At 57.9% G+C, this 269,101-nt stretch overlaps 14 protein-coding genes, 5 long non-coding RNA genes and 6 other non-coding genes across 66 annotated transcripts in view; 12 read left to right on the top strand and 13 right to left on the bottom strand.

Annotated features, from left to right (window-relative positions):
* AGPAT2 (1-acylglycerol-3-phosphate O-acyltransferase 2) overlaps nt 1-11,808 on the bottom strand; it is a 12,424-nt gene extending 616 nt beyond the window's left edge. Inside the window, exons 1-6 of the mRNA XM_069579869.1 lie at nt 11,346-11,808; nt 3,378-3,511; nt 2,841-3,016; nt 2,486-2,581; nt 823-895; nt 1-54 (exon numbers count right to left, since the gene is read on the bottom strand). The exon at nt 1-54 is cut by the window's left edge and continues 616 nt beyond it. Coding sequence (XP_069435970.1) covers nt 1-54; nt 823-895; nt 2,486-2,581; nt 2,841-3,016; nt 3,378-3,511; nt 11,346-11,527 — 715 coding nt within the window. The 5' untranslated portion in view covers nt 11,528-11,808. The remainder of the gene's footprint in view (nt 55-822; nt 896-2,485; nt 2,582-2,840; nt 3,017-3,377; nt 3,512-11,345) is intronic.
* A 1,129-nt stretch (nt 11,809-12,937) lies between these two features.
* Nucleotides 12,938-21,885, top strand: LOC138435361 (uncharacterized). Of its 3 annotated transcripts, XR_011255060.1 has the most exons (5): nt 12,938-13,079; nt 16,181-16,487; nt 16,981-17,344; nt 18,032-18,293; nt 18,801-18,982. It is a non-coding gene; the product is annotated as an uncharacterized lncRNA (long non-coding RNA). The 3 variants fall into 3 exon arrangements; XR_011255059.1 differs by lacking the exon at nt 12,938-13,079 and having other exon boundaries at nt 15,354-16,487; XR_011255061.1 differs by lacking the exons at nt 12,938-13,079; nt 16,181-16,487; nt 16,981-17,344; nt 18,801-18,982 and adding an exon at nt 21,622-21,885 and having other exon boundaries at nt 17,864-18,293.
* Nucleotides 21,886-30,345: 8,460 nt separating this feature from the next.
* On the top strand, nt 30,346-38,460 carry DIPK1B (divergent protein kinase domain 1B). 2 transcript variants are annotated; one of them, XM_069579860.1, is made up of 6 exons: nt 30,490-30,651; nt 34,040-34,174; nt 35,429-36,056; nt 36,230-36,580; nt 36,674-36,850; nt 37,372-38,460. In XM_069579860.1, exons 4-6 carry the CDS (start codon nt 36,362-36,364, stop codon nt 38,182-38,184), a joined length of 1,209 nt encoding a protein of 402 aa, XP_069435961.1. In that variant the 5' UTR covers nt 30,490-30,651; nt 34,040-34,174; nt 35,429-36,056; nt 36,230-36,361; the 3' UTR covers nt 38,185-38,460. The 2 variants fall into 2 exon arrangements, with proteins under 2 accessions (XP_069435960.1, XP_069435961.1); XM_069579859.1 differs by lacking the exon at nt 35,429-36,056 and having other exon boundaries at nt 30,346-30,651; nt 36,473-36,580.
* Nucleotides 38,461-39,320: 860 nt separating this feature from the next.
* On the bottom strand, nt 39,321-43,010 carry LOC138435358 (uncharacterized). Its single transcript, XR_011255058.1, has 5 exons — nt 42,749-43,010; nt 41,446-41,623; nt 41,144-41,208; nt 40,023-40,261; nt 39,321-39,932 (listed from the first exon to the last, which is right to left on the bottom strand). It is a non-coding gene; the product is annotated as an uncharacterized lncRNA (long non-coding RNA).
* LOC138438484 (small nucleolar RNA SNORA43) lies at nt 40,963-41,096 on the bottom strand. Its single transcript, XR_011256409.1, has one exon. It is a non-coding gene; the product is annotated as a small nucleolar RNA SNORA43 (small nucleolar RNA).
* LOC138438493 (small nucleolar RNA SNORA17) lies at nt 42,123-42,254 on the bottom strand. Its single transcript, XR_011256418.1, has one exon. It is a non-coding gene; the product is annotated as a small nucleolar RNA SNORA17 (small nucleolar RNA).
* Nucleotides 43,011-61,193: 18,183 nt separating the features above from the next.
* On the bottom strand, nt 61,194-66,628 carry LOC138435357 (uncharacterized). Of its 3 annotated transcripts, none has more exons than XR_011255056.1 (5): nt 66,372-66,628; nt 65,732-65,917; nt 64,942-65,227; nt 62,299-62,463; nt 61,194-61,790 (listed from the first exon to the last, which is right to left on the bottom strand). It is a non-coding gene; the product is annotated as an uncharacterized lncRNA (long non-coding RNA). The 3 variants fall into 3 exon arrangements; XR_011255055.1 differs by having other exon boundaries at nt 65,732-65,903; XR_011255057.1 differs by having other exon boundaries at nt 65,732-65,877; nt 66,372-66,586.
* An 18,958-nt stretch (nt 66,629-85,586) lies between these two features.
* On the bottom strand, nt 85,587-122,789 carry ABO (ABO, alpha 1-3-N-acetylgalactosaminyltransferase and alpha 1-3-galactosyltransferase). Of its 2 annotated transcripts, none has more exons than XM_069582071.1 (9): nt 121,726-122,789; nt 103,686-103,758; nt 98,333-98,380; nt 97,325-97,375; nt 96,775-96,831; nt 96,350-96,397; nt 95,539-95,574; nt 91,387-91,515; nt 85,587-87,229 (listed from the first exon to the last, which is right to left on the bottom strand). In XM_069582071.1, exons 1-9 carry the CDS (start codon nt 121,736-121,738, stop codon nt 86,539-86,541), a joined length of 1,146 nt encoding a protein of 381 aa, XP_069438172.1. In that variant the 5' UTR covers nt 121,739-122,789; the 3' UTR covers nt 85,587-86,538. The 2 variants fall into 2 exon arrangements, with proteins under 2 accessions (XP_069438172.1, XP_069438173.1); XM_069582072.1 differs by having other exon boundaries at nt 97,325-97,372.
* Nucleotides 122,790-142,336: 19,547 nt separating this feature from the next.
* SURF6 (surfeit 6) lies at nt 142,337-150,988 on the bottom strand. Its single transcript, XM_069582061.1, has 5 exons — nt 150,272-150,988; nt 146,562-146,753; nt 144,544-144,632; nt 143,435-143,638; nt 142,337-143,319 (listed from the first exon to the last, which is right to left on the bottom strand). Exons 1-5 carry the CDS (start codon nt 150,363-150,365, stop codon nt 142,840-142,842), a joined length of 1,059 nt encoding a protein of 352 aa, XP_069438162.1. The 5' UTR covers nt 150,366-150,988; the 3' UTR covers nt 142,337-142,839.
* On the top strand, nt 150,582-156,016 carry LOC138436481 (uncharacterized). 6 transcript variants are annotated; one of them, XR_011255423.1, is made up of 5 exons: nt 150,582-150,761; nt 152,975-153,054; nt 153,665-153,929; nt 154,704-154,781; nt 155,170-156,016. It is a non-coding gene; the product is annotated as an uncharacterized lncRNA (long non-coding RNA). The 6 variants fall into 6 exon arrangements; XR_011255428.1 differs by having other exon boundaries at nt 154,704-154,882; XR_011255426.1 differs by having other exon boundaries at nt 150,589-150,878.
* On the bottom strand, nt 151,397-158,095 carry MED22 (mediator complex subunit 22). Of its 2 annotated transcripts, none has more exons than XM_069582068.1 (5): nt 157,934-158,095; nt 157,262-157,423; nt 155,613-155,693; nt 154,612-154,820; nt 151,397-152,174 (listed from the first exon to the last, which is right to left on the bottom strand). In XM_069582068.1, exons 2-5 carry the CDS (start codon nt 157,382-157,384, stop codon nt 151,982-151,984), a joined length of 606 nt encoding a protein of 201 aa, XP_069438169.1. In that variant the 5' UTR covers nt 157,385-157,423; nt 157,934-158,095; the 3' UTR covers nt 151,397-151,981. The 2 variants fall into 2 exon arrangements, with proteins under 2 accessions (XP_069438169.1, XP_069438170.1); XM_069582069.1 differs by having other exon boundaries at nt 151,397-153,765; nt 157,934-158,086.
* On the top strand, nt 157,096-161,507 carry RPL7A (ribosomal protein L7a). The gene is made up of 8 exons (XM_069582067.1): nt 157,096-158,177; nt 158,857-158,977; nt 159,509-159,658; nt 159,943-160,083; nt 160,280-160,359; nt 160,677-160,807; nt 161,091-161,160; nt 161,344-161,507. The coding sequence occupies exons 1-8, from the start codon at nt 158,175-158,177 to the stop codon at nt 161,446-161,448; spliced, it is 801 nt and encodes a 266-aa protein (XP_069438168.1). The 5' UTR covers nt 157,096-158,174; the 3' UTR covers nt 161,449-161,507.
* Nucleotides 158,598-158,672, top strand: LOC138438449 (small nucleolar RNA SNORD24). Its single transcript, XR_011256379.1, has one exon. It is a non-coding gene; the product is annotated as a small nucleolar RNA SNORD24 (small nucleolar RNA).
* On the top strand, nt 159,362-159,432 carry LOC138438450 (small nucleolar RNA SNORD24). Its single transcript, XR_011256380.1, has one exon. It is a non-coding gene; the product is annotated as a small nucleolar RNA SNORD24 (small nucleolar RNA).
* Nucleotides 160,130-160,204, top strand: LOC138438446 (small nucleolar RNA SNORD36). Its single transcript, XR_011256376.1, has one exon. It is a non-coding gene; the product is annotated as a small nucleolar RNA SNORD36 (small nucleolar RNA).
* On the top strand, nt 160,533-160,605 carry LOC138438445 (small nucleolar RNA SNORD36). Its single transcript, XR_011256375.1, has one exon. It is a non-coding gene; the product is annotated as a small nucleolar RNA SNORD36 (small nucleolar RNA).
* A 246-nt stretch (nt 161,508-161,753) lies between the features above and the next one.
* SURF1 (SURF1 cytochrome c oxidase assembly factor) lies at nt 161,754-165,617 on the bottom strand. 4 transcript variants are annotated; one of them, XM_069582063.1, is made up of 9 exons: nt 165,474-165,617; nt 165,326-165,377; nt 164,288-164,421; nt 164,125-164,207; nt 163,294-163,485; nt 162,496-162,568; nt 162,255-162,417; nt 162,032-162,113; nt 161,754-161,928 (listed from the first exon to the last, which is right to left on the bottom strand). In XM_069582063.1, exons 1-9 carry the CDS (start codon nt 165,549-165,551, stop codon nt 161,859-161,861), a joined length of 927 nt encoding a protein of 308 aa, XP_069438164.1. In that variant the 5' UTR covers nt 165,552-165,617; the 3' UTR covers nt 161,754-161,858. The 4 variants fall into 4 exon arrangements, with proteins under 4 accessions (XP_069438164.1, XP_070148432.1, XP_069438163.1 ...); XM_070292331.1 differs by having other exon boundaries at nt 164,288-164,775; nt 164,880-165,377; nt 165,474-165,571; XM_069582062.1 differs by having other exon boundaries at nt 165,326-165,617.
* SURF2 (surfeit 2) lies at nt 164,316-169,594 on the top strand. 2 transcript variants are annotated; one of them, XM_069582065.1, is made up of 6 exons: nt 164,316-165,745; nt 165,843-165,997; nt 167,205-167,308; nt 168,054-168,239; nt 168,415-168,581; nt 169,129-169,594. In XM_069582065.1, the coding sequence occupies exons 1-6, from the start codon at nt 165,668-165,670 to the stop codon at nt 169,210-169,212; spliced, it is 774 nt and encodes a 257-aa protein (XP_069438166.1). In that variant the 5' UTR covers nt 164,316-165,667; the 3' UTR covers nt 169,213-169,594. The 2 variants fall into 2 exon arrangements, with proteins under 2 accessions (XP_069438166.1, XP_069438165.1); XM_069582064.1 differs by lacking the exons at nt 164,316-165,745; nt 165,843-165,997; nt 167,205-167,308 and having other exon boundaries at nt 167,443-168,239.
* SURF4 (surfeit 4) lies at nt 169,497-181,597 on the bottom strand. The gene is made up of 6 exons (XM_069582066.1): nt 180,987-181,597; nt 174,122-174,308; nt 173,576-173,652; nt 173,037-173,080; nt 172,465-172,651; nt 169,497-171,786 (listed from the first exon to the last, which is right to left on the bottom strand). Exons 1-6 carry the CDS (start codon nt 181,032-181,034, stop codon nt 171,520-171,522), a joined length of 810 nt encoding a protein of 269 aa, XP_069438167.1. The 5' UTR covers nt 181,035-181,597; the 3' UTR covers nt 169,497-171,519.
* On the top strand, nt 181,033-204,634 carry STKLD1 (serine/threonine kinase like domain containing 1). Its single transcript, XM_069580131.1, has 20 exons — nt 181,033-181,182; nt 181,292-181,573; nt 186,903-186,989; nt 189,163-189,207; nt 190,458-190,532; nt 191,346-191,447; nt 193,898-193,968; nt 194,637-194,752; nt 196,211-196,329; nt 196,771-196,934; nt 197,421-197,551; nt 198,208-198,291; nt 199,711-199,827; nt 200,969-201,109; nt 201,837-201,965; nt 202,510-202,638; nt 202,711-202,839; nt 203,881-204,021; nt 204,174-204,253; nt 204,374-204,634. Exons 1-20 carry the CDS (start codon nt 181,033-181,035, stop codon nt 204,449-204,451), a joined length of 2,370 nt encoding a protein of 789 aa, XP_069436232.1. The 3' UTR covers nt 204,452-204,634.
* Nucleotides 204,604-212,732, bottom strand: REXO4 (REX4 homolog, 3'-5' exonuclease). The gene is made up of 8 exons (XM_069582059.1): nt 212,277-212,732; nt 209,977-210,311; nt 208,615-208,752; nt 208,236-208,429; nt 207,410-207,498; nt 206,532-206,606; nt 205,798-205,872; nt 204,604-205,431 (listed from the first exon to the last, which is right to left on the bottom strand). The coding sequence occupies exons 1-8, from the start codon at nt 212,487-212,489 to the stop codon at nt 205,318-205,320; spliced, it is 1,233 nt and encodes a 410-aa protein (XP_069438160.1). The 5' UTR covers nt 212,490-212,732; the 3' UTR covers nt 204,604-205,317.
* A 4,936-nt stretch (nt 212,733-217,668) lies between these two features.
* ADAMTS13 (ADAM metallopeptidase with thrombospondin type 1 motif 13) lies at nt 217,669-250,598 on the top strand. Of its 18 annotated transcripts, none has more exons than XM_069582043.1 (30): nt 217,696-217,905; nt 218,239-218,302; nt 222,217-222,392; nt 224,651-224,734; nt 225,244-225,368; nt 225,489-225,635; nt 227,691-227,837; nt 228,122-228,284; nt 229,071-229,175; nt 230,586-230,737; nt 230,822-230,885; nt 233,202-233,331; nt 233,789-233,937; nt 234,267-234,387; nt 234,845-234,925; nt 235,746-235,927; nt 237,857-237,992; nt 238,076-238,205; nt 238,730-238,912; nt 239,819-239,996; nt 240,562-240,682; nt 242,106-242,235; nt 242,351-242,530; nt 243,277-243,459; nt 245,506-245,710; nt 246,450-246,756; nt 247,240-247,386; nt 247,706-247,882; nt 249,392-249,576; nt 250,181-250,598. In XM_069582043.1, exons 1-30 carry the CDS (start codon nt 217,798-217,800, stop codon nt 250,343-250,345), a joined length of 4,425 nt encoding a protein of 1,474 aa, XP_069438144.1. In that variant the 5' UTR covers nt 217,696-217,797; the 3' UTR covers nt 250,346-250,598. The 18 variants fall into 18 exon arrangements, with proteins under 18 accessions (XP_069438154.1, XP_069438144.1, XP_069438157.1 ...); XM_069582049.1 differs by having other exon boundaries at nt 217,756-217,905; nt 222,253-222,392; XM_069582046.1 differs by having other exon boundaries at nt 217,759-217,905; nt 222,253-222,392; nt 229,071-229,208.
* On the bottom strand, nt 236,631-242,131 carry LOC138436472 (uncharacterized). Its single transcript, XR_011255422.1, has 3 exons — nt 240,538-242,131; nt 239,687-240,005; nt 236,631-238,778 (listed from the first exon to the last, which is right to left on the bottom strand). It is a non-coding gene; the product is annotated as an uncharacterized lncRNA (long non-coding RNA).
* A 737-nt stretch (nt 250,599-251,335) lies between the features above and the next one.
* CACFD1 (calcium channel flower domain containing 1) lies at nt 251,336-260,226 on the top strand. Of its 2 annotated transcripts, XM_069579857.1 has the most exons (5): nt 251,336-251,552; nt 254,653-254,725; nt 255,244-255,369; nt 258,012-258,119; nt 258,645-260,226. In XM_069579857.1, exons 1-5 carry the CDS (start codon nt 251,432-251,434, stop codon nt 258,733-258,735), a joined length of 519 nt encoding a protein of 172 aa, XP_069435958.1. In that variant the 5' UTR covers nt 251,336-251,431; the 3' UTR covers nt 258,736-260,226. The 2 variants fall into 2 exon arrangements, with proteins under 2 accessions (XP_069435958.1, XP_069435959.1); XM_069579858.1 differs by lacking the exon at nt 255,244-255,369 and having other exon boundaries at nt 251,362-251,552.
* Nucleotides 260,227-260,514: 288 nt separating this feature from the next.
* On the bottom strand, nt 260,515-268,301 carry SLC2A6 (solute carrier family 2 member 6). 8 transcript variants are annotated; one of them, XM_069579856.1, is made up of 10 exons: nt 268,054-268,301; nt 267,363-267,525; nt 266,118-266,324; nt 265,409-265,508; nt 264,264-264,475; nt 263,698-263,850; nt 263,006-263,114; nt 262,536-262,721; nt 262,216-262,361; nt 260,515-261,299 (listed from the first exon to the last, which is right to left on the bottom strand). In XM_069579856.1, the coding sequence occupies exons 1-10, from the start codon at nt 268,143-268,145 to the stop codon at nt 261,144-261,146; spliced, it is 1,524 nt and encodes a 507-aa protein (XP_069435957.1). In that variant the 5' UTR covers nt 268,146-268,301; the 3' UTR covers nt 260,515-261,143. The 8 variants fall into 8 exon arrangements, with proteins under 8 accessions (XP_069435957.1, XP_069435952.1, XP_069435954.1 ...); XM_069579851.1 differs by having other exon boundaries at nt 264,264-264,360; nt 265,405-265,508; nt 268,054-268,235; XM_069579853.1 differs by having other exon boundaries at nt 262,216-262,316; nt 264,264-264,360; nt 265,405-265,508; nt 268,054-268,235.
* Nucleotides 268,302-269,101: the final 800 nt, after the last annotated feature.

Raw genomic sequence — 269,101 nt, 5'->3', positions numbered from 1 at the left:
CGACAGTGAGGCCACGGGTGGGGACGGCGTCCAGCACCTCCACCTGGATGGTCCCTGTGGGGGTGGGGTGGGGGCGTCAGGTGCCTGCGGGGCTCCTGCGGGGGGCCTCTCTCCCCCGTCTCAGCCGTCTGCCAGCCTCCCGCGGGCCTGGGCTGGACCGGGCTCTTCCCGACACCCTGGTCTCCGGCAGTTGGCTCTTAATTGAGAATCACTGATGCAGGCGCACACACGCTCTCAGGCACGTTCACAGCGGGCGTGGACGAGTGCCCGCTGCCTCGTGAGGACCACTCAGGCTCCAGGATATCCCCTCCCTCAGGAGGCCCCGGGGCAGCCCCCGCCTGCGATCCACAGGGGTGCAGGCGGCCTCGGCGTCCCGGGTGTGGGGCAGGCAGCTTCTCCCTTGGACCCCACTTCCCACCTGGGCACCAGGCACCCTCGCGTGGGGGTCTGGAGGGAAGGATGGAGGGAGGTCCTGAGCTCCATGGCAGGGGGCGTGAGGGGCGTCCCCGGGTGGCTGCTGCCTGAGAGTCGGGCCTGGATGCACTGGTTCGGAGCCCACCCCGGGCACAGGAAGTGCACCCCTTAAGGCCCTTGGAACTGTGGGCACGGCCCAGCCCGTGTGTGTGAAGCTGGGCCTCTGCCCACCCCTGGGAGCCCTGATCTCGGGGCTCAAGGCGGGGCCTCCTTCCTTCTTCCCCCAGTCACTAAGGGGCATGGCCTGGAGTGGCCCCCAGAAGCGGGGTCTGGGTGTCACAGGGACTGAGATCGGGTGGGTGGGCCCCCATGTGGCAGGTGTGTGTGTGCAGGGGGGCAGAGGGCTACCTGAAGTGAAGAGCTTCGTCTTACAGCTGTAGAAAGAGGAGAAGCTGGAGTAAACCACGGGGACGATGGGCACCTAGGGACAGCAGAAGTGGCAACCTGAGGGCGGAGCCCAGCCTGACCGCGGAGCCTGATCCCCAGGGATGAGCTCGGGGGCAGAGCCCTGCCTGCCCCCATGGCCCCTGTGGCCACCGGGCAGGCATACCACTCTGCCTCAGAGTGCTTCCATACACTGCCCTGGGACACCCTTCGTGCCCTGGGTGGCCCCCAGTCTGTAAACTCATCCTGCACATCTTCCCAAGTATCCCCTCCTCCAGGAAGACTTCCTGGGTTGGCACACATCCACCGGACTCACATTCCACATCCCCCAAGAGTCCCAAGATGACACAGGGCCCTGTCCAGTTTAGCCAGAGGAGATAACTGAGGTCTCTCTGACCATCTCTTCCTTCCCAGCCTCTCCCCCGACCCCAGGGAGGAGCCAGGGGAGGGGGCAGGGCCTTCCGGTTTTCCCGGAAGACTCCAGGGCCAAGTCCACGGTGGTGGTGCCAGTGTCGGGAATGGCACCTGGGAGTAATCATTAGCCCTGGGGCGGGGGGCTGACAGGAAATACGCTGCCTGGCGTCCTGGCTGAGGCTGCCCTGGCCCCACCATCCCCCAAGGCTCCGCTCTTCTCTTCTCTCCCATGACCCCCGTGACCCCTTCTCCACCGCAAAGGGATAGAGACACCAGCCCCGGGCCTGCAGCGGGGGTGTCGTCCTCCTTGTGCTCAGGCAGGGCAGGGATCAGAGCCCAGGCTCCCGTCCCCAGCCCCATCCGCCCCTCTCTCTAGCTCCCCCACCCCCCGACCCCGGCGCAGGCTGGGAGCTTCTGGAAGGAAGGCTCTCCCAGCCTTGCTTGGGGCCACCAGGGGGTGCTCGAGGCCACCTGTCATAGGTGAAGCCCAGGAGATGGCAGAGCCCTGCCCAGCTGGCAGCCTGACCCCAACCAGGCAAGAAGAAAGCCCCCCCTACCCCGATGGCTTTCCCCTGCGCACAGCCCCCAGCACAGGACCGGGGGATGAGACAGGGCACCCGAACCCACCCGGAGCTCCGCCCCATGGAGGGACATGCCCCAAGCCTCTCCCGCCATCCCCCCGAGATCCCCGGGAAAAACTGTACCCCTAGAAGTCAAGGACCAGAGCAACACAAAGGCCCGTGCCGGGCTCTCCACTCACTCTGTCCTGGCCCCTGTGAGCCCTGGTGCACACCCCACCCCCCACCCTCCAGTCCCAAACCTGCCCCGGCAAGGGGTGCAGGGGGACTGAACGCGGCCTTGGCAGAGCCCTCCCGACAGCCCAGTCAGTGGGCCTTCTTTACGCCAACCCCAGCCCCCCTCGCCCGGCCAGCGGGAAAGCAAGGTGCTGGAGCTCCGTGGGCAGGTGTGGAGGTGATGAGCGTCATTCCAGCTGGTCCTGGGCTGACCAGGCGCCAGCCTTCACGCTCAGAGCGGCTAAGGGGCCCCAGGGACTGCCCTCCACAGCAGCTCACAGACAGGTGCTGCCTGTCCAGAGGCAGGTGGTCCCCGAGTGCCAGTGGCCCCGGATGGCCGGGAGGTCACCGTCAGCCGTAGGCCAGCCAGGATGCCCTTCCCACCCCGGCCGCACCAGGAGGCCGCAGCCCCGACGCACCTGGGCCTGGATCGCCAGGTAGAAGGCGCCTTTCTTGAAAGGCAGGAGATCCCCATTGTCGTTCCGCGTGCCCTCCGGGTAGATCCACACTTTGAGCTGTTGAAGAGACAGGAGGCTGCACCCAGAAGCCAGAGGCCGCCAGGGAGGCACCCACCCCTGGGGAGCCCCCCTTCTCAGCAGAGACCACCACCGCTGACAACCGAGGCCCCACGCTTGGCTCTTCCGTATGCGACTCACAGACACGCAGCGATCAGGCATGTTCTTCTGCCGCAGGGACTGACCCTCAGGGCCAACCTGACACCACAATCGGGCATGAGTGTCTACAGTACTGGGCGCCCCAGCCCCGGGCACCCACCTTCTCCCTGACCATGCGCTCGCCCACGTCGGTCATCACGCTCATGGCCGTCTGGGAGCGCTGCCGGTTGATGAAGAGGACGCCCCCCAGGTACATGATCAGGCCCACGGGCCCCAGGAAGAGCAGCTCCCGCTTGGCGATCTGCACGCAGCGGTCGGGGAGGATCTCCATGAGGCCTGTGGGCGCCAGACGCCAGGCAGGGACAAGAGGAGACGGCACAGCTCAGGGGCCACTCCCCACGGAGAAGCAGGCCAGCCCTGGGCCTCGGGCACCTCTGGACCCTGGGCACTGTCTGGCCTCAGCCTCAGCTTCCCAGCAGGGGGGGCATTGCAGCAGGGCCCGGGGCCCCCCACAGGCTGCCCAGTCCATTACCCACCAGGTCCAGGCACTGCGCAGGTCCCTCCCTTCAGTGTCAAACCCCCGCCTGCCAGCTCAGCTGGGTCCAGCCTCCACCGAGTAGGACAGCAGCCTCCCCCTACCCCCGGGCAACTGGGGAGGGTCAGCCCTCCCACAGAGCCCCCTGCAGCCCGGCCTCACCCATCATGTCCAGGATACTCTGGTGGTTGGAGATGATGACGCAGGGCCTGTCCTCGTCCAGCGTCTCACGGCCTTTGACCTCAAAGCGGAGGCCATATGCGTACTTGAAGGACCGGACGAACCAACTGATGATGCTGTGGGGGAGACGGGCCCTGTGAGCAGAGGGCCACTGCTCCAGCGTGACGTGGGCTCTGCGCACACAGCCCGGAGACCCCCCAGCCCACCCTGGCAGGCTGGCCACTGACCCTGAGCCCACCTTCCCCTCCGAGCGCCTTCAGGTCCTGTCCCTCAGCAGGATGGCGAGTGCCCCCCTGCCCCCCGCCTCCCCAGCCGGTGACATGAAGGTCACATGGAAGCAAGGCCTCAGGGACCCTGACACCCAGCCGTGGGAAGGATGCCCCCTTCCACGTCCGTGTACCCGGATCTGCACCTGTCATCCAGCCTCCATCCCCCGAGTCCCGCTTGTCACCCCATGCCAGGGGCCCAGCTGAACGGCAGGGATGGAGGCTGAGAACCCCTCGGGGCTGGGCGAACTCTGTTCTCAGCTGCATCAGAGACCGAAGGGGCCAATGTGGAGAGGCTGTCCGCAGAGGAGGCTGGGGCAGGGGGGCCCCCGGGAAGTGCCCGTCCCTCAAGGCAGAGCCGCACCCAAGCAAGGGAAGCGTGGGCACCAAGCGGAGACCTGGGCGAGGAGCTGAGGGCTGCTTCCTGGCTTGGAAGAGCTGCTGCTGGGGAGACCGGCCTGGCGGGCACCATCGAGGTGACATGGCCTTCACGCCTCCTTGTCCTACAAAGCAGCAGCTTGCCCATTCCACACACACACACACTCAAGGTCACACAAGGATGCCAGCGGAGCCAGGATGTGCACGGTCCCTGCTCCCGGCAGGAGGCTGCCCTGGGCACTCGTGACCTGGAGGGGCCTACCCCTGCAGGAGGTGACGGGTGAGGGAGACCAAGCGTGTCCCTGTCTTTGGGTAGCTGGCTGGCAGGGAGAAGGTTGACACTGCACACACTTGGCACGGGACCGGTGCCAGTTAGGGGTCAGTGCACACGGGGTGATGGAGCCCGAGGCTTGAGGTCACTCCTCTGCCGCTCCTGCAGGCCCCCTGGGTCCTTCCCACCCGTGGGTGGGTGGGGGCTGAGGGTAAGCTCCCAGTGACCCAAGAGCTTTCCACTTCCTGCACAAGATTTGTACACACACACACACACACACACACACACACACCCCACCGCCAGGGAGCTCTTCACAGTCTTGACCGGGAGGGAGGCCTTTTCCACTCCAGCCAGAAGGGCCTGGGCCCAGAGCTGGTTCTCAATAGAGCAGAGGCTCAGAGAGGGGCCACTCAAGTCTTTAAAAGTGTTGGTAAAATACACACAGCACAAGATTTACCCTCTGAGCTGGTTTGAATACGCAGTTCAAGTGCAGTCACGCTGTACAACTGCCCCGTCCGTCCCCAGGACTCTCTCATCTTCTCAAGTCGACAGACACGCTATTCCCATTACACACACACACCCTGCCCCGGGCCCAGCACCCACCTTCTGTCTCTGTGGATAAGACTCCTCTGAGCCTCACATGAGTGGATCTTATTGGCTCTGCCTCTCTGTCTGAAAGGCAGGCTTGCATCTGGCCCACACAGCCTCTCTCCCCTCCTCCTCCCACGGCACAGGCGGGAGAGAGGCGCTCCGCGAGGGAGGCAGCTGAGCCCTGGCTGCTCGCAGTCGGGCCAGCCAGCCTTGCTGGACCTGGAAGCTGGGCCGTCCTCCTTAGCGCTAAGCCTCTGCCAGCTCGAGCCAGGCCTGTCCCTTTGTCCCCATCCGGCTCAGAGGTGCCCCTGGCTGGACACTCTCAGGAGACCTCGCCTGGCCATCTCAGCTGGGGAGCCTCGGGCTTCTCGACTGCCAAGAGATGGCTTCTAGGGTCATTGTGAAGATTGACTGACCCAAGGAGGGGGCGCAAGCAGGCCATTCACGAACAGGATAAAACGTGTGTCGTCCAACAACACAGAAGCACGCAATCTCACTAGCCATCAGAGGAAATGCAGACTGAAACGAGAAGCCCTGTCCTCTTCCTTCGGATCGGCAGAGGACAGCCGGATAACGGGAGGTGCCGGCAGGTGTCGGGAAACGGCCTGAGGCTGCCGGCAGCAGTGGGAGGCCGCCGGCAGCGGTGGGAGGCTGCAGAGGTTTCCAGAGGAGGCCAGGTTGGCAGCACCTCGCAGAGCCCTTAGGAAGCCTGAGGTTTGCAATCCTCTTCTGACAATTGATCCTAAAGCTGCCGACGCACAGGCGCAGTTGGGATCAGGGAAAGAACACCTCGGCGTCCCCGTGGGGTCAGCCGAGATAGGGCTGCGGCAGAGGAAAGAGCAAAGATCCCTATGTATTTGCTGCCAGGACAGTTCTCGGGACTTCTAATGCAAACCTGTCATTTGCATTTCCCTGCCAAGCTCACAGGCAAAGTCCCAGGCTACATCTGGAAAGGACAGTGGGTCACTCTCTGGTGGTATCTGCTGGCTCCATTTTTCTTCTTCTTAAACAGTTGTGATGAAGGACCTCCCTGGTGGTCCAGTGATTAACAGTCTGCCCTTCCAATGCAGGGAGGCCTGGGTTCGATCCCTGCTTTATTCCCTGATTGGGGAACTAAGATCCCCCATGCTACCTGACTCAGCCAAAAGGAAACAAATTGTTCTGAAATATACATAACATAAAATCCATCATTTTAAACCATTTACACGTGTATAATGCAGCTGTCCCTAACTTCCGTCTCCAGAACTTCTCTATATTTCGTTTTCGTATCTAATTGACAGGATCAGTATTTGGGGGTGGGGGGTGATGAAAGATACTGTATATACTGTGATCACAGTATCCTGTGATACTCAGCCTAGCAGGGGCCTCTCCCATGCCAGTTGAGGCAGACCTCCCAAGGACCAAACGGTTCCAGGAGGGATCGACAGGCCCAGGGAGCAACTCGCAACATTTCACAAATAACTGCACTCAAACTAAAAGACACCACCACTGACGTAAGCACAGGACGCTGCAAAAGAAAGGGGCATCCGGGCAGCAGACGGAAGCAAGCGACGCTCCTCACAGGGAGGGCCCACCAGTCACTCCCTGCAGGGGGGTGGGCACAGGGGTCCCGCTCTTCCTTCTCCTACTGTCCCATCTTGTCAAGGTTTTCTGTAAAAGTGGTGGGGACGTCGTATCATTCTCAGAGTGCTTCCTCCAAGAGGAGGGAGGCCGCCCAAGCTGTGCAGAGGCTCCAGGGCCCCGGGGAAGGGAGAGCCGGTCTGTCCTGGCCTGAAGTGCAGCACATGTATAACCGCAGGGACTAACGCCCCACACCCACGCCCGAGAGCCGGCGCTGCACGCTACCTGCCAAGCCTGCTCGGGGACAGACGCCAGCTGTCTAGTTTCGCTCAGACAGTAACCCCACAAGGTCATATACTCCTGCACCAGGGAAGTGGAGGCTCAGCAAAGCCGAGCGACTTGCCCAGAGTCACACAGCGGGGAAGCCGGGACGGGCTGGAGCCTGCCCCTAAACCTGACTTTGGAAAAGTGCATGGAAAATGCCAGGCACAGGCCCACCTGGAGGCGGGGCGATGGCTCCAGGGTTGCCAGGTGAAGGGTTCTAGCTCCTCGGCAGGCCTCCCCTCACTCGCTGAAGGGGCTCTCTGGCCCCCACCCAACCCCCAGCAGGAGGGGCTCTGCCCTTCTCTCCCAGCAGGAAGCTCTGAGCAGCTGCCCTCCCCAGGCAGCCAGGCCTGCCCAGCCCAGGCCTCTTCGGAGCGCAGCTGACCCCAGTGCCCCTCCCCACAGGAAGCAGGGCCCCAGCTTCAGGGTGGGAGTCCCAGGTGTGGGCAGGGATGTTCACACCCCAGCTCCAGTCCTGCCTTCCCAGGGAGGCAGAGCCAAGGCTGCCTGAAGCCAGGTGGCCCAGCCTTCCAGAAGCACTGCAGGCAGCTGCCAGGTGGATGACTGGTGCCAGCTCTCCCCGCAAGGCAGGGGGGCCTGCCCCCCTTTCCAAGACCCACAGGGGCAGTGATCTCCTTAAGCAGAGGCGCCATCCTCGCCCCTCGTGGGTCTTTCTCAGGAGCCCTCCACTTAACCCTGATCGGGGCCGCTGGCCTCGAAGGAAGCGCCATAAATGTGTGGATTCTCGGGGGCCTGGGGCCGAAGCCCTGGCAGCCAGCCACCGTGGACCAGCCGTGCTCATCTGCGGACACCCGGACCCCGCCCCAGCTCTGGGTCAGACAGGGCCTGACGCTCCTCTCACAGCTGTGACCTTGGGCAACGGACTTGACCTCCCTACACTTCTTGTTTCCACTCGTGAGATTGGAAGGTCGTGGAGGGGTCGAGCTAGATGAGGGGGGCCCTCCACAGACAGCGGCTATGTTGGCGACAACGCAGGCAGAAAAGAATCCAAAGTAAATGAAAGAAGCCCCTCCCCCAGCCGGTACCTGCTCCCGGCCACTGGGAGGTGGTTCAAGGTCAGGTCTCAGCTACCTGCTGAACTTTGCCCTCAGCCCCGACTCAGGCTAGACAGCTCTGGGGAGACTCAGTAGCTATTTCGGCCAAGTGGTGCCAAGTCCTCAGCCAGACCCCATGGGCTTTGCCTTACGACTTGGCGGGGGTGGATGGGGGTGGTTGGGGGAACTCACTCGGGAAGGCCCTGCCAGGAGGGCAGGCACACAGAGCCATCGGTCTGCTCAGGGGACAGGAGGCCCCAGCATCAGATGAGCCGGAACACTGGATGGTGAGGAGCTGGGGGCGCTAGCCTCTGCGGGTGCCCAGAGGTGCTAACGGGGGCTCAGGAGTGGTGTGGAGGCCAGAGGCCTGTAAGGAGGTGGGGCTGCGAGCAGTGTCCAGATCTTGGGAGCTCTGCTTCCGGGCCTGCAGGAGTCCGCCCAGGGGGAGGGCTGCCCCCACCCCAGGCCCTGGCTGCAGCAATGCCCATCCTCAACGTTCTGAGCAGGTGGGGGCTCCACCGACCCAGCGCCTCACTCTCCTGCCCCCGACCCTGTAGCCTAGCTGTGGCCCCTGTCCTGGTTGCCTGGAACGTGTGAGAGAGGAAACTCTCTGCGTTAAGGTACTGTTATCTGCTTTCCTGATCCGACATCCAAAGCCAGTTCTAACATGCAGGGCTATCCTGGGCCTCGCTCTCTTCTCTGCCCAGCGGGTGTGATAAGGGCACTTGCCCCCAGGACGAGGACCCAGCTCTGCCTGGCACGCAGGCCCCCGCCAGTCTGGGAGGGGGTCCCTGGCCCCGGCCCCAGCGTGCTCGCAACAGTGCCTGCCTCTGGCCCTCCGCTTCCAGCGCTGCCCAGCACACTCAAAACTCACAACCCAGTGACAAAAGCCTCCTTGGCTGCCCCATCACAGAGACGGGCTGCTGGTTACAGGGAAGATGGGAAAGCGAGGGGGTGGGTGGAGCTGAGCTGTCCCTCCTGGAACTTAGGACTTCCCCGAGCCTGGTGTGCAGCCACAATGCTGCCCCCAGCCCCGATGCTGGGTGAGACAGAGGAAAAGACCCACCTTGAAGTCATCCTTGAGCTCTGCAGCTCAGGTCCGCCACATCCTAGCTCTGGGACCTACCAGTTGCCTCCCCGCTGCTCCAATCCCCGGAGACATGAGTTTCAAGCTGCTTCTCTGCGGACTCATCCATCAAATGGGACTAGGAACAACCCCTCTCCCTAAGGATGAAGCATCCGCCAGTGCATGGGGGTGCAAGACAGAACTGATGGGCAGAGTCCTTTCTGGAAGTCAGGGTGAGACTGGAGAGGGGGGCAGCCAGGCACCCACAGTCCAGCCCAGGACGGGCCTGAAATGAGGGAGCCTGTCCACACGGTCCCCAACCTCACCTGTCCTCGTGCGCCTGTCCCTGGAGGGGCACAGCGCCTAGAGGGACACAGCGCCTCCACGACCTCTGCATTTCTCAGCCCTCCACAGCCGCGTCCCTTGGGGAACTCGTGTTCACAGGGACCCTCCTCTCTGCCATCACTGGGGAGTCGTGGGTATCATCACTATGACCCACCCTGTGGGACCTGGGGCTGCAGGGGAAGGGGGCTGTGGGTTCCTAGACCCCCAGGCCTGCCTCTCTCTGGGGAGGACTCAGCACCTCTCTTATGTCCTGGGTTGGCCTGTGCAGAGCCTGAGTCAGGGGCTGCCCCAAGGAAGGGAGCTCCCTCCTGAGCTAAGGAGGACGTCCCAGCAGGCCCGAATCTCATGCGAGGCTGGGGGCCAAGCTGGGCTCTGGGCTCGGGGAACAAGCCCGAGGCAGCAGAGGCCACGGGGCCGGCTAGGCCTGGGGTGCCAAGTGCTGGTCAGGTCGGCCTGCCAGTCCACCACGATCAGAAAGGGTGGCTGTGACTTCCAGTCTGACCCCGGGGAAGCAGCTTTCAAGCCCAGGCCTGGAAGAGCGAGTTGGACCTTTTAAAGACAACACAGAGCCAGGGAGAGAGAAGGTGACCGCTAGGAACGCCTGCTGCAAGCCTGCTCCAGGACCCGCTTCCCACCTGCACGCAGCGCAAGCCAGGCTCAGGGTCCCCTCCTGCCTCAGAAACAGACCCGCCACCCTCGGGCCTGGCCTCGGGAGGGCAGCTGCCCCTCCGAGGAGCCCACCAGCCCTTGCTGCCGGAAACCACCCCCTGCCCCACTCTGGCTGGCTCTCACCCAGCAGGTGCGGAACGGACACAGGCTGTGAGCCCACTGTCTGCAGGGGGTCCCAGGGCCTCAAATTCAGGCCAGCATCCCTGCCGGCAGGGCCCAGCCCTGAGGAACCCCCTATTTCTGGATACAAGCCTTCCCCATCCCAGAGAGCTGACTGCTTGGGAAGACAGCTGGAAAGGCAACAAGTGGGCCACCCCTGTGATCTCTGCTCCCTGGGTTGCTGCCCTGGGCCACGTGGGGTCGGGGGAGGGCAGGGTGGGCACTGGAGACCCATGGCCCACCCATCAGGCTTCCCCACTCTTAGTCCTCATGCCCACTCCTGGGGCGGCAGGAGCCACAAATTCCTGAAAACAGCCGTGAAGAACTGTACAGAGCAGGCCAGTCTGGCAGCGTCAGCCTGCTCGGATGGACAAGGCCAGGAAGGGCAGAAAGCCAGGACCCCTCACCCCTTGCCCTGTGAGCGCTGGGGTGGTGGGGGCCTCAGGGACCACAGTATTCCCACCCCAGGCCACGGCCAAAAGACCATCATTGCCAAAGCCACAGGGTGGCATGTTAGCAACGGCCTCTCCCCATCGGAATCCGGGGGAAAGGGCCAAGGAGCCCCTCTCGGGCCACTGTGGCCTCCCCAGCCCCTACCCTTGCCCGGGAGAGATCTCCAACTCTTCCTGTCAGCCCAGCCTGACCCCCACCCCAGCAAGCTCCCCAACTCTGGGGATGGGAGGAGGGGGACATCCCAGCCACCACTGCATTTTCCCCTGGCTTAAAGCTGGACCCCAAGGGCCAGCAGTCCCCCCCAACCTCCCCCGGCTGGAGCCACCACACCTTCCTAAGCGGAAGGAAGGGGCTGAGCACAGGTGCGCTCATCGCCCGACAGGTGGGCGGGCGGGATGGCGGGGAGGAGGCTGAGACACCCGGGCGCGACGGTGCACGGCGGCGAGCCCCCACCCCCGCCACGGGGAAGCGGAACCGAGCCTCTGCCAGCCCGGCCCCGCCGCATTCCTCTCGGAGGCGCCGGCACCCTGCGCGACGCCGAGGGCCAGACCTCTGTAAAGCCCTCCGTGCCGGCCCCTGGCCGGGGCCCCGGGGCAAGGGCGCGGGGACCCGGAGACGCGGGCTCCGCAGGCCGCAGCCCACCCACCCCCACCCCCCAGCGCGCTCCCCGACCCGCTCTCCCCTCGGGCGTAGGCGAGCTCCCCCTACTCCTGGAGCCCTGGAGAGGCGGCGCGGCAGGAAGAAGGGAAAGGACAGGCGAAAGTTAGGGAAGCGGAAGCGGCCGCCCTCCCCGCGCCCGCCCGGCCCCCTTGCCTCATGTTCTCCACCGTCCGGCCCCCGTGGCGCAGCAGGCAGACGACCGCGGCCACCGCCGAGGCCGTGAAGCAGAAGGCGCAGTACAGGCCGATCTTAGCGTAGAAGCGGGCCGAGCGGCTCAGCTGCGCCAGCAGCAGCAGCAGCAGCAGCGCCGCGATCAGCCACGGCCACAGCTCCATAGCCGCGCCCGGAGCCCCGACGGCGCGGGCCGCGGGCTGCCTGCCTGGGCTCCAGCCGCGCGGGCTGGCGGCGGCGGCGGGCCCTCCTCCTCGCCCCGCCCGGCCCGCGCCCCTTATTGCGAGGGCGGAGGGGCGGGGCGCCCGGGCCGGCGAGCGCGGCGCGCGAGGGAGCGGCGAGGTGCGCCCCGCCCGCCCGCGTCTTCCACACCCGCCGCGCGGTCGCCGCCCCTCCCCGCCCCTCCGTCCCGCGACGGTGCCTCTGCCCAGGCGCCAGGCCACCCTCCGCCGCTGGCGCTGCGCCCGCCCCCAGCCCCCGCACCTTCGCAGCGTGTGACCTGGGTCGTGGCACCCCGCAGACCCCCCACACCCGGGCCGGACCCCATCCCCTTCCGCAACCGCCGGCACCGCCCCTGAGCCCAGACCGCGACGGCGCGTGCCAGCCCGGTCACCGCACAAAGGGGCCCTTGAGCGGCGCCCGGTGACCGAACCGATAGCCTGCCTCTTCGGGTCCCCTCTGGCGACTGCGGGGAGACCCAGGCTTGGGGGGAGCGGTGGTCTGAAGACGGGCTGGGTAGGCAGGAGGCCAGTGTCTGGGCGGGGCCTGGGTGCCGAACGGTAGGCGCCAGGCCAGCAGGTTGTCTCCTGCCCCAGGTGTCAGGCTTGCCCAGGGATCGGGCGACTGACTTCAACTCAAGCCGGTGGGCCAGCCTGGCAGGGCAGTGGTGCGGCCAGCCTCTGGCTTGCAGGGAGGAACTCCAGGTCACCCCTAGGGGACGACCGTCGACAGATCTCAGAGCAGACCTGGGTTGTAACACCAAGTTTCCCTCGTACATGAGTGCCCTCCTCTTGCGGCCCCTCCACTGCGGCCCCTCCACTGCGGCCCTAGGCCTGGGTTTGCTACCATTGACCAGTGGCCTCACACGTGGTGCTTGGAGGCCTTCAAAAGGTTGTTGTCAGCCTCTGCGCTGTTTCAGATGCTGGGGCGTCTGTTGCTGAAATGCTTCACTAAAGCCCCCAAACCGCTGTTTTGGGTGACAAGTACAAAATCGCCCATCACGGGATGACTGGGCGGCATCAGGCCCAGAGGGACGAGGGCTTCCCCGAGGAGAGTGGAGGAGCCTGGGCACAGGCGTTCTCGCTCTTCACGAGGGGCACGTCCCTTCCCCTGGGCTACACCCGTGCATGCTTCACAGCAAAGCCTGTGGCCCAAACCCCTCGGCACAGGGAAGCCGCGCAGGCTGAAGTCCATGGGGCTGCAAGAGTCGGATACAGCTGAGTAACCGGGCGGCGACCAAGCAAATGCAAACGCCTCTGCCCGCCTGCATCAAGTCCATGAGCGTCTCCCCGACCTTGGAGGAGGCCTGAGAGAGCTTCCCCGCCCAGGGAGGAGGGGCGGGCACTGGCACCACTGGGCCCGGGCTGCCGTGGGGCTGACGGACTGCCGCGAGACTCGGAAGAGAAGGTTTCGGGGAGTCAGGTGGGCCCAGGACCACCAGCGGTGTCACGGGGTCCCCAGTTTCTCAGCTGGAGGCCCCAGGGGGCTCTTGTTGAGGTATGAATCCTGTCCTCAGAACCCCCGCCGCAGACAGCGCTGCTTTGCCCGAGGTCCTGTGGCCGCCAGCGCCAGCAGTGCCAAGGCGGTGCCGCCCACCCCTCAGATGCCTTCCCCGCCTCGCTCTTCCCAGCGTTTCCCATGACTCAGCCACGTGTTTATGGGTTCCTGTTCACCACCCTTCTCCCCCACCTCCCCGGGTGCTCCATTGACACCTGGGAGGACGGGGCCTGGCCACGAGCAGCCTCCAAGACCAGCGCTCCCCCACTTGACAGAGGTGATGGGGAGAGGCCGGCCCAGGCCCCGTACCCCCGACCCGCTGCCCTGTCCTGCTCCTAGGCGTGGTGGTTCCGGACACCACTGTTCTGTCTTCAGACAGACGGAGGGGCTGTGGCTCAATTTTTCCCTTCTTCCCCAGTTCCTTCCTTCCCTGGGGAAACGTAGAAAGAAAGTGGCCACTTTTGCCTCTGATCCGGAACGGGGGGAAAGGGGAGGCCTCAGACTCTACTTGATCTGAGATACCTATTCCGTATTCTGTGAGGAACTCTTTTTGATTCTAGAAGGTGAGTCGCCAGAGGATCCTCTAGGTTGGTGGAGACCCTGAGACAAGGGGTTTTCCTCTAAAATTAGCGTGCCCCCTCAGGGAGCACTAGCTTGAGGGGCAGGGATTGTGCCAGCATCCTGTGTGACCCTCTCGGGGTGCCCCCTGTCCCCGCAAGCACCCAGGGAAGGTGCCCGGTTCGTATTAAGTCACCCGCCCTGCCACCCCTGCCCGGGTGACAGCTGAGGCCTCCTGGGCGTCTGCTGGGGCCCAGCCGAGCAGCACATAACACCAGGTGACCATCTGGCCTGAACTGGCCCTGCGCGGGGGTTGGCGGGGCCTGGGGGTGGTGCTGGGCCTGACGAACCACCTGCTCGTCCAGTCCTGGCCTCGGGGGTGGGGCCCTGAGGTCCCTGGGTTGGCCTTGGCTTGGGTGGGGCCTCCGGAGGGAAGGGCTGGGCCTCTGCATTTCTGAAGGCCGATGTCACCCCTCCCGGCCGAGCGACATCTTTGAGCTCCGGACAGATGGTTAAGCTCCAAGCCCCCCGAGCCTCAGTTTCCTCCTCGGGGCCCTTCTCCAGGCCTCTCCCAACTCTGCCTCTGGCACCAGGAGGTGGATTCCTCTCCCTTCAAACCTGCCCAGGAAAAAAAAGCCAGGATGCGGGAGCCAGGAGGGGACAACGCCTCAGAGTCACACGAGATCAGGGACAGCGTGGACCGGGGGCAGTGCACCCAGTCGGGGGCACCGTGAGGAGCCCCCACTTCCGCTGTCTGGGGAGCGTCTCCGGGGGGCTGGCCCTCCTAGGGAGAAGCTCTTTGGGAGGAAGGCAGGAGGGGAGGGCACAGCCCGGCCTGCGGAAGGAGGTGCCTGCTGGAGGGGAGGGTGCTCGGGCGAGCCTGCCAGGGCCTGTGTGTGTGGGGCCCTCTCGGTGGGTGTGCCACCCACCCCCCCACTGGTAAATAAAGCAGCCTGTGAATCTTTCATGGGCTCGCGCTTAAAAATAGATGAGACGAGGCCTCTGGGCCCGATTCCCGGGTCTCTGCCGTGCTGGGTGGTGCTGGGCCCACAGGCTCCCCAGGGAGGGGGTGAGGACAGTACCACAGGCTGGGGCTCCACCGGGGTGCTGGCCAGGGCCCAGGGGGCCAAGCACGTATGGCCCGTGCCCAGGGGCTCGCAGGGAGCCTCCACCCGGCTGCGGTGTCCGAGCTCCTGCGTCACGAGCCTGAGGGGTGGGGAGCTGGGAGGGTGAGCAGCAGCCTCCTCCCAGAGGGACTCTGGGCTGGGGAACAGGGTCCAAGGAGCTGTCCGGGGGCAGTGACCAGGGAGTCCAGGAGATGCCGCTGAGCAGAGGAGGAGAAGTCCCCCGGGGGGAGGCCCTTTCTGCAGTGGCCTCTCCCATCGCTGGAGAGCTGAGAGCCGCTAACCCCTCCCTGCCCCTGGCCAGCTCTCCACGAAGGTGGCAGCCCCCACGCTCAACCTCTCTCGGCCACGACACTCACGTCCGAGTTCCAGGCTCAGGTGGGAGTGGGGACCTTGGCACGAGAGGGACTGAAGGCAGAAAGCCTTAAGGAGGGGCTGCCCCAGGGGTCGAGGCAGCCTCCCTGCCCCTGACATCAGCTGGCACCCAGGTCTCTGCTGGGTACATGCCGGAGATGCCCCACCCCATCCTCCACAAGACAGATGGGGGCCCAGAAGGGCAGGAGGGCACCTGGGGGCCCCTGGCCAGCTAGATGGAGCAGGAGATGGGTCCTGGAGCCCGGGGTCAGCCCCCAGGGATAACTGCAGACCAGCCACACCTCTGGGCCTTGCTGTGCTCAGCTGGGTGTGGGGCCCAGAGCAGGTCTGGGGCATTGAACATGAAGGGATGGCGTGAGGTGCCAGGCTCGTCCTTGGGTAGCCGCCCTCAGCCACCTCACCCCTGACCCAGCTGGCGCCCAGACTCTGTCAGCTGCCCTAGTGCTGCCCAGGCCAGCTCAGGGGACTGGACAGGGCTGGAGGCCCAGTGGGCTTCCCACTGCCTGACGCTGCTCCGTCCCAGCCTCGGCCACTGACCAGGGCGCTGCCTCTCGGCTGTGGGGCCTCAGTGGTGCCTGGCGCCTCTTGTCCCACCTTGCCGTAGAGGAAGGAGGCAGTCACAAGCCCCTAGAGAAGCCCTCCCCGCCACGGGGTGAGGGGCGTCCCCTCCACTGTGAAGGCTGGGGCTGGGGAGAGAGGGAGGGACTGGGCCTCCTCCACCCTCCCCTGCGTGTGTTGGACTGAAATCCTAAATTGGCCTGCTCCCCTGACTCCTAGCCACCCTGCCCTGCCCTGAGCCAGGCCAACAGTCCCTTCTGCCTCACTTCCTCTCCAACCCAGAGCCGCACTGCATGACCCAGGGCCTGCGGGGGAGCCCCCGCCCTCCCCCAGCCAGGCCAGGCCCAGCCCGGGCCGTGGGTGCTGTGCTGACCATGTCCCGGCGTCCTGCCAGGCCCTGGGGCCCCAAGGGCAGGGCGGAGGCTGGCGCTTCCTGCTGCCACCCCCCACCTCCTCTCATCCAACCCCTGAGATCTCTCCCGGCAGCTCCCTGCTCTGTGGCTGAGGCCTGCACAATTCACTGGTGAATGAATGAATGAAGGACTCCTCCCTTGTAAGTCCAGAGAGGAACACGCCTGCTACCTGGTGCCCGCCAGCTCACGGACTGCCGGGGGACAACAAGGGCCTGACCTGCTGAGCCTGGGCCACCGCCCGCAGAAAGGGGCTGACGACTAGGTTATCAGAGAAGAGTCACTGGCGGAAACCACTGGCTTGCTTCTGCACCAGGGATGGCCTCCAGAGAACCGGGCTCAAGAGGGTGCTCTCACTGAAAGGAGCTGCACACGGGCCCCAGGTAGCAATCCCATTCTGTCTGTCCAGCCTGCTTTGCATTCCCCTGTGGAGACCCTGTCCCAGGGAGCGGGGTTTCTGAGCTCCTGCCTTCTCCCCGCTGCGAACTCACAGGCAAGCAGTTGAGCCAGCCATGGAGGGTTGGCCACATAGCATTGGGGCAGAGCAGACCAGGGGGCATGTGCGTCTCTCCCCTCATTCGTTGACATTCTGTCGCTCACTTGGGTCCGACTCTTTGCCACCCCACAGACTGCAGTACACCAGGCCTCCCTGTCCTTCACTATCTCCCGGAGTTTGCTCAAATTCATGTCCATCGAGTCAGTGATGCCATCCAACCATCTCATCCTCTGTTGCCCTCTTCTCCTCCTGCCCTCAACCTGTCTCAGCATCAGGGTCTTTTCCAGTGAGTCAGTTCTTCGCATCAGGTGGCCAAAGTATTGGAGCTTCCGTTTCAGCATCAGTCCTTCCAGTGAATATTCAGGGTTGCTTTCCTTTAGGATTGACCGAGTTGACCTCCTTGCTGTCCAAAGGACTCTCAAGACTCTTCTCCAGCACCACAGTTCAAAAGCATCAGTTCTTCAGCCCTCGGCCTTCTTCATGGTCCAGCTCTCGCATCTGTCCGTGCGTGACAGCGAAACTCAAGGTGAATCCGTGACCTAAACGTAACCAGGGGCGCCCCTGTGCTGCCACAGGGGCCGTGGTGGAAGCGGAAGCCCGGCAGGTGGGGATGAGGCAGAGGCCCTGGCTGAAGAGGGAAGCAGAGACACAGCCCAGGACCACCTGGCCCAGTTACGCAGGCTGTGCACTGCACAAGTCTAGAGCATCCCAACAACTCGAGCTATGGCCGTCGACCCTTCCAGGGTGAGCAGATCCAGTTCTCTGGCCTCTGACCCCCGCCGCCCCCTTCACCATTCACTATGTATTCAGCCACTCAGTCGTGTCTGATTCTTTGAGACCCCATGGACTGTAGCCCGCCAGGCTCCTCTTGTCCATGGGATTTCTAAGGCAAAAATATTGGAGTGGGTTGCCATTTCCTTCTCCAGGGGATCTTCCTGACCCAGGGACCGAGCCTGCGTCTCTTGCAGATTCTTTACCACTAGTGCCACCTGGGATTTCACCATTCAGAGACCTCAGAGTTCTTGGGTCCTGCTACCTCTGGGTGGGAGGTTAGAGGCAAGTTTCTGGAGCTCACTCTAACACACCCAGGGGCCCCACCCTGCCTGGATGCCAGCCAGCACCAGTGCCAACATCCCCGAGTCACTGTGCAGTGTGGGTGTGGTTTCCCGGTGACCCAGCCAAACATCCGTCCCTGAGCTGATGAAGCTGGAGCCGGGGCTGCAGCCCCGCCTTCCCCACCCTTGCCTGTGCTGCCCTGGGACCAGGCAAGTAAAATGATACAGGGCCCTGGGGAGCTCTGAAGCAGGTCAACAGGAGTAAGCACTTTTCCAGGACAAGTATGTCCCAGGAGAAGACTCTTGAGGGTCCCTTGGACTTCAAGGAGATCAAACCAGTCCATCCTAAAGGAAATCAATCCTGAATATTCATTAGAAGGGCTGAAGCTGAAGCTCCAATCCTTTGGCCACCTGATGCAAAGAGTCAGCTCGTTTGAAAAGACTCTGATCCTGGGAAAGATTGAGGGCAGGAGGAGAAGGTGGCAACAGAGGATGAGATGGTTGGATGGCATCACCGACGCAACGGACATGAGTTTGAACAAGCTCCAGACTTGGTGATGGACAGGGAGGCCTGGCGTGCTGTGGTCCGTGGGGTCCCAAAGAGTGGGACACGATGGAGCGACTGAACAACGCCCCAGGTAATATTTAGAACAAACGTGTACTAAAAAATGTCATTCGTTGTTTATCTGGGATGGGAATCTCACCGGGCGTCCTGTATGTTATCCTCAGAGCGGGGGATAAAATACATCCAGTACCCTAGCCCCACCCTGGGTTCTCAGCCACACTTGCCAACCGGCTCTGCCAGCGGCTGGGCAGCACTGCCCCCTAGTGGACGCAGCTCTGGCCGCAGGGTGGTGGACGACGGAGGGGCTCAGAGTGACCCCGCCTCTCTGCTCCCCAGGGGGGCACATCCAACCCCCTGCCCCCCGAGAGTTGACCCTCTCCGGGTTGTCTGCCCCAGTGAAGGGTACAGTGGTTGGCCTGGGACAGCCAGCAGGCTGGGGGTCTTGGTGCTCATCCTATGGCCGAAATGGTGTTGGGGGGTTGTACAGGGTTTGGGGGCTTCCCTTCCTCCCACCCCCTGCCCACTCTGAGTTCTGTCCCCTTCCTCTGAACTCCCCACCCACCCACCTCTCCACCCACAGGTTGGGAGCAGCAGCCCCAGGACACTCACCCCAACATCGGAGGCTGGGGCAACAGAGCGCCTGCCCGCCGCCAAAGCTGTGGGCTCCACGCTCTCCCTCTCCCTTCCTCCCCCTCTGTTCTCCTTCTCTGCTTCCTCCTGTCTCTGCCTCCCTCCCTTCCTCTATAAAAACAATGAAAGTTCTATTCTGAGCGTATTAGTATAAAAAAAGTAAAAGGGAACCCTAAAAGTTCATTATTTTCCCTTCCAATTTCTTTCTAATTTGGAGAGGGAAAAACATTGAAAACACTCCCATGGGCCCCTAGAAGCCTGTGGACCCAGGTCCTGGGCTCTGGGCCTGGCAGACGGTGAGCCCTGCTTGGGACCCGAGGCGGGGGGCGGGGGTATCCTGTGGGGTCTTAGCAGCCACGAGCGGTGTGTGTGACCCCAGAGGTCCGGCGGGCCATCCCAGCAGACAGGGGTGCGACCCCCCGCGTCTGGTCACTGGGTTCTGTAAGACCAGCTGTGCCTCCAGCTGGACGTCCCTGGCACCAGGAGAGGGCAGGGCTGCAGCCCTGGGGCCGAGGACTCCCGGGCAGGTCTGGTCACCTCGGCCTGGCCCTGAGCCCCCAGGGAGGGGGCGCCCCCCCCCACCTGCCTCAGCCCCGGAAATCCCTCTAAGACCAGCGTCCTGGGGAGGCCGCCCCCTGATCTGTTGGGCTGACGGCACTGCTGTCTGGCGTCCCCGCCGAGGATGGCCGCGGCCACTGTGGAGGGCCGGCTGGCTCGCTCCCGGCGCTGCTGGTCTCTCAGCACGCAGGCCGCCCGGGGTCAGCAGGGCGCTGTCGCCCCGGGCGGGAGGGGTGCATGCAGTGTCTCCTCTGGTCAGGGCCTCCTGAGGGCCCGCATGGAGTCTCGCCCGCACTTTGCGCTGCCCGGCCAGTGCAGGCTGACCCTGGGCCCCAGGGGCCCTCAGGAGCCCTCTGCCTCTGCCCTGCAGCCCCCGCTGCGCTGCGGGTGGACCTGTTTTCCCACCACCTCCTTAAGGCCCCAGGCAGGAGCGCAGGCCGGTCGGGCTGGCCAGACGGAGCGTAAGGGGCCTGGCAGGCACCTAGCATCTGGCCAGGGGGACCACAGCCCTGCCAGAACATAGTCTACGCGCCACATCCTCTGGGGAGAACCTGTCCTCAGAAGACAGAGCCCCCCAGGGCGGGTGGGTGGGTTCCGATCGGCCTGTGGCTGCCCCCCCCCCCGCCCCCGCCAGAGCTGCCTCTAGGCGAACCCTCCCCTTCCTGTGCCCTCCGGGTCCAACCCTCGGAGACCGCGAAAGTTGGGGAAGCGCCCCTCCGAGTTTATCCTGGAAGAACAACCGCACAGTGAGGCCCAGACGCCCACACAGGGAGCCTGCCCCAGCCCTCTCTGTCCTTTGGGGACCGGAGCGAGCTGGCGGCCCTCGGCAGGGCTGCTTGCCGCTTCCTGCAGACCCTCCCGGTGCGTGGACAGCCCCTGTACATCTGCACATGCCCCTGCCCAGCTCCCCTTTCCTAGGACCACGTCGCCTGTCCTTCCGTGCCTGGCATGGCGCTGCTGGGAATGTTCAAGCGTCAAGGATCTGAAAGACCCCAGAGCGGAACACGAGCCATTCTCATGTCCTGTGTTGACAGTCCTAACCTCACCTCCTCCAGATCCTCACTGTCGAGCGGGTTGAAGCCCGGAAGCAGGGAGGGTGGAATGAACAAGGATGGGACAGGGAGGACTCGGGAGAGAAGGTGGGGCAAGGCCACCTCCGTCTGGCTCATCCTTCGCTCGGAGGGTCTTAGATGTTCTTTGTAAAAGATACAGGTGGGGCTTCCCTGGTGATCCAGTAGCTAAGACTCTGCCTTCCAATGCAGGGCGTGTGGACCTGGTCAGTCCCCGGTTGGGAAGCTAAGATCTCACACACTGTGTGACGTGGCCAAAAAAAAAGTACAGGTAAATGTCCACCGACTGATAAATGGACATTTCTATTCGTGAATGGAGTAATAATACATGAACCATCCATACAATGGGGTACTAGTCGGCCATGAGAAGGAATGAATTTCTGACCACGTTACCATACACATGAACACCAGAAACTAAGGGAAAGAAGCAAGACAAAAAGGCAGGCCTAGTGTGCCTGCTTGCGAAGCCGACGCAGTCGTGTCTGGCTCTCTGTGGCCCCGTGGACTGGAGCCCGCCAGGCTCCTCTGTCCGTGGGGATTCTCCAGGCAAGAGTACTGGAGTGGGTTGCTGTGCCCTCCCCCGGGGATGTATACTGTGATTTCCCCTCGTATGAAACATCCAGGAGAAGAGGGTTTTGAGAGAAATCAGATTGGTGGGTGACGGGGCCGGGGTGGGGGAAATCAGGAGAGACTCCAGTGGGGCACTTGGGTTTCCTTTCGGGGGGATGGAAACGTTCTGGAATCAGATATAGACGCGTCGATTGCCCAACACTGTGAATGTACTGAACGCCACTCAGCTGTACAATTTAAAGCAGTTAAATTTACAGCATATGAATCTCACCTCAGTAAGAAATGATACAGGTGGGTAAGAATGAGAAAAAGTCGCCTGTAACCTCAACATCCAACCGATGTTATCACTGTAGCATAGGTTTCCAGATTTTAGGATTTTTTTTTTATTATTGCATGTACACCCATCAGTGTATATCTGCATGCCTGTGGGCAGTTCCCACAGCTGGGGCCACACTCTGCCTACGCTTTGTCACTGGTTCTCTCAGGAGATCTGGAGTCCTCAGCTGTGCTCTCGGGGATCCACAAGCCCTAAGTGACGTTTTACTAAATGTTGTGTTTCCGTTTGGATCATAGGTAAATGGACTTGTCTAAACATCTGTGGGCTTCCCAGGTGGTGCTAGTGGTAAAGAACCCGCCTGCCAATTCAGGAGACATAAGAGATGCAAGTTCAGTCCCTGGGTTGGGAAGATCCCCTGGAGGAGGTCATGGCAACCCGCGCCAGTATTCTTGCCTGGAGGATCCCACGGACAGAGGAGCCTGGAGGGCTATCGCATCGTAAAGAGTCAGACACACACACGGAAACATCAATAAAGATAAGCTTCCTTCTGGCATTGGAAATACTTGTTTCCCCCTAAATCTTGGCCATCTTGTGGATGCAGGCTACGGCCTCCCTGTAGGGGTCGGGCAGACCCCCGGGCCCTGGAGAATGTGTCTCTCTTGAGGAGCGTCCAGAGTTCAGGGCCTGGGGCTGTAGCGCTGTCTTAAGTTTTGCACAGGACTGTTGCCTGAACAGACCTTTGTGACCAGTCACCTCTCAGCGGGCATGTGGGATGTTCTGAACTCTCTCTTAACAAGGCTGGGTGAGTGACCAGCTAAGTCTTCACCCCCTTCCTGAATGATTAACTCAGGACAGGTTCCAGCAGGTGACATTTCTGGGTCAAAGTTTTTAACCATCTGCTTTCCATGGTAACTCAGCACGGAGTCCCCACCCACAGCTGGGGAAGAGACCTGCCATCCCCACTCCAGGGGGCCTCTGATGGTGACGGGGCAGCCCTGGGCAGCACTAACTGTGAGAATGTGGGAGCCACAGTCCCAGGGGGGTTAGCCCCTGCCTGTTTCCCTCCCCACCTCCTGGGCAGCAGACTGTCCTCAGCTGACGCTCAACCCTCTCCATTCTTCTTCCAGTCCCCCCGAACACATCTGCTGGATTGCCATTTGTTGCAGGAAGGGGGACCCCTTCCAAGGCCCGAGAGTGAGCTCTTGTCTAACGCTGGGAAAGGAATTGTCCGAGGAGACACACATACTCACAGAGCAAGAGATGTTATTGGGAAGGGGCGCCCAGGCAGAGAGCAGGAGGGTGAGGGGACCCGGGGGACTGCTCTGACATGCGGCTCGAAGGCTCGGGTTTTTCATGATGGGATTAGTTTCCGGGTGGTCTCTGGCCAATCTTTCTGATTCAGAGTCCTTCCTAGTGGTGCACGCATTGTTCAGCCCAGGTGGATTCCAGCAAGAAGGATTCTGGGAGGTGGTGGGACCCGCGGCCTCTCCTTTTGACCTTTCCTGACCTCTTCTGGCCGGTGGTGGCTAGTTAGTTTAGGGTTCCTAACCAGGACCTCCTGTCGTGAAATAACTCACGCAGATAGTTACTTATGCTGCCCGGCCTGGCCCCATCATGGCAGCATGTGGCTTTGAGAGGGTGCTCATCTTCACGACCCAGGCTGGCTGGCTGTCTATACAGCGTGGAGGAACTGTCCCTGTCTTAGGGCTCCTGTGAGCTGGGAAATACACCGCATTGGTTGGGGTCATACTAAGGAAACTTCTGCACTGGATCCAACCTCAGCATCTCCTGCTGTGGTTTAATCCCTTCATAGCCTCCCTGTGAAGACCTGACTTGTCCTCAGGGATGAGTGATGCAGGCTCCCAGGGTGCCCCCGGACCTCATTCCCGGCGCAGGGGGGTGCTGCTGGGTGACTTCCAGGGACCGCTGCCCCGATCTGGCATGCGGGTCGCAGGCTGCCATGCTGTGACCATGCTCAAGCAGCCCCAAGGAGAGGTCGGCCTGGCCGAGAACTGACCTCCAGCCAGCACCACCCCGCCAGCACGTGGGTCCTCCACCCCCGCTTAAGCCTTCAAAGGACCGAGAGCCTGGCTTTGCAGAGATCCTGGACCAGAAACGAGCACATGGCTGAGTGGCTCCGGATTCCTGACCCACCAAAGTGTTCACTGCTCTGAGCTGCTGGGCGTGGGGTGCTTTGTTACGCGGCAGCAGATTACGGACACAAGATGCTTTTGCAACTAGATGCATGGAAAAGAATTATAAAAATGTTTTTTTAAAAAGAATTCATAGAGAGAATATCCTGGGAAGAAGAGCAAGAAGCCGTCCAAAAGGCATTCTGAAAAGAATCCCTCAGGGACGTCCCTGGTGGCCCAGGGGCTAAGCCTCTGAGCTCCCAATGCAGGGGGCCTGGGTTCAAGCCCTGGCTGGGAAATTAGATCCCACGTGCCGCAACCGAAGGTTCTGCATGCCGCATCCAAGAGCCGGTCCAGCCAAACATAAACAAAAATAAATAGATACTTTCAAAAGAGTGTGATATGCAATTAATAAACCACAAAGGAGAAATGGCTAGTGCACATTAAAAAAAGAAAAAAAAGCCTCCCTCAGCATCTGGAAAATAAGATCCCTCCAAACTACAGGGCGGGAGCCAGGAGATGCCTGGGACCATCCCCACCAGCTGCACCCCTCCAAGGCCCCTGCTGCAAGCCACATTCCAGGTACAGAACTTTCTCTTGCTTGAAAGCACCCCCTGTAACAAATTACCACAAAGGGTGACTTTAAAATGACGGACATTTAGTCCGCACGTTCTGCGTCCAGAAGGCCAAAACCCTGGTGTGGAGGGCCACTCCCCACAGGCTCCGGGGCAGGGTCCTCCCCGCTCCCGGCTCCCTTGGCGCGGGCAGGAGGGCCCCTCTCTGCCCCATCTCGTCCCCCACTTCCATCTGTCCTCTCTGCAAGTCTCCCATGAGGACAGTCACTGGACTCGTCCTCCCCTCCACCCCGGGAAAACCCAGGCTGGTCTCCTCTGCTCAAGATCTTAATCACATTGCAAGGACCCTTCTTCTGAATAAGGTCCCATTTACAGGGTCCAGGGGTGAGAATGTGAACATATCTCTTTGGGGGCCACTATTTGGCTCACTGCAGGCAATGCACTAGACACCCAAAGGACCCTCCCCCTGCTCCTCCCCCCACCAAAAAAATTGGGTCCTGGGACTCAGGAAGCAGAAGTCTCCAGGACCTCCAAGACGCCTGCTGCTGTGCCCTGAACCCTGTGCCTCCAGCTCTGCGGGGTCCCTGCCTACACAGGCGCAGTTCCTCCCAGCAGCCTAGAGTGAGGTCCACAGGATTCCCATAGATTTAGTTCAGTTCAGTTCAGTCGCGCAGTCGTATCAGACTCTTTATGACCACATGGACTGCAGCACGCCAGGCCTCCCTGTCCATCACCAACTCCCGCAGTTTACTCAAACTCATGTTCATTGAGTCGGTGATGCCATCCAACCTTCTCATCCTCTGACGTCCCCTTCTCCTCCTGCCTTCAATCTTTCCCAGCATCAGGGTCTTTTCGAATGAGTCAGTTCTTTGCATCAGGTGGCCAAAGTATTGGAGTTTCAGCTTCAGCATCAGTCCTTCCGATGGAGTTTCAGCTTCAGCATCAGTCCTTCCAATGAATATTCAGGACTGATTTCCTTTAGAATAGATTGGTTGGATCTCCTTGCAGTCCAAGGGACTCTCAGAGTCTTCTCCAACACTGCAATTCAAAAGCATCAGTTCTTCAGTACTCAGCTTTCTTTTTAGTCCAACTCTCACATTCATACATGACCACTGGAAAAACCATAGCTTTGACTAGATGGACCTCTGTTGGCAAAGTAATGTCTCTACTTTTTAATACGCTATCTAGGTTGGTCATAACTTTTCTTCCAAGGAACAAGTGTGTTTTAATATCATGGCTGCAGTCACCATCTGCAGTGATTTTGGAGCCCCAAAAATAAAGTCAGCCACTGTTTCCACTGTTTCCCCATCTATTTCCCATGAAGTGATGGGACTGGATGCCATGATCTTCGTTTTCTGAATGTTGAGCTTTAAGCCAGCTTCTTCCCTCTCCTCTCTCACTTTCATCAAGAGGCTCTTTAGTTCCTCTTCACTTTCTGCCATAAGGGTGGTGTCATCTGCGTATCTGAGGTTACTGATATTTCTCCCGGCAATCTTGATTTCAGCTTGTGCTTCATCCGGCCCAGCGTTAAGGTCAAGCAAACATGAAATCAAGATCAGATGACAAGCATGTGGCGGAGATGCAGTGAGTGAGAGAAGAGAGCGACACACATCGAATCGAGGCCCCCAGGACCGACCCCAAGAGGCCTGACTCGTCAGGACAGCGAAGCGTAAGTGCAGAGAGAGGGCGAGGGGCTCACAGCCCCACTGCAGCTTCATCTGAATGGGGCAACACTCATCGTGCAAAAGCAGGCTCCACGTCCTCTGCCTGGAGTCTGTCCTCTCCCTCCCCCTGTCTCTTCCCCATCCATTGGGTCAGACATCACCTTCCCCAGGTGAAAGCATCCACACCTCTCAGAATATCCGCCTGGAGACAAATGCTGACTTCAGTCCTCAGGACCTGGGGCGGTGGGATGATCTATGTCTAGAAGGACCCAAGCCTGCATTTCTCTGTTTTCCCCATGACAAACTTGTGCCCAAGACTGAGGGGTTCCAGAAAAACACGGAGGTTAGTGGAATATGCAGCGGCTACCCTGAGAAACTACGTTTCCCGACATTCTTTGCAGTAAGAAAGGTTATGTGACTAAACTTTTGCCGATGGGATTTGAGCAGAAAGTGAAAGTGAGAGCTGTTCGGTTGCCTCTGACCCTCTGTGACCCCAGGGACTATACAGTCCACGGAATTCTCCAGGCCAGAATACTGGAGTGGGTAGCCTTTCTCTTCTCCAGGGGATCTTCCAGGAATTGAACCAGGGTCTCCTGCATTGCAGGCAGATTCTTTACCAGCTGAGCTACCAGCGAAGCCGAATATGAGCAGGAGAAACATGCTTTTCTAGATCCCATCTTTAAAGGCAAGGCTATGCTCTTCATGGGTTTCCCTGGTGGCTTAGACGGTAAAGGATCCACCTGCAATGCAGGAGACCTGGGTCCAACCCCTGAGTTGGGAAGATCCCCTGGAGAAGGGCATGGCAACCCACTCCAGTATTCTGGCCTGGAGAATCCCAGGGACAGAGGAGCCTGGCGGCTACAGTCCCTGGGGCTGCAAAGAGTCGGACACACTGAGTGATACAGCACGTGCTCTTCATGTCCCTTTTGCTCTTCCTCCTTGCTGGAGTGTGGAGGTGATGCTTGGAGCTGGAGCAGCCGTTCTGGGCTACGATACAGAAACCAGGTCTTGAGCAGGTCCCTGAGAAGGCGGGGTCTCCGTATCAGCCCTCAGAAGCTTGGCTGACTGCTGCACGAAAGAGAAACGCACGCACACCTCTCTGATTGAGCCGTCTCTGTTCCGGGGCCTTGACAAGATGTGTTCTATTGCCACTGCCTCTGGCTGTCTGTAGTGATGCTGCTGTTTGGTCTGCGTGTTGGGCTGGATGGTGTACCCCCCAGGTTCATGCTCACCCAGAACTTCAGAGTGTGGCCTATTTGGAACTAGGGTCTCTGAAGGCTACGTGAGCACTCACGGAGGAGCTGCCTCGGTGGCTCCTGGCTCTGAGCGGTGTTGTGTGTTCAGTTCCATTTGCGGCCTGATACGGGCCTTCTTGGGCTCCCCGGTGGCTCAGCGGTAAAGAATCTGCCTGCAGTGCAGGAGACCCGAGTTCAGTCCCTGGGTCGGGAAGATCCCCTGGAGGAGGGCCTGGTGACCCGCTCCAGTGTTCTTGCCCAGAGAATCCCCAAGAACAGAGGAGCCTGGCGGGCCACATTCCACTTAGTTTTGGTCCCACCGTCTGGATGCTCCTAGGAGCCCATCCTCGTCTTCAATCCAAGTATTACTACCATTTGGTTGAAGACATCGGGTATCTGAGGGTAGACCACATGGTCCAAATTGTGGGGCAGAGTGGATCTCCATAAGTTTTGCAGAAGTGCCCCTGTTGGGAATTCCCTGGTGCTTCAGTGGTTAGGACTCAGCACTTTTACTGCTGAAGGCCTGGGTTCAATCCCTGAGCTGGGCAACTCAAATCCTGCAAGCTGTGTGAGGCAGCCAAAAAATAAATAAATAAAAATGCCCATGTCTCTTTTGCACTCTTGAGGGTCCCTTGGATGGAAAAGAGATCAAACCAGTTAACACTAAAGGAAATCAACCCTGAAGAGTCATTGGAACAACTGAAGCTGAAGCTCCAATACTTTGGCCACCTGATGCGAAGAGCTGACACTGGAAAAGACCCTGATGCTGGGAAAGACTGAAGGCAGGAGGACAAGGGCAGCAGAGGATGAGGTGGCTGGGTAGAATGACCGACTCGATGGGCATAAATTTGAGCGAACTCCGGGAAGACAGCGGAGGACAAAGGAGCCTGGCATGCTGCGGTCCATGGGATCGCAGAGTGGGACACGACTTAGCGACTGAACAGTGAGCAACTTTTGCACCAGACCTGTGTCAACTGGGTCCCTATTAGGAGACAAAAGCCACATGGCAATCTGAACAGGGAGAGTTTTGCTTCAAGAATTACTGACTGCAAAGGCAGACGGAAGTGAACAACAGACAGAAGTAACCTGTAAGGAATTCCCTGGTGGTCCCCTGGTTAGCACTCCATGCTTTTACTGCCAAAGACCCAGATTCGATCCCTGGTTGGGGAACTAAGATCCTGCAAGCCACAAAGCACAGCCAAAAAGGAAAGAGAGCAAAGTACCATGCTGGGCTGAGCTGGAGCCCCCATGCCCAGGCTGAGATCTTGGCGGGAGAGCCCAGCTGTGACTCACGGGCCAGCAGAGGTCATTGGTGCTGGCGGAATAGCAGGAAGTCTGCCCTCTGGAGGTTTTTGGAAACCACTGTCCAGGAACTGGGATGGCTGCCTGCACGGCGGTGTCTCCGCAGAGACAGTCCGCTACAAAAACCATCGCAGGGCTCATCTTTTCAACAGAAGTGCTAGAACAATTGGATATCCATGTGTAGAAACCCCCAAACCCCAAGCCAAAACACTGCCTTGATCCATGTGCTGAGTCTCTTCAGTCGTGCCCAACTCTGTGCGACCTTATGGACTGCAGCCCACCAGGCTCCTCTGTCTGTGGAATCCTCCAAGCAAGAATACTGGAGTGGGTTTCCGTGCTCTCCTCCGGGGATCTTCCTGACCCGGGGATCGAACGCACACCTCTTGCATCTCCTACTTTGGCAAGCAGATTCTTTACCACTAGCGCCACCTGCGAAGCCGTGTACCCAAATGAGCTCCCCTGAATCACTGACCCAAACGCAAAACCTAACACTATAAAACTCCTAGAAGAAAACAGAAGAAAATCTTTGTGACCCTGGGTTGAGTTAGGCAAAGACTTCTTAGATTTGACAGGCACAGACAAATAAAAGGGAAAAATGGACAAACTGGACCTCATCCAAATTAAGAATGTGTAGGTCCCGGGGATGGGGGAGCCTGGCGGGCTGCCGTCTACGGGGTCGCACAGAGTCCGACACGACTGAGGCGACTTAGCAGCAGCAGCAGCAGCAGCAGCAGCAGCAGCAGCAGGACTTCCTTGGTAGCTCAGTGGATGCCAGTATGCCTGTCGATGCAGCGGACACTGGTTTCATCCCTGGTCCGGGAAGATTCCACATGCTGTGGGGCAAGTCAGACTGTGAGCCACGACTTCTGAGCCTGCGCTCGAACCCTCCAGCCACAGCTACTGAAGCCCATCCACCTAGAGCACGCTCTGCAGCAAGAGAAGCTGCTGTGATGAGAATCCTGTGCCCGGCAAGAGTCGCCCCCACCCGCTGCAACTAGAGAAAAAACTCAACAAAGAAACAAACAATAACCAAAAAAAAAAAAAAAAGTTGGGCAAAAAGTTTGCATAGACGCTTTGCCAAAGAATATATACAGGTTGCAACTAAGTATGTAAGAAATGGCCAACATCAATAGCCTCTGGGGAAATGCAAATAACCACAAAGAAACTGCACTTACAGGCTCCCCATAGAAAGGCTAGAATTTTAAAAGGGTCGAAACCAAGTGCCATGGGAAAGTGGAGCGACCAGAACTCCCACATGCAGGGTGCCTACGCCTACCATGGCATCCCCAGCCTGTATCACCTCAGGGAAAGGGAATGTCCTTCACACAGAACCTTGGGTTCTGACTTGACGGCGGCTCTGCTCCTGATATCCCAAGCCAGGACCAACTCTGGGGGCCTTCAAGAGGTGACTGACCGGCTAATCGAGTTGGTGCCTGGTGCCCACGCTGGCAAAGAGGGGTGCTGAGCGTCCAGGCCTCTGCCCAGGGACAGAAGCCAGACCTGGAGGCTGTGGCCGCTTTTTTCAATTTTTGTGTCGTGCAGGGGACGAGCCGCAGCTCCCCGGGACTGGGCCCGGCGCGGGGGAGCCTGGAAGAAAGCGAGGCCCGAACTGCTCTGCAGCCTGCAAGTGGGGGTGCCCACGGGCTGTCTGTGCAAACACCGGCACAGCCGCACGGTGCAACAGTGCGTTTTACTGTCTTTAAAAAGCGGGAGAAAGAGGCCAATGCTGCCGCAGTATCCACCGCCCCTCCAGGCCCTGTGGTCGGCGCGGGACCCCACTAGGGGTCTCCCACGACTGTTCCGGGCCCCGGCGCCTCCAGCGCCCCGCGCGTCCGCCCCTGCCCCGGGGGACCTCCGCAGGCTGCCCGGCTCCATCACCCGCCTCTCCTCCACCGAGGGGCGCGTGACGGCCCCCGCCGTGCAGCCCCCTCCCGTGGCGGCCTTGCGGGCGACGGGGGCTCGCACGCAGGGGCTCCTCTGCGCCGCCGGGGGCGGGCCGGGGGCGCGGGGGGGCGGGGCCTCGGCGCCCTCCCCCGTCCCTCCGGGCGCGGCGGGGGGCGGCGGGGCGGAGGCGGGGCCGCGGGCGCCTCCCCCGCCCCTCCCTCCCTCCCCGCCGCGCGCCCCCGCGCCGCCCGCCTCGCGGCCACGCGCCCCCGCGCGCCTTGGCTGCCCGCCTCCCCCCGCCGCGCGCCCCCGCCGCGCCCCCTCCCCGCGCACCCGCCGGGCCGTCAGCGGCGAGCGCTCTGGCGCGGACGCGGGGCGGGGAGGAGGCGCGGCGGCCGATGCGGGCGGGCCGGCCCGCGGGGCTGAGGCCGAGCGGAGGCGAGCCGGGCCCGCGCACGGCCCGCGCCCACCATGCGGCGGCTGCGGCGCCTGGCGCACCTGGTACTCTTCTGCCCCTTCTCCAAGGGCCTGCAGGTAGGCGCGCCCCCGGCCGGGCCGGCTCCCGCCCCCACCCCTCCCGCCCTGGGGCCCGGGCCGCGGCGGGGTCGCGCGGCATCCAGCCCGGGGACCCTGGGCGGATTCCGGACTCAAGGTCGCTGAGGGCCCGGGTGCGTGGTCCCTGGGGGACCGGGGGCAGGCGGGGCCCGGGGTGGAGGTTGCCGATCGGGTGAGCGGATGCTGCGGGGTTGGCCCCAGTGCCTCTGGGGCTGCAGAAGGCCCCCGCTCCGCCGCGGGCCGGAACTGCTCCCGCAGGCCCCGAAGCCACACCAGGTCCGCCCCGCTTTCCTCTACTTAGGAGACCAGGTTTGTCTTTCTGTGATGGAAAACTTGGGACCCGTAGAAGCACCCTAGGAAGGGCGTACCCTCCCCCTGGGTCATCCCCCAGCCAGCCCGAGAAGAGGAGTGTGCCCTCCCCACAGTGACCTTGGACAGATCCCCGGCCCTCTCGGAACTCTGCTGTCTGCAGGGGAGGCCCAGGCTGCTCTGCGGGCCGCCTACCGTGATCCCTGTCATGGCTGCTTGGGGTGGTCTGAGCCGGGCTGAATGCGAGCCTCAAATTATTCAGGCCAAACCTGCCACCTTCACGACCCCAGGCCCTGGGCAGAAGGAGACAGCCCTGGTCAGACTCGCCCGCACCTCCCTGGAGTCCCCTCTGGGGAGAAGGGTGGGAGCCAGGTAATGCACGCAGGGGTTTGCGCCAGAAGCCCCCCTGCCATCCAGGGGTCTTCGGGGGTAGTGGTCTCCACCCATCTCTGGGTCGGGTGGGAGCTGAGGGTCTGTGGCCTCCCCCACGCTGGGAGGTGGGGGTGCAGCGGCCCCATCCTGAGGGAAAGGGCTTGACCGACCAGGCCAGTGTGGCGGGTCTTGGACTGGGGCTGTCAGGCCTCTGAGCTCAGCCTGGGAACGGCAAAGGAGCCTGGACAGGAGAGGTGATGGGCTCCCAGTGGCTTGGGTTGGTTCCCAGACACCCGCCTCCTTAATGAGAGGAGACACCCTGAGCCTCAGTTTACCACATGTGAAACACACTCCTGTGTTGGTGGTGAGGGGTGGAGGCCACGGTGTACGTGGGCCCCTGGCCCCGAGGCTGCTGGTCATCATGCTGTCTGTGTCCCCCGAGGGCTCCCAAGTGCTCCACTAGGAGCCAGGCAGTCTGGGGGTGCGGGGAGCCGCCGACTAGGGCGCACTGAGTGAGCTCCCCCTGTCCTGGCGGCATGCTCACCCTTGGGCGTCAGGATGCCACAGGGGCAAGGCAGGGCAGGGGGTAGGGGCAGGGACTCCCCTCGGAGGAAGTGCCTGCCTGCGATGATCAGGGCCTGGGGGTCTCTCAGAGCTCGGCGCTGGGGACGGTGTCCATGGAGCGGGGCCGCCACGGGAAGGCCGGAGCTGGAGGGGCTCTGGCGGGAGCGTGGGCCGTGTCCGAGGTGGGCCCTGCGGTCAGGCCGCGAACCTGGGTCTGGCCCAGGTCAGCCCCTGGGGCCAGTGCAGGCGACAGCCCGCCCTTGTCCCGCCTATCCCCCCAGGGCGGTTGGCAGTCCTCTGGCCTCCACCTGTCCCCCCAGGGCGGTTGGCAGTCCTCTGGCCTCCGCCTGCCCCCAGCCGCGCCCCTGGCTCCCCGGCCCCCCACCCGCTGGCCTGCTTTCCTGCTTTTCCCTTTGAACAAAACTGGCAGAAGCAGATGTGGTGGCAGGACCAGTGGGCCTGCGACCCAGCCCTGCGACTCTGGCCAGGGCCACCCCGGGCCTCCGCAGCTCCCAGCCGCACCTGCTGCAGCGCCTCCCTGGGCTGCCGGCCGGGGGATTCCGCCAGAGGAGCAGGAGGGGAAGGCCCTGCCTCTCCTGGAGGAACTGTGAAAACTAGCACAGCTGCCTGACCTGAGCCTGGAGGCCTTGCCTCGTCCTCAGGGGAGAGCCGCCGGCCCCATTTCTGGGCCCCAGCCTCCGATGAGAAGCCCAGGGCTGACCAGGACTGGAGCCACCCCACTGACCCAGGGGTGGCAGGATGTGTGACCAGTGCTGGTAGAGGCCCTGCTCTGGAGCAGGCTGGTCTGAAGCCCCTTGCTCTCCCGGGCCCTCTTCTCTGAGGCTCAGCTGCCCCAGTCAGGGTGTCTGAGCTCTTCCACGGAGCAGTGCCTGGTAGCTCTGGCCCATCAGCTGACTGCTGCTGGGCAGCAGCCATTGAGGCCGTGATTTGCCAGGACGGGGGTGGGGAAGGAAGCTGATGCTCCTGCAATCCTGGCTTGGGGGCTGGATGGGAGACAGTGCCCCCCAGTTCCTGCAGGGCTCTGGGTCCCCCCCACCCTGTGATTCCACTCATCAGCCTGGGAGAGCTGCTCTCCAGAGAAGCAGTTCCTGGCCCACCCCACGCTCCTGGGACAGAGCCTCTGGCAGCGGGGCCAGGGGCTGAGTATCTTGGTTATCTCTTCTCTATTATGGTAAATTTCACATCGTGTGAATTCAGCATCTCAACCGTTTTTTAAGTGCACTGTTCAAGGGCATTAAACACATCCCCGTTGCTGAGCCACCACCACCTTCCATCTCTAGAACTCGTTTCATCTTCCCAAACTCAAGCACTCAAGCTCTGTCCCCTTCAAACACTCACTCGCCATCCTGGGCAGGCCCCCCTTTCTCCCCACCGCTCCCCGTTGTCCCCACCCTTCCTGTGTCTGTGGATCTGAGTCCTCCAGGTTGTTGCCTGGGTGGAGTCACACAGGATCTGTCTTGTGTCTGGCTCATTTCACTGGACATGATGTCCTGCTGGGTCATCCATGCCGTAGCCTGGGTCGGAGTTCTTTGCCTTTTCATGGCTGAACACCGTTTTCGCGTGTGGATGGGCCGTATCTGGCTTGCCCGCTCCCTCCTCAGTGGGTCCGCGGGTTGTGTCTACCCTTTGGCTGGTGTGATGGGGGGTGTGCGAGGCTGGGTCCCTTAAAAGCTCACAGGGTGACTGCGCCTCCAAGCCCTGGGCTCCCTGCTGGCCTTGGTCCAGCCTGAAGTCTTCCCCAGTGGGAGGAACCTTGTGAAGGGTGCCGGCCCAGCGTGAGGGGCCCGGGGTGGGGGGTGTGCCTTTCCAGCCTGACCTTCTACAGAGGTTACGTCATTATGAAATGACGGCAGGACAGGAGGAAAAAATTGTTCCAAATCTCTTTATTCAGCAAAATAGAGTTGTCTACCCTAAATCCTCCTCATTTGGAATTTATTTTTCCCTGCCTGTGAGATTTCAAGGTCTGGGAGACACCAGGCCCCTGCCTTGCACCAGAGTGGGTGAGCGGAGTGGGAGGGAGACACTGACCGGGGCGGGGCTTGGGGGGCTGGGGTCTGGGAGGCCAGGTCCGCTGTACTTCTTCACGCCCCCTCCCCCGCAGGGCCGGCTCCCAGGCCTGAGGGTCAAGTATGTCTTCCTCGTGTGGCTGGGCGTCCTCGCAGGCAGCTGGCTGGCCTACGTGCACTACTCGTCCTACGCGGAGCTCTGCCGCGGCCATGCCTGCAGAGTGGTCATCGTAAGTGTCGCCCGGGGCCGTCTGTGCGCTGCGGCCGCCCCCAGCCAGCGCTCCTACGGTGGGCAGCCTAGAAACGGGGCTTGAGGCCCGCCCGCCCAGTGGATTCTAGGGAGGGTCCGGCTGCGTCCTGTGGGGCTATCCATGCAGGCTGTGGGCAGGGGCCCAGGAGGAAGGGGTGCCCCATGGAGCACAGGGGCGTGGCTGGGGGTGGACAGACAGACGGATGGGTGGACAGGGCCAGCTGTAGACGTGTCTGGGCGGGGGGCCGGGGTCCAGCAGAAGAGGCTGCGGGGCGTGGTCTTCGGGCCTGGGAGTGGAGGCGCGCTAAGTCGTCACTACGGCAGGTAGAGCAGAGCTGCGCACGTGTGTGTGAGGGTGCTCGTGAACCTGTGTGTGCTTGTCCACGGGAGTGCGTGTGTGCCCACGAGCACTGCTCCACTGGCTCACGGATGCTGCCGAAGGATACCCTCTGACTGGTGGAGGGGGAGGTGACGCCAGCCCAAGGGGCCCCGACTCCGCGAACCTCCCCGGGCAGGGGTGAGCCCTCGTCGGGCTAACGGGGCCCGAGGCATCCATGCCTGGGGGCACCCGCCCCAGCAGAGCTCCTGGGGTCCTGAAGTGGGGGCAGTGGGAGACGCCTGGCCTTGAACCTGTCTCCTGGTGGGGGCCTGGATTCTCTGCTCCTCTGCAGGGTGAGGGGCGCTCTTCCTGGGGCGCTGTGTGGCACAGTGGAAGGGCTCAGCAGGCCTGCTCTGCCCAGGGTCCCATGGGGGCCAAACTCGGGACAGTCCAGAGGTGGTGGTGGAGGGGTCCAGAGCCCACGTGACAGGACTTGGGAGGGGCCCATCGATCATAGACCGTTGGCTGGGGGCAGGCCAACGTGGGCACAAGGGTGCAGCACCCAGCCCGGGGGGAAAGGCCTTGTTTCTTCCAGAAATGCTTGCTGGGGCCCTCCAGGGGTCAGACCCGAGCTGGGCGCCAGGCACACGGCTCTGCCCCCAGCCCGGTGGGCTGGGGACGCGCAGGGGCAGGTGTGCGTGTAGAGGGAGCCTGGCCTCTGGGCAGGGGCGGGGAGGGGCACTGTTTGGGACCCCTTGCACCAGGCGAGGTCCCGGGCTGTCCGGGTGGGTGGAGGGGCCTCTCGGGGCAGTGAGACCTGGGAGGACACGTGAGATGAGGCCTGGCCCGTGGCGTGCAGTGAGCAGCTGCTCAGAGCTGGTGGGTGTTTTCTGAGCACTTCCTGTGTGCCCGCAGCAGCGCCCCCAACATGCAGAGGACTGAGGGGCCCTGGGGGAGCAGACAAGGAACGTGCCCCTCCCAACCAGAGGATCTGCAGCTTCCGTCTTCCCAGAGTGCCCTGGCCTTCCCGCCAGCGCCAGAGTGGTCTCCCCGGCTGCTGGGCCGCGGGGACAGCCCCTCCTTTCCTGAGAAGACCTGGCCACCTCATGGGGGTATCAGCTGTCTCCGAGAGATTCCACAGCTTGTCCAAGGTCACCCAGGGTGTGTGTGTTGGGGGGAAGGCAGGACCGGGGTCACGGACCAGGTACCCATGGACCTCAGGGTGCTCAGCCGGGTCCCTACCTCAGCCCGGTTTGTAGACAGGAGACAGGCTGGGAGGGGAGGGGTCTTGCCCCACCTGAGGCTGACGGCCACACTGCCCACCTCAGCTTCGGTGGAAGCCCCTCCTCACCCTGGTGGGCAGCATGGCCGGCAGGCCCTGACCCTGGCCCAGCCTGGCTGCCCGCACTGGCAGACCCCCCCACGAAGGGCCTTGCAGCTCCGGAGCGGACCTCTGCAGTGGAGGGGCTCCCCTTTTCTGTCCTGATGAACGGGTGTCAGGCTTTGAAGCCACAGCACAGAAGCCTCCTCCCCGGTCCCGTAGGTGAGTCCAGGGCCTCAGCGTTCAGGAGGCCCTGCCTGCCCGCCCCCGGCACGCTCCCTTCCTGCAGGCCTGCTCCACCAAGGGCCTGGGCACCATGGCAACAGTGATGCACACCCAGGAATTCACCCCACGCGTGCTCCAGATGCCACAGATCCCCCCGTCCCCCCACCTAGGGACCGCCCTGGGAAGGGCCTCACCTTCCGGCTCAGCTCAGCCCACACCTGCAGGACTCAGGGGGCTGCAAGGCCCTGTCTGAAGGCAGGAAGGGCCCGGTGAGGGCAGCGGCTCCTGCAGAGCTCGACCTGATGAGAGCTGCAAGCCCCTCCCTGTGCGTCTGGCGAACGAGGCGCTGGCGGGCCCGCGGATGGAGCCCTCGCTTCCCCGGGCCACTTCCTGCGTCTCCCTGCTCTCCCCAGTGTGACCAGTACCGCAAGGGCATCATTTCGGGCTCCATCTGCCAGGACCTGTGCAGCCTGGAGCAGGTGGAGTGGAGGACCTGCCTCTCCTCCGCGCCCGGCCAACAGGTAGGCCTGGCGGGGCTCAGCCCCCGGGGCCCTGCCGCCCGCGGTGCGGCTGCAGGGGGCCATGTACACAGCGGGGCCCTGTGCTTCTGGCAGGTGTACAGCGGGCTCTGGCAGGGCAAGGAGGTGACCATCAAGTGTGGACTGGAGGAGAGCCTGAGCTGGAAGGCCGGGGCCGACGTGGCCCCCCGGCGGGAACTGGTGCTGTTTGACAAACCCACTCGGGGCACCTCTATTAAGGAGTTCCGGGAGATGACCCTCAGCTTTCTCAAGGTCAGTTGGCCCTCCTGGGGGCGGGGGGATGTCAAGTTCACGCCCAAGGACGTGTGCACAGGGCAGGAAGCAAGCTGAATGGAGGTGGCCACACAGGCCAGGGGGTGTCTGGCAAGCCCGCCAATTCCAAGCAGACCCCACAGGCACGAGGCTCAGGGAGCACGCACAGGCCTGAGAACCCGCCTGGGGCCAGAGGGCAGGGGGCAGGGGGCAGGGCATCCATGGGGAGGAGGCCAGGGAGGAGGTGGGACCCGGGGGTGGGTGGGGCAGATGAGGGGTGAGCGACCCCCGCAGCGCTCCCACCTTCATGGGGGAAGTCCCCGGGCTCCCCGAGCGCTGGGGGTAGAGCGCAGGTGGGCTTTCCAGGAGTGGTAAGGGGCCTCCCCAGCGCCTTGCTGCCTGCTTCACCCCTGGGGCTGGAGGCCGAGCTCCCCCATCGGGCCGATGCGTGGCATCGGGTGCCAAGCCTGCAGCTGCGCGCCCACGTCCCGCCTCCCCTCTCTCCTGGTCCGAAACCTCAGGCTAATCTGGGAGACCTTCCATCGCTGCCGGCGCTGGTCGGCCAGGTCCTGCTCATGGCCGACTTCAACAAGGACAGCAGGGTGTCACTGGCCGAGGCCAAGTCGGTGTGGGCGCTGCTGAAGCGCAACGAGTTCCTGCTGCTGCTGTCCCTGCAGGGGAAGGGGCACGCTGCGCCACTGCTGGGCCACTGCGGGGACCTCTACGTCACGGAGGGCGTCCCGCGCAGCTCCGGGCCCGCGGCCGCCCTCCCGGCCCTGCTGCGCCCGCTGCTGCCGCCCGCCCTGCACGGGGCCCTGCAGCAGTGGCTGGGGCCCGCCTGGCCCTGGCGCGCCAAGATCGCCATCGGCCTGCTGGAGTTCGTGGAGGAGCTCTTCCACGGCGCCTACGGGACCTTCTACATGTGTGAGACCACGCTGGCCAACGTGGGCTACACCGCCAAGTACGACTTCAGGATGGCCGACCTGCAGCAGGTGGCGCCCGAGGCCGCCGTGCGCCGCTTCCTTCGGGGCCGCCACTGCGAGCGCAGCGCGGACTGCACCTACGGGCGCGACTGCCGGGCGCCCTGCGACACGCTCCTGCGCCAGTGCAAGGGCGACCTGGTGCAGCCCAACCTGGCCAAGGTGTGCGAGCTGCTGAGGGGCTACCTGCTGCCCGGCGCCCCCGCCGGCCTGCGCGCCGAGCTGGGCAGGCAGCTGCGCACCTGCACCACGCTGAGCGGGCTGGCCAGCCAGGTGGAAGCCCACCACTCGCTGGTGCTCAGCCACCTCAAGACCCTGCTCTGGAAAGAGATCTCCAACACCAAGTACACCTGAGGGCCTCGGGCCCCGCCCCAGGCCTCTCTTCGCCTCCCGCACCACGAGGCCCTCTGCCGCCAGAGCGTGGCAGCCACGCGGTTCCTGCCCCTGTACCACCACCTCCCCCCATGCCCCCGCCTGCCCTGGGTTATCCGGGCTCCCGACAGGACAGTGGAGCTGGCAGGAGAGAGGGAAGGACTGAGCCCAAGCACCAAGGGCTGGCCCTGGGACCTGCCCAGGCCAAGGTTTTGTTACTTTGGAGAACTCTGTAAATAAAGCTTTTCTGTGAACTACTGTTCAGTCACCAAGTCGTGTTCAACTCTGCGGCCTTGGGGACTGCATGCAGCGCGCCGGGCTTCCCTGCCCTTCACCGTCCCCCTGAGTTTGCTCTGTCGTCCCCTTCTCCTCCCGCCTTCGATCTTTCCCAGCATCAGGGTCTTTTCTCATGAGTTGGCTCTTCGAATCAAGTGGCTGAAGCTTGATTGGAGCTTCAGCTTCAGTCCTTCCAGTGAATATTCAGGGCTGCTTTCCGTTTAGGATTGACTGGTTTGAAAGCACAGCCTTCTTTGCAGTCCAGCTCACATCCATACAGTCTGCTGGGAAAACCATAGCCTCGATTATGTGGACCTTTGTCAGCAAAGTGATTCCTTTGCTTTTCAATACTCCCAAGTTTGTCGCAGCTTTTCTTCCGAGGAGCGTCTCTTAATTTCATGGCCGTCATCCGTCCCCGGCAATTTTGGAGCTCAAGAAGAGTGTCATTGTTTCCCCATTTGCCATGAAGTGATGGGACAGGATGTGATGACCTCTCTCAAGCCAGCTTTCCCACTTTTCCCCACTGAGTACCCCCACCCCACTCAGCCTGGAGAGTCTACTGCAGGGACTGGGGAAGGGGAGGGGACAGCCACCCCTGGACCCACATCCTGGCAGTAGGCTGCTTGGGGTTGACTGGGACTAAGGGCAAGGGTGACCAGCCCTGACCTGGACCACACGTGGATGGGGATGTAAGCAGGGGCACACGAAATTACAGGGGAACTTCGGGTTCCATCCATTTCAAAAAGCTGTCACTGTCCAGGAAGAGCACCCAGGACCCTGACCCCTCACACTCTCGGCTCCTGGTGGGGCCCCGGCTGATAAGACAGAGAAAGTCAAGGCAGTTTACTCAAGATCCATTTATTCTTTATTCTTGTGCCAACATGGGGACATGCTCCTTCACCAAGACAGGAGATCTTTCCATTCACTGTAACAACCTGTGCAGAAAGCAGGGGTCTCAAGGTTCCAGCTGTGAGACACTCCAGACTAATTTGCAAACCTCACTGACATTCTCCCCTCGGGCGGGGGTATAATCCAGAGACAGCTCAGGCCTGCGGGGTGGGCCTGCAAAGAAGATCCTGCACCTCCCAGCTGGAGGACTTCAGGACCACGCCCTGGGGTGCCTGCAGGGCTGCGGCCACTGCAGGCGGACACCACTGCCTTCGGGCGCCTTCCTGCCCCCGCCCCAGCCCTGACCCTGTTGCCGGCTGTCATCTCTGGTTCTGAGCTCCGAGTGGCCTCTGTTCAAGCTTCTGTATCGCGCAGAGCCGCTGCCCCAACCCTGCTGAGCCACACCAGGGGCAGAAGCACACGCCGCTACTGCTTTTCAACACGCGATGCGATAAGCCCACACGTTCTTCTTCAGAGGAACTCCCAAGGCCATGCCTCTCCCAGGCTCTGTGCTGCCCTCGGGTCTGGCGGTGCATGGCTGCTGGGCTGCTCTCCGGGGTTCCCACCTGCAAACAGGAAACCGAGGGGACCCACTAGGCACGCCTCCCGGCGCTGGAGCGGCCGGACGAGGCCCCTCCCCGGTCAAGCCTCCTTACCTTGGGTGGAGACCTCAGGACAGCAGCAGGGTTCCGGAAGGCAAAGACAAGCCTCCTCGGCCTCATCCCCCGAACATTCCACGCAGTTTCCAGGGGGTTCAGCCAGTGGGGGTCCTCAAGAGGGTGGGGAAGGACATGCCGCCGCCAGGCTCAAAGGTGGACAGACTGGACCTGCTGCGACCTGCAGCCGCTGACTTCCGGCAAGTCCGCGTCACCCCGGCCCCGCTCCAGTGGAGAAGCTACAGAAAACGCAAGCGCAGAATACGAGATGTGGGCAAAAAATCTAGTAGCAGCCACAAGTTCAAGATCATTCTTAGAAAAAAAACAGCACACCCAACTTGATCTCAAAACCAACCAGATACACACTGTGCAGACAGCCCTCACCTGCCCTGCGGGAGGGACCACAGGGCGTGACGGCTGGCTCACCCGAGCTCAGGGGAGCTGGCTTCCACCGTCACGAGACCCTCACCCCTGCCGGCAGGGAGTCACCCGACTCCCCTCCAGGAGTTCATACAACTGCCCATACCCAGATTCTGGCAAACCACTGTCACTGTGAGGGTCCAGAAGGTGTCAGATCCGTCAGCCTCCTGCCCAACTTACCCATCCTGACAGGTGTCCTGAAGAGTCCCACCTGCAGCTCTCCCTACCATGGACCAGCCGCGCTTACGGATCTGTGAGATGGAATCTAAGCAGCGACTCCTCCCAGACCCTGCCCCCCTGCAGCAGTGCTGCCGGCCACACCCCCTGGCCTTCCCTCAAGGGACTCCTTACATCGGGTGCTCAGGGCATGAGGACTCGTAGGCTGGGTGGTACAGGACACCAGCTCAGCAGCCCTCAGGCAGGGAGGCACGTCACAGGTGCCCAAGGACTCCTAAAAAGTCCTCCCCGGCCTTCTCTTCTGCGCACGTGGGAACAAGGGGCTCCCTCGGGCAGTGCTCGGAGATGTCCGGCTACAAACCATTCTTAGTGCCCACGGTTCTGAGCACTGAGCGTAGAAATAGCCACTTCCTCTCTGCCCCAACGGCACGGGCGCAGCAGGGCGGCCGCACCCGTGGTGCCGGCAAGACCGGCATCTGCAGGGCAGTGCCCACCCCCCGAGGCCTCAAGGAACAGCTTCTTACCTTGGTCAGGAGCATGAGGCTGCTCACTCTCGCCTTCGTTCACAGGCTAACAGTCGCCGTCCTTCCTGTATCAAATAACAAGAACGGTTGGTCCAGAATCCGTGAAGAGAAGCTACTACTGAGTATTTAAAACTAACGAAGGGGGCTGCTGGCACGGAGCCCCTGGCGGTCAGCTCTGAGGCTGCCACGGTCTGCCGGCGCCAACGCCCGCAGCAGGCTGGTGTCTGATGAACTCGGGGGACCACAGCACAGCCAGGCTCCTCTGCCCATGGGATTTCCCAGGAAATACCAGAGTGGCTTACCATTCCCTTCTCCGGGGAATCTTTCTGGCCAAGGCACTGAACCCAAGTTTCGTGGGTCTCCTGCACTGGCAGGCGGATTCTTTACCACCAAGTCACCGAGGAAGCCCATCCAGGAAGACCCCTGCGCCCCCTTCAGAAATCTCTGCACCTTCTCTCCCAGGGAGCTACCAGTGAGACACTAGATAAATCAATGGATCAGAAAAGTACAATTAACAAGGCGACAGAGAAAAAACGCTCTGGAATTTAAAAAGGCCTCACCGTAGGCTACTGCAGCTGGTCTTTGGAACTATCTTTCTATCTGGCAACTTTTTCATTTAAAGAGTTTCTAGCTGTAAAATCTACCATAAAATTAGAGTCGCTTCGTGTGAATATCCTGTAACATTTCAATCCACCTAAAACAAGTTCAATTATGTCAGTTGCTAGGTGGCTTTGAGCTCACCTTTGAAAGGGAAATTTCAGTGCCACCATTTTGTAATGCAAGCAGGTCAGCCTTACTGAAACCTACCCATCTTTCCTGCTGGTCGCTGAGCCAGAGAGCAAACACCCACCTGCTGCCGCTCCTCACACGGCAACCTCGGGGCGTCCTGGGGCCCAGCCAAGCGCCAGGAGAGAATTATAAGGCGTTCTTACACGACAGGCTTCTGGCAACACACACCCACCCTCGGTGGGCACTGTCAAGTGTCAGACTATCAATCATCCAGAGGTCCACCGGCCAGAACACTGGGCGTAGACCGAGCCTCTTTCCTCTCTGCCACCTCATGACGCAGACGTGACACGGCAGCCACACCTGCAACGCCTCTAGGGGCAGCGCGGGGAAGACCATGACACCCGTGGGTCCGAGTCCCGGGACTGCCTATGCGCTTGCGAAGCGCGCGACGAGGCCCTCCACCCAGGCTTGGCTTTGCTGCATTCGACCTCCAGGCCTACACCTGTCTGCACCCCAAACCAGGTACTTTCCGGTTGACTCCCTGCTTCATTTCGGGCTGTGTGGAAAACCGAGGTTAAAATACAGCGTGCAGACCCCAGGGGACAGAAGGGCCGCGCTAGGCATGCCGCTCTCCCCCTCCCCCGCAATGTTGCGGGAAGGGGACCCCCGCTCCCACACCTGCCACGCTACACCCACGGATAACCCGCAGACCGCCTAGCTTTGAGACAGGACCCAGTATAGAGAGGCGATCAGTACGTTTAAAAACAAAACCAGACGCTAAAAGCTCCTGCGCTTCGGCTCCCACCGCAACGAGCCGGAAGGTTGGCTGGGCGGGGTGGGGGTGTCGCGGCACGTGCCCCTAATGTCCCAACTCACCCGTTAAGCCACCGCTGCCTCGCCATGTTCCCGAGGCTTCCAAGCCAGGAAACTGCGGAGAGCACCCCGGGCGGAGACGCCGGGCGCGGGGCTCGGTCGCAGGCGGGCCCTGGGGCAGGCGGGCGCTCGGCCTCCCATCCAGAGGCCGTAACGGGCTGCCACCGTCCTCTCCATCCCCGCCGCCCAGAAAGGACGCGCGAGCGCGCGCCGGGCCTTTTATAGCGCGGACGGCGGCCCGCGAGGCCCAGCCCGCGCCCTCCCCGAGTTCGCCGGCGCCGCGGCGCCATCTAGCGGACCCTCCCGGCCGCACCGCGTGCTTGGCGCCCGCGGCCCTCGCTGAGCTCCCCTGTCGCGACCTCCGGCCAGCAGCGCCCTGGGTGGGGGCGATCCTCGCGCGGCCCCCGCGCCTCCGACGGTGGGGTGGGACCTGCCTTCCGTGGGGGGCGGGACAGCTCGAGCTAGCTTCTGCAAAACACTTGGACGCTTGCTCCTTGGAAGAAAAGCTATGACTGACCTAGACAGCGTATTAAAAAGCAGAGACAAAGGTCCGTCTTGTTACCGATAAAGGTCCGTCTAGTCACCGACAAAGGTCCGTCTAGTCAAAGCTATGGTTTTTCCAGTAGTCATGTATGGATGTGAGAGTTGGACCATAAAGAAAGCTGAGCGCCCAAGAATTAATGCTTTTGAACTGCGGTATTGGAGAAGACTCTTGAAAGCCCTTTGGACTGCAAGAAGATCCAACCAGTCCATCCTAAAGGAAATCAACCTTGAATATTCATTGGAAGGTCTGATGTTGGAGCTGAAACTCCAACACTTTGGCCACCTGATGTGAAGAGCTGACTCATTGGAAAAGACCCTGATACTGGGAAAGATTGAGGGCAGGAGGAGAAGGGGACAACAGAGGATGATATGGTTGGATGGCATCACCGACTCAATGGACACGAGTTTGAGCAAACTCCAGGAGGTGATGGACAGGGAGACCTGGCGTGCTGCAGTCCACGGGGTCAAAAAGAGTCGGACATGGCTGAGCAACAACAAAAGCACTTTGAACCAGGCAAGGCCCGGTGTGCGTGTCCTCCAGGGGATCTTCCTGACCCAGGGATCGAACCTGGTCTCCTGCCTTGCAGGCAGATTCTTTACCATCTGAGCCACTAGGGACGCTCGAAGCCCAGAGGCACTTGATAACTAACGCCTGCCGCCTGCCGAAGTAACTGCCCCAGCCCACGAGCGCCCGTAACCTGGGGCCAGCTCTTTGTTCCCTGCAGAAGGGCCTGTGCTGTTCCTCTGCCATAGCTCCCTGGAGCCCCTGCCCCCAGGGTGGGTCTGGGGTCCTGCGAAAGCCTTCTTCACCTCTCCTACAGTGCAGAGACCTTCGTCAAGCCCCGCTCAGGAGGGGTTACCTAGGTGTCGGCTCTGACTTGGGATGGGGGCTGCCCGGGAGCGCTGGGGAAGCCTTGAGGTGGGGTCAAGGAGGACCCACCATGGCTTCATTTTCCTGAGACGCCTCACAAGCTCACAGGTTACGGCCTGTTTGTGCTACACCACTGTGAAAAGTGTTCCTAACAGGATTCTCTGTGATTGGGGCCAGAGGGGGGAGTCCCAGACCTGCCTCCCAGGGCAGCCCCTTGGGCCACTTAACCGAGAGCGTTCCAGCCACACCACGTTCCTGGGCAGATGGGATGCCCCCTCCTTGAAGCCCATAGTGAGTGGTGGGGCCTGGTTTCGTGGGGGCAGGCTGAGCTAGCTTTGGGACAGAAGGACCCCTCCCCTCCTACCCGCCCAACAGCCACAGTGACCAGCTGGCAAGCTGCAGACTCAATTCTCCAAGGACAGGAAGCTTCCAGAACTGGACAGGGGTTCCTGGGCCCTCTCGCAGGTGCCCTGGGCCCTGGGATCCAGTGCTCCAACACCCTGGCCCTGTGACGGGCCGACACACTCTAGTCCCCGAGGCAGGTGGTGATGATGCGGTGGGCCACGCCACTGAACTGGGTGGCGGTGGCACGGACGGTGGTGGTCGGGTGCTCCTTGCCCTCCTGGGGCCCAGGCGGTGGGAGGGGGCCACCTTCCTGAACAGCTCCTGGGGGGCCACCGGCAGCAGGAGGCCGAGCCCCGGGGTGGGTGGCGGCAGCAGCAGTCTCCAGCCTTCGGTCGCCTTCCCTGCTGGCCGAACCTCTCGGCTGCCCTCCTCGGGGCTTCAGCCCCAGCATGTGGACTGCTGCTTTCCCAAACAAGGCTCAGAGTGGCCGAGAAGACCTCAGAGTTTGGAAAGTGTGACCACTGTTAAGATCATGTTTGCATTAGACCAGGAATCTTCCTTCTGGGGGTCTGAGCTAAACAAAGATTTATGGACTCACATGTCCCCTTCAGCACAGCGATGGGAGAGAAAAATCAGAAAGGGACTCAACAGTTACACGTTTCAGGGGCCCCGGAAAATTCAGAAGAGAAAGGGGATGGACTGGCCGATGTCCACCAGGGGGAACCGGGTTCCAGAAACGCACATGCCCTGGAATCCCCCTCCCCCACCGTGGCTCAGGGCACACGAGGGGTGGGCGGGGTGAGAATGGGGCACTGCCTGCTAGGGTGGGAAGGCTCTGGTCTTTAGTTCTTCATTCCTTCGGAATCGATTCTCTCACATTTACTCTCCTTGCAGTGGTTGTTCAGTCACTGAGTTGCGTCTGATCTTTTCGACCCCATGGACTGCAGCGTGCCAGGCTCCTCTGCCCTCTACTATCTCCCAGAGTCCATGTCCACTGAGTCCGTGATGCTAGGTAACCGTCTCATCCGCTGCCCCTTGCTTCTCCTTGAGCTTCAGGCTTCACTCCACAGGTGAGTGGTGAGTGGTGAGTGGGTAAGGTCCTCCTGCCCTGTCCCCCCTGCCTGTGGATGGCGAGCCCCATGACAGCCCCCAGCATCCCCGCCTCCAGGCCCACATCCTGTGTGCCTCCTCCCTGAGGGTGGAGGGGCTTTGGGACTGGGTTCAGATGAACAGAATCAGGCAAAAGCGGTATGCTGTCATTTCCAAGACTCACCGATGCAAAGTCTGTGACTCCCCCTGGTCCCTCCTCCTGGGTTCCTCTCTCCTGTCTCTGTCTCCCTGTCTCGAATGCAGTGTTCTAGAGAGGCAGGATCAGAGGTTATGAGGTGCCCCGAGGCTCCAGTACAAAGAACTGACATTGGGTCCCAGCCCACAGACAGGAAAGACCTGAACCCCCATCCAAACGGAATCCACCAATGACCTCAAAGACAGTCCTGCCCTGATGGAGCCTCAGCTGGGACCACAGCCCAGCCTCCTGGGCAGCCTCGGGGCAGAGGTCCCCATCTGAGCAGAGCCTGCATCCTGGTCACAGACGCTGTTCGAGGGTCAGCGTTTGCCCTCATGCGTGTGCGTGCTAAGTCGCTTCAGTCGTGTCTACCTCTTTGCAATTCTGTGGACTGTAGCCCACCAGGATCCTCTGTCCATGGGATTCTCCAGGCAAGAATACTGGAGTGGGTTGCCATGCCCTCCTCCAAGGGATCTTCCCGACCCAGGGATCAAACTCCTGTCTCCTGTGGCTCCTGCGTTGCAGGAGGATTCCTTACCGCTGAGCCACGGGGGAAGCCCCTTGCTCTTGGAAGTGAGGGGAACGCCATCACAGGGCACAGACCCCAGGACATCTGTCCAGGCCCAGGTCTGCCCTCCCCCCACCTCCCCTCCCCCTCCATCTCCGGCCACCCTGGCTCCCGCCTCACCTGCCCTCTGGCCAAAATCTCTTCCTCCTCCGAGTCTCTGACCACCCGCCCCCGCCACCCCTCCGCCGGCCCCCCACCCCTCCACCACCCCCAGCTCACTGCTCCAAGCGTGCAGGGCTGGCCACACCTCTGACCCCAGCTCACTGCTCTGAGCATGTAGGGCTGGCCGCCCCTGTCTTTCTGGTCACGGCACCGGTGTCCCGTGGAGCCTCGTAGACCCCCAGGGCTCCCGGCCCACCCCCAGGACCCTGACTCAGTTCCCTGGAGCGCGTGCTCTTCTCTCACGTGGACTTGCTCACCTGCTCTCGTCCACCTGCCCCTCCAGGCGGCGAGCTCCTGCAGGGCAGGAACCATCTGTCATGCCAGCACCACCCCCAGGCCCGACATGGCCCCTGTTCTTCGTGCTGGGGAGACAGTAGTTGAACCATCAACAGAGGGTCTCAGAGCCCCCTCCCGCCTCTGAGCAGCTGACACTGTGGGCCTGGAGGCTAACAATAAAAGGTGCCTGTTGAGTCAGAGGCAGGGGGACGCCCAGAATGACCCTGCGCTATTCTCCACGGAGCAGAGTGGGCACTGACCGCCCCCTCGTGGTTATCTCCAGCACTGCAGCCCCAGTCAGGAAAAGCAGAGACCAAATCCCTTGTTTGGGGTCCAGGTTCCCCGATCGCTCAACGGGTAAAGAATCCGCTTGCGATGCAGGACACACACTGGGAAGATCCCCTAGAGAAGGGAAAAGGCAGCCCCGTCAATACTGTTACCCAAAAAGCCCCGTGGACAGAGGAGGCTGGCGGGGCATGACAGCAACTCAGCAAGGCAGTGGTTCCACCAGGGCCCACCCCCGAAGGAGCAGAGCCTGCCCGCTCCTGGGCGAGAGGGACCCCAGCACCTCCCTCGCCGCCTCCCCCCTCCACTGTCCCCATGCCCAGGTCACTCCGGAGGCCTCCTCACCCCAACCAGGGGTCCAAATGAGGACCCCCGGAGGCCAGCAAGGAGGGTCTTGTCACTGGTCCCCGATGGGTGGTCCAGTCCCTGCCCTCTTCTGCCCCGCCCAGGTCCCCAGTCCCCCACGTCCCCAGGCTGCCCCCTGCTCAGAAGGACCTCAGGTAGCAGAAAGCTTTTTCCAAGGACTCGGAGCACAGTGGGTCACGGATGGGGGAGCAAGGCCAACAGACTCTCCTGCAATCTTATAGGGCCTCTGGGACCACCCCGTCTAAGCAACCCCTCTACATGGGAGTAAGCTGAGGCCTCCTCTCCTGTAGCCCCTCCACGCTGGGGAGGAGCCTCATCCTAGTTCCCAGTGCCCAGAGTGGTGGACACAGGACCCCAGACCCTGTCTTCCCCAGGCCTCTCTAGGGATGGCCCAGGGGCCACCCTGGCGACCCCCTTCCCATGCTATGGGCCGGGCATGTTGCTGGGGGTCACTATCTCTGTCCCCAACCTCCTCCTCACCCCTCTCCCCTGCCCTCATGTGCACACCCCTCTGACCCTCAGCAGGACAGTCAGTGAGTGTGAGCGTGTGTGTGCAAGCGCGCACCTGCGCCCTCTAGGGGACGCCCAGAGGAATCGGCCCCATGGGAGGGGTGCGCAGGGGTCCTCCAGGACCTGAGGCGCTCTCATCCCAGAGGAAACCCCCGGGGAGGGGTGAGGCCGGCTGGGGGAGGGGTGAGGCCGGCTGGGGCAGTGGGAACCAATCCTGTCCTTCTAGACTCTGCCCACGTCCCGGGCCGGGGCCTCATGGCGGGTTGGACGGGGCCCTGCATCAGCCCAGCTCCGCGAGGACGCGCCCAGGCTCTCTCCTCTGGACGGGTGTGGTGGACACCCGCTCGGGGTCATACTGGCCTCCCTCCTGCTTGTCGGCCGGGCCTCACGATCACGGCCAAGAGCGCGCGGGAGACCCCAGGATGCGGGCCCCTTGACCCCGCCCACAGCGCGCATGCGCCTCTGGTCGTGTGTCCTGACGCTTGCTGACCGCTCTGCGATCACCGCTCCTCTCTACCGTCCCCCACCCTCCCCCGGCCCAAGTTCCCTGGGCCCTGAGCCCACCCTCCCGGACGGGTGGGCTGCAGCACAGTGGGCTGGCTGGGTTGGACATCTGGGGACCCGAGGGTCACTGAATCTACCCCGCCCAGCTTTGCTGGTCACCAGACTCCATCCCAGGGTCCAGCTCAGGGCATGGCCGGGTTAGGGGGACCCGCAAGGGGACAGACACACGGTCGGGGCAGGGAGAAGGTCTGGGGCCCCTCCTCTTCCTTCTCCACCCTTCCCGCCACCCCATTTGTCTCTCTCACAGGACCCCAGGCAGAAGTTGTATGCAGCCCAGGCTGGTGTAGGTGGGGGCCGGCGGAGGCCCACCACCCAGATGAGGGTGTATTGGGGCACTTACTGTCGTCAGGGGGCCCTCTGGGGACTCCATGACTTCACCCACTTTATAGATGAGCAGTGGTCTCAGGTCAAGCTCACTCAGCTCCCAGGGACCAAGGCCAGCAGTGCGCTGGGACGGTCAGAATCCCCGCTCCTCAGCTTCACTGAGCCCGCGCAGAACAGGAAGCGCCAGACCCCCGTCGCCCTTTCCACCACTTTGCAAATGCTACAGGAGTTTTGAGCCCTCCTGGGCAGTATGGCTTGTCCATTTTTGTCTCATGTAAGGCCGGCCTATCATATACATTCCCACACGGAAAGCAGACAGCCAGTGGGAGGTGGCTGCATGACACAGGGACCCCAGAGCCAGTGCTCTGACTGCCTAGAAGGGTGGAGCGGGGAGGGACGTGGGAGGGGGGTTCAGGAAGGAGGGGAAAGTGCAAACGTGCAGCCAGTTCACGCTGATGTACGCCAGAAGCCATCACAGTGTTGCAATTATCCTCTGATTTTAAAGATAGAATTTAAGACAAACAAACAGGCAGATGATCTCTGACGGTCACTGGCTCGTCAGGACGCCCGCTGTCCTAACGTAGCTCTCGCTCTCATCAGCTCTGTTCTGTCTCACTCTGTCTCTTCTCAGGCAATTCTTTCCCCACCTAAGCATGGACCGGAACACTGAGGACGAAATTTATTAATATGAGGCCCATTGCCCTGCCCACAAGACAGCTGGCTGTGGCTTGGCACTGAGTCCTCGTTTCACCCTGGGCAGTTGGCAGGGGAGAGGATGGGGAGGCAGGTGCCCCCGCCCAGAGGGGCTCAGCTGATCTACGCAGCAAAGCAATGCCAGCTCTCCTGGGCCCCAGGACCGGCAGCCTCCACAGACGAACCGAAGGACCCCAGCGTGCAGGTGGTCACCAACGGGAAACCGAGTGGCTTCTCTAGCTGTGCAAGTCCTGGGGTCACCTTGTCAAGAACCCCAATTTCAGAGAAGAAATGGGGTCTTCTCTGCTCCCCCCAACATTCTAGGGGGTTCATACTCATTTATACGCTCTGAGCGATGGACACAAGATCTCAGGCCCCCGTGCTCTAGAGGAGCCCTGTGGACGGCCGGCTGAGGGAGCTCCCTGAAAAGTGTGGGGACCATCTCCCAGCAGCCTGGCCTCTCCCCTCCCCATACTAGGTAGGGGCTGAGGATGTTGCTAGGATACAGGATCCCCTGCCCCCTGGCAGAGCTGCCCCCAAGCTCTTTCATCTCATCCTTCCCGGCTCCTCTGCGTGCACTCCCCTCTGACCTCTGGCAGGGCAGTGAGTGAGTAAGTGTGTGTTGGTGTGTATGTGTGCACACCTGTGCCCTTGTGGGGACGCCCAGAGGAACGGGTCCCACTTGGGAGGGGTGGGCAGGGGTCTTGCAGGACCTGAGGGACATCCTAGAGTAGACCTGGGAGGTGGGAGCCCCCTCTTTTTCTTTGGACTCTGCCCACTGGTGGCACCTGATGGCCCCAGGCAGACCCTGCCTGCTCTGGCCTCAGTTTCCCAGCCGTCCCTCTCGGCTGGTGGTGGACCCGCACCGCTCGGCCCAGTTTGGGTGCGGGTGGGGCTCTCCCGGTCGGGTGAGTGGAGGGGTCGCGCTTGGGGCGCACAATCCTCCCTCCAACCGGGGCCTCGGGTGCACCCGGAGCGGAGCTTCCAGGAGCCGCGTCCACTGGGAGGCACGCACCCGGGCCCGCCGACAGCGTGTGCACACGCAACTCCGACGGCTCCCCGTGCGCCAGGTCCCCCGACCCCGCCGCTGCCCTGCCAGCCCCGCGTCCGCTGAGGCGTTTGAAGCGCCCTCGTGGGGCCTCGTCCCCGGCGCGGCGCCGAGGGCTGGAGGACGGAGCTCGGGTGACACCTGTCTGCAGAGAACCTGCACCCCTGACCTTGGAGCGGCCGGGGACCCGCGTCGGTTTCAGAAGCGTGTCGGATGCCAGGAGAGACTGGCCTCTGAACCAAAGACTCGGACTTTTCCCTCGGGGCCCCTCACCTGCCGGACTGGGCTGGGGGGCTGGGAGGATCACGAACTTTCGGCGCTGAGTCCCTGGTCCGGAGCGGTCAAGCTCTGCTTTTGTTCGTCTAAGAGGGGACGAGCTGGAAATGCTGGAAGGTGAGCTGGAGAGCCCTGTCACCCCAGTGACGGAGCCAGGACCTTCAGCCAAGGCACCCCAGGAAGCCGGATCCGCCACCCCCGTCCCCCCCGACTGCTGGGGGGCGAGGCCCGTGCAGGGGGTACCCGGGCGATGTGCCTGGCTGAGACACACAGTCTCGGCTCATTTATGCCTCATCTGTTAGGAGTTGAGGCTCTTCTTTGTGGGTCGACTCCTGGAACACGGGTCACCGCTCCAGTCATTCTGTGCAGATCTGTTTGGGGCTGAGCTGAACATGGCCCTTGCGCCCTCAAGGTTCCTCTTCTCCGGTTGCCTGTTCTGTTTCCGTGTCAGGGACAGAAAGTGATTCCACATTTTACTCTTTGGAGAAAATGAAACATCAGACTTGGACTTTTCCTTAAAATGATACGAAAACTTGTTACCTTTGAAATCTTGCTTGAGGATCGCTTCATGGTTGAAAAACAAAAAGGCAGCTTTCTTTGAAAGACTCATATTCTAAAAATTCTAAAATCTGAGATAGGGAGGAGAGTTTTCCCACAGTTTCTCAGAAAGGGCCCTGGACCAGATGTCAGAGAAACTCCCAGGGTGTCCTTGGGTCAGTCACCCTCCCTGGGCCTCAATGTCCTCATCTGTAAAATGAGTTGGGACAGTGGGGCTAGGTGATTTCCAAAGGTTCTCTCAGCTCTGACAGCTGATGATGTTGTTACCAAATGTTCTTTAAGCCATGAAACAGGTGATACAAATGGTTTTTTTTTCTCTTTAAAAGTTATAGGCTAGTAAACGCCCAAACCAGACGGGATCAGCTCTAAGGTGAATTAGTCCAGTGAAGGTCATTTATACCCATGTGTCCCGGAAAGTCCCGCTAAACTTCACCGCCCACGTGCTGCTCCTCCCACGTCATCAGAATTTGTTTTTGACCTCCGGACACTTTGACTCATCTTTTGGGAGGGTTTGTGTTCAACCAGCTTAAGAGTCCCCTGAGTCTCATACCTGGTGAGTCAGTCTCTGAAATATTCACGAATTCCAAGTCCTAGTGTTGAATCCCATCTCCATCCCTGATATGGACAAGTTTTGTAAGCAAACCTCAGCGTCTTGATCGCACTGTGGAAAATGTCATCTCCACGTTTTCTCATGTTTCTCCCCTTTGATGCATTTTGCATGTGTATTAGCTGCGTCGAAACCACAAAGATAAAATTTCTTCCCTGTCCTCTTGCCAAGAGAGACTCTTTTAACCTCTTTTAACCTGGGAGGGTCAAGGCATGCGCTAGTGCCGAGCTGCTGGCTGGAGCATCCCCCAGCCTCTTCTTCTGAGGGTGTCTTCCCCTGCTTCCCCCCGGTGGGGTTTAAGGGGCTGTGGCCCATACTCTTGAGGCAGACCAGCATTTGAGGCCTTAGCAAGTGCCCAGCCCTGCTTATTCTGGGACCACGACACATCTCCAAGTTGGATGGGAAGAAAATTACTTTTTTAAAAAATTAAAAAAAAAAACAAAACTCTGCTTTACTGAGATATAACTCACATGCCACATGATCCACCCACTTGAAATATATGTGCTCAGTCGTGTCTGACTCTGCGACCCCATGGACAGTAGCCCGCCAGACTCCTCTGCCCAAGGAATTTTCCAGGCACAAATACTGGAGTGCGGAGCCATTTCCTCCTCCAGGGGATCTTCCACACCCAAGGATATCTTGATTCTTCACCACTAGTACCACTTAGGAAATGGCAACCCACTAGGTATTCTTGCCTAGAGAATCCTGTGGACAGAGGAGCCTGGGGGCTGCTGTCCATAGGGTCGCACAGAGTCGGACACGACCGAAGCGACTTAGCATGCATGCATGCATTGGAGGAGGAAATGGCAACCCACTCCAGAATTCTTGCCTGGAGAATCCCAGGGACAGAGGAGCCTGGGGGCTGCTGTCTATGGGGTGGCACAGAGTTGGACACGACTGAAGCGACTTAGCAGCAGCACCACCTGGAAGCTCAGTATGATTATATGAGATATGAGATTATATGATTATATGAGACATGATATATCTCAATATGATTCAGAGCTTTTTAGTGTATCCACAGAGCTGTGCAACCGTCACCATCATAGCAGAGCATTTTCACCACCTCAGAGAAAACCCTGGGCCCGTTAACAGTCACCCCCCATTTCCCTTATCCCCACAGGCCTAGACAGCCGTTGATCTACCTTTTATCTCTATTTTGGCCTTTTCACAGACATAGAATAGTACACTGTGTGGCTTTGTGTGACAGCACGATGTCAAAGCTTCATCCATGTTTGTGGCACAGATCAATAATTCATTGTTTTGCCAAATAACGTTCCACTGCATAGAGTTACCATACTTTGCTTATCCACTCATCGGATGATGGAACGTTTGGGCTGTTTCCGCCTTTTGGCTGTTCTGAACAACCATGCTATGAACATTTGCATGTGAGATTTTCATCTGTCTTTATTTCTCTTGGGCATATTCTTAAGAGTAGAAATGCTAGATCATATGGAAACCCTTTAAATTTTGAAGCATCACCAGGCTGTCTTCCAAAGGGCCACACTGCTTTGTATTTCTGCCAGCCACGTGTGAGAATTCTAATTTCTACACATCCTTGCCAACCCTTCCCATATCTGTCCTTTTAATCAAACCATCCTGGTGGATGTGAGGGCTACCCTGGGGGCTCAGCTGGTAAAGAATCCGCCTGCAGTGCAGGAGACCTGGGTTCCATCCCTGGGTCGGGAAGATCCCCTGGAGGAGGAAATGGCAACCTACTCCAGTGCTCTTGCCTGTAGAATCCCATGCATAGAGGAGCCCGGCGGGCTGCCGTCCCTGGGGCTGCAGAGTCGACTGAGTGGATGTGGATTTGACTGTGCATCTCGTTGACTGTGGATTTGGTCTGTTTTCCCTCCCGATGATGTTGAGCATTTTTGACGTGCTTATTGGCCACATGTATATCTTCTGTGGAGAAATGTCTACTCACCTCCTTTCTCCATTAAAAAAAATTGGGTTATTAGTTTTTTTTATTATCAGGTTGTGAGCATTTACTATGCATTCTACATGCGAGTCTCTTATATATGGTCAGCTGATGTTTCGTCCCATTCAGCAGGGTGTCATTTTAGTGATATTGTCAATATCTCATTTTAGAAAGATACTGTCTTCTGATGCACATTTTACATTTTCATGACATGCAATTCATTTTTTATACTTGTGCAGAAGGTGTCGTGTGTAAGAAACCATTGCCTAACTCAGGTCACGTTTTGCGCCCACGTTTTCCTCTGAGAGCCTTCGAGCTCTGTCTTCGGTGTCGCTGTCTGATCTGGTTTGCGTCAGTCTCTGTGAGGCTGTAAGGAAGGGTCCAGGTTCTTCCTTCGCGTGGATGTCCCCGGCTGTCCCAATGCCATTTGTTCAAATAAACTACTCTTTCCCCGTTTAATTGTCTGGTCGCTCATCAAAGCCCGAGTCCAGACGTGCAGGCTTGTTTCCGGACTCTCCGCTCTGCCTCGTGGGTCTGTGTGTCTATGTTTACGCCGGGGCCACACTGTCTTCATAATCGTTTTGAAATTGGGAAGTGCGAGGCCTCCATCTTTGCTCTGCTTTTTTCAACACTGTTTTGGCTATTCTGTGTTCCTTGCATTTCCAAATGGATTTCAGCACTGGCTTGTTTATTTCTGCAACAAAAAATAAAAGAAAGAAAGAGAAGAGGCAGCTGAGATTTGGCTGCGGATCGCATTGAACCTGTAGTGCCCTTTGTGAAGTGTCGCCATCTTAACAGCATCAAGTCTTTTGACTCATGCATATGGGGTGTCCTTCTACTTATTTCGGCCTTCTTTAATTGCTTCCAGTAATGTGCTGTGGCTTTCATTATGCAAGCCTTAACTTTGGGGGCTCCATTGATTTATGAATATTTTAATCTTTTGAATGTTACTGTAACTGAAGTTGCTTTCTTATATTCATTGGCAGAGTGTGTTCCTCTCTAGAAATACAGCTGACTTTCTAAAGTTTATCTTCGGCTGTGCCGGCCTTGGTTGCTGCGCGGGCTTCTCTCCAGGTGTGGTGCACAGGCCTCTCCCTGCAGTGGCCCCCTTGCTGGGGGCACAGGCTCTGCGCACACGGGCTTCCGTAGTTGCTGCGTGTGGGCTCAGAAGCTGTGGTCCCCCGGCTCTAGAGCACGCGCTTGGCTGCTCTGAAGCACGTGGGATCTTCCCAGGTAAGGGGTCAGACCTGTGTGTCCTGCATCGGCCGGCGGATTCTTTACCACTGAGCCACCAGGAAAGCCCTAGGTGGTTTTTTAAATTGACATATAACAGTATATTAGTTGCAGGTGTATGAGACAATGATTTGATATTTGTATACACTTGCCCAATGGTCACCCCAGTCAGTCACCATTCACCACCTCACATCGTTACACAGATTTTCCCTTCCGATGAGAACTTTCAAGATCTGCTCCCCGGGCAACTTTCCACTATTCAGTCTGGTGTCGCAAACTGCAGTCACCACGCTGTAGGCTGCGTCTCCAGGACTCACTTATTTTACAGCTGAAAGTGTGGCCCATCTTGACTCCTTTAGCCCCGACCTCTGGAACCACCATGCTGTGCTCTGCAGCTAGTAACTCTTACGTTTTTTCTTTAAGACTCCGAGTATAAGTGGATTATATGGTATTTGTCTTTCTCTAACTTGTTTCACTTTGCACAGGGCTTCCCTGATAGCTCAGGTGATAAAGAATGAAAAAGAAAAAAATCCAATCTCCTGCAGTGCAGGAGACCCCGGTTTGATTCTTGGGTCAGGAAGAGCCACTGGAGAAGGGACGGGCTACCCACTCCAGGATTCTTGGGCTTGCTTGGTGGCTCAGCTGGAAACGAAGCCGTCTGCAATGCAGGAGACCTGGGTTCAATTCCTGGGTTGGAAAGATCCCCTGGAAAAGGGACTGGCAACCTCCTCCAGTATTCTTGCCTGGAAAATCCCATGGACAGAGGAGCCTGGCAGGCTACAGTCCATGGGGTCGCAAGGAGTCAGACACGACTGAGCAACTTCACTTCGCTTCAGCTTGTTTCAAGGTTCATGCATGTTGCAGCAGATGGCAGGACTTCCTTCTTTTATGGCTGAACAGTATCCCGTCGCTTACACCGCATCCTCTCTGGCCACTCGGCCCTCAGTGGGTGCTCATGCTGCTTCCGGTCTTGGCTGCTGGGGCGGGGCTGCGGTGAACACGGGGCGCAGACGTCGTTCTGAATCAGTGTCTTAATTTCCTCTGGATAAACGCCCAGAAGTGGGGTTGCAGGACCACATAGTAATTCCACATATTTTTAATTTTGGGGGCAACTTCCACACCGTTTTCCACTGTGGCTGCCCCCGCTGACGTTCCAATGCAGTTGAATTTTGTGCTGTTTATCCTGTATGCTGCTGGAGAAGGAGATGGCAGTCCACTCCAGTATACTCACCTGGAGAGTCCCAGGGACAGAGGGCTCTGGCAGGCTGCAGGCCATGGGGTCGAAAGAGGAGGACATGACTGGGTGACTACCACTCACTCACTGTGTCCTGAAACTTGCTGAATGGCTTATTAGTTCTAATAGTTTTCCTATGTATTCTCCATGATTTCCTACGTACGTGGTCATGAAATTTGCAGACAGACATAATTTTGCTTCATCCTCTCCAGCTTAGATGCCTTTTATGTATTTTTTCTTACCTGATGGACGAGGCTAAAACCTCCAGTGAAGTGCAGCAGTGAGCTGGAGGGACTGGTCCCTGTTCCTCTTTCCTGCCCCCCGGGGGAGGCTCCAGTCTTCCCCACAGAGTGTGATGTGAGCCTCAGGGTGTCCTCAGGAAATGCCCTCTGTTTCTAGTTTCTTGAGTGCTTTTCTCATGAGAGGGTGTTGGGTTTGTCAAATAGCTTTTCTGCACTTAGTGGGAAAAGCTTTCACAGCATCTTTTAAGCCATGAAATCATCTGCCTCCCTGTCTTCCTCCTTCTCCCTCACCAAACACAGAACCTCCCTGGAAGCAAATCAGAATCCCGAAACTAAGCACTTGCTGCAAGATGGCTGAAGGACTAGTGTAGACCTCTTGGTCCTGCAATCCTTGCCCTGGCTGGGCCAGCCTTCCGGACACCCCAAACAAGAGACATTCAAACAAACAAGCTCGAAGTTCCAACATGACTGACGATTTCCAGGGGTGGTGGCTCCTTTCGCCTGCACACACACGATTGCCTCTTCCGTTACAGACTTCAGAGTGAGAATGCTTGGTGTCAGAGGACAGCGTTGTGCAGGAAACAGCATGGACTCAGCTGCGTGGCGGAAAGGTGGCGGTGGCCAGGCAAAGGCTTGTGTGGAAGGGACGGTAACATATTCTGAGCAGACCTTCCTGTTGAGGAAGTCTGCATTCTGAAAAATCTTGGGTTTAGTTTATTTTCCTGAGCCCTTACCTGTCCGCCTTTCTGCTCCAGGAGTCTGACCGTGCCATCGGCTGACCTCACGTTCTGACTTGCCGCAGGTAAGCAGGCTCTGGGAGTCATCCGTGTGTCTTCAGCCAGGACAGTTTCGGCTCAGTTTTGCTCGTAACCTCAACCGCATGAGCCCAGAAGGCAGCACCATGCTTGCAGGCCACCGGGCACCGAGTCCAAGGCCTCAGAGAACACTGATGGTAAAGGGGAGCAGGAAGGACGGTGCGTGTCAGAGCCCTCCACCGGGACACACCTTCGCACACACACGTGTGTGTATGTTATGTGTACTGAGAGAGAGACCTGACCTTAATGCTGCTCATGTGCACTGGTGGGCTGAGGAGCCCGAAGTCCGCAGGCCAGGCTTGCAGGTGCCTAGACGCTGCGTCTGGAGGCAGACCTCTTTGTCCAGAAACCCTTGCTTTTTGCTCATGAGGCCTTCATCTGAGGACATCCACCCACATTATCGGCAGTAATCTTCTCCTGGGCCCCCCTGGTGGCTCAGACAGGAAGGGATCCACCTGCGATGCGGGAGATGTAGCTTTGATGTCTGGGTCAGGAAGACCCCTGGAGGAGGGCACGGCAACCCACCCCAGTGTTCTTGCCTGGAGAATCCCATGGACAGAGGGGCCCGGCCGACTCCAATCCATGGGGTCACAAAGAGCTGGATACGACTGAGCGACTAGCACGTTCACTCTTTTCACTTCTTTTCTTGAAGGCAGCTAGTTGTACACGTCAGGCACACCGCAACACGTGCGGAGTAAATCACCAGTCTGACCAAAAGAGGTGAGGCCACCGTTTCAGCCCGCCCTCTCCTGACGCGGGACCCACAGCTCTGCTGGCGCCGTGCTGAGTCTTGGAGTGAGGGCAGTAAGTAAGCCACTCTGCTTCCCAACAAAACACAGCTCCCAGGTGCGACTCACACACACAAACCCGCTCCCCGGGGCACGCGGCATGCTGGCGGAGGCTTACTCGCCTCTCCTTGACGCCCGGTAACGGAAGCCCTGGGACGTGAGGGTGGCCGCTGTGGGCGCATCTTAGGTTCTACCTTATGCTAAGAGGTAAGGAGATAAAGACGTGTGCCCGATGCACACACACCCACGCGCATACAGTCTATGGACTCGAGGCTGGTGAACTTTTTGTCGTCTTGCGGCTCCATGGCCAGCTGGACTGCCAGCTCGAAAGCCGGCACCACCGTCAGCGCCTGATCTCGCCCCAGCGCCAGAGCCTGACCTGGAGCTAGAGGCCTTTCCAGCACATGCCCGACAGCTAGAGGTCACGCGGGCTCCAGAGCTAGAGCCGAACCCAGGGCCACCTCTAGGCTTAGAGTAAGTGCCACCAAGAACGGTGGCCAGCTCTGTCACTTGATCCAAAGTCAGCCCCGCAGCAAGAATGAGTTCCGACATCAGCTCACAGGAAAGCCCCCGAACCCGGGTAAGCTCCAGAACCAGCTCGGGCACCAGCCCTGGAGTCTGGATCAGACCCCACCCAGATCCCAGGGCGACGGAACTGCACTCGGGTCTGCTCCAGCGCGGCTCTGGGAACACAGCGAGTGCTCCTGGCAGCTCTCGAGCAGAGCTCCCTCTGGAGCCGGTGCCAGCACCAGGGCCCGCGGGAGGACGAGCCCCGGACACCGAGTGCTCCAGGGCAGTACCAGAGCTCCAGCCAACTCCCAGCAGCAACCCGAGAGTGTGGTGATCTTCGGAGCCAGGCCGCCCGGAGCTCCAGACTCAGGGTCACTCTCTCACAGGCTCCTGCACCGACCCACTCCCAGAGGCAGTTCTGTTAGCGCCTCCACGGCTCGAGCCAGCGCTGGCTCCACAGCCAGCCAGGCTCCCACACCAGTACCAGCTGCTGCCCCAGCGCCACTCCCGGGCAGACTGGTGCTGTCCCATGAGCCGGAGCCAGCCTGGACATCAGCCAGCGTGCCGCCTCGACATAGAGGCAGCTCTCTAACCGACTCCTGCGCCAGCCCCGGTGATAGTTCTAGTGCCCACTTAGAAGGAGAACCAGCGCAGAGCCAGTTCACAGAGCCAGTGTGAGGTTCCCAGGAGGCAGCGGCTCCAGCACCGGCTCTAGCATTGGCTTCAGAGCTGGAGCCGGCTCCAGTCACGGCTCTAGGGCTAGCTTGGCTGCCAGAAGCCAGTGTCGGCCTGGGAGAAGGCACTCCGGCACCCACACCAGAGCTAGGCCAAGCTCTGGCCCCAGTGCGATGCCATTTCAGGCACAGAGGCAGCTCTATCCTTGGTTCCTGGGCCAGATTCCACGCCTGCTGGGGGCCAGCGTCTGCCCTGACAGCGATTCCAGAGGCAGACCCAGTGCCAGAGCTACGGCCGGCTCCACCACCAGGCTGAGGGCCAGTTACGGAGCGAGAGCCAGGACTGGCTATGCAGCCGGAGGCACAGAGACCAGCCCCAGCCCCGGACGAGCGTCAGCGTGAGCCCCAGGCCACCCCACTCCAGCACCAGGGACAGCTCCTGCACCCAGGCCTCACCCGCAGCGGCTCGGCACCATGACGCCAGCTGGGGCCACACCAGCGCCCGCGCAGGAGTCAACACCAGCCTCGGTGGCCACTCCAGAGGCAGAGCCGCTGACCGCAGTAGCTGCAGCACTAGCTGCAGGCCAGGTCCCCACACCTCGGAGGCAGACCTGGCTGGCACGCCTCCCCTGGGGCCGGAGCTGAGTCCGACACCACTGCCAGTTCCAGGAGGAGAGCCCTCTGAACCTGAGCCAGCTCTGTCCCAGCTTCAGATCAGCTCTAGCACTGGGCGGGGCCAGGTAGGGGCGAAGGGGTGAGACAGTCCCTTCCCGGCAGGTCCCTCGAAGGTCCCTTCATCACTTCCTCTCCCAACTCCTCCTCCTCCTCCCTGAGGTCTCAGCCCTCGGGGTCTCTTTTCCTTGGCCCCATTTTCCCAAGCAAGGCTCAAAGTGGGCAGAGACTGCCAATGTTGGAAACTGCAGCCAGTATTGTAAAAACTGTATGTTTTGACCCAGAAAATCCACCTCATGGGTTCTTCCTGAAGTAGTGATTTATGGACACAGATGTTCCCTTCAGCACGATTCCAAGAATGGAAAATGGCAAATGGCCCACGTCCCATAGTAGGGGCTCTTCGGAAATTCTGATTTGGGGCCCCAGAAAATGTGGGAGGAAGAGGACTGGTCAGAGTCCAGCTGGGAGAACCACGTTTCAGAAGGGTACACGCCCCTGGGGTCCTCCCCCCGACACTGCAAGTGCACAGGCACACGCGTCACGCGAGGAGCCCCGTGGGTGAGCTCCCAGGAGTCGCTCTGCAGGTAAAGGGATGCGCCTGTGGGGCCCTGGGGTCCCACGCACGGTTCTCCCAGAGAGGCGTGTCCTCCACACCTCCCTGCAGGGGGTCTGCTGGCCTCTCCTCACGTTGTCCCCAGCGCTGGTCGTCACCAGCCTGGAAACCCGCCAGGGCCGGGGCGACACTGCTGTCTCCAGTGTTTACGTTCTTGTGCTGCCGGGAGGCCGAGGTCTCTCACGTGCACCAACCACGTGCGTCACCTCCTGCTAGACGTGCCCTTGTCTGTCCTCTGTCCCTTTTTAGAACAGACTTTCAAGATCTGGGGACCACAGGGGTGTCAAACCGCTCTCTGGCCCTGGGACGCGAGGGGCTTTGTCCCGGCTCGTGGTCTGTCCTCCCAGCTCTCGGCATGCCTGGCCACGGGAGGAGCCAGGCACTTCCCTCTGTCTTCTGGCTCTGGGGCCACGCTTACAGCAGGGGTCTCCACCCTTAGACTGTACATGTATTTACATAAGACTTCAATTTTTACATCTTATTTTTAATTCACCTAGAATTTCCCTTTAACAAGAATGCTACTTCAAATTTTAAAAAAATTAACCACTCCCCACTTAACATATCTGGGCTACATCAAAGAGACGCCTGTAAGTTGGTTCCGTTTATAGGAAGCACCCAGAGCAGGCAGACGAGACACAGAAAGCAGATTCCGGGCTGCCAGGGGCCGGGGGAGGGCCGGGGGCGAGCGCCTTTGGTTCCTTTAGGTCGGAAGCAGATCCGATGAGGGAGGCGGTCCATCTGGGAAGGTGAGTGCGGCCAGGGAGCAAGCCCTGGGGTCAGGGTTTCCTCTGGAGTGGAACCGCGGGGAGGGTCGCTCAGCACCCTGAGCGCACTCCCTGCTCAGGAAGTGCGTGACGTAATGCGCAAAGAATGAAATGCTGTGACAGCAAGGCCTCAGCTAAAAGGTACCGTAAGTGAAGAAAATGGAAAGCAGAGATTAGAAACAGAACTGTCAGGGAGGGGGAAGGCAAGCTCTAGGCGCGGGAGCAGGTGGAAGGGTCCCGGGTCAGGATCCGGTGCTGCAGGCAGTTCACAGGAAGGCGCGTCCCCACTGCCCTGGGTCCCCTGCAGGAGGCAGGTGCAGGTGGGTGTTCCCAGCCACCTCGGCCCTCCTTGAGACCCCTTCCTGCCCCGGTGCATCCCCAAGCCCGTGCCGCCCACATGGACGCCCCTCACTTGGGGATGGAGGGCGTGCCCTGGTCCTCCACCTCCTCGGGCCGGCGGCCTGAGGACCCAGAGTCCTGCCCGCACGAGGATGATGCTTTTCCCGCCCCTGGACCTTCTGCTCCCAGATGGTGCACAGACCTGTCCCGGGAAGAAGTGAGATCCACCCCCAGGACTGGGGACAAACCTCAGCCAAGAGGGTCCCCAGGTCCCCCACTCCCTCCTGCTATCTTCACCAGGGGGTTAACATAGCCGGCCCTCTGACCCCTCAGCCTGCTCCCGCTCGGGGCAGGCCCGCCCGACATGAGCCCTCCCTCCCACACACACGGGGAGGGGACGCAGGGCTCCCGCGTGGGACCCCAGCGGTGGCTGGGTCGGGACTGGGCTGCCCTTTGCCTCCCCGTGTCACCTTTGGTTCTTCCGGGCAAATGACCAGACAATGTCCATGGCTGCAGCCTCGGGACCTCAGGACGCACAGGACACGCTGCTCACTGAGGGTTCCGGCCAGGCCAGCTGGGCAGCGGCTTCTCTAGGATGAGGCGCCTGGTGACAGGGTTCCCAGTTCTGTTGGGCTCTATCATGGGGGAGCGGATGTCACTTCCTGGGGTTTCTATAACTTGGGGTCCCTGCTCAAACAGCCCCCCAAGGGCCCTCAGGGCTGCTGAGGGGTCACCCCCACTTCATGCCACGTCCCTGCATGGTGACCCCAACGGGGAGGCCTGGGTGCAGCCAGGGCCCCACTCTGGGGACACAGCTGGGTTCAGACTCGGCTCCTCCTCGTCAACAGTGATGGGACCCTGGACAAGCTGTGTGCCTCTCGGGGCCTCCTGTCTCCCTGTCTGCACAGCGGGGTCATCGGTCATCTGCTGCCTGGACGCTCAGTCGTGTCTGACCCTTTGCAGCCCCAAGGACTGCAGCCCCGAGGAGCCCATCAGCTCCTCGGTCTGTGGGATTCTCCAGGCAATACCAGAGTGGGTTGCCATTTCTTTCTCCAGGGGATCTTTCCGACCCAGGGACTGAACCCGTGTCTTCTGTCTGTTGTGATGCAAGAAGAATCCTTACTGCTTGAGCTGTCGGGGGAGGCTGGTCATGATGTATCGTCCTTTCAGTGTTGTTTGCCAGGATTTTGCTGAGGATTTCTGCATCTCTATCCGTATGAATTTTGGCTCGTAGATGTCTTTTCTTGTGGCTACTCTGGAATTGGGTTAATGCTGGCATCACAGCATGTATCTCACAGTGAATTTAAAAGTATCCCCTCCTTTGTCTTCTGAAGAGTTTAGGAAGAACTGGCATTCTAACTATTTGAGATGAAACACTGGGCTCTGGGCTTGGCTTTGTTGAGAATTTATTACTGCTTCAGTCTCCATGATTATAGGCTAACCAGGCTTTCTATTTCTTCTATCAGTTTTGGTAGTTTGTGTTTCCAGAATTTTTCCATTTCATTTAGGTTAAGTAACTTGTTCCATAAAACTCTCCCATACTTGCCAGTTTTGTACATCTTTAAAAGAAACGACTGTTTTACTGATTTTCTCGGGTGCTCCTCTGTTCCGTTTATCTTTGCTCTAGATTTCATTATTTCCTTTGTTCTGCTAACCTTGGTTTTACTTTGCTCTTCTTTGTCTAATCAACGGCTCTTGATGAAAGTGAAAGAGGAGAGTAAAAAGTTGGCTTAAAGCTCAACATTCAGAAAACGAAGATCATGGCATCTGGTCCCATCACTTCATGGCAAATAGATGGGGAACAGTGGAAACAGTGTCAGACTTTATTTCTGAGGGGCTCCAAAACCACTGCAGATGGTGACTGCAGCCATGAAATTAAAAGACGCTTGCTCCTTGGAAGGAAAGTTATGACCAACCTAGACAGCAGATTAAAAAGCAGAGACATTACTCTGCCAACAGAGGTCCATCTAGTCAAAGCTATGGTGTTTCCAGTAGTCATGTATGGATGTGAGAGTTGGCTCATAAAGAAAGCTGAGCACCAAAGAATTGATGCTTTTGAACTGCGGTATTGGAGAAGACTCTTGAGAGTCCCTTGGACTGCAAGAAGATCCAACCAGTCCATCCTAAAGGAAATCAGTCCTGAATATTCACTGGACTGATGCTGAAGCTGAAACTCCAGTACTCTGGCCACCTGATGCAAAGAGCTGACTCATTCGAAAAGACCCTGATGCTGGGAAAGATTGAAGGAGGGGAGAAAAGGGGATGACAGAAAATGAGATGGTTGGATGGCATCACCAACTCAATGGACATGAATCTGAGTAAACTCTGGGAGTTGGTGATGGACAGGGAGGCATGGAGTGCTGCAGTCCATGGGGTCGCAAAGAGTCAGACACGACTAAGTGATTGAACTGAACTAATCAAGGGCATCGTCTCACCAGCCCCAGACAACAGCCGGTCAACTCCCCAGGTCTGTGTTGTTGGGTAGACAACAGTCACACACTGGAGTGGACCAGGCTACCAGGTGCTTTTCATGGCCATCCCCCGCCCGACTACAGTTTCACCCTGAACCTTGCCAGCCCCCAGGCTTTGGTGGTTGCCATGGACGGGCTGACCCGGCCCCTCACAGACCACAGCCTCAGGTGCTGTCTGTGATCTGCAAACAAGAGGACCTGCTGAAGTCTGCAAAGGGGCACTGCCCACGTCACAGGCCCTACCCACCACCACCAGGCTCTGCCTCTGGGTGCTTCCCTCACACCTTCCAGGCTTGGGTCCCTGGTGCCTATGCCCTTGGGCACTCAAGAGCATCCATCCGTCAGATCTGACAACGGCAAAGCCGGTCCTTCCATCCAGCCACCAGTTCCCCAACACGGAGCCCAGGACCAGCAGAAGCTCCCATTCCAGGATCTGGGATCAGCTAAGGAGACGGCCTGAAATCAGCGGCTGGGGAGGTGCCCACCTGCTCGGTGTGCACTCCAGGCCCAAGCAGAGAGGATCAACGTGAGCTTTTCCAACATGAGCTTGGCCCCCCTCGTGGCCAGGGGGAGGAGATGACTGCCCCACCCCTTCTCTGGGACAGCCCCTCCCAGTTCCAGCGTACTTCACTCCCTCCATACCCAGAGGGGACCAAGACGCCCCAGCTCCTAGAAGCCCCTGGAGGTGGATGCTGGCACGGGGCGCCCTGCGGAGTCTGGGCTCTGCTGATCCTCCACTCCTCGAGGGCCAGGAGTAGACGTTCCGTCCTCAGCATCCCCACGGCCCTCGGCCTCCAGCAGCCCTCGTCTTCAGCTCCACACGCCCTTGGCAGCCTCGGGCACATGAGGGCTGGTCTCAGGGTCTGCCACGTCAGCTTCTCGGTGCTCTCCAACCAGCAGGTGAGGGACGCCCTGCATCCATGTCAGCCTGGACATCAGAAGAGCGACAAGGGCCAGAGCGCCCTGCTGATCCCCCCGGCCCCTCACGTGGACCTCTCTGGTCCAGACGGCACCCGAAGGGCTTTGAGGAGAAGCCCCCCTGGGCCCTCAGGGCAGCAGGCCCCTCCCTGAGAGAAGCAGGAGGACTGCACAGCCTCCACTGAGCACAGGAGGAGACAGAGGCCGCCTCCGCGTCTCTGGGGGGTTCTCTGGGATCCATGCTATACGGGCTGGAACACAGGTTCAACAAAACACCTCTGAATCTAGGAGCTAGGAAGTGGGGGTTCTGACCAGACAGCCTGTACCTTGTCCCCCTCACCCTGCACTGACCTCTGACCCCTGGCCCCACACTCAGAGTCCTGTGTGGTCTGGTCCAGACACCCTCCCCTGTGAGCACCTCTCATCCCCACCCCAGGCTCCCTACTGCCTTCCTCCCCCAGGGACCCTCCCAAGTTCCTCCCCACCCCGTCACCCCCATCCACAATGGACTCACCTCCAAGGCCGGACTCAGAGCCTCAGGCTCCTGTGCAAGGACAGCCTTCCGGGCCAGGCTGGCCTGCTCAAACCCACGGCGGGGCCACGTCATGGCCCGTGACAGGCCAGCTCACGCGGTGACTCTCTGAGCCTCAGTTTCCTCCACTGAAAACGGGATCAGTGACTCTGACCTTGGGAGAGGGTGCTGGGGTTAAAGCAGGGAGAGGAAGACACCCAAAGTGCTTGGACTCAGGAGGTCCCCTGTCTGGGGGAGTCCCCCAGGACAAGGTCTCAGCGTGGGCTCAGTGAACATGAGGAGCCATGATTCTGACCGCCCCAGTCACAGCTGGACTTGGTCACTTAGACTTGAATGACCCTGAGTGCTGGGACCACTGCTCATCTACAAAGTGGGGTGACATCACTGAGTGACGAGAGGGCTCACTATTAACAGTAACTGCCCCCCAACTCTCGCCCATAGGGGTGCTGGGCGCCCTTCTCCACGGCTCCCTCTGACCCTCGGCCACCAGCCAGGCCTGCCCGCGGGGACAGGCCGGACCTCCGTCTTGGGGTGCTGTCAGAAAGACAAGCAACGTGGGCAGAGGGCGCGGGGACGTGGTGGCCTCCCCTTCTCCCTGCCGAGTCGGCGTCCAGAGACTCACCCAGCCGGGCCCTGGGGTCCAGACGGAGGGCTGGGGGCTTGCGCGGGGACTGGCCTGCCTCCTGCTCTCCAGGAGCACCCAGCCCAGCGCTCGGCGGCCGGCCTGGCTGCGGCGGGGGCGGAGTCGGAGCTCAAGGGGACACAGGCCCCAGCGCAGCCGACTGGGGGGCCGGCGGGCCGGTCACGACTGGAGGGGCCGTTGGCGGCGCGCGCGGGGCGGGAGGGGGCACGCGCGTGCGCGGTGCGGCCGCGTGGGGCGGGGTGACCGAGGCCCCGCCCCCTGGCGGGTCACCCCGCACCCCCCCACCCCCGAGGCGCGCGGGGAGGGCTGAGCGCCTGCAGCGCACCCCCAGCCCCCAGGAGGGAGAGTCAGCGCAGTGAGCGCCCTGAGCCTCCTGAGCAGTCCTTGTCCAAGCCCTCACGGGACAGTTAGGAAACAGGCCAGGAGAGCCCCGCGAAGAGCGGAAGGCAGGCTTCCAGGCTCCGAGGCCGGGCTTCAGCCCTGCCGTGGGGTTTGCTCTGGGAACCAGACGGCCTGAGGTCCTGGGGTACCCTGCGCACCCACCCTGCCCACCCCTCCCACGTGGGACCCTTTCCTTTGGGCATCCGCACATGGGCTCAAGTGTGCACGTGCCACACACATATATACACACACACACACACACTCACACTGAATGCCCTGCTGGGGAGTGCACCCTGGAAGGAGATGAGGAGGAAGAAAGAGGTGGGAAGTGGCCTGATGGCACCCACCGGTGGGGAGGGCACAGGAGGCGGTTCCCTGCTGCCTGGACGCCTTCATTCTCCCCCAGTTATCGAGCGCCTATTCCTTGAAGGCTTCCGCCTGCGCGTGTGCTCAGTCGTATTCGACTTTTTGCGATCCCATGGACTGTAGTCCGCCAGGCTCCTAGGTCCATGGATTTCTGCAGACCAGAATACTTGAGCGGGTTGACAGTTCCTACTCCAGCGGATCTTCTGACCCAAGAATTGAACCCGCAGTCTCCTGCATCTCCTGCGCTGGCAGGCAGATTCTTTACCACTGCGCCACCTGGGAAGCCCCCTACCCCATGCAGGCGCCTCCTAAATGCTGGTGGCAGAGCCATGAACACAGGCTGACAGATGAGATCTTCATGCCCAGGCACACATGCCTCCCAGGCAGGGTTAGTTCTCAGGAGACGGGTCTGACAAGAGGCCTAAGTAAGGCCCCTGGAGTTCCCTAGTCCAGGCTGGAGGAGAAATGGGCTCCCTGGGGACCTTTCAGCATCCCATCACCAGGACAGGGCTGGGAGGGCACAGGGTCCCCTTGGGAACATGAAGCGTGTGCTCGCTGCCTTGGGGAGAGTTGTAAATTCCTTTGTCTCTGACCCTGGAACCCCGTGTCTTCTTCCAGCATCTGGGAAATGGTGACAGGCTCAGTTGTTAGTGTGCAAGTGGGCCCAATCTCAGACCCTTCTTAGTTCTCAATGGACCAAAACCGAAGTTGCTCTCCATGGTCCAGCCGAGCATTGGGGCAAAGAACTGAGGGCTTGAGGAGAGCAGAAAGGGCTTAAAGCAACCCTTAAGAACCACGATTTGGACAGGAACGGGTTTGGGGCTCCAGCAAGTGCTAGAGTATGTCGACTGGATGCGAGGGCAGCCTCTGGACCAGTTCTTTGGGTCTAAATCACGTCTCTACTACTTAATTTGTGTAGGTCACTTCCTTTCTCTGGGCCTTGGTTACCTTTTAAAGGTAAGAATCAGGTGAAGATTAATGAGCTAATACAGGGAAAGCTCTTAAAATGTCTGGCACACCAAGAGTTCTATAGAAGGTTTTGTGCCATTGGCTCAGATCAGGGCCCCTTGGGCAGGACAGGGGGCAGAGGTTTTGCTGGTGGGAAGAGCATGGAGGCAGGGTAGGTCCAGAGGATGAGGGGGCTAGCTGTGGGCTGCTGTCCCCTGATACCTGTCCAGCTGTCTGTCTGGTTCCCCGGGAGGCTAGCAGGGGTAACAGTGCCCCACAGTAGAATTGGGGGACTGTTACCAGGTGGGCAGAACCTCTGGGAGAGAGAGGAAAGCACCCTGAAATTGACTGCTCGGCCAGGTCATCAGGTGCAGGAGAAATGGGAGGGGCTTGGAGAGGAGGAGAGAGTGAGGGGCTGATGGATGAGCGGATAGTGAGAAAGAGGCGCAGCTAACTCAGGAGACGCTCGGGGCTTCTGGTGGCCTTCTGTGCTCCCTGTTACCAGATACACAAGGGAAGGGAAACTTGGATTTGAAAGAACCTGGCTGGGGTGCCTAGGGCCAGTGGAGTAAGGAATCCAAATTTATTGAAAAGCAGTGATTTTACTAACAAAGTGGGTTTCATCAGGAAAGGCAAGAGGATTGCTATCAGGACAAGCATACCACAGCAAAAACTATAGGCAAGTCCACAAAACAGAAGAATAGAGTTACTTTGCAGAGAATAGTAGGCAGTTGGGAAACCGAGCTTTGGAGGAAAATCCACTGGAGGAAAGTGCGAGTTCAGGGCTGGTGAGGGCTTCCCATTGGCTGAGCTGCCTGCTTTCCCATTGGCTAAGCTGCTTGCTTTCCCATTGGCTAAGAAAAAGCTACCTAAAAAGGCAAAATGGTTGTCCAAGGAGGCCTTACAAATAGCTGAGAAGCGAAAGGCAAAGGAGAAAAGGACAGACACCCAACTGAATGCAGAGTTCAAGAGAATAGCAAGGAGAGATAAGAAAGCCTTAAGTGAACAATGCAAAGAAATGGAGGAAAACTATAGAATGAGAAATACTGGAGATCTCAAGAAAGTTAAAGATACCAAGGGAATATCTCCTGCGGATGGGCACGATGAAGGACAGAAACTATGGACCTAACAGAAGCAGAAGAGATTAAAAGAGGGGGCAAGAATACACAGAACTATACAAAAAAAGTCTTAATGACCTGGAAAACACGATGGTGTGGTCTCTTACCTAGAGCCAGACATCCTGGGGTGTGAAGTCCAGTGGGCCTTAGGAAGCATTGCTACAAACAAAGCTAGTGGAGGAGATGGAATTCCAGCTGAGCTGTTTCAAATCCTAAAAGATGATGCTGTGAAAGTGCTGTACTCAACATGCCGGCAAATTTGGAAAACAGCAGTGGCCGCAGGACTGGAAGAGGTTCGTTTTCATTCCAATCCCAAAGAAGGGCAATTGGAGCTCTTTCCTGGGGGGTGAGGCTGGTGTGCGTTCTGGAGAGGGTCAGGCTGCTTCCTTGGAGATGATCCGAACGACCAGGGGAATCTGATATTCACACTGTAGACCGTGGTATTCCTTGGACCAGAGCTTTCCAAACATAAGTCATGCTTTATAAAATAAACGGAAAGGGAACTCCATGGCAGGCCAGTGCTTAGGACTCGTGTTTTCACTGTAGGGGTCATGGGTTTGATCCCCGGTCAAGGAACCAAGTCCCACAAGCGGCATAGTGAGGCCAAAAAGTAAAATAAAATATATAACATATATAAACTAAGTGAACAATAAAACGACAGTGAAGACCTTTGTCTCTGCCCTCAGGCTGCCCCTCTGGTCCCAGGGTCTGCTCACACACTCGGACGCTCCCGTGTTCCTGGCTCTGAGGCATCTGTCTGCTGTCTATGTCACTTACTCGGGACCGGCAAATGCTATTCCACCAGTGATCCCGTTATTCCCACAGAACTCCCACTCCAGCAAGGACCTGCCAGCCTTTCCTCCTCACCACTGCTTCACGAGCCCTGGGGGCCGAGAAGGGCTGGGGTCCCGCTGAACAAACCCAACTGCTCCAAAAAGCCACACCATGGAGAATGCCCCAGGCTTCAGCCCCCAGGCCAGAAGGGCAGCATGCAGGGCAGTGAGGCAGAGAGAACCCCACAACTGTACGAAAACACTGCTGTGCACACAGGGACCATGACAATGTCCTCTGTGGCAGCAATTCAGAAGGCCACCAGGGCAGAGATGGGAGCGGAGAATGAAAAGACCCAGTTTCCACAATGAGATATGTGCTACGGTATTTTATAGAGTTGGTGTTAAATCAGGGGAGAAGAAACATCTTAACAATACATGAGGCAAAGCACATAAATTTGAAAAGAGGAAATAATCAGCTGGAACTAATTATTGTCACCACATGTCAGAGCGGCTCACATCCTCTTACGTAAACAGTCCCGAGGGCCCTCCCTGGTGGTCCAGGGGTTAGGACTCAGGCTTTCACTGCTACGGGCCCGGGTTCAATCCCCTGTCAGGGAACTAAGACCCTGCAAGAGGCACAGCCAAAAAAAAAAAAAAAAGGCGTCCCTAGAAACGAAGAAAAGCAGCCGTGCAGATAAAGGAACACAAAGGTCATTATCAGACATGCCACACACACAGATAACAGTTCGGTCTTATGACTCCAAAACCCCCAGAGTTTGGAAATATGCTCCAGGGCTGTGTAGAAATAGGAACTTTTAGTCATCATTGATGGGAACACATGTTTCTTTCCGATGGAGACAGTTCGGTCATGTCTATCAAAATTACAGATGCATTTACCCTCTGACTCAGCAGTCCCAGGTCAGGGGTCCATCCCCAGAAACGCCTCTACACTTGCCATGGGTATGTTTTATTTCCTGCACCTTCATCAGAGCAAAGACTGGAAACACCCCAGCTCCCTCTACTAGGGGAGAGGATACGTGATGACCATCCACACGAGGAAACAAGGTGTTACTAGGGTAGAAAATAAGGAGGAAGGGGGAAGGGAGGAAGACCTCTGAGCGATAACCTGGAAAGATCACCCCTGGTGCTGACTGCTGGCAGGGCTGAGGCTCACTGGACAGGCCCCCGGACTTCGGGCTGCCTTTTCCAAGCACCTTGGGGAGCAGCTTTGTCTGTGAGCCCAGGACTTCTGGCCCAGCTCAGCCACTGAGCAGGAGGGGGACTCTAGCTAACGCCCTGCGAGCACCATCTGGTTCCCCTGGTGGACTCGAGCTCAGCTCCCTCTGAGTTACTGCTGGGAGGACAGAGAATGGCTAGTTACCTTCTGTCTGAAAAGATCAAGGCCACCTTCGTGATGGAACCTAGGAACAGACATCCTCACAGGCCCATTTTATGGAGGGCAAGGCTGAGGACAGTGGAGGGAGCAGGTATGCGGGGGTGATGGGCAGCATGGGCACTCAGAGCAAGGGCCTCACATCCCCTGCACCACAGCCCCCGCCCGCTAGGTCCTGAGCGGCTGGACAGGGTCGCCTGCAGGACCTGCGGCTCCCACCTGAGCTGGGACGCCTGCCCAGGCCCCGAACTCATCTGACCCCGGCCCCAGTCGGCTCCAGGCCTGTTCAGCTCAATGTTTCCAGGCCTCTAGAACACTGCCTGGTACGAGGTAAGCAAGTAAATTCTATTGAACCAGTGCGATCCTCCCAACAGGCCTAAGAGGTAGGTGCTATGTTACAGATGAGGAAGCGGAGAGATTCCGGGGTCGTTCACTCGGGCCTTGTGCGCTGTGAGTGGTCCCTGCCGTGTGCAGGCCCCTGGGTCACTGTGGTGAGCCCACCCTGGCCCTGCCCTCAGAGAGCCCACCCATGGGGGGGGGCAGCATCTCAGTCATGGCCGCAGCGGCGGGGAGGGGGCAGAGCCAGGGCCTCTCCAGCACATACTCCACCAGCTGTGGAGCTAGATTGGCTCTGGAGTCAGCTCCAGGGCTGGAGCCCCCTGAAGCGCGAGAACGTGCCCCACCCGTAGACGAGTGCCCGCTCGGGCCCCAGCTCCAGACCAGAGCTAGCTCCAGCTCAAAGCCCCCGGCTCCAGAGCTAAAGCCATTTCAGTCGCTAGTTCTTGCACTGAATCTGGCATCAGCGCCAGAACTGGAATCAATCTCAGAACTAGAGTTCCACAACCAGCTCCAGCACGGTTGCCTGATACAGCCATGTTCCAGCCTCGCAGGAGGCACCAGCTCCCAGGCCTGTTCCACAGGCGGAGCCCGCCATCTGTCAGGCCTCATCCACAGCTCCACCCTCAGCGCCCGTCGCTAAGCTCCGGCCACTCCCGGCTACAACCCCGGAGACCTCCTCCACCTCGCCTCTGAAAGTCACTCAGTCGTGTCCGACTCTTTGCGACCCCACGGACGACACAGTCCATGGAATTCTCCAGGCCAGAACACTGGAGTGGGTAGCCTTTCCCTTCTCCAGGGGATCTTCCCAACCCCAGGAATTGAACCCAGATCTCCTGCATTGCAGGGGGATTCTTTACCAGATGAGCCATAAGGGAAGCTCGCCTGTGAGGGCAACACCTTATTTCTGTTACATGGTACAGATTTTTTTGTATTTAATATGCTAAATGTTAGATTCAATATAATGTCATCTTTCGTCAGTTTTACGTGGGGCGCTTTGTTAACTACGGCCTCTGGACTGCGTAACATCGCCGTTCCCCAGGTCAAGAGCATCTTCATCAGGACAACAGGAGCCCCGAGCCCACCGAGCAGTTACAGCTCAATCCCCGCCCGACGACCATGAGCCTGCCTGCGGTCTCCGAGCAGGCCCCTCGCCCCTGCCTGCGGCCCCCTCCAGAGCTCGGCTGACCCTCCTGTGCCCCACCCCACCAGAGGTGAAGACCTCTGACAACACCATGTGCTCAGTGCCACTGGCTCCACCGCCCACCATGACTTTGTCCTGGAGATGCTGACCGTCACCAGAGGGGTGAGGTCAGGCATGGAGCCAGCTCAACCCTCCCCCACATGTAGCCGAAGGGGCTCAAGGTTGCCAACAGCACCTTCTCATCGCCCTGCACTGGGCAGTCACAGGGTGCCCTGCTGGGTCTACACCCAGCTGGGAAGCCAAGCACTTACAGACTGGAGACCAAGACCAGCTGGGCACCTCGTTCCCAAAAAGACAGTCCAGACCACCCGAGCGCACTTCTGCTGCCAAGATGACACGCTGCTCAACAGGCTGACCTGACCTGGCCCACTCACAGCCGCGAGCGCCTTCTCACCTGTGGACCAGCTCCAGGGTCAGAGCGCGCTCTGGCTTCCCCTCCAGAGCTAAGCCACGCCCATCTCCACTGGCTCGGGCAGCACTTTGGGCACAGCTGCCAGAGGCAGAGCCGGCCCAGCCCTGGAGCCCGTCCACCAGGCTAGCTTCAGCTGACTTTCCAAGGAACGCTGCCCACCAGCACAGCGCTCTGTCCACCACCCAGGCCCTGCCCTCTGTGCACGTCCCCTGCACCTTCCCGGGTACAGGGCACACGGTCCCTGGGTGTGCCCATGGACACCCCAGAGCACCACTCACCCAGCGGGTGTGACCCCTGCAGAGCTGGCCCCTCCATCAGTCACCAGGTCCCCCCCACAGACTCCAGGGCCAGGGCCAGCTCCCACCCCGCGGCCGTGAGCAGCTCAGGCGGGGCGCCGACCTCAGCCGTGGGGATGCTGCCCTGCACTGCGTGAGCACGTGCCCAGCTCCCCAACTCTGCAGTGTGTCACGACAATGTGGGCTGTGACCCCGAGGCCCCTGATGTCCAGGAAAACAAGGTGATTACGCCACCCCCCTCCCCGAACAGCTCTTCCCAGCTCTTCCTTCCGGTGCCCAGTCGCCCCCTCCACACCACAGAAGTGGCTGAGAGGTGCCCCTGCGGGATGCTGGCATGGGGCGCCCGCAGAGTCCAGGGCCTCTGCTGCTCTCGCCATCCTTGGGCTCTGGGAGTCGACACCGTCTTCGTCCTCAGGGACCTCGGGCCCCCGCAGGGCCTCCAGCCGCACCTGGCCTTCAGCTGCCCGCACGTCGTGGAGCCCTGGGCACACGAACGCTGGGTCTCGGGGACCGCGGCCCAGCCCCTCGCTGTCACTCTCCATCCGGCAGGTGGACGACGCTGCCTCATCCATGTCAGCCTGGACGTGAGAACCCAACATGGACAAGAGCTTCATGCTGACCGGGAGGGCGACGCCTCGGTCCCCTCACTCACACGGCCCTGGGTACAGACCTCTTCTGAATGGCCGCCTTGACAAGAGGCCACCTGTGGACCCTCCGGGCAGCGGGCCCCACCCTGAGACGGGGCAGACAACCACCACAGCCCCCACTGTGCGCAGGGGGAAACTGAGGCAGCCTCCTCCTCCTAGTAGGTCATTGGAGACCCATGCTTGGGGGCGGGGCAGCATGCATGGGTGCCCTCCTTGCTCCCTCCAAATCTAGGATGCTGCGGATCTAATAGGACAGCCGCCTCATGTCCTGTCCCCACACACAACCTGCAGTGACCTCCGACCCCCGGCCCCACACTCAGAGCCCTGTGCGGTCTGGTCCACCCTCCCTCCCCCGTGAGCACCCCTTGCCCCCATCCCAGCCTCCCTACCGCCTTCCTCCCCCTGGGACCCCTCCAAGCCCTTCCCCTCAGAGCCCCCTGCCTGCAGCACCCCCTCCCCACTGCCCCCCAAATGACAGACTCCCCACCAACCTGGTTCAGAGCTATCTCCAAGGCTCCTGTGCTGGAACCGATTTGGGGTCAGAACGACCTGGGTTCAAACCTATAGCAAGGCCACGTCCCAGCCCTGTGACAGGCCAGCTCCTGCGGCGACTCTCAGAGCCTGTTTCCTCTGCTGAAGATGGAGTCAGCGACTCTGACCTTGGAAGGCTTTGAGGGGATAAAGGTTGGGAGATGAAGGCACCCAAAGTGCTCGGTCTCAGGAGGTGGCCTGGCTGGGGGAGTCCAGCACAGGACAAGGCCTGCGATGGTCAGCACGGGCTCGGTGGAGGTGAAGAGCAATGGTTCCGAGTCCCCCCATCACAGCCGGCCTTGGTCACTTAGAGCTGAGTGACCTTGACTGATGGGGCGGCTCTTCATCTACAAGGTGGAGTGAAATCACTGAGCACCCAGAAGGCTCCCTCATAGCAGGAACTGCCTCTCAACCCTCACCCATTAGGGTAGTGGGCACCCCCCTCCATGGGTCCTTCCAGAAGACGGGGGGGCCAGGACAGGGCGTAGACGAGGAGGGGTGGGGCGGCCTGTCCTTCCTCTCCGGAGTAGACGTCCGCTACGGCCACGCGCTGAGCTGGGCCCTGGGATGGCGTCTGGCTGCCAGGACAGAGGGGTGGGGGTGGTTGTTCGGCGACTTTCCTCTCCCGACGATGGCAACCTACCGCGCCAGCACCCTGCAGCCAGCTCGGTGGGCCGGGGTGATCCCAGGGCCCGGGAGACGCAGGGGTCGCAGAGCCATTGGCTGGACCAACTGCGCGGAGAGCCGTCGGCGTTGCAAGGGCGCGGCGGGGCGGCGTCACGCGCAAGCGCTGCCCTCGGGCCGGTGTGCGCGCCCGGCCGTGGACAAGAGGCCCGGCAGCCCCGCAGGCCGGCGGCGCGCGCCTCAGAGTGGGTCCTGCCACAGTCACCCAGGGTGGAGACCCGGGACCGCGACCAGGCTGGGCTGGACTCACGCATTCTCATACCCAGGACTTCATGGCCTGTGGGTCACTGGGGGCGCGAGAGGCAGGACAGGCCCCGGCCCAGGAGGGATTACTGCCCCCATTTCACTGATGAGGAAACTGAGGCTTAGAGAGAGACTTGCCCCCTCTGCGCCCTACAGAATGACCAAGGCAGGATTTGAACCCAGTGCCTGTCAGACCCCTCGGGGCCCACCTGACATTGAAGCTGCATCCAGATGCTACAGGAGGGACCTCTGGGCTCTGACGTTCCGAGTTGTTAGTCCCAGTGCCCAGAGAGGAACCTCGTCCTCTGGTGGGGATAGGCTGGTCTGGGTACTGGGAGAGCCCACAGTGCCCAGGGCTGGTGGCCATTCCTCAGCCGTCACTGCCAGCCCCAGACAGAGGCGTGGCTCTGACCCCCGATTTCACAGGAAGCTCAAGGCCAGGAGGGTGTGGCCCGCAGGGAAGCCAGGACCCCTGAGCGCCAGGAGGCCCCCAGTGTGGGACAGCAGTCAGGAGTGATCCAAGTCGGGGACAGGGGCTCCTAACTCCAGCTCAGCCTCTTTGTAGCTGGTGCCTCAGGCAAGGCTCTAAGCCTCAGTTGCCCTGTCTGTGAAATAGGGAAATCACTGGGCCAGCCTGATGGGTTGTTGGGAGACTCACCCGAGAAATACCTGTTGGGCCTCTTGCTGGGTGCCTGGAATGTACGAGCCACCTGCAGGGGGCGCTAGTGATCAAGAACTGCCTGCCAACGCAGGTGACTTTAAGAGAGGCGGGCTCCGTCCATGGGTGGGGAAGATGCCCTGGAGGAGGAAATGGCAACCCACTCCAGTATTCTTGCTTGGAGAATCTCATGGGCGGAGGAGGCTGGCAAACTACAGTCCACGGGGTCGCAGAGTCAGGCATGAGCTCACAGTCCCGCAGGGTCCAGGGTCCAGGACGTCCCTCCTCAGGGGCCTCTCCTGCAGCCCTGCCCCCAGGAATAGGCAGCATCATATGAAGAATGCCCAGGAGGTCAGCACAGCGCAGGTGAAGGAGGCTCAGTGCTGGAAGGACAGCTGGAAGGCCTCCATGCCGCCACCCAGGGCCGGTGCCAGTCCTCACCCCCAGGAAAGGCTCCTCTAGAGTAGACTCCTGCCTCTGTGGTTTCATTCTCTCTTTCCTTCACTGAACACATGTTACCTCGTCCCTGCCATGTTCCAGGCTTCATCAGTGAAGACCACCCTCCAGAATGGGGGTGGGCCGCACCCGGTTGGTTGAAGGCCGTTGAGGAAGCAGACAGAGGGCCCCCTAGCAGGGGGGAGCTGTGCCCCCAGAATGCCTTCAGATTCAAGCTGCAGCACCAGCTCTTCTCGGCCTCTAGCCCTCTGGCCCACCTGCAGATTTGGGACTTGCCAGCCTCAAAATCACATCACCTGATTCCTAAGAATGAATCTCTGTCCATAAATATGCATATCTTACTGGGTCTGTTTGTCTAGAAAACCCAGGTTAATACACACTGTGCTTGGATGACTCTGGAGGAAGAGAATGTTAAGGGCGAGTTTACGGATTGGCTCTGGGATTTCAGGTGAGGTTCCCGAATCTGATCCAGTGGAAATGTTCTGATGGTTCCATTTCCAATAGGGAAGACGCTCTGACGCAGTGATGGGCAAGCAGGATGTACGAAACAGCCCACCGGGGCCCCAGTCATGTCTGTGTAAGAGGCGAGCTCTGAGGATCATGCATTTGATCCTCTGCGACATTCCTGTCAAACTAACAAGCATAATGAGGTTGGCCGGTGGCTCCTAACGGTGCTGGACAATGTGGGGAACACACGATGCAATCAGGGATCACCGGTCCTGGCTCACACGCTGCGTAAGTTACTGTGAGTGTCTATATTTCGCAGTCCTGCTGACTCCATGACTCCAGACTTCATCCTTCAGAACTGTGAGGACAAATTTCTGTTGTTCTGGTGGTGGATCTCTTGTGATCCCATGGACTTTAGCTCACCAGGCTCCTCTGTCCATGGAACTTCCCAGGCAAGAATACCGGAGTGGGTTGCCATTTCCTTCTCCATTGTTTTAAGGCACCCAATTGGTAGCACTTTGTTATGAAGTCCAGGGAAACGAATGGAATCCAAATATGTGGGATGCTGTAACTGACAAGCAGGGATTGTTCCGGTATTTTAATTGCAATATAATTTACATACACTGAACACACCAAATATGTTTGGCAATTGCAGTGTACCCTTTAATCGCCTGTAACAGGATGAGAGTATTTCCATCACTCCCCCATATCTCCCTCCAGCCCATTTTCCAGGCAATCACTGCCATCTCTCTCCGTGGCAGCCACTGTCTCATATCAGTCACCAGTGTGGCGAGCCACGTCCAAGGGCAGGGGAGACCGCTCTGGGTTGCATTACCCACAAAAAGTGAATGTCACGTCAGTACAGCAAAGTTAGCACCGTGCTGCTCCTTTCGTTCTTTCTGTAAAACTATGTATCTGGAAGGGATTCCCAACTGCCTCAGTGATAAAGAATCACCTGCCAAGCAGGAGACGTGCGTTCGATCCCTGGGTCAGAAAGACCCCCTGGAGAAGGAAATGGCAACCCGCTCCAGTATTCTTGCCTGGAGAATCCCGTGGACAGAGGAGCCTGGGGACTACCGTCCACGGGTCACAAAGAGTTGGACAGGAGTGAACAACAACAGTATATCTAGAGACAAAGACCTAAGGCTTGATGCCAAGAAGCAAGACTCACTGCTTCAACTCACAAAGCGTTAGTGAGTCTTCAAATAACTTTAAACTACAAAGGAGAAAAATCAGACTATTTCAAAGTGTATGGTGTTTTGAGCATTCTTTGGCATTGCCCTTCTTTGGGGTTGGAATGAAAACTGACATTTTCGAGGCATGTGGCCACTGCTGAGTTTTCCAAATTTGCTGGCATATTGAGTGCAGCACTTTAACAGCATCACCTTTTAGGAGTTTAAATAGCTCAGCTGGAAGTCCATCACCTCATCTATCTTTGTTTGCAGCAATGCTTCCTAAGGCCCACGTGACTTCACCCTCAGGATGTCTGGCTCTACGTGAGTGACCGCACCATTATGGCTCTCCCAGTCACTAAGACCTATTTTTTATAGTTTTGTGTGTTCTTGCCACCCCTTCTTACTCTTCTTCTGTTAGGTCCCGGCCGTGTCTGTCCTTCATTGTGCTCATGTTTGCATGAAATGTTCTCTTTCGAAATGAGTGACAATGCAGACCCTGGCTGTAAAGGTCCCAGAGACAGAACTTGTGCTCTCCTCAAGTGGAAAGTTGAAACCATATGCTTTTCTTAGAAACAAGTATCATTCAAAATAAATGACCCTGGTAACCAAGCACCCTACTCAAGAAGGGTGCTTAAAAAAAAAGAAGAGTAAAGTTAAAGGAAAAAATAAGCATAAAATCAGAACCACATGAAAATATAAATGATCAAAATTGACTTGAGGTGGAAAACTTGAATAAATTACAACAGAAGGCATTGTAACCTAGGAGAAAATAGAAAAGCTCATCAAATATTTACCACCATACATCATAGAAGCAAATCCAAAGTCCAAGATTACTCAAATATCTCGGAGCCTAAAAGATAAGGAAGTTCTCAGTTCAGCCTACTAGACCATCTGAGGGCGTCCCTAGTGGCTCAGGCAGTAAGGAACCCGCCTGCAGTGCGGGAGACCTGGCTTTGATTCCTGGCTCAGGAATATCCCCTGAAGAAGGGAATGACAACCCACTTCAGTATTCTTGCCTGGAGAATTCCATGGACAGAGGAGCCTGGCGGGCTACAGTCCATGGGGTCACAGAGTCGGACATGACTGAGCAGCTAACACTTTCACTTTCAGACTACATAGATCACAATAACAATTTTACTGGGAAGATTCCAAAAGGGAACCACAAATCAATCTTACTGGTGAATATGATATAAATAATAAATCATTATGCTGAAATAATATACCATGGCCAAGTACAATTTACTTCAGGTTTGTGAGGATAATTAAATTCAGAAATAATCTTTGGAACTCACTTATATTAATGGTATGAGAGAGAGAGAAATTATATATCACAGCAGATTACAACATAAGTTGACAAAACTCAAAATCCATTGAGTTGGGCAGAGGAACTTACAGTTAAGGAATTCTAAATTTAATAAAGAGAAGTTATCTTGAAATAACAACGAACTCTGGTTCCTACGATGAATCACCACTAACACCCCAGTTACAGTAAGAAATATGAGAAGGATGCATGCCCCCCCACCTGCACCCCAGCAGGGAAGTCCCAGAATTTCCCCACGGCAAAGTCTTGGGGCTGACAGTTTGGTTGCAAGCAGTCTGAGGAGGTTGTTTTGAATCGCAGTTTTATTTAAGACCAAGGGAGTGTGCATTTTGTACATCAGAGCGTGACAGGCCCTCGGGACAGCGTCCTTTGAGATGTGTTGTTCAGTTGCTAGGCTGTGTCTGACTTGTTTGTGACCCTGTGGACTGTAGCCTGCCAGGCTCCTCTGACCATGGGATTTACCAGGCAAGAATGCAAGAGTGGGTTGCCACTTCTTTCTCCTGGAGATCAAACACGAGTCTCCTACACTGGCAGGTGGATTCTTTACCCTTGTGCCACCTAAGAAGCCCAGTTCAAGGCACCAGAATGATGGAAAGAAAGAGGAAGAAGGAAACCATGCTAAAAATGAAGGGAATGGTGAAGCTCAGATTTGTTTTCTTTTTTTAAATCTCGAGAGATGATTTGTTCATCAAGCTTTTTTAAATTAGTTAATTTATGTGGCTGTCCTAGGTTGTAGCAGTGGCACAGAGGGTCTCTGATCTTCATCGCAGCATGCAGGATCTAGTTCCCTGACCAGGGATCGAACCCAGGACCCCCACATTGGGCTCATGGAGTCTTAGCCACTGGACCACCAGAGAAGTCCCCATTGAGCTATTTTTGATGAAAGACTTTTCTGTGCTCTAGTCCATGAATTCTTTTCTGCTTGAGAAGGGCTGGGCATGCACACAGTGAGGATAGCACTCGAGGATAAAGGCAGAGGTGGGCAGCGGTTCAACATCTTCAATCCAAGGAACCCCAAAGATCAGCAGCAAATCACTAGAAGGCAGGGAGAGGAATGGAGCAGAACTTGCTTGATGGCCTCAGAGGGAACCAACCCAACCAACCAACACCTCGGTCTCAGATGTCTACCTTCCCGAGATGATGAAACAGTCTCACTGTTGTTTAAGCAACAGCAAAGCAGAGAGGGACACTTGAAGGGACAGGGAGTCTTCTTTTTTACAGTGTGTTTATCTATTCACAGCTATGCTAGGTCTCTGTTGTCACGCGGCTTTTCTTTGCTTGTGTCAGCTGGGGCTTACTCTCTGGTTGCGGCGTGTGGACCTCTCATTGCTGTGCCCTCCCTTGCCGTGTGCGCAGGCTTTATGCGTGCAGGCTTCACGGCTGAGGCACGTGGGCTCAGGAGCTGCGGTTCCCGGGTTCAAGAGCCCAGGCTCAGCAGCTGTGGCACACGGCTTAGTTGCTCTGCTGCGCGTGGGATCTGCCCGGATCTGGGATCGAACCCGAGTCTCCCGCATTGTCAGGCAGGTTCTTTACCACTGAACCACCAGGGAAGCCCTGGGGAGTATTTCTTCTAACAGTCACTGTTCGGTGTTGCTCTGGACGTCCTGCAAGAACTAGGAAAAGGACAAAGGAGGAGCAAAAGAAAAATAAAGACTCGCGGGGAGTAAAATAAAGAATAACAGCAAGTACAATGGTGACTTAGAGGTAAGCAGACTGAGTGTGAGTAAACTTAGGCTTACACACACACACACACACACACACCAGAATCACCAGGTCAGGGACAATGAATAAATAGTTAAATCTGTTTATTATCAACTGGCTGGCAGGGGATATCACCAAAGTAAACACATAGCTCCTTACATGATTCTGATTTCAGAGACACACCATGATTCTGATTTCAGGGACACACTGCTATGTGTACACACCTGGAAGGAAACCAACCAGCAGGAAGACTCATGGTGCTGAACAAGCGCTTGGACTGAAATACAGCGAATCCAGACATGACAAGTGAAGGCTGCACCACAGGGAAACCAAGCCACGCCCCACAAATGGGGGGAAATTGCTCTTCTGAGGACCTTTGGGTCAAAGGAGGAAATAAAACCAGCCTGGCCAGAGATGTGAGCACCGGGCACAAGAGCTTTGGGAGGTGGCCCAAGCCCTGTCCCGTGAGGTCATGACGTAGTCACCCCACAGGAGGGGCTGCTGCCCAAGGAGCTCCTGGTGGAGCCCACACCGCGGGGCCACCCAGAGATGGTACAGACCACCTGGGAGGATATCCTGTGCAGAGACGTGTGTGGAATCCAGGGAAGAGTGGTTTGGGGGCTGCGCAAATCCCAGCATTCCTGTCGGAGGACACCAGGGGAACAGCTGACCTGAGGACACATTTCTACCAACTTGTTGCCAAACGGAGGAAACCAAGAACAGGGAGCGAGAAGCAGCTCAGTGGCCACGTGCCCTAAATGAGCTGGTCTTGGAGCACTGAGATCCAGATGGGTCTTCCTGTTCATCATGACCCTGAGAGCTGGCCAGGTATCAGAAGGGAATGAAAAGAGAAAGTCAACAGGGCTACTAGAAGAAATAAATAAAAGCATTATTATTAACCACTGATGCGATGATCTGCCTAGAAAATTCAAGAGAATCAATCAGAAGAAAGCCTGCTAAGACTGGTAAAAGATTCTAATAATATAACCAGATGCGTGATATAGACACTGTATAATCATGAGTAGCTTTCTCATGCACTGCACACCAGTAATGACTAATTGACAAATGTAATAGCAGGGACCAGCAAATTATGGCGCGTGGACTAAATCTATCCCACCGCCTGTCTTTAGAAATAAAACCACTCATTTGTTTATGTAGTTATGGTTGCTTTTGCACCAACTGCAGAGTTAAATTAGTTACGACAGGGGCTGAATGACCCATAAGCCTTAAAACATTCACTATTTGACCCTTCACAGAAAAAGTTTGCTGACCCTGGTGATAGGAATAAAACCACTCATCATAGCCATAAAAACCATTAAATGCCTAGAAATGAAACTTACTAACCGTGGGCAGTGTATATAACAGAAAATTGGGGAGTTCCGCTTTCAGTAGTGGATGAGTAGTTCATAGATGACTCGCCTTCTTGGACATGATAACTGTAACCTTCAGCCAAAATATACATTTTTTTACAAAACTACCTGAAGCCTTTAGAAAGTGATGAAAAGTGAAGATTTGGAAGGAAAATCTTCACTGGGAAAAAGAGGTAACATCGGAGCGATTCCTTTACTTACAGCTGTTAGTCCAAAGCCACAAGCCCATCAGCAATGTGCAACCAAAACTCAACAAAGAAAAACATTCACATCTTACTTGTTTGAGGAACAAGGAGGCAAGTCTGGGTGGCCACAGCAGCTGGAAACTACAAGGGAACATACCAGAAATGAGAGGGACAGAGAGAAGGAGCCCTGAATCCTGCGTGTGACCTCAGCCAAGTCCTTGGCTGATGTGTGGACTAGTCACGTGTAGGGTAGACGTCGAGCCACCGAGCTGACTCTAGAAGAGGAATCGAAGAATCGAGCTGCAGCCCACCCACCACAGAGGAGAGAGAGCCTGAGATTTGGAGCCACCTGAGTTCCTACCTCCTCCAACAAAAGAGTTAACCTTTCCCTAAAGACTCTAAAAGAAACTCACTCCACAACAAATGATCACGATGTCTAGGAGACAATGAAGAATGAGCAGACACAGGGAGAAACAGGAAATGCATCTTCCTGAGTGGACGGGCGGACGGGCGGACGGGCGGGTGGGTGAAGGCGTGAGCAGACAGATGGATGGCATATATGAGTGGTACAGTCACGGTGCACAGCACAGCGGTAATGGCAGCGTTTAGGCGATAGGTGTGTGAGTACTGATGCGTTTGAGCTGTGGCGCTGGAGAAGACTCTTAGAGTCACTGGGACTGCAAGGAGATCCAACCAGTCCATCCTGAAGGAGATCAGTCCTGGGTGTTCTTTGGAAGGAATGATGCTAAAGCTGAAACTCCAGTACTTTGGCCACCTCATGTGAAGAGCTGACTCATTGGAAAAGACTCTGATGCTGGGAGGGATTGGGGGCAGGAGGAGAAGGGGACGACCGAGGATGAGATGGCTGGATGGCATCACCAACTCGACGGACATGAGTCTGAGTGAATTCCGGGAGTTGGTGGCAGACAAGGAGGCCTGGCGTGCTGCGATTCATGGGGTCGCAAAGAGTCGGACACGACTGAGCGACTGAACTGAACTGAACTGAACTGATGTGAATATTCACTGTACAATTTCTTACATTTTTTGTATGCTTAAAATTTCTCAAAATAAAATGTTGAGAAAAACAGATTTTAAAAACCTTGAAGTCTTTAAAGATTTGTAAATCTTTAAAAAAAGATTTGGAAGACCTTTATGGGGAAACCTATGAAATTATTGAAAGATATTAAGGAAGACCTAAATAAACGGAGAGATTTGTTCTTACTTTGGGATATCCAAATTATTGAAAAGATGCCAGATATCGTCAACATAATTCTGATTTTTCAAAAAGCCCAGAAGGCTCCTTTGTACAATTTGACAAAAGAGTTTAAAATTTAGATGGAAATGCAACAGGCCAGGAGCAGTCAAGACATTCTTGAGAAACAAGGTGGGAAGACTTGCCCGGTCAGAGCCCAACATCTATGTATAAACCTAGAATGACTAAGATGATAAGGACAGACAGACCAGTGGCACGCAGACTAAGAGCCCCCAAAACATACATACGGACGCTCGATGTCCTGTGACCAATGACACTGCAAGTCAGTAGGGAAGAGAGCTTTTCAATAAGTTTTCAAACACATTTTCAATAAGTGGTGTTCAGATAATGATTACCCAGAGGAAGAAAAGTTAAAATGGGCCCTTACATTAAGATCACACACAAGTCAATTTCAGTAGATTAGGCCCTAAGTCTTTAATCTTAGGTCCTCCCTGGTGGCTCAGCTGGTAAAGGGTTTGCCTGCAATGTGGGAGACCTGGGTTTGATCCTTGGGTTGGGAAGATCTCCTGGAGAAGGGAAAGGCTACCCACTCCAGTATTCTGGCCTGAAGAATTCCATCATGGGGTTGCAAAGAGTCAGACAGGACTGAGTGACTTTCACTTTCAAAGACCTAAGTATGAGGCAAGAACATAAAAGCTTTCAGAGAATAACCAGAAGGCTATTTGGGTGATTTCAAAGCAGGGGATGATTTCTAAAATTTACCTACATTAAAAGAGTTGAAATGGCAACCTACAAACTGGAAGAAGCTATTTTTAACATGTGTCTACTAGAAGTGCTAACACCCAAAATACTAACAGACACCTGCAGATCAATAAGAAAAAGAGCAGACAACCCAAAGCAACAAGCTGCCAACACAAGCAAACCGAAGCCGGAGGTGTTTCCAGGCTGGGCCTCCCCCCGTCACACATGGTAAAGTAGGCTTTCAGGAGTCCCCTGACATGTAGGGAATTCCCTGGTGGCCCAGAAGTTAGGACTCCAAACTTTCACTGATGGGGAAACTAAGCCCTGATGGGGAGCTAAGATCTTGCAAGCAGCAAAGTACAGCACTGTCCTCCCCAAAAAAATTAGTTAAGGAAAAAAAGCGCTGCCCTGCTCAGTGTTGTGTGGCAGCCTGGATGGGAGGAGGGTCTGGGGGAGAACGGATACATCTGTATGTACCCCCGAGTCCCTTCCTTTTCACCTGAAACTACAACATTGTTAATCTGCTATTCCCCAGGACAAAATAAAAATTTAAATAAAGTTTGGGGGGAAAAAAAAGAAACTGCAAAACAAAGAGTTCCTTAAACGTATGCATTTACTTTTAATTTGATTTTTAAATTAATTTACTTTATTTTTTTAATTCATTGATCTATTTTTGACTGCACTGGGTCTCCGTGGTGGCACACAGCCTCTTCCTGGCTGCGCGTGATCTCTGGGTCTTTCTCTAGTTGCAGAAAGTAGGGGCTACTGCTTTAGGTGGCCTCTCTTGTTGGCTCTAGCATGCCAGGTCAGTAGCCGTGGCCCCACAGCATGTGGGATCTTAGCTTCGGGATCAGGGATCCAGCTTGTGTCCACAGCATTGGTAGGCAGCCTCTTAACCACTGGATGGGTCCCAGGGAAGTCCCTTCCTGAAATTTAAATGCAAACAGTTTTGAAAGTCCCTGGGCATCAGGCACTGAGGTATGTGCTGATGGATAAAAAGATGAAGACATCTTGTTCTCCACCCTCAGGATCTCACATTACAATGGGCAAGACCAATGGGTAAGGTAGGCAGAAAGGCAGACACGGCCAAAGGTATATCCTTAGCGCTTCATGAAAATACAGTTCTTTCTGCTGTTGTTTTGTCAGAGGAAGCAGAAATTCCCTTCAACGACTGGAAGAAGAGAGAACCATGGAAAGCGTCCCAGGAAGGTGACCTTGTCAAGCCCTTGGAGGACGAGTCACGTTGAAAGAGGAGGCGGGATGAGGGGGGAATGAAGACTGCAGGGCCGGCTTTGTCTGCCCAGTGGAGTTCCCTCCAGAAGACGAAGTAAGCCGACGGCTTCGCCCGCGTCATCAAGCCTTTGGCCAATCCCTTATCGAGACGGTAGAACGACTGACATGAGGTGCGGCCCGATTCCCACGGACTTTCTTGAAAAGCTCGTTCTCAGCGGTTCCATCAAGCCTTTGGCCAGTCCCTCATCGAGAGGGGAGAACCACTGACATGCGCTGCGGTCTGATACCCACGGACTTTCTTGGCAAGTACGTTCTCATCGGTTCCGAATCTCTCCATGGTTCTTGGGCACGGCCACGTAGCGCAGCTTCCGGAGTAAGGGTGGCCTCTGCAGCATCTGCTCGTCCCACAGGTACTCGGGGGACAGCACCTTGCTGGGCTTGTGCGACAGCAGGTACCGGTTCAGGTGGCTCTCGTCGTGCCAGATGGCCTCGATGCCCTGGGCCTGGTCAGCCGCCATGGCCTGGTGACAGGCCGTGGTGAGCCGGTAAACCTCAGGGACCGACCCCCCAAAAAAGCCTCCCGCGTAGTAGAAGTCACCCTCGTCTCTCGGGATGTAGGCTCGAGACAGGGGCCGGCGCTCATAGGTGAAGGACTGGCGGTCGGCGGCGTAGAACACGGGGTGCAGGGTCCCGAAGAGCGGCGCCAGGATCTCCACGCCCACGTGGTCGCTGAACTTCATGTCCACGTCCAGGCACACCAGGTAGTCCACCTCGCAGAGGAAGCGCTGCCGCGAGAAGTTGCTGATCATCTCCATCCGGTGCATGGAGATGTCCTGCCAGCGTCTGTAGCTCCCGACATGGAGGACCACCACCTGCCTCCCGGCCCGGAGGGCGATCTGGGGCACATCCGCCGGCCGGTCGGTGAAGACGTAGTAGGTGACCTTGTGTCCCACCATGAAGTACTTCTCCGCCGTCTCCAGGAAGAGCCGCAGGAAGACCACGTATCTAAGTCCAAAAGCAGAAGAATCCGCTTGGGCAAAAACAGTTTGTGAAACCTTAGCCATACTTTGAGGACATTATGTGAAGTGAAATAAGCCAACCACAAAAAGTCAAGTACTGTAATGATTCCACGTGGATGAGGTGCCTTAGACACAGAAATAGAAGGGTGGTTGCCAGACACTGAGGGAGTGGGGAACCAACAGCGAGTGTTTCATCGGCACAGAAATTTTAGTTTTGCAAGATGAGAACCGTTCTGGCGGCGGTACCACATCTTCAGTGTGTACACCGAAATGTGTGCTGAAGTGTATGTTAGGACCAAACTGAAGCCAGGACAGGCTCTAAGGGGCAAGCTAGGCCTGAGGCTTAGTCTCTAGGAAAGCTGAGGCACTGGGAACTCCCGCAGGCAGTGTAGCTCAACCAATCAGAAAAAATCCTCTTAGTCCCCCGACTGCGCCAGACCTGAGCCAATCCGGATAGGGATGCAGGTTAAAAGTCCTGCGTGCATAGGGTTTAACCAATCAGCTATGCTGTTACAGGAACAAAGAACCATCTGTATAAAAGTAGATGTGATTCAGAGCTCCGGGCTCTGGTGGAGACTCCACTGCGCTGGATGAGATTTGAGCCCCAGCTAGCAATAAACCCCTTCATGCTTTTGCATTGCTGTGGACGTCTTATTCTCTCAGTTTTGGGGACTCGGACTCTGGGCATAACATGTACACTTAAAAATAGTTAAGCTGGTAAATCTCATATTATATGCATTTTGTGAGTTGTGTGTGTTCAGTGGTGCCGTGACTCTTTTCGACCCCATGGACTGTAGCCCACCAGGCTTCTCTGTCCATGGAATTTTCCGGGTGAGAATACTGGAGTGGGTTGCCATTTCCTCCTCCAAGGGATCTTCCCAATGCAGGGATCGAACTCGAGTCCCTCGAGGCTCCTGCATCGATAAGCGGCTTCTCTGCCACTGCATCGCCGGGAAAGCCCGACGTGCCTTTTACCAAAATTAAAAATCAGAAACAAAACCATCGCCGTTCCACTAGCTAAACATTACAGTAACAGCCCCTGACTGGCTAGTGAGAGGAGGGGTTCAGATTATTTGCTGTTGAGCGAATGTTCCCAACCATAAGATATTTGATTAATCCACAAGTTTGGCAAAAATTCAAATGATTGATAGTATCCAAATGATGGCTGTCTCCCAGCTCAGGACCATCCAATGGCTTCTTGTCTTTTTCTTTTTTAATTGAGTATAGTTGATTTACAATATTATATTAGTTTCAGGAGTACAAAATAGTCATTCCACATTTATATAGATTATACTCCTTTTAAAGGTATTGTAAAATATTGGCTATAAAATTGGACCATAAAGAAGGCTCAGCACCGAAGAAGAACTGATGCTCCTTAACTGTGGTGCTGGAAAAGATTCTTGAGGGTCTTTGGGCTCCTTTGGACTGCAAGGAGATCAAACCAATCAATCCTAAAGGAAATCAACTCTGAATGTTCATTGGAAGGACTGAAGCTGAAGCTCCAATACTTTGGCCACCTGATACGAAGAGCTGACTCACTGGAAAAGACCCTGATGCTGGGGCTGAAGGCAGGAGGAGAAGGGGATGACCGAGGATGAGATGGTTGGATGGCATCACTGACTCAATGGACGTGAGTTTGAGCAAGCTCTAGGAGACAGTGAAGGACAGGGAAGCCTGGTGTGCTGCAGTCCATGGGGTCACAAAGAGTCGGGCAAGACTTAGCAACCGAACAACAACAACATTCCCTGTGGTGTTCAATGTAAATAAAGCAAACAAATGAATCTAAGACAAGAGACAGACTCACAGATACACACAACAGGCTGGTGCTCACCAGCGGGGAGAGTGGGGAGGGGAGGCGGCATAGGGCTGGGGGGCCAAGAGCTACCAACTGCTGGGTATAGAGTAAGTGGCTTCTGGGACTTCCCTGGTGGTCCAGTGGGTAGAAATCCTCCTTCCAATGAAGGGCCCACGGGTTTGATCCCTGCCTGCAGAGCTAAGATTCCACATGCCACTCAGCCCGAGCACTCTGGAGCCCACCTACCAAAGCAATGAGTGTGCGTACCACAACTCGGACCTGACACAGCCAAACAAATAGACATTTTCCAAAAAATGCCATTGGGCTTTTAAAAAATAAATAAAATAAATGGCTTCTTGTCTTAAAAAAAAAAAAAAGCAATCAAGATCCTGCAATGGTCTACCAGGCCCTACAAGATCTGTTCTGCCTTTGTCTTCTCTCTCCTCCGTCAGGGCAGGCCAGCTCCTTGATGTTCCTGACGCACACCATCCATCCTGCCCCAGGCCTCTGCACCTTCTTCTGCCTAGAACCCTTCCCCTGCGGTGTTCACCCTAGAGGGGCGTCCCATCCTCTGACTCATGCCCAGCCTGGACACGCCCCAGAGCTTCTGGCACTTACACCAGTGCAACCAGATGTGAAAGCCCAGCAGGCTGTGCACTTGAACGTGTCCATCTGACCACGTGCCAATTACAGCTCAATAAGAAGGACAAGGAGGGGCTATTAGCCACAAAGAGGATCACATCTGAGTCAGTTCTAATGAGGTGGAGGAACCTAGAGTCTATTATACAGAGTGAAGCAAGTCAGACAGAGGAAGATAGATATCGTGTTCTAACGCATATACACAGAATCTAGAAAAATCGTGCTGAAGACTTTATTTACAGGACAGCAGTGGAGAAACAGACAGGGAATAGACTTATGGACAAGGGGAGAGGGTGAGATGTACGGAGAGAGTAACGTGGAAACTTACATTACCAAATGGAAACTAGAGAGCCAATGGGAGTTTGCTCTATGTCTCAGGAAAGTCATACAGGGGCTCTGTGTCAGCCTAGAGGGGTGGGATGGGAGGGAGATGGGAGGGAGGTTCGAAAGGGAGGGGAGAGATGTATTCCTATGGCTGATTCGTGTTGAGGTTTCAAAGAAAACAACAAAATTCTGTAAAGCAATTATCCTTCAAGTAAAAAATAAATAAAATAAATAAAAAGGAGCAAATAAACATGAAAACAAGTTACTCTCTATCCCCTTGCCCAAACTTAGTTATTTTTTAGAGCTCATATTGCCATCTGACATGTTTTTTTACACTCACAGTCTTCTTTTTTAAAATATGTATGTATATGGTCGCTCAAGGTCTTAGAGGCAGCAGTCAGGATATTCACCACCTCATGCTGGCTCTTAGCCGCAGCATGTGGGAAAATTGAATACTGGCACACAGAAAAAGGAAAACAGCCCTCCGTCTTCCATGCTCAGAAAGATGAACTTGAAACGGATTGAAGACTGACGTGTAAGACCGAGACCATAAGATACTCATTTGAAAACAGCGGGGAGCTCTTGCACGTGGATCTTCGCAGTGGCTTATCGGGCATGACACCTAAACCACAAGTAGCAGGGAATAAAGGCGCGCCGCTGCATCGAACTGGAAAGCTTCCGCATGGCAAGAGAGATGATCCAGGGTGACAAGGTGACCTGCAAGCGGGGAGAAGGTCGCTGCAAACAGCTGGCCCCCCAGGGTGACAGACTGGGGTAACGGAGCACCAGCGTCTGGGCTGTGGTGGGGTTAACCCCCTGGCACGGTGGCTGGTACTGGAAATGGTGAAGTGAGCTGCCCGTCTCTAAAAGGTGGACAGTAACCTCTGGGGTGATGCCTCTCAGCTGTGGGACTGCTATTTTGAGCAGGGGTTCCCAGATGATGCTAGTGGCAAAGAACCTGCCTGCCGATGCAGGAGAAATAAGAGGCAGGGGCTTGATCCGTGGGTCAGGAAGATTCCCCTGGAGGAGGAAATGGCAATCTACTCCAGTGTCCTTGCCTGGAGAATCCCATGGACAGAGGAGCCTGGGGGGCTACCGTCCAGAGAGTCAGGAACAGTTGGACGCCACTGAAGTGAGTTAGCTCACATGCACACACGTCGCTGCGTGCTATCACGGCACACGCACACACATATATACATATATATGACTGCCCAGTGACCCCTGCACAACCCAGCCCACGCTCACCTACACCCAAAGTCACTGCTGCCTCTGCACGCTCACCCACCCTGTGAGCTGAGCACCCTGTCCCGGAAAACAGAGCGGAGCGCTGCCCAGCAGCTCAGGCCGGCTCCCTGGCTCACCCTGGGCGAGCGTCCGTCACTTACTTTTTGATGGCGAACACGGTCAGCCCAATGGTGGTGTCTCTGAATTGCGCATCCAAGATGGCAGAGTCGAAGGTCCCGTCCCAGATGATGGGAGCAAACCAGGGGGTCATGACCAGCACGTCCACTCTCCTGGGGAGAAGACTCACAGCACGTGAGAGCAGGTCACAGGGATGTGGGCCACAGAGAAGGATTTGTCCAAAGCTGCAGAGCTAGGAGCAGACAGGACTCCGGACTCCCAACCCAATGCTTTAGGCAGCATAAGCTCAGCACTGAGGATGCAACACTCCCATCCCTTCATTGCCCTAACTCAGCGCACCTCCTGAGCACCAGCCATGCGCTAGGCCCCCTGAGACATCCTTTTGTGAGGCCCCGTTTCCAGGAGGAGCACAGTCTCGAGGGAGGGCAAGCACTAAGCCCTCTCTCAGCATGTGGGAACTTTGCCATAACAAGAAATAGACATTTGGTCTCTGCCACAGCCCTCCCTTTACCTGGCACTAGGCTTCTAGGACCCTTGGGAGGTCCTGGATTGTAGGAGCATCTTTTGTTCTGATGAGACGACTCTGGGTGGGCTTGGGGGTAGTTCAGGATAGGGGCTGGTCACCAGAAAGACCAAGCCAGGATTATAAACTTGGAACTTAGAGCCTTGTGCCTCACATCCCTTCCTAAGCTAAACATTCAGAAAACAAAGATCACGGCGTCTGGTCCCATCACTTCACAGCAAATAGATGGAGAAACGGTGGAAACAGTGACAGACTTTATTTTGGGGGGCTCCAAAATCACTGCAGATGGTGACTGCAGCCATGAAATTAAAAGATGCTTACTCCTTGGAAGGAAAGTTATGACCGACCCAGACAGAATATTCAAAAGCAGGGACATTACTTTGCCGACAGAGGTCCGTCTAGTCAAGGCTGTGGTTTTTCCTGTGGTCATGTATGGATGTGAGAGTTGGACTATAAAGAAAGCTGAGCACTAAAGAAATGATGCCTTTGAACTGTGGTGTTGCAGAAGACTCTTGAGAGTCCCTTGAACTGCAAGGAGATCCAACTAGTCCATCCTAAAGGAAATCAGTCCTGAATATTCATTGGAAGGACTGATGTTGAAGCTGAACTCCAATACTTTGGCCACCTGATGCAAAGAACTGACTCACTGGAAAAGACCCTGAGGCTGAGAAAGAGTGAAGGCGGAAGGAGAAGGGGATGACAGAGGATGAGAGGGTTGGATGGCACCACCAACTCGATGGACGTGAGTTTGAGTAAACTCCAGGAGTTAGTGGTGGACAGGAAGGCCTGGCGTGCTGCAGTCCATGGGGTTGCAAAGAGTTGGACACAACTGAGCGACTGCACTGAACTGAACTGAACTGATAATCCCCTCCTCCTGGGAAGGGAGAGGGGCTGGAGGTCAGGTTAACAATCAATCACGCCAGTGAGATGAAGCCTGCATAAATAGCCCTTAACTGTGGAGTTCATAGTGCTTCCAGGTTGGTGGATGCAGGAAGGGGCTGGGGGGGAGGTGCTCCAGGGAGGGCTCAGGCGCCCGTCCCTTCCCCATCCGGCCCTATTTACCTCTTCATCCGACTGTCTCTGGGCTGCATGCTTTATTACAAGGCAAGAATCTAGTAAGTAAAGTCTCCTTGAGTTCTGGGAGCATCCCAGCAAACCATCCAACCCAAGGAGCGGGTGGTGAGAAATGATTTATAGCCCGTCGGTCAAAAGCTCAGATGACAATCTGGAACTTGAGACAAGGGTCTGAGTGGGGGCAGGCTGCGAGGCTGACCGTCCACCTGCGGCGTCTGTGCAGACTGCAGGGAGTGTCAGAATCACCTGGGGTGGGTAACCCCCATGCTTGCTGTGAGTAGACAGAACAAGGTTTTCTTTCAGAGACAGAGCTGAGTTTCAAGCCCCCTCCCCTCGCAGGGGCTCTTCATGTCCTGTGGTCTCTGCCCCTTCTCCGTTCTCCAGCCTGCAAGGACCCCTTTCACCTTCCCCTGACTCTTATTTCACGAGTGTTCATTCTCTCGTTCGTCACCCTGCCAGGATCCACCAAAACAGCTCATGCCAATCTGCCCCTCCAGATGTGTGCTGACCCCCGGAAATGTATGCCACTAAAAACTGTCTGGGAGTCACAGAAAAGTGAAAGGAACCAGGCTAAATGACTGTTCATATGATAGACTTTGTGCAACCCAACATATCCAGAATAGTATCATTTCAGTATGTAATTGATGTATTGATTGAAGTATAGTTAATCGACAATGCTGCATTAGTTTCAAGTGTACAGCAAAGTGGTTCACGTATACATCCATACCTGTGTATTCTTTTTCATGTTCTTTTCCCATATAGGATATGACAAGATATTGAGTAGAGCCCCTGGGCTATTCAGTGGGTCCTGTTGTTCACCTGTTTTATATACAGTGGTGTGCCTAGGTTAATCCCCACTCCTAGCACACTTTTCATGGACTGAGTGTTTGGAGCCCACTGGGCACCTCACGCTGACAGCCCAGCTCATCCTGGAGCAGTCCTGTCTCAAGCATTCAAGGCCACACGTGGCTGGCGGCTCTGGAAGTTCAAGGAGGTGTGTATGTGGGTTTCAGAAATGACAGTGAGCGCCTCCAGGTCCCCTGGCAGGGACGTGGCAGGATGTGACAGAACCCCCTCAGCTTGCATCCTGACCTGCCCCTCTCCAGCCGACGGGTGTCGGGAGCCGAGTTAGGCATTACTAATAAAATGGAGGCACGGCCCTAAACCCCCTCCCTTTGCTCCATAGGCACGGACCCAGAATGAAGGAGTTAGGCTTTGTGATTCTGATTTGTTTTTTCCTTTCCTTGGCTGAGTTGACTGAAGAGAATATTAAGGTGCTTATTGTTTTTGAGAGGAGCATGAGAAGGCATAAAGCCTTCTGCAGCTGTGCTCAAAGAATAATTTATAAAGTTAATCGCTGACATTTGTTCAAGGACTTTTACAAAAGATTGTTCCAGGGTGAGCACGCAGGCCGCAGCTTGAGGCCATGGGAGGGATTGCTATCTGAAGCCCATTTGTGAGAAAAGTGTTTATGGCAAAGGAGTTTGTTGAATTTAGGGCTTAGGAATAATTAAAATAGTTAGAAGCTAAAGATTTAAGGATTGCAATAATGTTAGCATATTCTACTATAGCTTATAGAAATTAGGGACTTTAGAGATATTATTAGCTAGAAGCCCTTTCTAAGAAATAGTGAGCTTAGGATACTAGGGGCAAACAGGACTCAGAAAGATAAGAAATAAACTGAGGACTGTGCTGTGCAGCCCAGACATTAGCATGAGTTACAGCATATTCACAAAGACACATGAGAAGAAGTAGATAAGAGAATTGCTGAGGAAGGAACTCCTTTTGAGGGGCAACAATGATTTTTTGAGAAAAATAAATCTGGATCAATGGGAACTAAAAATATCAAATCTCTGACCTAATGCTTTTGTAAAAGTATAAAAGAAAATCATAAGCTTGAAATAAACAGGCAGTCCAAGAAAAATGAGAGGCTGCCTCAGTTTCTCGCCAAAACCGCTCACCCCTTCAGGTTGAATGCCTGGCTGCTGGAGCTGGACTCCGGCAGAGGGGCCTCAAGCAACCTCCTTCACTTCTCTGAGCCTCAGTTTCCTTGCCCATAAAATGGGGCTGATGAAAGCAGCTCTCTGGGCGACTTCCTGTCCCGAAGCTCGGGGATCTAGTGCCTCAGTGACAGGCTGCTGGCACTCTCTCGGGCACTGGAAGCAGGAGGTGTGGGCACAGGCAAGGAGGCCCGGATTAGGAGACAGACACTGGTATGTGAAGGCGAGCTGGGACTATCAGCCCTCAGACACTGATGCTCATGGAAAGGCCTCAGGGATAACCCAACCCAGACCCCAGCTTCCTTCCCCAAGAAGAAACAAGAGAAGATTCCATGCCTGGTGTGGACCTCTGCACAGCTCCTGGTGACCACAAATTAGAGGCACCTTTCATCGGTCCTTCAATGTGTACCAAACCCACTGAAAATTAGCCCAGCCTCCCATAGCACAGACAGAAAGGAAAGGAAAAGGGCAAAAGAAAGACTGGAACCAGGGAGTGAAGTGAGAGAAAGGCAACCATAAGGTAGGTAGTGGCAGGGAACCCACCGGTCGCAGCCACAACAGAAACTCCGTCTACTTACGAGGGCTTGAGCAGCTGAGCCTTGGGGTAAAGCAACCTGCGGACAAGACATGCGTGTGAGCAGACACTCACATCACCAACGCCAGAGCTGCCAGGGGCCTTTTCCTGGTTCAGTGGGCAGCTCTGCCAGGAGGCGGCACTCAGCCACAGGGGCTTCCTTCCTTCCATCCTCCCATCTTCCTTCATCCAGCCACCTCCCACCCCTCCCCCAGCCAAGGGGTGTCAGGGGCTTCCCTAGGGATAAACAGACAGATAAATTGATGGGGTGGAAATGTGAGAATGGGCTAGGAGGCTCTTCCCCGTCTAATGCTCAGCTGAGGTTAGAGACTCTCCTGTGGTCTAACTCGTTACAAGGAAGCTCTTGGTGTCCTGCTTTATTCAGGAGTGGGAAGCACAGGGGTGGCCTCTCCCACCCGTCCACCGGCTGCATCCCGTCTGGAGCCACCCCACTGCCCCCCTCCGCTCTCCTGCTGGCTCCTTCACCCTCCATACCCTCCCTGGCAACCCTGTCAGTTTTCAACAGAGCTGAGGGCTTAGAAGCTACAGCTAGTCTACCCTGGGTAAGACCGCTGAGCTGGGACAGCCAGGAGGCCGAGGTCACGGGGGGCTCATCTGTGACCCCACCATCTGACGCCTGCTCCCCCTGCTCCCATTCTCTTCTGCCCCTCGTTAGCCTCCTCCCAGCTTCTCTTGCTCCTTCCCTCCTGATAAATCTCACAATTAGACTCAAAGGGGATGTGAGGGGGACAGTGGAGCGGGGAGACAGCAAGTTGACTTGCCCAGACACCGCCCAAAGACGTGGTCTACAGTACCTGGGTACCTCGGGTATCCTGCAGGTGTCCAGGTGGCCGTCACCTTCACTGAGGGAGGAAAACAGAGCGCTCAGAGCTGATGGCGCTGGGAGAAGCACTGCTGTGCAGCCCGGCCAGGCTCCTGAGGGCCATCACGTCGCAGCCCCTACTGAGGAGGGCTCCGCACGGCTGCAGAGCTCGGCCGTGTGGGCAGGTGAGGGGACCGGGGGCGGGAAGCAGAGCGAAGACACCTCGGACACGATGGCGGTGTCTGGGTGCCTGAGTCTGCCCGAAGCAATGCCACGCCAGATGGTGACAAACCAGCCTGGGGAGAGCCCCGCTCCGGGGGTGGGTGGGGAGCCACGGGCCCCCAGGTCGGTCCTGCGATCCGAAGGGAAGCTCTGGCGACGGCCCCGTCAGCCCTGGGAGCCCCGCTGCCGCCCTACCTGGACTCCTTCTTCTCCAGCAGCAACCGCTGCAGAACCACGCCATTTTCACCCTGGCTGCAGAGGGAACAGGCTCCCGGTCACTTCAGGAAAAAGGACTGCCTTGATAACTAAGCGCCCCTTCAAGAGGGGAGGGCGCTAACCAGGCAAAGGCTAGGCTTACGTCCCCTTCCCACAGCCCGGCCCTCCCTGCCAGCTCCGCCCTCTCCACCGGCCCCGCCCTCTCCACCGGCCCCGCCCTCTTCACCAGCCCCGCCCTCTCTACCGGCCCAGTCCCTCTCCAGCAACCCCGACCCTTTCCACCAACCCCGTCCTCATCAGCCCCGCCCCTCACACCAGTCCCTCCTCACCAGCCCTGCCCCTCCTCACCAGCCCCGCCCCTCACCAGCCCCGCCCCTTCCCCCGGCCTGTCCCCTCCCCACCGATGAAGCTTGGAGGGGAGGGGCCCGGCTGTTCCAGTCCCGAAGACCAAGCAAAGTCTCTCCAGCTGCTGCCAAGGCTCAGGAATGCCAACTTTTGTGGATAAAAAGGAAGAGGTGAAAGTCATTACCTCAAAGGCAGGCCCTCCCGTTGGCCCTGCAGGTGGTGGGCCTCAAGGCTGCTGAGACAGAAAAGCCCGGTCAGCTCAACCCATTCATCCACCCTTCTACCCAGCAAGTTATTTGCTGGGCCCCAAGGCCTGAACAGAGGAGGGAGCTGGGCTGGACTTGACTTGGAGGTCCTGCCTTGCGGGCTATTGCAGGAGGCTGGTCAGGAGTGCTCAGCTTATCTGTTGTCGGTCAGCCAGAGACTGACGATCGCGGAAGAATTAGCTCTGGGAGGAAAAATGAGCCTTTTCCCGTCTGGGTGCTAATGGGGTCAGAGGGCGCCCTGGCTACTGGGGATGGCCTTACATGGAATCAACACTGGTCACTGGACTGTAAAGAAAGCTGAGTGCTGAAGAATTGATGCTTTTGAACTGTGGTGTTGGAGAAGACTCTTGAGAGTCCCTCAGACTGCAAGGAGATCCAACCAGTCCATTCTAAAGGAGATCAGTCCTGGGTGTTCATTGGAAGGACTGTTGCTGAAGCTGGAGCTCCAATACTTTGGCCACCTGATGTGAAAAGACCCTGATGCTGGGAGGGATTGGGGGCAGGGGGACAAGGGGACGACAGAGGATGAGATGGTTGGATGGCATTACCGACTCAATGGACATGGGTTTGGGTAGATTCCGGCAGTTGGTGATGGACAGGGAGGCCTGGCATGCTGTGGTTCATGGGGTTGCAAAGCGTTGGACACGACTGAGCGACTGAACTGAACGCTGGTCACTGCTTGTCCCCAAACCTGGGCCTGGAGCTGCTGCCAGCCATGAAGGGGTTCTCTCCACCAGAAAACAGGATTATGTCTTTGTAGTGTTTTAGGTTTGAGAAAACAGGGTAGGGAGAGGAACTCGGAATCAGCCGGGAACTGAGTGCCTCTTTCATTATAAGGACCTCCAATTCACTGTGTATTCTATTTTTATTTCTGTTCTAGATCTTTCTAGAAGGAACCACCTTGACTCCAAAGACCCATCCATTACCTTTGAGACTCTTCTGTCTGTCTTCTGGGGATCAGGTTGAACACGTTGCTGGGGGGACAAAAAAGTGTAGAGTTGAGTCATCACCAGACAGAGGAGAGTGGACAGGCTATGGTTTTGAGGCTGACACTTCAACACAGCATTCTGACCATTTGGTCTCTGGCTCCCGAGAAAATAGGTGTGGGGCCCGAGTGGAGCCAGTGGGACATCTCACGTGGGTGGAAGGAGAGAATGGCGTGCACAGGCAGATCCCCCAAGCGGTGCCCTAATCCCCCCTTCCCCCATTCCACCCTACTTTAACCCCAACTAATAACCTGAGAAATATCAACAACCTCAGATATGCAGATGACACCACCCTTATGGCAGAAAGAGAAGAACTAGAGAGCCTCTTGATGAAAGAGGAGAATGAAAAAGCTGGCTTAAAACTCAACATTCATAAAACGAAGATCATAGCATCCGGCCCCATCACTTCATGGCAAGTTGATGGGGGAAACAATGGAAATAGTGAGAGATTTTATTTTCTTGGGCTCCAAAATCACTGCAGTTGGTGACTGCAGCCATGAAATTAAAAGACCCTTGCTCCCTGGAAGAAAAGCTATGACAAACCTAGACACCATATTCAAAAGCAGAGACAGTACTTTGCCAACAAAGGTCCGTCTAGTCAAAGCTATGGTTTTTTCAAGTAGTCGTGTATGGATTTGAGAGTTGGACCATAAAGAAAGCTAAGTGCTGAAGAATGGATGCTTTTTAACTGTGGTGATGGAGAAGAATTCTGAGAGTCCCTTGAACTGGAAGGAGACCAAACCAGTCCATCCGAAGGAAATCAGTCCTGAATATTCTTAGGAAGGAATGATGCTGAAGCTGAAGCTCCAATACTTTGGCCACCTGATGCAAAGAACTGACTCACTGGAAAAGACCCTGATGCTGGGAAAGATTGAAGGCAGGAGGAGAAGGGGACGACAGGATGAGATGGTTGGATGGCATCACCGACTCGACAGACTTGAGTTTGAGCAAGCTCTAGGAGTTGGTGATGGATAGGGAAGCCTGGAGTGCTGCAGTCCATGGGGTCGCAAAGAGTTGGACACGACTGAGTGACTGAACTGAACTGAATAGCTTGTAAATATTAGCTTGTAATAGCTTGCTCATGGCCTTGCTCTCTGTGGCTAGGGGACCCCAGCATCAGAATCATCTGGGGAATTGTTTTTAGAGGCAAATCCAGACTTCCTGAATCCAGACCTGAGCAAGTTAGGAGGGGTGTGTGTGTGTGGAGGGGGCGTGTATGTGTAGCAATCTCCATTTTTAACAGGTTCCCTAAGTGATCTGCGTACACTCTAAAGTTGAGAGCCAGCCCCCTCTCTGTTTTACAGCAACCCTGCCCCATAGAGTGCCACACAGCATGTGGGGATCTTAGTTCCATAACCAGGGCTTGAACCTGCGCCCCTTGTACTGGAAGTATGGAGTCTTAAGCACTGGAATGCCAGGGATGTCCCTGGGAGCTTTTGAAGCTTGCTGGAAAGTGTTCATATTCAAACCAGGATGGAATTTTAAGTTATATGCAAGCAAAAAATGTAAAAATTCTACAGCCATAAAAAATTATGAAAGGAATCTCTGAGTCAGAGTCCAATCTTTTAAAAACTTTGCTCTAGAAGAAAACGTATTTCAGAAGCCGGACAGCTCTTCAGTCAGGCAGCATCAGTGCAGGCGCTCAGCTGTGTCCGACCCTTTGTGACCCCATGGACTGCAGCACGCCAGGCCTCCCTGTCCATCACCAATTCCCGGAGTTTACTCAAACTCATGACCATTGAGTCAGTGATGCCATCCAACCATCTCATCCTCTGTCGTCCCCTTCTCCTCCTGCCCTCAATCTTTCCCAGGTGAGTTAGTTCTTTGCATCAGGTGGCCAAAGTATTGGAGTTTCAGCTTCAGCATCAGTCCTTCCAATGAATATCCAGGACTGATTTCTTTTAGGATGGACTGGTTGGATCTCCTTGCAGTCCAAGGGACTCTCAAGAGTCTTCTCCATACCACAGTTCAAGATGACTCTTTTGGATGTCAATATTTATCAGGTTTGTTTTTTCTTTAAAAAAAAAAAAAGACAAGATAAAACCTGACAAAAATGAGGGTGTGGGGAGAAGATGAAATGAAATCTAAACACAAGATTAGCTTCTCCGATGACTCAGCAGACAAAGAATCCACTTGCAATGCAGGAGGCCCAGGAGACTTGGGTTTGACCCCTCCCCTGGAGGAGGAAATGGCAGCCCACTCCAGTACTCTTGCCTGGGAAATCCCATGGACAGAGGAGCCGGGCAGGCTACAGGCCATGGGGTCACCAAGAGTCAGACAGGACTGAACAGAAACAGGAATAATATAGAAGAGGAGGCTGCCTGAGGGAGAATCCAAAAAGGCTGCGTTAGATAAAGAAGAGCACTCCAGAGGTTAGGACTCGGAGCTTCCACTAAAGGGGCTTGAGCTCAATCCCTTGTCGGGGAAATAAGATCCTGTGTGCTGCGCAGTTTGGCCAAAAACAACAACAAAGAAGAGAGGTCAGACCCCAGACTCAACAGGCCGCAAGACCTGGGCACTGTATGGAAATAGGGGGAGTCCAGAAGGGATGAGCGGTTTCAGAGCTGAGTCACAGCAGGAAGCTGCAAGATATGGCCACCGTGTCTCCAAGCTCCTGAAGGCATGACCCAGAATGTGCCACACACCCTCAGGGCTCCCTGGGGTCCTTGTGTTATCAGGAAGAATATCTTTATGCAATTCTAGCACGTGTTCTGGATGGGGAAACAGTGGAAACAGTGACTGGCTTTATTTTGGGGGGCTCCAAAATCACTGCAGATGGTGAGTGCAGCCATGAAATTAAAAGACGCTTACTCCTTGGAAGAAGTTATGAGCAACCTAGACAGCATATTAAAAAACAGAGACATTACTTTGTTAACAAAGATCTGCCTAGTCAAAGCTATGGTTTTTCCAGTAGTCATGTATGGATGTGAGAGTTGGACTATAAAGAAAGCTGAGCGCTGAAGAATTGATGCTTTTGAACTATGGTGTTGGAGAAGCCTCTTGAGAGTCCCTTGGACTGCAAGGAGATCCAACCAGTCCCTCCTAAAGGAGATCAGTCCTGGGTGTTTATTGGAAGGACTGATGTTGAAGCTGAAACTCCAATACTTTGGCTACCTGATGCGAAGAGCTGACTCAGGTGAAAAGACCCTGATGCTGGGAAATATTGAAGGCAGAAGGAGAAGGGGACGACAGAGGATGAGATGGTTGAATGGCATCACCGACTCGAGGGACATGGGTTTGGGTGGACTCTGGGAGTTGGTGATGGACAGGGAGGCCTGGTGTGCTGTGGTTCATAAAGTCGCAGAGAGTTGGACACAACTGAGCCGCTGAACTGAGCACTTGTTCTAAGGATCAAATATGCGGACAGGCTGCTTGCAGAGAACTGAGCGCTCCTGCTGGGGAAGATCAGAGGAGGCTTGGTCACCTGCCAGTCACGCTGCGGGACCAGCGTGGCCCCAAGACCGACAGCATGGCAGAGGCAGCTCTGAGATGGAGATGGGCGCCCAGGGGAGTGCCTCAGCGATTCAGGAGGGGCCCTGTGCGTGCCAACAGCCCCCACGCAAGGAATGTCGCACCCTTCCCGACCCTGCACCAGATGTGTATGTGATGAGCTCACTTTGTTGCCCAGACAAGACTTGCTCCAGGTAGCCCCAGTTAAGTCCAGTGCTGGCAGACAGAGGAGGGGTGGCATCCCTCCCAGGAGCGCCAGGACATCCTGTGCCCACTCCTGTGACAGCCAGTCAGCTGTAACTGTCTGGCACCTGTCTACTCCTAACAGACCTGACATCCTTCAGAACAGGGAGCTGTCCCATGGACACTGGCATCCTGGTGCCCTCCAAACCACCAGGCTCAAAGCAGGCGCTCAGTAAACCCTCACGGAGGTGAACGTGCGGGCCTGTCCCACTGCATGCATGCTCCACTTTCCAAAGCCTGCCATCCCTACGCCATCAGCCCTGAGACTCGATGCTCATCCCAGAGGACACCTTCCCTGAGGGACCTGGCAACCTGGGTTTGGAGTCTGGTGGACAGGCTGGCACCCTGGCCTTGCCACTTCCTACCTTATGACCTTGGTCTCATTCCTTAACCTCTGGAGCCTCCTCCTTGGGGTATAAAATGGGAATAGTAATGCCTGTCTTGGGCTTTCCTGGTGGCTCAGTGGTAAAGAATCCGCCTGCCAGGGCAGGAGACTCGGGTTCGATCCCTGGGTCGGGAAGATCCCCTGGAGAAGGGAATGGCGACCCACTCCAGTATTCTTGTGTGGGAAAGCCCATGGACTGGGGAGCCTTGTGGGCTACAGTCCCCGGGGTCACAAAAGCATTGGACACGAGCGAGTGACTAAACAGCAGCAATCATGGTTATCTTACAGGCTGCGGAGAGTCCAGAACGCCCATCATGCATTCTCCTCAAGGCATCACACAGAATGAACACCCCATAAATGGAGGCTCTTTCTAACACATTTCTTTGCAAAAGTCATCAGTGACAAAGTGTATATAGCTCTAACAACTAACAACTAAATAGCTATGCAGTCTGCAGTCTGAGATAGCAAATAAACATTCGGCACCCACTGCACAGCTGAGTCTGGGGGTAATCTCACCCTCTTGTGGAATAAGAACCGGAGTACTGAAAAAGTATTGACTAGCCTCTTTGAAGGGAATACGGTTTTACAGCTGCCAGGTTTAAAACATAAAATAGCGTATTCCAATGCAGTGAAAAGCTGTCCTCTAGTCTCCATAAATCTGTGTCAAGTGCGACGTGAGCCCCATGCGTGCCTGTGTACTGAGTCACTTCAGTCGTGTCCGACTCTTTGTGAACATGTGGACGGTAGCCCTCCAGGCTCCTCTGTCCATGGAGGCTCTCCAGGCAAGAACACTGGAGTGGGTGCGGTGTCCTCCTCCAAGGCATCCTCCTAACCCAGGGATCGAAACTGCATCCCTGATGTCTCCTGCGTTGGGAGGCAGGTTCTGTACCACGACTGCCACCTGGGAAGCTCTGTGAGCCCCGTATGTTGATGTAACTGGTGTTTCTAAAAAGCTACGAGCACTGCCTTCCGGAGCCCTCCCCACCCACAGTCACGTTTACACCCACCTCCCAGGTGAGCCCCTCACCTGCAGTTACAGCAACGGCTGCCAACTGCCTGGGAGCAGAGCAAGGCGCTGGTGGGGCGCCAGCGTCTCAGCCTTGCCCTGACGAGATCGGCACGATGGGAATCACGACACCCTTCACAGCTGCTCCAGTCGCTTAGGTCATGAGTCCCCACCTCCACAGGGCCCCGGGCTGTTCCCATCCTCCTTACCTGTAGAAGCCCAGAAGTACGGCAAAGAGCAGGATCAGACACAGCCAGGACTTGGTGCTCTTTCCCCAGAAATCTGTGAAGAGGAAGCCTGGGTCACCTGGTGCCTGTCACCCTGTCGAGGCCAAAATCAGGCACTGGCCAGGGACGGCCTCTCCCTCCTTTATGCTCACAGGGAAGGTGGGTTGTAACCTCTCCTGCAGCCATAATCCCACTGAGCCTCGCCCTGCAGCCCCTGGGCACCTGCCTGGGCACCCCTGCTCATTGGCAGGCCCCTGGGGGCCAGGGCCACTCGTACACGCGGGAGAAGCAGGTGCAATGGCCACGAGTGACCAGCGGGGGGGGGGGGGGGCGACGAGACGCAGGACTGTGAGAGACAAAGGTCGCAAATCCAGCCTGCCAAAGGGATTCCCAGCCTCCTAAATACCCGGATCCCTATTGCTGCAGGAGCTCACACCAGGGTTACCTGCAACAGAAACAGGCAGGCCCGGGAGACCCTGCAGGGATGCCACACTCCAGGGAACGTGCGCGTTTGAAGGAAGTTGTGTCATATGTGCTGAGAAAATCTTGGCTGGAGGCTGTGGGTTTAGCAAGCCCCGGGCTGGCGGGCTGCACTCCACGGGGTTGCGAGGAGTCGGACACAACTGTGCGACTGAACAACAGCGTCCTGAGTAAGGCCCCGCCCACGGCCACCACACCGGGTCTCAGAGCCCCAAGTCTCAAGTTGCAGCGGCCTGAGGGGCTCCCAAGCGTTGAACTAAGAAATCTATGTGCATTGAGTGCAGCCCAGAAACACTGGCCAGAGGGCTGCATCTGGTCAAGAACAGACACCTCTGCTTCCTTCGGCTAGGCATGAAGACACACATGCTGTGCAGGTGGGAATGCTGTTCACACATACACAGCCAAGACACGGAAGCGACTAAATGACCGTTGACGGATGGATGGGAAAAGAAGACGTGGTGCGTACGTATGAGCATATACAGTGGAACGTCACTCAACCATAAGGAAGGAGCGAAATCACGCCACTTGCAGCAACATGCATGGACTGGAGATTATCACGCTAAGTGAAGTGAGCCAGAGGGAAAAAGACAAACATATGGCATCGCTTTTAAAAGGTCCAAAAGAATAGAAATAGATCGCAGACAGAAAACAAGCTGATGGTTATCAGAAGGAAAAGAGGGGGAGAGGGATAAATTAGGAGTTTGGGATTAACGTATACACACGATCATGTATAAAATAGATAACCAGCAAGGACTGGTTGTATAGCACAGAGAGATTTACTCAATATTATATAACGACCTATAAGGAAAAGGAATCTGAAAAAGAATATAAATATATATAATACCAAATCACTTTCCTGTACACCTGAAATGAGCACAATATTGTAAATCAACTATACTTCAATAAAAAAATAAAAATTAAAACAAAACAAAAACTTGAGCTTATACAAGTTTACAATGAATTGGGTAACAACTGTACTATATAATTTTGTATAAACTCTATGTGTCCCATATTTTAAATGTTTAAGGGAACTTGATATGCCCAATTTGGGCTTGATTTAATGGATGGACAAGATTTTCAAGTGGATAGGAAGATTTTGTTGTACTTGAGAGCCTTCTGTTCCATCTTCTGTGTCTGAGAGAATTAGATCAATTCAGCTTACAGTCATAGTTTAAAACAAATTATGCTGCGTGGGAAAATCCAGATAGAAACAAGTACTTCCTGGAAGATTCCATTTATATATGATTCTAGGAAATGCAGATTGATCTGTAGTGCCAGAAAACAGAACAGTGGTTGCCTGGGGATGGTGGTGGGCAGAGCACGGCAGAGAGAATTGCAAATGAGCACAGGACTCTTTGGGGGTGAGAGTTATATTAATTTTCATAATCGCCGTGATGGGTTCTGCAGGTGTACACATCAAAGTTATTAAATTCTATACTTCTAAATTAATCTGTGGTTTGTTACATGCCTACTTTACCTCTATAAAGCTGCTTTTAAAAAAAGAAAAAGAAAAGAAATGCATCCAGATTGGAAAAAGCAGATCGGTCCGTATTCCCATACTACATGTTCATCTCTGTAGGAAATCTAATGGAATCTATTTTTAAAAAGAACTATTAGAACTAACAAGTGAGCAGGTGAGTTTAGCAAAACGGCAGGATACAAGGTCAATATACAAAAATCAATTGTTATTATCAACAACCTCAGATATGTAGATGATACCCCTCTAACAGCAGAAAGCAAAGCGAAACTAAAGAGCCTCTTGAGGAGGCGGATAGAGGAGAGGGGAAAGCTAGCTTGAAACCCAACATTCAGAAAACTGAAATCTTGGCCTCTGGTCCCACCGCCTCATGGCAAATAGGAGGGGAAAAGTGGAAGCAGCGACAGAGTTTATTTCTCGTGTACAGATTGGCAGTCTGCACACAGGAATAATGAACTTCGCTCCACGTACAAACATTAACTGCGATGGATCATAGACAAAGATAAAAGAGCTGAAACCACAAAACATTTAGGAAAAAAATACAACTTTTATGGCGTTGGATTAGGTAAAGATTTCTTAGATACAACACCAAAAGCCATATCCAGAGAAGAGAAATTCATAAATTGGATTTAATCAAAACGAGTAACTTCTGCTCTGTCAACGACACAGTTAGGAGAATAGAAAAACAAATCAGCCAGGAAAAAATTATTTCCAAGTCACATATCTGGTAAAGGAGCTGCATCTAAAACCCAATTGTATGAAAACACACACATATTATTTATATTGTTGTGATGGACCGGGAGGCCTGGCGTGCTGCAATTCATGGGGCGGCAAAGAGTCAGACACGACTGAGCGACTGAACTCACGTCCAGCTCTTTGTGACCCCATGGACTGAAGCATGCCAGGCCTCCCTGTCCCTCACTATCTCCCGAAGTTTGCCCAACTTCATGCCCTTTGCATCGGTGTTGCCATCCAGCCATCTCATCCTCTGATGCCCTCTTCTTTCTGCCCTTAATCTTTCCCAGCATCGGGGACTTTTCCAATGAGTCAGCTTTTCACATCAGATGACCAAAAGACTGGAGTGTCAACTTCAGCATCAGTCCTTCCAACTAGTATTCAGGGTTGATTTCCCTTAAGATTGACCGTTTTGATCTCCTTGCAGTCCAGGAGACTCTCAGGAGTCTTCTCCAGCACCACAGTTTGAAGGCATCAATTCTATGCATAGGGTTAGCCAAAAAGTTCATTCAGGTTTTGCAATAAAATCTTACAGAAAAACTTTTGGCCAACCCAATACATATATGTATGATCTGAACCAACTTGGCTTCATTAAAGAAGATATAGAGATGGCAAAAAAAAGTTTATGAAAAATGTTCATCATTAGTCATTAGAGAAATGTACATTAAAATCCCAGTAAAAGGAATTTCCTGACGGCCCAGTGGTTGGGACCCTGCACTTTTACTGGCAAGGGTGCCGGTTCAATCCCTAATCGGGGGACTAAGATCCCACCAACCATGTGGCGAGGCCGAAAAATAAATTAATTAAAATTAAAAAGAAATCACTTTCAAGTATAAAATAACACCACAGTAATATACTGTTATACATCTATTAGAATTTAAAAGGTCAGTAATACCAAATGATAGTGAGGATGTGAAGCCACCATCTCTGCGATAACCTAGACAGGTGGGAGATGGGAGAGAGGCTTAAGCGGGAGGGGACAAGCTCATACCTATGGTTGACTCATGTTGATGTGTGCCAGAAACCAACACAATATTGTGAAGGAATTATCCTTCAATTAAAAATAAATAAATTAAAAAAAATTTTAAAGAGATTCTCATATGCTTGTTGGGGGTGGGGGTTGTAGTATTACACAACCACTCTGAAAAACAGTTCAGCATTTCCTGCCAGATGACCCAGCCTTTTCGGGAGAAATGAAAGCGTGTCTGCACAAAGACTGGTGCAGGAATGGTACAGCAGCTTTATTTGTCAGAGCGAAGAATTCGAATGTCCATCCACAGATGGAAGGATACGCAAGTCGACGTGCGCCTGCACCGTGGCAGAAAAAACGAGCTGGACACACAGATTTGCATGGAGGGTTTGCAGAATAATGAGAGGCCGGATGAGAAGGAGTCATGACGGAACAGTTGCCTGCATATGAAATTCTGGAAAATGCACAGTAGTCTATAGGGACAGAAAGGGGGTTCTGCCTCGTGTGGCAGGGGTGGGGAAGGTGGAACGGGTCACAGAAGAGCAAGAGGAAACTTTGACGATGACAGGTTTGTTTGTCACCCCAATTGTGGCGATAGCTTCATGCAGGTTCACAGATGCTAACATTTCCCAAGAGCACACTGTGAATACGTGAAGCTTGTTGTTGCTGGTTTTCAGTCGCTAAGTCATGTCCGACTCTTTGGGACCCCATGGACTGTAGCCCGCCAGGCTCTTCTGTTCACAGAATTCTCCAGGCAAGAAAACTGGAGTGGGTTGCCATTTCCTTCTCCAGGGGATCTCCGACCCAGGGATCGAACCCTCAATTATATGTCAATTATTCCTGAGGCTGTTTTAAAAATAAAAGCAATGAAGCCACAGCGAGATCCCGTTTCTCACCATCAGATGGTGAAAAGGCCAGCGATGATAGGACACTCTGCGGGAGGGACTGAGTGGACTGTGTGGACCGCACCTGCTCACGCCTTGGTGCGGCGCGAAACCTCAAGGCAGGGTAGGCGCCGGGAGAAGGGCGAGTAGGCGTATCACCCCCAAGAGGGTGAAAACTGACCCTTGGAGTGCAAAAAAACTTTGGACATCAATGATGTGTGGCCTTCCAAAGCTTAACCTGACTCAATAAGATCTTCTAAAATATTTTCCGTTACAGTACCACAGTTGTGTGTGTGGGGGTGGTGGGTGAGCGAGAAACACCGCTGTAGAGGGTGGAAGAGGGTAGAGCTCAAAACGAAGGAAGATCAGACAGTGTCTACCCGGAGGCAGATGCGGCAAGTGATCTTGCAGATTCACTTCGGAGCAGCTACAAGGCAGAGGAAGCCACACACGGGTACAGTGACTGGTAGGCTTTGTACGTGAGAGCAGAAGGCCAGTAGTGACCCAAAGGTTCCTCTGTGGCGGGGCTGGAGGGGGGCGTGCTGATTAAATTGGATTTGGTGTGTCCAACAAGGCATACTATACAACCGTTAAAAAAAAAAAAAAAACACAAATGCTGTCGGAATTTATAAGTCATGCTTCCAGCAAAGTACAGAAGAGTACAATATTCTACCCACTGTGCAAGAAAAGAGGGTGGAAAGGACGTGTGATCATATTAACTTACATTTACACTTTAAAAACCTGAAAGGCAGCAGCAAGCAGATCCAACCAGTCCACCCTAAAGGAGATCAGCCCTGGGTGTTCACTGGAAGGACTGATGTTGAAGCTGAAACTCCAGTACTTTGGCCACCTGATGGGAAGAGCTGACTCACTGGAAAAGACCCTGATGCTGGGAAAGATTGAGGGCAGGAGCAGAAGGGGACGACAGAGGATGAGATGGCTGGATGGTATCACCGACTCAATGGACATGGGTTTGGGTGAACTCCGGGAGTTGGGGATGGACAGGGAGGCCTGGCGTGCTGCAGTTCATGGGGTCGCAAAGAGTCGGACACGACTGAGCGACTGAACTGAACTGACTGAACTGAAAAGGCAGCCCAAGAACTAAGTGAGAAAGTTGTGCACACAGAGCAGGGGAGCAGTCCCGGCGGTGACCAGGCGGACGTGACATGCAGCTTATCTCCCGAAGAATCATTTTTATTTCTGAACCGGGTAATGTACCATGTGTTGGTTGCTCAGCCGTGTCTGACTCTGTGACCCCATGGACTGCAGCCTGCCAAGCTTCTCTGTCCATGAGATTCTCCAGGCAAGAATACTGGAGTGGGTTGCCATCTCCTTCTCCAAATGTACAATAAAGACATCAAATAAACATGTAAATAAACCAGAATAACATGTCGCTTTTTAAATCCTGGAGAGGAGAAAAGCCTAAGTTTGACAAAAGATTTTCTTAATATCCCTAAATGGAGGCAAATAAATAAGACCCAACGAAGCGCTATGCATGGTTAGAGAGAGCCACGGACAAAGGCAAAAGAAACCGAAACAGGGGAAAAACGTTTACAGCTCGTGTCACAGGAAACCCTAACTCCCTTAATAATACCTCCTCAGTTCAGTTCAGTCACTCAGTCGTGTCCGACTCTTTGCGACCCCATGAATCGCAGCACCCCAGGCCTCCTTGTCCATCACCAACTCCCGGAGTTCATTCAGACTCACGCCCATTGAGTCAGTGATGCCATCCAGCCATCTTATCCTCCGTCGTCCCCTTCTCCTCCTGCCCCCAATCCCTCCCAGCATCAGAGTCTTTTCCAATGAGTCAACTCTTCGCATGAGGTGGCCAAAGTATTGGAGCTTCAGCTTTAGCATCATTCCTTCCAAAGAAATCCCAGGGCTGATCAGAATGGACTGGTTGGATCTCCTTGCAGTCCAAGGGACTCTCAAGAGTCTTCTCCAACACCACAGTTCAAAAGCATCAATTCTTCGGTGCTCAGCCTTCTTCACAGTCCAACTCTCACATCCATACATGACCACAGGAAAAACCATAGCCTTGACTAGATGGACCTTAGTCGGCAAACTAATGTCTCTGCTTTTGAATATGCTGTCTAGGTTGGTCATAACTTTCCTTCCAAGGAGTAAGCATCTTTTAATTTCATGGCTGCAGTCACCATCTGCAGTGATTTTGGAGCCCCCAAAAAATAAAGTCTGACACTGTTTCCCCGTCTATTTCCCATGAAGTGATGGGACCGGATGCCATGATCTTCGTTTTCTGAATGTTGAGTTTTAAGCCAACTTTTTCACTCTCCACTTTCACTTTCATCAAGAGGCTTTTTAGCTCCTCTTCACTTTCTGCCATAAGGGTGGTGTCATCTGCATATCTGAGGTTATTGATATTTCTCCCGGCAATCTTGATTCCCACTTGTGCTTCTTCCAGACCTCCTATGACTTAATAAATACGAGCAATTGTTGAATTTTTCTTAAGGGCAAAGTGTGTGAGATGACAATGCATGTTGAAAGGCATTCAGCCTCATGATAGGAAGGGCGGGCAGATAAAGATTGTTTGAGACTCCCGTTCTCACCCACCGGGTGAGCAATGGGGTGTTGGCTGTGCCCTGGTAATAAGCTGTGTGCAGGACCAGGTGAGCAGGAACAATGGCCATGAGCAGAGCAGGGGTGCGGCAGAATGTGACGTCTGTACATCACTCACAATCTTCTTCCGACTTGTCTGCCTCTGGCGCCCCTCCCTTTTCATCTGAGCATCCCATTAGAGAAAATCTTGGAAAAGAAAGTCCTCTATACCTGAGCCCTCCAATCCTTCTCCAGAACCTTCTTAACCCTCACTAGCCAGCCTTTCACCCTGTGCCTCACTGAAGCTTCCCTATGCAAAGCCTCTAAGAGTCTCAGCTCCCTAATCCGATGTCTTCGTCCTTGTCTGAGTTAACGCATCAGCTGCAGTTGAACTCCTCGGGCTGTTTCCCTTCGCTCTTCCTCGTCATGTAGCATGAGAACTAGAGGCTCCAGGCATGGTCCTGAGCCCCCTCCTGCTCCTGCACTCCCCACCCAGGGGCTCCTAGCTGTGCTAGAGCATTAAATACCGTATCTGTGCTGCCGACCCTCTAGTCATATCTGCAGTCTTCACCGCTCTGTGGCCCTGCGGACCAGGAAACTGGAATGGCCATCCCCACTGAGGGCACATCAACCTTTTCATGGCCAAACAGGAGGTACACCCCCAAACCTCCATCAGCACACCTCCAAGAGGCACTCTTCCTGTCTGAGGATAGGGCATCACCATGCACCTAAAGGTCTGAGGCTGAGACTCCCCTGGTGGTCTAGGGGTTAAGAATCCACCTTCCAATGCAGGGGACGGGGGTTCAATCCATGGCTGGAGAACTAAGGTCCCAGAGGTCATCATTGCTGTTTAGTCGCTAAGTAGTATCTGTCTCTTTTGCAACCGCATGGACTGTAGCCCGCCAGGCTCCTCTGTCCATGGGATTTCCCAGGCAAGACTCCTGGAGTGGACTGCCATTTCCTTCTCCAAGGGGTCTTCCTGACTGAGGGACTGGACCCCCATCTCCTGCACTGGCAGGAAGATTCTTTACCACTGAGCCCCAGGGAAGCGCAAGACCCCACATGCTACAGGGCAGTTAAACCCACGAGTCACAACTAGAGAGAAGCCTGTGCACCCCAACGGAAGGTCCCACATGTCACGAGGAAGACTGTGCGTCACAACGAAGAGTCAACGCAGCCCAAAATAAATAAGCGTTAAAAAAAAAATCTGAGCCTGGGAATTCCCCAACAATCCAGTGGTTAAGACTCGGGGCTTTCACTGCTGGTCCCAAGCACGAGCCCTGGTTGGCGGCTGTAAAACAAAACAAAACAAAACAAAAAACCCCGAGGCATCTTAAACACTTCCTTTTCCTGAATTCAGTTCACCATCGACCCTGTCAGCCCCAACTTCAAGATGTATCCCTGGTCATGTGGGAAAAGGTATGGCAGTTCTTCAAAAGATCAAACATATAATTCTTTACCATCCAGCAATTCTGCTCAGGGGCATATACCCCCAAAGAGGTAAAAGCAGAGACTCAAACAGATATTTGGACACCAGTGTTCACAGCAGAATTATTCACAAGAGCTGAAAAGAAGACACACCCCAACATCCACTGATGGATGATGGATAAAGAAATCATGGGGCATCAATACTGTGGAACGCGAGCCAGCCTTATAAAGGCTTGTCGTGAGATGCAACAGGGTCTTCCCTGGTGGCTTAGACGGTAAAGAATCTGCCCGCAATGCAGGGGACCCAGGTTCGATCCCTGGGTTGGGAAGATGCCCTGGAGAAGGAAATGGCAACCCACTCCAGTATTCTTGCTTGGAAAATCCCATGGACAGAGGAGCCTGATGGGCTACAGTCCATGGGATGACAAAGAGTCGGACATGACTGAGCGACTAACACTTTCCCTTTCATGAGAAACAACATGGATGGACTTCAGGGACATCACGCCAAGTGGAGTAAGCCAGTCCCCAAGGGCAAATCCTGCAGTTTTGCACTTCTCCGAGGTCCCTAGAGGAGTCACATCCTTAGAGGCAGAAAGTAGGTGGTGGGGGTCAGGGGCCGGGCTGGGATGGAGCACAGAGTTTCCACTTGGGAAGATGAAACATTCTGGAGACGATGGTGGTGATGGCTGCAGAGTGCACTTAACGTTGCTGGAATGTACACTTAAACGTGGTTTAGATGGTAAGTTTCTTGTTATGTATATTTTACCACAATAATTCTTAAAAAAAAAAGTGGGCCGACAAATGGGGTGGGCTTGGAGGCTCATTTCCTGCCACTGATGGGGCTCAGTGGGCCGGGTGAGCTGACGGGAGGGTGGGCTGAAGGTGGGTCCCGTTCAGCAAAGCCACATCCCGACCTCGAGGTTCCCCCGTTGGCATCTCCCCTGGCCCCGAGCAGGATGGCTGGGGGCACCGGGACACGTGTTCTGACTCTTTGCGTCCCTTCTCTCGACAGTGTTTGGCACACAGATCTGGATGGAATCTTCTTGGCCCACACCTTGTACAGCCCAGCTGCCCCGTGGCTCAGAGCTGGAAGCTGGTCTGGGTTCCTGGCACATCCCAGCTGACTTCCTGAGCCCCCGACGCCTCACCCATCTCTGAAACAGAGCAGGCTGCACAGGTGAGCCTCAAAAGACCGTTTTGGGCAAAATGCAAGAAGCTCTCCTGTGCTCCCACAAAGGCATAGGGCCAGCAGCTCAGGACCGGGAAGTGAGCCCCGGAAGGGTGGGAGCAGAGAGGTGAGCTGGACCAGAGAGAGGAGGGAGAGACCAGATGATGCAGAGGCCATGGAAAACTCCTGGCGTTGGAGGATCCAGGGAGACTGGGAGCTGGGCCGCCAGGCCTTGGGGCTGGACTGGATAAGGCACTTGGGCACGACGACAGGCAAGGTGCCACGGTGTTTGTCCTGAGTCGCACGTCCAGGGAGGGAGAGGGTGTGGGGATGGAGTAGGGAAGGGGTCTCGAAGGCTGCACTTCCCTGACAGGTTCTCAAAATCTGTGTGCCCTGACACCGCCAAACCACACCCAAAGGTGTCCCGGGGCTGCTGCTGACAGGTCAAGTGAAATGAACAGAGAACACTTTATCAACCACTAACCAAGGAAGTGATTTAAAGCCAGAGATTTTTAATTTCAAATATTCAAAGCAAGATCAAACCAGTCAATCCTAAAGGAAAGCAATCCTGAATATTCACTGGAAGGACTGATGCTTCCAATACTTTGGAGCTGACTCATTGGAAAAGACCTTGATGCTAGGCAAGATTGAGGGCAGGAGGAGAAGGGGACGAGAGGGGATGACATGGTTGGATGGCATCACTGACTCGATGGACGTAAGTCTGAGCAAGCTCCAGCAGGTGGTGAGGGACAGGGAGGCTGGGCGGGCTGCCGTCCATGGGATCAAAAAGTCAGACATGTCCTGGTGACTGAACAACGACAACAATTCACAGGGCCTCAGGTGTCCCCTAGGCCACCTTGAACTTCCTCCTTGGAAACAAAGCTCCTCCTTTCTTAGCGCTCAGGGGAGGGGAGGAAATAGAGGGCTTTGCAGAGGAGGGTGTGGGCATCATTGTCCCACAAGAATTCATTACAGGAACTCCAGCCAGGGAGGAACTTTGCATAGAAGGAATAGCTTTGCCCAAAGTCACGTAGAACTCACGGCAATGTCAGGGCTCAGATCCAGGCCAGGGTACCCACCTGCCTGGCTTGCATGAGACCAGTGGAGTCCCTGTTCAGACTAAATGCCTCAACAAGGAGGGAAAGAGAGTAAAAGTGTTAGTCACTCTGTTGTGTCCGATTCTTTGGGACCCCATGGACTGTAGCCGGCCAGGCTCCTCTGTCCATGGGCTTCTCCAGGCAAGAATACTGGAGTGGGTTGCCATTTCCTTCTCCAGGGGATCTTCCTGACCCAGGGATCGAACCCGGGCCTCCCGCATTGAGGGCAGACTCTTTACTGTCTGAGCCACCAGGGAATCCAAGGGAGAGTGGGCAATGCCCCAAATCTCATTAGGTAAGAAGGAAATTCAGAGGACACCCTGACCCTCTTCTGATAATAGCCTTCTGGTAAATGTCTCCAGGATGGATTTCATTTCTAGAAGCGTTCTTAAGTGAAAGTAAAGTCTCTCAGTCGTGCCTGACTCTTAGCGACCCCATGGACTGCAGCCTACCAGGCTCCTCCGTCCATGGGATTTTCCAGGTAAGAGTACTGGAGTGGGGTGCCAGAAGCATTCTTAGTTGCAGGTTAATCAACATGGAAGGATCCTCTTCTAAGACAGAAGAAACATCTCTGGAATGTATCCTTAAAAAATTGGACATTTTAAAAATAGATGGGCAGAAAAGGGAAAAGAACTTGAAGTCTACAGGAATTACCTGGCATTTAGATACGTTGGGGCTATGGAGAAAAATGACCTGAAAATAGGTCTCTAAATTACAATACTATCTTGCAATTGGATCTTTACTGTGGCAAGATGGGAAGATGAACTGAGGTTCTGTTTGTCCAAGACTTCATGGTCCTTTACCAAAACCCCACTCGACTATCTCCTGTAGTGAAAAGCCGGGGAGTCGTAAAGCACTCCCGACACGTTAGGTGACCTCCTGCTAACCCTCCCCAATCTTTCCCCTGCTTCTCCAGAGGCACCGGCTTCTGCAGATCCCTCTGACCAAGCCCTCACTCCACCTATGTGCCTTTATACTCTCCGTTACCCCAGGAGCGAGAGACTGGTCCCTCGGGGTGATTCATAATGGGACTTCCTATAAGCCAGAGTCGGGAATGCCCTGTGCAGGCAGCTGGTGAAGGACAGGGAGGCCTGGCGTGCCGCACTCCACGGGGTCGCAAAGAGTCAGACACAACTGGGCGACTGAACTGAACTAACTTAGGGACGTGGCAAATGGCAAAAGGACAGTCCAAGCAGAGGACGTGTACCCTTCTCTTTAACCAACTTAACCCAAGGCAAACAGCGACTGAGCCAGTTTTCTGAAGACCTAGCAAGTTTGTTGAAAGGTTTCAGGCCCTAACTCTGGCCTTTAACTTGGAAGGGTGTCCAAACAGTCTTATCTACTTGCTGTACCCTTGAGGAAAAACAGAGAGTCTGGGCGGCAGCCCAGGGGCACACTGACCAGGCACCAACCCGAACGTTTTGATATGGGTGGAGACGCAGTCTCAAATCGGGAATCCCGAGAGTACTGTAATTCCCAGGAGAGAACAGAAGCCGGGGAGCACCTGCTACCGTGTGTATGAGAAGGGATGAGAAAGTACATCAAAAAGCCATTTAACTGTGAAAAGGCTAAAGGAGCAACCCAAGAAGGAAAAGAAAACCCAGCCCTATTTCAGGGACGGCTTGTGGTTTTCAAAAAAATCTGCTGACCTGGATCCATCCACTCCTGAGGGTCAGTCCCTGCTGGGACAACATTTTATCAGCCATCCCGCCCCTGATAGCAGGCGGAAACTCCAAACGTTACAATTCGGCCCACAAACCCCGATGCCCCAGCCCCTAGAGGAGACCTCTGGGCTATTCACTGATCCAGATCAAACAGAGGAGGAAGAGAGAACCTGGCGTGCAAACAGGCTGGCCAGGGCCCAGGCTAAACTGAGGGCCATGCTGTTAGCCGTGCGACCTCAGGACGACCCAAGGGGGCCACGGAAGTTTAACTGTCCTCCTGGAGGTAAAGCCGGCAGGGGTGAGCGCTTCAAATACACGTCAACTGGCCACCGGGCCAAAAGTGCCCAAAAGCACCCTCTGGTCCGTGCCCAGTCTGTATACGGTCATTGGAGGTGGGACTATCCCCAGTCCCAAAGGGGAAGGGGGCTCCCACTCCCGAGACAGCTGTGCTGGACAACTAAGGCTGCTTGGGGATTCTGGTGACTCCTCTCAACAAGCTGTCTGTCTCCATCAAGAAGCCGTGGGTGGTCCTTGACGTGGCAGGTAAGAAGACTGACTTTTTAAAGCAATATGGGAGCCACTTACCCTGTCCTGATTTCTCCCTCTGGACCTCTTTCCTCTAAAACCTACACAGCAATGGCTGTTGATGGAAAACCTTGAAGCAGTTACTCCCCTGGGCCTCTCACACGCTTCTGCGGCTGCGCTTGAGCTTCCTACCCCACTACTGGAAAGTGAAGTCGCTCAGTCGTGTCTGACTCTTTGCGACCCCATGGACTGTAGCCCACCAGGCTCCTCCGTCCACAGGATTTTCCAGGCTAGAGTACTGGAGTGGGTTGCCATTTCTTTTTCCAGAGGATCTTCCTGACCCAGGGGTCGAACCTGGGTCTCCCACATTGTAGGCAGACACTTTACCGTCTGAGCCACCAGGGAAGTTCTCCCCACTACTGGGGAGAGACCATAATATGGCTCCCTCTCAGCCATATGACAATTAGGAGACCCCAGGCAGCCCCTGTTCTTGACTCTGAATAAGAAAGATCACTCACAAGAGCAAGGTCCTATTCCCTGAAGTTTGGGGCAAAAGAATCCTTGGGAAGTCTATAAATATCCAATCTGTAAAAATTAACCTTAAGCCAGAAGCCGCTTATCCTAACAAGGCATAAAGTTGGGAGCAAAAAAAGTTTGTGACAGCTCCCAGATAAATCCTGAGACCGTGGCCTCTTAGTACCCCATCAGTCTCCACAGTGAGCAAGTGTTGGTCTCTCAGTCAGGTCTGACTCTGCGACCCCATGGATGGTAGCCCGCCAGGCTCCTCTGTCCGTGGAATTCTCCAGGCAAGAATGCTGGAGTGGGTAGCCACTCTCTTCTCTGGTGGATCTTCCCAACCCAGGGATCGAACTGGGGTCTCCTGCATTGCAGGCAGATTCTTCACTGTCTGAGCCAGCAGGGAAGCCCCATGCAATATCCTAATTCTGCCAGTTGCTAAGTCAGTGGGGGAATATTGAATAGCCCAAGACCTGTACACAGAACTGTACACAGGGGGCGGTCCCTATCAGTCCTTGCGTGGCCAGCCCTTCTATTGGTCCAGATTCCTGGAGAAGCCAAGCAGCTTACTGCGCTTGCCCTCAAGAGCGCCCTCTTTGGAATCCCATTTCATCCCTCCTCTCAGTGTCTGTTTGCCTTTGAGTGAACTGACCCCCGGTGGGGCCCAGTGCAGCAATATGCCTGGGCAGCGCGGCCTCAGGGGTTTCAAGGCGGCCCACACTTGTTTGCCCAGGCCCTAGGGAAAGAACGGAGGGAAACACACCCCAAAGAAGAGGCTATTCTACAGTATGCAGACAGCATGTTAATATGGAATCCCACCACAGAGGCCTCAGATCAGAAGAGCACCGAAGCCCTTAATTTCCTTGAGACCTGGGTTCACAAGTTCTCCCAAATGAAGGCACAGCTCTCAAAACAAGTCAAATATCTGAGATATGTTATAAACCCTGGAAGCAGACAGCTATCTCCAGATAGAAAACAGCCTATCTTAGGCCTAAGCCATGGGCAGCAAAGCGAAAACTCTCAGTTTATCCAAGGGAACAGCAGGGCAGATTGGGAGGCAAAGAAAACAGCCCCGAGGCCCATACCAGCTAGAACCGACACTGGAAAAGCCTTGGCCTCAGCAGACACTCAGTCACCAACGCTTGTTACTCAGTACAGCTGGGGAGACTGGAGAGTGGCCTGCTAGTCTGTTCTCTTGGATCCTACAAGCCATAAAGAGCTGTCTGCCGGGAGGTTTTCACTTTCACAGCCCTTTTCTTCTCAGTCGACGTTGATTCATGCCATATCTCCTCTAGCGCCCCACTGTCTTCCCAAGTGTCGCAAACCTGCGACTTTTCGGCCCAAGAAGGACACCTGGAACCAACCGGGCCAGATCTCCGATTCTAAAGGTAGAGAAACACGTGAAACTTTAATCCTGATGTAAGCAGAAATATACACCCAAGCAGAATGACCTCATGGCAGGGATGGCGTCATCCACTGACTGGTCAACAGCTAAGGGAGCCCTCTCAAAGCTCACCTGATCCCTTCCCCGTCCAGGCCCTTTAGTGACTATCGTTCTTCTTCTTTCTAGCCCTTGTTTGTTTAACCTTTTGATTAGGTTTGTGTCTACTAGGCTGCAAAGTTTGAAGTAAGGCTCATGATGTCTCAAGGAGTTCAACCCATTCCTGTGGAGGGCGGTTCAGGTCCCTGCAGGTCCTTGGAAAAGTCAGCAAGGGACTTCTATACCTCTAGAGAAACCTACGGTCTCTGGGAAGACCAGCAGGAAGAAGCTTCAGAAGGAGAGACCTTCAGTCCCCTACCCCTTACGAATAAGGGTATAGAGTCTCTCGGTGGGAAGTGAGACAGGCTGGGACCCGGAACCCTTTTCTGCAATAGTTGCACCTAGACACACCTCTCCTCTAGCAACAAGACACAGAGAAACTCTACGGCACTGAAAATAACTTCATGCGTGCACAGCTGGGGTAAATTCTGGACAAAAGATACAAAAAAACCCCAAACCAACCCTTAGTTATCACCTCGGAAAAGTCCGGAACAAACGCAGGGGATGGGGAGCAAAAGCCGGGTAGCCCGCATGCGCCCTGCTCACAACAGCACCTGAGGGGTGGGCAGGCCAGCCCTGCAGTCCCACGCCCGGACACACCCGTACCCTCAGCCCACAGAAGGAACAAGCTTGCCCACCCCCCACCCCCCCAGTAAGCGAGCAAGCAAGGGAATCTGTCACTTCTCACTGCCCTCTGTTGCCGCAGAGCCCCCAGTAAAACCTTGCCTGAACTTCTCTGGCCTCTGGTCAATCTCTACTGTCCGGCCTCTGGTCAGTTTCTGTTGACTGGGAAAGGCCAAGAGCCCTGGTCCCCACGGCTCCCACGCGCCACCCTCACAGGGGCCTCTCTGCTTTGGTCATGAAGAGCAGACTCTGAGGACACACGGCTTTAGGGAACCAGTAGGAACTTGAACCACTTGAGCCGGGAACACCCAGTCTGTCTGGGAAAAGGATTTCTTCCAGGAGCCCTGCCCTGAGACCCAGCCTGCGCCAAGTCAGTCTGCCTCCTTCCATCAGTGAAAGACAACTTTTGTGTCAACTGTCAGAAAAAAGAGGCGGCCGCGCACCCGGTCTTCCGAGAGATGTGTGCCCCCCCGCCCCGCCCCGGCACCCAGGGGCTCCCGTGAGCAGGCAGAGGACTGGGTCCTGCTCCCGCTGATCCCCTGAAGGATGGCGGGAGTCCCAGGTCCCTCCCTACCTCTCTCCACCGGTCAAGCAAGGGGAGACTCCAGGGGCTGGGGTTTGACTGCAGCACTGGTTAGAACCCAGGAGAAGGGGACCCACAGAGCCAGTTTTCCTGTTCATGCCCCGGGCTGCTGCTCTGGCAGGCTCAGTGCAATGGGCCCCAGATGCGGTGAATGAACAGTGCCTGGGCCGGCCAGGGGCACACGCACACAAGTCAGGTCCCAGTGTCCCGGCCCGCCCCCAGGAGCGGCCCCGGCTGCAGGGTGCCCCCTCCCGCCCCCGGCTGCAGGGTGCCCCCCTAACCACCCCCCCCCCCGGCTGCAGGGTGCCCCCTTCCCCCCTCCAGCTGCAGGGCGCTCCCAGGAGCGGCCCTCGGCTGCAGGGTGTCTCCCTTTCCCCCCCTGGCTGCAGGGTGCCCCCCTTCACCCCCTGGCTGCAGGGTGCCCCCAGGAGCGCCCGGCTGCAGGGTGCCCCCTTCCCTCCCCCTTGGCTGCAGGGTGCCCCTTCCCCCCCCACCAGCTGCAGGGTGCCCCCCTCCCCCCTCCCCTGACTGCAGGGTGCCCCCCTTCCCCCCCGGCTGGCTGCAGGGTGCCCCCCTTCCCCCCCGGCTGGCTGCAGGGTGCCCCCCTTCCCCCGGCCCCCCCCAGCTGGAGCTTGCACTGCGGGTGCTCACTGAGCTGGGCTCTGTGTAGGGGGCACATGAATGGCCCTGTGCGCGGCTCCTGAGGCATCCAGGTGCCTGGCAGTCCACTTGCCCGCAGAGCCTGGGTTTTGCATGGGCAGTCACAGGAGCTGGGCTGGCCCACCCAGGGCTTGGGAGGGTGGGGATGAGAGCAGGTGGTTCCCAAGAGAGAGAGGATGATTGCCAGGAAGTCACAGGGTGGGGCGGGAGGAGGCCAGGCTGAGCCTCCACCCCCCACCCCGGGGGCACAGAGCACCCTAGAGACGCGCGCCCCTTCCTCCTCCTCTCCCACTCTGGTCTGTTCCCCTCTGCCTCTCAACCGCCAGCCTCACAGGTGGCCTTGGTTGACGCTTGTTGCATCGGGTTAGGGCTGGGCTGGGCTCTGCCATCCAGGACGCAGGCTGTGCCTACAGAGCTTCCTTGCCCCTTGGCCAGCTCCTCCTTCCCTCCCTCGCTCCCTCCCTGCTTCCTGCTCTGACCCCGCCCCCACCAACCCCCCACTCCCCAGATGTCCTGGGTTCCAACTTCCCACACTGGCACTGCGAGAGACTTTGACCCAGGAGGGGCTTTGACCGAGCAGTCTTCGCAGCAGAAGGAAGTCCTTCACTGACCACCTGCTCCCTCCTCTGGGGCCCAGACAAGTGGAGGAAAGAGAGAGAGCTCCGGAGATGCGGCTGTTGGGGGTGCTTCTACCTGGGGGAGACCTGGCCGTCGAATCAGGACAGCTGCCCTCGAGGGTCTGCCCTCCACCCTCCACCACCCTGGGCACGTCCAGCCTCCTCTGTCTGTGGAATTCCCCAGGCAAGAATACTGGAGTGGGTAGCCATTCCCTTTTCCAGGGGATCTTTCCTGCCCGGGGACTGAGCCCCGGTCTCCTGCATGGCAGGTGGATTCTCTACCCACGTGAGCCAGCAGAGAAGCCCTACCTACTTCCCTGGGAGGCATCACCATTCCTGCCGGCGACCATCCACCACACACGCAAAGCCTTCTCCGCACCCGTCTCCCGGTGCAGGACCGCCAGCTCTGACCCTGCTGGGCACGCTTGGCCAGACGGTCAGATCCCTTGAGAGGTGCCCACAGCCCTGTTCCTGGAGCCCTTGGCCCTCCCCACTCACCTCTGGGATCCATGGCTCCTGGGAGGACCTGCGAGCCGGGTGCTTGGAGACAGAGGCCGGGGATGGGAAGCTGCGGTCAGCGCAGCAGAAGCTGAAGGGAGCTCCGACCTCAGGCTCAGAGCCAGAGCTGAGGACTGAGGTCCAGCCCCTTCCCCAGGGCCAATCCTGCTTGCCTGTTCAGGGTGGGAGGGGCCTCAGCAGCTCACCTGTTTGCCCAGATCTGTCCAGGGCCGCCAGCCAGGTCAGTCCCACGATGGAAACCAGACTTGTTGGCTGGATGCCCAAAGCTGGCTGCCCCCCGCAGCTTGGGGGCAGCGTTCTGCCCACACCTCAGATTACAGAGGGGCCCCGTGGGCTGCTCCCCCTGCTCGCAGGGCCAAGCCCTGCCCCTCGCTCTGGCCCTCAGCCCGGTGAGGGGTGTGGGTGGTAGACCCCTGCTTGCCTCTCCCACACACACCCCTTGGCCGTCACCCTGGGGACTGCTTTTCTCAAACACCTGGTGCCTCACCCACCTGACGCTGAGCGGCCCGGAGGCCCTGGACACTCACTGGGCCCCATCATCCTCTCTGGAGGGAAGCTTCTGTTTCCAGAGAATTCCAGCATTCGGTGGTAAAGAGGAGCTTCAGTGAAGTTGTCTCCTGTGTCTTCTGGGGAGGTCCATCTGGGGAGCGGGAACCTCAGGCTGGTGGGCCTCATTCAGAAATCCAACACGGCCCAGCTCACCAGCTCAGAGAGGGGCAGAGGAGATGGCAGCCCTCTCTCGGCCGCCTCCCCCAGCTCACCCTTCGTGCGCCGGTTCCCCCCTACCCCCAGCCGAGGGAGGGGGACGAGGGAACCAGGCTGGATGGGGAGCAGCCTCCTGAGCAGTGGCTCACAGGCTCAACCTACAACCTGGACACTCTCCCCTCTCTAGCTTCCATCCCTGGGTGCCGGCCACCGGGGAAGGAGGAGAGGGTCCTTCCACCAGCATCCCAAGGGAAGGTCCTAGCCTTTGCTGAGCTGGGGCTGGGAGAGCCACAGGGAAAGAACGAAATTGTGCCATTTGCAGCAACATGGATGGACCCAGAGATGATCACACTGAGTGAAGCAAGAGAAGGACAAATATCATATGATCTCACTCATATGATACAGATGAACTTCTTTACAAAGCAGAAATAGACTCACAGACGTAGAAAACAAATTTATGGTTACCAAAGAGGAAAGGATGGGAGAGGGATAAATTAGGAGTCTGAGACTAGCACATATACACACTATTGTATATAAAAGAGATAACCAACAAGGACTTCCTGTATATCACAGGGAACTTGACTCAATATCTTGTAGTAACCTATAATAGAAAAGAATCTAACATATATATACGAATTCTAAAGATTCAGTGTATATATATACATATATATATATGAATCACAAAGATTATATATATGAATCTTTTCTGTATACCTGAAACTAACACATTGTTCAGTTCAGCTCAGTCGCTCAGTGGTGTCCGACTCTTTGCAACCCCATGAATCACAGCACGCCAGGCCTCCCTGTCCATCACCAACTCCCAGAGTTCACTCAGGCTCACGTCCATCGAGTCCGTGATGCCATCCAGCCATCTCATCCTCTGTCGGCCCCTTCTCCTCCTGCCCCCAATCCCTCCCAGCATCAGAGTCTTTTCCAATGAGTCAACGCTTCGCATGAGGTGGCCAAAGTACTGGAGTTTCAGCTTTTTCATCATTCCTTCCAAAGAAATCCCAGGGCCAATCTCCTTCAGAATGGACTGGTTGGATCTCCTTGCAGTCCAAGGCACTCTCAAGAGTCTTCTCCAACACCACAGTTCAAAAGCATCAATTCTTCGGTGCTCAGCCTTCTTCACAGTCCAGCTCTCACATCCACACATGACCACTGGAAAAACCATAGCCTTGACTAGACAGACCTTAGTCGGCAAAGTAATGTCTCTGCTTTTGAATATACTATCTAGGTTGGTCATAACTTTTCTTCCAAGGAGTAGCGTCTTTTAATTTCATGGCAGCAGTCACCATCTGCAGTGATTTTGGAGCCCCAAAAATAAAGTCTGACACTGTTTCCGCTGTTTCCCCATCTATATCCCAAGAAGTTATGGGACCGGATGCCATGATCTTCGTTTTCTGAATGTTGAGCTTTAAGCCAACTTTTTCACTCTCCTCTTTCACTTTCATCAAGAGGCTTTTTAGTTCCTCTTCACTTTCTGCCATAAGGGTGGTGTCATCTGCATATCTGAGGTTATTGATATTTTCCCGGCAATCTGGATTCCAGCTTGTGTTTCTTCCAGTCCAGCGTTTCTCATGATGTACTCTGCATATAAGTTAAATAAGCAGGGTGACAATATACAGCCTTGATGTACTCCTTTTCCTATTTGGAACCAGTCTGTTGTTCCATGCTCAGTTCTAACTGCTGCTTCCTGACCTGCATACAGATTTCTCAAGAGGCAGGTCAGGTGGTCTGGTATTCCCATCTCTTTCAGAATTTTCCACAGTTTATTGTGATCCACACAGTCAAAGGCTTTGGCATAGTTAATAGAGGAGAAATAGATGTTTTTCTGGAACTCTCTTGCTTTTTCCATGATCCAGCGGATGTTGGCAATTTGGTCTCTGGTTCTTCTGCCTTTTCTAAAACCAGCTTGAACATCAGGGAGTTCACGGTTCACGTATTGCTGAAGTCTGGCTTGGAGAATTTTGAGCATTACTTTACTAGCTTGTGAGATGAGTGCAATTGTGCGGTAGTTTGAGCATTCTTTGGCATTGCCTTTCTTTGGGATTGGAATGAAAACTGACCTTTTCCAGTCCTGTGGCCACTGCTGAGTTTTCCAAATTTGCTGGCATATTGAGTGCAGCACTTTCACAGCATCATCTTTCAGGATTTGAAACAGCTCAACTGGGATTCCATCACCTCCACTAGCTTTGTTCGTAGCGATGCTTTCCAAGGCCCACTTGACTTCACATTCCAGGATGTCTGGCTCTAGGTGAGTGATCACACCATCGTGATTATCCAGGTCGTAAAGATCTTTTTTGTGCAGCTCTTCCGTGTATTCTTGCCACCTCTTCTTACACATTGTACATCAACTATATTTCAATAAAATTTTTTTAAAAAAAGAGTTGACGGAAAATCAACAGTCACTTTTACCTCATACCATATACACGAAAGTTAAATCCCTTTTTAGTTAATTTTTGTGAGCCTAGATGTAAGAGCTCATAAACAAAAGCTCTCAGGGGAAAACAGGTCTCTTGACTTGGACTCCGTGGTGGACTCTTAGATGCGCCTCCAGAAGCATAAGAAGAAAAGAGACAGTGAGCTGGGCTTCATCTGGAGTCTAAGCTTTTGTGCAGCAAAGAATACTCCTGAGAGCGGGAAAGCAACCGCAGGACGGAGGGCGGGATACTTGCAAATTGTAAATCTGATAAGTAGCCAGTGTCCGGAATGTATAAGGAACCTTTAGGACGCAGCAAACAGCACTCACTTTCAGAATGGACGATTCTCAAAATACACATCTCCAATAAGCATGTGAAGAGATGCTCAGCCCCCCAGCCATCAACGACACACACACATCAAAGCCACAGTGAGACAGCCCTTCACACCAAATCCAAATGAGAAGGAAAATGGCAAGTGATGTGAGGGTGTGGAGACGTCGGAACCCTCACGCTTTGCATGGGAATGGGAAGTGGTGCAGTCGCTGTGGTAAACTGTTTGGCAGTTCCCCTAAAATGTAAACGCAGAATTATCCCATGACCCAGCAATTCCACTCCTCGGTATGGACCCAGAGTAATTGAAAACAGATACAAAGACAAGTACACGCACCCAAACGTTCACAGCAACACTGTTCACAGTAGCCAAAAGGTAGAAAGAACCCCAGTGTCCATCAACAGATGAATGGTTAAACAGTGTGGTCTACTCTAACCACGGAGTGTTATTCAGCCATAACAAAGAATGAAGTATTGATACATGCCACCTCGTGGATGGACCTCAAAAAACAATGTGATCAGTTAAAGAAACGAGACACAAAGACCCAGATCAATCACATAATTCCACTTATAAGAAGTATTCAGAAGAGGGGAGTCTGTAGAGATGAATCCAGACTGGTGGTCGGCGGGCAAGGACTAGGAGGGAACGGGGAGTGACTGTTTGCTGGGTCCTGGATCTTTTTAGGGTGCGATGAAAACGTTCTGGGCAATATTCAGACAATGGCTCCACAGGATTGTGAACTGACTAGGCGCCACTGAGTTGCACACTTTAAAATTACTGATGTTGTGTGTGAGCTTCCTCTTCACACTTTTTGAAAAATCGACCGTGTTGTATTTTCTACCACAGGCTCGTGATGAATAAATAAGGATATTTGCTTTCCCAGAAACCACGTCTCCCAGTTCCTGGAACTGGGTTTTTCTTACCAGGAGAAGTTTGGGCTTTGATGGGTCTGGCGGGGGACGTGGGGAGAGGCAGAGGGAGGGTCTCCAGTGCTCGCCAAGCCTGGGATGGCCAGACATCTGCTGGGGGTACGCGCAAGAGCACCCGTGGGGCTGGACACTGAGATCAAGGCCTGGGGAGCAGAGCGTGGGACCCCGGAGGCCCAGCCTGAGGTCAGGGCCGAGGACGCCCGTGCAGCTGCAGGAGCAGTAGTCAGCACGCGGCCAGGAGAGAGAGGAACGGGGCGTGCTCACGGGGCGGTGACTCAAGCTGGGTCGAAGTTCCAAATACTAAGCACACAGGTGGGGCAGAGCCTGACTCAGTGGAAATTAAGGGAAAATAAAGGTGACCTTGCTCAAGCCCGGCTGCCAAGGAGCCCATCCAGACAGGCCACAACCTCCCTACAGCTCTGGCTCTTTCCTCAAACTTTCTTCCGCCCTTGCCTCACCAAAGGGGGCATCCCGCTGGTCTTCTCTGCCTCTGTGCCTGGCCTGCCGGGCCCTGCCCCTGGGCTCCGTGGCCGTGCTCCCCGCGGCTGGCCCCAGCTCTGCCCTGAGCTGGTCTGGTCAATCCAGTCTCCCCTGGCCAGGGCTCCTGGTGCCTTATCTCCAGATTCTTGATACCCAGGACCATTTCCTTCTCGGCCAAATAAACAGCATTCGCTCCTTGCTCTCTGCACCCCTCAGCCACCCAGCAGCTGTGTGGCCAGGTCACCTTAGAGGGAAAGGCTTTGAACACAGGCCCACAGATCCAACGCTCCCCCCACGTGCCCCACCCACCCACCTTGGTTCCCCTGCTGCCTGAAGCCCACCAGAGCAAGCCCACCAGAGCAAGCCCACCAGAGCAAACTCCCTGCGGCCCCCCGAGCAACCCTTCATCTCTCCCCCAGCCCCACACTTGCCCCAGCACTCCTCCCCTTCAACTGGTCTCCAGGGCCCCCTTAGGCACGGCTCCCCCGGGGTTCTCCCTGACTCCCCAGGCTGCAGGCATCGGGCACTGCGCCACGGAAGGCCTGCCCACACCACTGAACAGTGCTTCCTGTCCCCTGCAGAATGCGAGCCCCGAGGGCAGGCCGGCACACAATTTTGTCACCGTGTCCACAACAAGATGTTGCATAAAGGTTCACATGCTAGGTGACTAGGGTTGTGGCCGACTGCACGGCAGATGCTGTCAGAGGTACCAGGTTTGGAGGCCTGGTGAAGAAAGGAGGGTAAGGACCCCCGCCCCTCTCTCTTCCCAGCACCGCAGCCTCCACCCAGCGCAGTGGCCTCGACCCCCTTCCCCCAACCATCAGCTAGGTGCCCCCCTTTGTCCGCCTCCTCCAAGGGGCACAGACTTGGATTACTGTGATATTGAATGGTTTGCCTTGGAAACGAACAAAGATCATTCTGTCGTTTTTGAGATTGCATCCAAGTACTGCATTTTGGACTCTTGTTGACTATGATGGCTACACCATGTCTTCTAAGGGATTCTTGCCCACAGTAGTATATACAATGATCATTTGAGTTAAATTCACCCATTTCAGTCCATTTTAGTTTGCTGATGCCTAAAATGTCGATATTCACTTTTGCCATCTTCTGTTTGACCACTGCCAATTTATCTTGATTCATGGACCTAACATTCCAGGTTCCTGTGCAATATTGCACTTTACAGCATCGGAGTTTATTTCCATCACCAGTCGCCTCCACAACTGGGTGTTGTTTTTGCTTTGGCTCCGTCTCTTCACTCTTTCTGGAGTTATTTCTCCACTGATCTCCAGTAGCATATTGGGCACCTACTGACCTGGGGAGTTCATCTTTCAGTGTCCTATCTTTTTGCCTTTCCATCCTCTTCATGGGGTTCTCAAGGCAAGAATACTGGAGTGGTTTGCCATTCCCTTCTCCAGTGGACCATGTTCTGTCAGACCTCTCCACCGTGACCCGTCCGTCTTGCCTACACGGCATGGCTCCTAGTTTCATTGAGTTAGACAAGGCTGTGGTCCATGCAGTCAGATTGGTTTTCTGTGATTGTGGTTTTCAGTCTGTCTGCCCTCTGATGGAGAAGGATAAGAGGCTTACGGAAGCTTCCTGATAGGAGAGACTCACTGTGGGGAAGACTGGGTCTTGTTCTGATGGGCGGGGCCATGCTCAGTAAATCTTTAGTCCAGTTTTCTGTTGATGGAAGGGGCTGTGTTCCCTTCCTGTTGATTGACCTGAGGCCAAACTACGGTGGAGGTGATGAAGATGATGGCGACCTCCTTCCAAAGGTCCCGGGCATGCACTGCCACATTCAGTGCCCCCGACCCTGCAGTGGGCCGCCGCCAACCCACGCCTCCCCAGAGACTCCTGGACACTCCCGGGCGAGTCTGGGTCGATCTCTCGTGGGGTCCTGGCTCCTTTCTCCTGGGTCCTGGTGCACAAGGTTTGTCTGTGCCCTCCGAGTCCGTTTCCCAGTCCTGGGTAAGTTCTCATGGCTCTATGGTGGGGTAAATGGCGACCTCCTCCCAGAGGGCTTATGCCGCACCCAGGTCTGCGGCACCCAGAGCCCCTGCCCCTGTGGCAGGCCACTGCTGGCCTGTACCCCCACAGGAGACACTCAAACACAGTTCTGGCTCAGTCTCTGAGGGGTCCTGGTGCTCACAAGGTTTGTCTGAGCCCTCTGAGCGTCTCTGGCAGGTATGGGGTTTGATTCTAAATGCGATTTCGCCCCTCCTACCGTCTTACTGGAGCTTCTCCTTTGCCCTTGGATGTGGGGTGTCTTGTTTTGGTGGGATCCAATACTCTCCTGCCATCAGCGAGTTGTAATTTAGTTCTTGCAGGAGAAGATGAGAGCACGTCCTACTTCACCATTTTGTAGTCCCATCAACAGGCCACCATAAAAAGATATTCCAGAGTTATTTACTACATTCCCCCATATACATACACACACACACACACATATATATATACATTTGTTGGTGCTGTTGTTCAGTGACTAAGACCTGCCCAGTTCTTTGTGCCCCACAGACTGCAGCACACCAGGCTTCCCTGGCCTTCACTATTGCCCAGAGTTTGCTCAAACTCATGTCCATTGAGTCGGTGATGCCATCCAACCATCTCATCTTCTGTCGTCCCCTTCTCCTCCTGCCCTCAATCTTTCTCAGCATCAGGGTCTTTTCCAATCAGTCAGCTCTTTGCATCAAGTGGGCAAAGTATTGGAGCTTCAGCATCAGTCCTTCCAATGAATATTCAGAGTTGCTTTACTTTAAGATTGACTGATTTGATCTCCTTGCTGTCCAAGGGACTCTCAAGAGTCTTTTCCAACACCACAGTTCAAAAGCATCAATTCTTCGGTGCTCAGCCTTCTTTGTGACCCCTCTCAAATCTGTATAAGACTGCTGGAAAGACCATAGCTTTTGTCTATACAGACTTTTGTTGGCAAAGTGGCGTCTCTGTTTTTTAATACACTGTCTAGGTTGGTCACAGCTCTCCTTCCAAGGAGCAAGCGTCTCTTACTTTCGTGGCTGCAGTCACTGTCTCAGCAACTTTGGAGCCCAGAGAAGAAAGCCTGTGACTGCTCCCATGCTTTCCCCTTCTGTTTGCCAGGAAGCAATGGGGCCGGGTGCCATGATCTTTGTTTTTTGAATGTTGAGTTTTAAGCCAGCTTTTTCACTCTCCTCTTTAACCCTCATCAGGAAGCTGTTTAGTTCCTCTTTGCTTTTTGCCATTAGAGTGGTATCAACTGCCTCTCTGAGGTTGTTGATTTCTCCCAGCAATGTTGATTCCAGCTTGTGAGTGGTCCAGCCCGGCATTTTGCATGATGTACCCTGCATATAAGTTAAGCAGGCAGGGTTCCAATATACAGCCTTGACGTAATCGTTTCCCAATTTTGAACAAGTCTGTTGTTCCATATCCAGTTCTAATTGTTGCTTCTTGTTCTGCATACAGGTTTCTCAGGAGGCAGGTAAGGTGGTCTGGTATTCCCACCTCTTTAAGCATTTTCCACAGTTTGTTGTGATCCACACAGTCAAAGGCTTTCGTGTAGTCAATGAAGTAGAAGTAAGTGTTTTCCTGGAAATCCCCTTGCTTTCTCTATGATCCAACAGATGCTGGCAATTTGATCTCTGGTTCGCCTGCCTTTTCTAAACCAGCTTGAACATCTGGAAGTTCTCGGTGTTCCAGAAACCAAGAAGCCTAGCTCAGAGGATTTTGGATATAACCTCACTAGCATTTTAACGACCCTTCATTTTTACTGCACCACCCTCGACATTTAGTTTTTGACATCTTTGTGTGTGTGTGTGTGTGTGTGTGTACCCCTTAACTTCTTATTTTGGATATAGATGACTTTACTACTTTTGTCTTTTAACCTTCCTACTATCGTTGACATATGTTTGCCTTTACCAAGGAGCTTTAGCTGTGGCCTTCTCTTTTCAACCTGGAGAAGTTCTTTTAACACTTCTTGTAAAGCTGTTTTGATGGTGCTGACCTCTTTTAGCTTTCGTCTGTAAAACTTTCGATCTTCCCCTGAAATCTGAATAAAGGCCTTGCTGAGTACTCTTGGTTGTAGGTTTATCCTTTTCATCACTTCAAGTACATCATGCCACTCACTCTCTTCCGGCTCACAGAGTTTCTGCTGAAAGGTTAGCCTAATGGGAGTTACCTTGTATGTTACTTTTCTGTTGTTGATTATAATATTCCCTCTTTATCTTTAATCTTTGCCCTTTTAATTAGTGTGTGTCTTGGTGTGACCCTCTTTGGGTTGATTCCCGTTGAGATTGTCGTTGCTTCCTGGACTGGATGTCTGCTTCCATTCCCAGGTTAGGGGGATTTTCAGCTATTATGTCTTCAAGCATGCTCCCAGCCCCTTTCTTCCTGCTTTCTTCTTCTGGGACCCCTATAATCATGACTCTTTTTTTCTGTGTCCCTTACAGTGTTTTTAGGAGGGTTTATTCTCTCATATGAGTTTCCCTGGTGGCTCAGATGGTAAAGAATCTGCCTGCGACGTGGGAGACCTGGGTTCGATCCCTGGGTTAGGAAGATCCTCTGGAGAAGGGAATGGCTACACACTCTAGTATTCTTGCCTGGAGAATTCCATGGACGGAGGAGCCTGGTGGGCTACGTCTCTGGGGTCACAAAGAGTCGGACACAACTGAGCGACAAACACAACACAGCCAGTCATCCTTTCATATGCTAATTCTAATTTTACTTAATTTCTGGGATGATTTCTTTTTTCCACTCTCTCTCTGTGTTTGTCTCACTTAGATTTTTAAACCCTTCTGTTGAATATTTCCTCCAGAAGCTCATGTTTTTCTGTTTTGTCCTTTAAGGAGGAGATTGCTTCATTTTTTGGAAATTCATGGAGAAATATCAGACAAAAGTCCATCTGTTTTATAAATTTTTTTGGTATGGCTTCTTCATTTTCCACAAGTTTCACCTTTTCTTTTCTTCTTTTTAATCCCGTAATCTTATTGCATAGATCGTCTGCTGTTTCCCATTTTGAAACTCATCCACAAATAAGGTATTTCCTGGCATAGATAGTTGCACAAGCGTCATTGTGGGAGGGAACAAGATCATAATTAAGGGCAAAAGGATTTCCTTAATGTGTAAGTTCCTTTAGCCTTTACATCCCTGAGTCAGAAAAGGAAGCTGTAAGGTTGTTCCCAGGGCTTCGTCTCTCTAATCCCAGCCTCCAATAGTCCTGCCAATAAACCTTAACATGCAGGTCTCCACTCAACGCCCTGCCCTCTGCTGCTCAAGCAGAGCTCCATGCAGGCTCTGACTGCTGCCTTGCCCATGCCATCCTCATTGCCAGAGCAGGATTTTGTGTTTGCACCTTGGAGAAGGGGCCTCATCACTGCTTCCGGAGATCTGGAGCCCAGCACAACCCCTCCTCCCTTCATTTGGCTCTCCTGACGCCTCTCTACTATTTTCCACACCCTGGCCACTTCTGTATGGTCCAGGATATTAAATGCATCTTTAGTTACCTCCAGGGGGTGTTTTCTCTCCGAGTTGCTCTGTGGTACTTTCCGAAAGGAGACTAAAGGAATCTTCAAGTTGGATATGCCCTGATATCTTTTAAATCCTCTTTCTGCTTAAATTAATTAATGCAATTAAATTAATTGCATCTAAGAGTCCTGATTGACATAAAAATTTGTGCCAAGAGTGGAGGCAGGTGGCATTTGCTCAGCAGGCAGGAGGGCTCTGAAGAACAGCCTTGCTCTCTCTTTCCGTGTAGAGCTGTAGCCGTGTGCCCTGCTTTGGGCAGCGAAGCGTGACCAGAAGTGGCACACCACACTCCCAGGGAAAAGCGCTCAGTCTCAACGAGCACTCTGGTCTTCAACCAATAAACTTCATTATTGCTGCTCTTTCGGCCAAGGCAAGCAGCATGTGGGATCTCAGCTCACTGACCAGGGGCTGAAACCATGCCCCTTGCAGTGGAGGCATGAAGGCTCAGCCACTGGGCTGCCAGGGAAGTCCCTACGTTTATTCCCTAAGAGCAGTTTTAGGTTCACGGCAAAATTGAGTGGAAAGTATAAACAGTTTCCATAAAACCTCTTGTCTCCACACACACAGCCTCCCCGACTACTGGCATCCTGCACCACAGATGGTGATCCATGGACCTACATGGACACGCCATCATCACCCAAGGTCCAGTTTACACTAAGAGTCACTCTTGGTGCTGTACACTCTTCAAAAGTGAAAAGTGAAAACATCAGTCACTCAGTCGGGCCTAACTCTTTGTGACCCCAAGGACTGTAGCCCGCCAGGCTCCTCTGTCCATGGCATTCTCCAGCCAAGAACACTGGAGGGGGTATCCATTCCCATCTCCAGGGGATCTTCCTGACCCAGGGATCGAACCCTGGCCTCACACATTGCAAGTGGATTCTTGGCCATCTGAGCCGCCAGGGAAGCCCTGTGCACCCGATGGGTTTTGACACATGTATATGGCGTGCACCCACCATCACAGGGTCGTACAGAATCACTTCAGTGCCCTACACGTCCTCTGTGCTCTGCCTTTTGGTCCCTCCATTGCCCCTTAATCCCTGGCAACCAGTGATCTTTCTACTGTCTGCACAGTTTTGCCTTTTCCAGACTGTCATAAATAGCTGGAATCGATCAGCTTGTCATCTTTTCAGATTGGGTTCTGTCACTTAGTATTATGTATTTATGTTGGTCTGAATGGACCAACATTTATTTATCCATTGGCCTCCTGAAGGACATCTTTTTCTTTTCTTTTTTTGAAGATAATTGCTTTTCAGTATTGTGTTGGTTTCTGCCATACATCAACACGAATCAGTCACAGGTATACATATGTCCCCTCCCTTGTGGACGCCCCTCCCATCGCCCACCCCACCCTGCCCCTCTGGGTTGCCGCAGGGCACCAGGTTGGCCTCCCTGGGTCACACAGCAAACTCGCACTTGCTATCTGTCTTCCATTTGGCAATGTATATGTTTCTGTACTCTCTCAGCTCATCCCGCCTTTTCCTTCCCCTACTGTGTCCACAACTCCGCTCTCTATATCTGTCTCCATTGCTGCCCTGCAAATAGGTTCATCAATACCATCTTCCTAGAGTCCATACACGTGTGTTAATACACAGTATTTGTCTTTATCTTTCTGACTTACTTCACACTATAATAGGCTCTACGTTCATCCACCTCATTAGGACTAACTTGAATACATTCTTTTTTATAGTTGCGTGTGGATAGTTGTGTGAATCACAACAAACTGTGGAAAATTCTTAAAGAGTTGGGAATATCAGACCACCTTACCTGCCTCCTGAGAAATCTGTATGCAGGTCAAGAAGCAACAGTTAGAACCGGAAATGGAACAACAGATTGGGTCCAAATCTGGAAAGGAATATGTCAAGGCTGTATATTGTCACCCTGCTTATTTAACTTATTTAACTCTCACACAGTACATCATGTGAAATGCTGGGCTGGATGAAGCACAAGCTGGAATCAAGATTGCCAGGAGAAATATCAATAACCTCAGATATGCAGATGACAACACCCTTATGGCAGAAAGTGAAGACGAACTAAAAAGCCTCTTGATGAAAGTGAAAGAGTAGAGTGAAAAAGTTGGCTTAAAACTCATTCAGAAAACTAAGATCATGGCATCTGGTTCCATCACTTCACAGCAAATAGACAGGGCAACAGTGAGAGACTTTATTTTGGGGGCTCCAAAATCACTGCAGATGGTGACTGCAGCCATGAAATTAAAAGATGCTTGTTCCTTGGAAGAAAAGCTATGACCAACCTAGAGAGCATATTCAAAAGCAGAGACATTACTTTGCCAACAAAGGTCCATCTACTCAAAGCTATGGTTTTTCCAGTAGTCATGTATGGATGTGAGAGTTGGACTATAAAGAAAGCTGAGCACCAAAGAATTGATGCTTTTGAACTGTGGTGTTCTCTTGAGAGTCCCTTGGACTGCAAGGAGATCAAACCACTCAATCCTGAAGGAAATCAGTCCTGAATAATCATTGGAAGGACTGATGCTGAAGCCACAATACTTTGGCCGCCTGATGTGAAGAACTGATTCACTGGAAAAGACCCTGATGCTGGGAAAGATTGAAGGCAGGAGGAGAAGGGGCCGACAGAAGATAAGATGGTTGGATGGCATCGCTGACTCAATGGACATGAATTTGAGTAAGCTCCGGGAGTTGGTGATGAACAGGGAAGCCTGGTGTGCTGCAGTCCATGGGGTCGCAAAGAGTCAGACCCGACCGAGTGACTGAACGGAACTTCTGACCTACTTCATTCTGCGTAATAGGCTCTAGGTTCACCCACCTCTTTAGGACTGAGTTGAATATATTCTTCTTTATAGGTGAGTGATAGTCCATCGTATGCATGCACCACAATGTTTCCTCTTCTCGTCCGTCAGGGGACATCTAGGCCACTCTGAAGGACCTCTTCATTGCTTCTGAGTTTCGGCAGCTGTGAGTAAAGCTGCTATGGACATCCTTCTGCAGGATTTTGTGTGGACACAGATTTTCACTTTATCTGGGTGAATACTAAGGAGTATGATTGCCGGGTCACCTGATAAGAACTTGTTTCATCTTGTGAAACACTGCCAGTGTGCTCGAACACAGCTGTATCACTTTGCGTCTGGCCATGGGTGGCGCTCTGTGCTGCTCTGTACCCTCCCCAGAATTCAGCGCGCTCAGTGCTCTGCCTTTTCGCCATTTCTAGCAGGTGTGCTAGGGCTTCCCTTGTGGCTCAGACGGGAAAGCATCTGCATGGCCTGCAACACGGGAGACCTGGGTTCGATCCCTGGGTCGGGAAGATCCCCTGGAGAAGGAAATGGCAACCCACTCCAGGACTCTTGCCTGGAGAATCCCATGGACGGAGGAGCCTGATAGGCTACAGTCCATGGGGTCACAAAGGGTCAGACACGACTGAGCAACTTCACCTTAACAGGTGTGTTAGTGATATCTGGTTGTTGCTTTGATTCGCCTTTCTCTAATGACATATATTGAGCATCTTTTCATGCGCTTATTTGCCGTCGGAATCTCTTCCCTGTTATCTGTTCATGTTTTTTGCCCATTTTGAATTACGTTCATTTTGTGATTGCTGAGTTTAAAGAGGGTTTTGTTTTTTGTTTTGAATATTTTGGATAATGGTCCTTTATCAGTTGCATCCTTTGCAAATACTTCCTCCTAGTCTATGTCTATGGCTTAGAAGATTAAGTCTCTCCCTATTCCCTTGGCATTGTACTCCACAGAGCACAAGTGTTTAATGAGGTCATTAGTACCAATTACCTCTTTCATGTATCATGCCTTTGATTTTGCCTCTAAAAAGTCATGACCACACCCAGGGTCATTTAGCTTTTCCACTGTTACTTTCTTTCAGTTTTATAGTTTTGCATTTTATAGTTAGATCTATGATCCATTTTGAGTTAATTTTTGTGTAAGGTCTAGGTTATTTGTTTGCAGGTTGATGTCCAGTTTTTCCTACACCATTTGTTCAGAAGACTGTCTTTGCTCCATTGTATTTCTTTTACTCTCTTTTCAAAGATTAGTCGACTACGTTTGTCAGTCTATTTCTGGGTCCTCTGTGGCCAATACCATGCTGTCTTGATTACCGCAGCTTTATTACAGTCTCGAAGTTAGGTCGTGGCAGTCCTCCACCTGTGTCCTTCTGAACCTTTAATATGGACTCAGCTATTCTGGGTCTTTTGTCTCTCCACATAAACTTTAGAATAAGTCTGTCAATATCCAGAATAACTTGCTGAAAATGCAAGTAGATCAAGTTGGGGAGCAGTGACATCGTGACAATATCAAGCCCCCCGTCCATGAACATAGAATATCTCCCCATTTATTTACTTCTTTTGGTCTCTCTCATCAGAGTTTTGGTATATAGATCAAGTATACGGCTTGTTAGACTTATACCCAATTACTTCATTTTGGGGAAGCTAATTGCTGACCTAAAGCAATAAGACGGCCAGTTAGTTCACCACCAGCAACAAAACAAGGCCTGTTCAGGAGCAGCAAATAATTGCAGTTCAGGACCTGCAGCTATGGTGAACTGCTCGCAAGTCCAGTAAAGAAAATGAGACTTTTTAAAGAAGTGAGTGGCTGCGTGAGGTGTTAGTTGCAGCATGTAGGATCTTCTTTGTGTCATATGGGACCTTTTCCCTGCAGTGCATGGACTCTCCAGCTGTGGTACACGCGCTCAGTAGCTCTTCCTTGTGGACTAAGGTGCCCTATGGCATATGGGATCTTAGTTCCCTGACCGACGTTTGAACCTGCATACGCTGCACTGCAAGGCAGATTCTTTACCACCGGGCACCATGGAAGCTGCTTTTATAGAGCAGAAGGGGAAGCTGGAAAGGGAAACTAAAAATTAAGCGTCCACTGGAGCGAGCTGGGATGTGACGCACAGTGGGTCCTCGTTAGCTGAGCTGTGGCAGCCTGACACTGAGCGATCACCAGGCAAGGAGGAACTCTCTCCCTCCTGTTGGCAGTAGTGGTGTCCTTCCGGCCTGAGAGGCAAGGCCCATCTCCTATGGACACTGTATTGAGTGACCTGTGCACGAGAGCTTCTGCTTCTGCCCTTTCAGCTCTGTTTTAGCGAGATTCCCCTTTACAGGCACACCTCTTACTGCGCTTTGCCTTACTGAACGTCAAAGATACTGCTTTTTTAAAAACTGAAGGTGGGTGCATCAAGCAAGTCTGTTTGCACCGTTTTCCCAACAGCGTTTTCTTACTTCATGTCTCTGTGTCCTATCTTGGCAACTCTCACAATCTTGAAAGCAAACTTTACACTGTTATTGTATTTGTTATAGCGATCTGTGGTCTTTGATTTTATTACAACTCACTGGAGGTTCAGATGATGGTTAGCATTTTTTGGTAATAATTTTAAAATTAAGGTATGGGTATGTGCATTTGTTTAGACATAATGTTATTGCACACTTAATAACTGAGCACAATATAGTGTAAACCTAACTTTTATATGCTCTGGGAAACAAAAGGAAAAGGTGTGACTTTACTGCGATGTTCACTTTGTTGTGGGGGTCTGGCTCTCTGCAATACCTGGATATTGCAATAAGCTGCAATATATCTGAGGTACGTGTGTATCCATTTTCACATAGTGAAAATGATAACTTGTTCATTACTGCTATACAGGGAAGCAGCTGACTTTTACGTTTACTTTGTACCCTGCAACCCTGACATAATCACTTATTAGCTTCAGGTTCTGTTGTCTTTGGATGTTTATATAGATGATCACATCCTTTGCAGACAGTTCGACTCCTTCCTTCCCCGTCTACGTGTTTCACTTTTCTTGTCTTATTGCGTGTGCCAGGACTTCCAGTGTGACGCTGAAACGCAGCCACAGAAGGGACATTCTTGCCTTGTTCTTGATCTTAGCAAGAAAACTCTGATGATGGCATTAAGTATGATGGGACTTTCACACTTTTGGTGAACTTTTACGCAGTTGAGGGCACTTTCCTCTGTTCCTAGTTGCTAAGACATATGGCTTTAAACCCCTGCTTCTGTTAAGCAGCACTTTTGTGAATGCACCATAACGTGACCTGTCATGAATGAACTGGTGCAAGTCTGGGGCTTGTTATCTGGCTGGACTTTAGTGTATGCTAAGGCGCTTCTGTCGTACTGACACTTGGCAACCCTATGGGCTGTAGCTCGCCAGGCTCCTCTGTCCGTGGGAGTCTCCAGGCAAGAATGCTGGAGTGGGCTGCCATGCCCTCCTCGAGGGGACCTTCCCGACCCAGGGACTGAGCCCATGTTTCTTGCGTCTTCTGCATTGGCACGTGGGTTCCTTACTAATGCCCCCTGGGAAGCCCATGATTTTAGCAGAGGGCAGTGATCTAGACAGTACCAAGGGCGGGGGCGGGGGGGCCCTGGATATACTGGCACACAGCTACAAAACCACTTATCTGGAGATGTGGACACCAGAGACAAATATCTTTTGAAGGCCAGACTTTGAGACTAGCTGACACCACCTTAAAAACAGTAAGACTTGAGAGACTCAAGGACTTCGCACGGCGGCTGGGGGTGGGGAGGTCTCCTTTAACAGTGCTGGTAGTCAACAGGCAATGATGGGCTCAAAGTCCTAAAGGTTTAGGTTAAGACAAGGGCTGCGATTCAGGAACTTTCTCTTACTTTGTAGAAGAATCTCTGAGTCTGCAACTGCCAAGACTGAGTTAACAGGAAACCAAAGTTTCAGCTAGTTCACCAGCAAATCCTACCAACAGGTGAATTCACAGCCTTACCAGATCTCTCACGAGAAAGCTGGAGCACTCATCAGTCCCGGGAATTGAAATGTGGGTATTTGGACAATCTTGGGGACCTCAGGCACCCTGAATATCCAACCTACCGAGGACCACCTTGAGAAATCAATCCCTGCCATATCTAAAAACTCTCATTTGAGGCGTTATTTCCAAGGTGAAACCTGTCTCCTCCATTTCACCCCCATCTCACCTTGTCTCTAGACTGATACATATGAGTGAGGTCTCAGCAGGACCCATGTGGTCAATTACAAAGTCAGTCAGAAGAGTCTGAGGGGCTTCCCTGTGGCTCAGAGGTAGAGAATTTGCCTGCCAATGCAGATGATACGGGTTCGATCCCTGATCCGGGAGGATCCCACATGGCAAAGAGCAACTAAGTCAGTATCTCCCAACTACTGAGCCTGTGGTCCGCGAGAGGCCACTGGAATAACGCCCATTTATTTATAGAGAGGAGCCCCCACTCACCACAGCTAGAGAAAAGCCTGAGCAGTGAAGACCCAGCACAGCCAAAGATGAAATTGTTTTTTTAAAAGGGAGGAAGTGAAAGCGAAGTCGCTCGGTCTCGTCTGACTCACCGCAACCCCACGGACTGCAGTCTACCAGGCTCCTCCATCCATGGGATTTTCCAGGCAAAAGTACTGGAGTGGGGTGCCATCCCCTTCTCCATAAAAAAAAAAAAGGCGGGGGGAGAAGAGCTCCCTAAAAAAAAAAAAAAAAAAAAGGAAAAAAAGTTTGGGAAAAAAGAAATCAGGGAACTATGTGGAAACTAATTCTAGAAGCGCTCGGCCAGGAAAGGAGTCGGCAGTTTCAGATATGGTTCCTTCCAGAAGCAAGATCTAGTGGGCTGGCTACGGAACTGGAAAAGTTCCCATTACTTCCTTTGCTGCTCAGCCAAAACCTGGAACCCACAGTGGCCCACACTAAGGTTAAGTGAACTTTACAGAAACCCCTAGGAATAACTTACAAGAGCTAAGCACTCTCAGTAGAGGGGCAGGCTTGTTGGAGGGTCTTAGCGGTGTTACCTGCTCATCCACCTCAGACTGGGGAGCCTACATAAGACTCAGCCTCTCCCAAGGTCCTGGGAAAAGCACCAGAGGCACCACAGTGGCTCTTTGAAGGCTGGACGGAATGCCGTGGGAGACACAGGGGCGGAACCAAGCTCCCAGGCCAGTGCAGACTGGGGGCCTGAGGGCAGCAGGGAACACGCTGTGGCATGGTTGTGTGAGGTTCCTCAACGGTTTGCCAAGCTGGGGCACAGTGCAGTGACCCAGTGAGCCAGCCCATCGGGGTCTGGAGACAGCTCTCTGCCTTTGCACCTGGGCGGCAGCTCTGCTGAACAGAAGCTTCACTTGCTTCACTTACTTACTCAATTGCTTACAGCCCCTCACTGAATTTCTAATCATGAGTTCACTCAAGTCCTGGAGCCCCCAAGCAGAAGGAAAGGCTGGCTGGAGCTTTCTTCCCAGCTTCACCCAAAGGAGGCCAGTGGACTAAGACTACCCTGTCTTTGCAGGACTGTTGGAACCTCGGTTCCTGGTGAACCATAGTCCATGAACATGTCCTGGTTGGGGCTATCTTTATCCAACTCACTGGATAGACCAGGAGGGGGGCCCTTCCGACCTGGAGACTCTCGTCATCTGGTCCTGAAAATACGAGGTATGAGGCCTGTTGGACGTTCTCTCTCCATTCTGCATTTCACCTGCACTCGAGGCACACGGCACCCAAGAGGTTGGCATCCAGCGCCCTAGACTCACCAGTAATGAGAAGTTGGCATCCAGTGCCCTAGACTCACCAGTAATGTTCTCTTTGCTGCGAGTGAGACGCTTCTGTTGCCCTGAACGCAGTGCGGCGCATCCTTGCTCCTGTGCACCATTAGCTCCCAGCCCGGGTCAGCCAGGAGTGCGGGCGGCCCGCAGTGCGTTCATGTTACGCCTGGCCGCGGACAGTCTCCGCCAGGTAAGTGCTCCCTGTGTCCTCACCCTTCCGTCCCTCTGACTCCTGTTGGCCAGGGCTGCTTCGTGCCACCTGCCACCGAAACGCACCGTTTGCTCGCTTCGCACCCCAGCCACGTGAAACCAAGGCCACAGCAGCACCCTAGGCCGGAGGGGCACGCTTCCTGGCCTTCCAGGCCTCAGGGGAAGGAGCGGATACCCGATGACACGTGCCCACCAGGCCCCGGGAGACCCTCCTGTGACTCCCACACTCCCTAACTGCAACGCGTGGGCATTAATTTGGGAGCAACTGCCAGGGGCAGAGTGGGTCAACAGAAACCAGGAACGAGGCTCTAGGTCAAGCAGAAAACTGTGCTCCATGATGGACTCACTTCCTAACGTTTATAACCAAGGATACATATACGCATAGCTTTTCGGCTATGAAGGGCTTTTAACACTGCCTCAGCTGTGGCCCACAAATTTCAATGCACACCACTTCCATTATTTTCCAATCCTAAACAGTCTCTCACATCTATGAAGATTCTTTGACAGGTAATTTAGAAGTGTGTTTTTAAACTTCCAAACATGTAATTTTAACAGTTACCTCTGAAATTTTAAAACTGTTTTATGGCCCAATAACACACTTTGTATGATGCTGAAGCTTTGAAATATGACTTGCTTTGTGGATTAGGTGATGGTCAGTTTTCACCACTGTTTCACGTATGCTTGAGGTTTTTTTCTTTTTCCTTAAAAAATTCCCCCCCCCACCCCCGCAGCATCCGGGATCTTAGTTTCCCAACCAGGGATTGAACCCGTACCCCTGCATTGGAACAGAGTCCATCACCAAATTGATGGACCTGAGTTTGAGCAAGCTCCAGGAGTTGGTGATGGACAGGAAAGCCTGGTGTGCTGTAGTCCAAGGGGTCGCAAAGAGTTGGATGTGACTGAGCGACTGAACTGAACTAAACCACTGGACCACTAGGGAAATGCTAGGACACACTGTTTCCAGATACATGGGTCTCTGTGTGTCCATTAGATCAAGCTTATGAATGCTCTCATCCCAATCTTCCGGATCCATCTGATTTGTCTACTTGATCACCAGTCCCTACAGTGGATATTAAATGTCTCCCACTTGGGTTTGTGAACTGACTTCTTGCAGGTGTGCCAGCTTCTGATAGACAGATCTGCAGCTGTTTCTGGTGCAAGGCTGTTTAACCTTCAGGCAATCTGAACCCTTTTTATCATTCAGTGACATCTTTTCTCTCTAGCAATACCTTTTAAATTCTAGTAACACATCGTTTTGGTTACCATGTTTCTTAACTGGAATTTAATCTAAAGAATTTTAGGAACAGTCTTCCTGATCTACAATCCACATACCGTACCGCCCATCTCCGCTCTCACTGCCTGCCTGTGGGCTTGCACTCACCTGTCACTGCGGACCCTCCATCCACCCCACGTAGTTCTCCAGGTTTTACCCCTTCTCTCCCACCTCCCCCTAGACTGATACTATCCAGCCAGCTCCATTTTCTTTTCCCTCCTACTCCAACAACACTATCTTTTAGTAGTTAGAATTTTTAATAACCATCTTCACCTTAAATTCTACTCTTTACCCACTTTTCACATTAACTTGGTGTAACTCAATTACAGGTGCCTGAGGACACCCTGCCTGCTCCGCCGCCAAGCCCATCAGCTCCACTCCAGCTCTGCTGCAGGAGCTGGTTTCACCCTTCCCAAGCGCGCCTGGGGCTAACACCGTAGTCAGGAAGGCCATTCCCTTCCTGCTGCTGTGACAATGAGAGGAAGAGGCGGCCAGCAAAGCCCTCCCTAGGAGCCCGCTCCCTCCTCACAGCCCCCTGGTCCACCACCCCACAAGCTGCAGGGAGCCTCTGGTCTAATAAGAGGAGGCTGGAGCTGGGTCTGGGTCAGCCCCTTCCCCGGATGTGAAGGCTCTTCTGCACGGGGGTGCCTGAGCCTAAGACAAACCGGTGAGGGGCACGAGGCAGAGTCCACTTTCCACCAGAGCCTGCACCGCTCGGGACGGGGTCGGGCAGCCGGGGCCTCAGGCCAGGCCGGCGCGCTCCAGGTCTTGGGGCAGGATGCGGCCCTTCTTGCGAGCCTTCTCCAGGCGGCGCTCGGCCTTGGCCGCCTTCTTCTTGCGCAGGTTCTGCCGCCGCCGGTCCTGCCGCTGCTGCATCTTGCCCACCACGTGCGCCGTGCGCTTCTCCCAGGCGCGCTGGCGCTGCGCGCGCCTCTTCTCCTTGCGCTTCAGGGCCTCCTGCAGCCGGCGTTCGTCGTCGCGGATCCGCACGCCCTCGGCCTTGTACAGCAGGTTGGTCCAGCGCATCTTGGCCTCGAGCTCCTGGGCCTGCCCCGCGTCCCGGTCCCGCAGCTCCTCCAGCCGGGCCTGACGCGCCTGCAGGCGCTCCAGCAGCTGCCGGTAGTTCTTGCCCGTCAGCGGTGTCAGGTTCCCCTTCAGCTTCTGCCTCTTCTCCTTCCGGCGCTGGGCCTTGCTGGCCGGCTCCTCCTCGGTCACCTCCACCTCGGGGGAGAGGGCGACGCAAGCTGAGGGCCGCTCCCCGCCCGCCCAGGGGCCCACTTCTGCCCACCTGACGGCAGCACAGGGCGCGCACACAGCCCAGCGGCACGGCGCTCACCTTGTTGAAGAGCAGCCCCGGCTGGGCCTGCGTCTCCTCCCCGGGCACCGGCGGGTCCGGCTCGGTGGCCTCTGCCCCCTCCAGTGCCTTGGCTGACTTCTCCTTTGCTCTCAGCTCCTTCCGTTTCCTCTTTTTCCGGTCGCGCTCCTGCTTCCTCCGGCGTCTTTTCTCCAAAACAGCGGCGGACAGCTCTTTGGCGCTGCCCTGTGGGGTGATCCCGCGCTCACTCATAAGGTTCTTATAACAGGGCCCCCAGCTTAGCACGTGCAGTCAGGTCAGGACAAGGGCCAGCGGGGTGCGGCGTTCCTCCCCGAGATGACCTGGCCCCAGAGTGCGCCCGAGACAAGGAGGAGGGGACCCTGTGAGAACTACAGCTTCCAGATTCCAGGCGCAGACCACATGCCAGGGCACCTCCCAAAAGGGGCCACTAAGTCCATCCGATGACCCAACAAGGGGCATCTCGTCCTCCATCCAGTCAGACGGGGTAAGGGCAGGGGGCTTGGGGCACCGCCACCACCAAATCGGGAGGTTCGGTCAGGACAAGGCAGTGTTGCCTGTGCAGACCCCGGCACTACTCTGAGCCCCGCCTGGCAGACAAGAGTGCTCTGGACCACCGCAGGAAGGCAGGGCCCTCGGGCCTGTCCCCCACGGCAGAGGCCTGGGGAGGTCCCCAGGGAAAGGAGGGGAGGCGACCCCACTCAGCACTCTGCACTGAGGCTGGTTCACGTCCTGGAGCGTCAGTCCCGAGGCGGTCCCCTCGGGCAGGTCACCTCATCTCAGGCCCTGGCTCACCTCAGGGCCGTCAGGACAATCAGAAGAACGATCGCCCAGGAAGTGCTGCTGAGAGGAGCCCGAGCCTCTCAAAGGCCGCAGCAGAGAAGAGCCAGCAGCTCAACGTGGGGGCTTAGCCTGCACTGCCCCCCCAGATGACACGAACGGCACCCGACCTCCTGCAGAACAGAGGTGCCAAGACCCTCCTGCCAGGCCTGTGACGGCCGGCAGAGCAGGGAGCCGACCTCCGAGAGCACCGGGGTGTCTCCTCCTCCAGGTGGGGTGGGGAAAGCCCTGCAGCTCCCGAGACCCCTGCCCGCCCCCCACCCCACACCTACCTGGCCCCGCGCCTCCTGAATCTTCTCATGCAGGCGCTGCCGCAGAACATCCAAGGCAAATAAAGAGTCAGGCTCTGCGGCCAGGCCACCTGCAAAGAAGGATCAGAAATCCAGAAGGAGAACCCCTCCCGACCTTTCTGTGCCACCCCCCCCCCCCGGTGCCGGATTCAAAGCCTGAGCCTCCGTGTGCGCCCCCCACCCCCACTCCTGTCCAGTGGCCACTGGTGGACCTGCAGGGCAGTTCTAGTGAACTCTTCACCTCTTCAAGCTGGATTGGCCTCCGGGGTAGGGCTTGCTTGTGTAACACGGGCCAAACCCATCTCTGGATTCTTCCAACTTGTGCGGCACCCACCCACACCCAGAGGCAGCTCTCACGACATCACTTCAGAGACTTGAGGGCAGTGAAGCTCGGCGTGCCAGGCCTCTCAGGATCTCAGAGGACACGGCCATGACCCTCCCCGTCCCGGTTACTATATGACCTGGGACGTCTGTGCCCTTCCTGAGCTTCCCATCCACCCAGAGACCCTGCGATCTGTCCTCTGCAAAGCCTCACACCATCCCAGTGCACCTGATCGTGCTGTTATGACCGGAGAGGGCCACATACACACCTATCCCAGATCCCAGGGGCCCTGCCTGCCTGCCCGGCCCCCTCACCCGCGGGGCCCTGCCTGCCCCCTCACCCGCGGGGGCCTGCCTGCCTGCCCGGCCCCTCACCCGCGGGGGCCCTGCCTGCCCCCTCACCCGCGGGGGCCTGCCTGCCTGCCCGGCCCCTCACCCGCGGGGGCCCTGCCTGCCTGCCCGGCCCCCTCACCCGCGGGGCCCTGCCTGCCCCCTCACCCGCGGGGGCCTGCCTGCCTGCCCGGCCCCTCACCCGCGGGGGCCCTGCCTGCCCCCTCACCCGCGGGGGCCTGCCTGCCTGCCCGGCCCCTCACCCGCGGGGCCCTGCCTGCCTGCCCGGCCCCCTCACCCGCGGGGGCCCTGCCCGGCCCCCTCACCCGCGGGGCCCTGCCTGCCTGCCCGGCCCCCTCACCCGCCGGGGCCCTGCCTGCCTGCCCGGCCCCCTCACCCGCGGGGGCCCTGCCCGGCCCCCTCACCCGCGGGGCCCTGCCTGCCTGCCCGGCCCCCTCACCCGCGGGGCCCTGCCTGCCTGCCCGGCCCCCTCACCCGCCGGGGCCCTGCCTGCCTGCCCGGCCCCCTCACCCGCGGGGCCCTGCCTGCCTGCCCGGCCCCCTCACCCGCGGGGCCCTGCCTGCCTGCCCGGCCCCCTCACCCGCGGGGCCCTGCCTGCCTGCCCGGCCCCCTCACCCGCGGGGCCCTGCCTGCCTGCCCGGCCCCCTCACCCGCGGGGCCCTGCCTGCCTGCCCGGCCCCCTCACCCGCGGGGCCCTGCCTGCCTGCCCGGCCCCCTCACCCGCGGGGCCCTGCCTGCCTGCCCGGCCCCCTCACCCGCGGGGGCCTGCCTGCCTGCCCGGCCCCTCACCCGCGGGGGCCCTGCCTGCCCGCCCGGCCCCCTCACCCGCCGGGGCCCTGCCTGCCTGCCCGGCCCCCTCACCCGCGGGGCCCTGCCTGCCTGCCCGGCCCCCTCACCCGCCGGGGCCCTGCCTGCCTGCCCGGCCCCCTCACCCGCCGGGGCCCTGCCTGCCTGCCCGGCCCCCTCACCCGCCGGGGCCCTGCCTGCCTGCCCGGCCCCCTCACCCGCCGGGGCCCTGCCTGCCTGCCCGGCCCCCTCACCCGCCGGGGCCCTGCCTGCCTGCCCGGCCCCCTCACCCGCCGGGGCCCTGCCTGCCTGCCCGGCCCCCTCACCCGCCGGGGCCCTGCCTGCCTGCCCGGCCCCCTCACCCGCGGGGGCCCTGCCTGCCTGCCCGGCCCCCTCACCCGCGGGGGCCCTGCCTGCCTGCCCGGCCCCCTCACCCGCGGGGGCCCTGCCTGCCTGCCCGGCCCCCTCACCCGCGGGGGCCCTGCCTGCCTGCCCGGCCCCCTCACCCGCGGGGGCCCTGCCTGCCTGCCCGGCCCCCTCACCCGCGGGGGCCCTGGTGGAGCTGGCGGCTCCCTCCTCCTCCTCAGCCGCCTCTGGCTTCCTGGCCTCAGACTTCGCAGAGGCCTGGGCCCTGGGCTTTGCAGTCTTCTCCTCCCGCTCCCGGGGTTTCTTCTGTGCTTTCCTCCTCTTCTTCCTGGGGGGTGCAGCAGCATCTGAGACTTGAGTTTTGCCAGCTGAAACAAGAAACAAGAAAGGGCTACCACTTCAATCCCTGTGACCCAGTCAGTAGGTAAGAAGGTCCTGCAAAGGTTTTGATTCCAGAAGGATGCCAAAAGCCAGTTGAGATGGGAGTTGTGGGGACCTTCATGTGAGCTCAGAGCCACACACCTCCTGGAAAGCGGACTGGTCACACTCGTCAATCCCCGAAGAGTGTAGCACGCTGGCCCAGCGGCCTGCCTGTGAAATTCATTCCCGGTGTGCAGACAGATCTGGCCTCAAAGATATTCATCACAGCATCCTTTTTTTGAGTGAAAAACTAGGAAAACCTAAATATCCATCCACAGGGACAATGATGGCACGTCCCACAACAAATTATATAGCCCCAAACGGGGTATATTGTTTTGGGCTTCCCAGGTGGAGCTAGTAAAGAATCCACTTGCTAAAGAGATGTGGGTTCGATTCCTGTGTCAGCAAGATGCGCTGGAGGAGGAAATGGCAACCTGCTCCAGTACTCTTGCCTGGAGAAGTCCATGGGCAGGGGGGCCTGGCGCGCTCTAGTACACGGGGTCCGCAACGAGCGGGACACAACTGGCGACTGAAGACACGCGAACACACTTTCACGCTAACAGGTGGAAAGGGAATTTTCCAACAGTCCAGGCAAAATGGTTGTCTGAGGAGGCCTTACAAATAGTTGAAAGAAGAAGAGAAGCAAAAGGCAAAGGAGAAAAGGAAAGATATACCCACTTGAACGCAGAGTTCCAAAGAACAGCAAAGATAGCCTTCCTAAGTGATCAATGCGAAGAAATACAGGAAAACAATAGAATGGGAAAGACTAGAGATCTCTTCAAGAAAATTAAGACACACCATGGAAACATTTCATGCAAAGATGGGCATAATAAAGGACCTAACAGAAGCAGAATATATTAAAAAGAGGTGGCAAGGATACACAGAAGAACTGTACAAAAAAGATCTTCATGATCCAGATGACCACAAAGGTGTGCTCACCTAGAGCCAGACATCCTGGAGTAGTCAAGTGGGCCTTAGAAAGCATCACTACAAACAAAGCTAGTGGAGGTGATGGAATTCCAGCTGAGCTACTTCAAATCCTAAAAGATGATGCTGTGAAAGTGTTGCACTCAATATGCCAGCAAATTTGGAAAACTCAGCAGTGGCCACAGGACTGGAAAAGGTCAGTTTTCATTCCAATCCCAAAGAAAGGCAATGCCAAAGAATGCTCAAACTACCACACAATTGCACTTATCTCACAGGCTAGCAAAGTGATGCTCAAAATTCTCCAAGCCAGGCTTCAACAATACATAAACTGACAAGTTTCAGATGTTCAAGCTGGATGTAGAAAAGGCAGAGGAACTAGAGATCAAACTGCCAACATCCACTGGATCACATCTGCTTCATTGACTACACTGAAGTCTTTGACTGTGTGGATCATAACAAACTGTGGAAAATTTTTAAAGAGATGGGAATACCAGACCACCTTACCTGCCTCCTGAGAAATCTGTGTGCAGGTCAAGAAGCAACAGTTAGAACCGGACATGGAAAAATGAACTGGTTCAAAATTGGGATACGTCAAAGCTGTATATTGTCACTCTGCTTATTTAACTTATACGCAGAGTACATCATGCAAAATGCTGGACTGGATGAAGCACACGCTGGAATCAAGACTGCCAGGAGAAATATCAATAACCTCAGATATGCAGATGATACCACCCTTATGGCAGAAAGTGAAGAGGAACTAAAGAGCTTCTTGATGAAACTAAAAGAGAGTGAAAAAACTGGCTTAAAACTCAACATTCAAAAAATGAAGACCACGGCTCCAGTCCCATCACTTCATGGCAAACAGATGGGGAAACAGTGCAAACAGTGACAGACTTTATTTCCTGGGCTCCAAAACAACTGCAGCCATGAAACTAAAAGACGCTTACTTCTTGGAAGAAAAGCTATGATCAACCTAGACAGCATATTCAAAAGCAGAGACATCACTTTGCCAACAAAGGTCCATATAGCAAAAGCTATGGTTTTTCCAGTAGTCATGTGTGGATGTGAGAGTTGGACCGTAAAGAAAGCTGAGCACCAAAGAATTGATGCTTTTGAACTGTGGTGTTGGAGAAGACTCCTGAGAATCCCTTGGACTGCAAGGAGGTCAAATCAGTCAATCCTATAGGAAATCAGTCCTGAATACTCATCGGAAGGACTCATGCTGAAGCTCCAATACTTTGGCCACCTGATGCAAAGAGCTGACTCATTGGAAAAGACCCTGACGCTGGGAAAGACTGAAGGCAGGAGGAGAAGGAGACGACAGAGGATGAGATGGTTGAATGGTATCACCAATTCTATGGACAGAAGTTTGAGCAAGCTCTGGGAGTTGATGTCCCTTGGACTGCAAGGAGATCAAACCAGTGAATCCTAAAGGAAATCAACCCCGAATATTCACTGGAGATCCTGGTTCTGGGAAAGAGTGAAGGCAGGAGAAGAAGGAGTCAGGATGGGGTGGGAGGGCTGACAGATGGTAGGATGGCCGGATGGCACCATGGACGCGATGGACATGAGTTTGAGCAAACTCTGGGAGATGGTGATGGACAGAGAAGCCTGGGGTGCTGCAGTCCATGGGGGTGGAAAAGACTCAGACACGACTGAGCGACTGAACAGAACTGAATCAGTGGTTAGGACTCCACACTCTCACTGCCAAGGGCTGAGTTCAACGTGTGTTGGGGAACTAAGATCCCATAAGTGATGTGGAAAAGAAAAAAGTGGAGGAAATGTTTACATTTTAAAAGCAAAATGAGAAATGAGTGCACCAAGTAGGGAGCCAACTGGTTCCGGGAGAAGTACACAGGAAAGGAACTAGAAAGATCTAACTTTTCACTGAGTGATGAGAAATTCCCTTAACCCCTAGAGTGAACAGGTTTCCCGGGTATAACGAAAGTCCGTTTCTCCTCTGGTAGGTCCACGCCCGTCCCTGCCGCTCTCCCTCTCCTCCAAGGCTGGACAGGACTTACAAGCCCCGGCTCCCCACAAGGCAGTTTTGTCTGCTTCGCCTATTTGTGTCTATGAGGGGGGCCTGTCACCCCTGCCACGTACACTGCCATTGGCAGGAACCATCTTCTTCCTCCCTTCTCCCCACACTACCCACAATAAAGGGCTGAGTAAGTCATTTTTCTCATCAACGCTCACACCAGTCTTTCCACTCAATGTGGAGAGCTGGCCGAGCCTGTTCCACAGAGTCACCTCCTCCAAACCCCAGCCGAGCTTCCTGCCTGGTGGGGCGCACGGCTGAGCCCCCTCGGACCCCGAGACGGGGGCCCCCGACGGGCCAGGGCAGTGGCGCGGCCCTGAGCGTCTCTCACGGTACCTCCCTCTGGTACTTCGCAGGCCTGCTTCACGCGGCTGCGGCTCTACTCCGCCTGAAGACGGCTCAGGGGCGGTGCAGCGCAGCGGGGACGCGAGCGCCGCGGGGGTGGACGGGGTACCCTTTCCGAAGCCCTCTCCGCCCCGGCCCCCCGGGCTGCGCTTTTACCCGATTTGCGCTTCTGCGGCTCAGTGCTGGGCTGGGAGCAGATCTTCTTGGCCAGGCCCTGCAGGTAAGCGTCCTTCGCCAACAGAGAAGTCATGGCCGGGGCTCGCTCGCCGTCCTGCTCGGAGCGAGGAGGGCCGGGGTGCAGCGCTCCGGGCCGCCGCGGGGCCCACAGGCCCCTCACACAAGACAAGACCCTCACCCGCCCAGCGGCGCTCGCCGGAAGTCACCACGTGCGCAGGCGCGGCTGGCCGAGCGCCGAGCCGCCAGCGCACGGCGATCGATTAACCGGGCCTCGATGCCGCCGGAAGAAGTCTTTGGGGCGGGAAACGGAAAGCATTGTGGGGCAGAGGCGGCTCCCCGTATGCCCCGGGCTCCCGGGAACCTACGGGGTGACTGGAATAGACCTGTAGTAATTGAGGCCTGTTTGGAGCTCGGCCCCCAAGGGGAAGCTGGCAAGACCGCGGTCGCCCGGAAAGGACTTGCGCGCCAGGCAGGTTCCAAGCCCCGGGGATGCGAGAAAAGAAAAAAAGATGAAGAAAACACGCGGCGGTGTCCCTGCCGAGTGTGTGGCTCCTCGGTGCCTGGTGATAAACTCCGAGTATCGCAGGTGTCGGGTCGCGGGCTGCCATTTCCTCCGTACAGTGGGACGCTGACCTCCCTCTGGGAAGGAGACAGGGCGCAGGGTTGACGTCCCGGCTCTTCTGGGGCAACAGCCCCCGCCCCCCTCAGTGAGCCTGGCTCCGGGCACGCGGCCTCGTGTTCCACCTGGGTTGAGTCCTGCCCCTCTCACTGCACTCCCCAGCTCGGAGACCACGGAGCTCCTCCCTCCCTGAGATGCCGGTAACCACAGCCCCGACTTGGGGGCAGCCGGAGGTTCAGGCGCCCGGGCCACATGATACGGTAGTTTCTCATACATTCACGAAGTACTTCCATCAAGGCCCTTGTAGGTCCTGGCCGGCTCTTTCCAGGCAGTGGAGATGCAGCCATGAACCCCATGCTGATAGAGCCCCCCCGGGGCCAGAAAGCTGACCCGAGGGCCCAGGTTGACTAGGCAGAGCCCAGGGCTCTTTCCCGACAGCCACTGGGAGACCGAGTGGTCCAAAAGCAAGAAAAGGAACCAACCGATGCAAAAGGGCAGAGGTGGTTTTATTCAACAGTCTTTTATTACAAAAATAACCAAGTGTATGCAGCAGCAGCATTAGGAAGGACCCTGCCTGACTTCCGTGAGAGTGGGCAGCCTCCTTTCCCCACAGCCCTGCAGGGGCAGTCAGCTAGCAGAGGAGCCTCAGGGTGAGGTAGTGGGCAGAGCTGTGCACGGAGACCAGGCCTTGGCTAGTACTGTCCACTCTGAGCACCTCCCCGCTTCCCCTATGGTAAACAGTATGCACAGGTCAGGTTTCCCAACACTGGGCATCCTCCTGCCCTGCTGCTAGGTCCTCAACGGGACAAATTCTCCTGGAAACTCCCTTCTGGCCAGCCCAGAAAGTAGCAAATAGGAAGGATGGGCCACCCTAGAATGGTAGGGGGCACTCCTTCCCCCCAGCACTCCTAGGTGGGCTGTCCCTGGGCTGACAAGGTTCCCAAGGAAGCCACAGTGGCTCCCCAAGCGGGAACCAGGCTGAAGGGAGTGGAGGCTGGGGTGAGGACTGGATCTCTTTCCAAAGATCCTAGGGGCCCTGGAGTGGGGAGGGTGGCAGAGCTCTGGGAGGCTCAGGTGTGCTCCGTGGGGCCGGGGCCACCAGTGTGGGAGTGGGCGGGGGCTGCAGTCTGCAGGGGGCCGCCAGCACTGGGCTCTGGGGACGCGAGCAGAGGGGCTGAGAGGAAGTCAGCGGAGTCTGTGTCCTGGTCCAGCCTCCAGTAAGCTTCGCACAGAGGCAGATCGTTAGCTTCGCATAGACTTGAGCTTTTCCACCACCAGAAACCCAGGGAGAGACAGGAGCAGGCAGAGATGAAGCCAGGGAAGGAAAGCAAGATAGAAGCAGTTAAGGAAACACAGACCACACCGCAGACCTGCATCTCCCTCCTCCCCCGTGTGCGGGCCCCTCCACCAAGTAGGCTTGGCTGAGGGGGAGGCATGGGCACTGCTCCTGCTTCCGGGCCCTCCAGGGGCTCCACAGGGACCCATTTGGGACCAGCCACTGGCAGGCTGTGTGACCTCAGCAGGTCCCTTCTACTGACCCATTTGTGTCCCTCCTGCCACCCCTTCCTGTCCCGGCTCTAGCTGCCTTCCTCTAGCAGGGAGCTGCCAGCCTGACCACACGCTCCATTCTCCAGTTGCAGGAACCAGCATGTAGAAGTGGTCTCCACAGTCCCTGCGCTTCTCAAGGCCTCTGGGGACAGAGACGCTGTCTCCTCTCTGGGTCTGGGACTCAGCCTGAATGGGGTGGTGGTTAGGAGCAGAGGCCCTGGCGTTCTGTCCTGCAGCCCTCCACCAGCTCTGTGACCTCAAATAGGACGCCAGCGCCTTGAACTCAGGCTCCTGTCTCTAACACGGGGACGATCTGCGGCCATGCCACACTGAAAGCACCAGCTCTCATCTAATACAGGGACAGCATGGCTGGCCTCTCAGCAAGGATGCACGTGGACAGAGCATGGCTCGCGGAGGGCATCGAGGGGGCTAGTGGGGCCTGCCCCGTCCCCACACGTCTCACTGGCTTCCTTCCAAATCCTGCCTCACGCGCCCTCCCTTGCTCCCGCCCCCAGCATCCAGCCTCAGAACCATCCTGGACACAGAGCAGAGTTTCGAGGAGAGTGGAAGGCGAGAGGGAGAGAAAGAGCAAATCGTGAGCAGAAAGCGGGGGAGCGAGCGTGTGGGTAGCGGGGACGCACGTGGAGAACGAGCTGAACGCTGGTGGCTTGGTGGGGGGGTAGGGGGTGCAGCGGGACATGCCGCCTGTGTAGGGGACGAGCAGGGAGGGGCCCACAGCCGGCTGGCCCTGACTCAGCTGAGCCCCGGCCGCCACAGGCATTTACAGACGGAGGGCCTCAGCATCTCGAAGACCCCAGGCTGGACTAGAAACCCCTCTAGGCCAGACTGATGGCCCAGAGCCAGGACAGGAGGAGCCTGGCTCTCAGGCGTTCCCCTGCAGCCCCCACTGCCCTCAGCCTCAAAAGGCAGGCCTAAGCTGCTCTCCTGCAGACATTCAGTCCATGGCCCTGGCCCATGGGGGCCACAGGGGGGCAAACAAGGACATAAGGAGCAACGTACCCAGCAGGGTCTGAAACCTCCCCAGGGACCACTCTGGACCCCCTCCCTGAAGGCTGGTATGTAGGAAGCATTTGCTAGGTGTCTGCTGAGCCAGTACACATCAGAGATGAGAGATGGCCCCAGAACCCTCTGGAAGAGTGTAAACCACTCCAGCTGAGCAGTGATGTTTGTCCTTTCCCACGAAGGTAAGGGTGTGCGTGACCGTGAGGGGCGGCGCTGGGACGCACACCGAGAAGCCCAGCCTCAGACCACGGACACGCTGGCTCTGGGCATCTGCGGCTCCAGCCTGGCCACCACCGGACAGAAAGGGGTAATGAAAATCCATGACAGGAAGACACATTTGTCCAGCGAGGGCGAGGGGGTGCCAACCTGGTGTCTGCTGGACTGAGTCTTGATTTTTCCAAGCTAACAAGGACGGATGTGCGAGGCCTCTCCAGCCTCAGCTTCCCCGTGAGTAAATTACACCTGGATTCTGATTTCCTGGGGCCCCTCCAGCTCAAACTGCCTTGGGTTTCAGGATTCTAAGCAGGCCACAAGAGCTGGTGTCACAGGCCTTGCCCACTGCTGTAATGGGCCCAGCGTGCAGGAGGGCTGTGGTCTGAATGACGCTGAACTGAATGAGAACTCAGTGGTATAAGTGCCCAGGCCTGGCGTTCAAGGCCACGCTCCGTTTGGATTTTCTCCTCCTCCTTCCCAGGAACCCCCACCCCGACACACACATACAGAGTGGGTATTCAGTGACACCCATGGCAATCACAACCCTGGGCAAGCACCGGGGTCCTGGATGGGGGCTGGGTAGCCAAGAGCACTGGCCCCATGTGGCTGGGCTATTTAGATCTGGATTAGACAGTTATTTCGGAGAGCTGGCCTCCCAGGCAGAAACGCTGGCCTGGCCCACCCAACCTTCGAGGTTCTCATTTTCATTCTGATGCCTGGGCCCCAGTAGGCAGCATCAGTTGTCTGTTGATCAGACGCTCTGACCCTGACGTCTGCTGTGAAACCCAGACAAAGGGTTCTGCTGCCGAGACCAGGAAGGATTTGGAAACAAGGCTGCCGGGTGGGGCCTGGCACGCCTGCTGGCTGGGCCCCAGTCCGCAGGTCCGCCGTGCGCGGGGTGCAGCCCTATTTGTACCTGGACGAGTAATACTCCTCCTCCAGCTCGTACAGGTCGATGGAGACCTCGTCCCGCAGCGCGATGAGCTTCCGGTCACTCTCCTCTTGCAGGGCTCGCAGCTGCTGGTTGCGCTGGTCGATGGCCTCGTTCACCGACGGGAAGTCGTTGAGGATGAGGAACTGCTTCAGGTCAGACACCAGCTTCATCAGGGACTCGCCAGCTCGGACCTGCGGCCGCGGGGATCGGGGGCGTGGTGAGGGACTGCCTGCCTCCCCGTGCCTGATGCTGGGTAGGCAATGGCAGCGGTGGCCTCCTCTGCGAAGTGGGGCCACGGCACTCACACAGGGTCGTCGTCAGAAGTGAGGGACTAGAAGGCGAGGAGGGGGCAGCGGGGTCCCTGGCAGCCACCGCAGGCACGTGAATTGCTGCCTAGGCAGGTGCTGTTGGGCCTCTGGCTGCCACTCCTGCAGGTGTGACGGCCAATTGCACGCTTTATTCAATCACGAATCCTGCTTCTGAAAACCTCAAACCCCAGACAAAACTGCCGTCCGTTTAACCTGCCCTATTCTTCCTCAGGACCAGCATACCTGCCAGTTGGGGGGGACTCGTTTAGGACCCCGTGGTATGCATTTCCAACGTGGGTGTGGACCCATGGAAACGCTTGGCGGCTTTGCTTATCCTGTGGCATGGAAAGGGATCAAGACGCCTGTCCTGTTTCATCTGGCCGTTTGCTTCCTCCATTTCCAGAACCTCCACTTACAAGGAATCTTCGTTTATAGAGAGCCTGCACTTAGAGAGGACCTTCAGAGAGGAAGGGCTGACCTCTTTGTAAACCCCTGCCCAGCACTCGACATCGTGACCATACCCACTACCTGCCAGCCCCTCCCTCAGCTGCTGAGGAAAGCCCTCCCCTGGAAGGGAGTCTCCTGAGAAGCGGTTTGCTCCTCTGCCCCCCGGGAACCCCAGTAGGGACCACAGGCTTCTGGAGCCCAGACTGTCCCCTCCACCTGGCGACTCACGATGTTGGCGGCTCTCACGTGCATTTCGTAGTTGTCCTGCTCGCCCTGAGTGGCCCTTGACACCTGCGTCTCGTCCTCAATCTGCGGGGCAAACGAGAAAGTCCAGCGTGGGCAGGTGCCCTGGCCCACAGGTGCCCGGTGGCGACGGCAGTGCACCCCCACTCGCCATGCCCTGTGGCCTGTCGTGCCCTCTGCACGAGGCACCGCCCCCAGACCTCGGGCTGCGTGCACCAGCACCCCCCGCCCCATTCTAAGGGGTAACGGGCACCCTCACAGGACCAAGATGCCCAAGTACGAAGGCTGCTGTGCCAGGTGCAAGGAGGGGTTGCCCCCATCTTTTTAGCTTGGGCAGTCAGCTACCTGCTGAATGGATGAATAAAAGGACGATGTATTTTTTTAAGTGACCATTTACTGAGCACTTTCTAGGTGCCAGGGACTGTGTCAAGCACCTGACCATTGTCTTAGGAAACTCTCACTGAAGCCTGAACCATCTTCCCTGGTGGGCAGACCTGAAGCCGGGACAGACCTGAGCGCACTCCACGTGTCTCAGACGGTCAGTGGAGGAGCCAGGAGTCCTGCCCCACCTGTTCTGTCCAGGGCCCAGGCTATTAACTGTCCCAACCCACCCACCAGGCCAGGATGCGGGCAGGGGTCAGGGCACCCTAAATGGTAGGGACCCAGATTTCCCAGGCCCCAATCCCAGCCCTGCTGGATATTCATGGAATATCCTGACTTGGGGCAGGATGCTAAAGCTTCTGAGTCCCTGTTCCCTCCTCTGAAAAGGAACTGGAGAGCAATGACCTGCCCTATAGCATTCCTGTGACGTTTAAACGGGATGGCACACAGAGGGCCCTCACAGCTCAGCCTGACGCTGAAAGTTAGTGAAAGTTAAGTCACTCAGTCATGTCTAACTCTTTGCAATCCCAGGGACTGTAGCCCACCAGGCTCCTCCATCCATGGGATTCTCCAGGCAAGAATACTGGAGTGGGTTGCCATTTCCTTCTCCAGGGGATCTTCCTACCCAGGGATCAAACCCAGGTCTCCCACAATGCAGGCAGTCACTTTAACCTCTGAGCCACCAGGGAACCCAACCGACACTATTAAGGCTCAAACGAGTTCCAGGACTGGAACAGTCATGCGGAGTTCCAGCCCACTCCAGTCAGCGGGCTTGCCTGCCCAGAACCGGCCGCCGACCCTCTCTCTGCCCACATGAGGGGCTTTCCCCAGCTGTTCTCTGCGACCACATGCACTCAAGATAGTCCCCACAGTGACCACTTTACGTGGATAACTCATCCACCAATACAAGGCTGCCATGCTGCAGGGGACACCGAGGCACGGAGAAGTCAGGACGTCATCCAACCCCTTGCTGCCAGTAAGTGATGCTGGGTCCTGGCACTGACTGCAGTCCCCTACAGATGCCTCCCCAGGGCCTGTGATTAGCCGGATGACTTACCTGTCTGCTGCGGTCACCGCCCCCCCATCCCAGGCCCTCCCAGACGTTCTCCCCATGGGCACGAGGGCCCTGCCTATGGGCTCACTGCACTATGGCCACCACCTGGCTGGGAGGTTGAAAGCGGACGCCCCGACTCAGCTCTGCTCACCACTGTATTGGTCTCAAAGGGAGCCGGAGACCAGCGGCCCCCACCCACCTTGGCGGTCTTGATGATCTCGGTGAAGTTGTCCATGATGGACTTGACGTCGTCCTTAAGCCGCTTGTTGTAAGACTGCAGCAGCGTCTCCTTGCTCTGCGGCAGGGCTCTCTGCTGGGCCATGGCGGGGCCTCAGGCTGCGCAGGACGGGGAGGGGGGCACCTGGAACCGAGTCTGGGTGTGAGCAGGCCAGCTCCGGCCTCTCTCCTCGCTGCAGGCACCAGCCTGGGTAGGACCCTCGGGCAGGCTCTCCGGAGGTGCCCTTTCCGCCAAACACGCGCTACGGGCTCTCCTCTGGTCCGCGCCCGCTCTGCAGGACCCCGACAACTACCCAGCCGGCGCCGGCGCAGCCCTCTCGGAGGCCAGGCTCACGCACGTCCCCGTCGGCCCGCGCGGGCCCGAGGAGCCGCTCGGGTCCTACCCCGACTCTGCCGCCCCCGTCTCCACGCCGTGGCCCCTGGAGGGCCGCCCCACGAGGCGTCGGGGCTCCTCCGTCCCGGGACCGCCCGCCCTCCCGCCCCGCGCCAGGTGCCTCCGGGCTGCGCGCGCTCCCGCCCGGCGAGGGCCCCCGACCGAATTCGCGGGGGAGTAAACCCCACCGGAAGGACGCCGACCGAGCCACGACGCCCCAGCTCCCTCAGCGGGCCCGCAGAGCTAGGGCCCGCGGCGTACCTCGCTGGGGGCGGAGTAGGGGCACAAGCGCGCGCCCCTGCGGGTCAGTCTCCGCGGCCCTTCCCCGGGCCTCCCACGGCTCTTCCTGCTTTAGGCACCGCCCCCGACCGAGCAGGGGGGAAAGGGAGTTCTTTCTCTTTAAATCCGAAATCCCGCGCCGGCGCCAGTTCTCGCGATCTCCGAGGACGCCTACAAATTACCCACAATACCCCGTCCTTTCTCTCTACGCCAGCCCTTCAAGATGGTGAGTTTGGTTTCTGCTCGTGGTGCTGGCTCTGCCGTCTGAGCTCTATCCGCTGCCATCCTCCTCGGAGCGCTACTGCGCGGGGGTCCCTCCACCGCCCAGAGCGAGGGGCGCCCCGCAGGACCTCGTTCATCGGCCTTGGGGCTGGATAAGACTCCCCGACTTCGCCTGGCGGTGGGGGGGGATGAGGATCCGAGGCGGGCAGCGCCGCAGTGCGGGGCTCGGGGACGGACGGGGCCGAAGCGCGCCGGTGCCCCGGGGGTGGGGGTCCCCTCCATTTCTTGGAGGCCCGCTCAGGGGATCTTGGCCCGCGCGGTGTCTTCGCTCGCCTCTGCTGTTTGGAGCCTGCCGGCCCCCGAAGAGGCTGTCCCCGTCGCGGGGAAGGGGTGGCGCCGCCGGTTCGCGGGCCCGCCGGCCTCGTGCAGATGATGTGAAAGAATATTTGCTATCTGAGTGATGGTGAGGACGTTCCTGACCACCAAGATCGCTGATGTACGAGCCGGGGGGCCTCCGGGCCCGCGCGGCGCCCGACACACGGAGGGGTCGGGCTTGCCCTCGGGGGTGGCGGGGTCGCCCGCCGTCCGCACTCGTCTTCGGGGGGCTGGGGCCCCTGGGGCCCGCCCCTCTTCAGAGAAACCGGCAGAGGCGGCGGCGAAAGCTGGTGTTTCTTCTCGCCCAGCCGAAGGGAAAGAAGGCCAAGGGGAAGAAGGTGGCCCCGGCCCCGGCCGTGGTGAAGAAGCAGGAGGCCAAGAAGGTGGTCAACCCCCTGTTCGAGAAGAGGCCCAAGAATTTTGGCATTGGTGAGTAAAAAACGCGAGATGCTGTGTTTTCACCTAATCCTCGATAGAGAAAAACAATAGTTGAACAGAAGGTCGTGGCTTATTCTAGATTTCACTGGGGTTGGAGTCGAGGCTTACTTGGGTTGGAATTCTCACGTTTTGCCACTTTCTAACTAAATTGTGCTTGGCTCTTAATCTCTCGCTTTGAGCCGGGGGTGGGGGACAGTGATGGTCGTTTTTCGGTGGCCTCACTGTAAGCCCGAGCGTGTGTCACCGTGGAGCCCGGGTGCTGGCCATCCAGAAACTGGCGTTCCCAGAGCAGAGGTGATGGGGCGGACTGCGCCTCGGTTGCTTGTTGAGCAAGAGGTGGCGCTGTAGTCTCCCCTGTGTTCTCTGGTGTTTGTGTGCAAGTGATGCAAGAGTCTGCTCCCTGGAAGACGGTGATGACATTTTAAACCACCAAGATCGCTGATGCACCTACATCCTTGAGTGTGTCTGTACCTGCACTTGACAAGGAGCTTGAGCCTCACCTAGTTACTCTTTACTTCACAGGACAGGACATCCAACCCAAGAGGGACCTCACCCGCTTTGTCAAATGGCCCCGCTACATCCGGCTGCAGCGGCAAAGGGCTATTCTCTATAAGCGGCTGAAAGTGCCTCCTGCGATTAACCAGTTCACCCAGGCCCTGGACAGACAGACAGGTGAGGTTCTGTGGCCTAAAAACACTGTTGGGAAGGGCTTTCTTGGGCGTGGTTGACACCCTTTTTTGGCCCTGCTAGAACTCAGGCTTTTGAAGGGGCAGTGGGTACTTTTAATAGGCTGGTTTTCCTTGTTTTGTTCCACAGCGTGATATACTGATGGGATAATGAACTGGGTCTGAGATCTCTTGGACTGTGGTTGTGCTCAGGATGGTGATCGAGCATTTGTTATGTTAAGTGGCAAATATTGCAACTTCAAATTTGAATGGTGGTCTTTTTTTTGTCAGCTACTCAGCTGCTTAAGCTGGCCCACAAGTACAGACCAGAGACGAAGCAGGAGAAGAAGCAGAGGCTGCTGGCCCGAGCTGAGAAGAAGGCTGCCGGCAAAGGTGATGTCCCCACCAAGAGGCCGCCTGTCCTCCGAGCAGGTGAGTGGACCTCTCCTTTAAGAGGGTGAGTTGTGGGGCAGGCTGTTGGCAATGATGCATGAATTTCTTCTCCTGGAATCACTGTGGAGAGTAAAATCCGAGCTTTTTAACCCTGAGTCACAGCCAGGCTGCAGTGGAACTGCTTTTGGGAACAGCAGCCCCACCCGCCCTCATGCAAACTGGCTGTGTGTTCTAGGGGTCAACACTGTCACCACTCTGGTGGAGAACAAGAAGGCGCAGCTGGTGGTGATCGCTCACGACGTGGATCCCATCGAGGTATGTGTGGCTGCTTCTCCTGTGCCAACTGCTGGGCTTAGATTGGTGGGTGCTTGTCTGTACCAGGAAGACAGCGCCAAGCTAGATGCTGGGCCTGACAGGCTCTGGTGGAATGACACGGATGGTAAGCTTTTCATATAAAGAAGTCCTGACAAGGGGTGCAGTTCTGGCTTTTGCGATGATGTGAATTTCTTACTGAATTAAACCTTGAAGTGCAAACACATGAGCTTTTTAACCCTGAGCAATTGCTACCACGCTAGCCTTTTTATATTACTGCTTTAGCTTCAGATGACGCTAGCGCTAACGCTGTCTTCCAGCTCGTGGTCTTCCTGCCCGCCCTGTGCCGCAAGATGGGGGTCCCCTACTGCATCATCAAGGGCAAGGCCCGGCTGGGGCGCCTGGTCCACAGGAAGACGTGCACCGCCGTGGCCTTCACGCAGGTCAACTCGTAAGTGCAGCAGAGCCGGTGTTCCCGTCACTGGGGGCCGCCCTGCCCCACTCCAGGTTCCCACGGTTTGTCAGGATCTTACCTTAAAGACCAGGCTTTAAAAAGAGCATTTTCTGAATCTTTGCCAATGATGGTTATGAATTTCTTCACCTGAAGAAGTCGTGTGGTCATGCTGTATCTGAGGCAAGAGGCTTGTGTTGGGTCTAAACTGACGTCCTGTCTGCTTTGAGGGAGGGGGCTAACTTCACAGGCCAGTGACCTGAACTTCCCTCTGCTTTGTCAGGGAGGACAAGAGTGCCCTGGCGAAGCTGGTGGAGGCCATCAGGACCAATTACAATGACAGATACGACGAGGTAAGAAGCGTGTTCATTCCAGATACTGTCTTTGAGTGAAGCCTTTAGTCAGAGACTGGCTGCTCTTGCTCTGAGCAGTTGTATATACCAGTCAACTGGGAACAGGGAAATAGAACTGCATGACTGGCGTGGTTTGAAAGCCTCAGAAAATGAACAGCAGGCTGACTGCCTCTTCTCCCACAGATCCGTCGTCACTGGGGAGGCAATGTCCTGGGGCCGAAGTCAGTGGCTCGCATCGCCAAGCTGGAAAAGGCGAAGGCTAAAGAGCTGGCCACCAAGCTGGGCTGAGTGTGCACTGTTGAGTTTTCTGTACATAAAAGTAATAAAGAAGATTCTTGTCCAGCTGGTGTCAGGAGTTTTGGAGTGAGTTTGGGGGTGGCGACAACACCATCAGCTGTGTGTCTGGTTTTGTTTTTACTTCTGCGCAGGCTCTTTGCCCTCCGTGTGTGGCGAGCAGGGGCTACGCCAGCTGTGTGGGCTGTTGCAGGGGCTCACCGCTGCCACATGGAAGCCCTGTGTGTGCGCGTCTCCAGTTTCTCAAAAGGCTGTCCTAGGTGGCACATTGGAGTTTGGGTGGAAAGAACGGCACTTCGTGTGGTGTAGAGATTTATTAATACAAGGGCACGTGATCAGCATAAAACCAAATCTCTTTAAGTGGCTTCAGTTGTTCAGGGACAGGCTGACTTCTGCTAACCTCCTCACATACCAGGAGTCCGACTTAGGAACTTCCTGCACCAGAGGTACGATGTGGCCGCACAGAGTCCGTACCTTGGGTTGAAGAGCAGAGCGCGCTGTCAGGCCTGGGGGGTGGGCACGCTGCCAGGGGCTGGTGGGGTAGGGGGGAGTGTGGGCGAGGCCAGGCCCGGCTCACCAGGTGATGATGTACTGCAGGTGCTCGTTCCGCAGGGTGACTCTGGTCTGCCCTCCGATGGGCCCTCCAGGGACTGTGCTCTCTGCAGGAACATGGAAGGTGTCCTCACGGTGGCTGTGGGGCACTCAGCCAAGGTGGGCACACTCCCGCCACTGATACACGCTGGGGTGTGGAGGACAGGAGGGGAGGAGGGAGGTGTTGGGGTGTGCTGGTCATGACATACTGAAGTCCGCGTCGATGAAGATGGGCTCTGCGCCTGTGAGCCTGGCCATTGCCTCCAGGTCCCGGTAATGCCAGTGGTTCCGCTCCGGGTTATTCTCGGGGACAAAAGGCTTCCTGGTCTCTGTGAGCCTCACCATCCCCACCAGATCGACTTCTCCCTCAACCTGTGAGGGAAGGTGAGAGATGCCGTCTCTGCAGAGCTGGGGCGGCTCCTCCCGGAGAGGACAGTCTAGCCCCCTCACCTGGCCTTTTTGCCGTGTGTCCGGATTCACCTTCCTCCTGGGTACAAACCCTCTGTTTACCAGAATGGTGATTCTAGAGTATTAAGAACACGCTGTTTCAGGCAGGAAAGTGATGACAAACAAGCAGTCACTGGGTGCCCCCAGGGAAAGACTGAAGCAGAGCAAGCTGGTGGGGGGGTCACGCCCTCCCCACCGCCAACCTCTGCTGTTTCGCCTGCTGCCATACAGCCAGCGACGGACGTCTCCCCGCTGCCTCTCCCTTCAACTCCTGCCTTCAGTTCCCTGTCCTGTCCTAGCTGCAGCACCGGGGCCCATCCTGCACCTAAAACCAGAAGGTGAAGGCTGGGGCCCTGGGTTTTCCTTCTTAGGCTGATGCTCTGGTTTTGGATCTTGGTTGGGGGGTGGGGGGTGAAGCGGTGCTGTGAGAGTGGTGCTGAGTACATACCATTTCCTACTCAAACACTCCTGGGAAGGCTCCCCTGACCCAAAACCCTCCATGCGAGGCTGGGGCTCCTCTGCTGGCCCCTCCCATTGCCCCATAATCACTAAATGTGTCAGCCACTAAACGGTTTTCTCCAAAGAGACCAGTTTAATTTTCCTTGCCCTTTGGAGCTTGACAACGCAGATGAAGTTCAGTAATTAGCTGTCTTAATGACAACCAGGATGACATTTCAAACTCTCCAAGGAGTTGAGCTGTCTGGGTAGCTTGGATTCCCCGGGGCTGGGGGCTGAGAAGGAACGTGGGAACCAGTACCTATGCCAGGCCACTCAGCACCCCTCCCCTGACGCGCCACTCACCCCAGCTCAGTGCAGTAGAAGGGAGTGACCACGTAGGCTCCGCTCTCGGCCGCTGATGAGAGCCGGCCAGCTTCCCGGGCCTCCCGGGCAGGGTCCACCATCGTCCGCGGCATCATGTACAGCTCCTTGGAGTGGTCAAAGTGCCCCCTGACCTTCACGGGCCTGTACTCCAGGTTCTTCAGTTCCATTGGGCTATATGGGGTGGGAGAAGGGGAGCCGAGACCCACTCGAGGGTCTGCAGACCACGACGCCCACCGTGGCCGGAGCGGGAGGTGATGCACAAGCGCCGTGGGGGCTGCAGGGCTGCATGCTGTGCCCTCTAAGTGGGGCTGAGTCCTTGGAAGCCACGTGGGAACGAGGCTCTGTGCTGCCAAAAGGCCCTCGCTTTCAAGAAAAGCTTAAAGCTGTGGACGCCTGTCTGAACTCAGTAAAACACAGGGGCCAAAGCGACCATCTGCAAGGCAAATACGACCCACTGTATGCTCCCTCGAATGGGAAGCGTCATGATGACAGCTGTCCTTGGGGAGTGCTTTTAAAGGAGGGAAAGAAGGCAGGAGAATCACTAGGTACATTTTCATAACACCACTCATGTCCAGACGCAACAGACATCTGCATTCCCACCACCTAAGAACTCCTGCTACGGAAGGCCGTCAGCACTGCGGAAGCCCTCAATGCACCGGGCCTGGAAACAGGTGAAGCCCAGAGGCCTTTCTACACGTGTGTGTCAGGCAGCAGCTGGGTGTCAGCAAGAAGCCTAGCAGGACCACTGATGAGTCAGGAAGGCAAGCCGCAGCCAGGCCCAGCAAGCCCAGCCCAGCCGCACAAACTCACTCCGCGGGCAGTGGGATGGGCTCGGCCATAACTCTGGACTCCAGCTCTGCGATCAGCTGTAGCTTCCACTTCCGACGCTGGACCTGTGGGCACAGAGCGTAAGCCCAAGTGAGCGGCAGCATGGTCAAGGGCTCAGGGCCAAGAGAGCCACGTCAGCCTTTACCTGCCACGTCCCCAGGCCAAAGGCAGTCACAGGAATGAGAAGCAGAAACCAGCGGAGGAAGCCCTCATCTTCGGTTTTTGTGGCAGTTGCTTCGGCTGAAGAGCTGCCACACCTGCGGGGCCTCCAGGCCAACCCTAGGAGATGTCACAGCATGGGGATGGGGCCGGAAGCCCTTGAACGAAGAACTGGAGCAGCCAGCTCCTCAAAGCTGCCCTGACTGCCTGAGAGAACGTGGAACAGGAGGAGGGCCAGGCCAGCATGGGCAGTTGCAGCCAACCAGCAGCTGCGTCCAGCCCAGCTCCTAACCCAGCGCCCGGCGCAGGACACCCACTCAGCAGACAGTCACCGACTGAATGAGATCCAGCGATTAGGGCCTGGCTCTGCCACCCACCATGACCCTGGGTAACTCATGGAACCACCTCATGGCTTTCCTGCAAGAACATGCTGAGACGTATCCTGTCACTTAGATGCAAGGACTTGCCCATGCTCTGCAGAGAAAGGACGTCATACACTTCAGGAGAGTGGTTTACAAAGCTCTCAGAACAAAAATTGCTTATAAATTTAAAATTGGAAAAACCTACACAAGAGGTACCTTTAAGCTCTCAGAGCGTGAGTTCCATCAACGGAAAGCATCTTAGGTGTTAGCGATGGTTAAAAAAAGGCAGGCCTGGAGTAAGACTTAGAGCCACCTTTCCAGGGTGCACAGCGCTCTATACACAAACGCCCTTTGTTGAACCTCAGGGACCACAATGCAAACGGTACTGACAAGTCCTGCTTTCTTTTAGGATTCCAGACAGCTTCGGTCTCGGTTCGGCCCCGCCTCAGCCAGAGGCGGCCTCGGGCAGTGGCTGCACTTGTCGGCTGGGTGCGGCGGGAGGGCGGCAGCACGGAGAACAGCCCGCGCGCACCCAGGGCCTGACTCCCGAGGCTGGGGCGGCAGTTTCGGAGCTTATCGCGACTCTCGCCCCCCGGCAAAGTGGACGCACGGACTGAAAGGCTTTCCCCGGGCGCCTGGGGCGTCCCTGCATGAGAACTCACCTGCGCGCGGGGAGATCCCCAGGACGCTCCTCCAGACGACGCTGGCCCGGGCCTGCGGAGACGTGAGGGGCCGGCTGAGCTCGCCCACTCCGAGGGCGCGCCCGGCCGGCCGCACCCCCGGCCGGCCGCACCGCCCCGGCCCGCTCACCGGCCCCGCACCAGCCGCGCACAGCAGCGGCCGCAGCCCTGCCGCGCGCAGCCCTAGGAGCCGCGCCGCCGCCGCCATCGCCCCGCCCGCTCACTTCCGGGCCCTGGAGGCCTGTGCTTCCCGGGCGTCGCTTCGCCCCGCCCCGCCCCACGTGGTTCCGGAGAAGGTCGGCGCCCAGCTCCGCGCGCAGAGCCATGAGCGAGCTGCCGCCAGACGTGCGCGCCTTTCTGCGCGAGCACCCGAGCCTGCGGCTGGAGCCCGGCGCCTGCAAGGTGGGAGCGGGGCGGGGGTGGGGTGCGGGAACCCCACGGCGGGCCCCGAGACCCCCAGCGCCCGGACCCCTTGACCGCGCCGCGCTCCCGCCCGCAGGTGCGGTGCGCTCTGACTGGGCACGAGCTGCCTTGTCGCCTGCCCGAGCTCCAGGTCTACACCCGCGGCAAGAAGTACCGGCGGCTGGTCCGCGCCTCCCCGGCCTTCGACTACACCGAGTTCGAGCCGCACATCGTACCCAGCACCAAGAACCCGTACGTGGCCAGGCCGGGGCGGGGCGGCCGGGAACTGCCGGACAGGCCGGGGGAGGGACAGTTCCTAGTGCTGAGTCTGGCCGGGACTGGGTGGACTCCGGAGCCCCGACCCCTCTCCGCAGAGTGAGCGCTCCTCAGAGATGCGGCCAGTTTGGCAGCGCCCACCCTCCCATCTGATAGGAGACCTGAGATGCAGGGGGCAGTTCTGGAGCTGTGAGCCACCTGGGACCCCAAGTGAGGTCCCCGTCTTGCTCATGTCTGTATGTGGGCGTGTTCAGTCACTCAGTCGTGTCCGACTCTTTGCGACTCCTGGGCTGCAGTGCACCGGGCTTTTCTGTCCTTCACCATCTCCTGGAGTTTGCTCAAATTCATGTCCATTGAGTCGGTGATGCTAGCTAACCATCTCATCCTCTGTCATCCCCTTCTCCCCTTGCTCTGAGTCTTTCCCAACTTAAGGGTCTTTTCCATTGAGTCGGCTCTTCGCATCAGGTGGCCAAAGTATTGGAGATTCAGCTTCAGCATCAGTCCTTCCAGTGAATATTCAGGGTTGATTTCCTTTAGAAGTGACTGGTTTGATTTTGTTGTAGAAGGGACTCTCAAAGGTGTTCTCCAGCATCACAATTCAAAAGCATCAGTTCTTCCGCACTCAGCTTACTTTATGGTCCAACTCTCACATTCATACATGACTACTGGATGGTAGTGCATTACAGTGGTACCATCTGGATATCTGAAGTTGATATTTCATTTTCATTTTGTAAACACAAGGTTTGCCACCTGGGCCTGTGTGCTTCGTAGAGGGTTGGCGCGCTTGTGCTTTGTGACCTGAGGTTCTGAAGGTGGCCATTTTCCTTCTTTAGTTTAAAGGAGAGCTTTGATTTAGCCGAGAGGGCACGGTTGACAGTAGTAGTCAAGATGAAGGGGGTGGCAGACAGTCGCACTGCCCAGCCCCTTGTGAAGCGGTGGTCCACATGCCTCTCCTGCTGGAGCAGTCAGGGGAGGCTGGCCAGGCTGTCTGGGCCTGTTTTCTGGGTGGACAGTGAGGCTGTCTGGAGGAGTGGCAGGCTGCAGTTGCTTGGAAGCTTGGAAGAATCCTGATGCCTAAGCCACACGGCAGACCTCCCCCATCAGCCTCTCTAGGGGTGATTCTAAGACGTGGCCATGGTACAGAGCTGTGGGTCTGGACCCTGGCTTGTGAACTGTCCCTTAGGCACCAGCTCTTCTGCAAACTCACTCTGAGACACATCAACAAGTGCCCGGAGCACGTGCTGAGGCACACCCAGGGCCGGCGGTACCAGAGGGCGCTGCGCAAGTGTAAGTAGCCTCGGGGGGCGTGGGTGTCTGGGTGCCTGCGTGTTCTCCCCAGGACCCGCACCCCTAGAGGGCAGAAGCGGCAGCCTGGTCAGCCTTTGGTGGCCCTTGGTGGGTGCGCCGGGCCCGGTCCCAGCACGGTGAGGAGAGGGTGATGGTAGGGGCAGCACAGGGCGGGCAGCAGACCCCAGAGTGGCGCAGGCGAGGTCAGGTGCTCCCAAGAAGATGGCGCTGAGCCAGGTGGGCCTGCCTGATGCAGGAGACTCTCTCAGGGCTTCTCTTCAGACAGGATTTGAGGGGCTGTGGGGAGAGTGCTCAGCTCGGCTAGGGGGGCAGTTCTGTAGGACGGCAACTGTGCCACCAGGCAGGTGGGGACAAGACCACAGAGGGTCTTGGCAGCTTTGGATGGGAGTGCACTGGAGGCTTAGAGCCGGGCCTTTATGGAGCGCACTGTTCCGGGAGGGGTCCCAGCTGCTGTGCTTGAGGGGACTTCAGTCTCCGGGTGGCAGGCTGGCGTGGCTTCCTGGAAACTGGCTGGAGCCGAAGGAATGGGTGCTCCAGGCCGGTTCGGTCTCCGCTGTCCTGCCCCTGGCCCGCACCCCCACGCACCTGGCTGCAGTCCCAGGAGGAGCCGAGCTGAAGGCTCTCCTGACGTTTCCCTGGGGAGGAGGGTGGCAGGGCCCAGGCCGAGCCCAGCTGTGTGCCGGGGGACCATGGGGAGACGCGAGGGAGCCGGTCTGTCTTGCAGATGAGGAGTGTCAGGAGCAGGGCGTGGAGTTCGTGCCGGCCTGCCTCCTGCACAAGAAGAGGAGGAGGGAAGACCAGGACGATGATGGGCCGCCACATCCTAGAGAAGCCTTCTGGGAACCCCCGTCCAGCGATGATGGCGCTGCCCCGATTGACAGTGATGATAGCATGACAGACCTGTACCCGCGTAAGCTAAAGCGGCCCCCCAACCCGGCCTCGGGATTCGATCACAGCTGCCCCCGCGGATTCCATCAGCAAGCAGCTCCCTCCCGCTGTGTCCGCTTCTGGTCCTGGGCCTGGCTGACCCCTCGGCACAGGTGGTACACTTGACCTCAGACAGCCCAAACCTCTACCCCTTGCAGCTGAGCTGTTCACCAAGAAGGACCCGGAAGCGGCTGGGCCTGGGGACAGCACTGACGACTTTCTGACCGAGGACGAGGACAAGAAGCCGAGATGTCCCCAAGAGCCGGGCCCTGAAGTCGGCAGGGCCCTGGGAGCGGGCCAGGAGCGCGTCCTCAAGCGCAGGAAGGTAGTGCTGGCCCCCGGGCTGCCAGCGCGGCAGCGGCTTCGTATAGCCATGGGTTTCGGCTTTAGAAAAAATTCAGAAACGTTTTTTTTTCCACAGCTGAAATTTCAAGCCAGCAGTATACAAGACAGGCGCTGGTGGGGCTGCTCAGTGGGGGTGGGGCTGCTTCCTGGTCTGCGCAGAAGGGGCTGCACGGAGCAGGCTCAGGGCCCTGGGTCTAAGGCAGGGCGTCCAGAGAGCAGCCAGGGACTTAGAGGAGGGGACTTGATCAGAGCCCCCGGAACCTCTGAGACTGGGGCAGGAAAGAAGTTCCATCAGTGACGTAGCACTGGGCTGGTAGAGGGCGGGGCAGGACTGTGCGATTGGGGTCCGAGTGCTGCCTTTTAACTGCCCGGCCGAGTTGCCACGGAAGCCGCAGGCAGAAAGCTGCCCAGGGGTTCCCACTAAAGTCCCTTCCTCCCTGCGAGCTGGGGTTGGGAGGCAGGCTCACAGCACCCCAGTATCACATCTGAATGCCCCCGCTGACGGGAATTCTCTGTTTGTGCCACAGAAGCAATCCAGCTCCTTGAAAAAGAAGTTCAAAAGTCACCACCGCAAACCTAAGAGCTTCAGCTCTTTTAAACAGTCAGGTTGATGAAAGGTCACTGGGGAAAACACATCCTGAGAGAATTCTGAAAGTCCTCGGAAGCTGCCCGCCAGGGTCCCCACTGGTCCAGTTCCCAAGACCTGCTCCACGCACTCCTCGTTTGCTGCCGCTGCCTGCACGGCTGGGGTCTGACCCCACACCCAGGGAGTGGCAGGGACCCCGAAGGAAGACCTCCGACTGGACGCGGTCTCCGGCGACGCCTGGAGGGGGCACCCAGGGAGGGCCCTGGCCAAGCCCCACCTGGCTGGAGGACACCAGAGGACCACACTGCGTACAACAAATGCCATTATTTATTTGGACGTGTCTCCAAAAATCAAAATGTTTTCAAACACAACTAAGATATAAAATACAGCATGAGATTTATACCTATTTCCCACAGAGAGCAAAAAAAAGTGTGTTTCAGAAATTCTTTTTGCTAAAACCAATTTAGTAGGTCCTTTTTCCTCTTCTTACATAAGCATCCACCGCTGCCCTGAGCACTAGCCCACTCGGACAGGGGAGGTGGGCTGGGGACCACCACGGGGGCAGTCTGTTTTTGCAAACTAAAAACTGTACCCCGCCAGAAACAATGCCACAGGCAGCTGTGGCCTAGCCAAGCGGGCTGTCCCTGGGGCCGGGAGGCTGGGTTAACTGGGTGGGCATGTGCTGAAAGAGCACCCTGCCCAGACTGAGACAGAGTCAGAGCCCCCTTCACATGGGAGCACCCCAGGGACGGAAGTAGAAAGCCCTCCATCCTTATAAATACGTGGGGAGTAGGGAAGTGGGCTCCTGGGGGTGGTGTATAAGGACCCTCTGAAGTGGGGGGCTTGGGGTTGGGGGGGGGCACAGGTGGTGCTGGAAAGGTGGCGATGGCTCCCCTTGGGTTAGCTGGGTCCAGACTGTAGGGAAGGTTCTAGCAGCTCTAGTGGGTAAGAGCCAGCCTCCCCCTCTCCTGTGAAGCTGGCCAGGGGCTCAAGTGGGTCGGGGTGCGGGGGGGGGTTTCTCCCCTCACCCTGGCTCGACACAAAGGTCCGTGTGGATCCGGGTTCAGGACTGGCCCCGGGGAAGGCCCTTGGATCAGGCTCGCACCCCCAGCAGATGAATCCAGAGAAGACGGGGCCCGCTCCAAGGCAAGGCTTGTAAGACCTTGGAAGGCCTGGCCCCCAGGAGGATCCGGGGGCAGCACGGGGGCTGCCTCACCTCGCGGCCTCTGCTACCAGGTGGAGGAGTGAAGAACAGTGAGGAGAGCTCACGGCCCCACCCCCAAGAAGAGAAACACAGTATAAGGCAATGTTAGAAAACTTTAAATACAGGATCAAGGTCCAATCGGTAAGGCATCACAAATCGTAAAAAGTAACTGGGGCTGCATTCAGCATAGCAAATAGACAATCTGAGCAAGCAGCGGCCTCGTGAGGGCAGGGAGCAAGCGGGCTGGGGGCGCCGGGCAGTGGGGCGCCGGCTGCAGCTCTGGGACAGGTCGGCCTGAGGTAACTGGTCTGAGCGCCCGCTCCAGCCCAGCCCTGCCCACGGTGGCGGCTGCTCCCCATCTGGGCACTGGTGAGGCCCACACGCACTGCCAGGCCTGGGCTCCGGCCCCTGCGGGCTCCGGGCGGCCTTTGAGGGCCTTGTCCCCGCCACGAGCCCCTCGCGCTCCCAGGCATCGCCCTGTGGAAACTGCACCGACCCCGGCTGCTTCTCTGAGGAATGCCCTGGCCGTAAACCGCAGCTTCAGCCCCTGCTCTAATACTGCCGTATTCTTGGGGTCTGGGGTTTCTCTAAACGCTCTCACCGGCCCTATAACAGGATCACAGCGCAGGGCGGAGCCCACGGGGAAGGCACTGGTGCGGGCCTAAACCAGTGTGTTGATGTTGGGCTGGGCCACCCCGAATCATTGAGTAGTTTTAGCTAAAAAGGTAAACTTCAAAAAAAAAAAAAAAAGAGGGAGACTGCTTTGAATGATACACAAATGTATCTGCTCACAGTACAGCTTCAAGGTCCCCCACCCCAAAAAAGAAAAAAAGTTGGGCCAATGGGCCACAGCCAAGCAAGATGCTCACTCCAACAAGCCACGGCCCTGCCCCGGGGCAGGGGGCGCTGGCCTCGGCCGGCCGGCTCCGCACGGTCAGATGCCAGGCTGTGGGTCCATAGCAGGTTTAGCCATTAACGATCAGGTGTCTGCAAATAAAGTTCTCAAAACATCTGTGCCTTTACCAGGGGAGGGAAGGGAGAGGGTACAGGAGATGCTGGCAGTTACTCAAATCCACCCTGAACCAGTCCTCGACGGCCGTGGGTCCCCGCCAGGCAGGGAGGACTCCGTTACCATTCTTTCTTCTTCTCGTCCATGGACACACCCCCTGGGCCCAGGGCCACCACCAGGAGCAAGCCTCCGATCACTGACATGGTCTGGAAGAAGTCGTACTTGAGGAAGTCGTGCATGGGCTTATAGACAGGAATGGTCCAGAAGGCGTTGAAGTACACGTTGATGGCAAACAGCCAGACGACAAGAGTCAAGGCGGCCAGCTTGGTTTTGAAGCCGACAGCCACCAAAATCATCAGCGCCGTGCCCACGATGTTCTGAAGGATCTGCACGGGTCGAAAGGCATGGAACGAGAGTGAATGTGAAGAAGAGACATGTCCTGCTTGACACGCAGGCCAGTTCCAGCTGCCCGCGTCCCTGTAGGCTCCGCGCCAGGGTGGAGTACGGGGCGTGCTGAGAGCCAGCATCACAAGCAGGGAAGGAGAAGAGGCGCTACTGCGGGGAGGGCAGCAGATGGCCGCCCGGACGGAGAGAGGTCTGCAGTTCACAGGCAGGGTTACTAGTGGGACTCGCTTAGTGGGACTCGCTCACGGCTGACCCTAGGGGCCCTGTTAGCTGGGACCACACTCCCCCGAGCTGCTCAGGACCAACCGATCCCTGCCCCCAGTGCCAGGAGCCCTCCTGAGGACCCTGCCCAGCCAGGGCCCCAGCTCTATGAGCTCCTAGGGCCGAGGATGAAGCCTTCGACTCTGCAGCCCCAACCCCTGGCGTGCAAACAGTACACGCTGCAGGCAGGCGTGCCTGGAAGGAAAGAGAAGCAGGTGTGTGTGCTGTGAGCCTGCACCCCCGGCTGGAGGGGCTCTGCGGTGAGGCCAGGGCAGCTTCCTGGCGCCGAGAACTCAGCAGCGTCAGGGACCATTCTGACGGCCCCTCGGCAGTGTGCAGCGCACAGGGGAGGGGCGGCGCCCTTCCAGAAGGTTGGGGATCAACCGGGGGAGACGTACTGAGAAGAAGCTGGCGTCAAAGTGGAGCAGCGTCATGAACATCAGGACCAGCAGGACTCGGCCTCCGAGCTGCATGTACTGCTTGGGGGAGCTCTCGCGCATGGTGGGGACGCCCGCGAACATGCTCTTGCCTTCGGATCGGGACTCAGCCAGCAGCAGCAGCAAGCCTCCTCCCAGGGCCAGGTTCCTGCGGGACACACCCCCGAAGCGGTCGCACAGGCCCCCCGGCCCTGCCAGTGCTGGGCGGACCGGGTCGGAGGCCCCAGCAGGAAGGGGACCCCGCTGACCCCTGTGGACAGGACCGGAGACACAGATGCATCTGCACCCACCGCGGGGCCCGAGCCAGGCTCTCCTGCTGACCAGCACTCCCCCTGGACCCATGAGCCCTCATGAGACATGGTGGTTCTCACCTGTGTTTTCGGGGTTTGGAGATGGGGAGGAAAAGGCCTCACCAACGTCCACTACAGAGTCTAAGAAGCATGGTTTTGACCCAGAAAAACTCACTTCAGCCAACAGCTACTGACTTTAGAGACACAAGGAGATACACTAGTCACCAACCCGAAGACACCCACCTCATCAGAAACTTCAAGTCCCATAAAATGCTGTAGGCGATCGTCTGAGGAAAGAGGAAAGAGCGCTTTCAGTCTCACTGTTTCCAGGCAGATTTCTGTTTCTGCAGAATTGACAGCGTCAGACAATTCTTCCGACATACGTGAGGAACCCGAGTACAAGACAGACAAAACCCTTTCGGGACATCAACGGCCCCAAACTCAGCAACGGGCTCCGCGTCCCTTGGGGTGGGTGTTGGCCTGGACCTGTCAACAAGCCCCTGCTTCCTCAGAGCTGGGCCCAGACAGTTCTGGAGGCCATGGCGGCTCCAAGACCCGACGCAGATGAACTATGAGCTAAGCGTTTCACGAGTAGCTGCGTGTCCTCTGTGAAGTAGAGAGCCCTGTGACCTGCTGCCTTGTCACAGGAGCTCGGGGAAGCGGCCAACGGTGGAAGCGGAGCTTGGCCCCAAGCGGGCTGAAGGTGAGTGGGGCCGAGTCCTCACGGCCTCTGTCCCCGAGGCTCAGCTCTAAGCAGGGCGAGGGGAGGGAGACCCGCTTACCTGCAGTGCGATGATGCCAAAGAGCCCGAAGCAGGCGTACTGCACGAAGTTCCTGCTCAGCACCAGGATGCAGCCAGCTGCAAGGAGGCCGAGGTCAGCGCGGCAGCCCAGCCACCCGCCCGAGCAAAAAGCAGCCTCTGGCGGGGACGGCCTCTACCTATCAACAGCCCTGGTCCAGAAAGCGGACTCCTGGCTAGAGTCGCCGTGTGTTACAGGCAGCCCTGCTGGGAGCTGCAGCCCTGTCCTGGCCCCCGAGGACAGGGGACGGCCAGTGGGAGCCGGGCCCAAAGCCCGCACGGCCACACCGGCGTCTGAGGCCCGCCCTTCTACGTTTGCCACTGGCATCCTCTCCAGACCCTGGGTTTGGGGTGCCTCGGCTCCTCACTGGCCGCCCCCCAGCCCCCTGCACCTCCTGCTCCAGGCACTGAGCCGAGGACCGCAAAGAAATGCGGCCAGGACCAGAGACAGAGCAGCCAGCCGAGGGCCGGCAGGGCTCGCTCCCAGGCTGCTGCCCAGGAGACCCGCGGGGGCACGGGTGCCACTCACTCAGCTGTCCGAGCAGGTTGAGGAAGACAAAGGAGGAGGCCAGCAGGTAGCCGCAGCTCCAGGTGCTGTCGATGTAGTCCCGCTGCTCGCTCCACTGGAACCACATGCGGATGCCGTCCTCCAGGAACGTGCTGATCAGGCAGAGGCGGGCCACGTGCGGCAGGTACTGCTTTGTGACGCGCAGGAACTGCAGGCCGGGAAAGCCATGGTGAGGGGCAGCGGGACGGGGTGGGGGGAGGTCTGGCAGCCGCTCCCAGCACGGCCCAGGGGGCGGGGGGGGCGGATCCGGGCACCCTGCCTGGAGGAGAGGGAGACCTCAGGCCGGCCCCCGACCTCCTCCTCTGTGATTTCAGCCAGTGTATGCGTGTCAACTACAGTCATCACACGTGGAACTGCTGCAGGACAGCACGTCCACCTCAGTCAAGGGCGTGGGAAGCCAGACTGGCCCACGACAGACTCAGCAGGCCCTCGGCGAAGCCCTGGCCCGGGTCTCTCCACCGCAGTACCGCTGCCCCGGCTCGCGCCCAGGGTCTGTCGCGGGGTGTCCACAAAGGCCGTGAGAGCCTGCCTGGCCTCACTACCCTCGAGCTGCTGGGACAGCCCTGCCCCCACGGTGACAGAAACGCCTGCAGACACAGCCGCCTCCTGCCCCGCGCCAGCCAGGCCGTTCACGATGGCTGACTACAGAACACGCACGAAACCGAGGCACGAACGTCATTCAGGTGAACCGCACGCACTTGCTCCTCCCAAGCACTCAAAGCAGAGGGACAAAGGGAAAGACACCTGTGACACGGTAACAGCAGGAACTGGGGAGAAAGAGCGGGTGCCCGCCCACGTGACTCGTGTGTCAGCAGCCAGAGTCCGAAGGGCACCCGTGAATCTGACCCTCGAAGGGACACTGAGTGTCACAACCTCTCAGGCTGGGTGACCTGCTGCTGGAATAGAAGGTGTGCCTGGGAGCCTTTCTTCCGTTTTGGTGTTTTGAAAAGCTGACTGAAAGTCCTAGGCGCTGCTAAAGCCGTCCACCATGGTTAGCAAGCCGCCAGCTATTTAGACCAACTTTTAGTTGTCAGTTCTGGCTTAGTCAGCACAGAGACGCCTCCCCTCCCCCGGGCTCTGGGCCACAGCAGCCTGGCCTGAGGACAGAGGGGTGACAAGCCAGGTGTCCACCCTCTCCAAGTCCCAGAGCCTAGGCCCCGAGGTGTCACTTCTGCACACATCTGCTTGGCCCCTGACGCCCACGGAATTGCGCCAGAGTCCCAGTGAGAGAGGGAGACGCACAGACAGGCGAGCAGGCGGGCCCGGGGCTGAGGCTGACGGCTGGTGGGCCCACCCTGGCTCTGACCCCCTGACGGCCAGCACACTGTGGACAAGCTGAGTGGGTGCTCTGGTGGGGGCAGGGGTTCTCTACTATCTTACAAAGTGAGGACCACTGGGTTAATAGTCGTGAAGATTCTTTCCGACCTTAATGAGCAGAGGAAAAAAGAAGACAGTGGACCTTGTCTTTAAAAGGAAAAAAAAAAAAAAGAGGTCCCAAATATACCTACATGAACTCTAGAGTCCATGTAGGGAAGAAGCACTTCAGATCAGGAGCTGTGGGAACAGCAGAGGCCACACACCCTCCCGTTTCTGCCTCAGGGCCTGAATCAAAACGCCCAGCAATGGGGTAATCACCCAGCCCGGTAGGCCCAGCCACCAGCCAAGAAGCCCTGGCGACAACACGGGCCTCAGCAGGGTGTTGAAACCTGGGGAAAGCCATATGAGGCTGGCACAGCCCGCCGGGGGGGCAGTGCGGACTGTGAGTCCCAGGCTGGGGCCAACTCGCCTCCACTGGCCCCTAAGCCGCAAGATGGAGGCAGTGTTTAAAGCCTCCGTGACGCGTCTGCGCTCTTAATTTGAGTGTCTGGGTCCAGGGGATTAGAGAGCGGCAGAGAAGTTCTCTTCCGACAGGTAATTCAGGCCTTCCTCCGAGTGCAGACATGCCAGGACAGACAGCTCTCTGAGCTGAAAACACTGCAAAGCTTCAGGTGTCTGTGCTATGAACGAAGCACATCTCCGTGACAAAGAATCCGCCTGCCAATGCAGGAGGTGTGATTCCTGGGCTAGAAAGATCCCCTGGAGAAGGAAATGACAACCCATCCACCCCAGTATTCTTGCCTGGGAAATCCCATGGTCAGAGGAGCCTGGTGGGCTACAGCCCATGGGGTCACAAAGAATTGGACGTGACTTAGCAGCTAAACAACAATGTGGGCTAGATTTAGGGCTATTTTATAAGTCAGGCCGAGCCAGAGCCTCTCTGAAACCAGCCACCCTCTAACGAGCACCTGTTTGGACTGAACACGGAGGAAGGTGGCCGGGGGGACGGCATGGGAGCAGAACCGACGTGAGCCTCGCCTGCACACGCTATGCTCTCAGCACCTGGCCCCTGGACCCACACGGTGCTGCTGCAGACAGCAGGCCCCTGGCACGGCAGAGGAGCCCCTAAAGCAGGCACCCAGAGGCCGCCCGGCCAGTGCGCACGCTAAGCTGGCCTCCTGCACACACCATGGGCCCCAGGCCAGGGGCTGACTGCAGCTCACGCAGCCACAGTGGTCACGGGCAGTGCATGCCCTGCACCCAGACAGAGGGTCACGAGGGGAAGGCTGAAGGAGACGCTGAGTGGGCAGGGTCTGCAGGACAAGCGACCGGGTCTCTCAGCCTCTGGGGGGCAGGCCTTTCGCAGGAAGCTCACAGTCAAGCATGGCATATGGGTCCTAAGCAGGACCCCATCTGAGGGCTCACCTACAGAGCTAAGGTTTCCGTACAAGGGGCTGTGGTTTCCCAGCAGCAGGGATTCAAGCAGCAGTTGTATCCAACCTGGGACGTGGCTCTGGGACACGGCCATCACGTCACACAGCCACCCGCAGCTCCCACAGAACACGGGGAAACCTATTCTCTCGCAGTGTTCAGGACAAAAGGGACTTGAGGAAAGCAGGCTGCCATTCTTGGTTCATGAGAACTTGCAGGCAGAGGCAAGAGGCAGGTCAGGCTTCCGTGCACCCTGAGAACTGGGGCTACCCTTCTCCAGGGCCGCTCCGAGCCTGCACACCCCAGAAGATTAGAGCCTGCGGCCAGTGACCTCTGGCCCAGCAGGCTGAGTCAGGGCTGGTACCTGAGCCTGGTGACTCACAGGGGCACATCCACCAGGGCCCTTGGACCCCCAGTGAGTCTCCCCGAGTGCTCTGTAAAGCCACGCAGCACCTGGAGGTCCAAGAAGAGGCGCTGCTCGGCCCTGGCCTAGAGAGAGGGCCTGGCTTCCCCACCGAAAACCCACATGGGACACAGTGCCACTGTGAGGAGCAGTGCCAGGCTGCTCGGGGCCTTCCGGGAGAAGCCCTGCCACCCCCGCGCCTGCGCCTCCACCCTGCTCCCCAAGAGGCAGGGAGGCAGGGCGCCTTCTCAGAACCTCCTGTCTGAGGTCGGAGCAGGGGACAGTGAGTCAGCCGGCTCCTCTCTGCCCTCTCCCCGCTCCTTTTTGGTGTAAGGCCGGAAGCCCTTGTGGGGGAGGGATGGCAAAGGAACAGGAGGAGAGCACAGAGAAGCCACCCAGCGCTGTCCCGAACCCTACCCACCCCGGTGGCTCCACACGGGGCGAAGGCACAGCCCCGAGACCCGGGGGCCACGGAGGCCCGGCTCAGTGTCCCGCCAGAGCCATCCCCCGCTCCCCAGCGCTTGACCAGAGGCCAAAGGGAGCTCCTGGAGGTGCGAGCCCCCAGCACTGGCTCCGTCCTGCCAGGGGACAGGTGGAAATACCAAAGGCCACACGGAAAGCAAGGCCTCAGGCGGCTTATCTGTCACCTTGGTGACGCAGCCCATTAAGTGCTAACACTCCTATTTACTGGGGCAAATGTGCTTGGGAGTCACAGCCTGCAGCCTGGCCTTGAGTCCCAGCTGCAGGGGACGGGCGTCATTCTGGATTGCTGAATTCATTAGTCTCTGGCCCCTTCAGACCCAGGCTCAGATGGCTTCCGAATGCCAGCTTCCGCAGACAGCTCTCTCAGCACTTTCTCCAGCAGGAGGACGCTGTCCCTGCCACCCAGGGCAAGGAGCCTGATGCCAAAGAGGCAGCTGAGCCTGCTGGCCGCAAGGAGCCAGACCACTCACCCACACTCGTGCCTCTGCAGACCTGAAGGTCGCAGCGTGCCGACTCCATGTGGCAGGCCACCACGTGCCACTCAAGACCACACAGACCACCCCCCCTCCACCCCGCTCTGCATCTGAAGATGGAAGCACTGTGGCCCGAGCTCCCGGGACCCTTGGGCAACATAAGGAGTGTACACGGACGACCGGGCCCCATGCCGGAGCGTCGAAGATTCCGGATTACCGTCGTAGCTCTCAGGGGACACGTGGCCCTTCTGAGACCCTGCTCACTTCTGGCTGACTTTCTGTCCCTTCATTTTTGCTTCTGTTTTCTGAAGATAAGGTTAGAAAACACAGGTATGTCATGCTTATATTTACTAGTCACATCAGTGACTTTCATGACATTTCCCCAATCCCTTCAAGTGAGATCACTGTCATCTTAAAAGCCGGGACTTTCTGCACCTTTACTGTTGGCAGCTGTTCTAACACTATGTGGATCAATGTCGAAAACAAAAGTGCTAGCCCAGCCTGGCCAGATTCTGCCCACAGGAAGCCATCGCTTTTGCTCTGCACCCCATCACCCATCCACGCCTCTCGCTCACACCAGGCCGGGTGGCAGAAGCAGCTCCTAACTTCGGTGGTGACAGCATGGCCCGGCCTTGCCCTCCCACAGAAGGGCATGGAGGTGTCTGCGGGCAGATGTCACCCCCAAGGTGGGCTCTGGCCCTCAAAAACTGACCGCAGGAGCCTGCCCTGCCCGGCAGATGTGGCCTTGCTTTTCCAGACCTTAGGCAGCGTGCTCTCCTACAGAAAAACCCCAAACCTGAGAAGCATGTTGCGTGTGATACTGGGCTTTGCCCGGGGCTGTGGCCCCAGGCCCCAGGCGCCTCAGCAGTGAAACCGGTACAGGTTGATCCTGTGTGCCCCTCCAGGGCCTTTCCAGTTCCAAGATTCTGCTTCTTTCATTTAATGCAAACGAAATGCATGGAGGAAAAAAAAAGAAAGGATTACGTAAAGAGTCTGATTTTTTTTTTTTTTTTTTTGGCAAGAGGAGGGTTTATCATTTGATAGTTGGCAGCAACTTGAGTGGAGACATTTTATCTAGATTCAGTTATGAAATTCAGTTGCAAAACCGGGGTTGTTCCGGGCTGCAGAGAGTGTACGAGGCTCTCACGGCTACCAGGGCTGAATTGAGCCGTCTTCCTAGGTGGCGGCGACTTGGGGAAACAAAACTGGGTCACTAAAATCATGTCAATGAAAGCGGACAAAGTCAGCTGGCTTGGTTTTTGAGAGCTTTCTATACAAATTGTTTTTGCAAGGGATACAATTTTTAGATTGTAAACACAAAATCGTGACCTGAGGGAAAAACATTTCTTCAAGTTGACCGTTTTAGCCCCACAGTTTCATAACACAAGCAGCTCACAGAAAGTGGGGCTTCGAGAACCCAACGGGGAGGCCACGCTAGAGAGATCTCATCCGTCAGGGGAACAACAGGAAATCTTGTTCACCGATAACTGATTAGAAAACAGCTCACTTAACTATTGTTTAAAACTCTCTCTCAAACACATACACCTTCCAGTGAGTCCAGCCTTGGAGTACGATGAATTATAACCACCCCCATAAAAACAGAAACTTAAACCTCACTACTTTTAACTCTGACAAAGCCACACACCCATTAAGTAAACCATGGCGGCTGGGCCAGCTGCAGCTCTTCCTATAGGTCTGTAGACATAACGGGACACTTTCAGAAGCAAGAGGCACACGGCTCAAGAATCAACACCGTGGTCTCCGGGCCACGCTTGGTCGAAGGAGACCTTGGGAGAGCTCTGTCCCCTTTGCAGGACCTGGTTCTGTTCGTCTAGTTTCCGAACACCTTTAGCAGTGACTCAGTGGCCGATTTCAAGGGCTCGCTTCCCTGTTGCTAGGAATGCCACCTGGACACTCCTGGACTCCCGAACAGGAAGGTAGGCGTCCCCCTCCCCCTAGCTGTATGTACAGACAGATACCCATTCATTTCATCGCGGGGCAGAGTCCAGACAGGGAAGGAAGATGGAAGGGAAGGGTCAAAGGGACCCCATGAACCCAAGACGTCTGGGACAGAGCAAAGAAACAGTGCCGTGGCTTTCTGCAGCGGGGGTGCCAACCAGGGCGCCCCCTTTTCCACCGGGAGGACCCCCTCAGGCCTCCAATCTGACCAAGCCCCCTGTTCAGGATCCGCCCCCTAAGAGTGCCCAGTGGAAGGACAAGCGTGCAGGGACCACCCAGCGGTGCAGAAGGGCGAGGACGCTCCCGAAGCATTCCGCATCCCACCCCGGGGCCTCAGACCCCTTCCCGGGAGGCGGGGGGACAGCCGCTGACGCCCCTCGGCGTCTAGGACCAGCCGGGCCGGATCAGGGAGGGAGGACAGGCCCACAGAGCTGGGCGCCCGAAGCCCGGGCCCGGGGAAGACACCCAGGGCGCCCCGGCGCGCAGGCGGCGCCAGGGCGGGCTGGGCCCCCGAGGCCGAGTTTGGGGGTGCCCCCGGCGCGGGCAGGCGGCGAGCCCGGGAGGCAGGGCCCCGGCTGGGGGAGGGGGAGCGAGCCCGGCGGGGGCATCGGGAGGGGCCCGGCCCAGGCCTCGGGGCGGCCCGGGGGCCGGGGGCCGGTTCCGCGGGGCACGGGCGGGGCCCGGAGGCAACCAGGCCGGGGGCCCAACAGGAGGGCCGGGGAGGGGGGGCGCCCCGGGCGGACGGGCCCGCAGGCCGCACCTGGTCGGCGAAGTCCTCGGCCGTGCCCATCAGGTCGTTCTGGCCCATGGCGGCGGCGGGAGGCTCGGCTGGCTGGCTGGCTGGCTCGCTCGCTCCCTCGGCGCTCGGCCCGTCGGCGCCAGCGCCCGCTGCGGCCTCCACAGGAAGTACCCAGCGGCCGGCCTCGCTCCGCGTCCGCGGCTCCAGCGGCTGCCACGTAGGCCAAGCCTTAAAGGGGCCGCGCCGCAGGGCCCGCCCCGGCCGCGCCTTAAAGGGGCCGCTCGCGGCCCACCGCACCCAGGCCCCGCCCCCCCCGCCGCGTTCAGGCCCCGCCCTCCCCGCGCGAGGCCCCGCCCCTGAGGGCCGGCCTGCCGAAAGGACGCTGCAGCCGGCCCTGTTCAGGCAGGGAGAGCCCGGGTCGGCAAGCGAGCTCCCGGGGGCTGACGGGTGTCCCCCGGGTGGGGGATGGGCGCACACCGGACGCGGACCACACTGCGCATGCTCAGTCCGGGGTCGGACTGCGGCTCGGGCCAGAGGTGCACCCCAGCGCCCCGCAGAGGGACAGGGAGGCCGAGTCTTCCCCTGAAGACCCTATGGAAAAGTACCAGGTGCCGAGTGGTCCCCTGGCGAGTAGGCGGGGACGACGAGGGGCCGATGGTCAGGGCCGAGCCCAGGACCCGGTCACCAACCCCAGCTCCTACCGGTTTAACGGTCACAGTCCCTGTGGCCCCCAGGGGTCAAGAATCCGCCCCGCAGTGCGAGGGACCCGGGCTCGATCCCTGGGTGGGGAAGATCCCCTGGAGGAGGGCACGGCAGCCCACTCCAGTATTCTTGCCTGGAGAACCCCATGGACAGAGGAGCCTGGCGGGCTACAGTCCATGGGGCTGCAAAGTGTTGGACAGGACTGAGCAACTAAGCACAGCACACCTGAAAAGCCGCCCTAATTCCACGTCTGACCCCAGGGAGGCAAGGCGCCCATGTTGAGCCAGTGTTTGCCTCTAGCTCATAGGTGACCTCCTGGGTGCCCTTTGCCCCTCTCCATTGGGTTTTCCCCTCTCTAAAATGACGGATGAAATTAAGGCCTCTCCAGTCTGAATATAGGATGCTAGAAAACCACCTCATCCTTTTTTCCCCACAGGTCCATGCGCTTCAGCTCCTGCAAACCCTAGAACATTCAGAATTCAACATCTGCAGCCCTCAGGCTCCTAAGACACCCTATCAGTAGTCCCCAGCTGGGGGAAACTGGGCCTTTTCCAGGGCTTGTGAAAATGTTTAGGGCCTAAAAAAATTCACAAAACAAAAGGAAAGTTGGAAAATAAAGAGAAATGAATGTTTCAGTTCAGTTCAGTCGCTCAGTTGTGTCCAGCTCTTTGCAACCCCATGGACTGCAGCCTGCCAGGCCTCCCTGTCCATCACCAACTCCCGGAGCTTGTTCAGACTCATGTCCATTGAGTCGGTGATGCCATCCAACCAACTCATCCTCTGTCGTCCCCTTCTCCTCCTGCCTTCAATCTTTCCCAGCATCAGGTCAGTTCTTCACATCAGGTGGCCAAAGTATAGAAGCTTCACCTTCAGCATCAGTCCTTCCAATAAATATTCGGGACTGATTTCCTTTAGGATTGACTGGTTGGATCACCTTGCAATCCAAGGGACTCTCAAGAGTCTTCTCCAGCACCACAGTTCAAAAGCATCAATTCTTCTGTGCTCAGCTTTCTTTATGGTCCAACTCTCACATCCATATATGACTACTGGAAAAACCATAGCTTTGACTAGATTGGGGGTTCCCTGTAGCTCAGTTGGTAAAGAATCTGCCTGCAACGGCAGGAGACCCCAGTTCGATTGCTGGGTCAGGAAGATCTGCTGGAGAAGAAACAGGCTACCCACTCCAGTATTCTTGGGCTTCCCTGGTGGCTCAGCTGGTAAAGAATCCACCTGGAATTCAGGAGATCTGGGTTTGATCCCTGGGTTGGGAAGATTGCCTGGAGAAGGGAAAGGCCCCCCTCTCCAGTGTTCTGGCCTGGAGAATTCCATGGACTCTATAGTCCATGGGATCGCAAAGAGTCAGACATGACTGAGCGACTTTCACTTTGACTAGATGGACCTTTGTTGGCAAAGTAATGTCTCTGCTTTTTAATATGCTGCCTAGGTTTTAATATGCTGTCATAGTTTTTCTTCCAAGGAGCAAGTGTCTTTTAATTTCATGGCTGCAGTCACCATCTGCAGTGATTTTGGAGCCCCCCAAAATAAAGTATCTCACTGTTTCTATTGTTTCCCCATCTGTTTGCCATGAACTGGTGGGATGGATGCCATAATCTTAGTTTTATGAATGTTGAATTTTAAACCAGTTTTTTTCACTCTCTTCTTTCACTTTCATCAAGCGGCTCTTTAGTTCCTCTTCTTTTTCTGCCATAAGGGTGGTGTTACCTGCATATCTGAGGTTATTGACTCCTGGCAAACTTGATTCCAGCTTGTGCTTCTTCCAGCCCAGCATTTCACATGATGTACTCTGCATATAAGTTAAATAAGCAGGGTGACAATATACAGCCTTGATGTACTCCTTTCTCAATTTGGAACTAGTTCATTATTCCAATCCGGTTCTAACCATTGCTTCTTGACCTGCACACAGATTTCTCAGGAGGCGGGTCAGGTGGTCTGGTATTCCCATCTCTTGAGTAATTTTTCACAGTTTGTTTTGATCCACACAGTTAAAGCCTTTAGTGTAGTCAATGAAGCAGAAATATGTTTTTCTGGAATTCACTGGCTTTTTCAATGATCTGACAAATGCTGGCAATTTGATCTCTGGTTCCTCTGCCTTTTCTACATCCAGCTTGAACATCTGAAAGTTCTCGGTTCACATACTGTTGAAGCCTAGCTTGGAGAATTTTGAGCATCACTTTGCTAGCATGTGAGATAAGTGCAATTGTGTGGTAGTCTAAACATTCTTTGGCATTGCCTTTCTTTGGGATTGAAATGAGAACTGACTTTTTTCCAGTCCTGTGGCCACTGCTGAGTTTTCCAAATTTGCTGGCATATTGAGTGCAGCACTTTCACAGCATCATCTTTTAGGATTTGAAGTAGCTCAGCTGGAATTCCATCACCTCCACCAACTTTGTTTGTAGTGATACTTCCTAAGGCCCACTTGACTGCACTCCAGGATGTCTGGCTCTAGGTGAGTGATCACACCATCGTGGTTATCTGGGTCATGAAGATCTTTTTGGTGTACTTCTTCTGTGTATCCTTGTCTCCTTAATATCTTCTGCTTCTGTGAGGTCCATACCATTTCTGTCCTTTATTGAGCCCATCTTTGCATGAAATGTTCCCTCGGTATCTCTCATTGTCTTGAAGAGATCTCCAGTCTTTCCCATTCTATTGTTTTCCTCTGTTTCCTTCCATTTATCAGTTGGGAAGGTTTTTCTTCCCTCTCCTTGCTGGTCTTTGGAACTCTGCATTCTGATGGCTGTATCTTTCCCTTTTCTCCTTTCTCCTTTGCTTCTCTTCTTTTCACAGCTATTTGTAAGACCTCCTCAGACAGCCATTTGAGTGTTTCAGTTCAGTTCAGTCGCTCAGTTGTGTCCAACTCTTTGCGACCCCATGAATCACAGCATGCCAGGCCTCCCTGTCCACCACCAACTCCCGGAGTTCACTCAAACTCATGTCCATCGAGTCAGTGATGCCATCCAGCCATCTCATCCTCTGTCGTCCCCTTCTCCTCCTGCCCCCAATCCCTCCCAGCATCAGAGTCTTTTCCAATGAGTCAACTCTTCACATGAGTTGGCCAAAGTACTGGAGTTTCAGCTTTAGCATCATTCCTTCCAAGAACACCTTTAGAATGGACTGGTTGGATCTCCTTGCAGTCCAAGGGACTCTCAAGAGTCTTCTCCAACACCACAGTTCAAAAGCATCAATTCTTCGGTGCTCAGCTTTCTTCACTGTCCAACTCTCACATCCATACATGACCACCGGGAAAACCATAGCCTTGACTAGACGGACCTTTGTTGGCAAAGCAATGTCTCTGCTTCTGAATATGCTATCTAGCCTGGTCATAACTTTCCTTCCAAGAAGTAAGCATCTTTTAATTTCATGGCTGCAGTCACCATCTGCAGTGATTTTGGAGCCCCTCAAAAATACAGTCTGACACTGTTTCCACTGTTTCCCCATCTATTTCCCATGAAGTGATGGGACCGGATGCCATGATCTTCGTTTTCTGAATGTTGAGCTTTAAGCCAACTTTTTCACTCTCCTCTTTCATTTTCATCAAGAAGCTTTTTAGTTCCTCTTCACTTTCTGCCATAAGGGTGGTGTCATCTGCATATCTGAGGTGATTGATATTTCTCCCGGCAATCTGGATTCCAGCTTGTGTTTCTTCCAGTCCAGCGTTTCTCATGATGTACTCTGCATAGAAGTTAAATAAGTAGGGTGACAATATACAGCCTTGACGTACCCCTTTGCCAATTTGGAACCAGTCTGTTGTTCCATGTCCAGTTCTAACTGTTGCTTCCTGACCTGCATGTAGGTTTCTCAAGAGGCAGGTCAGGTGGTCTGATATTCCCATCTCTCTCAGAATTTTCCACAGTTTATTGTGACCCACACAGTCAAAGGCTTTGGCATAGTCAATAAAGCAGAAGTAGGTGTTTTTCTGGAACTCTCTTGCTTTTTCCATGATCCAGCGGATGTTGGCAATTTGGTCTCTGATTCCTCTGCCTTTTCTAAAACCAGCTTGAATATCTGGAAGTTCACGGTTCACATACTGCTGAAGCCTGGCTTGGAGAATTTTGAGCATGACTTTACTAGCATGTGAGATGAGTGCATTTGAATGTTTACCAAATGCATAAAATGTCCACTTTATTAAATGTTAGAGTCAGTCTTTGTAAAAAGATTCATTAATCTGACAATGATTCGTTAAGTTAGGTTTTGCTCAGTTTGTGAGAATCCCGTTTTGTGTTGGAGCGACATGGGTGGGGGGGTGGGGGTGGGGGTGGTCTAGGGTGGGGGTGAGCCAGTGGTAAAGCAGACGAGTTTCTGGGTGACCAGAGAATTTTAAAAACAAAGTTACTTTTTAAAAGGAAAAAAAGCCTTGATCTGAGACACCGGTGCATTTTACTGTTTCATTTGCCTGCTGAGAGTGCCTGAGTGTGAGCCTTCTTACAGGGGCATGAGTTGCTCAGGTCTCCGCCCCTGCCAGCCCTGAGAGGCTTCAGGCTGCAGGTGCTGGGTTACAGAACCCTAAAACTACTCTGGACTCTGAGGGTCCGTAGACTGAGGGCCCCACCACCTGGACGAAGTCCTCTGCCTCCTGCAGCCCACTTTCCTTCATCCTCTGACGAATGTGCTCGCACCACCCAGCCTCATGCGTCCACGAACCATCTCTGGAGTCAGGCTCCCGACTCCCAGGCCAGGCCAGGCCCTCTGAGGTACTGGTGCTGTACCCTTGGGCAAGGCCCCAGCTCCTGGCGTCTCAGTTTCCTCCAGTGTAAATGAGGAGACAAGCAACAGTGCCAACTGTGTGGGTGGCTGTAAAGCGCTTGGCACATGCCAGGCTCACACGGGGCCGTGGCTTATGATTGCACCAATTATGGACCAGTTACTTTCTTGTTTGGCAGCCCAGTTTGGAGGTGGCCCCTGAAAGCTGGGATCCTAAGGGGCTATAGCGAGTGAAGAAACCGTCTGCCCCAGGGAGCTGCTGGCTCTCGGATGGCTGGCTGGTCCTAACCACAGATTGGAGAAGGGGCCTGGGGTGGTGGATGGAGCTCCAGAATCGGCCCCTGAGAGACGGGCTCAGGTTCTGCCTTTGCAGGCCTCCTCAGCCTTCTGGGTCATTTCCTTCTTTGCCAGCCCACGAAGAAACTTAGGAGGACTGGAACAGACCCTGGAGGTGGGCACACTTTGGGAAGTGCACAGATGGGTACGTTTTCCTGAAAGCTTCTCTTTTGCTGGCAGATTTTGGACTGGCTGAATCCTGGGGCTTTGGGGGTGAACCTCGTGGTGGAGGAGACAAAAACCAAAGTCAAACACGTGATAAAGCAGGTGAGAGGCCATGCCCGAGGCCCTCCAGTGGGGCCATGCCCCAAACACACACGGACCTCCCCTACGCTAGAGGAAGGCTTCCTCATACAACCGCCGGGTTCCTGTCTGCCAGCAGTCCTGGAGGCAATCCAGGGGTGGCGAGGGGCTGTGAGGGGAGCCGTGGGGGTGGTATGAGGCTCCTTGGGGTTCCCTGGAGACTCAACTCTTCCACCTCGATGCGGGAAGGAATGCTCATGTTTATTCCAGCAGCAACCACCACCATACTCCCCATTTACATGGACACGGTGCCAGGCATCATTGTCATCTTGTTTAACCGCCCACCAACTCAACAAAGTGGGACCGATGACCCCTCTTTATAGCCAAGGATAAGGAGGCTGGTTGGCATTACTGACTCAATGGACATGAGCTTGAGTAAGCTCCAGGAGTTGGCGATGGACAGGGAGGCCTGGCGTGCTGCAGCCCATGGGGTTGCAAAGGGTCAGACATGACTGAGTGACTGAGCTGAACTGAACTGAAGAAGGCTGGCTGGGGAGTAGGGGCAGGGTCTTGCCCAAGGTCACACAAGTCTAAGGGCAGGGCACCAACCCTGGGCCCTTCCCCTACGTCCTCACCAGGGCTGGCATGGCAGGGTGCAGTGCACGCTTCAGGGGGATGTGCAGTGTGCCTCTTGGCATGTCCAGGCCCAGGTGGCCCAGAAGAGTGGAGGATCGAGGCTAGAGCTTTGCTGCTGGCTGCCGCCAACACCCGTTCGCTGTGCCAGGCCTCCTGTCTCTGTAGCAGTTCCCCCGAGGCAGTCAGGCTGGGAATCCGTACCAGCCTCCTGCCCCTCTGTGGGCTGGCTTCGAGGACTGACCCCACAGCTATCCACTCAGAACAACAAGCGCTAACATTTTCTTGGTTTTTCACTCTGTAGAAGCCACTCTGATAGGGCTTCCCTGACTCAGTGGTAAAGAATCCGCCTTTACAGGAGACTCGAGTTCAATCCCTGGGTTGGGAAGATCCCGTGGGGGAGGAAATGGCAACCCACTCCAGTATTCTTTCCTAGGAAATCCCATGGACAGAGGAGCCCGGCGGGCTCCATGGGGTCTATAGCGTCACAAAGGGTCACAGACAACTTAGTGACTAAACCACAATAAGCAACTCTGATAAACAATCTTACAGTTAATTTTTTTTTTGAGGATCTGAGATCTCCTTGGGATAAATTCTTAGAAGTGGGATTTCCAGGTCAAAAAGAGGTGATAATTTTAAAGCTCTCAATATGTTTTTGGCCAAAATGACTGAAGCACAAGCCCCTGAGCAGAAGAAGGGGACGCACAGCACACCCGTCTCAGGGTCTTCACGTGGGTCTGGGAGCCACTCTCTAACTGCAGTTTCCTCTGTGATCAGCTGATTACAGGAGTTCTCCGTTGGTAGATCTTATGAGCAGAAGTTCTGGGTGAGGATCTGGTAAGATGCGGGGACAGTGTGCACCCACAGTCGCTGCCACCAAGGCTGGCGCAGAATGGAAGCTGGTGCCCCTCTGCCCAGTGCCCTGCCTCCCTCGGCACACGCTCCGCGGCAGCCACGTCCAGCGCCGGGGACAGCCCCCCGGACCCGAGTGAGAAATGCAGGATAAGGCTGGCACTTTGCCAAGCTCTTTGGCTCTGGGGGCGACACATTGTTTTCCTTCCGGCTTTCGAAATGGTCTGAAAATGGTTAATGATGCTTTGGAGTTTATGTTATGCTGTCCTAAACTTATCCTTGCAATAGGAGCAAAGATGATCTCACTGCTTAAAGTATTTCTGGATCCATCCCTTAGAGCCTCTCCAGGCCCATCTGGTGCTGTGTGGTGGGTCACGAATGATAGGAGCTTGGCACCCCTGGTGAATAATGGTGGTGGTGGTGATGATGGTAGTGATGCTGATTTTGATGGTGGTGATGATGGTGGTGGCGGTGATGATGGTAGTGACTGGGATTTTGATGCTGGTGGTGATGATGGTGATTTTGATGGTGCTGATGGTGGTGGTGATGGTAGTGACTGGGATTTTGATGCTGGCGGTGATGATGGTGATTTTGATGGTGCTGATGGTGCTGATTTTGATGGTGCTGGTGGCGGTGGTGATGGCGGTGGAGGCGATCTTGATGGGGGTGTCCACTGAGTGTCGACTGACCGAGCTCTCCTGTGCTCCTCTAGGTGGAGTGCATTGACGAGCATCAGGCCAACGAGGCCCTGGAGGAGGTAACTCTCTGGGGGATCAGCTCTCCAGAGGATGTGATGCAGGGCGCGCAGAGCCTGCTCGGTACCCATCTGTGGAGTGAAGGGTGGGAGCTGCTGGGGGCTTGGAGAGTTAGGACCAGCTCTTGGCTGCTGCTATGGAGCCAGGTCCCCCAGGTCATGACGGGAGTCTGTGCCCCAAACATTTATTTCTCAATCCAGGTGCTGACAACTTAGAATATATGTTCTCAGAGAAGATTACCTTTAAATGTTGGCTAGGTCCCTAGGCTGTTCTACCAATAACCATCTTTTGAAAGATCTTTTTCTTTAATTATGAAAGTATCAGTTACAACAGAAAATTTGGAAAATAGAGAATTGTTTAACGAAGAAAATATAAGCTCTTTTACATTCCTTAGATCTGCCTGTCGGCACTGACGGTGACATCCGGATTTATAATAAGAGCAGAAACAGCTGCGTATACTTCAGTTTGCTGGGCAAAGGCTCTGAGTTGTTTGAATTTTACACAAAGCTAAATGTCTCCCCTTCCATCTAATGGCCACCCGTTTCTCTTCTTTCTGGAATCATGAGCTTTTGAGCTTTACCAGCAGCTATTCCGTGCACAACATGTCTGAGGCACAGTGGTGGACCCAGGCCACATTCATGGAAGAAAGAAGTGGGGGGCCATCCCATACCCCCGCAAGCATCACCGCCGGCCCTCACTCCCTCCCACGTCTTGCTAGGCCACTGCCTTTCACACCCAACCTGCCATCATGAGCAGCTGTCCATCTGGCTCCAAGTTGCTAAGGAAGCCACTTCTGCTGCCTAACTGCGATCATTCTCAGAGCACTTGGAGCTGAGGGCAGGGGCCTGGGACCTGTAGTGCCCACTGCCAGGAGGCCAGGGGGCCAGGGCACAGCAGTACCCCCCTCCCCTTGGCCACACCCCCTTCCCCAGACATCCCGGACTCTGCTTGTTTCCGGCGTGCCCGGCATTCTGCCTGCATCAGCTCACCCGGTCCCCCTGACACCCCACGAGGCAGATACCATGGGTACTGCTCTTTCCAGATGGGGCTGGGCGGCTCAGAGAGGTTGAGGAGCCCGTCCTCAGTCACACAGCACAGCCAGCACATCCTGGAGACAGGACTTACCCCGGGCCATCTGGCTCCTAACCCCCGGGCCGCCCGCCCTCCCAGGACCCCACCCTTGCCCTGGGTAGAGGAGCTGGCTGAGAGGCGGTCTTCCCCACACCTCCACCTCGCCTGCCCTTGTCCACAGCTGATGCCACTGCTGAAGCTTCAGCACGCCCACATCTCCATCTACCAGGAGCTCTTCCTCATGTGGAACAGCGAGGTGGGTCAGAGCCGGCCCCGTGGGCTCGGCAGGCACAGAGGGCCCCCCACCCCGCCGGCTGTAACCCCGTGAGCGCCAATGGCAGGACCTCTGTGGGGCGCACCCCGCTCTGCACCCTCCGGGCCATGCGGGGCTTCTGGGCAGCATCTCACCTGGGACCCTACAGCCTCTGCGTGGGGCTCATTATCCCCCTTTCCAGGAAAAGGCTGGGAGAAACCAGCTGGCAACAACCCAATGTCTCTCAAGTCTGGGCCTGGCAGCCCCTAAGCCCTGCGCTGGGTCCCGGTGGTCGTCTGACTCCTCGTCTTTCCAGGGACCCCGAGGCCTGCCTGCCGGTTACTCCAGATGGGGTTGAGCTGGGGGCTGCTGGGTCCCGTCTCCTTCAGAGGGAGTGGGTCTCAGCTGAGCCCTAAGGGATGAAGGTGCCAGGGCCCCAGGCGCCGTGGCCTGCGTGTGCTATGGTGGACTCAGGCACCTTTAAGAGAAGCCCAAGTGGGGCAGGAGGGGGGAGTCACTCGAGATGGGCCGTGTCTGCCCCCTGGGGGATGGGGGCAGTGCTGGCGTAGCCACCACCGGCCCAGGGGAGGAAGGTCCTGGAGCAGTGATGGCCCAGGGGGTCCCAGGCCTGGGCTGCCCGGGGCCCGAACCCGGCACCCGGCTATGGGGGCCCGAACCCGGCACCCGGCTAAGGGGGCCCGAACCCGGCACCCGGCTAAGGGGGCCCGAACCCGGCACCCGGCTAAGGGGGCCCGAACTCGGCACCCGGCTAAGGGGGCCGGGCGGGACCCGGCTAAGGGGCTGTGTCCCCAGCAGACCTCCTCTCTGTTCCTCTGCCTGGTGATGGAGCACCACGAGGGAAGCTTCCAGAACGTCATTGAGAAGAACAGGGCGGCAAAGACAGCCATGGACTCCGAGGTGAGACAGGCTGTCAGGGGCGCCAGGCCTGGGGCCCACCTGGATGGTGTGAGGCCCCACAGCGGGGGCAGAGGGGCACGGGCAGAGCGGGGGGCAGGCACCACTGGAGCCCGGGCTCATTTCTTCTGACGCTTATGAGTGACGGTATTTGCCTGCCGTAATGTGCACAGATCTTAAGTGTAGAGTGGGCTGCGTTTTGCATGGGTGGACACTCCATCCCCGCCTCCCATAAGGTCAGAGTGCTCCTGGCCCTCCAGACGCCCCCAGCCGGTGCCAGGGCTTGACTGCCGCCTCTGGAGATGCCCCGCTGTCCCTGAAGTTCCCACAGATGGGCTCGGACAGCATGACGTTCGCTTGTGTCTGGCTCCTCCTGTCCGTCCTGGTGCTTTGAGATTTACTCACCTGTGAGTGTGTCAGGCGACTCGTGCTTGACTCACACCAGGTGACGCTTCTGAACTGTGGTGTTGGAGAAGACTCTTGAGAGTCCCTTGGAGATCAAACCCGTCAATCCTTAAGGGAATCAGTCCCGAATATTTATTGGAAGGACTGATGCTGAAGCTGAAGCTCCAATACTTTGGCCGCCTGATGCAAAGAACTGACCTGATGCTGGGAAGGATTGAAGGCGGGAGGAGAAGCGGATGACAGAGGATGAGATGGTTGGATGGCATCACTGACTCGATGGACATGAGTTTGGGTAAACTCCGGGAGTTGGTGATGGACAGGGAGGCCTGGTGTGCTGCAGTCCCTGGGGTCGCAAAGACTCAGACATGACTGAGCAACTGAACTGAACTGGGTGTCAGAAGAGCATGCCTGTCCACAGCCAGGTGCGGCTCCATCGGGCGGCCGCATGTCCGTCGCGCACCCGGTCCAGGGCTGTGAGCATCTGAATTGCTTCCAGTTTGGGGCTGTTGTGAGCAAGGGCCACCACGAACACTGCAGGGCACGTGTCTGATGGACCGAAACATCCGTTTCCTGGGGGAGTCCCTCGGCGTGGAGTTGCCGGGTCACAGAGTGGCTGCGTGCGCTGCTGCGGCCAGCGTGCCAGGTTTCCTGGACGGTTAGTCGACTTGGTGTTGGCCCTCAGGGCGCGGCCCTCGGGCTGTGCATCCCGGCCACACTGCTCGGTGTCAATCTTCTTCCTCGTGTTTCTTTGCGTGGCTGTGCCGGGTCTCAGTGGAAGCGTGCAGGATCTTCAGTATTCCCTGGGGCACGCGGGATCTCTAGCTGTGGCGTGTGAACGCTCACTTGCGGTGTATGGGAGCTCATTCCCAACCAGGGATCAAACCCACGCCCCCAGCACTGGGTGCTCAGAGTACTAACCGCAGGACCGCCAGGAAAGTCCCAGCCTTCTTGGTTTTAACTAAAAATCACATTTCAGCTTCACTGATTTTGAGCGTGGCCATGGTGAGCTCTTTTTGGTTGTTTGGATATCGTCTTTGGTGTCTGTCCAGGCCCTGGCCCGTTTAAACACGGTCACCCATCTTACTGATTGGTACAAGCTGTGTCTGTATTCTGGACATGGTGTCCAAGCGTCTCCTCCTAGTCTGCAGCTGCCGGTTCACTTCCTTAGCTGTCACCAGCTGTGGTTCATCAGTGTTCCCTCCGGTTGGTGCCTTCTGAGCCCTCGGGGAAGCTGTTCTTGGCCCAGGATTAGGGTAATGTCTTGCTCGGTTGTCCTCAGACTGGCTCTATCTTGCTTTCACACGTAGGCCCGTGACCCACACCACACGACATTTGCTCTGCACACACCTCTGTTCTGTGGGCCTCTGGGAACCGTCTCCCCGCTGGCAGTGGGTGGGTGGTGGTGGGGTGTTCCGAGGGGCACCCGGCTCCTCTTCCAAGGTGGGCCTCGAGACAGGCTCAGAGTGGGTTTCAAACTTTCTGTTTGCAGAACCCTGTCAAGCACAGGATGTTCTCAGAATCCCAGTAAGGAGATCAGAGGCACTCTACTCAGGGGCCTGGGGTCAGTGGGAGTAGGAAGTCCGAGGTCCTGCCCCTCAGCCCCTCTCTGGCACCCTGGGTGAGGTCCAGGATCCTAAGGAACACGGTGTGAAAACCACTGCCCTAGAAACTACATGGATCTTGTTGCTGACACAAACTGCTTCCAGAATGTTCTCAGGGCTCTTTTCACACTAATGACCTGGACAGGAAAGTCCCAAGTGAGAGCTGAGCACTCAGCATCTCTGGCACCCTCGAGGGGTGGGGTGCAGGTAGAGCTGGAACCCAGGGCCTTGCAACTGACGAGGTCTTGCTGTCCTGAGAGCCCCCACGCAGCCCGCAGCAGAAGCTCCCGTGGTGGCTCTGAGCTGCTGGCCACTGGCTTCAGGCCCATCTCGACCCACAGGGCGGAAACGGGCCATCACCCCACGGGCTGTGCTGAGTAGCCCCCGAGCTGCCTGTGAAGGGCGGGTGCTTCCCGGCCGCCCATCCCGGCGTCTCTTTCTCCCCAGTGGCTGCAGAACATGCTGGGCCAGGTGCTGGACGCAGTGGATTACCTGCACCACTTGGACGTCATCCACAGGTGAGCGGGTGGCCAGGCCCCTCCCGGGGGTGGCACCTCCCAGGGCAGCGTCTGCCAGGGGCAGGCCCACGGGAGGGAGGGGCGCCTGGACGAGGGCAGGCCCTGCTCCTCCCAGAGCACCTCCCAGACTCAGAGGGAGTGCCACCCCTCCCGCGACCCTCCCCAGGCACACAAGGGGCAGGAGGTTCTAAAGTGCAAGGAAAGAAGCAGAGAGCACCCGTGGCCTCTGGGCCCTCCCAGGCCGAGCTTTTGACCCTGGGAGTCACAGCAGCAGTGCGGCTATGCTCTAGAGTCATCATCGGAAGGACCCGTCCGTGTTTGAAGGAGAGAAAACCACGTGAACCAACACAGGCCGGGAGCGCTCGCGATCCTGTTAAAGTCACTGATGGGAGCCAGGCCCCAACGAGCTCTCGGCTGAGATCTGGAAGGCTGGCGGTGAAGGGACCGCGGGCGGATCGCCCGTTTCCCTGCTTGTCGTTGCCTTGTTTTCCCCATTTGAAGTGACTGAGTGTACTCACACTTATGAAAAGTGTTATTTTAAAAGTGGTCCCAACAGGGCATTTACTGAGGTGGGAGAAGGGATGCGGGCCCTAGGTGTGGTGGGAGTGGAGGGTTCGCAGACGCGGCCCGCCAGGCAGCGGGTTGAAGGGCGCGCCTCTCGGTTGCAGGAACCTCAAGCCCTCCAACATCGCCCTCGTCAGCAACGACCACTGCAAACTGCAGGATCTGAGCTCCAACACGCTCATGACCGACAAGGCCAAGTGGAACGTCCGGGTGGAGGAAGGTGGCTGGCCACCCCGGCTGGGGGCAGCAGTGGCTAGGAGCAGTGGGGGCTGTTCCCTTGAGAGGGGTCTAGGGCGGGGGCCACTCTAGGAGCTGGAACAGGGCAACAGCAAACCTCTGCTTGCTCAGAAGGTCCCCAGAGACCGCCCCCCCCAGACCCCTGTGGACTCCACAGAGGCCCCCTTGCCTGGCTGTAACCGAGCAGGGTGCAGCCAAGGGGTGGGACGCACACAGGGTCCAGAAGACACCCAGAAAATGTTCCCCTTCGTGGAGGGGGAGGGAGGCCTCCGCAGGAAGGAGGGGAGGGACGCGTGGGGAGGGCTGGTGGACGCCGGGCACCAGTTCGGGTTGTTTCTTTATTTATCTGTGGCCGCGCGGGGTCTCCATCGCTGCACGGCTTCCTCTAGTTCCAGACGGCGGGGGCTGCTCTCTACATGCGGTGTGCCGGCTTCTCTTGTTGCGGAGCATGGGTTCTAGGCATACAGGCTTCAGCAGTTGTGGCCTGTGGGCCCTGGAGCGTGCAGGCTTCATGAGCTGCACCTCGCAGGCTCCAGAACTCCGGCTCCGTAGTTGTGGTACTCAGGCTTGGTTGCTCCGCAGCCTGTGGGGTCTTCCCGGACCAGATATTGAACCAGTATCCCCTGCACTGGCAGGCGAGTTCTTATCCACTGCATCACCAGGGAAGCCCCTCGGGTTGGATTTCTTTACTGACCCTCAGTAAAGAGGGAGATGGTAGAGGTAAGAATCAGAGAGACGTTTCTATCCTCCGAAAAGACCACAGGGCAAAGGGAGCTGGGCTTCAAGCCTAACAGCCATCAGGGCGGTGAGAGGAGAGGGCGGCTCTCCACGGGAGAACGGCAGAGTCCTGGGCCGGCAGGTACTGGTGGCATGCTGCCCTTGGTGGACGGGTGAGCAGGTGGCTAGACACGCAGACAGATGGACAGGCGGATGGACGGGTGGGTGGGCAGGCAGGTGCATGGATGGGCCGGTCTGCTGGTAGTGTAAATGGCAGGGGTCCTTGGAGCCCCCCTTTACTTTGTCTGGGCAGTGAGGGTCCAGAAAAGGAGGGGTGCCCGAGGCGGGTCAGGCCCTGAGAGCTGGACAGGGACCCTGCTCTGCTGGCTCCCCGTTTGGGCTTCAAGTTGAGGAACTGGAGCAGGGCACCTAGAGCTTTGCCTCGAGGTCCTGGCATGTAGAGGCAAGATGCTGAACGAGCACGCAGGTCTCAGCCTTCCTGGAAACGCCCTGTCCAAATGTTCCTGCAGCCACCATGGGCTCAGGGGCGCACACAGCCGGCCTGGTGGGCCCCAGCCTCACGGGCCAGGATCTTACTGACCGGGGCCTCGGACAGCATGTCTCTCCCTCCCCCGAGGAGAGTGACCAGGGGCCCATTTTCAAGCTGCTTGCTTCCCCGGGGTGCACAGGACTCATGCATGGTCCGCCTCGCTCCTGCCAACAGACCCCTTCCAGAAGTCCTGGATGGCCCCCGAAGCCCTCAGCTTCTCCTTCAGCCAGAAGTCCGACGTCTGGTCCCTGGGCTGCATCATCTTGGACATGGCCAGCTGCTCCTTCCTGGACGTGAGGGCCTCCCGCCCGCCCGGGAGCCCACCTTGGCCCTGAGAGGGGCGCACGCTCCCCAAGGCATCCTCCTGCCATGGGTGTGCCCCGTGTGAAGCCCCCGGCGCTCCACCCCGCTGGGCCCTTGTGTGGGGGCGATGCTGGTAACATACCCACCTGCCCGCCACAGCCGCCCCTCGGGGACTAGATCCGCCGAGTTCAGGTGCGCTACCCAGCCCAGCGTGGGGTCCCGGCCGTGGAGGGAGGCTGTCCCCACCCCCTCCGGCCAGTGAGACGGCCACTGGCTTTTCTCCGAACCAGCATTTCTTCTTTGGACCAGAGCTCTGGGGCACAGGGGGCCTCCATGCCTTCCTGACAGCAGCAGCCACCGCAGCTCTCTCTGCCCGGGGTCAGGCCTCTTCCCTCCCGCAGGGAGAGCGCACACGGTCCTCTCTCCCCCAGACGCTGGGAGCCATGCGCCTGCGCAGGTCCATCCGGAGCTCCCCCGCCAGCCTGAGCGGCATCCTGAGGACCATGGAGGAGAGGAAGGTCCCCGACGCGAAAACCTTCCAGGCCCTCTTGCCGCTGATGCTCCAGGCCGACCCCGCGGAGCGAGTCACCGTGAGGTGAGCTCAGGCGCCGGGGTCCCACCTCACTCTTGTCTGTCACTGTCTTCCCCTCTCAATCTCTCAGCGGCCACTTTGGGTTTCAGCGCCACAAAGTGCTTCATCCACAGACAGTGGCTCCTCCGAGCTGGGCCGTCCCAAACTGTGGCCGCGTCTCCGAGCCCTGACCCTACAGGGGCCACGGCCCCGGGCTCAGGAGCATGTTTGAACTCTAAGGTATTTTAAAGTCAGAAGAACAAAATGATCCATCCTGAGTTCTGTTCACCTTTCCTTCAACACAGCCGGGAATTTTTTTTTTTTTTTCGGTCTACATTATGGAGGGAGGGGCCCACTCGGGTGCGAGTGCTGGGTCCCTCCTGGACGGGACAGGCTGGAGCGCCCGCTGTGAGAGGTGCTTGCAAAGTGGGCGCCCACAGAAGGTGGAGGCCACGCAGCTGCCGGCGAGTGGGGCGCGGGCGCAAACGGCGGCTCTCTGCTCCTCCCCAGGGACGTGATTCACTTCACCTTCGTGCGCAGCAACTTCCGGTCCTCCGGCATCGCCCAGGTGCTGCGCCGGCAGGTGGTGCCCGAGTTCATCATCGACATGCTGCTGGAGAGCAACGTGGCCAGCATCTTCGGTGACGATGGGGGCCCAGGGGCCGGTGCAGGGGGGCCCCGTGGCCTCTTTATAAAACTGGGGGTCCCCTGGACTGCTCCTCCCGTGTGGCCAGTGGGCTTGCCCCTCATCCATCCCAAGCGTGGCCCTGCTCAGTAGACCCCTCCGCCGGGGCTACACCTCTGCTCTTGGGTGGACGGTGGGTCTGGAGGTCACCTTCAGTTCAGGCCTGGCTCTGCCCTCCAACCCCCTTGCCCCTGGTGTCGGTGGGCCATTCACTCCCTCCTCCCCTTCAGTGGCCCCCTGCCTGGGCTACGACAAGGCACTCCCTCCCACCCACCTACCCCCAGTGGACCACCGCTGCCTCCCTTTCTGGGGAAGGGGCACCCCCTGGGTCCTAGCTGCCCAGTCTCCCCGTCTGGTGGTCATGGGCTTTGAAGGCGGACAGGTGGGTCCAGTTGAAGCCCACCACTCGCTAATTGAGTGGCCTGGAGGGAGTCGCCAGAGTTGAGCTCCTGGGTGGGCGCTAAGGCCGACCCTGGACTTTGGCCCGGTGGCTCCGCCCAGGAGGTGGGGATAAAGGCGTGGCCTCACGCCTGGTCACGTGTGTCTGTGTGGTGGGGGGGCTCACAGATGGGCCCTGAGCCGAGACCTCCCCACGGCCCCTGTCCCCTGCAGAGGTCATGCAGAACTTCTCCAGCCGACCCGAAGTCCAGCTCAGGGCCCTGAAGAGGCTCCTGAGGATGACTGAAGACCAGCTGGGTAGAGCCCCGGGTCCCAGCTCCACTCCGCCCCTGTGCGCTTGCTTCCTGGGGAGCCCCGCCCCCTCCAGCGCCCCTCGCTGGACTCCGAGGCCTGATCCCTCAGCATCGGCGGGAGCAGGGGCCTGGACTTCTCTTACTGAGCCGAGGGTGGTGGGTGGTTCGGGGTCAGAACCATCTCCTGTGGCCTCATTCCACCTGCTTTTCACGGACGCTACACAGACACCCCACCTCTCCACCGTCCCTCTGGTCAGGCATGAGTGGCTCCTGACTTCCCAGGGTCATAACCGAGCTCACACAGACCACCTCGGGGCGTTTGAGCGCTCCGTCTGCTTCTGCGTAGTAAGACCCCAGATGTGCAGGCCTGAGTATTTCCCGTTTTCGCAGACACTGCTCACTGCCTGCGCAGACGCACCAACCTATTCACCTCTCAAGAGTGCATCACCATGAAGTGTTAATACTAAGATCGTTAATTCTACCAAAACATGGTTTTGGAAGATCTCTGCACTCAGCCTGTCTCACCAGCCTGAATATTACATTCATGCACCCATCCACCCACAATCGGTCCCTCCCATCCGCCCTCCATTTGTCAATCATCCATCCACCCACTCACCATCCGTCTCCTTTACTCACCGTCCATCGTCCATTATTCCCCTCCATCCACCCACCACCTGTCCCCTCCATCCATCGTCCATCCTCCTCCTCCATCCACCCACCGTCCATTTGTCCATCGTCCATCCTTCCATAGCAGGCTGTCCCAGTGGCTGGGCTGCAGAGATCACAGAGGCCAAGCCCCAGCCCCCTCCTGAGGCCACGGAGACCTCCCCTCGGCCGTTTCCCTTCCCTCCTCCCTCCCCGCGATCCCATCGAGCTGGGCTGTGGCCAGGACAGAGTCCATGGGCAAGGAGAATCTGCTCCCGGGGAAAGTGAGGGCGGTGCTGGGTCCCTTCCAAAGGAGGCCTTGGTGGCCACCCCAGCCTTCGGCACCTTGTCTGGAGACGGGCCAGCCATGACTCAGCTTCCCTGGCGCCAGCACCTCTGACCTTGTCATTCTCACCGTGAGGACACAGGCTGGGAGAGAGGACGGCAGTGGGAAGGGGCCCAGCTGGGGACCGGCACAGGTCCCGGGCCGCCAAGCCGACAGTCTAAGGGGCCCACAGACGTCCCCTCTGAGGGCAGCCGCAGCCAGGGGTGCTGGCGCTCTGGAGTCACACCAGCTGAGTTCTTGTCAGCGGAGGGTTGACCCTGTAGAGCTGCTGGGATAGGAAGCTGGCACGGCAGACCTGTGGCAGGCACCCCGCACACCTGACGAACAGTGTCCGGCCACCCAGGGCCCACGCACGATGCCCCCGACTCCCAGCGGGGCTGGTCCCTGGTCTGGCCCACGTCCCTCCCCCACCTGCTCCTGTCCACCCCCCAGGTCTGCCGTGGCCGGCGGAGCTGGTGGAGGTGCTGCTCACCGTCATGAAGCAGCACCAGAGGATCCTGGACATACAGCTGCGTGCCTGCACCCTGCTGCTGCGCACCCTGGGCCAAGGTGGGCTTCCCCGGCCCCCCACACCCACCGTGGGCCCAGGTGGGCTTCCCCGCCCCCACACCCACCCTGGGCCCGGGTGGGCTCCCCCTGCCTCCCTGACACCCACCATGGGCCCGGGTGGGCTCCCCCGGCCCCAACACCCACCATGGGCCCGGGTGGGCTCCCCCCGCCCCCCAACACCCACCCTGGGCCCGGGTGGGCTTTCCCACCCCCCCCGACATCCACCCTGGGCCCGGGTGGGCTTTCCCACCCCCCCCGACATCCACCCTGGGCCCGGGTGGGCTCCCCCACCCCGACACCCACCATGGGCCCGGGTGGGCTCCCCCACCCCCCGACATCCACCATGGGCCCGGGTGGGCTCCCCCGCCCCGACACCCACCATGGGCCCGGGTGGGCTCCCCCGCCCCCCCGACACCCACCATGGGCCCGGGTGGGCTCCCCCGCCCCCCCGACACCCACCATGGGCCCGGGTGGGCTCCCCCAACCCCCCGACATCCACCATGAGCCTGGGTGGGCTCCCCCAACCCCCCGTCACCAGGTCTGGCCTTGGGATCCAGACCCTCTGGGCGTTCTGCCACCCAACCTCACCCCAGGATGACGGCACAGTGTGGCCAGGAGGCTGGGGCAGCACCCAGGGCCTGCCTGTGACCTGCTCTGGGGCCCTGGGCCTGGGCCAACTCCTCCCTGCTCTGGCTGGTCTCCAGGCACAAAAGGAGGAGCTGGACTGGGGGGGTTCTGCGGTGTGACCACCCACCCCCCAACCCCAGGCAGGCTGGGCGGGGTCCTAGCATGGGCTTCCAGGGGGTCAGCTGAGGGGGCAGCGAGAGAGGCTGCAGCTAACAGTCAGGGCTCCTCCTGGAGTCTTTAAAGAAAGCTTTAAATACCTGGTTTTTAAACTGGAAGTATTTCACTACGTTTCTGAACTTTATTATTTAGGTTGAATTCCTGCGTAATGCTTTATGTGTCCACTCTGATAAATGTCTACCCTGGCACGGGCTCCCAGCCCCGCAGTCCTTGACTCAGTCACACAGCACTTGTGGGGACCCGTTCTGTGCCCTGACCTCAGCATCCTCCCTGCAATCACGGAGGCCCCCCAAGCCCCCAGCCCAGAGTAAACCCTCCTCTCCCGCGGCCTGCGCAGCGCTGGCCCAGGACGCGGCAGCCACCGTCGCGAACACCAGCACCATCGCTGCTGTGCTGCTGAGCGTCCTGCAGAGCCACCCCGTGGAGGAGCAGCTCCTGGCCACGGTCTACAGCCTGCTCACCATCGTGGCCAGCCAAGGTGGGTACTGCCTGGGCCGTCCTCGGGCGCTAGGCACAGGGCGGGCGGCACCCAGCCCCTCCATGGGGGCACAGACACTGCCTCCAGCCGCCCTGTGCCCACGTGCATCCCTCTGCCTACGGGCACGGGCCCTGCCAGGTGGTGACACCACCATGGGCTTCAGGTTCCTGCCCTTGCTGCCCCTCCGCCCCACCTCACAATGGCCACTGGCGAGTCCCGGTCGAAGGGCAGCGTGGGAGAGAGGGTCACCCCCCAGGGCCTTACCCAAGTTGACTCTCGTCTGACCACTCACCTCTGTAAAGGGAAGCTGGGGCCCCAGAGAGCCCAGGCCCTCACCTGGAGCCTGGCCGCACTAACCAGCCCACCGCAGTCCACTGATCTCACAGCAGGGAGTGAAAAGGGCTGCCATGCGCTGTCACGCTGGGACGACAGGTGTAAGTCAGGGCCACCTGGCAATGTCCGCTCACCACCCGAGAGAAACACCTTGGCAAAGAAGCCCTGGAGGCTGACGGGGTGGGAGGTGCTGGAATGGTGGCCCAGGGGATGGACCAATAGGACCCTTGTTTCCGGGTCCCAAGCTGGGCACGAGGCTGGCCCAGAGCAGGCTCTAGTGACTAAGCACGCATGGAGATCATGATGCCCGAGGTCAGGGGAGAAGGGAGGGGCCCCCAGGGAAGGCCTCCTGAGGAGGGGCTCCCCGTGGCCTCACTCCAGGGCCCACCCACAGGACTGGCCATGGACGAGCTGCAGAGGGCTGGGCTGTTTGAGGACATCCTGAAGCGCCTGGACAGCCTCCCCAGGAACAGGGACATTTGTATCCATGGCCTGAGCCTGCTCTGGGCCCTGCTGGTGGATGGTGAGTGGGCCCGGGGCTGATACCCTTTCCCGCTGGGGTATCAGCCGAGAGCTGGGGGAAGCGAAGGGAAGGGGCAGACCCTGACCCCAGGCCCCCCTCCACCCACCCAAGGAGGCCCTCTGCCTGCACACATCAGGGACTTCCTGGCATCCGTGGTCTCACCGGTTGGCTCTAGCACTGGGCGACCTCTCTCGACTTGATTCAGAAAGGGGGACCCCCACCAGCCGAATGGCTCCCTCTCCAGGTCCCACTTGGCGCTCCAGCACCTGGACAGTCATTTTCCCAAGAAGAGGTCTCCCAGCTTTGGAGGGCCCTGAGCACAGCTGGGTGCAAGATGCCCCAAGCCTCTCCTTGAGGTCTGATGCCTGCCCAGACTTGCTTAGCAGGCTGGAATCGGCCTTCCCGTTTCCCCATCTCAGAGGACGGTGGACCTCAAACCCCATAGCTCCTGCTGTCCCTGTGGCGGGCGGGGGCCACGCACACAGCAGGCCCTTCTCCCCGTGCCAGGAAGCGGGCAACCCCTCCTCACCCCATCCCGTTGCAGCTATCATTGTGAACAAGGCCCCCTTGGAGAGAGCCCCGGCTCTCGTCGCCGAGGTGCTGGCCACCTTCCCTGGGGATGCGGAAGTGGCTGAAGCTGGCTGTGCAGTTCTGTGGCTGCTGTCCTTGCTGGGTGAGCAGCTGGGGGCCCAGGGCCGGAGGGCTGGCCGGGCCCCTGGACACAGGTGTGCTGGCCCCTCCACAGGCTGCATCCAGGAGCAGCAGTGTGCGGAGGTGGTGGACCTGCTCCTGCAGAGCATACGGCTGCACCAGGACCGAGTTCTGCTGGTGAACAACGCCTACCGCGGGCTGGCCAGCCTCGCCAAGGTGTCCGGTGAGCCTGGACCCAGCGGGGCTGCCGCTCTGAGGTGGGGGGCAGGCCTCCCAGTGAAGCCTGCTGGTGGCCCACAGACCAAAACCATGCCCACACTCAAGCAGGGAAAAGAAACACCCACAGTCCCAGCGCATCCTCTGCACCCACGTCACACTTGCTGGTGTGACCCTGTATCGTGACCACCTCCTCTGCCCGAACACACTTGGTGTGAGCAGAAGTGCTCCTCCAGGTGTGGCTCTGAAGTCAGCACAGCAGATGGGGACTGAACCCCACCGCCACGGGAACCCCGGCCGTCACCTAGCCCCCCGGCCAGGCTCTGCACTCGACTCGGGACCATAGCCCTCTAGAGATGCTTGGGGCCTGGAGTCCGGCCAAGGCTGCCTGCTGCATCAGGGTGGTTCAGCCTGTGAGGTCTGGTCTGCTTGGATACGCAGGCTAGATGGCGTGACCCTCGCTCCTAGAGAAGCTCAGGGGTGGGGCAGTGTCTCCCCTTTCTGATGGAGACACCCTAGGCTGCAGGCCTGCCCCCACTCCATCTGGGATCCCATCAAACTGGCTGGGGACAGGGCCTGGAGCCGAGAGCAAAAGGCTCGTGGCCCAGTACACAGAAGCTGGGTTGTCAGAACCCAGTGAGCCAGACCCGAGTCAGAGTCTGGGTTAGGGTTACAGGATTTATTGACACCTTGGGGTGTCTGCCTCCCCCGGGACTCCAGGGGACCTGATCACATGGCATCAGGAGCTGGGTCTAACCTGCCCTGACGGGCCTCCTCGCGTGTGGCCACCCCCTCCCCTGGCCTGGGAGACTGCTGGGGTGAAGAGACAGGTGCCCTCTGCTGGAGAACACCCCCAAGGTGTGCAGTGGTCAAGGCCTGACTGCTGCGGTCCCTGGGGCCACCATGGTGTCCTCAGCCGGCTGAGGCTTGCTGCCCACAGCGCTCTGGGCTCTCGACAACCCCACAAACTCAGTATGGCCATCCCCCATCTCCTGGAGGACCCTGAGGCCTACCCATCAGGGAACGCCGCCCTCTACCCCCTGCCCAGAGCTGGCCGCCCTGCAGGTGGTGCTGCCCAGGGAGACCGGCAGCGGCCTGGACCTCATCCGGGAGACCTACCAGTTGCACTGTGACGACCCAGAGGTGGTAGAGAGCGTGTGCCTGCTGCTGGCCTACCTGGCCGCCTACAGTGAGGACCCGGCTCACGGCTGTGGTGGGGGCGAGGGCAGGAATGCGCTGGGCCAGGCACCGCGCTCCTGAGTCCCAGGGCTTCTCACTGAGCCCCACAGGGTGGAGGCCCGGCCCTGTCGCACCCACCTCAGGAACCCCCTCTGCCCGCAGAGGAGATCCTGTCTGAGCTGGCGTCCAGCGGCATCCAGCCCCTGGTTGTGGAGATCCACGGACGCTTCACCTCCAGCCTGGTGAGTGCTGGTGGGCCCTCCCTGCCTCACTGCAGGGCCCCGCTAGGGCTGCGGAACACCCCGCGGGGCAGGGGGCCACCCAGACACCGTCCAGGACAGCCAGCCGCCTTCTCCTTGCAGGAGCTCGTTTCTTACGCAGCCAGCGTCCTCCACAGACTGGAGGCGGCCGCCCAGCCCAGCTCTGAGGGCGGCCGGTAGACGCCACTCTGGGGAGCCGCCTGGCCCTCCTCTCCTCATCAACCTGTACCTGACCAGGCGCCCAGTGCCACGGGCGTCTCCTGGGGGGCAGGGCGTCAGGAGAGGTGAGACCCAGCCATCCTCTCAGACACGGGGCCTCCACAAGGCGCAGCTCAAGTAAAAACAGGCATTTATGTCACACAACCTTCGTGGTGGCTTTGGACTTTTCACACGGCTGGCGGGGGCTCAGTGTAGCCTAGGGCACTGCACGCTCCCCTCAGTGCAGAAGGCTGTTCCTGTTCTCAGAGAGCCCGCACCCCGGGCGGGGCAGGGCGGGGTGCCCCAGGCACCCACGCTCACTCGTCCGTTCAGGTCGGGGGGCGCCCACCTCCGGGAAAACCACACTGGGCAGCCCGAGCCCCCCTGCCTGCTGTGGGCTCTAAACTGGAACTTGAATATAGCGGGTGTGCACGGGTGGGGCGAGCGGAACCCCAGCCTCAGGAGATCCCCCCAAGCCCCCGAGTGGCAGAGAAAATCCCTCAATGAGGGGGCGACGGGGCAGCCGTGCGGTCCATGCCCGAGTCCCGGTGTTCCTTTCTTCCTGTTGCCGACAGCAGTGAGGGAAAGAGGCCCCCCAGAGGAAGGTGACGAAGACCCGTCAGACAACCAGACGCTTCCCGCCCTGGCCCCGGGGAACCGCAGGGACAGCCCCAGGGCCCCCCGTGTGGGAGAGGCTCAGCATAGCAGCACGCACACCACGTGCCTCTGCTGCCGTGATTCTGAAACCCGCCCTCAGCGTCACAGCTCCGGGGGCTCCGGGGCTCCGACTGCCCTCTGATGCGGTTGCAGCTCCCGCGGGCGCAACGGTCTCCTGGGGCGGGGCCCTGCTAGGTGTCCTGGCTGCGGGCCTCGGGGGCGGGGGGCCGCCTGTCGCCGGCGAGGCTCTCCCAGTCCCTCTTCACCAGGACGTACAGCCTCATCGCCACCTGTGCATCCTGGACCTGGGGGACACGGGCCATCACCACGGTCATCCTGCTGGTGGCTGGTGTGGCCACCCACCCCCGTCCACCCCACAGCTCCCGAGTCCTGCCGCCAGACGTGGGGCGATGACCACTGACGCGGCTCCCACTCGGGAGGGATGGGCGTGCTGGCTCACGAGGGGCCCCGGATGCCACACAACTCGGGAGGCAGATGGGAGGGCTGCGGGCCCAGCCCGATGCCCAGAGGGCCAGGCTCTGTGGGCCCGCAGCCTCACCCTCAGCCCTTGGGGGTCTGCAATCTAGACAGGACCCGGAGGCCCCTCACCCCCGTCACCCGGGACCTGGAGGCCCGTCGCCCCGTCGCCCCATCACCCAGGACGTGCTTACTGAACAGTGCTCCGCCTGCTGCACCTGGATCCCCAGGATTCTCTCTGCAAGCAGCTTCAGAGACGGCCGTCCACTCTGCCGGGGAGAGGGGAGCGCGTCGCCACGTTCGGGTGGGGCCTGGGCAGGGGGTGGCCCGCCGAGCACTGACCCAAGGGACTGTGAGTGTCCCTCCCACGCAAAGTGGCCGTGTGGGCTGGTGACTGCACCAGGGAGGGACTATGCATCGTCGGCCCTGGGCGGCCCTGCTCGTGGGCAGGGGGGAGCGGCCCTGCTCGTCGTGGGGGGGTCCCTGCTTGTCGGGGCGGCGGCCCTGCCTCTGGAACACACACAACGTGCCTTCTGACCCGCAGCTGGGGGTGTGACCACAGATGAGAGAGGGCCCACTGCCCTCAGGGGCGCTAACTTTGGGTTGGCCAAGTCTTCTCTAAGATTACTTTTTTTTAAAATGTCTAATTCTCCTGTGATTCTCATTTATTTATTCACTGGTTTTTTTTTTTTTTTTGGCTGAACTGCAGCATGCAGGATCTCAGTTTCCTGACCAGGGACTGACCTTGGGCCTCCGGCAATGGAAGCGCCAAGTCCCAACCACGGGACAAGTAGGAAGTCCCTCCTCTTAGTTTTAAAGGTTAAAACGGAAAACAAACCCAAACACCTTTAACCAGGAAGCCAGCTTCCAGGGACCAGAACCTGTAATCACGTGAACCATGCCTTCAGAACCACATGGTTTCAGGTACCTTCACTTGGGTCCTGAAAGGCTTGTACTTCTGAGTGTCCCGGATCTTCTTCTTTGGGTGGCCCAGAAACAGCGCCTGGAGGAGGAAGGCACGACAGGCATTTTGGTGTCTATCTGCAGAAAGGTGCACCCCTTTCTCAGAATCCCACACTGAGCACACAGACAGGACAAAGCACTGATGAGAGGCTGAACTCCTGGGGGCGATTATCGCGGGACAGGTGATGCTCAGCAGGAAGAACGCGTGGACGGAAACGCAGCCTTAAAAGTGGGGAAGGCGGAGACTCAGTCACCAAGGAACCAGCAACCGTTTGTCCTGTATTTGAGTTTGCATCACACATACACACAGAAAATCAGGGATGAAACGGGGCCCCCCACGATCTCGAGACAGGCCCAGGAGAGGGTGGAAGGCAAGTCTGCCCAGGTTACCAGGGTGGGGAGGGCACAGGGGCTGAAGCGGGAGCCTGAGCGCCCAGGGCCTCCGAGCTGAGAGCACGTGCTGCCCAAGCACCTCATCCCAAAGGGCGGGCCAGTGCGGCCCGGGGCAGAGACCCTGGCGGGCACGGCCGAGCCCCACCCTCAGGGGCACAGGAAGGGGCCCTCGAAGCTGGCCTGCCGCCCGCCGTGGGCCAGTCTGTGAGATGGGGTCTGCCCGGGGTTCCGAGGGAACAGGCACCGGGGGTGCCCCCGCCTGGGGAGGGGGCTCTGCCCTGAGGAGTGGGGCCGTCGCTGGGCGGGGCGGCAGCGTTAGCCACGGCTCCGTCTACCCGGGTGTGTGAGGAGCTGCCCCCTGCCCCGGCTCTCACTGCGGGCGCGTCACCCACGGCGGGAGGCGCGCGCGGCTCCTCCGACGGCGCGGGACACAGAGGCGTGGGCCAGCACCTTGAGGTCGTTGTGCAGCGCGTGTCCAACCAGAATCCGGCCCTTGAGCAGGTCCGCGACTTCCCTCTGAACAACTTCAAACTCTTCTCCTGGAAGCCACACACGGGAGAGGTTTCAGTGCCGCGCCGAGAGCGAGCGCTCTTGCCCCGTCAGACCCGGGGTGGGTCAGGGCCTCAGGAGGGCGGGCCAAGGGGAGGCTGCGCCAACCGGGCTCGTGCCCTCGGGCTGCCCACCCAGCCCAGGCGGGACTGGCAGAGCCTGGGGCCGAGGAGCAGCCAGGCCGCAGCACGGGCCGTGCTCCAGGACCCGAGAGGCGTGGACAGCAGAGACCACGCGCCCAGAGGAGGGGGGCAGCTACCTCGAGCCCCCGCCCTCAGGATCCCTCCAGGCCCCAGATCTCAAGGCCCCCGAGCACAGCTTGCCCAAGGGCAAACTCTGCAGACCAGGGCCCCGGATGTGTCCCAAGGTGGGACACCTCCACCTGCCCCCCCGACCTCATTCCCAATGTAGGGATCCCAAAGGAACCTACGAGAACCTGCCCCAGGCCAGGCCTCCCGCTGCTTGCCTCGTCCCCACGGCTTCCCAATAGTCTAGAAGACCCTGCTGCCTGTCCCGCCTCCCCAGGCCCGTCTTCACCTCCCAGCGGCCTTCTTCCTCTGACACCCCGTCCGTCCCCGCTGCCCAGCGACACCGCAGTTTGGGGACACTGGTCCAGCCGACAGTCAGGCGGCCGAGAGGCAGCCAGGCCAACACAAAGCCCACCCACCCGGGAGGGAGGAAAGACCGCCGGGCCCCCATGGCGGCCGTGCCCGGCTGAGCCACGCACCCTGCGCCAGGTCCGCGGGCCGGACGCCGCTGACGGCGGTCCTGTAGTCAGTCACTGGCTGGGTCGGCTTCACGTGCTTGTCGTACACGCACCACCCGTGCTGGTTCACCAGGGACACGCGGGCCACGATGCTCTCCTCCCCCTTGGGGCCCACGCCCACCATCTCGCAGTCCATGGCTAAGGCTTTAGTCAGCCTGGGGAGGAACCAAGGCTCCAGGTTACCCTGCGGGACCCAGGACCCGGTTCCACCACTCAGTGCCGTGCCGAGGACTGGGCTCGGCCAGGCGCCGAGCTGCCTGCCCATACGACAGGAGGGGAGGGAAGCAGCCCTTTCCTGAAGAGCCCCCGCCGCCCCCGAGGCTGAGTGCGCCCCGCGTACCCGCCGAAGGGCCGCTCCTTCACCAGCGTGGTGCTGCTCTCGCTCTGACCCAGCTGCCGCCTCGCTACGCTGGCTGCCTCTGGGCCGATGGCCGCTTCGATGTCCGCTGGGTCAACATCGTCAAACCAGATGTCCTCTCTAGAAGGCAGAGGGGAGAACGGGCTGAGCGCGGTGGCGAGCGTGGCCTGCTCTCAGGGCAGCTCAGGCCCGTGTGCCTGGCCACCGGCCACGGTGATCACCTTGGCACTTTCCCGTTTAATTAAAAAATATGCCCTTTAGCTAAAATGGAGGAACCTCAGAGCAACACAAAAAACACGAGACGGAAACACACCTGTGCCCCTACTCGGGTGTGACGGCTGTGACGTTTCCTTCTCAATGACAGAACAAACAGCTACCAGACGTTTAGGGACCACAGATAAACACGCTGCCAGGAAAATGGAGACTCAGACACCCCTTGGTGCCCGCAGCGTCCCCGTGCCGAGCCTGCAGACAGGGGTGCCCGGGCTGGGATGCTCAGCAGCCGGGTCCTCTCCTCCGAGACGCACTGGCCGACTGGACAGGCCCTCTGGCCTCTGCCCGCTCAGGCTCCTCCCTTGCAGGACTGACCCCGACCACACCTCAGGAGTCACTGAATCAGTGCATCCCCGCCCCCCGACGGCCCCTTCTCCATGCGGGGCCCAGCTGGGACCACTCTTTCCCAAGAGGGCGCCCAGCACCGAGACACACGCAGGCCCTGAAACGCTGCCTCCTGAAACCTTCAGCCACTGTGTCCTCAACCCCCGGCGACACACAGCCAGGCGGACTTACAGACACACCACCCCCTGCCGAGCCATGCAGAGGCAGCTGCTGACCGGTCCCGCGTGGGCGACACCCAGGCTTTGTTGCATAACCGGCATGCACTGGGGCAGCAGGGGCGCCTCAGCTCCAGCACCGGTTGCCGCGCTGCTGCTCAAGGCACCTCAGGAACTGGCCCCAAACCACCCGACTGGCAAGATGCAGGGGTCGGTTTTGAACTCAAGTCTTTCTGGCTTTGGTGTTCGTTCATTCCACAAGTCTTTCCTGGGGGCCCACGAGGTGCCAAGCCCTGTTCAGGGCCCTGGAGATACAGCAGCTATGGGACAGGGTCAGCCTCTGCTCTGCCTACGTTCTAGGAGGACAGACTTACCCCAGGTTAATTCTAAATTAGCTGAATCACCCTGAATTACCCACGAAGAAACCCACAACGCCAGGATAAGGTGACAGAGGGGCCACCAGCCTCGGCCTCCTTAGGGAGAGAGGCCTCGGTGGCTGTGACCGGGGAGGAGGCTGAGGCACAGGGCGGCCGGGAAGGCCGCATCCATCATCACGTCCCGTGGTACTTACTTGGTGGGCAGGGCTGGAGGCAAGGGGGCAGTCGGCTCCTCAGCTTTCCGCTTCTTATGTTTGATGTCGCCTTGCTGCCGAGAAATGTCACCACTGGTCCTTTTCTCGGCCCCTTTCTCCTTGGGCTGCGCCTGTATCTTCCTGCTATTCAGTGATCCCGAGGGCCCAGAGGCCCCTGTGACCTCAGGGTCTGTGTTTTCCGTCCCCATCGCATCTCTCTTTGCTTTATCTGAGATCAAGTTTCTACTTTGTTGGACATGCTGTGGCTGCTTTCTGGAATCCGTTTGAGAGAGAAGTGGAGGCTCTTGTGGAGTCTGTGATCTTTGTTTCAGCAGCTAATAGAACCCAAAACAAAACACACAACGCACTGTGATTTGGAAATCACACACCAGAGGTGGGAAAGAAGCACGTCTGTGTCTAAAAGCCGCCTGTCCCCGCACTGTTGTTTCAGAGTCTCCTCCTTCCGAGCCAACGCATGGGGGCCACTTCCTCAGTCAGATCTCTTGGTTTGCTCCTGCTGTGAGGGTCTCAGGAAGAGATGGTCACGTCCAATGACACGGGGTGGACCACCATACCCCTGCTCTCCCCCAGGGAGGGCTGAGGTCTCCCAGCCCAGCGCCCTCGGTTAAGACCCTGCTGCGCGGCAACCAGCTGAGTGAGGAGGCAGTTCCTACCTAGCTGTTCCTGTGATGTTTAAACAACAGGAGAACTGCCTTTCTTGTATGAATTAGAGAAAACGTGAAGTTTCTTCCCACAATAAATATCCATCCCTCTGCTCGCTTCTTTTTGCTTTACTTTCTTGTAAGAAAGAGGCCGAGTTACAGCCCAGGAAGTCTGAGACCCCTGGGGTGGCCCGAGGGAATTTCATGGTCTATGTGTCAGGACAGGAGAATGATCTGGACTCCCCCCTTAAGGCGCAGGTTAACAGTCTCAGAAGCCCTTCTCTGCGCTCCCCCTCACCCACTCTGAGGCTCCTGGAGAGATCTCAGGAGCTCAGAAGAGGCTGCGGAGACACCATGAGGGTCGGCAGCAGCAAAGAGCGCGAACTCCCACCCAGCCCTGTGCACCTGCACCCCAGGCGCTCGCTGTGTGACCCTGGGCCACGTGCCTCAACCCCTCCCAGTCTCCTCATCCAGAAAACAGCGGTACAGCAGCAGCCGACTCTGGCGAAGGCGGTTTACGAGTGAAGCTCAGCCGACAACAGCACCCAGGAGATAGTGGCCGGTAGGTAATCTGCAAGTCTTGGTGCACTGATGGCCCAGAAAGGCAAGGAGGTATCGTGGCATTACGAGCAGGGAGTTGATGGGAGGGGGCTTGGGGTCTGACTCCTGGCTCTGCTGACCTGGTTGCAATCTACTTAACCTGTCAGGCCCACTTCCTCATCTGTAAAATGCAGATGATACAAGATCTCAGAGTCGGTCTCAGGTTAAATATGAACACATCAGCTCAGCTCATCCAGCAGTGTCTAAAGCACACGTGAAGCACTCAGTGATCAGTAGCAGTGGTCACCGATTAAAGGCCCAGTGTTGCCAGAATTTCATGGCAAATAGACGGGGAAACAGTGTCAGACTTTATTTTTTGGAGCTCCAAAATCACTGCAGATGGTGACTGAAGCCACGAAATTAAGACACTTACTCCTTGGAAGGAAAGCTATGACAAACCTAGATAGCATATTAAACAACAGAGACGTTTCTTTCTGACAAATGTCTATACGGTCAAAGCTATAGTTTTTCCAGTAGTCATGTATGGATGTGAGAGTTGGACCATAAAGAAAGCTGGCACCAAAGAATGGATGCTTTTGAACTGTGGTGTTGGAGAAGACTTTTAAGAGTCTCTTGGACTGCAAGGAGATCCAACCACTCCATCCTAAAGGAGATCAGTCCTGGGTGTTTATTGGCAGGACTGACTCTGAGACTGAAGCTCCAATACTTTGGCCACCTCATGCGAAGAGCTGACTCACTGGAAAAGACTCTGATGCTGGCAAAGACTGAAGGCGGGAGAAGGGGACAGAGGATGAGATGGTTGGATGGCCATCACCGACTCGATGGACAGGAGTTGGTGATGAACAGGGAGGCCCGGTGTGCTGCAGTCCAGGGGGTCGCGAAGAGTCGGACACGACTGAGCGACTGAACTGAACTGAACTGTCAGCAAGGTCCTCTGCATCCAGCCTCTGCTGTTCCGCAGCCCACGCGCTCCGGCCTCTGCGATCGGCTCTGCTCCCCGGGTCCACTCCAGCCCGCGCGCCCCCCGGGACCCACACACCGTCCCCCTCTCCGTCCGTAGGCCCCCCGCGGACTTGCCTCCTGCAGCGCCTTCCAGTTCGGGGAAAAGTCCTCCGGGGCCTTTGGGGGCCGCACCGCGACCACTCCGGGGTCGTTCCCCGGCGCCCCACCAGCTTCTCGCGCTTTGTTCCTCCAGGCCCTTTTCTTCCGTCTCGGCTTCCTGACGGGCCCAGCGTCAGGCGCGGGGGCACGCGGGGCGCGCGCGGCGGCCGGCCCCCTTGCTTTCACCATGCCGGCCCCGGAGCCCGGCTGCCCGCAGTCCGGGACCCCGGAAGCCGCCCGGCACGCGTCCCCCTCACGTGGGCGCCGGTTTCCGGGAAGTGCTCTCTCTCTCCCTAACCGGGCTAGAAACCGAGCCTTCGCCTCTGGTTCCACACAGCCGGGAGAAGGGCGGGCCTCCTCGACTGCTAAGGAGAAGGGCCGCCGCCCTGGTGAGCGGCGTCCGCGGTTGGAGGCCCCGGGTCGGGTTGGAAGAAGCCCGGGATGTCTCTGAGGGCAGGCCCGGGGCCGAGAAAGGCGAGCGCCGGAAGGGAAGCGAGGGGGACCTCTGTTGGTGTAGCACCGAGGCCGGGCCGGCGGGGAGCGCGGCAGGCGGCCGCCAGGGGGCGCTGGGCGGCCGGACCGGGGAGCAGCGGGCGCGGAGCCGACGCCCGGTCCTGCGGGCCGCTGTCCGCCGGCCGCTGTTCCCACCCCGGCCCGTCCTGCCTACTCGGCGGGGACACTGAGGTCCAGGGCCAGGAGGGACGACCCCAGGTGGCTCTCCGCAGTCCGGCAGCATCCGATAACAAGGATAAAGCGCTGGGACAAGTGTTGTCTGTTCAGTTCAGTTCAGTCGCTCAGTCATGTCCAACTCTTGCGACCCCATGGACTGCAGCACGCCAAGCCTCCCTGTCCATCACCAACTCCCGCAGTTTACTCAAACTCACGTCCGTTGAGTCGGTGACGCCGTCCAACCATCTCATCCTCTGTCGTCCCCTTCTCCTTCCGCCTTCCATCTTTCCCAGCATCAGGGTCTCTTCAGCTGAGTCAGCTCTTCGCATCAGGTGGCCAAAATATTGGAGTTTCAGCTCCAGCATCAGTCCTTTCAATGAACACTCAAGACTGATCTCCTTTAGAATGGACTGGTTGGATCGCCTTGCAGTCCAAGGGACTCTCAAGAGTCTTCTCCAACACCACAGTTCAAAAGCATCAATTCTTCGGTGCTCAGCTTTCTTTATAGTCCAGCTCTCACATCCATACATGACTACTGGAAAAAACATAGCTTTGACTAGACGGACCTTTGTTGGCAAAGTAATGTCTCTGTTTTTGAATATGCTGTCTAGGTTGGTCATAACGTTTCTTCCAAGGAGTGAGAGTGTTGTATGTTATGTGACAACAATGATGTTACTCGCACCTCCTGCCTGGCTCTGACAACACCTGGAGGCCAGGCCTGCATTTCCCCAAAGCTCCCATCCCAGCCTCTGTAGCTGTGCTGGGGGGCCTTCAGGGAGATTCAGATACCAAATCAGCAATTTTGTATCCTAGCAACTGCCACCAAGATGAGAAGATGAAATGCTGTGTTAGAGACCGAGGAGGGTTAAGGCTGCCAAAGAACCTGCAGGACGCCCAGAGAAACAGGGATTTCAGATAAAGAATAATTTTTACTATAATATGTTCCATATAATAGCTACAACACTGAGGGCATACTCCTTGTTTAGTCGCTAGGTTGCGTCCCAACTCTTGTGACCCCGTAGACGGTAGCCTGCCAGGCTTCTCTTGTCCATGGGCTTTCCCAAGGGAAGAATACTGGAGAGGGTTGCCATTTCTTTCTTCAGAAGATCTTTCCGACCCAGAGATCCAACCACATCTCCCGCTTGGCAGGTGGATTCTTTGTCACTGAGCCACCTGGGAGGCCCTGAGGACGTCATTGTTATTGTTCAGCTGCTAAGTCATGTCCAACTTTTTTCAACCATTTGGACTGCAGCACATCAGGCTACCCTGTCTGACACCATCTCCCGGAGTTTGCTCAGACTCATATCTGTTGAGTTGATGTTGCCATCTGTCCATCTCATCCTCTGTCATCCCCTTCTCCTCTTGCCCTCAATCTTTCCCAACATCAGGGTCTTTTCCAAGGAGTCAGCTCTTTGCATCAAGTTGCCAAATTATTGGAGCTTCAGCTTCAGCATCAGTCTTTCCCATGAATATTCAGGGTTAATTTCCTTTAGGATTGACTGGTTTGATCTCCTTGCTGTCCAAGGGACTCTCAAGAGTCTTCTCCAACACCACAGTTTGAAACCATCAATTCTTTGGTGCTCAGACTTCTTTATGGTCCAACTCTCACATCTGTACGTGACTACTGGAAAAACCATAGCTTTGACTATATGGACTTTCGTCAGCAAAGTGATGTCTCTGCTTTTTAATACACCATCTAGGTTTGTCTTAACTTTCCTTCCAAGGACAAGCGTCTTTTAATTTCACGACTGCAGTTACCATCCACAGTGATTTTGGAGCCCAAGAAAATAAAATCTGTCACTGCTTCCACTTTTTCCCCTTCTATTTGCCATGGGGTGATGGGACTGGATGCCATAATCTTAGTTTTATTTTTTAATTAATTTTTTATTGAAGAATAATTGCTTTAGAGAATTTTTCTGTTTCCTGTCAAACCTCAGCACGAATCAGCCATAGGTACACATCTCTCCCCTCCCCTTTGACCCTCCCTCCCATCCCCCTCCCCACCCCACCCCTCTAGGTTGACACAGAGCCCCTGTTTGAGTTTCCTGAGCCAGACAGCAAATCCCCGTTGGCTCTCTATTTTCCATACGGTAATGTAAGTTTCCATGTTGCTCTCTCCATGCATCGCGCCCTCTCCCCCCTCCTCGTGTCCATAGGTCTGTTCGCTATGTCTGTTTCTCCGTTGCTGCCCTGCAAATAAATGATTCAGAACCATTTTTCTAGATTCCGTTTATGTGCGTTAGAATACAATATTTATCTTTCTCTCTCTGACTCACTTCACCCGTTTAACAGGTTCTAGGTTCATACAGCTCATCAAAACTGACTCAAATGAGTTCCTTTTTGTGGCTGAGTTCCCTGGTAGCTCAGAGGTTGAAGTGTCTGCCTTCGCATCGAGGTTGCTTCCGTGTTCTAACTATAGGGAATAGTGCTGCAATGAGCGATGGGATACACGTGTATTTTTAATCTTAGTTTTTTGAATGTTGAATTTCAAGTCAGCTTCTTCACTCTTCTCATTCACCCTCAACAGGTCCTTTAGTTCCTGTTAATTTTCTCCTGTCCTAGTGGTATCATCTGCATATCTGAGGTTCTTGATGCTTCTCTTGGCAGCCTTGATTCCAGGTTGTGACTTATCCAACCCAGCATTTTCCATGATGCACTCTGCGTATAGGTTAAATTAGCAGGGTGGCAATATACAGCCTTGCACCCCTTTCTCGATTTTGAACCAGGCTGTTGGTCCATGTTTTGTTCTAACTGTTGCTTCTTGTCTTGCACACCAGTTTTAGGAGGCAGGTCAGGTGTTCTGGTATTCTCACCTCTTTACATTTTCCACAGCTTGTTGTGACCCACACAGTCAAAGACTTTAGTGTAGTTGGTAAAGCAGAACTCTCTTGCTTTTTCTATGATCCAAGAGATGTTGGCAATTTGATCTCTGGTTCCTCTGCCTCTTCAAAACCCAGCTTGAACATCTGGAAGTTCTCAGTTCACATACTACTGAACCCTGGCTTGAGGGATTTTGAGTGTTACCTTGCTAGCGTGTGAGATGAGTGGTAGTTTGAGCATTCTTTGGCATTGCCTTTCTTTGGGATTGGAATGAAAACGGACCTTTTCCAGTCCTGTGGCCACTGTTGAGTTTTCCAAATTTGCTGGCATATTGAGTGCAGCACTTTGACAGCATCATCTTTCAGGATTTGAAATAACTCCACTGGAATTCCATCACCTCCACTAGCTTTGTTTGCAGTGATGCTTCCTAAGATCCACTTGACTTCACATTCCAGGATGTCTGGCTCTAGGTGAGTGACCACACCATCATGATTATCTGGGTCATGAAGATCTTTTTTTGTACAGTTCTTCTGTGTATTCTTGCCACCTCTTCTTAATATCTTCTGCTTCTGTTAGGTCCATACCATTTCTGTCCTTTATTGAGCCCATCTTTGCACGAAATGTCCCCTTGGTGTCTCTCATATTCTTGAGGAGATCTCCAGTCTTTCCCATTCTGCCGGTTTCTTTTATGGCTTTGCACTGTTCCCTGAGGAAGGCTTCCTTACCCCTCCTTGCTCTTCTCTGGAGCGCTGCCTTCACTGGGACAGACCTCTCCCTTTCTCCTTCGTGTTTTGCTTCTCTTTTCTCGGCTGTTTGTGAGACCTCCCAAGACAACCACTTTGCCTGCTTGCATTTACTTTCACCCGTACACCAGAGAAAGGAAAAAACTTCCGTTGTTTATCTGAAATTCAAATTCCACTGTTGTCCTGACTTTTTTTCTAAATGTGGCACCCCTAGTGGGGGGAGGGGTAGTTAGATGGCGCCATGAAGAAGGTGATGTTTGGGCTGAAACTGGACTGTGAAGACCAGAGGTGAGGGGGTGGACAGGACACTGGAGCTGTTTGAGGGATGGACGGCAAGCTGGGGGTGGATAGCTGAAGGTCTGTGAGCACAGGGGGCAGGCTGGGGAGGCAGGCAGAGGGCTGACGGGGCCAGACGGCAATCACAAGGCCTGGAGCCTCAGTGGACATGACATCCTAAGGGCAGAGCTGGGGCGTGAGGACATCAGATGGGAGGGGGGAGGGAGAGCCAAGGGGCCAGGTGGGGCGCCCAGTCCAGATCCCAGCCCAGGTTGATGAGATGGCTGGATGAGCACGGTGTGTCAGTTTGGGTCTCGGGAAGCACTGCCAGAGACGGAGTCGGGCAAGAGCAGCACCCACTGGGGTGGGATGCCCGTGGCAGATAAAGGGCGGAGGCTCAGACCGCTGCTGACAGCTGTGAGGGGAAGCAGACGCACCCAGATGGACAGGCAAGCACCTCTAGTGTAATAGGACTCGAAGCGGGCTGAGGTGGGCACGGGCCAGGGGGGCCCCCTCCCTCATTAGCCTCCTGCTGGGGAAGGCCTCCTGGAGGCGGGGGGAGTGGGCACACGCTCCTGAGAACCTCCCAGCAAACGGAGGGGATCAGGGAGCCTGTGACGCCGAGTGTGCCCAGTGCCCCCAGCCCAGTGCTGTGAGCACCTGCTGGATGCAGACACAGGCCAGGCAGCAGCCGAGAGGGAGGGAATGAGGTGACGATGGGAGGGCAGGGTGTCCCTGGGGGAGCGGCAGTCACACTGCTGGGAGATGAATCCTACCCCTCCCCAATCCCCGACCCCAGCCCCGTGCTCCTAGGGGCAGGCTGGGTGGCAGCCCTCTGAATCAGAGCCAGCCCCCGCGCATGGCCAGGAGGAGCCAGCAGGCCGCCTAGTCCCCCAGCGCCTGCCCTGGGAGGAAGCGCCTGCGAGTAAACCCAGCCTCCTGGTCCAGCCCCGCGGCCCTGCCTGCCCGGCACTCCAGGATTCCGGCAGATGATCGCAGGCAGCATGGCTCCCTCCACGCTGGGGAGGTGCATGCGGGGGACCCTCACTTCTGCGCTCTTCCTCCTGAGCTGCTGGGCGCTCCCTGATCCTCGGCAGGTGGGTGGGCCCGCGGGGCCGTGGTGCTGGGGGAGCCCGGGAGCTGGGAATCCAGACTCTTCTGGGGCTCAGGGCTGGGTTCCCTGGGGGGTGAAGGGGTGCCCAACAGCGCTTGGGCAGAGGGGGAGGAAGTCTGAACTCGGGGTTCAGGGGACAATTGGGCTCCCTGGAGATGGAGTCGGCCTCAGTGCTGTGCGCCCGATGTTGAGGGCGGATGCCGTCCCCGCCACTCCACTCCGTCCAGGGCCCCTCTCTTGCCCCTCAGCCTGCTCCCCCCACTTCCCCTCCCTGTGTCCCCTCACTCCTCAGTGCTGTCTCTCTGTCTCACAGCAGTTTCTGCAGGCCCTGCAGCCAGGGGACGTGACCTCTTACTTTGGCCCTGATGCTGTCTTTGAAGGTACGTGTCCTGGTGGGCCCCCTTGCAAGGGAGGGTTTCTCAGAGCCCACGGGGGTGGGGGGAGGCAGGGGCGTCTCACCATTGAGTCAGGGGGCCCGACTTTTTGGAGGCTCTCCTGAGAGGAAGTCAGAGGCGCCGCTGTCGCTCTTAATTAACTCTGGCCCTGTCTGCCAAGTTGCTAAAGACTGGTCTGGGTGTTCCGGGCGAGCTGGGGCTCTGACCCTGGGAGTCTACTCAGTATCTCGAGGCAACGGTCACTCATCAGCTGGTCTCTCCCAGCCCGGCGCCTCGCCTGGGACGGCCGGCTCAGGAAGTCCTGCGGGTTTCTGGCCAGGATGTAAACATTTACGTTTTCTGTGAGAAGCAAGATGGAAACTGGGTCGCACTCCTGCCAGAGCCTTTTCCCGCTGTTCCTGGGCTGCCTCTGTGGGCCTCTCCATGGTGCCAGCCCCCTTTCCGACGAGGACCACTGGGGACTTTGATCCAGAGGCCGGTGGGGACCAGGGGCAGGGCGAGCAGAGAGTGAGGTGTGTCCCGCTCGTGACTGCTCTGGGGTCGGGGTCAGGTGCGGGGCCAGGCCGGTGGGCCAGCGGGGACCCCCAAGAGGACCCGGAGGGCCGAGCAGGGGTGAGTGCAGAGCCTCCTGTTTCCTGCAGCGCCCCCATTCGACGTGGCCTCCCCGGCCTGCGCCTGCAAGCACAAGGACGAGGGCGGGCTGGCGGGGCCGCCCTGCAGGGCCCTATGCTGCTCCCTGGCAGCCCTGGGCCGGCTCTTCTCCTTTTGCTTCCAGCCTGAGCTGGGCCTGCTGGCTGCTTCCTTCGCCAGCGAGCACGCGGTCAGTGCCTCCCTGTGGCTGCTGAGGGGGCCTCCCCACCCCTGCCTCACAGGAGGCCGGGCCCTGCTGCCCCCGGAGGCAGCAGCCAGGCTCACCTACTGCTTGGGCCTCGTGGTGAGGGGGCACCCAGGCTGGCTGGGGGGACACCCTGGGGCGGACGTGTCCCCCAGCCCCCAGATGCGAGAGCAAGACCGCTTGGATCTTAGCCAGACTCTGACCCAGTGAGGGCCTGCTCCTCGGAGGCTCAGAGAAGCCGCTGAGTTCCCTGGGGCCACCCAGCTAGCAGGGGACAGAGCTGAGTGCAGGCCCGGGGCATGGGGGATGGAAAGAGGGTGGGCTTTGCAGTCAGAGCTGAGTTCAGGCTCAGCTGCGCCCCTTTGTCCAACTGACCCGGGGCCGGCCCCTCCGCTGGCCTGTGCTGTCCCTGAGGCGCGGCGAAGGCGGCCCCGGCCTCTTGGGGGCTGCGGGGACTGGCATCATGCATCGCCACCGTGTCACGCAGTGAGCAGAGCCCCCGCCCCCCGCCGCCAGGTTGCCTGGTTGGGCGGTCCAGCCCGGGCCGAGACAGGGCACTCGGGGGCCACCCGGTGACAGACAGCGCTGTCCATTAGCGCAGGCCCAGTGTGGCCCTTGAGACCCCCTCCATCCTTCCCGTGGTCTTCACCAAGCTCTGCAGTCTGGGGCCTGAAGCCTGAGCATGTGACGGGGAACGGGAACCCGGCTGGCGGGCAGGCGGCAGGTGGCAGTCAGTGGGTGCAGCCCCAGAGGGCATGAATCCCCCTCTGTGCCCCACAGATGGGCTCTTGGGCCTTGGACTTGGGGAGGAGCCCTGGGAGAGACCCAGGGCCAGTCCGTGCCTGGTGCTGTGATGGCCCAGCGAGGGGCTTCCCTGCACAGGGGGAAGGGCTGGTAGACCAGATGGCTCTCTGTCCTCCAGGAGGGCGACATCCTGGTGGGTGCAGACAGGTTCTACATCCAGCCGTTGAGGAGGCAGCACCGGGCACTGGTGCATCTCTGGGAGGGGGGGCGCGCAGCCCCACCTGATCCACAGGCCCACCCCCGGGGCCCCCACCGTTCCAGGTACAGCTCCTGGGAGGGGGAGGGGGCTGTAGGCAGGGACAGCTCTGGGGGAGGGCCCGGCTTTCCTGATGCCTGGGGCCGTGCGGAACAGCCGAGCTCCTCGAGCCGCCTTCACGAGCATGCAGGGTGTGCCAGCCCACGGGGCAGGCCGGGGGCGCATGGCCGCCAGCTGCGCCCTCAGACTGTCTGCTTGGCGGACGCGCAGACCTCCCGCCCCTGAACAGCCGCTCACCATCTACAAAGCACGTTCTCTGACATGGGCCTTGGAGCCTTGGGCCCTAGGTCAGAGGTCACTGAGAGTTCCCATGCTGCAGATGGGAACCCAGAGGCCCAAAGATGAGAAGTGGCCGCTGCAAGCCTGCGCAAGGACTGCCGGGCACAGCCACGGTGGGAGTCGGCTCTGCTGCCCGCAGGCCTGCTTGTGCCTCCCCAGGCTGCGTCTGCTGCAAGCACGGTGGGGTCCTGGGCTTTTCTTACCATCCTGGCGTGATGTCGTTCTCCAGTGTACCCACAGTGGGGCTTTGGGGTGACCAGAGGATGTGAAATCCACACAGTAGCTGACTCCTGGGCCTTGCACTGCCCTGCATGCCCAGCCAGCCCGGGGGGGTGGAATGAAGTCTCTCCACCTGAGACAGCCATCCTCCCAAGACCTGGCCAACTCTCTCCTGTGAGCCTGGCGAGACGTCTGCTCTAAAAGTCACGGCACGAGTGATGTGCGAGAGCTTGGCACCTCCCACTCCCTGCCCGAGGAGGGCAGAGATGTTCTAACTCAGTTGGTGGCTGAGGGCACAAAACCACAGGCCCTGAGAAGCCAGCTCGAGGAGGGCCAGCATGGAACTGCTCGCTCAACACCGAAAACAAGCTTATAGTTAGGAAAGGAGAAGAGGGGACGAGTAGATTAGGAGTTTGGGATTAACATATACACACTGCTACTGCTGCTGCTGCTGCTAAGTCACTTCAGTCGTGTCCGACTCTGTGCGGCCCCATAGATGGCAGCCCACCAGGCTCCGCCATCCCTGGGATTCTCCAGGCAAGAGCACTGGAATGGGTTGCCATTTCCTTCTCCAATGCATGAAAGTGAAAAGTGAAAGGGAAGTTGCTCAGTCGTGTCCGACTCTTAGCGACCCCATGGACTGCAGCCCACCAGGAGATACAAGAGACTTAGGTTCCATGCATTGGTCGGGAAGATCTTCTGGAGGAGGAAATGGCAACTTACTCCAGTGTTCTTGCCTGGAAAATCTCATGGACAGAGGAGCCAGGCAGGCTGCAGTCTGTGGGGCTGCAAAGAGTCAGACGCGACTGAATACACGCAGTAGATAAGCAAGGTCCTGCTTATAGCACAGGGAACTCTACTCAACTGCTAGTGTTTTTTGTAATAACCTAAGAGGGGAAAGAATCTGGATAAGAACGCATATATATGTGTGTGGGTTTATATATGGGCTTCCCAGGTGGCGCAGTGGTAAAAAATCCTCCTGCCAACCAGGACACTCCAGTTCGATCGCTGGGTCGGGAAGATTCCCTGGAGAAGGGCATAGCAACCCACTCCTGTGTTCTTGCCTGGAGAATCCCATGGACAGAGGAGCCTGGCGGGCTACAGTCCATGGGGCTGCAGAGTCAGACATGACTTAACAACTGAACACACACACACACACACACACACACACACGCACATACACACGTAACTGCGTCACCGTGCTATATACCTGGAACTAACACATTGTAAGTTACTCTACATCGGTTCATTAACTAACTAACTAAATGCTTAGCCAATTAATTACTAGAAAAGAACCAGCAGACGGCCCGCTCAGTCTCCCTGCCAGAGGCAGCTGCCCATGAGAGCTGAGGCTGGGGCCCGCCAACTCCCCCTCCCCACAGTGGATGGCACGGGGCGGCTTCCCCCCACTGCATCTCCAAGCACAGGGGCTGGTGAGGCCTGGCCACGCGGGGCCCTGAGGTCAGCCGGTCCGCTGGCCAGAGCCCTGTTTCACCCGCTTTCCAGGACCCCGGCTCTCAGCCCTGCCCGCTCCCTCACCAGGCCGCCCCCCTGCCTCTCACCTCCGGAGATGGGCGACCGGGCACATCCTGCACCTGGAGCTGCTGGTGGCCGTGGGTCCCGACGTCCAGCGGACCCACGGGGAGGAGACAGAGCGCTATGTGCTCACCAACCTCAACATGGTGAGAGCGGGCTGGGGCAGCGGGCTCTGTGGGCAGTGCGGACCAGGGGCGGGCTCAGGGGCAGGGGGCGGCAGCGGTCCCTGGAGGCCACCGCTGGCCCATCCTCGGGAGCCTGTGGACACAGCGCCCCGCACCTGGGGCTTGTGCACAGCGTCAGTGGGCTGGCTTATCTGGTGGGTCGAACTCGGTGTAAGCCTGAGGCTGGGGTCGCATTTGAGGCTCAGGGTCCTGGGGTGGGGAGAGATGCTATCTGTTCTTATCTCCCGCTCAACTGGGGAGTTTGAAGAAGAAGAAGCAACCCCCAGCTTCTTGCTCCTGGGTCCCTGTGCTTCGGGACCCTCAAGACTGGCCTCTCCCCCAACGTCCCTTTGAACTGGGGGCCCCTCAGCTTACACTGGCTGGTAGTGGGGCTCCCCCATGCTGGGCTCTCTCAGTGCCCTTCCTGCCGGCACCCCCGTGTGGGAGGGGCTCCCCCTCACTTGATTTCTGGGGTAACAGCGGGGGCAGGACACACAGCTCCCACTGATTATTATCTTGGAGACAAAGACGCAGCAAAGAAACAGGCGGCCCCAAAGCTGGTGATCACTCTCCCGCTAGAGCCGGGCCACGCCAGAGCGCATTCGCTTGTAAATACACAGAAACACATGCATCCTAGGCAGCCAGGTAAGTTTCCGCAAACCTTAGGAGAGCAATGCCCCCGCTGGCAGCTCAGGGCCCGAGCTGCTCCCCTGGTGAGTGGGCCCGGGAGGGCGGGCAGCGTCAGAAGTTGGGGTGCTTGGCATCACCTCGTTCCCAGCGTCAGGTGTGCCCAGCTATCTTGGACAAAAGGAAGGTCCCGGAGAAGCTGGCTCAAGTCCAGGACAAGCCAGCTTGGGTTTCCAACTCCCAGCCCCAGAGGAGGAAAATATTCCCTCTAAGTCCCTTGAAAGCTCTTGTTTTCAAGCTTTGGGGGCCCCTCTGCCTCAAATATACTGAAATTTGATCATCAAACCACACTCCCTCTGGCCAGTCAACGCTTTTTATGAGGCCCAGCGATGGTCAGGTAGGAGACTGCAGACTGGCTCCTTCCCAGGTGGTGCCGGTCGTGGTAACGGCCAGCGTCATGACCGGGCACCCACTGTGTGCCGGCTGCATTGTTGCTAAGTCTGCCAACAGCTATGGAAGTGTTTCTCTCCTTCTTACAGAGGAGGGAACTAGGGCCCTGAGGTTAGTTAACAGGATCCTGAGGACACAGGTAGGTAGGGAGAAAGCCTGGCTCAGACTCAGGCCAGCTGAGGCCGGTGGCGGCCACATCCTCTTTGCCGGACGCCACATCTCTAGAGGACCAGCTCGTGTGAACAAGCGCCGTGCAAGGCGACCACAGCCGGCATCTCGGCAGATGCCCGGGAAGAGCGTGGAGCCGGCTGTAAGAGCGCTCAGTTGCTCAGGTCAGCCCACGTCTTTGCGACCCCATGGACTGTAGCCCACTCGGCTCCTCTGCCCATGGAATTTTCCAGGCAAGCATAGTGGAGTGGGTTGCCATTTCCTCCTCCAGGGGATCTTCTCCACCCAGGGATCAAACCTGCGTCTCTTGTGTCTCCTGCATTGGCAAGTGGATTCTTTACCACTAGCATCACGTGGGAAGCCTGGGAACCTGGAGGGGAGCCTTCTCATTGGGGTGCCCAGGGAGGAGACACAGGACGGGGGAGGAGGTCCTCAGCTGCCTCGTGGAGATGAGCAGAGATGAGAGAGGTGTTGGATGGAGATGAGAAAGGACAGGGTGACTCCAGGCCGAGAGGAGTGAAAGTGAAGTCGCTCAGTCGTTCCGACTCTTTGCAACCCCATGGACTGTAGCCTGCCAGGCTCCTCCGGCCATGGGATTTTCCAGGCAAGAATACTGGAGTGGGTAGCCATTTCCTTCTTCAGGAGATCTTCTTGACCCCAGGAGCGACCTGGGTCTCTTATTGCAGGCAGACTCTTTACCATCTCAGCCACCAGGGAAGCCTGTGTTTGAAAGGAACGTTCTAGATGGATGGCAGTTATTTGCATCCTGTTGTTTCGAGGGTTCTCTGTGTTGGCGGGCCTTCCTGAGCCATGAGCAAAGGGAGGGCCAGAGGACCGACTGTCTCTATGGCTGGCTTCCAGCTGGAGGACTAGCACCTCAGGTTCCCCCCAGGCTGATGGAGCATCCTCTCCAGGCACCCCACCCCCACCCCTGGATCCCCAAAGTCAGCCGCAGCCGCCCTCACGTGTCACCTCTCCTGCCCGCCCTTCCACAGGGGTCAGAGCTGCTGAGGGACCCATCCTTGGGGGCTCAGTTCCGAGTTCACCTGGTGAAGATGGTCATCCTGACCCAGCCTGAGGTAGGTGCTGAGCTGGGAGCCCAGTCCCCGGGAAACCTGTTTCTGCAGTCTTTAACCTCTGTCTATAAGATCTGCTGGAGAAGGGATGGGCTACCCACTTCAGTATTCTTGGGCTTCCCTGGTGGCTCAGCTGGTAAAGAATCCGCCTGCAATGCAGGAGACCTGGGTTTGATCCCTGGATTGGGAAGATTCCCCTGGAGAAGGGAAAGGCCACCGACTCCAGTGTTCTGGCCTGGAGAATTCCATGGACTGTATTGTCCACGGGGCCGCAGAGTTGGACACGGCTGAATGACCTGCACTTCACTTCTCCAGTGGATGTGCAGCAGGGGTGATGTTTTCCTGCCTGCCGGCCCTGGCCCCGAGCTCCAGTTCTGCCCTGCTGAGCCCCAGGCCCCTCCTCTGTGCCCTGGGACGGTAGTAGCGTTGTAGTGAGGACTGAGGCTGCAGCAGCAGTCAACACCCTGCTTGGGGCGGAACCCCTAAGTGTGTGCTCTGTTGCGGCCTCCCAGGATGCTCCGAAGATCACAGCCAACATCACCGCGTCACTGCTGAGCGTCTGTGAGTGGAGCAAGACAGTCAACCCCGAGGACGACACGGACCCTGGGCATGCCGACCTGGTCCTGTACATCACCAGGTAGCCGAGCCCCCTGCGGGCGTGCCAGCCTGCCCGGGAGCTGCTCCTATTCTCTGCCAACTTGGCCTGCTGGCGGGCAGGCACCTCAGTGCCCCCCGGTGTCTGTTCTCTCTTCCTGAGGTTCGACCTAGAATTGCCTGATGGTAACCGGCAGGTTCGGGGGGTCACCCAGCTGGGGGGCGCCTGCTCCTCCTCCTGGAGCTGCCTTATCACTGAGGATACCGGCTTTGACCTGGGGCTCACCATTGCCCATGAGATTGGGCACAGGTAAGGGGTCCCATGCCCTGGCCCCAAGCTCCAGACAAGGACGTGACCTGGGGAGGGGAGGTCGTGGCTGGTGGGGGTTTCAGGAAGAGCCAGGTGGGAGGAGCCTCTACTCTTGACCCCAGTGGACTCGGGAGGGTGAGGGGCAAGGGCTGGGAATCTGATACTTCTTCATTACTAAATAATTAAAACATTTTTTTCCCCAAAAATATAAGCAAAACAAACTTAGGAGTTAAAAAGTGCTTATTGTAGGAAATTCATGTAAAGGAAAACAAGGCTGTAAAAATCATCCCAAATCCCACCACACGGAGAAAACATCCATCTTTTCTTTACATGCACATACATCATTTTCATCCACAAAATTGGGATCATGCTGTACGTTGGTTAACTGCCTTTAAAAATAATTTTTCCACGTAACCATTTTTTAAATTAATTATCTTCGGCTGCGCTGGTCTTCCTGGCTCCTCTTGGGCTTTCTTTGGTTTCCACGAGCGGGGGCTCCCCTCTAGCAGTGCTGTGCGGCCTTCTCGCTGCGGCGGCTTCTTGCTGCGGAGCGCAGGCTCCAGGGCTTCGGTAGGTGTGGCGCACGGGCTTAGCTCCTCCGAGGCGCGTGGGATCTTCCTGGACCAGTGACTGAACCTATGTCCCCTGCACCAGCAGGCGGATTCCCAGTCACTGGACCACCAGGGAAGCCAAGTTAACTGCCTTTTTATGTAAGAATATATCCCAAGCATTTTTCTCAAATGTTCTTTAACAATATATGTTAATTTTTTTGGTATGCACGTATTTTACTCAATCCATTCCCCAGTGTTAGATGCTTTGGTTATTTTCAGACTTTTCCTTGTATGACTGTTACACGCTCTTTGGGCAACTCTGTGCTCTCTGTCGGAGAAGGCAAGGGCACCCCACTCCAGTGTTCTTGCCTGGAAACTCCCATGGACGGCGGAGCCTGGTGGGCTGCAGTCCATGGGGTCGGTAAGAGTTGGACGTGACTGAGTGACTTCACTTTCACTTTTCACTTTCATGCGTTGGAAAAGGAAATGGCAGCCCACTCCAGTGTTCTTGCCCGGAGAGTCCCAGGGGCGGGGAGCCTGGCGGGCTGCCGTCTGTGGGGCCGCACAGAGTCGGACACGACTGAAGCAACTTAGCAGCAGCAGCAGCAGCAGCGGGGTTCCTCTGTGTTGTTTACCAAGAGTGGAGGGCGGCTCGCTTTTCTGATTTTTAGTCTTTTCATTATGAAAGCAAATACCTGCTTTCTGTGAAAATTCAAATAGTACCGGAGACTCCTAAAGTGAAAAGTGCCTAACTTCCTCACCCACCAGCCCCCTACTCCCACATCCTGCCTGTTGGCCTCCTGCCAGCGTGGAGGAGTTCCCATCCCCCCTTCTAGGACAAGGCTGGGCTCCTACCCACAGCCGCCACTTTTACCCTAGCTCGCTGCGTCTCTGCCTGACTTCTCCCCCCACCCAGCCATCACAATTCCTCCATCTATCTTTTTTGTAAAAGATATTTATTTATTCATTTATTTAGTTGCATGGGGTCTTAGGTGCCCCCCAGCCCCCACCATGTGCAACCTCAGTTCCCCTGGGAACCAACCCTCCACTGCATTGGAAAATGAATAATTCTCAACCACCGCCAGGGAAGTCCCTCCTCCATCTGTCTTGTTTGGAGAAACAAACAGGAATCGAAAACCGTTGCCTTCCATTGGGAGCAGAAACCCTGGCCAGAGGCCCACCTTTCCACTTCTCCAGAATGCAGTGTTTTTGCTGTGTTCACCCCACCGATCCAGCCCAGGTCAAGAAGGCGAACAGCACCAGGGCCTCTACAGCCCTCCCTGGAGCGCTGTCCTCCCGGATTCCAAACCCCATGGAGAGTGGCCTGCACGTTTCTAAAGCCTTTAGATGTGTATTGGCTAAAAGAGGCCAAAGCCACCTGGCCGGCCCAGCGCTCCCTCCCGGGGTGGGGGAACAGAGGCTGGGCACCTGGCGAGCCCACTGGAGTCGAGGGTGGGCGGGTTACCCCGGGTCAATGCCGCCCTCAGAGCCGCTTCCTCCACAGCTTTGGCCTGGAGCACGACGGTGTGCCGGGCAGCAGCTGCGGGCCCAGCGGCCATGTGATGGCCTCGGATGGTGCGGCGCCCGCCCTCGCCCTGGGGGGCCCGGCGTGGTCCCCCTGCAGCCGCCGGCAGCTGCTGAGTCTGCTTAGGTAGCCGCGCCCCCGACCCCCCCCCTCCCTGGGCCCCCATCTCCGCTCTGCGCGCCCCGCTCCTCCCGGCCCCGGCCCAACCCTCCAGCGGCCCTCCGCCCGGTGTCCGCTCCCGTCGCGGCCCCAGTCCACCTCTCCTCGGCTCGCAGCCCGTCTCGGGGGGCACCCCTCCATCTCGGTCTTCCTCGCCCTCACCAACTCCGGTGCCCACCCCTCCATCCCGCCCCCTCCCGGGGTCCCCCACCCGAGGTCCAGCCCCGGGCTGAACCGCGGCCTTGTCGCAGCGCAGGACGGGCGCGCTGCATGTGGGACCCTCCGGCGCCGCGGCCCGGGCCTGCGGGGCGGCCTCCCGAGGCGCAGCCCGGCCTCTACTACGGCGCGGACGAGCAGTGCCGCATCGCCTTCGGCCCCACGGCGGTCCCCTGCACCTTCCGCGGGGAGCACCTGGTGAGTCCGGCCGTGGGGGACGTGCCCCAACACCCGCCCCTCCGCACCAGGGCCTCCCTCTGCCCGCTTATGTCCCCACCGCCCTTCTTCGCCCTCCTGCCCACTAGCCCAGACCCTCAGATGCCTCTGGAAATTCTCAATTTCTGAACAAGGGCCCTCACTTTTTCCTTCTGAGGAAGCCCCACAAATTATGTAGAGCTGCCTATGATAGAGCCCCTGAGCCCATGGACCTTGATCCTGCAACAGATGGTTACCAACAGCTTCCAACTATGTGGGAGCTGGAGGGCTTCCTGGAGGAAGTGACCTCCAAGCCCAACCTTACAGCACGGGTGGGAGCTGGCGGTGGGAGGGGAGCCTGGGGCGGGCAGGCGCGCTAAAGACAGACTTCCTCCCAGGGCTGCACAGGACTTGCAGCCGCTTTTGCCTCTGTGAGCCCCTTCCTGCTTACAAAATACTGGGAATTACATCTTAGTGTTTTCATTAAATATGTGATATTACAGGTGTTTTTATAAACACAAATGTATTAATGCTATATATTAGGACATTCTATTTGATCTAAAAGACCATCTTTTTTTTCTTCCGATTTTAAAAGAGATGAAGACACTTCTGTGGGCCCTGGCTGCTGCTCCTGTTCCCAATACGGGGTCAGCCAGGCCCCCTCCCCGCCCTCCACTGCCCGGGGCGCTGGCTGTGCCCCTGTCCTGTGGTCTGGGAGGGGCAGGTGCTGCTGGACACTGACCCCACGGGCCGGGGGACCCTCACCTGGCCATCTGTCCCCCCTCTTAGGACATGTGCCAGGCTCTGTCCTGCCACACAGACCCCCTGGACCCAAGCAGCTGTAGCCGCCTGCTTATTCCTCTCCTGGACGGGACAGAGTGTGGCGTGGGGAAGGTCAGCGGGGCGTGCAGGAGCGTGTGCGTGCGTGTGAGTGCGTGTGCGTGCGTGTGAGTGCGTGTGCGTGTGCACACACGTGGGTACTCACACGTGCTCGCCCAGACCTGCTCCCTGAAGCCCTCCTCCCGGGGTGGGAGACAGCAGGACCTCAGGAAACTGGGGCAGAGGGCCCTGGCCCTGTCCCGGGTGCGCTGGTCAGGAGAGGTAGGCAGCCCAGTGCTTGCCCCGCCCCCTCTGCAAGTGGCTTTATTCCAGGCTTACGGGACCCTCGTGACTCTGCTGGAGCAGGCGGGGGTCCAGGGCCCCCCTCTTGACCTCCTCACTGGCCCCGAGAGCGCAGTGTACTTTGGGATGCCTGCTCCCGGGCCCGGTGTGGTGGCTTGCGGACAGGGGTGTGTTGTCAGCGGCCTCACAGAGGGGCAGGGCTTCTCGTGACCGCTCGGCCACGGGCCTCTGTGTGCCCTGCCCTGGCCACCTGGCCTGCAGCTGCCCTGCGTGTCCCGTCTGCCTTGTGTGGCCAGAACCTTCCTGCAGTCCTTGTGCTGTGGGCAGGTGTTGGCTGTTCTCTGTTTAGCACTGGCTCCTGAGCAGCATGGAGGTTGCAAGCGTGTGTGTGTGTGTATGGGGGTTACCCTGTGGGTGTGGGTGGGTGTGGGGTGCCTGTGGGTGTGGGGGGCCCTGGGTGTGGGGTGTCTGTGGGTGTGGGGGGCCCTGGGTGTGGGGTGCCTGTGGGTGTGGGGGGCCCTGGGTGTGGGGTGCCTGTGGGTGTGGGGGCCCTGGGTGTGGGGGGCCCTGGGCGTGGGGGGCCCTGGCTGTGGGGTGTCTGTGGGTGTGGGGGCCCTGGGTGTGGGGGGCCCTGGGCGTGGGGGGCCCTGGCTGTGGGGTGCCCTGGGCGTGGGGGGCCCTGGGTGTGGGAGGCCCTGGGTGTGGGATGCCCTGGGTGTGGGGGGCCCTGAGCGTGGCGGGCCCTGGGCGTGGGGTGCCCTGGGTGTAGGAGGCCCTGGGTGTGGGAGGCCCTGGGTGTGGGGGGCCCTGGGTGTGGGGTGCCTGTGGGTGTGGGATGCCCTGGGTGTGGGGGGCCCTGGGCGTGGGGTGCCTGTGGGTGTGGGAGGCCCTGGGTGTGGGAGGCCCTGGGTGTGGGGGGCCCTGGGCGTGGGGGGCCCTGGGCGTAGGGTGCCCTGGGTGTGGGGGGCCCTGGGCGTGGGGGGCCCTGGGTGTGGGATGCCCTGGGCGTGGGGTGCCTGTGGGTGTGGGATGCCCTGGGTGTGGGGGGCCCTGGGCGTGGGGGGCCTGTGGGTGTGGGATGCCCTGGGCGTGGGGGGCCCTGGGTGCAGGAGGCCCTGGGTGTGGGATGCCCTGGGCGTGGGGGCCCTGGGTGCTGAACAGGGTCCCATCCTTCTCTTGCAGTGGTGCTCCAAGGGTCACTGCCGCTCGCTGGCAGAGCTGGCCCCCGTGGGGGTGGTGCACGGGCACTGGTCTGGCTGGGGGCCCGCCAGTCCTTGCTCCCGCTCCTGTGGAGGCGGCGTGGTCACCAGGAGGCGGCGGTGCGACAACCCCAGGTACTGCGTGGAGGCGGCCGCTCCGTACTCCCTGGCTCGGGGCCCTGGGTCACCTCTCACCCCGTCGTCTGTGGGCATTTCCAGGCCTGCCTTTGGGGGGCGTGCGTGCGTAGGTTCTGACCTCCAGGCCGAGATGTGCAACACACAGGTAGGCCTGCTTCCCTGGGCAGGGGAGGGGCTGCGGTCAGAGGCGGCACTGGCCTGGGGGAGCCCGAGGGTCAGGATGGCTGTGATCTGTGGTTCACACGGGGCACTTTCGAGAGCAAAAGTGGTTTTATTGATACCTTCCCCTTATAGCTCGGTCAATAAAGAATCCGCCTGCAATGCAGGAGAGCCCAGTTTGATTCCTGGGTCGGGAAGATCTGCTGGAGGAGGGGTAGGCTACCCACTCCAGTATTCTTGGGCTTCCCTTGTGGCTCAGCTGGTAAAGAATCTGCCTGCAATGCCGAAGACCTGGGTTTGATCCCTGGGTTGGGAAGATCCCCTGGAGGAGGGCATGGCAACCCACTCCAGTATTCTGGCCTGGAGAATTCCATGGACTGTAAAGGGTTGGACGCAACTGAGCGACTTTCACTTTCTGGACCACAGCACACAGCCCAGGCCTGTCCGACCCTTGAAAGCAGCCCCCTCCGAAGTGTTCCCCTCCTTACCCGGATGGCACTGCCCTGCGCTGAGAACACCCCTCCTTCCCACAGCCAAGCCGTCACTGGGAGAGCACGGGAGATTGTTTTAGTTATGAGCTCAGGTGACTCTCACAACCATAAAGTCAACCGTGTGAAACTGCGCGGTTCTGTGTTATCCAGTACCTTCACAGCGCCACGCGACCACCACCTTGCTCTAGTTCCAAACAGTTCCAGTCACCCCAGAGCAAACCCCAGCTCATTAAACAGCCACTCCCCTGCCGCCTCCCCCTGGTCCCTGCCAGTCACCAGTCCACTTTCTAGCTCTGGGGGCTTACCTGCGCTGGACACCTCATATAAGGGGAATCACGCCGCGTGTGGCTTCCTGCATCTGGCGTCTTCCACTCGGTGCGTGGCATTTTCATGTGCAGCGTGTATTAGAACTCCACCCCTTCTCGTGGCTGAGTAATACTCCGCCGGATGGAATATTATCTGATAATGCTCCACTGGACCGCTTTTTGCTCATTCCTCCATCCGTTGTCCATCTGTTGATACATTTGGGCTGTTTCCATCTTCGGTTGTTGGGAGTAGCGCTGCTACGGATGTGTGTGTACGTGGGCTTTCTCGAGCACCAGTCTTTCACTCTTCGGGGTGTACACCTAATAGCAGCCAAGTTGCTGGATCCCACGGTAATTCTACATTTGACTCCTTGAGAACCTCCAAGCCATTTCCCACGGCAGCTGAACCGTTTGGCCTTCCCACCAGGAGTGTGCGAGGGTTCCAGTGTCTCCACATCCCCTCCAGCACTTACTTGTGTTTCCCACGAGGCCATCGTAGACGGTGTGGAGACACTCCCCTGGCCTCGACTTAAGATCTGCACGTGGTGAGACCTTCCCTGCCCGCCTTCCCCAGGCGGACTCAGCAGGCCCACTCCAATTCTTTTCCTCAGACTCCAGTGCAGAGCAGGCCAGGACGCCAGCCCGCCTTGGCGCCCAACTTCTTGTGCAGAGGCCCTTGGCTCGTGACTCCTGTGACTTTTCCAACACTGATACCTGCACAGACATAGTTCAGTTCAGTCGCTCAGTCGTGTCCGACTCTCACGACCCCATGGACTGCAGCACGCCAGGCCTCCCTGTCCATCACCAACTCCCAGAGTTCACTCAGACTCATCTCCATTGAGTCGGTGATGTCATCCAGCCATCTCATCCTCTGTCGTCCCCTTCTCCCGCCTTCAACCTTTCCCAGCATCAGGGTCTTTTCTTCCCAGCATCAGAGTCAGTTCTTCGCATCAGGTGGCCAAAGAATTTGAGTTTCAGCCTCAGCATTAGTCCTTCCAATGAATATTCAGGGCTGATCTCCTTTAGCATGGATGGGTTGGATCTCCTTGCAGTCCAAGGAACTCTCAAGAGTCTTCTCCAACACCACAGTTCAAAAGCATCAATTCTTTGGCGCTCAGCTGTCTTTATAGTCCAGCTCTCACGTCCATACGTGACCACTGGGAAAACCGCAGCTCTGACTAGACGTAGCACAGATGTAGTGGATGCCCGTAAACGGGGCCTCCCTTCTGCCAAGCTCTCTGTCTGGCTTTCTTTCCTCTTCGTTGCCGGGGGCAGGCCCTGCCCTGTGTCCTCCTAGATTCTTGTAGAATCCTCCTGTCAGCAGAGGAAGGTTCTCGACACCGCAGTCTCCAGGGCAGGGAACCGAGGTACAGCCAGGAGCCAGGCTCAAACCCGCGTCTTCATCCTCGCTGCAGGGGCTCTTGCTGTCTCCCGGGGGCGAGGGTTCCCTCTCCGAGCCCCCTGCCCCGGCCCCTCCTATGCCCGTCCTCCGCCTCCTCCATCCAGGCCTGTGAGACGACCCAGCTGGAGTTCATGTCCGAGCAGTGTGCGCAGACAGATGGCGAGCCCCTGCACCTCTCCCCAGGGGGCAGCACCTCCTTCTACCGCTGGGGGACCGCGGAGCAGTACAGCAAAGGTGGGCCCAGGTTGGGGGGGCCAGGCTCGAGACCCTGGGTGGGGAGCGTCACTGGGGGAGGCCCAGCGTCACGCTGATGCTGTTGCGAGCAGGCTCAGGCTCTGTATCACACCGAGCATCCCATCTGCCCCGGCTCGGCCCTTGCCAGCAGGTCAGCCCTGACCTGTCCTCTCTGAGTTTCGTCTCCTGTCTGTAAAACGGAGATAGGAGGCGTAGCGTGATGCTGGAAAAGCACTCGGCTCACGAGTCTGCACACTCATCACACGGCGATGCGATTACTGCCTCGGGAGGCGGGGCAGGTGGGAAGTGAAACCCACGCCAACCCCAAACGCAAACAGCGCAGTGAGATGGCGCTTGGGGGTCAGTGAGAGCCCACTTGGATCCAGCTTCGCAGAGTCTCTGTCCCCGGCTCCCTGCACCCTCCCACCGGGCTCCTTGTCCTTCTGCTTGTCCCCAGGAAACGCCCTGTGCAGACATGTGTGCCGGGCTGTTGGTGAGAGCTTCATGGTGCGGCGTGGGGACCGTTTCCTGGACGGCACGCGCTGTGTGCTGGGCGACCCTCAGGAGGATGGGGCCCTGAGCCTGTGCGTGTCAGGCAGCTGCAGGGTAAGCGTGTGTGCGCGGCGGAGTGCCCTTCTACCCTCTGTGGCTCCGAGGGCTCTCCCCAGAGAAGCCAGGGCACGAAGGGGCCTTCAAGGGGGTCAGGTCTGGGGGTGCGGCCCCCACGAAGCCGCAGCAGCAGAGTCTGTGCTGGGTGGTGCTGGGGAACAGGCCGAGCTTGGAGTCAAGAGCCTTGCCGTGACCTGGGGCAAGTTTCCAGGCTCACTTCCTACTCCAGAAATGGCAGAAACAACCTTTGAGGTTGTGTGAACCTCAAACGCCAGCCCTGTCCGCAGACACCGCCGGGGCCTCACCTGCCACCCTCCTCTGCGCAGACGTTCGGCTGTGATGGCCGGATGGACTCCGGGCAGGTGCGGGACGTGTGCCAGGTGTGCGGCGGGGACAGCAGCACGTGCCGGCCGCAGAACGGCTCCTTCACGGCCGGAAGGGCCAGAGGTAGGGCCTCCCTGGGGCGAAGGGCCTCCCTGGGGCGAAGGGCCCCCAGCCTCCAGGAAAACGCGCAGCCCAGAGCCCGGGTGCCCGCTGCCTAGGTGGTGGGGCTGCGTGCTAGTTCGGTCCTGGGCCCTCCCAGCGGGTCTCAGCCTCCCCAGGAGGCTCAGGTCGGTGATGAGGTGGCCCATCACTCACGGTTGCTCTCGGCGCCTGTGATGCAGAAAAACACAGACACGGGACGTCTGCCTTGGGCTGTTCTCTCCTCTCCTGCTGGAGGCATCTGAGCACAGGGGATGCTGTGCTTGGAAAATCCTTGACTTTGATCTATTCATACAAGAAGTCAGGTCTCTTGCAAAGTCGGTGGAGGAGCTAAGTCCCACCTCCCTCTGGCGCTAACGTTTCCTCCCTCTGACTGTGACCTCAGCGACCTGAGACCACCCCCTCCTCTGCTTCCTCCTAGAGTACGTCACATTCCTGACCGTCACCCCCAACCTCACCAGCATCTCCGTCATCAACCGCAGGCCTCTCTTCACACACCTGGGTGAGCTGGCCAGACGGTGAAGGAGGAGGGCACAGCCCCAAGGTGCCCTCCCTTCCGATGCCACCTGCAAGTGTGAGGGTCCCTCAAATGCCCTCAGTTGCAGGATCCACTGGGTGGATCCCCAGAACACTGAGAGCTGTTACACTCACGGTTACAGCTTATTACAAGGGACAGCCAAAGGCAGAGATGCGTCAGGGAGGGCTCTGTGTCCAGCCTCGAGAGCAGCCACACACGCGGCGTACTGCCAACCCTGGGAGCTCTCCTGAGCTCAGTGCCCGGGTGTCATGGGGACTTCCTTATGTCGATGAGGTTGAGGGACTGACTGATCGCTGCCGGGATCATTCCGATCTCAGTCTCCAGCTTGGCTGAAGCTTGGTGACTCAAAGCCCCCACCCTAAATCACATATTTGACCTTGCACCCTAAACAAAGACGGATCAGGTCAGGCACAGGCCGCCGGTCAGACCTGTCTCTGGGTGAGGCCGCCCTCTACACCGTGGGCCTCTCTGTGCAGAGGGTGCGCTTTGGATCTGGGTTGGGGTGCTCACCCTGAGGTCCTTGTTTCCGCACTCGGTGACGGAGTGGGTCCACAGCACTCCCCAGGTTCCGGGAGGAGGCGCAGAGTAACGGTGCGTGGGGCACCAGGAAGGGCTGCTCCCGGGAGGGCGGGGGGCCCGGGGCGGGCGTGGCAGGTGAAGCCCTGGACGCTGCGTCCTGTCGGCCCAGTTGTCCCCTCTCCCTGAACAGGGCTGTCTGTGAGAGGGGGCGGTTCTGGCTCCCAGGGTGGGGGGCCCTGCGGTGCTGACGGCACCTCGCCCACAGCAGTGAAGGTGCATGGCCGCTACATCGTGGCCGGAAACGGGAGCATCTCTGCCAGCACCAGCTACCCCTCCCTCCTGGAGGACAACCGCGTGGAGTACAGGGTGACCCTGAGCGAGGATCAGCTGCCCCGCCGGGAGGAGATCCGCATCCGGGGCCCCACCCGGGACGACATGGAGATCCAGGTGACCGCAGGGCCTCCACCGGGGTCGGCCTGTCCATCGGCTCAGAGCCACACCCGCTCCTTCAGCAGCCGCTGGGGGGCTGGGGTCCCACTCAGAGCCCACCGGAGCCCCTGGAGTCCTGAGAGCGGCTCAGAGGGAGAGCCCTGCAGAGGGGCCGGGGGCTTCCCGGGAAGGGGCCTTGCAGCTGAGGCCCAGGAGGGCGAGCTGAGGCTGTGGGCTAGCACTGGGGGGAGAGTCTTGGGGGACCAGGGCCTGCAGTGGAGGGGCGCTCAGGGGCGGGGAGGAAGGGGGCCTCTGGTGACGAGGCTGCCGGAGGCCTGGGCAGACCTTGAGGGGCCTTGCTGGCCGTGTGAGGGGCTTGGGCTTCCTCCTGGGGGCCTGGGGAGCTGTTGGGGGTCCCCTGTGCAGGTGCAGTGGGGATTGGGCTGTGTCAGACCCGCCAACGGAGGCCGTGGGCCTCTAGACAGAGGGGGAGGCCGTGCCGACGCCCGGGGTTAGAGGCCCCCGTGGAGTCTGTCGTCCCAACAGGAAGAGCAGAGTCAGCCCAAGATGGGGGAGCAGGGTGACACAGGGGTCAGGAGCCTGGTAGGGGCTCAGCCCAGCGTTCAGTCCTGGCTCCACAGAAACTTGGGGCAAACGCTTTACTTCTCCGAGCCTCGGTTTCCCCCGTCTGCGAAACGAAACTAAGCACACCGAGATAAAGTGATTGTGAAGATTCATCTTTTATTTTTTCCAAGATACGGCACAATACGCGCTCGGCAGAGCGTTGGCACCGCTTCTCCCCCCGCCGCCCCGTGCACACGGGTTGCAATCCTGGGGTCACGGGCAGGCCCGGGGAGGGGACGTGCTGTGCGCCAGGCAGTGTTGGCCACCCGAGGCAGCTCAGCGTGGATGTGGGTCTTGCTGTCTCTCTGGGGCAGATGGAGCCCAGGCTGTGTCTGCACGGGTCCTTCCCGCTGGGACCTGGCCTGCGAGCGGCCCAGTGTGTGCTTTGCTGAGAAAGGTGCTTAGAGGGCTGGATAGAAAGCAGTGGAGGCTGAAATAGCCCCAGAGAACCTCTGGGGGTGGTCCGAGTCTTGACGGCCCCTGACTTGGTCTAGCAGCCCGCTCCTGCTCCCACAGCTGGGGAGACAGCGGGGCTCCCCCAGAAGGCCAGGCCAGAGCGAGCCCCCAGGGAGCGGTTAACCCCCTCCCTGGTTCCCCATGTGGCCTACCTAGCTCAGCCCCCTCCCCACCCCCAGGAGCCGCCTTCCAAATGCTGGCTGTCGAGCAGTTCTGTTGGCGTCCTTTGCAGCGCAGATAGAAACACAGATTCCCAGGTCCTGTTCAGGGCCTCTGACCCGGGACCTGCTGGTGACGGTGGGGGGTGGTGTGTGTGCCGAGAACCCGCACGTTAGCAGAGGGCTGTGACGGGTAGGGGCAGGGGCTGGGACCTCTGCCCTCCAGGCTGGCTCCTCCCAGGACCCAGGGACCTTTCTGCAGTACAGACAAGCCCAGCCTCCCTGCTGGGCCCTCTTCCTTAACCCCCTGTGTCCTCAGGGCCAAGCCCAGACTGCCAGGCCCCCTCCAGAGCCCCACATGCAGCCCGTGTCTGCCCTTCCCGGGGCCTCACTTGTGCTGCAGAAGCCAGAGCTGTGGGCTTCTCACCCCTTCCGCGGCCTCCTCCAGCTGTCCACCCTGCTCAGCCTCCTCAGGGCCCTTCTGTGTGCTCCCTGGCCCCCTGTGCACGCCCGTTGCTGAACCTGCCTACAGCCCACCCTCCCCCAGCCACCATGAGCTCCCGGAGCCGGGGACAGTGTCCTGGCCGCTACGTGCGGGGTGGGCTCAGCATCAGTGGCGGCTTGCTGAGTGAAAGAACATAGAGGGAGAAAGGCAGGGCAGAAGGCTTCCTGAAGGAGGCCGCCGTGACAGCCCCCGCTCTCCCGGCAGGTTTACAGGCGCTACGGCGAGGAGTACGGCAGCCCCGCCCACCCCGACATCACCTTCACCTACTTCCAGCCCGAGCAGCGGCGGGCCTGGGCGTGGGCCCCATTGCGGGGGCCCTGCTCCGTGAGCTGCGGGGCAGGTGGGGCCCGGGGTGGGGCTCACCTGAAAGCCCAGCGTGCTGCCCGCCCCGTGGAGATGGCCCAGCCCCTCTGTTCCCTCCAGGGCTGCGCCAGGTGACCTACAGCTGTTGGGACCAGTCCAGGAGCGAGTGGGTGGAGGCTGCCCACTGTGCGGGGAGCCGGCCCCCAGAGGCGTGGTCAGAGGCCTGCACCCTCGAGCCCTGCCGCCCTCAGTGAGTGCTGGCTGTGGCCCCCCGGGGGTGGGGGTGGCTCAGGGGCCCTTGTAGCACAGCCGGCAGGGTCAGGGCGAGTCCTTGGTTGGCCCTGGCAGTGTCCCCGGGTGGCAGGTGCAGACACCGAGACTCGGGCAGACCCGAGTGGCTGGTCAGCCTGGTGTGAGCTGCTGCCCCCGTCTATGGGCAGCTCGCTTCTTCTCTGAGCTCAGGCGCCCACCACACGGAGAGGACTGCCCTGCCTGCGAAGGTTGTGGCGTTGGCTTGGGGAGGGACCACAGCCCGGTGGGAGCATGATGCTAGGGACGAGGCGGTCCATGTCGGGTGCGGGGCGGGGGCAGCCAGCCGCTGCTGCTTTCAAACAGACGTCCTCAGGCTCAGGTGCGGCTCGGGGACACCTGGAGAGCTGGAGGGCTGGGCGGCGGCCCCCACATCCCTGAAGGGACCCTGGGCCCCGCCCCGGCCAGGGAAGTGATCTAATGGGTCACAGATGGATCTGCGCGATGCCCTGCTCCTCTCCTCAGCTGGGCGGCTGGAGACTTCGGCCCCTGCAGCGCCTCGTGTGGGGGTGGCCTGCGGGAGCGGGAGGTGCGCTGCGTGGAGGCTCAGGGCGGCCTGCTGAGGACCGCTGCCCGCTCCCGGTGCCGAGCGCTGGCCCCGCAGCCGGCGGCCGTGGACACCTGCAATTCCCAGCCCTGCCCCCAGAGGTGAGCACGGGGTGGGCAGGGCCCGCCACTGCCAGGTCCAGGCAGAACCTCCGGCGGGGCTTGTCCCTGCATTGAGCCCTTCCCTTTCAGGGTGTCCCCTCTTCCCGAGGCCTCTGGCCGGACCCCTCCACCCTCCCACCCAAGAGGCCCTGGACTGGCCAGTCCCCTCTCTTTGAACTTGTTTTTGAACTCGTGAGGACCGAGCAAACCCACAGATGTTCAGCCACAGACGGCACTTTGTCATTGCCGTCGTCCACCCCATAGCGTTCCAGCTGACGGAGACTTATCAGGCTGATTTGCGGCTAGCCGTCTGGGGGACCGGAGCCAGTCCCCTCCCTCTCTGGGTCCCAGATTTGTCACCTGGGCAGCGGGGGTGGGGTGGCCTAGGCCACTGGTGGTGGGCGGGTGGCTCTGGGCACCCCCCCTCCCCCGCACACCGTGTGACGGTGGTGGACAGAGCAGTCACTGCCCTCTCCTGCTGAGGGCTGAGCCTGCCCTGGGGTCCTCTCCACACGGCGCTCCAGGCCGCCTCCAGCTCTCAGGGCCGGCGCAGGAGACACGTTTGCTGTCCCTGAGCCGGCGAGCCGCCTGCATCTGGCACATGCCTCCCAGCACCGCTGGGTCTAGGTCGTGCAGAGCCACGCTGTTTTCTGCTTGGGGACCCGCCTTTGCCTCTGGAAGGCTGGAGGGTCAGGGCTGGTCTCTGTACCCTGGGTGCCGAGCAGAGGCCTGCAGCCATTCAGCCGGGCTTCAGGGAAAGGCCCCTGGCCTTACCTCTTTGTGAGGAACCCTTCCTGGGCTCTTGGAGACTGGGGAGCAGGTTCACCGCCTCTGCACCAGGAGCTGGCTTGCACGACCGCCCGAAGGCAGAGGCAGGGCCTGACGGCTGTCGTGTCCCGTCCTCAGGCAGACAGACGTGTGCTCGTCGGCCTGTGGAGCAGATCCGGCCGTGCAGAACACAACGTGTATGCCAGGGGCAGATGGCACGGGGCTGTCGGCAACTGCTGGGCCCTGCTCTGCAGACGAGAAGCCACCTGCCCTGGAGCCCTGTGTCGAGGCGGCATGTCCTCCCAGCTGGGACCAGGTGAGTGTCCTGGGAGAAGGGGGAACTCTGGTTATGCTGGCTTCCTGGCCAGAGCTGGAAGGCTGCCCTCATGGAGGGCTGCTGTCCCCGGGAGGCACCTGGGCAGAGGGCAGACTTCGACGCAGAGCTCAGGGTGTTGGGATGCCCCCTCCCCACTGGCGAGCAGCCTGAAGCATCCAGAGCCTGATAGGATGGTGGCACTTTGCTGCCAGGCTCCCGCCGGCATCCATGGGCTCAAGCTGGGAGGCACTGCTTTCAGACAAGCATGCTGGACAATGCCCCTAACTTCCTTGGGCTGTGGTGGTGGTGGGGGGTGGACTTCAGGGCCAGGTGTGCCTACTAATCTGGCTCCCAAGTGTAGAGGCCAGGGTGGGGCATGAAGTCACCCCCGGGGCCAGGAAGCCAGCTTCCTGGGAAAGCAGCCATGGGTGGGTGGCCTTTGAGTGCTGGTGACCACTTCTGTTCTCTCCTGAAGGGGTGCGCTGGGTGGGAGTGGAGGGCCAGGTGCCCGGGGGTCTGGAGGTGGGAGGCCCAGACCTACCTGCTCGGTTCCTGGCCCCTGCAGCTGGACGTCCGGTCCCCGGGGCAGGAGGCTGCGTCCCCAACAGGCGGCCCCAGGCTGGAGGCGCTCGCCAAGCACGTGTGGACACCCCTGGCGGGGCCGTGCTCTGCCTCCTGCGGTCAAGGTGAGGCCCTGGTACTCCTGAGGGTTGGCTAACTCGAGAATAGCGTTTGAGGTGGCATACACAAGGACATGACCTTATAAACAAGGAGACTGGGGCCAGCCAAGCACAGCAACCACGTGAACGTGCCCGTTGATTGGCTGGAAGGTAGGAAGTGATCATAAAACCCAGCCGTGCTGGGACCCAAGAGCATATTCTTAAGGTCTAAGGCAGGCCCCAAGCTTAGGTCTGAGCTTTCTGGCAGCCAATCCAGAGAAGTAAAAATTAATGTTAAGATACAGAGTGTTTTAAACTAAAAACCCTGGGAATTCCCTGGTGGGCCAGTGAATAGGAACTCACTGCCGTGGCCCGAGTTCAATCCCTGGTCAGGAAACTAAGATCCGGCAAGCTGCGAGGCAAGGCTGGAAATAACTAACTAACTAACCTAAAACCCTAATCACTTGCTCAGCTAAACCCTAGCATGTTTAGAATTGAGGCCAGAGATTTCTTTTGTGGATACTCCTAAAGGAGAGATTCAAGGACACGGCCCTAATAACATCTTGGCGGTAGACACAGTAAGAGGTTCTAATGTAACAACTCTTATAATGCCCCTCAATAAAAAAGAGCAGCCACCATTTTTGAGTGCCTACTATGTGCCAAGCACTTCCTGTGTGTGCGTGCATGCTCAGTTGCTCCGTCATGTCCAACCTTTGTGACCCCATGGACTATAGCCCACCAGGCTCCGCTGTCCATGGAATTTCCCAGGTTAAGAATCCTGGAGTGGGTGGCCGTTTCCTTCTCCCTGGGATCTGCCTGACCCAGGGAACGAACCCGTGTCTCCCCTGACTCCTGCACTAGCAGGCAGGTTCTTTACCACTGAGCCACCTGGGAAGCCCGTCAAGCACTGTCTAGTCTCCTGGAAAAATCTTGATAAATATCCCTCCAAGTCGGGCACCATTAGATGAAAAAACTGAGGTTCAGAGAGGTTAAGTCACTTGTCCAAGGTCACACAGCTGGTAGGTGGCAGAAAGTGAAAGTCGCTCAGTCGTGTCCGACCCTTTGCGACCCCATGGACTATACAGTCCATGGAATTCTCCAGGCAGAATACTGGAGTGGGTAGCCTTTCCCTTCTCCAGAGGATCTTCCCAACCCAGGAATTGAACCCAGGTCTCCCGCATTTCAGGTGGATTCTTTACCAGCTGAACCACAAGGGAAGCGCAAGGATACTGGCGTGGGTAGCCTATCCCTTCTCCAGGGGATCTTCCCGACCCAGGGATCATACTGGGGTCTCCTGCATTGCAGGCAGATTTTTTACCAACTGAGCTCTGAGGGAAGCCGGGACTCAAATCCAGGGAGGCCTCATCTGCTACAGCTGTCCAGAGATTGGGGCCCCCACAGTCCTCGCTGACCCCCTTCTCGGGGCGCGGGGTTCCTCCTTCCTCCACAGGCCTGGCGGAGCTGCATTTCGTGTGCATGGACCCTGCCCTCAGGACACCCGTCCGGGAAGAGCTGTGTGACCTGGCAAGCAAGCCCGGGAGCCGGCGGGAGGCCTGCCAGGCTGCCCCGTGCCCGGCCAGGTGAGTCCGAGGGAGGGAGGGCGTGCAGAAGGGCAGCGGTCTGGCTGCCCCCAGGAGGAAGGAGCTCCAGCCTGGCTGCGGCTCCCTATGGAGCGCTGGCCTTCCCTCCCTGCAGGTGGGAGACCCGAGCCTTGGCACCGTGCCCAGTGACCTGTGGAGGCGGGCAGGTGCCACTGGCTGTTCGATGTGTGAGGATGGACCAAGGCCGCCTCGTCTCCCTGCCTCACTCCAAGTGCTGGCCCATGCCCCGGCCTAGGACCCTGGAGGACTGCAGCCCGGAGCCCTGCCCTGCCAGGTGGGCCCCTCCCTAAGGAGGCAGGTAGTCCTAGGTGGGCATCCTTGCAGGGTGGCATCATCACCTCCCATTAGCTCCTAAGCCTTCGCGTCCTCACCCGCAGGAGGGGGTCGGTCATGCTGGTGCACAGAAGACTGGGGGGTGGGGGCTTTATCACACAGGGTTTGGAATGCTGTGGGCACATGCGGTTGGTGGCTTGTTTTTCATCACTTGCTCTTTACTGGGCACCTGCTATGCCCAGCTGCTGCGCTGTCACAAGGGGACACCACCGCTAACAAGACAGTCAGGCAGCCCCGTGCTCACGGAGCAGACGCCGGGGGCTGGGGGCGGGGGGACGCATGACAAAGAAGATTGATGGGAAGATATATATATGTATGTGTGTATACGTAGAATCTGACGGACAGTGTTGGTGTGACGTGGAAACACAGTGGGGAAGAAGGTTGGGAGTCCTGGCGGGGCGGGTCCGGGTGATGGTGAGGCTGGGATTCCTATTGGAGACCGATGTCTCTGCAGGGCCCCTTGAGTGCCCGGCCCCTTCCCCATTGCTTTTCTGGACGCTTCTGCCCTCAACTTCCCCTTCTGCAAAGCGGGGTCTTCTGAATGTTCTCTGTCCCCTGCACTGCTCCTCCCGGTGGAGACAGTGACTCCCCGGAGAGAGAACATTTTCCAGGCCCTTTCCGGTCTGGGGTGGACGTGAGGGGAAGCCGGGCTCCCCCTGGACGCCCCCTGACTCCTGTTTGCCCCAGGTGGCGGTACAAGCTGGCGGCCTGCAGCCTGAGCTGTGGAGGAGGGGTGGCGCAGAGGATCCTGTACTGTGCCCGGGCCCACGGGGAGGACACGGACGAGGAGATCCTGCCGGACACCCAGTGCCAGGGGCTGCCCCGCCCAGAGCAGCAGGAGGCCTGCAGCCCGGAGCCCTGCCCGCCCAGGTCAGCAGCCCCAGCCTGGGCAGTGGGCAGCCTGGGCAGTGGGCAGCCTCAGCGCCTGCCAAGTGCTGACGTGGGGCCGGGCCGTGGGGGTTACGGGGCGGGCGTCTCAGGGGCACCGGAAATAGGACCCGCACCCCCTCCTGGCAGGCTGCATCCGGGGTCATTCCAGCAAACTCACTCGCTGTTGGTTCTAACGGGGGTGGGGCTGGGGGCTTCCCGGTGGAGGAGGCAGCATCTGAGCAGAGCCCGAGGGCTGTCCCCCCGGGGCCGAGCGCTCGAGGCCACGGGGACAGCGCGGGTCCCGCCAGGGGCATCCGGAGACGGATGGGAGCCTGGTGGGGAAGCTCCCGGTGTCCCCGCGGCTTCTCTTGGCAACTTAGCACTTTAGATAACGCAGTGCTCCTGTGTGCCACTCAGAAACGTCCAGAAAAGAATGCAGCTCACCTGCGTCCCACCACCAGGTTTCAGAGATGCTTCCGTATCTGTTTCCTCTGTCTGTCTCCATGGTTTTAAAGAAGTATGCCACCGCAGGACGGCTTCACTTACGCTGAAACCTTTAAACTCATCTGTGATTTATCTGGGGTCTGTTGCAAAGTAGGGGGCTTCCCGGGTGGTGCTAGTGGTAAAGAGCCTGCCTGCCAACGCAGAAGACATGAGACTCAGGCTCGATCCCGGGGCTGGGAAGATGTCCTGGAGGAGGGCATGGCAACCCGTTCCAGTATTCTTGCCTGGAGAATCCCATGGACAGAGGAACTTGGAGGGCCACAGTCTGTAGGGTCACAAAGAGCTGGACGCGACTGAAGCATCTTAGCATGCGTGCAAAGCAGGGGAGCAAAACGTTTTTCCAAATCACCGGCTAGCGGCGGCCTTGGCTGCATCCCCCCTGCCCCTGCGAGCTGCCTCCTTCATTGCACCTGACTTCTCCTGTGTCGGACCTGTGTGAGGCTTCCTACCAGACTCTGTTGGTTTATACCCCACCTACCGCCACCCCCAAGTCAAAGTGTTTTAATCGGTGTAACTTTATGATCCGTTTGCTGTCCATACCTGTGTCCCTTGATTTCCTTGCTCACGCTAAAACGTGCACTCCATTTATTTTTGCGCATCATATTTGAGATGATCTGGGATTTTTAAAATGGGAATTTCGTGCACACAGGAGCTCCACTCACCCCTGGAGTGTCCCTGTGGCCACCCTGGCCTCCGTGATGTTCTGGAACATTCCAGGCGATGCTTGTGCACCTGCCTTCCTGCTGCTCTTGTATTTGTCTCCTCAGAAATCCCTCCCCTGGCTCTGCTCGAAGTGCCATCACAGGGAGGCAGGGGGTCCCCCCGAGACACTGTCACAACGCGGGTGGGGGTGGGGCGACCTGCTGCTGGCATCTAGTGGGTGGAGGCCGGGGGTGCCCCTACACACACCCTTCACTGTTCAGATGGCCCCGCGACAAAGACCTATCCGGCCCCAAACGTCACGAGGTGGAGACCTGTGTGTGCTCCAAGGCGGGTGGGGAGGACTTGGTCTGGTTCCCGGCGGTATCTCAGCACCTGGAACAGCGCCAAGCCCGCAGGAGGCACGCGGTTGGGAGGGGGAATCTCGGGTCTCGGGGCTGGGGCAGCCTAGGGTAGTGATTAGGACTCCAGGCCCCAGGGCAGCCTGCCTGGCTTCAGCCCTGGCTCTGAATGTACCAGTTGTCATCATTTGCTGAAAGATGATAAATCACCATGTGCAGGGGTGAATGATGGGGACGGAGATCAGCTGTCCATCATCCCAGGGCACGGCTGCCCCGTCCCTGTTCTTGACCCAGCCAGCAGCTGGTGCCACGGGTGTTCTGTGACAAAGGGGACCTTCTTAAGGAAACAGAGCTCTCTTTCCTGCAGAGCTTCCCCCGTGCCACTCAGCCTGGTGATCAGCCAGGAGGGGCCCAGGGACTGTGCTGCTGGACCCCCCCAGGGGCCTCGGAACTGCTCCTGGCTGGCCGTCCGAGAAGCCCCCCTGGGCAGTGCCACCTCTGGGGGAGCCGAACCTCTCCCTGGGGTCTTCTCTTGCTGCAGGTGGAAAGTCACGTCTCTCGGCCCGTGCTCAGCCAGCTGTGGGCTCGGCACGGCCACTCGCTCGGTGGCCTGTGTGCGGCTGGACCGCGGCCAGGACACGGAGGTGGACAGGGCAGCCTGCGCGGGCCTCGTGCAGCCACAGGCCAGCATCCCTTGCATCGTCGCCGACTGCGCCTACCGGTGGCATGTCAGCGCCTGGACACAGGTAAGCGCTGCAGCTGGGGCTGGCCGGCCAGTGTGTCAGCCGAGGGTCCTCACGCATGGGGACCTTGGGCAGGGGGTTGTGATCCCCTGAAAGGAGGGGGAGAGCCAGGCCTGTTAGGACACCGAGGGATGGAAGACCTAGAGGTATCGGGGACAGGTAGGCCTTCAGAGGCCCCGAGGTCTGGAGACGTCAGAAGATGAAGGGCTGATAACTCCGGAAGGAGAGCAGCTGCCATCCTGTGCCCAGCACCTTGCAAAGCCCTGGAGAGACGAAGGTAGACAGGGCTGGGTCCCTCCCCCTGGAGGGGCTCGCTCACAGCGCGGAGGGGAGAAGAGGCGGAGCACACAGCCGCCAGCGTCAGGAGCCTGGGCATCCAGGGTGGAGAGATGATCTCTTGGAAGAGGCGGCACGGGGCGGGCAGGCAGGGCGGACGCTGCGCTGCAGTGAGTGATGGAGGGCAGGGGGAGGAAGCCACGGGTCCCCACTCTGGGGCCTGGAGACAGCGAGGCCTGGAGGGCGACGGGGAGAGACTCGGGTTTGAATCCATGCTCCTCCTCTCTCTGTGACCCTTGCAGGGTGACTTCTCTGAGCCTCAGTCTTCTCGTCTGGAGAATGGGTACATACGCTCGCCTCCTGCGTTGGGCAGAGATTATATCGGATCCTGCCTGGCCTCTGGCCAACCGCTGTGCTTGTCTCGCCCTGGCAGGGTCAGCCTCACTCTGTCCCTCTTCCCTGGCAGTGCTCCGTCTCCTGTGGGGAGGGCATCCAGCTTCGGCACGACGCCTGCCTAGGGCCCCGGGCCCGGGTGCCTGTGCCCGCCGACTTCTGCCAGCACCTTCCCAAGCCGGTGACCGTGCGGGGCTGCCAGGCCGGGCCCTGCACGGGGCAGGGGACGGCCAGCCCGGCGCCCCATGAGGAAGCCACTGCTCCAGGCCAGACCACAGCTGCCACAGCCGCGCCCCCGGAGTGGGCCCAGCCCCACACCCGCCTCCTCTCCCCAGCTCGAGGACACCTGCCCAGGCCCCAGGAAAGCCCAGTGGAGACCGGTTAGTTTGATTCCTTCTTTCTGTGTGGGGGTGCTGCAGGAGGGGGGGCAAAGGCGTCTTCACCGGGGACAGTCAGACTGCGCTCCTCATGGGGACCTCTCAGGGGGGTGGACCTGTGACTGCAGGACTCTGGACGCTGGGCTGAGCGCAGCTGAACTGGAGGGGTGGGCTTGGGAGGCTGGGCCCTCTGCCTCACTGGGGAAGCGCAAGCTCACTTTTACTATCATTGGGGAGAGGGACCCGAAGGTTGAGGAGAGTCAGAAGCCCTGCCTGTGTGACCCACTGGCGCAGCAGGCGTGGCTCTGTGCCTGGGGTGGTGATATGCTGGCCCACGCAGCCCCCTTCCCACCCGAGAAGGCTTCCGGTGGGGCCTGGGAGGACATGAGCCACCCCAGCTTCCAGGCTCCTCCCCTGGCCCTGCCCTGCGGGGGACGCCCCGCCTGGGAGTGCGGCTCACCTGCCTTCCTGCTGCTCGTGGGCTAGGTGTCTGTGGCCGGCAGCACCTCGAGCCAACGGGAATCATCGACATGCGAGGCACGACGCGGCCGGACTGTGCGGCGGCCATCGGGCGGCCCCTGGGTGAAGTGGTGACCCTCCGGGTCCTGGAGGGTTCTCTCAACTGCAGTGCTGGTATGTCTGGACCACAGGAGCAGCTGCTGCCAGTGCCAGGGTCTGGGGGTGCCAGTGAGAGTCACTCGAGGGTGCCCCATGCCTGGGAGCATGCTCCAAGTGCCTCCCCACGTGTAATCACTACAGCCAGCTGAGGACTGGGGTGTGGTTGTCCCCATTTCACAGATGAGGAAACTGAGGTTAGAAGAGATTAAGTTATACATGGAGTTCCTTAGTGTTGCATGGCCAGTAAGTGGGCGTGTCGGGACCTGAACTCAGCTGAGTCTGCGCCAGGCCACTGGGCTGCTGCTGGGTCTTCACTGCACTGCCCCTTCCCCAGGGGAGATGCTGCTGCTTTGGGGCAGGCTCGTGTGGAGGAAGATGTGCGGGAAGCCGGCCGGCATGGCTTTCAGCTCCCAAGCCAACACGCTGCTGGTGAGGCAGCGTCTTGTGCGGCCCGGAGGCGGAGTGCTGCTACGGTACTCAAGCCAGCCTGCCCCGGGAGCCTTCCACCGAGGTACGGCGAGGCAGCGGAGCCTCCCCACCCGCCCAGAACCTGCCAGTGGGGCCAGTCCTGATGGACTGGCGGGCGAGGCAGACGGAGGACTGAGCTGCTGCTGCTGTTCGGTTTCTCCGTGTGTCCCACTCTCTGAGACCCCACGGACGGCAGCACGCCAGGCTTCCCTGTCCTTCACTATTTCCCTGAGTTTGCTCAAAACTCACGTCCATTGAGTCGGTGATGCCATCCAACCATCTCATCCTCTGTTGCCCCCTCCCCCTCCTGCCCTCAATCTTTCCCAGCATCAGGGTCTTTTCTCATGAGTCTGCTCTTTGCATCAGGTGGCCAGAGTATTGGAGCTTCAGCATCAGTCCTTCCTACGAATATTCAGGGTTTATTTCCTTTAGGATTCACTGGTTTGATCTCCTTGTAGTCCAAGGGACTCTCAAGAGTCTTCTCCAGCACCACAGTTCAAAAGCATCAATTCTTCGGCACTCAGCTTTCTTTATGATCCAACTCACATCCGTACGTGATTACTGGAAAAACTGTAGCTTTGACCAGACGGACCTTTGTCGACAAAGTAATGAGCTGACTGCGAATGAAATGCAGTGCCTTCCTGGACCCCCCGACACCCCACCCCTGCACGTGTGCCCAGGACAGGGTCCTGAGCTGTGCGGCCTCCCTTCCTCTGGGGCCCCGTGGCACAAGGGCTCACACCCTCCCTCAGACCACCGAGGCCCCACACCCTGGCCTGGCACTCAGGTCCTTTAGGATCCTTTAAGGGCCTTCTGCATGCTGCCTTGCCCAGCCCCACTGAGTGCACTGTCCTCTTGGCTCATCCTCTGCAGAGCAGGGTGTGTGTGCACACATACCTTAAATGCAGGACAGTGGCCGGGAGCCCTGCAAGCCTGGGGCCCCAGCGCATCCATTGATAGCCCTCTGGCTTGCTTTGGGGGTCTTGCCCTCTTCCTGCAGCCCAAGCTGCTGGAAGGTGGCTTCCCTCAGGGTTCCAGGCACTTCTGGGCCCCCCAGACCTCAGATGGGAAGTGGGACCCTGGGACCCTTCTTCCTTGGCCCCTCAGCATGGAGCACAGGCCCTGGCTGCCGGCCTGGTCCTCGCTCCTCACTTCCCAGGCTCCCCACGCACAGGCACCTGCCTTGGGGGAGACTCAGGAGGGCTGCCCCCGGGCCGGGTCGGTGTAAAGCTCTCTTGCACGTGTGACTTCGCTGAGATCTCTTAAAGTCTGTCCTGCCCAGTGTGTGCTCCTGTTCCCTTCACTTTGCAGAAGGAACTGAAGCCCGGAGCATTTAAAGCCTTCATTAGGGTCACCCAGCCAGGAAGTGGTAGAGGTGGGGTTCAGTGGGGACTTCTGCCGGGGCCCCTGATCCTGACCGTGGTGCCGCACTGATCCCCACTGCTGCCCAGCTGTGAGCTGCCCTGGCCTCTGCCAGGAGCAGCCATTCCTGGGGCATCCTCTGTGTGTGAGATGGTCCACACACAGTTTGTCCACCTGCTCTCCCCTGCAGGATGTGACACGCAGCTCTTCGGACCCCGGGGTGAAATCTTGAGCCCATCGATGAGTCCGGGTGGGAGGAACGTGGGGGGCTGTCGCATCTTCATCGACGTGGCCCCGCGGGCCAGGATCGCCATCCATGCCCTGACCGTGGACAGCGGCACCAGAGCTGAGGGAACTGATGCCAGTTATATCTTGGTGAGGCTGCTGGGATGGGGACAGGAAGGGGCTGACTTCTGCCACCATTCTCGACAGCCGTCCTGGGGACAGGGGCAGGGACTGGACTGGAGGGTTGCTGGGCCCACTGAGTCTACTTCAGACCAAAATCCTCAAAATCAGTGAATGAACGGGAGATAAGTTTCCTCCGCTTATTTCCCAGCAAATGTTTCTTGAGCTCCCTACAAGAATGAAATACAGGAACTGGCTGATGTAGACAGCCGGTTCACCCAGGACTGAAGCATAATTTTAGCGCATCAGATAATTTTACTGGAAGAGTAGGCCAAGCCCTCCCTCGATGAGCTTTCGTGTGTTCTGGGAGAACTGGCCTCTGTAAGGTATCAGCTCCCTGCAGGAGGCTGTCTGGCCTCTGTACAAATCTGGGCTCAGATCCCAGCTCTGGCATTCTGGCTTGTGTGTCCTTGAGGAAGGAGTACAACTTCTTTGAGCCTCAGTTGCTCAGGTAGAATAACAGCGTCTTCGTGATGGGCTGCTGTGTGACCTGGGTGTACGATACTTTACACATTAAGTGCTTATGCTAATTATTATTTGCGGTCGGTCCTTTGGGCTGCCTCTTTTCTCCCAGATCCGGGACATCCACAGCCTGAGGACAACGGCATTTCGTGGGCAACAGACGCTCTACTGGGAGTCAGAGGGCAGCCAGGCAGAGATGGAGTTTAGCCAGGGCTTCCTGGAAGCACACGCCAGCCTTCGGGGCCAGTACTGGACCCTCCACACAAGAGCTCGTTAGCCAGCCGATCCCCTGCCTCAGCTTCCTCTCTAAGCGCATCCCTAAGTTGCTCGGTGGACACAGTGGAATGCCTCCTCCCAGTACCAGTAGGGAAAGGAAGGTGCCTGACATTTATGAACACCTGGCAGGTGTCCGTCCAGCCCTGGTGAGCTGACTCTGGTGTCTGAGTGCCTCCTCCAACAGACAGAACACGAGGGGGTGGGAGGCGGGACTCTTCCAGCCCCTCGGGTACCAATAAACTGAGCGTTCCGTCTGAGTAGCGTTTTCTTTACCCAAAGTGCCCGAACACGGCTTGAAAACCCAGCCCACCGCACAACGGGGATTCCCTGGCCGCAGTCGGGCTCCACATCCACACCCGATTCCAGGAAACCCCTGGCCACCGCCAGCGGTCGTCCGTCTATCCAGGGAGGGAGGGGGGAGTCCCGAGGCCCTGATGCCCGCGCTCCTGTCGCTTCCCTGCGACACCCCGCCCCTCTGCTAGTCTGAGTAGGGAGGGAGGCAGACCATCGGAGAGTCCCGCGGGGCAGGGCCCGGACCTGTGCTAGTAAGCGCGAGGGGGCCTGGCACGCGCTGTCCACCTCCCCGCGGGCCACGCCCCTATGCTAATGAGACGCCCCGCCCATATGCTAATGAACAAGAGCTTCGGGCGTCCACCCCCGCGCCCAGCCACGACGCCCCCGCCTCTATGTTAATAACCCAGGGCCTCTCGGGCGCGCCTCGCCGCGGCCCCGCCTCCTACGCTAATAAACGCGAGGCCAACCCGGGGCGCGCCAGCGGACCCCGCCCCCTATGCTAATAACGTGAAGCCCCGCCTCTATGCTAATAAGCGCGAGGCCCCCGGGCGCTTTCCGTCCAGGTTCCCGAGGGCCACGCCCCCATGTAGAGACACGACGCCCCGCCCCTATGCTAATAAGCCCGGGCCTCTCGGGCGCCCTCCCTCCGCCCGGCCCCGCCAGCCTCTTCCCCGCCAGCCCCGCCCCCTATGCTAATAAGCGGCCGCCTCTCCCACAAGGCAGCGCGCCGGGACTACGCGGCCGGCTCCGCGGCTCTTTGTGCGCGCGGCGGGCAGCGCCTGACAGCGGCACCATGAGCGGCGCGGGCGGAGCGGCGGTGGCGCCCGCGAGCTCGGCGCAGCCCGCGCAGGAGGAGGGCATGACGTGGTGGTACCGCTGGCTGTGTCGCCTGTCGGGGGTGTTAGGGGCAGTCTGTGAGTACTCGGCCCGGCCCCGCGCCCCCCACCCCGCGTGCCTCCTGGAAGGGACCCGCTCGACATGCAGTCCGCTGGTTGCGCTGGGCTCGCGGGAAGCGGGCGCTTCTGTGGTTGCCATGGTTACCGGCTGGCGGCCGGGACTCAGGGCGCGTTCCGGCGGGGGGTGGTGGAGCATGACCGCCCGGGGAGCCGCGGGCCCGACGTGGCCTCACCGCCGCACCACCCCCCTTCCCACAACCCGCCTGGCCGGAGGGCAGCCCCGCCTGCTGACTCTGCTGCGCGTGCGGACAGCGGCCGCCTTATCCTTCCCGCGAAGGTTGTTTACACGTGGGGCGGGTGCAGGTCTGGCCAGGTTTCCCAAGGGGCGGGTGGTGTCAGGGAGCAGGTGATCCCCGAGGAAGGAAGGTGACCCCTCCTCTGGGTCCTCGCTGTCCACTTGGAGACGTGCGCTTCCTCTGATGTCAGTTCTGCCTCCGGCTGTCAACTCAGCCGCAGCAGCGCCACGCATCCTCATGTTCCCGGGATGCAGGCTTGTCCTGGACACGCCCCCAACCTCAATTTTCCGGGAAGCCAGGCTCTTTTAGTACAACCACCCTCAAAAGAGCAGATGTAGGAAGGTGGACCTGCTACTCAGTGAAAGAAGGATCTCGTGGCGGGTCTTCTGAGGCAAGCGCCAGTCTAGCTGAATGGCTGCTACCCACAACCTTGTGAATTACTGGACCGGGGCGGGCACAGCCCGGTGCCTTAGAGAGGGAGTGTCTGTTTGTCCAGGCATTCTCAGGATTGGCACAGAGGGCCGGGGCCAGGCGGACCCTGATCAGATATGCCAGAAGGAGCACCTCTTTAGGGTCCTTTTCCAGTCTCATGGCCCTCCCAGGTGGGTGGAGGCAGGGTGTGCCCCTGTCCAGAGGCCAGAGTGGAGTGGGCCCTCTGCCAGTCACCAAAGGGCCTCTGAGTCCCTGTCACTGCTCTTCAGAGGAAGCATGCTTTTGACTTTGTAGGAGAGACTCGGTATGATTCTTCAGAGTCTGGGTAGCTGTTTCCCAGGCAGATCAAAGTGAGGCTGCTGTGGGACTGACATTGATGAGGCATGGGGTGGGGAGTGGAGGGCCTGACTGTGTCCTGTGGGCCATCACCCTCCTCCCTTTGTCTTGGGGTCTTCAGCTCTGCCGGTGGTGGTGGTTTAGCCATTGAGTCTTGTTCGACTCTTGCGACTGTATGGACTGTGGACTGTAGCCCGCCAGGCTCCTCTGTGCATGGGATTCTCCAGGCAGGAATACTGGAGTGGGTTGCCATTTCCTTCTACAGGGGATCTTTATGGCCCAGGAATCGAACCTGGGTCTCCTGCATCGCAGGCAGATGCTTTACCAGCTGAGCCATGAGGCTGAGTCCCCTGTTGACTCTGGCATCCCATCCAGCTTGTGCTTTTGAAGTGGGATACCTGGGCCGCACCAGGAGTTCATGGTGTTGGGGTACTGACCCGTGAAGATGAAGAGAGACCTGTGGCTTCACCCTGAAATGTCACTTTCACCTGCAGATTTGGGAACGTGATTGTCATGTGGATTCCCAAAAGCATATAACACAGGGTCAATTGCAAAGCACGCGGGAGTTTTAGAGATGAGACTAGGGTTCAGGTAGAGGTCCTGCTTCTCTCTGGTCGCTGTGTGGAAGCACTACCTTCCTCAGGTAGGGGGCCTTGGAGAGGCGTTTCCTCGGGGGCTTGACTGTCGTCTGGAGGAGACAGGCTGGCCCTGGACACCTCCCTCACTTGCAACAAGTATCAGAGGCCCCCGAAGGGACATCTTCCAGCACTTGATGGTTAAAGGGCTCCTGGCTGGAGCCTCTTTGTCTGGGTTGAAACCTGGTCCTCCCGGAAGGTTGGCTGTTGATAGACACGGTTGGAGGTGGAAGGCAGGACGTATGGGCCTCTGTCAGGCGAGACTGAGCCCAGCGGACCGTCGGGCAGAAGCAGCGTCATGTCTGGGGCACTCATATCTGTGGCCCTGGGGAGCCTGCTGCCTGAATGAGTGTGACGGTCGGTCCAGGACAGGTGCCACCTTTAGAAGGCCGGAGCGCGTCTGTCGCTGCAGGAGGCCTTGGGGGTCACACGGGGCAGTCCCCTTCACTTCACGTGGTTTCATCTTCCATCGCTTACTGTCTGCGTAGGGTTACACGGGAACACACCAGGAGGGCTCCAGGCCTTCTCAGGGATCAGGTATGGAGGGAGCTGTTGCAAATTTAATGAACTGGTTGCTTATTGCTGCCTCAGGGCCGGGGAGGGGGTGCAGCTTCCTGCCCAGCAACTGGCTTCCTGGCCCTGCCTGGCAGGCTCCTGGAATTCTTGGCGAAGCAGGCTGGGGACGGAGGGAGGCGTGTGCACAGACCCTGCCTTGGGAGGCCATCGGGAGGGGTGAGCCGGCTCTGTGTTTGGGTCCCCAGGGAAGCCGCTTTTCCGGGTAGCAGAGGATGCCTCCTCCCCACCACAGGCCCTGGGTGTTTCCAGGTGGGTGGGCTGGGCTTCAGGAGAGGAAATGAGCCTGGAAAGGTGAAAAGACCGTACCCAGAGTCACTGGGCTGGGTTGTGGTCAGAGCGGGGATTGTGACCCAGGCTGACCTGATCCCGATTTCTGTTCCAAGAGGGGCATTCCTGTCTGCAGCTACACCCAGAGGGCTTCTCTGTGGCCCACGCGGTGCGTGGTGCCGCCTGCCCTGCCCCGAGCCCTTGAGAGATGGTCTCTCTTTGATGCTGCTCACCTTGCAAAGTGGGTGTCAGGACAGCTGGGGCTCGGAGGGCAGGCTCCCCCAGGCCCGGAACGGAGAGAGGGCAGGATGCCCTTGCTGAGCCCTCGAGCAAGCCAGCTCCAGGATCCTGCTGCGCCCTGGCCGTGGGGTTTGGGCAAGCGCTTCACCTGCCTGAGCTGTCCTCGTGGTCCATGGAGCCGTGTGCTGGCCTCGCTGGGGCCACCTCTCCGAGGGTAGATGTCTGGGTGCTGTGAGGAGAACCTGGGGCTGAGTCGGAAGGGCTTCTCGCGCTGTCTTGAGCCGTCTCCCTGGGTAGCCTCCCCCGGCCAACTCCCGCTCCTGTGTCTCTCTCCAGCTTGTGCAATCTCGGGCCTCTTCAACTGCATCACCATCCACCCTCTGAACATCGCGGCCGGCGTGTGGATGGTGTGAGTAAGCATGCGACGGTCCTGCCTGGGGGGTTGGGGGTGTGTGTAGAGCCTCACCTCCCAGGAGGGCTGGGGGAGCCCACGGGGGTCGAGTTGGGAGCACTGGTCCATGAGGCTTGCTGGATGCTGGTGGTGTGCGGGGGACTTGGGGACCTGGGGGGTGTGAGTCGTGCAGAACAATTCCTGTTCTGGGGCTCGGGGGATTCTTGGGGCAAACAGGGGTTCTTTCCCTCCAGGCTGGGGGGATGGAAGGGCCCAGCCCACTGGAAGGGCCCAGGGTCTGGTCACTGCGACTGGGACCTGGGCTCCTCCGTGGGAGCCCCCCGAGGGGGGCCGTGGCAGCCCCCAGCCTCAGCTCTGCCCTGGGAGCTCTGCTCCAGCTACCCTGTTCTGGCTCGTCTCAGAGCCTGGTGGGGTGAGCAGCGTGGAGGGGGTGTTCCCCGAGGCAGCAGCGGGAGGGGTGGCATCCCGGGCACACGGGGGCCGCTGTCAGCTGGCTCCTCTCCCCGGCCCTCCAGCATGAACGCCTCTGTCCTGCTGCTCTGCGAGGCGCCCTCCTGCTGCCAGTTCATGGAGTTTGCGAACGCTGTGGCAGCTAAGGCAGACCGGCTGCGCTCCTGGCAGAAGGCCATCTTCTACTGCGGGTGAGGGGCCGCGGGCTGGGCGTGACTCGGCTCCCCGAGACCCTGCCTCTGCCCCACGCGCGGTGTTGGCCGGGAGCGGGGAGGTTTAAACGGGGACGGCCTTTGTGCTGAGTCGCGCGGTGGACCAGCTGACCGTGATCCAGCGGCTCTGCGCCGCCCGCAGCTCCGGCCGCGAGGCCCGTGCGCCTTGCAGCTTCGAGGGTGACAAGGGAAGGGAGGCTCGCCTGGGCTGTCGGCCCATCCGCTGGGAGTTGTTGGGCGGATTCTGGTAGATCCTTGTGTCCCTCTGGAAAGCCTTTCAGGACAGTGGCCGACCGAGGTGTCCTGACACGGAAGGGGGAAGCACAGGAAATAGGGCCTCCAAATATGTTTTTCTCGGATTTTCCCACTTCTAGCAACAAGTTCTGCATCTGAGTCCTTGCGTCTGAACCCCCAGGTTGAACTAACTTCAGGATGTGTCTCATGCAGCTTCTAGAATAGCGCCTGGTGTCTGGGAGGCTGTTAAGAGCTCCAGGCAACAGCAGGAGGAGTGGTTATCTGGATTATCCTTAGGCGTCAACACGGAGGTTTTTATTTCAAAGGTTTCTTCCCTTCCTGGAGGCCAGTGGTTGTGTGGTCAGTTCTAGACCGCTTCCCCCGTGTCTGATCACAGAGGAATGAAATGCGTGCCGGCATGTCCTTTGCCTTGACCTTTATTTTTTAAATGTGTGTTAAAATGCTAACAGTAATGTATGTTTGTTAAAGATAAGCTGGAGAAGAGAAAGTTGTTACTCAAAGCCCCACTACCTGTTACATTTTGATATGTGTTCTTTCAGCCTGTCTGCAGGCATTTTAAAAAACCGGTTTCTCACCCAGTTTTAACCATTGCAAGTAAATTTGTGTCCTGGTTTTCCCCCCTTAACATCATGGTACAGATGTTTTCAGTCTTACCACAAAGGCTTCATAACATGACTGTTAATGACAGAAATGCTTATCCCACTGGCTGTGTCCTGCTTTTCTTAGTTTGCCAACTGACGTACAGGTCAGGCTGCGATGAGCATCTTGGTGCTAAAAATTTCTGTGTTTCTGATGATTTCCTTAGGATCTGTTTCCAGATGTGTAGTTACTGGGTCAAAGATTATGGTCATTTAAATGATTCCAGTGTGTGGCTAAATTGTTTTCCACAATTGGAAGAGGTTCCCTGGGTTTCTTCCTCCTTGTCCCTGGCCCTGGGCCGTGTGCCTTTTTCACATTTGTGTCTGTTAGCTAAGAGGCGAAGTCTTTTTCTCTGTGCTTTTACTAATTGCATTTTCTTTTTTGGTAATCAGTGGTCTAGTTTTCTTTTTACCCGTTGACATCCTAATGTCTTACTTAGTAAGCTGCGTGTGTTTTCTGTATTAAAGATTCCGTCATCTTTTATTGTGTTCCCTGTAAATATATTTCCAGCCTGCTGTTTGCCTTTAATTTTGTTTTAACAGAAGATTTTTTTCCCACGGTCTCTTTTTCCCTTCACACTTCCTATTATTATTTTATTACTGGGAAATTTTATAACTCCAGTAAAACCTCACGATCACACATCCCGCCAGAATGGACACGCAGGTAGAATTCAGTTGGTCGTGCTCAAGAAGAGGGTATACAGTCTTGTTTTCATTGTGTACCGGGTGTGTGTGTTAGCCCAGATCGCTGCCACTGGTTTGGACATCCCAACCAGGACCAGCCACTGACCCTGTGGACGCGTAAGCCAGAGCGGCCGCCTTCCTCCAGGTGGTGCCAGTGGGACCAGACAGAGCGGGGGCTGCCTCACCAGAGATGCGCTCTGCGTGGGCCTCGCCACAGGAGAGCCCCGGGCAGCTTAACCTTTGGAATCTTCCTTGTTGAGATGTGGCTGGTTTCATTGCGCCAGTCGGAGCCTTAGTTTATTTACTGTTTATGCTGTTCCAGGCATCATGTTAGGCAGTCAGCACGCCTTACCTGCTCCATCTCACAACCTCTGAGATTTGATCCCACCCCACTGTAGCGAGATTGAGCCTCAGTTGAATAACTTGCCCTGAGTCACAAGGCCAGCAGGGGCCTGAACGGACACCGGAATTGTCTCCTCTCTCTGTCTCTATGCACACTGAGGGCTTGGACCATCTCAGCGCTGTTTCCACCTTTTTGGATCATGGACCCTTTCAAAAATCTTCTTTTTTTAATAATCTTGCTTGTGTTTTGGTTGTGCCAGCCCCTTGTTGCTTTGTCTGGGCCTTCTGTAGCTGCAGCCAGGTGGGGCTGCGCTTCCGTCGCAGTGTGCAGGCTTCTCTTGCTGCAGAGCATGGGCTGTACGGAGCGAGACCTCAGTAGCTGTGGCCCATGGGTTTCATTGCTCAGTGGCATAGGGGACCTTCTTGGATTAGGGATCAAACCCGTGTCTGCAGAATTGGCAAGGGGGATCTTTACCACTGAGCCACCAGGGAGGTCTCCCCACAATCCGATGAAAGCCTCGGGTTCTCTCCCCAGTGCACAGAATTCTGCAGACAGGCTCATGGGTGTTTGAGGGCTCTGTGAAGCTGGATTGTGAGCCTGTGTCCCAGCTGATGCCCGGGGTCCCTTCCTGTGCCCGCTGTCCGGGCAGGGGCTGGGTGAGCCTGGGCAGCAGGAAGTGGTGACCTCTGCTCCTCCCGCAGGATGGCGGTTGTTCCCGTCGTCATCAGCCTGACCCTGACCACACTGCTGGGCAACGCCATCGCCTTCGCCACCGGGGTGCTGTATGGGCTGTCTGCGCTGGGCAAAAAGTGCGTCCGCTGGTCCCGGCCTGGCTGCAGGGGGAGTGGGGGTGGCCTCTCCCTTCTAGAGCCTCTTGGGGACGCAGGTCTGGGAGCGGCCGTTTACCACCGTCAGTGACCCTCATCAGCGCCTCCGGGGCGTCTGAGCTCTTAAGGGGTGGAGGCGGGAGAACTCACGGGACCCCTGGGGCACAGAGTTGGCAGGGGCGCAGGGGCACAGCTCCTGGAGAGCCTCTGCCCATCGGGCCTGCTCCCGGCCTGGTGTTCCGATGCCCCCCCTAGTCCCGCAGAGCACAGCCCGAGGGCCCCAGTCCTCCTCAACTCACGTCCCCAGCAGTCCAGGCCACTCTCAGAGGCGACAGGATGGGTCTCTGCCATCCTCAGTGACAGGGTCTCATCTGGGGAAACCAGGGGGCGTGGCAGGCGCTAGGCAGGGCCCCCCCCAGGGCCCCAGGCCAGGAACGGGGCAGAGGCTGGGCGGCTGCGTGTCTGGGGTCTGTCCCCCGTGTGGCGCTGACTGCCCTGTCTCCCCAGGGGCGACGCAATCTCCTACGCCAGGATCCAGCAGCAGAGGCAACAGGTGGACGAGGAGAAGCTCACGGACGCCCTGGAGGGGGAGCTGTGAGGGAGTTGGGGCCCTCCTGCCCCCGCCCGCCTCCTGGTCTGAGTGAGCTTGTGCCGAGGAGCGTGGACCCCGAGGGGTCTGGGGAGGAGCCCACGTCTGGTTCTCTCAGTCCTGCTCACCTGTCCCCACGCCCGGAGTCCTCTCTCTGCCCCCCGCCACGCCCCGCCCTTGGCATCACCCTGAGCCAAGTGCCAAGGGGCAGGGTGAGGGCTCGGAGGGCCTCACCAGCAGCAGCAGGGTGACCAGAGGGAGCCTCGGGGTGACCAGCTGCAGGGCTCTGCACAGACACCCTCCTGGCCCCACTGTTTCCAGCTGGCCTGGCTTGGCCGGCCACAGGCCACGGGGTGGATTTCGAGACTTCGAGTGGCTGGCGGGACCACCCACTGTGACCAGCTGGAGGCCTGGGAGGAGCTGCTCCTGGGGATGTGGGTGCCATCTCCATGTGGGGGTACATCCGCTCGGGCCTCCTGGCCTCCCAGGCAGGAGCATACCCCGTGAGCTGAGCTGCCTGGGCCGCTTCTGTCTGGCCTTCCACCACCGCCCAGGCCCCGCCAGTCTCCTCCATGGGAGCCCCCAGACGCCCCTCCAGTGCCCCGGCCGGCAGCCCTGGCAGCCTGACCGCTGGCTGGGGTGTGCTCCGGCCTCTGGTCCCGGCACCATGGACGAGCACAGAAGCAGGCCTCTCCCCTGGGCCTGGCCCGCCTGGGCCAGCCGTGCGCGGCTCTGGGGCTCCACCCCTGCTCCTCCCAGGAGCCTGGGGGGCTGCGCCCGCCTTCTGGAGCCAGCCCCAGGGCTGCACCCAGTCTTTGCTTCCAGACGGACCTTCATCTCTGGGGGTTGCTAGGGTTGGCGGCTGGGAGGCAGGCCCTGTCCCGGGGATAGCAGCATGCCCCCAGCCCTCAGCTGGGCTGAGCTCTGGGGTGGCAGGGTCTACCGTGCGGCCAGCCCGGCGTGACACGTGCCTTCAGGGGTCCTCTGGGACCATCTTCCTTAGGCCTGCGCCGGGGTCAAAGGGCTGTGGGCTGTAGGCCTCTCCAGGCCGGCAGGGTGTGTGCGTGTGTGTGCGTGTGTGTGCGTGTGCCGTGGATCAGACTGTCTACCTCCCTGGAGCAGCGAGGGCCCTGCCCACCTCCTGGCTCATCCTTCCCCAGGAAGTGGGGCTCTGGGGTCACTCCTGCTTCTGCTGGGTCTCCCTGCTGAGAGGCGTCTCCCTGCTGACGGAGTCCTTCCTGCCGATGGGGGTCTCCTTGCTGCGGGAGGGAAGAGCTGGCTGTGTGTGGAGCAGGGTTGTGGCTCTGGCCTGTGAGGAAGCTGGGCGGGTGTTAGGGAGGCCCTCCAGCCCCTGGGTCACAGGCTAGAGTGGGCAGGTCACCCACCGAGGGAGCCAGGACTTGCCCACCCTGGGGGTCTGGGCTCTGTCCTCCCGTGCTCCTTGTCGACTCTCCGTGTCTGGCTTGTGTTTTGAGCAATAAAGCCCGGTGGCGGTCTGTACGCTTGCTCCCGTGCTCTGCTCGTTACCTTTTCCCTCTGGTCCAGAAGGGACACCCCGACCCCAGAGCAGCCGAACAGGGGGAACCCGGGGGAACCCGCCAGGTAATCGGGGTGCCGTGCCGCCTGCTCCCAGCATCTCAGACGGCGCAGGTGGCTCTTCTGAGCGCACAGCTAGGAGGAGCTGGAACCTCACGGAGCCCTCGCCCCTTCCTTCTGCCTCACTGTGGGCAGACTGGGGTGGCCTGGGGTAGCAGGCTCTGGTGACCTTGGCTGAGTCTTGGGTCTGGCTTGGCTGCTGGGGGGGGCTCCCCCACCGGGAGTACTCCCCACTCCCTCCTCTCATTTATTGGTATAAATAGGGTGAACACAGCTCGCCCTCAAGTGCTTCCTGTTCCCAGAAGCGGGGCGGGTGTAGGAGGCAGAGTCCATGCAGGGTCCTGTGCCCTGGCCGGTGGGCGTCCAGCACGTCCCCTGTGGTGTCCATAGGCCTCACAGGTGCAGCTTCCTGTCCTGGTACCCACGCGGCCACCAGGTGATGGGAGCAGCCGGACAGGGGCGGCGGCGTCCCTGTGCAGAGCCAGTCCACCAGCACTGGCCCCGTTTATCCTCAGCACGAGGTCTCCTAGCGAGGCCTTGTCCCTGGCCCGAGGCCATGTGACGGCCGCCTCTGCTGGCAGGTCCGGCGGGTGAGTGTGTGACAACGCTCGACGGCGGTGCCGCCTGCCCGGGGCTGCCCGGGGCCGGCACGTGTTCCGGGGGCTGTCAGGCCTCTGGGCTGCCCCCCTGTGCCTGGGCTGCCGGTGGTGGGTTGCTGCTGCCTCCTGGGTGCAGGGTGCAGCTTCGGGGCCAGAGCCCAGCTCCACCGCCCTCTCCGGCGGGGCCCTCTCCGGCGGGGCTCTCTCCGGCGGGGCCGCTCCCTAGCGCAGGAAGGACCTCCTCCCGGTGCGGAAGAAGGACTCGATCTGCTCCAGCGACCGGCCCTTGGTCTCGGGCACACAGCAGCCGGTGAAGGCCAGGTTCACCAGACACACGGCGGCGAAGAAGAAGAAGGGGGCCTGCAGGCCGAAGGCGTTCTAGGGGGAAGAGTGCACGGGTCACGGGGAGCCCAGCGCCAGCTTCTGGCCCGGCTCGTGCCAGCCAGCCAGGGGCGGGGGCAGAGGTCCATCGCATCACCCGGTCAGATACCCGGGGGCTCCCCACCATCGGCAGGATATCCAGTCACTTTAGCAGGGTGTTCGAGGGCCCCCAGGGCTGCAGGCAGCCCTCCTCTGGTGCTGGGCCCTGGGACTGACCACCTCCTCTGAGCTGGAGCCCACCCTGGCCCCAGACACCAGCCTCTTTCTCCCAGGTCCCAACGCCCACCTTAACTCGAAGCCTTCCCACGCGCCTGCATGCAGCAGGCTCACCACCACGCGTGGCCTGGGACAGGCTCCTGCTCTGCCAACAACACCCCCTCTCCACCATCGCTCTGCCTTCTCCTGGCACCAGCTGTAGGTGCCCCCGCCCTGCCCTGATGCACTGACTGCACCAGGACAGGCCCTGCCCAAGCTGTCCGCATCAGGTCCTCCCGCCCGGGGACTGGGGACTCTGGTTGGCTCCAAGGCCCGCTGGGAATCTGAGCCAAGAGTCAAGTTAGGATGGGGAAGCGCTCGGCTGAGAGACCCAAGTTGCCCACCGGAGGGAGGACCGTGCTCACTGCCTGGGAGGGTGCAGCAGGGCAGGCAGGCCTGGCTCTGTGGTTTCACCTCGGTCTGGGGGTCAGTTGCCTGACTCCCCCCAACAGTTCCCTGAGCCGAGTGTTTGCTGAACCGAAAGAGCCTTCGTCACGCTGTCACGTGGCAGTCCCTGGCCTGGTGTGAAGGGAGCATGTGCTGAGGCCGAGGGGACACACGGAGACGCCTTCTCATGGGCCCCCGGCACCGGCCGGAGGAGACGCCTTCTCATGGGCCCCCGGCACCGGCCGGAGGGGCCTGCGGGCCGAGCACTCACCGTCACCAGCGGGAAGGACTTGGTGAGGGCAAAGGCGGTGAGCCAGCTGACCAGCACGCAGAGCCCCGAGGCCACGCCACGCGCCCGCAGGGGCAGGATCTCTGACATGAGGAGCCAGGTGATGGGGCCCCAGCCCATGGCGTAGCCTGCCAGGGGTGAGGGGCAAAAGGGTGCGCTCAGACCCTGTCCAGGGGCCGGGGGAGGCCTCGGTGTCTCCCTGGAGCAGCTGGGAGACCCTCTCCAACCACCGAGACGGCAGCGCCCCAGCCCATCCGAACATGACGCTGGCCCGCCCCCCACCCTTCCACGGGCACCCCTACCCATGATGAAGAGCATGGTGGCCAGCAGGGGCACCAGGGTGAGGTAGCTGGTGGGCGTGGCCAGGGGCTGCTCTGTGCCCTCCAGGGCCGCGCGCTCCAGGCCCACGGTGCTGTTGGGGGCCAGAGACTTCGGACCAAAATGCACGTACAGCCCCAGGGTCAGGTTGGCAGCAAACATGCCGGCGGCTGTGGACAGACCAGCGGCCCTCGGGGGGCCGGGACCCCGTGAGCCCGAGCCCCTCGGCACCCTGCGCCCTGTGCCGCCCGCTCCCACCCCGCCAGCATCTGGGTTGCCACACCCAGTGTGCGAGTTCACTCCCGTGAGCCCCAGCCGGCCTTTCTGGACGTCCGGCCCTGCGCCAGGTGCCGGGCAGACCGAGCCCACCCGGCAGGGCAGCTGTGACCCAGGCCTGCGAGTGCAGCAGCTGAAGGAGCAAAGGGAGGACACGCAGGCGACCACCCGCACTCACCCGAGACGAAGAGCAGGACCTTGCGGCCGGCCAAGTCCATAGTGAGGGCGGCGATCAGCACGGACAGGAGCCTCACGGCACCCACGATGGCGGCGTCGTCCTTGGGGGGCTGCGAGGAGGGGGCCCTGAGGCCAAGCCACCCTAGCCTGTTGGGCCTCTCCCCAACCCCCGAGGCTCCGCAGGGTCAGGCCCCGGGCTCAGCGGCTTTCTGCCAGTCACCCAGCCCAGCCCGCGGGGCCGTGCTGGCAGGGGGCACAACCGTCATGCCCACCAATAAGCCCAGGGCTGGCACTGGATCCTGGCGCCACTGCCCCTAATCTTCACATCGCATCTCATCTCTGAGCCCAGGACAGGCGGGTGAAGGCCTGCTGGCTATTATCTCCAGTTGGCAGAGGAGGAAGCTGAGGTTTTGGCAGGGGGGCAGGGGGGACTGACTTCCTCAGCGAGTGACAGATGCCCGGAACCTGGGATCTGTGGCTCCCACGGGGTCAGTTCTTCTAGAAGTCTGGTCTCCCTTGTAATTCTGAGTATCTTGCTTACAACATGGAAGCCTTACAAACATTACTCAGGACAAGCGGGCGCACAGAAATAGTTACGAGATGTGGGTGCGCCCGAGGCCCCGGACAGGGCAGGTGCTCAGCGGGCACGGCCTCCTTGGGCCCGGGGGCAGAGGGGCGGGGGCACGCTCTCACCAGCAGGACGGCGGTGCTGTCAAAGATGGACTGCAGGTAGACAAGGATGGGCGTGATGCCCGTCAGCTGCTGCAGGAAGCGCATCAGCAAGGCGATGACGATGGGGCGGTACATGTGGGGGTCCCGGGCCTCGGCCCACGACAGGGGGCTGCTCTGCAGACACGAGGCTGCCGCTGCGGGGGGCTGTGCCGGGCCCTCCGGCTGGAGCCACCCTGGCCTGGGCTGCCTGGGGCTAGGTAGGAGGCTCCCTTCTTCCCTCTTCCAGGAAAGGTCCCTGTCACTGGGGTAGCCCTAGCTGTGGGGACCCCCAAGGGACCCAGGCTCCCGGGTCAGTGGGTGGGCTGAGGCAGACCCCCTGCTTGACAACATGGCCGGGTCCCCGGGCATCCATGGTGCGGCGCATACACACCCTGGGCCAGACCCCGAGAGGTCCTGCCCCCACCCCCTGCTCCTGGAGGTGGGAACTGCTCTCATCCCCACTTCCCAGGAAAAGCAACCGAGGCTCATGCCATCGGCGTGAAAGGCCCGTGTCCCACAGCGCTGCAGGACACCCACCCTGCACACACCTGTCTCTGGACGGTGTCCTGGATCTGCTCGAACTCCCAGCGGGTGTCGGCATCGGACCCTCGCAGCCAGGCCAGCGCCTGCAGCGCCTCTGTGTCCCTGCCCTTGGAGAGCAGGAAGCGAGGGGAGTTGGGCATACAGCTGAGCAGCAGGACCATGACGAGCACTGGCCCCTCCCCGGCCACGGCCAGCCAGCGCCAGGGCAGCAGCAGGCCTGCGGACAGGAGCTGTGAGGGGCTGGGGCGGGGCTGGACACAACCCCTCCCATCGGGGGGCCTCTGAGCAGCCTCACTTGGCTTCAAGGGTTAGTCCCAGGGCCGCCTCCTACAGGAAGCCTACCCTGGTTGCTCCAAGCCGGGCTGCACTCTGATCAAAGGGCCCAGGTCCTTGGAGGGCCCCAAGGGTCACAGCAGGGTGATGGAGGAGTAGCCTGAGCAGCAAGGCCCTGGGGGCCTCTACCAGCAAACACTGACCACCCCCCGCAAGCCGGCCGCACTCCGATCACTTTTCACCCATCCAAGTATAAACCAGGCCCGACCCTGCTTGGCTTCTGAAATCTGACAAGATCGGGCGCATTCTGGGTGTTATGGCCATAGACCTGATCACTTCAATCTATGGACTTCCCACCTAAGACTATTTGCCAGAAATCATTCTGCTATTAAGACAGTTTACAAGACTGCCAGGCTAAGGGAACCCTCAGGGCCCAGTTAGGGGTGGGGCCTCGTGACCAGAGGGGCAGGGAACTGCCTGGAGGCGTGCGGCACAATGGCAGCCACCACCCCTGGCTTCCCGGCAGCGGGTTCATTCGTGGGCAGGTTTGTCCCTTCCTCTCTTGGGTCGGGCTTCCCCGGGTGGCTCAGACAGTAAAAACGTCTACCTACAATGCAGGAGACCTGGGTTTGATCCCTGGGTCTGGAAGATTCCCTGGAGAAGGGAATAGCAACCCACCCCAATATTCTTGCCTGGAGAATCCCATGGACGGAGGAGCCAAGTGGACTCCAGTCCATGGGGCCCCAAAGAGTGGGACCCGGTTAAGTGACTCACGCTTTGGCTTGTGCCTTCCGGCCCCTGCTGCTCAGCGGCCCCGTCCCCCTACCCCCCAGCCTGCACGCAGGAGGTGTTTTGCGTGCCTCTGGATGATACTTGCCAAGGGCATAGAGGGACAGTGACCCGAACACCGCCATGAGCTGGGGCGTGGCACCCAGGGCCCCACGAACGCTGGGGGGAGCAATCTCAGACACGTACACCTGCAAGACACAGCCCACCCGGCCTCTGCTGAGCACATGTGCCGGGCCCGGCTAGGATGAACAGGGTGGCCCAGTGAGCCCCGGGAAGCAAGGGAGTGGGGGCTTCCATGGGTTCTCACCCTGGTCGTGATCTCAGCAGGACCTCAGCTGCCTGAACAGTCAAGTGGGCAGAACCACTCAGCCCTGACAGGCCCGAGGGCCCCCAGACTCTGGCCTCCGCTCCCCTGAGCTAGGGCTTCGTGCCCAGCTGGGCCTGCCCAGTCCCGATGTGGGATCGATGGGTAACATGCTGGGTCCCAGGAGGGGTGCAGGGCAGGGACTTCCTTTTCCTCCCTGACGTTGCTCAATGTGGATTTTCTCTGATTGAGCAACGAGTCTGCCAGGCCTCAAGACAGGAAGTTTGGGGAGTCCAGACTGGGGGCAACTTGGGGCATGGTGTCACATTTCCCCCATGTTAGCTGCCCTGGGGGTGCTGAGCTGAGGCTCCCTGGCAAACATATCCCCCTGGATTGTGGGGGGGAGCCTCCAAAGCCAGGAGCCCTCAGCTCATGGTGATCAGTGCAAATACTGAGGCAGTGAAGGGACCAGGCTGGGCAGTCCTGGCCTTACCGGGATGCAGGCAGCTGTGAGCCCCCCTGCGAAGCCCGTCAGCATCCTTCCCAGAAGCAGCATCCAGAGGCCGTGGGCGCCCGCCATCAGCGCATAGCCGGCTGCCGAGGGCACAGCTGAGAACATGATGCTGAGCTTCCGGCCCAGGAGGTCATTGAGGACCATGGCACTGAGTCCCCCGGCGGCCGCACCGAGGGTGAACACGGACTGCAGAGGAGGGTGCGGGGCAGGCATGTCTGGGCGCTCTGGGCACCCAGCACCTCCACCCCGACCCCATCAGAGCCTAGAGACAGCTGCTCTCCCAGGCTGTCCCGGGAGCCTGGGCTGCAGGACTGGGGCTCTGGATGGTAGTGAGCCTCCTGTCCCCAGAGGGGTACAAGCAGCACACAGACAGCTGTTTGTGAGGGAAGCCACAACAGGTGTCTGCCGTGGTTCTATCCAGCTGGATGTTTAAACGCCTAGTACTGTCATACAGCAGAGAGGAGGGTTCTGTGACTTGAAGCCCTTGGGATTCTAAGGTTTGGGGTTCTCGGACTCCCTGCTGAGCACACAGGGAGTTGGACCCAGTTAGCAACCTGGGCATCCTGCTGAGCCTGAGCCTCAGTTTCTGCAGCTACATCATGGGGAAAGCAGTGGCACCCACCTCACAGGGCTGGCCCCGGAGTGAACAAGCTCTCGTGGGAAGTGCCAAGCAGGGGCCCGGCACAGCCTAGGTGCAGAGCGCGTGTTGGGTGTTATTATCTTAGCTAATATGCTGAGGTTGCAAATCCAAGGCTACTAAGACAGCAGTTCTAGGCACTTGGGAGTCCGAGGACCCATGCTCTTCCTACCCACATGCCCATCATCTCTCCTGGCACCCCTGTGGCCCAGCAGTGCTCTTCCCGTCAGTACCAGAGTGTCCTGCCTCCCCTTGTCCAGGGAGGTGCCTGCTCTGTTGTGGGGGGCAGTCTGGGGAACCCTCAGCCCCGCTGGGTAGAGATCTTAAGGGACACCTCCCCACCTGCTCCTTCCCACGCCTTCTCCATCAGCTTTCACTTCCCGCTTTCATTTCGGAGCCACTGTCTGGCCTCACTACCCCCCACCCCTGCTGCCGACCTGGGGTGGATGGGGGAGGGGCAGACCAGGGCCCTGGAGGGGGTCCTGTGGCTTTGCTTGGGGAAGGGGGCTGGTTTCCTAGTTGGGGACAGAGTGCAGTGGGTCCCCGGTCCCTCTGCCCTGTCCCTTAGCTCAGAGCATGGCACTTACCCCGAACCAGGATGCCTGGGTTTTGGTCAGATTCAGGTTTGGATCCAAGGACTGCTCCAGGGCGGGGATGACGGGGGACGTGTAGACCAGGGCGTACCCGAAGCTGAAATTGCCCAGCACAGCAGCGAAGGTAGCCAGGAACACTCTCTTGTTCTGCAGGACCCTGGTGTGTGTGGGGGCGGTGCAGCGCTGTCAGGATCTTTGAGTACCCCCACTTCTAACTGCTGCCTGGCCTGAGCACAATGGATGCCTGCTCAGAGGGCAGTGCTGGGGACAGCTGGGTCAAGAGCTGGTCAGACTGGCACCTCCCGGGCCTGAGCACCAGCTTCCTGGGGAAGCCCCCGGGGCATGAGGACAGCTCATTGCTGGGGCTGGGACACGGGTGCAGGGCGCTGTTCCCAGAACAGGAGCCCTGGCGTCTGCCCCCAGCTTTGCCACGCAAGAAGGCTTGCTGCTTGACTTTAGGCAAACCCCTCACCTTCCCTGGGCATCCATGGTCCTGTCTCTGCCAGCTGGGGGCTGGCCTAGTACTCGGGGGGGACCCGGACTAGCGTGTCGGAACGAGGCGGTCCCTTGGGGGCCACTCCCAGACAGTCAGTGGAGGCCCAAGGTCGGGGAGCTAGGTGCCCACTGGAGGTTACCAGGCCATCCGCATCCTCCACCCGCAGACCCTACGCCAAACGACTCTCACCCGACCCGCGTCCTCTCCACTGGTGACGGGGGCGGCTTCTCGGGGAAGGTGTCATAGTCCCGGCCTTCGGCTCCCAGCAGCGGCTCCTGCATGACTGGCTCCTCCCGCCCGGGCGCGCCGCGAGTGGCCGGGGCGGCTCTGTCCAGAGGCGCGTCGGGCCGCAGCGGATGGAAGCATCCGGCGGAGCCCGGAGCTCCGCCCCCCGGCCGCGATTGGCTGCGGGGCGGCCCTGCCGAGCGGGCGTCGGCCAATGGGGCGGCCGCGAGTGGTGCAGATGCTGAGGATGCTGGCGCGGAGCTGGGTGGGGCGGCCGGGCTTTCCCCGGGAGCCGACTCGCGTCCCGGCCGGAGTAACCGGAACCGGGAGGCAGGGTTTTCCCTGGACGCCGCAGGCCCCTCGTGCGCCCTTGGAGGCAGCAGGGCTCGCTAGGCAGATAGGAGCCCTTCACGGGGGGAGACTCTTGGAAGTCGTGCGGGGCCTGGTGCAGGCTGGGTACCAGCCCTGGGGGCGTAGACCGCATCCCTGCATCCCACCCGGGGCCCAGTTGGTATAAGCTGGGGGAAGCTGAAACCCAGAGAGGGGCCGCAAGGCGTCAGGGTCACCCAGGGGATATTTGTGCCCCTTCGAAGGAAGGCCGTGGGCTCCGCCTTGCGCTCCACGCCCTCTCCCTGCCACAATGCGTCTGGAGTCACCGCAGTCCCCTAACGCGGTGAGACCTGGCAGGCTCGCCAGATCCAGGGGCCCCTCAGCCAGGGTGTGTGGCATGAAGGCAGGAGGGGGTGGCGGTTCCTGTGGGCGAGACTTGTATATTTTCCTATTTCTGACTGGGGGAGTAACCTGGGCTTGCAGCAAATCATCCAGGTAATAAGATACAATTCACAAATAGGAAAAGCGGAAACTGAAAATTCCCTGGAAGTCCAACCTAAAAAAACTCCCCAACCAACCAAATAAAAAACCCAACCCAGCCCACACACGAACGCACACACCACACAGCAATGACAAAAAATACTGAGTCACTAGTGTCAACTCTCCCTTTGGACTTTTTCAG

The sequence above is a fragment of the Ovis canadensis genome, chromosome 3 (genome assembly GCF_042477335.2).
Source record: "Ovis canadensis isolate MfBH-ARS-UI-01 breed Bighorn chromosome 3, ARS-UI_OviCan_v2, whole genome shotgun sequence".
Taxonomy (NCBI): Eukaryota; Metazoa; Chordata; class Mammalia; order Artiodactyla; family Bovidae; genus Ovis; species Ovis canadensis.
The sequence above is the reverse complement of the archived record's forward strand: the minus strand, read 5'-3'. Positions and strand labels throughout refer to the sequence as shown.

Bases quoted from the DNA above. Each gene is read 5' to 3' on its own strand.
- DIPK1B (XM_069579859.1), top strand. From the start codon at position 30,589: ATGCGGCGGCTGCGGCGCCTGGCGCACCTGGTACTCTTCTGCCCCTTC. The intron at 30,652-34,039 runs GTAGGCGCGCCC...CCTCCCCCGCAG, and splicing joins CCTTCTCCAAGGGCCTGCAG to GGCCGGCTCCCAGGCCTGAG. The intron at 36,851-37,371 runs GTCAGTTGGCCC...CCGAAACCTCAG, and splicing joins TGACCCTCAGCTTTCTCAAG to GCTAATCTGGGAGACCTTCC.
- ABO (XM_069582071.1), bottom strand. The intron at 97,376-98,332 runs GTAATGGATGGG...TTTCTGTCTCAG, and splicing joins CAGACAGAAGAGTCTCAAAG to CAGCCTTGAGGCCCACCACC. The intron at 96,832-97,324 runs GTAATGACTTTC...TTCCCTCTGCAG, and splicing joins CGGGAGGGCCTGCCTTTGAG to CCAGGGTGAAAATGGCGTGG.
- SURF6 (XM_069582061.1), bottom strand. From the start codon at position 150,365: ATGACTTCTCTGTTGGCGAAGGACGCTTACCTGCAGGGCCTGGCCAAG. The intron at 146,754-150,271 runs GTAAAAGCGCAG...TTCTTGTTTCAG, and splicing joins GCCGCAGAAGCGCAAATCGG to CTGGCAAAACTCAAGTCTCA. The intron at 143,639-144,543 runs GTAGGTGTGGGG...ATCACCCCACAG, and splicing joins TTCAGGAGGCGCGGGGCCAG to GGCAGCGCCAAAGAGCTGTC.
- MED22 (XM_069582068.1), bottom strand. From the start codon at position 157,384: ATGGCCCAGCAGAGAGCCCTGCCGCAGAGCAAGGAGACGCTGCTGCAG. The intron at 155,694-157,261 runs GTGGGTGGGGGC...TTTGCCCCGCAG, and splicing joins AGATCATCAAGACCGCCAAG to ATTGAGGACGAGACGCAGGT. The intron at 152,175-154,611 runs GTACAAATAGGG...GTGGTGGAAAAG, and splicing joins GAGGAGTATTACTCGTCCAG to CTCAAGTCTATGCGAAGCTA.
- RPL7A (XM_069582067.1), top strand. The intron at 159,659-159,942 runs GTGAGGTTCTGT...TTTTTTTGTCAG, and splicing joins GGCCCTGGACAGACAGACAG to CTACTCAGCTGCTTAAGCTG. The intron at 160,808-161,090 runs GTAAGTGCAGCA...CTGCTTTGTCAG, and splicing joins GCCTTCACGCAGGTCAACTC to GGAGGACAAGAGTGCCCTGG.
- SURF1 (XM_069582062.1), bottom strand. From the start codon at position 165,551: ATGGCGGCGGCGGCGCGGCTCCTAGGGCTGCGCGCGGCAGGGCTGCGG. The intron at 164,422-165,325 runs GTGAGTTCTCAT...GACATCTCCTAG, and splicing joins GGGGATCTCCCCGCGCGCAG to GGTTGGCCTGGAGGCCCCGC. The intron at 162,418-162,495 runs GTGAGGGGGCTA...CTTCCCTCACAG, and splicing joins ACACACGGCAAAAAGGCCAG to GTTGAGGGAGAAGTCGATCT.
- SURF2 (XM_069582064.1), top strand. From the start codon at position 167,531: ATGGCGCTGAGCCAGGTGGGCCTGCCTGATGCAGGAGACTCTCTCAGG. The intron at 168,240-168,414 runs GTAAGCTAAAGC...TACCCCTTGCAG, and splicing joins CATGACAGACCTGTACCCGC to CTGAGCTGTTCACCAAGAAG. The intron at 168,582-169,128 runs GTAGTGCTGGCC...TTTGTGCCACAG, and splicing joins GCGTCCTCAAGCGCAGGAAG to AAGCAATCCAGCTCCTTGAA.
- STKLD1 (XM_069580131.1), top strand. From the start codon at position 181,033: ATGGCGGCGGCGGGAGGCTCGGCTGGCTGGCTGGCTGGCTCGCTCGCT. The intron at 196,935-197,420 runs GTGAGCTCAGGC...GCTCCTCCCCAG, and splicing joins GCGGAGCGAGTCACCGTGAG to GGACGTGATTCACTTCACCT. The intron at 201,110-201,836 runs GTGGGTACTGCC...GCCCACCCACAG, and splicing joins CACCATCGTGGCCAGCCAAG to GACTGGCCATGGACGAGCTG.
- SURF4 (XM_069582066.1), bottom strand. From the start codon at position 181,034: ATGGGCCAGAACGACCTGATGGGCACGGCCGAGGACTTCGCCGACCAG. The intron at 172,652-173,036 runs GTGGGTGTCTTC...TGTGTCCCGCAG, and splicing joins GACTTGAAGTTTCTGATGAG to GAACCTGGCCCTGGGAGGAG. The intron at 171,787-172,464 runs GTACGTCTCCCC...CGACCCGTGCAG, and splicing joins TTGACGCCAGCTTCTTCTCA to ATCCTTCAGAACATCGTGGG.
- REXO4 (XM_069582059.1), bottom strand. From the start codon at position 212,489: ATGGTGAAAGCAAGGGGGCCGGCCGCCGCGCGCGCCCCGCGTGCCCCC. The intron at 208,753-209,976 runs GTAAGTACCACG...TCTGCCTTCTAG, and splicing joins CCTCCAGCCCTGCCCACCAA to AGAGGACATCTGGTTTGACG. The intron at 205,432-205,797 runs GTAAGCACGTCC...CGTGTCCCCCAG, and splicing joins AGCAGGCGGAGCACTGTTCA to GTCCAGGATGCACAGGTGGC.
- ADAMTS13 (XM_069582039.1), top strand. From the start codon at position 217,798: ATGATCGCAGGCAGCATGGCTCCCTCCACGCTGGGGAGGTGCATGCGG. The intron at 242,236-242,350 runs GTGAGTCCGAGG...CCCTCCCTGCAG, and splicing joins GCTGCCCCGTGCCCGGCCAG to GTGGGAGACCCGAGCCTTGG. The intron at 247,883-249,391 runs GTACGGCGAGGC...TCTCCCCTGCAG, and splicing joins CCCGGGAGCCTTCCACCGAG to GATGTGACACGCAGCTCTTC.
- CACFD1 (XM_069579857.1), top strand. From the start codon at position 251,432: ATGAGCGGCGCGGGCGGAGCGGCGGTGGCGCCCGCGAGCTCGGCGCAG. The intron at 251,553-254,652 runs GTGAGTACTCGG...GTCTCTCTCCAG, and splicing joins GGGGGTGTTAGGGGCAGTCT to CTTGTGCAATCTCGGGCCTC. The intron at 255,370-258,011 runs GTGAGGGGCCGC...CTCCTCCCGCAG, and splicing joins AAGGCCATCTTCTACTGCGG to GATGGCGGTTGTTCCCGTCG.
- SLC2A6 (XM_069579856.1), bottom strand. From the start codon at position 268,145: ATGCAGGAGCCGCTGCTGGGAGCCGAAGGCCGGGACTATGACACCTTC. The intron at 262,722-263,005 runs GTGAGTGCGGGT...GTCTGTCCACAG, and splicing joins GGTCCTGCTCTTCGTCTCGG to CCGCCGGCATGTTTGCTGCC. The intron at 262,362-262,535 runs GTAGGGGTGCCC...CACCCCTGGCAG, and splicing joins CACCATGCTCTTCATCATGG to GCTACGCCATGGGCTGGGGC.